This window comes from Glandiceps talaboti, chromosome 6 (assembly GCF_964340395.1).
Source record: "Glandiceps talaboti chromosome 6, keGlaTala1.1, whole genome shotgun sequence".
Lineage (NCBI taxonomy): Eukaryota > Metazoa > Hemichordata > Enteropneusta > Spengelidae > Glandiceps > Glandiceps talaboti.
Window position 1 is genome coordinate 26,114,503 of NC_135554.1, and position 288,358 is coordinate 26,402,860.

General features: G+C 35.0%; 12 protein-coding genes across 19 annotated transcripts in view; 6 read left to right on the forward strand and 6 right to left on the reverse strand.

Annotated features, from left to right (window-relative positions):
- Positions 1-32,306: 32,306 nt before the first annotated feature.
- LOC144436123 (uncharacterized) lies at positions 32,307-65,653 on the reverse strand. Of its 2 annotated transcripts, XM_078124822.1 has the most exons (11): positions 65,395-65,653; positions 62,192-62,990; positions 52,709-52,802; positions 50,883-51,007; positions 48,623-48,672; positions 47,741-47,802; positions 45,875-45,919; positions 44,064-44,301; positions 38,129-38,297; positions 36,961-37,044; positions 32,307-36,440 (listed from the first exon to the last, which is right to left on the reverse strand). In XM_078124822.1, exons 1-11 carry the CDS (start codon positions 65,404-65,406, stop codon positions 36,400-36,402), a joined length of 1,719 nt encoding a protein of 572 aa, XP_077980948.1. In that variant the 5' UTR covers positions 65,407-65,653; the 3' UTR covers positions 32,307-36,399. The 2 variants fall into 2 exon arrangements, with proteins under 2 accessions (XP_077980948.1, XP_077980949.1); XM_078124823.1 differs by lacking the exon at positions 45,875-45,919.
- Positions 53,433-142,455, forward strand: LOC144436124 (ubiquitin-conjugating enzyme E2 U-like). 2 transcript variants are annotated; one of them, XM_078124826.1, is made up of 10 exons: positions 53,433-53,443; positions 134,456-134,572; positions 135,026-135,107; positions 135,645-135,737; positions 136,070-136,167; positions 136,822-136,948; positions 137,965-138,135; positions 139,394-139,490; positions 140,198-140,325; positions 140,718-142,455. In XM_078124826.1, the coding sequence occupies exons 2-10, from the start codon at positions 134,507-134,509 to the stop codon at positions 140,840-140,842; spliced, it is 987 nt and encodes a 328-aa protein (XP_077980952.1). In that variant the 5' UTR covers positions 53,433-53,443; positions 134,456-134,506; the 3' UTR covers positions 140,843-142,455. The 2 variants fall into 2 exon arrangements, with proteins under 2 accessions (XP_077980952.1, XP_077980950.1); XM_078124824.1 differs by lacking the exon at positions 53,433-53,443 and adding an exon at positions 133,192-133,276.
- LOC144437031 (tyrosine-protein kinase transmembrane receptor ROR2-like) lies at positions 90,307-120,943 on the forward strand. The gene is given in 15 exon segments (XM_078125898.1): positions 90,307-90,589; positions 106,547-106,616; positions 107,243-107,749; positions 108,734-109,020; positions 109,777-109,807; positions 110,121-110,563; positions 112,001-112,092; positions 113,112-113,266; positions 114,547-114,896; positions 115,071-115,104; positions 115,535-115,962; positions 116,861-116,955; positions 117,372-117,522; positions 117,795-117,988; positions 118,762-120,943. Coding segments are annotated over 15 exon segments (4,185 nt in total). The 3' UTR covers positions 119,827-120,943.
- A 3,202-nt stretch (positions 142,456-145,657) lies between the features above and the next one.
- LOC144437032 (vitamin D3 hydroxylase-associated protein-like) lies at positions 145,658-158,830 on the reverse strand. The gene is made up of 14 exons (XM_078125900.1): positions 158,483-158,830; positions 156,098-156,211; positions 154,402-154,458; positions 153,605-153,694; positions 152,967-153,100; positions 152,071-152,277; positions 151,086-151,126; positions 150,240-150,364; positions 149,707-149,832; positions 149,285-149,391; positions 148,827-148,926; positions 146,869-146,980; positions 145,895-146,034; positions 145,658-145,768 (listed from the first exon to the last, which is right to left on the reverse strand). Exons 1-14 carry the CDS (start codon positions 158,828-158,830, stop codon positions 145,658-145,660), a joined length of 1,812 nt encoding a protein of 603 aa, XP_077982026.1.
- Positions 158,831-165,208: 6,378 nt separating this feature from the next.
- Positions 165,209-171,295, reverse strand: LOC144437033 (tolloid-like protein 2). The gene is made up of 6 exons (XM_078125901.1): positions 171,046-171,295; positions 170,025-170,141; positions 169,195-169,545; positions 167,769-167,885; positions 167,091-167,444; positions 165,209-165,579 (listed from the first exon to the last, which is right to left on the reverse strand). Exons 1-6 carry the CDS (start codon positions 171,293-171,295, stop codon positions 165,209-165,211), a joined length of 1,560 nt encoding a protein of 519 aa, XP_077982027.1.
- Positions 171,296-177,885: 6,590 nt separating this feature from the next.
- LOC144437034 (cubilin-like) lies at positions 177,886-202,975 on the reverse strand. Its single transcript, XM_078125902.1, has 21 exons — positions 202,939-202,975; positions 202,352-202,366; positions 201,268-201,393; positions 200,337-200,693; positions 199,703-199,771; positions 198,347-198,463; positions 195,009-195,359; positions 193,359-193,475; positions 192,381-192,731; positions 191,276-191,620; positions 187,134-187,262; positions 186,559-186,576; positions 185,943-186,086; positions 183,382-183,507; positions 182,574-182,927; positions 182,045-182,161; positions 181,014-181,364; positions 180,588-180,704; positions 179,155-179,505; positions 178,283-178,627; positions 177,886-177,920 (listed from the first exon to the last, which is right to left on the reverse strand). Exons 1-21 carry the CDS (start codon positions 202,973-202,975, stop codon positions 177,886-177,888), a joined length of 3,972 nt encoding a protein of 1,323 aa, XP_077982028.1.
- A 2,830-nt stretch (positions 202,976-205,805) lies between these two features.
- On the reverse strand, positions 205,806-215,282 carry LOC144437035 (uncharacterized). Its single transcript, XM_078125903.1, has 10 exons — positions 215,175-215,282; positions 213,416-213,561; positions 210,293-211,037; positions 209,518-209,649; positions 209,241-209,315; positions 208,527-208,683; positions 207,644-207,736; positions 207,103-207,181; positions 206,494-206,587; positions 205,806-206,023 (listed from the first exon to the last, which is right to left on the reverse strand). Exons 1-10 carry the CDS (start codon positions 215,221-215,223, stop codon positions 205,965-205,967), a joined length of 1,629 nt encoding a protein of 542 aa, XP_077982029.1. The 5' UTR covers positions 215,224-215,282; the 3' UTR covers positions 205,806-205,964.
- Positions 215,283-215,467: 185 nt separating this feature from the next.
- Positions 215,468-225,907, forward strand: LOC144436681 (EF-hand calcium-binding domain-containing protein 7-like). Of its 2 annotated transcripts, none has more exons than XM_078125526.1 (14): positions 215,468-215,584; positions 216,627-216,821; positions 217,617-217,682; positions 218,267-218,412; positions 219,352-219,438; positions 219,722-219,839; positions 220,162-220,465; positions 221,402-221,507; positions 221,899-222,059; positions 222,643-222,776; positions 223,169-223,317; positions 224,006-224,215; positions 224,665-224,772; positions 225,597-225,907. In XM_078125526.1, exons 2-14 carry the CDS (start codon positions 216,641-216,643, stop codon positions 225,669-225,671), a joined length of 1,845 nt encoding a protein of 614 aa, XP_077981652.1. In that variant the 5' UTR covers positions 215,468-215,584; positions 216,627-216,640; the 3' UTR covers positions 225,672-225,907. The 2 variants fall into 2 exon arrangements, with proteins under 2 accessions (XP_077981652.1, XP_077981651.1); XM_078125525.1 differs by having other exon boundaries at positions 220,162-220,440; positions 221,389-221,507.
- A 5,198-nt stretch (positions 225,908-231,105) lies between these two features.
- On the forward strand, positions 231,106-266,279 carry LOC144437081 (choline transporter-like protein 1). Of its 4 annotated transcripts, none has more exons than XM_078125952.1 (17): positions 231,106-231,177; positions 235,740-236,007; positions 246,922-247,014; positions 247,695-247,837; positions 248,770-248,985; positions 249,498-249,664; positions 250,416-250,505; positions 251,435-251,574; positions 251,944-252,130; positions 252,603-252,771; positions 253,108-253,248; positions 253,854-254,007; positions 254,579-254,707; positions 255,294-255,386; positions 257,244-257,339; positions 258,062-258,184; positions 261,081-266,279. In XM_078125952.1, exons 2-16 carry the CDS (start codon positions 235,969-235,971, stop codon positions 258,167-258,169), a joined length of 1,965 nt encoding a protein of 654 aa, XP_077982078.1. In that variant the 5' UTR covers positions 231,106-231,177; positions 235,740-235,968; the 3' UTR covers positions 258,170-258,184; positions 261,081-266,279. The 4 variants fall into 4 exon arrangements, with proteins under 4 accessions (XP_077982078.1, XP_077982077.1, XP_077982075.1 ...); XM_078125951.1 differs by having other exon boundaries at positions 258,062-258,157; XM_078125949.1 differs by having other exon boundaries at positions 258,062-258,157; positions 262,289-266,279.
- On the reverse strand, positions 265,708-269,848 carry LOC144437082 (deoxyhypusine hydroxylase-like). The gene is made up of 4 exons (XM_078125953.1): positions 269,454-269,848; positions 268,676-268,752; positions 267,872-268,118; positions 265,708-267,422 (listed from the first exon to the last, which is right to left on the reverse strand). Exons 1-4 carry the CDS (start codon positions 269,725-269,727, stop codon positions 267,100-267,102), a joined length of 921 nt encoding a protein of 306 aa, XP_077982079.1. The 5' UTR covers positions 269,728-269,848; the 3' UTR covers positions 265,708-267,099.
- An 88-nt stretch (positions 269,849-269,936) lies between these two features.
- LOC144436421 (guanine nucleotide exchange factor C9orf72-like) lies at positions 269,937-280,769 on the forward strand. 2 transcript variants are annotated; one of them, XM_078125218.1, is made up of 9 exons: positions 269,937-272,151; positions 272,566-272,667; positions 272,969-273,030; positions 273,493-273,565; positions 274,192-274,308; positions 275,521-275,726; positions 276,288-276,345; positions 279,640-279,749; positions 280,484-280,769. In XM_078125218.1, the coding sequence occupies exons 1-9, from the start codon at positions 271,714-271,716 to the stop codon at positions 280,695-280,697; spliced, it is 1,380 nt and encodes a 459-aa protein (XP_077981344.1). In that variant the 5' UTR covers positions 269,937-271,713; the 3' UTR covers positions 280,698-280,769. The 2 variants fall into 2 exon arrangements, with proteins under 2 accessions (XP_077981344.1, XP_077981345.1); XM_078125219.1 differs by having other exon boundaries at positions 279,649-279,749.
- Positions 280,770-283,280: 2,511 nt separating this feature from the next.
- The window catches only part of LOC144436233 (intraflagellar transport protein 74 homolog), a 30,310-nt gene continuing 25,232 nt past the window's right edge, over positions 283,281-288,358 (forward strand). Inside the window, exons 1-8 of the mRNA XM_078124971.1 lie at positions 283,281-283,414; positions 284,249-284,348; positions 284,947-285,007; positions 285,553-285,630; positions 285,965-286,112; positions 286,896-286,956; positions 287,831-287,890; positions 288,158-288,219. Coding sequence (XP_077981097.1) covers positions 283,413-283,414; positions 284,249-284,348; positions 284,947-285,007; positions 285,553-285,630; positions 285,965-286,112; positions 286,896-286,956; positions 287,831-287,890; positions 288,158-288,219 — 572 coding nt within the window. The 5' untranslated portion in view covers positions 283,281-283,412. The remainder of the gene's footprint in view (positions 283,415-284,248; positions 284,349-284,946; positions 285,008-285,552; positions 285,631-285,964; positions 286,113-286,895; positions 286,957-287,830; positions 287,891-288,157; positions 288,220-288,358) is intronic.

Consider the following 288,358-nt stretch of genomic DNA (forward strand, 5'->3'; position numbering starts at 1 on the left):
TAACTCCTGTTCTTGCATTTCGTTCACTTCAGGTGTTCAAGTTTTGTGGGCTACAAGCTGAGTTTATACTTCTTTTTTTGGGGGGGGGGGGGGGAAACACATTTTGTTCACTTCAGGTGTTCCAGTTTTGTGGGCTACAAGCTGAGTTTATACTTCTTCTTTTTTTTTTTGGGGGGGGGGGGCACATTTTGTTCACTTCAGGTGTTCCAGTTTTGTGGGCCACTAGCTGAGTTTATACTTTTTGGGGGGCGAGATTTATGCTGCGTATTTAAAAGTCACTCTTAGCATTGTACTTACTGAAGCACACTTAGCCATCATTTGCAATTCACTGAAATTCAAACCTGGCATTAAGATATAACATATTAACAATCTGATGTTGTTATAATTTTTCATACGTATCTAAAAATGTTGAGGCAATCACCTGTCCTAACAAATGCCAGAAGACGTTTGTAATGTCACAGAAGGCATGTATTTACATTAACATTATACTAGAATAGTTTAATCAATGTATTCTGTAAGTATTTTCACTTAAGTAAAAAGTTTATAAACTCAGTTTAAAATTTAACAATAATTTATCCCAAATACTATGACACTGAACCTGATATTTTCCTGATATTGTAAACATCAAGGTTTTTTTCTTAATTCTATGTTTTTGCTCTCAAATAGAATAAGATTCCTTCCTACTTAGCTTCAGTGCACAAAGATTGTACCATTAGTCAGTGCTTACAGCCTTTATTTTTTGAAGCCAACACAGCATTTGGAAAGTGCAAAATCTATCAACCAATACCAGTACATTCTTTTGAAATAGTATGTCTGTACTATGTGGCCTCTTGAGGGCGCTCTTTCAAGCTATTCTTGGCATGATTGTGAACACAAAGGGATAGCCTTTATTACATACCAGTATATTTGTTACAATCTTCATGTTCAGACTTAATTAAACCTAACCCTATTATTTTTAATCTGTTTAATTTTTCAACAATTTCATTTAAACTGAAGCTATCCAGTTTTTTATATGAAACAATATATTTATACTGTATCCGTACAACACTAGACTACATGTATGGAACTGTGTTCAGAAGTAGTACAGAGTTTATCATAGTGAATGAACTATTTCATGAAATCAAAGGTTAAACAATACATGTTAGTTATTTATTTGACTTTACACCACATTCCTAATGTATATATCTACAAAAATATTGCATACCTCCGGTTGCCGCGGTACCTAGGAGTTCAAATTCCAGTTGTGTTGAAACAATACACAACATATCCACACTTCACCCCATTGTGTTACAACATACATACCACTACACGTTGGAATCATAATAGACATTCCTTTTAGTCCTACACTTCAGGCCACCGCTTTGTTCCTTTGTTTCCTTGGCTTTACATGTAATATACTACCGCTTTCATTCACTATACTTATCATATGACCGAACCTACATTGATCCAAGGTCAAACGGTAAACGAAAACATAAGAGGCAACCACTGAGACATACAGAAGGCAGTGTGGTTGAAAAACAACACAGTACAAAAAACACCATGTACTGGTTACAAAATCACTCATCCATTTGATACCACGTTTAGAACAAAATATAGAGTCTACACTCAACCAAGTTTTCATTAAATGCCACTTTTTCACAAAATGAACATTTAAGTCAAACCATTTAGGTTGAATAGCATTATTTTAATAAATTATACCTAACACGCATCACTGCCATTTTTGGTTCAATATCATCTTTTAAATTAATGACTACTAAAGTAATTACTAAGTACTACATGTATCACTCAACTCAACAAACCATAATTATTTTTCCACTTTTTGTACACCAGGTGGGGAACTTTTAGGCGTTATAAAGTGCCAAATGGGTCATGGCAATATCACCCAACCAGAACTGTCATTGCCATTGGGGTATAGCAAAGCTAAGAAAATTAGCACTTACAAATATCATCTCCTACAATGTAAGCTTGTTAAAGACTTTGTAAATACACCTATCATTTTCAGAGAATAGAACCTAGGTTGCAGTTACCGAGACTGAAAATGGATTTCTAACACCTTTACACAAAACATTTCAATTTTGCTATTAAACCTGTCTGATTTCTATGAGTGATTGACTATCAATAAAATTCTAGCTATGAATATTTGAACTGTATAACTGTGCTTCTGAACTTCCTCACAAAAACATCATTTTCAATGTCCGGGTTTTTTGTAAAAGATGATTACATGACTGAAAATACTTTCTAAGACTCAGATAAAAAAGTCAATTTAAGATGTCTGTCAAATTTACCTAAACATCGTTATGAGTAAATGTCAATGGATGTAACACAACAAATATTGAGACTGATGACAGTCAAATACCAATGCTATATTGTCCTGACATATAATATATAAGTTAACACAGTCACTCAATCTATCTAAACTTTACATTGGCTTGCACATGTGTGTTAATTAATTGAATCTTTCATTAGGGACCAATTTATTTCAATAAAAGAACTATAAAATCAAGATGTATTTGTACAGATCAATGATAAATTTAGTATTGATGTCATATATCCCAGCTCTTAACTATCCCTCATTAATTTGCCATGTCAATATATTTTTTTGACGATCAATAAATTAAAGCTATGGAATTACATGTACAAGTCGATGTATGGCCATTTCAAACAAAATCTCTGGATATTCACTAATAACAAAAACTTTCACGCTAGAATGATTATATTCATGGACTTTGGGTTCATACTTAGTAATGAATATTTCTACTCTCCAAGTCAAAATATTTCTTGCAAGAGAATCACAAATTTTTGCTGATTTCTAATTAAATTATCTAACAACTATCTAAAATTGCACGCTAATTTTATTTCTGCATATTTGCCGATAAAATACATCAAGGGGATATTTTTTTTTTAAATTCTTGTTTTCATTTAATTTATTTCACATAGCAGACTGAATATATCATATTATAAATTTTTCAATAAAACTGAGACAGACATGTTTTTTAAATATTTTCTGAAAATGTTATTCTGGATTGAAAATTGTATTCCTTTTTTTATGTTGTTTTTTTTTCACACAGTATCACAAAAGACTTTGTCAGTAATAGTAATATAATAGTAGTAACTTTATTTCCTCATAAACATAAACAGTTTTTACGATACACAAAGCCAAGTTCAACTGTATCTACAGAAAATGTTTTTTTTACGTCCTAGCTGTTCTATATCACAACATATTGTACCTATGTCATTCAGTGCTTCTCTGGTAGTTGAAATAGGAGTTAAAACATTCCAAATTACCATTCTTTTTCTTGATTATTCATAAACTATGCTTGAGGTATGGTTATATTATCCCGAATAATTGTTTTCATTCAGCTGGAAAATATTCTTGACCTACGGGTTTCATCTATCAACTCATAGTGACAAGGCTCCTTAGATCACTCATATTTGCCATGGCAGAACAACAAAGACAAATGTGGGGGAATAAAATCTAATTGACTTGGTTTTGCACACTGATGTTTTTTGCATTTTTTCAGACAGTCAGGCATTTGATTTTTTTTTTTCTTGAATGAACTTAACAAATGACCTTACAGTGTGTTGTTGACATCTAACTGAACTCATACTGTGACAATGAATAGAATCACGATGACCAATTTCACAACTATTTCTGTCATGTTGATACATCTTCAACGAAGCTGACTTCTGTTCTTTCAAACTTCAAATGACGGCTGCTTTTATTTAACCTGCAAAACGTTAGTGTGAAAGAAACGTGGCAGCTATTCAGTCATCAGGCAAGTAAGCCACTGGCTAAGAAAGCCGTAAAACTTCCTTGAAGAGGAATATTCAGTGACCATATAAAAATAATAACCCATCACTTACTACACCAATAAATTATATAAAATTTACTCTTTATTCTTACTCATAACTATATGCTGGTTGTCACAGAGTAAAAATGCATCAAACAAATTTTCAAAATAATTCACTGGCTCCAAATGTCATCAATACTTGTCAAGTAGTCGGTGATAATACCCCCCAGAACCATCTCAGTGCTCAAAATGTCCCAAGGTATGCCATTGACATCAGGGTCATCAGTGTTTACACACTGTCAAATTTCAGACCAGACTCAAAAATAATTTCTACAATAAATGTAAAACGACATCTTTGTTTTGTATACTTGTGGGTTGATTCTGAAATGTTATTTGTGTTAAGACCAAAGATCTGACTTTGGATGTCGATGTCCGTATTTAATGTATTTCATCCTAACACCTTAAAATGATGGGTCAGTCTAAAAATTTTGAAAAGTTCAAAAAAGAAGTAAGTCTTAGTACGAGTGCATGTTGATGATACTTTCATTTCATAATCATATTTTAACAATCTCAATAACTCTGAAATGACAATTTAAGTCAGAAAGAAACTTTCAACCATTTTGTTTTATCAAATTTCACAAACTGATGATTTTTTTGCTCAAACAACTATTTTGCCCAAATATGTGCTTGCTGGCTCACCATCATACAATCTGTGATGTTGTTTTTTTTCTAATCCTGTCATAGAGGGCTTCAATTTTTTTATTTCACCAGATTGAATATAGGTAGGTTGGATCATTAGAAATATAGAAAGTATGCCTACCCTTAGCATACATACTAACCTTAGCATACATCCTACCCTCAGCATACGTCCTACCCTCAGCATACGTCCTACCCTTAGCATACATCCTACCCTTAGCATACATCCTACCCTCAGCATACATACTACCCTTAGTATATGGACTGTATAGCTACACATACAATTTGATCAATGAAGGATGATTCAATATACAGTATACTACAGGACACACATCAACCTGGTCAAATCATCATATGTATGACAAAACTAACCCTAAAAATAATAATATCACTACATGCAGGTGTAATATTTTATTAATAATACACTGGTACCCTGATATTACTGTCTATATATGTAAGCTACACGTATCTGCTAATATTCCATTTCATTAATAAATCCTATATGATATTATTATATGTTTACACCGAATTCAATATTTTAAAAATAATTCATATAATATATGTTTGAACACAATGGAACCAGCTACAGTCAAACAATATCACACTCAATTTTAAAATTTAGTCAATACAAATTTCTATGGTTACATCTCCAAGTGCAGCTGGTATCTCCAGTTCCTACTTTTTTACTTTAATCCAAGGAGTCCAAATCAGTAAAAGGCCCTTTAGCATACTGATAATTATAGTCTTCTATAATCTTGCCTCACAGTACATGTGTATATCAATAACGGTAATCATTACCTCAGCTTTTCAAAACTCAGATAAAATGTCTTTCTTTTGTCACTGATAGTGAAAATATCTTAAAAGGAAACACATACAGAAACATATAAATCATATTTTCCATAACAAAGGGTACATCTATGTTATATATTGTTAAGACTTGTTCAAGTAGGTAATAATCTTGTTTTGCATGGTACTTATCTCACTTTACCAGTATATAACCACTGGTGCCACCATATCATCATAAACTTAGAATCTTGTCACGTTAAACATAAAATGTAAGTATGCCACGATTCAAATAACATCTGATTCAGTAAAAGCACAATAAAAACGACATCAAAAGAAAGGAACTCACGAGATAGCAAACCATGTGTATTGAGGAAGAAAATAGGTCAGTCAATCACAGATGTAAAGATGTGTACTTTATTTCAGACTCCTAACTAAAATGCTAAATTTTTTCTTTGCAATTTTGAAAAGCAAAATTTGTTTTACTGCAGGTAGTATATACTGGGACAAACAGAACTACAATGTCAATAAACCAAGACTCAGTTCTCTACAGCTTAATTCAATATTGTTGATAATTTGATGAAATCAAACCTGCATTTTATTTTCATTTTTGTATTTTCAGGGTTTTCAAATCAATATATTACCTAAGGTGTGTTTCAGTTAACTTTACAAAGGACTAACAAAGACTTTACATATTTCATTTGTAAAGTTCTACATAACCATCTTTATAGCTCGGAATCCCAGACGGAAAATTTGATAAACGTACAATTTGTTGCACAATTTCTAGTAATTTTGGAAGAAATCATACTCTGGTTAGTATATGACTGATCAATTGTATTAGTGTGTTTTTAATCATGTGTACATAATACATTATTTATATATTTTGATTCATGTTATTATTACCTTGCTGTGAATTTCTGTATACTAGTATTATGTGAGGGGACAGGCCCAGACTAGCTGTAAGCTATTTGCTGACTCCTAATTTACCCACTGTTATACTTTATATTTATTTGGGTATATAAACTAAACGTTGGTCCGACCATATTAAGAAAGACACTGGACTACCCTTGCTAACTGCAGGAAATTGTGGGCAATGGAGAAGTTGTGCATATATCATATAAGATTGTGGCAAAGCCCTCTAGTGGATGTGCAACTACATTAACTAACTAACTAAATAAATAAATTGAATATTATTAATCAAAGTCCTGATGAAACAACCACATTATTTTTATTTCCAAGTTTACAATCTAACCCTTACAGTACACAGAGTATACAAAATCACAATTCAACATAATAGTGTTGTAGTTTTTTCACTGAAAACCAATTATTCATCAAATATTTTATTAATTCGAATTGCAGAGAGACAAGTCCAAGGCAAAACCAGTACTTAGTTCAAACATTCTGATGTTTCAACTGTTCATTGACAATGTTTACCAGATGAATAGTGACTAAGTCATTGGAATTTTGGAATTTTCAAACCATAATCAAGATTCTCAGAACAGTACTGGATTCAATTTTAGCAACATCTATGATTTCAATGATAAAGTTTATAAAGTTCACAACCACGTAGCTCAGCAGACGACAATTTTAGAACACATCAAACCGATATCATTTGTAACCTGTGGCAAAACTGTTTCCCTGCAACTGAGTAATCACGCCTAGAAGTACAAAGTAGGACATTGACCTCATTCTGATATCTCCTGGACGTTATTAACATCAATACCTCAGAATTGAACCTCAAAATTGACCCTCATTGGATTATTCAACATCAAAAGTTATCAACAACGTATAGCTTTATGCTGTGTTTCATATCAGTGAGAAGTGATGTATCACAAACTCTACTTCATACTTCCAATTCATTCATCCATATAGTCATAGTTTTATAATTTGATTACGTTAATTGGAATTAGTAATAGGTATATTTTGTGCTTTGATCAATATCGATATCAAAATCTCGCCGCCAAAGCTACTAACATTGTTATGCGGCTTCTTTTAGCTGACACGAATTTCAAGTGGAGGACACGAACAATATTGATATTTCACCATCAAATAGAGGCCGTTTTCTATTCATACTTCAATTTTATAAAATACTGTGATTCAGTCATTAAAATATAGCATTTACAGAGAACTGTCGGCATACAGGGTTAACCAAGTCAGCCACAGCATCAGTAACATAGGGTTAACCGAGTTGGCTATGTCGGCCTTGAAACAAGCTACCAAAAGGCATCTCACTAACAAGCATTTCCTGATGGTTTTCAATCTGAGTAGAATGGCTTTATGTTACTATAAAAAGCCTGGTCTGCTACTCTCCTAGACACTGCTTTCATGCTGTTTTCATATTTACAGCTGATGAATAAACACCACAAAACCTCCTAGGAGTAATCAGTGTGTCTCTAACAAGTATTCACTATGCTTTAAGTCAAATTATCCTTTCATTTCATTTGATGTTAGCAATTTTTTCAAGACGGGTTAAACACTATTTTTCTAGGTTATCTAACTTTCTATATAGGGAGTGTTCTGACTTTTATGCCAAGATACATTAAAATGTTCAAAACAGAATCACCAAGTTTCATTGAAATATTCAAAACGGAATCATGAATGGATGACGTTTAATTATTGTCAATATTTTAAGCAGACAATAACGACTTCAACACATTCTTTAAGGTATTACTGCACTTGTCAGAAAATTCACACATTCATGAATGAAAAATCAGAAAATCTCCTACAACAATACTTGACAAGTCGACTTTCTGTTTTACTTGATAGATTCTGTCATTCTCTACAGAATTCTTTAAATCAAGTGCTGAATGTAATACTTGTGCTAATAATACCACTGATATCAAACGACATGGGATTTCCGACAAGTACAGAAATTTCTCCTTTATCACATTAACACAGTACAATACAAAATTATATTTTGTTTCACAACAGTGGGTCCAGAGACTTGGCTGTCGTTGGCTAGTATGTCATGCCAGATAGACAAGTCTTTGGTCTACACAGAAGTGAACACATCACGTTAATAAATTCATTAACTACCAATATTTCAGATGGGACATCGAACTGGACAAGTTAAATTTCAAATCAAACTGAAAACAAAAAGAAAGAAAAGATGCCAGCTCCTTCATAATGTATAGAAGTGAGAAGTTATCTAAAAACTATACTGATACTATAGGTTACCTAACTCTACCTAGTTTTCCCCTGTCGACCTATAAAGGTTGGACTAAATCATGAGTCACAGATGTCTCATCACATCATCCACTAATTCCTTTGTTTGTCCACGATTCCCAGATAATTAATGAGGAAAGAGCAGGAAACTAAAAATAAATCCCTAAATTGGTACTAGAAAACATATGCCAGCCAACAGTTTCTTTTCAGGGAGAGGATGCAATAATGGCTGCACAATACATTGTGATATTAACCCTTGACAACCAGATATACATGAGAAAATATGTACACCAAAATCAGTGAAAAAATATGTACTCTTAATTTTTTTATCAAATTGTTCATAATGTGATATTTACAGCTTCAATAGTTACCTCAAATCACCATGACAACAGTCCCCGTGATTTTAGCCTAAAATAATTAAAATTTGCTGAAAATAGCAGAAAAACAAGAATTTTTTGTGAGATGAAAAAAAAATGGTTTTACAGTCACATTAAAATATATTTCATTTTAAATTCACACAAATGAAGAAAACGTCCCTCAAATAGTTGGGAAAGATATCTTACATACTGATCAAAGTGGCACCATAAAACAATGTGGTCAAATTGTGGTTGTCTGCATGCATCGGAAATGTCTCAGTGTAAAACTGGTATTTCTCTAAACATGAGACAGTCAAATTTATTACAAGCAGTGATTACATGCTAGTCTATACTATAGAATTACAAAACTCAATATCACCCCTGGATCCATCATATAAAACGCTGCACTTAAGATAAGTGTCATGGATAAAAATACAACTTGAAGTCAACAGCTTTATTTTATTATGACAGTACTTCCAGAATTCACATGTTGTGACATGATTTGGATAAAAATTTATTTCAAAATTTAGTGACTGTAAATTCTGATATGATATGCCCTTTTTTCATGAGAGCTGGGTTTATAAATTATATATAGCGGCGAACAATCATGCTTGAAGTTGTCATCTCTACTTTGTGATCAGAAACATTGAATAAACCCGATGATGAAATCTTTGATATTTAGAATCTAAAATCAAAGTGTATTATGTGGATATAAACGGTTTTGATGTCATATTATGACGTAATCTATGACATAATTTTCATTTTACCAGGAGGAACTGATTTACTTATATATATATATATATATATATATATATATATATATATGTATTAAAAAGAAATCTCGATGTTATTCTGTTCATCAAGAGATGATACAATAAAAATGGTCAGCTGTAACTCTGAAATTTGTCATTCTGATGAAGATTGTCAACCAGGACAAATCAACAGTGTAACACTATTTAGAAAGTTGAACTGATTGTGTTTCATTTGATTTACCAATCTGAGGACATTTTAGATCAGAACCATTATTTAGTATGATCATTCTCGTAAACCAGAGCATTTATTTCTGCTGAAATAACAAAGTATCTCTTGGCAGGTACGTTTGCGACGATGCCGTGAAGAGGGCTGTGATTAAGACGTTGGTTATGATAGATTTGAAATGCTACATGCTATATAAGCCACAGTGGTCAATTTTTGAAGAAAGGTAATATTGTGTATATCTTGTCTATGACCTTTGACCTAATGTGTTCTCTATAGGTTGTCTGTTCCTTCCTGAAGATAATCCAACCTATGATTTGTGGACAACAAATGGGACAAATTTACATAACATTATCATAAATTCATTGTTGTGTAAATTAAAGACAAAATCAACCGTTACATCCATGGAACTGTCAGACAGTACATATATATCATGAAACAAACGTACATTGTCTATGAAAACTGAGATTCAGAGAAAATCAATTTCCAAGTGTATTGTTACATGAACTATCATTTTTAATGAACTGTGAACATAGTACTTAACATGTAATCAGAGCTCAGTTTGGTTCATTCTAATGACTAATTTCCAGTACAGGGAAAATTGTACAATTAACCAAATTACGTCAATTATGATAATTTTTTTAGATTCACTAAATGAAAGAACATCTCATTATCAAACTATGATACCAGGGAAAGAAATTATAATGATGTGCCCCCCCCCCCCCCCCCCCCCCCCCACTTTGGGGATTTCCTGACCTTTAATGAAGACATAACATATACCTTACTCTTTGAGTAGTTTCTTATAGGTCTCTGTGTGGTTGTATCAAACAGATCCAATGAACAGTACAATGAAACAAGCAGTACTTAGAATACTGATTTTATGAAAAATTAATATACAATACGTAAGTGTCAATGCAGAAATTCTCTCTGTGTTCATTTTCTACTTCGCACCACATCAAAGGACAAATTTGTGAATATCTGCAAGTACCACTATCAAGGTTACGTATGTAAACAAACCAGTACCAATGGCAAGCTTCCCAAAATAACCTGGCTGCATAGAGTAAAGTCGGCGACTATAAACAGCCATAGCAAGTACAAACCCTTGTCATTCTAAATATGGATAATGGATATAGTATGTTGTTTTACTAACTCTCATATCGTCTTAATTTGAAATAATTGAGTCAACTTTCGACCGCTGTTACTATATAAACATCACCAGAACAGGTGAATGTTAGTTTTAACTGTTAGGAATATTGTATTGCAATTACTACACTAATTTGGCTGGCTACATCAAGGCTAAAAATGGCCGACATCTGTCACCGTACTTCAAATATCACAACATAAGTATTTTTGTACATGGTGGAAGCTAATACGACATCATTTTCTTGACACTAGATATCCTCAGTATGAGGATGACTCCAGTGACATGTATCGATATTGAAATAACTCTGTAAATAATAACGTCAAATTCTTAGATTATAAACTTTGTAAAACCTCAGTCTGTCAATCTTTAACTATGTACATGGTGGTAACATGTTAACTCTAAGAAACTGGATTACTCTACAGGCCGTTATACAGTAGTAGCAAACTGGATTACTCCATAGGGCATTATAGAGTAAGGATACTCCACAGACCATTATAGAGTAAGGGTTACTCCACAGACCATTATAGAGTAGGGGTTACTCCACAGACCACAGACCATTATAGAGTAAGGGTTACTCCACAGACCATTATAGAGTAGGGGTTACTCCACAGACCATTATAAAGTAAGGATACTCCACAGACCATTATAGAGTAGGGGTTACTACACAGACCATTATAGAGTAGGGGTTACTCCACAGACCACAGACCCTTATAGAGTAGGGGTTACTCCACAGACCATTATAGAGTAAGGGTTACTCCACAGACCATTATAGAGTAAGGGTTACTCCACAGACCATTATAAAGTAAGGGTTACTCCACAGACCATTATAGAGTAGGGGTTACTCCACAGACCATTATAGAGTTGGGGTTACTCCACAGACCATTATAGAGTAAGGGTTTACTCCACAGACCATTATAAAGTAAGGGGTTACTCCACAGACCATTATAAAGTAAGGGTTTACTCCACAGACCATTATAGAGTAGGGGTTACTCCACAGACCATTATAAAGTAAGGGTTACTCCACAGACCATTATAGAGTAAGGGTTACTCCACAGACCATTATAGAGTAAGGGTTACTCCACAGACCATTATAGAGTAAGGGTTACTCCACAGACCATTATAGAGTAGGGGTTACTCCACAGACCATTATAGAGTAAGGGTTACTCCACAGACCATTATAGAGTAGGGGTTACGCCACAGACCATTATAGAGTAAGGGTTACTCCACAGACCATTATAGAGTAAGGGTTACTCCACAGACCATTATAGAGTAAGGGTTACTCCACAGACCATTATAGAGTAGGGGTTACTCTACAGACCATTATAGAGTAAGGGTTACTCCACAGACCATTATAGAGTAAGGATTACTCCACAGACCATTATAGAGTAAGGGTTACTCCACAGACCATTATAGAGTAGGGGTTACTCCACAGACCACAGACCATTATAGAGTAAGGGTTACTCCACAGACCATTATAGAGTAGGGGTTACTACACAGACCATTATAGAGTAGGGGTTACTCCACAGACCATTATAGAGTAAGGGTTTACTCCACAGACCATTATAGAGTAAGGGTTACTCCACAGACCATTATAGAGTAGGGGTTACTACACAGACCATTATAGAGTAGGGGTTACTCCACAGACCATTATAGAGTAGGGTTACGCCACAGACCATTATAGAGTAAGGGTTACTCCACAGACCATTATAGAGTAAGGGTTTACTCCACAGACCATTATAGAGTAAGGGTTACTCCACAGACCATTATAAAGTAAGGGTTTACTCCACAGACCATTATAGAGTAAGGGTTACTCCACAGACCATTATAGAGTAGGGGTTTACTCCCCAGACCATTATAGAGTAAGGGTTACTCCACAGACCATTATAAAGTAAGGGTTACTCCACAGACCATTATAGAGTAAGGGTTACTACACAGACCATTATAGAGTAAGGGTTACTCCACAGACCATTATAGAGTAAGGGTTACTACACAGACCATTATAGAGTTGGGGTTACTCCACAGACCATTATAGAGTAGGGGTTACTCCACAGACCATTATAGAGTAAGGGTTACTACACAGACCATTATAGAGTTGGGGTTACTCCACAGACCATTATAGAGTAGGGGTTACTCCACAGACCATTATAGAGTAGGGGTTACTCCACAGACCATTATAGAGTAAGGGTTACTCCACAGACCACAGACCATTATAGAGTAAGGGTTACTCCACAGACCATTATAGAGTAAGGGTTACTCCACAGACCATTATAGAGTAGGGGTTACTCCACAGACCATTATAGAGTAAGGGTTACTCCACAGACCACAGACCATTATAGAGTAAGGGTTACTCCACAGACCACAGACCATTATAGAGTAAGGGTTACTCCACAGACCACAGACCATTATAGAGTAAGGGTTACTCCACAGACCATTATAGAGTAAGGGTTACTCCACAGACCATTATAGAGTAAGGGTTACTCCACAGACCATTATAGAGTAAGGGTTACTCCACAGACCATTATAGAGTAAGGGTTACTACACAGACCATTATAGAGTTGGGGTTACTCCACAGACCATTACAGAGTAAGGGTTACTCCACAGACCATTATAGAGTAGTGGATTGCTCCACAGACCATTATAGAGTAAGGGTTACTCCACAGACCATTATAAAGTAAGGGTTACTCCACAGACCATTATAGAGTAGGGGTTACTCCACAGACCATTATAGAGTAGGGGTTACTCCACAGACCATTATAGAGTAAGGGTTACTCCACAGACCATTATAAAGTAAGGGTTACTCCACAGACCACAGACCATTATAGAGTAGGGGTTACTCCACAGACCATTATAGAGTAGGGGTTACTCCACAGACCATTATAGAGTAGGGGTTACTCCACAGACCATTATAGAGTAAGGGTTACTCCACAGACCATTATAAAGTAAGGGTTACTCCACAGACCATTATAGAGTAGGGGTTACTCCACAGACCATTATAGAGTAGTGGATTACTCCACAGACCATTATAGAGTAAGGGTTACTCCACAGACCATTATAGAGTAAGGGTTACTCCACAGACCATTATAAAGTAAGGGTTACCAGTGTTCTCCCCAGGATTTGTTGATAGGATATCGGCTCATTAGCATAAATTAGCATCAATTTACATATAATTATATTCCCGAAAAATCAAAGTACATCATAATAAAATTAATATCAAACAAGTAGTACATGTACATGTGACCAAAGGAAAGTTGAAGGCCAATTTATTAATTCAAAATATTAGCACCAAAAAGAAACTCATAAAGCAGTGTTATTGATTATTATTGTTAGGAAAGCTGAAATTATTTAAATCTTAATGTACACAGATAAATTAGACTTTCGAAACACGCAAAGTTTGTGTACAGCAACCGGCAGACATCGTGTTAGTCCGAAATATCGTGATACACGAGACTTACTATACTTCCGTATGGAGGACTTCCAAAACTCGCGATAGTTTGTGACGTCATGGCCGCCATATTGGAAAATCCATGCGTAGTCGTACGATGTATCAGTCTACAAATTACAATGTCAAACTACAAACTAAACGTGTTTTCAGGGTAAAATTGAACATGAAGCTGATAATCGGAGATAACATTGCCACTTTATCGAAAGGTACATTAGTCTGTTCAACTCTTTTCACGACATTGAAGAATGCACATGCTCATGCTCTTGGGTTGAGACATACGGTGTTATCACTGTTACTCTGTCACTCATAGAAAATTAACTAGACACTGAATGTCAACTTCATGCGTTTGTCGAACTTTTATACTTTATAGCAAAATGGCACGGCATCGTTTGATTTTATAGTTGTCAAAATCTGGCAGTTCCGACATGCTTCTACGGTCGAACCGACGTTACGGATGGGCCGGTTTTGCCTTTGATTTACCGAAAGCTGTTGTACCGAGTGTGAATCACACTACCATTAGCGGGTTTACGCATTTTATTCCTATCGAAAACAATACTGACGGCAAACTTCAATGAAATCTGTCTGGTAATCATTACCATATCATAAACAAGGATGTCAGGCAAGATCTAAAGCGTCACGGCACATTGTCAAGCGTCACGGCCTGCCGTCCAAGCGTCACGGTGCCGTGCCGCTTCAAGGGCCTGGGGAGAACACTGGTTACTCCACAGACCACAGACCATTATAGAGTAGGGGTTACTCCACAGACCATTATAGAGTAGGGGTTACTCCACAGACCATTATAGAGTAGGGGTTACTCCACAGACCATTATAGAGTAAGGGTTACTCCACAGACCATTATAGAGTAGTGGATTACTCCACAGACCATTATAGAGTAGTCAGGGATCTGCCGACGCCGGTCGGCACCGGTCGCTAGCGTCCGGGACTCAGTCTTGCCGACCACCACTCAAAGGTTGCCGACCACCACCTTCAAGTGTCACAATTGGTTTAACATCGACCCCCATGCTCACTTTAATAATTACACATTCATTTTCTGCCAACATGGGCGTATTGATTTAAAAGATAATGAAGTATGAAAATGTCTTTGAGAAAAGAACAATGTAGAAGACCATTAATTACAATAATGACAAATACTCGACTATTTATAAAGACGAAGTGTGAACTGACAACAGCTGACGCTATACATCATTGTACATTGATATCTGCATGTGTACAGTATGTGTGTGAATTACAGGGCAAACACGATGCTGCAGACTTTCGACTAGCATTCTTCAGCGTCGTCAAAAAAGTATAACAGCCTCATATACCTTTTATAAAGTGTTGACGTTGTGTCCGATCATTAGTTTTCTGTTCAATTTTACTCTGAAAACACTTTTAGTTAGTAGTTTGCCATCGTACATAGCACGACGATGAAAACACGTAATTTCCAAAATGGCGGGTGGTGACGTCACAAACTATCGCGAGGTCTCATGTATCACGAGATTTCGTCTAAACGCAATGCGTATGTGTGGATATACGCAACTTTTAGAGTTTTGAAACTGCAGTCGCCTTTGGATATTTAGTTTGATTGAAACAACTTTAGCTTTTCAGAAAACTAATCAAAAACTGATTGAAAAAAAATCGATGTGCAAAGACTGAGATTAGAGTTATATATCTGTAGAGAAAGAAAAGTTGGTTTTAACTTTTTCATTGGCAACTTTGATCATACACCATATACTTTGAGTGTACCATTAATTTATTCATGAATATTAATTATGCAAATTTGCATGAATATTAATTAGCGACCGGCACTACTCTCAAGCTTGGCAGAACCCTGAGTAGTGAATTAGAAACTACTATGGTGTATCTCAAATCCTTGCATACAATAAATTCATTTACATATTCACTTTCTCATGTATATTTCTTTAATCTTTATCACTTTCTTTTTGAAGAAAACAAGAAGAAGGAGAGTGTCCCAAAAAATCTGGTCCAGAATAAACCTTTGTACAGTGTATATGAACTTTTCCCTAATAAAGACATAGATCTATAGGTTAAGTATTAGGTCTAATCTTCTATTAACTTTGATACCAGCAGAAATATTAGACAAATATTAAATAAGTACATGGAATGATGCAAGTACACATAGATGAAATATAATACATGGATCATGTCATCATATCAGGATAGTACATTGTTATATGTCTTTGCATTGTACATAGATTCAACTGTGATGCTTATTCACAGAATACATCTCATTACGACAATACAAATGTACATGTAATATGATGTACGAAGTATTTTAGTACTCTACGGTTCTATACAGACATTTACAGTCTACTGGGTTCAACCATAATAATAAATTGTAAAAAACTAGGAAATGAATTGACACAATATTTCATTCTATTGTTGGACAAATTTCAAACCTCTATCACTGTTCTTCTGTAAGGAGAACTCAACACTATTGATTTTGTTATGTGTGTACATGTAAGACTCTGGACAGCAAAAATGAAGGGGGAAATCTGGCCAACTTCCACTATTTCACATATCATACGCTATGCTATGTAGCTGGGTATTCCAAGTAACTGGAGAGATACAGTGTACCAAAGTACATTTGTACATTTTACCATTGTTGTACACCACTGCAATGACTGGTCAAACTTCCATAATTTCCACACATTGTACACTATACTATAATTCTTGCTTGGTACTCGGTATCCCAAGTAATTGGACAGACCTAACTAACATTTTACCACATTTGTACACCCCTGCAAACACTGGTCAAACTTCCATAATTTTCCACATATTATACACTATACTATAATTCTTGCTGGGTATGATCCCAAGTACTTGGAGAGATACTAAGGTACATTTTAAACACTGCTGTACACATTCTCCTCAGTCCGTAAATTTCACAAATCACAAAACAAGTCAGACAAAAACTCTTACCGTGATAACTATTCACAAACTTACAATGTAGGTGAACTTCAAGTCAAGTCAAGTAAGCTGATGGGTCAGTTCTGTAATCACACACATACACCGGTAACGTACACCTGTACATATGCATGTAAATGTGGTATCCAGCTCAGAAGTGAGGCACTGTCATAATTATAATGTAACAGAGTACCTGAACAACATTCAATTTCTAAAAAGGTAGTTACTAACTACATAATGACTACACAGTAGTACAGGATTCACTATATATAATGTATGAATCATAATCTGCAAACACATAAAAACTGAGTTCATAGTTATTTTAATGTATAAGATTAGATTAATATGGCTACCACCCTAGGCAGTGTAATGTATTTCTAAGCTAGTCAAGCATACCCTGCTATGATAAGGCTTCCTAAGTTTTGATAACGAAACTTGATAAGATAAAGAGTGTGATAATTGCATAAAACTTTTACACTTGAGAGGGCTTACATTTTACAAAGATAAATACACTATTTCTTTTATCTTTACTTAAAACCACACCCTTCCAGATTTGCTGCATATAGCCAATTTTATGAAAATTAAATACAGATTATTTTTCTTCATTATTTTGTTTTATTCTTTTTGGTTTTCTTCCTTTCCTAAATTTGACATTTTCATTTGGAACCCCAGTCACGATTTCATAGCTATTTAAAAGCTATGCTACCAGTATTTTCAAAGACAGACATCGGAAAATGTTAAATGAATATTATGCATACCTAAAACATTTTCATTCTCTATGTCAACATTTTTACATCAGTTTCAATCAGACCAATTTTTAACATTTTTAGTTCACATCTAATGAGCCAAGTACTGTCTCCTTCATTCAGTGTAAAATATAGAGCAACGGAAAAAACACCATTTTCTGTACATTTTTTGTTGCACACAAACCTATAGTCATTGATATTGATATTGAACAGTTGAGAGAGGATTGATTGCTTGTCATAAAGTGTGTATACATTCAACCATGTCTCCCTACGTCTTTCAACACCGCTACTATTTTCTTACACAGCTAATCAATACACGCCACCATATAGACAAACAGACAGTTTCTTTGACAGTATGTTTGTATAAAATGAACACTTTAAATTGTTACAGTGGAATTTACTAGCCATTCACTTTAAAACATGTAATAATGTACTCTCCATCACAATAGTGTCTCCGTTGACAATTCACAGTAGTCTACATACTTCTATATGCTGTAAATACCTCTAACTATTACATTTCTTTTAACCATATGAATCAAACATAAATTTCAAGTGAGAAACGACACCTTTTTTTTTACATCATACTTTTACATCTCAATGAGATGGAGTAAATTAACGATCGACATCTTTTAAGATTTCGTCTAGCTTTGAAAGAATTTTTAAGAAGTATTTTCACAATTGAAGACATTGAAGTGTGTCATTCTTATATTTATAAGTAATATGTAGCTAACTCATTTTTCAATCTGGTATATAATACTTCAATGACTTTAAATACATTTATAATTTAAAACCTGAGTTATATAGTACACTTTCAGAAGTGTTTTTGTGTGGTGTAAGTCTCGTTTTTATAACAACAAATCTGATAGATTACAAGCATATTTCATTTTAACACAGCTTGGATTATTAATACATTGTATTTATGATCACAAACCCTTTAATTTCAAGAGTTATAAACAGTTTTTGAAGTGTTTTGAAAGTGGTGTAAGACTCGTTCTTTTACCCAATAAATTTAAGTCTCCAGACATATTTGTCATTTTCACATACTTCAAAAAGTTGGAGTGAGAAAATTTACCAGCAAAATACTACACACTGTATTATTCTCTCTTTAAAAATACTTAAAGAAATCTTTCATCTTTTCATTTTTTCAAAGAAAACTCCTTGAAAACAATAAATGCATACTTTCACATAATAAATCATAAACATACTTGTTATTACAATTTTTCATCACGGTGAGAGTGAGCAATAAATATTGTTGTTACAAATCACTCTTCACTTGAAATATTATTCTCATTTTATATTATAGGCTTACTCTTCATAATTTATTTTAAATCTATGGGTTAGAAGGACTACTATTACTGATACAAAACTGTTAAGTTATTTTTAAGTAATAGTTCCACATGACTATTTCAAAACAACACTGGCTGTAACTGGAGCATTATATTTCTGATCACACAACCAGCAATATATTTAATGAAAATTATTACAACTAAAACACCAATAATTAGATATTATGTATGTTAATTAGAGGTTGATTTTATACAAAACTAGTACAATTACAGGTGAAATCATGATCTGATTGGGAATGCTGATTTTAGGGTGCGAACCCAAAAATAGATTTGCTTGGATTTATTGTACATTGTACTGTACAGTACACAAATATATTTACCCACAGGTGATTCAATACTGTTCTGGGGGGGGGGGGTTACAATATTATATGCAAGTCATTACATGTATCAAATTACTTTTAAAAAATTGTTCCAGTTGCAGATAGTGCAGCTTAATTTAAATTTATCATATTTGTACAAGACTTGTTATTAATATCATAAATTTAAACTACCACACTTCTAACATGATTTTTTTTACTTTGCAGATTTTCATCCAACAAAGTGGAATTTAATATATTATTTGAAGAGTAACTGCCACTTTAAAATAATTTGAAATGTTGGCTTATTTAGTTAAGACAACATGTCTCACACATTTATGTGAAACAGAAAAACATATTATTAATTTGAAATACTTTTTCTTAACAAGTCAAAATAAATTTGGAAGTAAAACTAAGCAAGAATAATTTGGATTACATACACTTTCTTCTTATAACTTCTGCTAAGTGCATTTCATCTGTAAGTCTAAACTCTGGAGAATAAAATATGTCTCTCAACTGAATATAATAACCTTGGCCATGGGCATAGAGATGAACATTTATTATTTTTAAAAAGCCATCTGATTTATGTTATAATATAATTATAACATCCATTTATTTCACGATAACATTTGTGAATTCTTCAAATGGTATGTCAGGTCGTTTTCGCTCGAATTAAAGCCTTTCAGAATATTGAGTTTTTATATTTACTGTATGACCCACTTTTCCAACAATTCAACCATACATATATATTCAATGTGACGGCATTTTATTGATTCACGTCATGTCTAAACATACTGTAAATTACAAACGTTTTAAGTGGTCTTTAAGTTGATTATGTTTACTTGGACGAGTATATGGTTACTCCACTTAGAAATATCAACAGTTGGACTGGTTGATATACGCGTTCCTTTGAACTGACAGGACACCGAAGTAAGTGTCGCTGTTCCCAGGGGCAAACAATCAAACTTGACACCGAACACTGTTTGAATCGAGCCGCCTGCTCGTTTCGAAATAATGTTGCCTACCGAGTTACGAAAACGTGTCAGTGGATTACAGGATCATGGATAATGTGTCAACAGTTGCTATAAAGAGACGTAATCTTTGCAAACTTGAGAAAACCCCATCACTTCAGGAACAGTTTCAATTTGTTTGGTATTCGAGCAGTGGTAAACATGGTGTATACAACTAACTTCCTGCACAAAGAAAATATGTATACAACACACACGTTTGGCTTAATGACTGCTTGCACTCTCGTCTAGTTTTAAGATAGTAACCTACCTTCAAATAAAATAATTCCTTCAAACGGCAGATATGTGCTTCTTCTTCAACTCCCTCTCAGATACACATGATATCGCACGTTGCTGTCATTCCAACATCAAGAATGGGTCGAGAACTTCCAAGCTTGGCTTTGGTTCAGTCACTCGTTGGACTCACCGCCAACCACCGTCAGAATGAAATGCGTGTTATGTTAATGTCAGTGGCGACTTTGATATTTCAGTAAGATTAGACGAATCTTTCCAGATAAATGAAACAAAAAGAGCAACAGAACGCTCACACTGGCTTACAACTTGCGAGTAATCAAGAATTTGTACACGCACAGCTCTCACTGCTGATGTTTTCAAATGCGAGTCGCCATGTTTCATTTGCATAATTAATTCAAATATGCAAGCCAAAACGAGACCAAAAGGTGTCCCCAAACGTGCCGCACCCTTCAGGTGAATACCACATTTCGATAGGCATGATAGTGTACAAATATTTGTAAGATGTGAAAAAAGTGTGCAACTTTCTTACAATATAGAAATTTTCATCTTTAATTATCAAATGAAAATTAAACTAAATCTAAAACGGATATCTTCATTTATCAAATTTATTGTTCGAGACCAAGCTGTCTACATTGCGCATTAAATACTGTTGGCGATCAGATTGAGAATTTCATTTTCAATCATGTTAAGGTTTCTTAAACTCTGTAATTTACCACTGAGAAAAAAACGCAAATACGAAAATTATATTGAAGAGCACTCTCTCCCTCTCCCCCCTCTCCCCCCCCCCTCTCTCTCTCTCCCCCCCCCTCTCTCTCCTCTCTCTCTCTCTCTCTCTCTCTCTCTCTCTCTCTCTCTCTCTCTCTCTCTCTCTCTCTCTCTCTCTCTCTCTCTCTCTCTCTCTCTCTCTCTCTCTCTCTCTCTCCTTCTCCTTCTCTTCCATTGAACTTTCTATTACATTTATTTATATAACTTCTACAAATAACTCGTGCATTAGGAAGAGAAGTGATACAACATCAGTAAAGTCCGACTAGTTCCGCGTCATTAAATGCTTCTATATGGATTGAGAAACAGATTACTCACTCCCCTAACATCAATTCTCACTCTCCGAAACAGTCATCGAATTCCAGACAGTTCTGTCCCAGGAGAAAATGTATATTGATGTAAGTAGAAGGAAATGGATCGTTCAATTGTTGTGCAATGAATTTAGCTATTTATATAAATTTGCCTTTTATTCTTCAAAATATGTTCTTTATAAGCTTCCAATAAAAACATATCTATATAAACAATGAATATCCTGTATATTACAACATCGAAATTTGAGATGAGATGAGCCGACTATAGGTAAGCTTACAAGTCCCTTTTTTGTCTGCAGTCTTAGGGTGAATTATATGCATTGGTGGACGTATCATGCAAGACGGACGGGTTATGAAAAAATGAGTAAAAGTTAGACATTGATCGATGACAAGATTTGAAACTAGTGACGTGTGACTGCAGAGAAAACCTTCTAAAGTACCGATACAGGATAACATATCAGATGTTTGTAGTTAAAAGCTTCCACCCTTTCCTATGAAAATTTACTACCACGACTACTGTAACGGAAAGTACGGTATTTGCCCGGGGCAGGTGAGTGAGATTCCATCATTCAAATTATATTTCGTAACTTCTAATTTGTTAAACAACGGTTTGTTGTGCACACTGCGTGACGATAGATTTGATTGATCGTAATCATCATTGGATTCTTTCTATAGACTCGAATTATAAAACATGTCTAGGTGATCGAATACTTCTCTACCTCAAGGAAGGATGTCCCCTGGCTAACGATTTGTATCCAGACCGAGAAGGATGAAACTTCGTTATTGAAATTCCGGTATGATATATTAGACGTGACATCGACACAATCACAAAATAGAAGGGATTTAAAATAATTACAAAAAAATTACGAAACATGTGATACACCCTTTTATTCAACACAATACTATCTCTCTGTATGGATGTAGTTTTTATGACCATTTCGTTCTTGTTTCCTAATTTCCTCAGAAAATTCATCATATAGTTTGTGATTATTTGAAAGCGGTCAGGAAAAGATCACAAGTTGTGTTTTTTTCGAAAGACATATCTTACATTCGTCATTGTTTAAGTCTCCGGTGGTCTTCTAATTGGTCTCCCAAGTATTCTTGATTACGTTGATTGTAAATATTATAAAACATCATACTATACAAGTCAGAAGCCCAAATTATAAAATCAATTATGTTGGTTGTACATATTATACTGTGCATGTTGAAAACCAGAATTACAATCATAAAAGTCTAGCAGTGTGGGTATGATAAACGATTTAGATGACATAGGTAATTACTATTACAGTGATAAATATAAATATAAATATATATCATAATTGATAATCTTAACACCTGACACACTTTCATTTGTCTTTTCTCTATCTCATAATATTTCATTTCAGTTATATTTTATTACCTGCTTATTTTCTGGGCTTACAGAAATCTGATAGCAATTCAACCACAAAAGAATATTCAGGCATAACTCATCTGTAGCGATGTTTCATTCAACCACAGAACGGTATATCATATTATATGAAATGTGCACAGCGGGTTTTTAAAATTAAATGAAATCTACTTTGTTGTCCAAATGTTAACATTGTGTCGCAGTAAATCAAACCTATATCTAAGGTAAAGACATAAGACTTAGATATCTGTGCGTTAGATATAAATACGATATCTGTCAATCAGAGAATGTAAAGATATTGCAACACATTTATGTATAGAATAGAACAACACAATCTAGCCATGTATGGTGGATGTATAGTAAACTGTGAGTAGAGTTAGGCTTGCTTACAGACGAACGAAGCACCTCTGTACTATATTCTGACAATGGTATGGTAAGGTAAGGTAAGGTAAGGTAAGGTAAGGTAAGGTAAAGTAAGGTAAGGTAAGGTAAGGTAAGGTAAGGTAAGGTAAGGTAAGGTAAGGTAAGGTAAGGTAAGGTAAGGTAAGGTAAGGTAAGGTAAGGTAAGGTAAGGTAAGGTAAGGTAAGGTAAGGTAAGGTAAGGTAAGGTAAGGTAAGGTAAGGTAAGGTAAGGTAAGGAACATTGTTAAAATCGAGTCATGACTTACTCCGTCCTCATTTAGCAATACAATCGGACTGAAGCACAACAAAAGTACATTCCCTGGTAAAACAACATAAAGCAAAACAACACAGCACAAAATAAACTATTCAAACAAGGCAAGCAAAACAAAAGCGAAGTAAACGAAGGTTGAAGTTATGGAGAGAAATAAAGTAGAGTATATATTAATGTATATATACTAGTATATAGAATGTATGTATACTAGTATATAGAATGTATGTATACTAGTATATAGAATGTATGTATACTAGTATATAGAATGTATGTATAATACATGTAATGTAGTATATAGTATATATATATGTAAGCGTACTTTATTATGGCAAGCCGGATATGCCAAAAATATTATTTTATTTTAGCTATAGTATTTTATATTTTTCGTAGTTGCAAACTAATTTTAACCGTTTAGGTGTTGTTTTTCGATAGAATCCACACTTTTATTCCATGGTAACATTATTTAATTTAAACAATTGTATAGTGGATAGTGCGATACAGTGCCGGACAACACATGTCTTATTGTTGAACACAGAGGCAATGAATGTGTTATAGTAATACTCATTCTCGCCTACCAGAGCTTTTATTTCTCCAGCGACATCTCTTGGCATGGCGATGCGTCTTGGATGGTGCCGTATACGAGGCTGTTGTTTATGACGATGAGTAATACTAGAATACAGACTATGATACAGATATCATTTACATGTGGTAATCCCTGTCAAAAATACCTCTAAATATTAATTGCTATAAAAATGACGTCTTTTTACAATACCATAGGATATTCACCGAGACATAGTTGAAAGTATAGGAACTCAGTGGTTGGTTTAGAAGCGTCAAAAATATTCGCGAATTGGGCTTGGTTACTGTTTTGCGCTTGAAATGTCTTTGTGAACAGTGTCACACAAGTCCTTCAACGTAAAAGTGTGTCGCAATATGTCCTTTGGCGATATGATTCCAAATTTATTTCGAATCCATGCCTGAAAACCCAAAAACCTGAAAGGGTAGCGTGATGAATTTCCCAATAAAAATCGCATTGTCATAAAAATCACTACTTATATGGACTAAGAACAGATTCGTGTAGCAAACAACTAATACGAGTAGGCCGATCGTTTTCAGGACAACAATCACCAACAAACTTATTTATATATCTGAAAACCCAGCAACATTTGTCTGGAATTAATTGTCGTGCAGACAGTATTCGTGACGCTGGTCAATTTAGAGATCCTTGACAAGGCTCTACATCATCACTTGAAGTGTACTGCATCATCAATTGAAGTTTACTACATCATCAATTGAAGTGTACTACACCATCTATTGAAGTGTACTACATCATCAATTAAAGTGTACTACATCATCAATTGAAGCGTACATTCACAGTGATTGACGTAAAGAGACATGTCTGACAATGCAAGTATCAGCTATACACGCATGATACATGTATGTAGATGAAAATACCACATGGGCTGCATACAATGTTTGTTTTTGATACATTTAAAAATAGTTGAAGACATTTGTATTAGGTACTCGACTACAACGATTGATGAATCATGGTCTGCAAAGTCGAGGAATTCTATGTTTACCAGTCGCCTGAAAGGTCAATATCCGGGGGGGGGGGGGGTACCAGTGGCCATCTCTGGTAGAGGTGTTCGATATTACGAACATGAAAACTTTCATAATCAAATTATCTATGCATGGTAACATTTTAAAGTGGCCATATGGATTAGAATTTGGTATTTATTTTGGATTTTTATTTGATAAAACAGCTTCACCATGTTTTTCTACTTGAAAAAATAATATGAAATAACATATACCAAGTCCATGTTCACATCTCAATAAACGGCAAAACATTAAACTATGTGTAAAATGTTTGTTATTGTACGTACAATAACAAACTTTTTACACTTTCTGCATCTTTTTGCAATGTATTGAGTTATGAACATGGACTATGTTCTTTTGCATTATTTTTTTTCAAGTAGAAAAACATAGTGAAGCTGTTTTATCAAATAAAAATCCAAAATAGATACCAAATTCTAATCTATATGGCCACTTTAATATATGGGGAAACTAGACACACGTTTTTAACATGTTTAATTTCACTTGAACACTTGAATGAAGTCTATTTTTTAAGTTTTTAAATTAAGCAGTTATATATGGAATTTTTACTAAATATTGCCACAATTCAGTGAAACGTTGTATGAGACCAAAACTTGCAAATGAAGGATCGTGTATACATATTAATATTTCTCTCCTATATTATCTGTAAACATGCTTTAAAAGAAACCGACAACAAAATTATGAATGCCACGAAGTGTCTGTAATATGCAAGAAATTGCTTGGTTTTGACCCAGACCACTAGTGATATGAGGTTTTGATAATTGACCGTGAAGATCAGGTCAAAGGTTATGTAATAAAAAAAAACTTACACCAGATCTTATAGAGAAACTTGAATGGAGTCTCTATGTATTACAGTTATTTTAGTTATCCAAATAACTAATAATATATATTTTTGACAGCAAACATGGCCACCATTCGGTTAAATTTGCATATGTCACAAAAGCAAAATAATTTCAATATGCCCTGTATGATCTTAATGCCAAGTTTGGTTGAAATTGGATATTACATGTCAGAGAAATTATGTATTACATACGAACACACGGACGGAACCGATTGTGATAAAACCCCCCCCCCCCCCCCCGCCCCGCCATCCCTTCGGGAGACTGAAATGCAAAAGTAAATACCCATATGACCACTTTAAGGGTATCATTTCGAAAAGCAAAGATGCAATATTGTTGACAGAAAAAAATACTGACGCCAGTGTAAGTGCCCATTTAATGGTTAACGGCACTCGTTTTGCTAAACACATTATTTTTACTACTCCAAGATGCTTCAAGATATTTGTAAGAATGTCTGAGACGTTGATGATTTCTGTAAGTATACATTTAATACGTTATATATGATGGTAAGAAAACGTACCTTTATTATTGCATTGACACTTTATTTTAACCACTTTCAAAATGATTGCAGACATCCACATTAAGTAGATATATTATAAATATTTGTATTTGGAGTAGTCGCACCCGTAAATTTAACTGGCAGGGTCCGGGTGTCATGGAATTTGAAATGACCAATTCCTTCAACACCGGCCAACCCAGCTTGTTACTTGTACAGTCTATGGCTAAACCAAAATGACCCAACCCTACCCTGACCATGCATAATCAAGATTGAACTGTCTAGTGTTCAAAGTTCTTGATTTGATAAAATGCTCATTTTAATATAATTTTGACTTTCACTACTGATATGGTATTTTGTTCCATCTCTGTGTTTGAATACATAGTGACTGTCTCACGATTATTCAGGGGTAATTTAATGGCGCCAAAATGACAAATAATCTAATTCTGTCGTATTCCCCGTAGTAAAAATGACCAGTGGCTTCTCCGAAGTAATATGTGTTCGATCAATTGGAGTGCTCGAGGCAAAGGTGGGCTACATTTTTGAACACTATCGCGCTATCGCTTTTGAAATAATACATAGCTATTCGCAATATTTTTAATCTTGTGGTATTTTTTAATGTTTGTACAATTTCTTCAATATTATTTCTGGAAATATAATAACATAAGAGAATTCGGCTCCACACATAAAAAAATGACTATAGCTTTAATGGTCCAACCTCTTCTTGTAAATGCGGGACTGTGTTTTCTGTTTAAAATGGAGCCTGGTCCCAAAATACTGGTGGGGTGAGTCGATGACGACAAGAACGTTGGCGGTTTTCATTTTGTTATGTTTCACAATCTCAGCCTAGGCCTGTTACTACCAAACCAGAGAGACTACAGAGTTTCAATTAGGTAGCATGGTGGTTTTTACTACCAAACCTGAGTGACTATAGAGTTTCAATTAGGCAGCATGATGGTTTTTTCACATCTAATGTTTTTGTTATTAAATTACAGACACTGATAGTGGGCAAGTATATAGCATTTTATCTTAATGTGATATCATTGTCTAATGAAACAAGAAAGATTCAAACACAAAAATGTTCGCCATTGTTCACAGTGAGATAAAATGTTATATTTCATGAGCGTGCATACTATCAGTGTCTGTATTTTGCGGCTTGTGTGTTTTGTAACAAAAACATATTATGTGAGACGTAAAGCAGACAGTGCCGTAAAATCGAAACTCTATAGTCTTTCTGGTTTGGTAGTAACCATCTAAAACCTTGCCTCTACAGGCCTAGTATCATACCAGCGTACAAACCGTATGCTGACTCTCTTGACGTCTTGTCTTACAGGTAAATCTAAGTAAACCCCCTTGAGAGATTTATCAGCATATCAAGAGACTGTTTTTGGATTAGGTGAGATAATCAGGCATGACGTTGAAGGACAATGAACTATGAATGTTTTAGTATACATTTACAGAGTCGTATTCTTCAGATCAAATCGAACAGCTATGCTGACACCAACAACAAGATGTTAGATGCATTCATAGACCACTTCAATATTATCATATACTTGTCAACCTAAAGCATAAATAATGTGTGCGAGTGTACCACAGTAGGTTTTCATGGTGTTTAAAATTACTCTGAAAACATGAGAAAGTGAAAAGAAAGTGTTCACTGATAAATCTCTCCCTCAAAATCGTCATGTTCCAGAAACGATCACTTCCATGGATTATAACAGATTCGTGCGAGAAACAATTGTTGTTAAGATACCGATTATTTTCAATGTAACAACTATCCACATACTTTTAGCTATAAAGGAGATACTCCAACGACTATGTATTGTCTGGTAAATAATAGTAACTGTCAAGTAAAGCGAATTCGTGACGTTGGTAAATTTGGAGGTCGTTGAAGCCGAATCTCTATGTTGTAAATTGAACTGTAAATTTAAAATGATTGGCATTAAAGAGACACTTCTGACAAGTATCAGTTATATACGTCTTAAACATACATGGAAGTAAGACAGTGGAGACCAAGCTTTCTGCTAACTAAGTTAGACACAAATTACAACTGCCGACATCAGACCATGGACGAACAGAACATGTTACAAACAGGGAAAGTAACAACGAAATTGGATTAATAACACTTGGCACAGCATGTTGGAAGTACAGAGACTTGTATTACATTTCATCTTTTGATAAGAACAGCTTTATGACCACTTTCCATAATAGTTCACATTCACAAATAATTTCCAGCTCCCCTGGCATTTCATGTACACATAAAGAGGCCATAAAACTGTTCTTATCAACCCTTGGTGTGGAATACAAGTCTCTGCTATTCCAACATACATGCTGAGCCAAGTATTATTAATCCAATCTATTTGTTTACTTTCCCTGTTTGTAACAGGTTCCATTTGTCCAAGGTCTGTTGTCAATAGTTGTAATAATAATTGTAGCGACATGTTGATATGAGCATAAGCTTAGGTGTTGGAGAGAAAGGATGGTTTGTGATGAATTCTTTGAGTTTGCAGTGTAAATTTTGGACTTCTGTTTTGACACAATCGGGATGATTATAACTGCTGCGCACAAGGAAGGCATCACTATCACTGGCTTATGTTACTGAACAACAATAGTCTTAGTAAGCTGACAGTTCGGTTTCCACAGTTGTAAAATATCTCACCTATCCATCAATACACATTCTTCGCAATTTTGTCTGTTTGTATTTGTAACTATAGAATCTTTCGAGACATTATAATCGCACCGTGTACTCTACTAGAGTACGTTCGCCCTGCTACCATTGTATGTATTTTTTAGCCTTTTTAACTGTAACAGGGTTTAAACAGGAATGAATGTTCCTTTAAAAGATGATGATAACAACGGCTATGAGGATTTCAACGAAAATAACAACTTAATTCTACCTAGATTTTCTCGTTCTCTACAAAGTAAAATACTTTATTTAAAAAAGAGGTGAATTAATATATCAGTAAAATTTGTCGGTTTTATGTCGCATTCATGAAAACAAAACACGCATAGCGTTGAAAGATATTTCAAGATTGAAATGTTGGTTTGCATGGCAGCAGTCCTTTCTGCACTTCTCGAGGTGTCGTCTGCGGATTTAGAACAATCAATCTTTTCCGGCCGTGTGACGTCATTTGTCATCTGGTATGTCGGCAGCTTTTCATGCGTGGCAGTGTAACGAAGTGTGCAGGGCCTAATCAATACAATCCAAAAACTCTAATTTTCAATACAATTTCTTCTCGTCTTGTATAATCATAAGCTAGTTAATAATTGAATATTCTACATTACAGAAATTACAGATATATGTATTTTAGTCGATTTGTGGGAACGATCAATCAACTAAGTGTGTCTACAATTAATACAGATATTTTAAATTACAAGCAAATGTTTTGTAATATATATACATCACACAATCTTGTTAAAATTCAGTGTTTATACATTTCGTCTGCCTCTTTTCTTCTTTCTTTTTTTTTTTTTTTTTTTTTGGGGGGGGGGGGGTAATGCCAACGATTAATTTAGACCTTTTTCACCTGATTCCCTCGGGATTACTTCCGAATCGACAAGTTGTCACATTTCAATCCATCATAATCCGTCTTAAAAATTAATATAAATTTTCCTGCTCATAATTTTGCAATTATAATCCTTGTAAAATTGAACTATCTATCTATCGTCACTTTCATGTTATTCTTTTACTACGATAAAAAAATATCCTTCTTACAACTTAAGAAATGTAAGAAATTCGGTTATTTTAGGCCTACTTCTACCTGGCTGTGGTACTTCTATTGCCAGTACTGAACCTTATCGTCGAAAATTGATTAGTTCTGTACGGTCTTTCCTTGCAATAAATCTATCGATATCCTGATTTTATTAAAATGTCCATCCCAAAATTTACAGCGCCCTTGTCACTGAAAAGGTAGTAAATTCCGGGATAATTTTTTACGACTGTTAATCTCGCTATGGTTTCTATATTCATAAATTTCATTTTTGGTAATAATGTACAGATTATTTCTTATCAATGTCTGTCTCCTTTGTGAAACCTAATGTATTATCTTATCGTCATATCTATTTACAACACCCTTGTTACTAAAAAAAAAAAGCGAAACGGGGGTGAAATTTTCATTAGTGGCTTTCGTTCTGACATGTATTCCTTGTAAAAATCGTAATGACGTCACCAAAACAGATTAGCTAAAAGTATTTCCTTTCAGTAAATCCAATAAGTATTATGATTTTACTTGATTTTTTGTCTAGTCACAACATTTACGACACCCCCGTCACTCAAAACGTATAAAAAATTAGTGATCATATATTTTACGACTATCTCACAGTGGTATCTTAAATCAAACCGTTCCGATTGGTACGACGGTGTACAGAGTCCAAAATTACCATTCGTGTCCTGAGCGTATTATTTTCAATATCATATAAAAAAGTTGAGCTGAGGTTCTTCAATTAATTAACGTCGTTTAGTGTCTGGTTTAAGGAGAATTTTATGTTTCCGGTACAGGTGCTCCAAGCCAGTGTTCCTTGGTATTAAATTGGAAATAAAGTACCCCAACGTTTTGTTTCCAAAGACTTCTATAAACCGGTTAATGGCCCATTTGTTATACGTAAGTCTGCCAATTTTTATTACATCATTACAAATAATCTTTATGAACGTATGATATAAGCATTTCTGTCTTTGTCGTGCCTTATCTACAAGCATTGTTCATGTGTGACCTCACTCTTGCAGTGCAACGAAACATTTTGATACTCGTAATACATTTGTGCAGTATTCGTCGCAGAGGGCGCTACCACAATCTCATGTTTAAATGTGTTTTTTTTTAAATTCTACTTTCTCTGACGTAAGAAAACCTCCCTGTATATTAATTGAATTATGCTAGGTGTTAATTAACATTTGGAACCAGATTACGGTTGAAGCAAATTATGGTGTCAAAAACAAGAAAATGTAATACATATAGTGCTACAAAGGTAAAGTATTCATAGCAATACATGGTTATGCACATACAAAATGTATAGGTGTAAGGGACACATTATAGTCAACCATTGGTCAATGCTAGCTTATGTGTGTGTGTGTGTGGGGGGGTTATGAGTCAACCATGGGTCAATGCTGGATTGTGTGTGTGTGTGTGTGTGTGTGTGTGTGTGTGTGTGTGTGTGTGTGTGTTTGGAGTAGTCTCACTTGCCACAGACTTCTCATGATTATATCATTGTATGATGTGCCTTGATGAGGTGATGCTAAGGTTGGGAGGTGGGGGGGGGGGGTTTATGTTTAAAAAAAATCCATGAAACTATTGGTGATGTTTTTGGAAACTTTATTTTGTTAGTCAGCAGTATTACATCTTGTAAAGTTTAGCCTGGTAGTGGCCACAATGTCAGTAAAATATTAGGAAAGAATTCAAAATGAGACTGCAGTAATACACTGGCTGTAACAGATAATATTAAAATATAAACCATATCCAAATATTAATAACAAATACACTTCAATTTTTCTGATACAATTAACTCAAATGTATTTCATAATCACAAATATTACTAATAACATATTCATATGCAATTTTTTATGACTGATATCTAACCATCAAAGAAATCAACACAAACTTGTAGCTTTCAGGTATATTGTAAACCTGGATATTTTTGGCACAAGAAAAATTTACAATTTTACAATCTTCAACTAGTTCTCAAAGACTAATTTTTATGAATGACTAAAGCCTGGTACACTGTTTATGTACGAAGGCATTGTAGTCACTACTTATTTTTTTCCCCAGCAAAATAAGTGAAAATAATTCTTCTGTGAAAATGTCCAGGTTTACATTAGTATGATTACATATTGATGCTAGCAAGGTTCTTGAATCTCTTGTAGGTAATAATTTACTGTCAACAAATGTGAAAAAATACCAAAAAAAAATTCAGATTTAAAAATAAAACGATGGAAAGAATAGAAATTGAAAAATTACAAAATATTTTGAAGTTTATGTGGTTCAGGGAATGCAAGGATTGGCTTGGATATAAAATATAGCAGCTCTTAAGTATAAATATTGCAACATCTGCAAAGCAAAATGGAGTACATAGTAAGAACAGAATTCCGTTCAACGAAGTATGGAAGCCAATATCCTGGATGTACTCTAGGTGGTGTTATGAAATAGAAAAATTTCACAACACGGTGAGACTGAAATCATTAAAATCACTTGTGGTGTCGTAAAATTGACAAAATATTCAAGGGTCAAAGGTCAATATTTTCAAGTCCTCTTTCTCTTACTATCTACTATAATGTCAAACCTTTCTGTTTCTGAATTTCAGTACAAAAATTGTCGTCATAATGATATCAGGTTCATACAACATTGTCTTGAAAGTGGACAACTGTTAGGTAGATTTTGTCAACATCTCACGTCACATAATTGCAATATCCAGTTATTTGATTTCCTTTGTTTTGTATTTTCTGTTTTTCTATTCACCAATTGGTTGAATTTAGTTTGGCTTCATTATTATAAGAGTGATGGGCAAGCGATATTTACAAAATGTAGTCAGGAGGCAGTGAGCATTTACATAAAAAAAAATGACAACAAATGCATAAGAAGTTGGATGAATATTAGATTTAATCTAAAATTGTCTTTATCTTAAGGAAACTGAAATGAATATGTGAAAGTACAAATATTTTATATTACGAATGCTTTCATCACCCCCTCCACCCCCACCCCCAACATTTGTAATAGAACATGTGAAGTTTATGTTGACTGGTTCAGTATCCTTAAAGGGAGAGGGAGGGTTGGAAGATGTAATTATATTTTGGTGCATACACATGCTTTTTATCCGTCTGTGTTCAAGTTTTTAAATGACATCACCACTATCAAAATTAAAACTGAAACAGAAGGTGAGAAGGTGAAATTAATACTTTGCATAATGTGCCTCAGATATAACAATTGTTAACTTTTTTTCTGTTACTTTGATCAAGAAAACCACAGGTGACCAGTAAGTCTTCTAAATGTTGTCTCTATGTTGTTACTTACACCTAACTTTCAATATCCCCTCACAGTAATCATTCTAGCAAACTTTAGTAGAAAACTTCAAAATCTATTAGAACTTCAAACTAGTTTTGTAAAATTCACCACAATTAACAATATTATTTTGAATGACACCTTAGAACACTGGATTCCCAATTCACATTTCATTGAATTTCACACAGCAAAGAGCTACCCCCCCCCCCCCCCCCCATGAAGAGGGGGTTTATACTAGTACATTGTCTTGTGCGGTACGTTATATCTTGTACATTTACCAAAATTAACGTAAAATCTTTTAAATCAAAGAATTAGCATAAAATACACAATGCTATGACACATTAGTTTTATGTAAATATATAACTGTTGACATATCTGAAATTGTGAACACCATAACAATAAATGTCAAGGGTCAAATAAAGAAATGAATGGCTTAAAATACAAACATTTAAAATGTTTTGAATAACTCTCCATATCCTTATACCATTTCTTGAGTAATTTGTGACTATAATGTTTTACTAACTAACATTTCATAGTGATAAATTTTAAAACATATGTTAATATGTCCTGACATTTCTGGTAGTCAAAACTGATATAAAAACATCAAAAGGAACTAATTGGTAATAGATCTGGTAAACTGATAATTTTGATAACAATCAGAAATATTATCATTTTCATAGTTGCATGAAAATACCTCTTGTGATTTGGTGTAATGATGCTCATTGTTAACATGTTTGTCAAATACGTACTATCATACTGTGTGTGTGGCCTATGTTTAATTTTTGAAACATGGAGATGGTCTAATGTTTATCAAATATGTGTGTGTGACTTATGTTTATAAATTTGTTTAAAATATGGAAATGATATAGTGACCATTATAAAAGTGTACATTACCATGACGACATCTTGGTCCATAGATCAAAACATGTATTAGTCTATTGTTGACTTCATCAAAGCAGAACATATTACTTTTTTGAGAGAACATAAAAATCATTCCAGATTGTAAGAATACGATAAGTCAGTTATTCATGGTAACGACATGTTTTGCTACAGAAACAAACTAAAATTATGGTTCTAGTAAAAATCATGACAGTATATTCAAGGATGTCTATGTTCTAAATTTGCTGTAAATTTGTACAAAATTGGCTTGAATTTTTGACTATTTTTATACCTCAAACAGACTTTTACAAATAAAACCCCCATTCCTCTTCTTTATTCAAATCTTGATGACTTAAAAACACAACATGCAGGGTAAGGTAAACATCTGTTCACAAATGTTAAAATGTAAATCTGAATATATTCTGCATAAAATTTGCATAATAATGGAGGATTAGTAAATAGATTAACAAGTACTGCATGGTTAGTTAGGAATCTGATTAAAATATGAAATCTAGTAATTCATGTCAGTTTATTTCAACTCACAATTGAGAGACCTTTTATTAGATAAAAATCTCTAAATTGAATGTTGACATGAACTAACACCGGAAGATATCAGGAAGCACACAGTCCATGAATATTGTGTTTTTGGAAGAAAGTTGTTCAAAATCATGGTGAAAGTTGATAAAATAGCAATAATGCAGAATTATCAGCCTCTCCACAGTCTCTGTCACAAAAGGAATTTAGTTGCTAAAAGTAACTGAGAAAAATTCATAAAATTTCATGAAAGTGGGTATTGTTTCTCTACAAATCTATTAAAAGACTTTCAGATGTCAGAACAGAAATATTCTGACTTGCCTCTAATTTCTTCTCTTCCCAACCCCAAGAAAAACTAATGAGAAAGATTGAAATTATCGACTAATTCACTTAAAAAAATTTCACAAAATTTATATGAGTACTAACAATTTTTTAACCTAATATTGCTTAGAATTTGTACAAATCAAAATATCTCTGTTTATTTCATGATACAACCTATCCAATTTTCCTGTTTACAACATATTTAAATTCTCAACATTTAAAATTTTATGAGAGATAAATAAAATATTAAAAAATTTCACAGCAAGCATTTAGAGCATAGGGTCATTATTAGGTTATAGCGCCACCTACGTCAGTCTATAGAAATTCTTTTTTCTTTTTTTTACATAAATAGTTGTTTTCTGACATCATGACAGATGCTTGACACAGAATGGTGAAAGTGTGGAATTTGTTGGAAACCTTGGGAAAGCATGAAAATCATTAACTTGAACATAATGGTTAAAAATTCTGAATATGTACTTCTCAAAAGATGTGTACCTTTCTATATAAAGAAATTTGTGTTCAACTAAATATATACAAATTGCCTGCATTATCTCCAAACTGTTCTGGGTTAGCTGGTTTGATTACTAAAACATCATTTATCCGTAATCTCTTTCTCTTTGAGTCAGGCTGTCTTCCTCAAATACAGTGGTTGCAATGGTGATCAATGTTACAAATTTTCCACACACTCATATGTCTCTTCCTCTATACCTATTCAAAAAATTAAGAGAAATGACATGAAAATGATGTCAACTCTAGATACATGGGTGAAAATTTGATGTTTGGAATATATAATATGATGATGTTCATGAAGTCTTCCCATGCAATATACCATTTCATACTTATTGGTCAGAGAAAATATGGGTCAGTGTTTATTCACTACAGCTGTATGACTGTAGTTCTTCAATCAATTTGTCAGCAAGGCTAGGTACATATACAAACACACACACACAGAGTACATATACAAACACACACACACAGAGTACATATACAAAAACACACACACACACACACTGAGTACATATACAAACACACACACACACTCACACTCACACACACACACACACACACACAGAGTACATATACAAACACACACACACACACTCACATTCACACTCACACACACACATACACACACACACACACACACTCAGACACAAGTGCACACAAACAAACAAACTTACACAGACACAGAAACACAGAGACACAGAGACAATATCTATTTTCCTACCATCTGGTGGAATTGCTCCTGATTCTGCCTCATCATATGTTTCTTCACTGACGGCATCTATATCACCCATCTCAACATATCCATCTACAAATATCATAAACAATTCAAACATGAAAAATGTGACTTTGAGCGTTTCATTGAGTGCGCCCTCTATGGGGATATCTGGCCAGTCTAACTGTCATTCTACTATTAACCGGGTCGTAGCATAAGTGTACATACACTTGCCTTATCTCTGTTTAGCCAACTTTCAGTCATGGCATGATACTTTATCTTTTAATTTGAACATATGTTTTAAAACATCGCATTACAAAAATGGGTAGACTGTCAAAAACATTTAGTTCACAAAACATGTTTTTTTTGTGACTTTTGCTAAACCTAATGTAGCTTAGGACTGCAGTCACAGCACATATTCAAAATGTTTAAATTATGACATTATCTGTCAAAGTCACTCAACAGTTTGACAAATTTAAGTGTCTGTCAATTTTGTACTTAAAAATGTCACTAGCCATTTTGAGATAAAAACTTAGATTCTGACAAGTTGTCATATGTAAAGTATAAGATCAAAGTTCAAAACACAACAGAACATTTTTAAAACTACAATATGATCTATGATCCTTGAGTCAAGTGAATTATTTGATATTCAATTTTGCACAAATGTGTTCAGTATTGATTAAATTCATAGTTTGGAATCCATACATAAATGTCTTCCATTAGGATTCAAATGTAGTGCGCCCTCTATGGACTAGGATTCAAATCTTGATGTGAAAACAGTTGTCTGACAGAATTATAGAAAAAGTTGGTCCAAAAGAACAATCCTATGTAATTCTCATGGCTTCACTGATATGATAACTAGGGATTGACTCCTTGGCCATTAATCAATAATGTGTCTGTCTTAAATGTTGTTTAATACACAAATATCTTTCAGGTTACTTCCCTACTAAACTGAGTGAACAAATCTATAAACTTGATTTTGAAATACCCTGTAAAAGTCACCACTTTTGAACCAAACTTTTTCCATGTGTGAAATGAAGACATGACTTTTCTAACTTGCAGTCTAAAATTAAGCCGTTACGTGAGAAAGATTTTAGTAACAAGAATTCTTGTTTCATTAAATTTAGCGGGAAAACTTTTTATACTATATATGGTAAAATAGGTATTTATATCTTACATTTCCCAGTATCATTCTTTGCCAGCCATTTTCCTTGTGGATTACCATCCATTCGAACGACATACAACATTTCTCCCTTTTTATAGGACAGATTTAACGAATCTTCTTCATTGGTTGAACTATTACGAAGTGCTCCACCTTGTAAAAGTACACTCTCATTGCCTTTCAGCTGTAACAAACAAAGATAAACAATGTATTAAATTAAATCAGTAGAGATGTCAATTTAAAAGATGTCCACAATTTATAATGAAATTTATTTAAATTCTGCAAAATTACTACTGCTGAGTTTTTCCTATTATAGACTTAACTTTTTCAATATTAGTTGTTGAAAATTTTTAATGAAAAAAAGATGTAAATAAAATTTTTGTGATTTAATGGCGGGATAGTATGATTTACTTCAGAATGTCACATTTTCATTCACTGGTTGAACTGTTAGACCAGAAATGAAAAATTTACATGATAACACAATAGAGCATAAAAAAGTCTGACAAAAATCCTGTTTTTCCAAGGTAAATTCTTTAAATGTTGTGTTATTTTGTTAAAAAAATTCACCTTTATTGCTTTTTATCTATTACATTCTTAAACAACCAATGATATTTCACTTTATTCTACATTTTCGTTATTTGCGTTTTCTTTTGGTCACTCTAGTACAAAAAATGGAATATTTGGAGAAATATCATAAAGTGTGTTTTCATGCACTCTCTAAATCAAAGTCTTCTACCATAATGTTAAAATTTAAATCAATTTGACATTGTATTATTTCTGTTCTATTCTGTAATTTCTCACCCTACTTTCTATAAAACTATCGGTAAATACTCTATTTTCTAGTTTCTTTTGTGTACAGCCTTCCTATCATTTATGTAAGATTTTGTTTTTTTGACATGGAAATTTACAAACATTAAAACATAAAAATATGATATGTACAAATATACAAGATCCAAAGTTACAGTCTCTCAATGACTGAAAAATAAGAACACAGATAACTAACATGCCATAGATTTTCTTATAAACAGCGCCCTCTATCATCACACTACAGTAAGATGTGATTGGAAAAGATTTATTTTCAGACTTGTACTAATAAATTAATTTTGTCGTTTTATTAATGTCATGTTTCAGCTAAAATATTCTTAGTAGGTAATTTTTACTCAGAGTGATTTATTTATTTTCACACAAAAACATGAAATTGTATCTTTTTCTTTCTGAGATCCATAATTTCCTTTCAATCCACTCAATTCTGTAAGTATGTGTTCCTCTATATGTAAATCAAGAAGAAATATGTCAATTTGAATTCTTGAGTTCAAATCAAATAACATTGTCAGAGATGCAACCCGCCACCAAGTTGACACCACACCAACCACACACACATGTATCACCTATGCATCCAAGAACCCACACTGATTTCAAAACAAACTGTGACAAGACCAAGCAGCAGAAAATTGAAGCAAGTACACACCAATGTAAACCATCCTTAGCCCACCAAACAGCAATGTGTTCACCATGTTAATGTGCACTACTTAGAGATTATCTTGTTCAAGATGATGTGTTTTGGTTGCTGGTTTTTTCATCAACACATGTTAGCATGAACCTAATACAGTTGCAGAGTTTCTGAAGAAAGCTACTATCATAATATGATATTTGTTGTGTGTTGTTGTGCTTTTCTATCAAAATATAGCAATGAGAGATTTGTCACTGTATCAGTCATCAAAAATGTCCATTTATATTTGCCACCTTGGTTTTAGTACAAGATTGAGGGGAGGGGAAATATAGTATTAAAAGGGGGACTTGGGAAAGCATGGGGGTACAGGGAAAGAAGTGAGAATGGCAAGGAAGAAGGATCAGAGCAAAAAGCAAACCAAAAGGAAACCAATACCCTCAACAATATTCATTTGTTGATTATTTGCATATTGTACTTTTGACCCAATGGTTATGATGAGAAGCTTGGAATAACTGACTGGATTACCCAACATTAACCACAGATTTAAACTTTGTAAAATACACTGTATTCAGCTAATATAGAAACTTTGTACATATTGAGACTTATTACAGTGTCAGTCAAAATCACAGTCTGCATTCTTGGCTATCATAATCTTGTACTGTTTGATTAAATTAGTATTTGGGGTATATTGAGTGGTAAAATTTGTTACCATGGCAATGAAAAATTACAGGTAAAAAAATGAAAAAAATACTAATCAGTACAATGTTTTACTTCTCACTTAGTTACTGTTTACACAATATTATCCATCTACATCAAATTTGAGATGACCCATAATTATCTACTACAACCTTTGATAAGGTCAAGGGTCAAGGGTCAAGGGTCAAGGACAGGATGGGATGAATGACTAAGGCAATGCTACATACTGTGATACAATTTCTACTGTCTAACCATGCTTCACACACTTTTCATATTTGGAAGTAAATATGTATTTTACACTTCATTTTCACAACTCTATAGATATCACAAAGAAGTATTACTAATTCATTTATCTCTATAGTTAATTATTATAATAAAAATAATCTTTATTAGGCCAAATAAATATGGAAATTTGCAAAATTCTATGAGTTGCCCTGGAACTGGATTCCAAAATAGGACTGCCATCAGTATCAATTGCATCGAGGAAACTAGAGAACCAGGGGAAAACCTGCATTGTTGGCTGATTAAAATTGGGTATCACTGTTCTTTACAATATGGCAAATTTAATGACACCCCAAGATCTGGGTTGAAACCAAGGCTGTAGTGTTAGCAGGCAATTGAGTTACCAACTCAACAAGCCATGTTACTATTCATAATAATTTGTCTGCTGGCAGGAAACAGGAATTGAACTGAAGTATTGTCTGAAACCTTGAACTGGAGATGACTTTCTAAAAATTGAAAATGGAAATCTTGCCCTGTTCCTGGTTTGGTATAGAGTAATTTACAGCATCTCTGATTCAAATGAATGTCAAATTGAAACTAAAAATTCTTTCAGTTATATATCGTTATTATGCAATGATATCATACAGAGGACCAAGCAGACAAGGGTACTTTATGTAGACAACTTACTACTATACTGAGGACTCTCTACCAGTGAATTTGGTCAAAAGCAACCTGAAAGACTATTATGTTATATTATCATGAAACAAACATTGAAATGATAAGTTATAACTATGGGTGTTTAAAATAGCTATATGACTAAGATCAAAAAAAGTCACTTAAAATAACTATTTTTTTATTTCCTCTTAACATAAACAATGGCAACTTAATTTTCTCTTGATTTTGGTTTCAGGATGGAAACAAACAGCATGAATAAAGTGGGAGTAAAGCTCATCATATATAGAATAACAAATTTATGAAACTTAGTCACTGAGACTTATCTGCCATACTAAAGTTATGAAACCTAGTCCCCAAGACTTGTTGTAAGTACAACTAGATTAAAGCCAAGTAACAGAGATGAAATAGACATGAAACAGTATCACACCATAGTTGGAGAGTGAATTGATAATATGCATCCATTTGAGTTGTCAAAGTCCTTGAAATATACTTACGTCAAAACTCTTCACAGTGCATCGCACAAGAAAGAAATGACAAAATATAAATTGACAAAGTTATACATGGAAACATCAAATGTTGATTCTGTGTTTTGTATTTATCATAGTCTTGTCAACTCCACTGTGTTAGTATATGGAATACTTGTCAACAAAAATCTATTAGGGGGCGCTACAAGCCAAGACTTCTAAACAAAATGAAATTGTCTGGCCCACGTATCACTGTCCATATCCTGTCTAATAGCTATATTAGTGCCTGGCCTGACAAAATTTAAAATCTAATTCATGTTATGTTAATCTGTGTACTGTCATAAATAGCAACACTGTAAATGCAAGCCTTATATATATATATAGCTGACACCATGGAAATTTAAAAATAACCTTCACACTGTATTTATAACACAGAGAAACCATTACACATTTAAAAAAAATGATATCTGCATGATTACCTTATGTATTGGCATGATCCCATTGGTTTGCATGTTTAGGTCAAAGTTCACTAAATGGGCAAAATATTGTACTGAACATGAATGGATATTCAAGGTAAGTAACTGTGGTAACACTTGTGATCCCATTGGTATTAAGATGACAGTATGTGATGACCTCCCTTGACTACAATATTTGTAGTAATTTATTATAATTATATAATCTGTGAACTTGGAATCTGTCAATTCCATTTGAAGATACGCCTTTGAGTTATGTTGTCTATGAAATACATTATCTATACTCACATTGTACACTTTACATTATCTATACTCACATTGTACACTTTACATTATCTATACTCACATTGTACACTTTACATTATCTATACTCACATAGTACACTTTACATTATCTATACTCACATAGTACACTTTACATTATCTATACTCACATTGTACACTTTACATTATCTATACTCACATTGTACACTTTACATTATCTATACTCACATTGTACACTTTACATTATCTATACTCACATTGTACACTTTACATTATCTATACTCACATTGTACACTTTACATTATCTATACTCACATTGTACACTTTACATTATTTATACTCACATTGTACACTTTACATTATTTATACTCACATTGTACACTTTACATTATTTATACTCACATTGTACACTTTACATTATCTATACTCACATTGTACACTTTACATTATCTATACTCACATTGTACACTTTACATTATCTATACTCACATTGTACACTTTACATTATCTATACTCACATTGTACACTTTACATTATCTATACTCACATTGTACACTTTACATTATCTATACTCACATTGTACACTTTACATTATCTATACTCACATTGTACACTTTACATTATCTATACTCACATTGTACACTTTACATTATCTATACTCACATTGTACACTTTACATTATTTATACTCACATTGTACACTTTACATTATTTATACTCACATTGTACACTTTACATTATTTATACTCACATTGTACACTTTACATTATCTATACTCACATTGTACACTTTACATTATCTATACTCACATTGTACACTTTACATTATCTATACTCACATTGTACACTTTACATTATCTATACTCACATTGTACACTTTACATTATCTATACTCACATTGTACACTTTACATTATCTATACTCACATTGTACACTTTACATTATCTATACTCACATTGTACACTTTACATTATCTATACTCACATTGTACACTTTACATTATCTATACTCACATTGTACACTTTACATTATCTATACTCACATTGTACACTTTACATTATCTATACTCACATTGTACACTTTACATTATCTATACTCACATTGTACACTTTACATTATCTATACTCACATTGTACACTTTATATTATCTATACTCACATTGTACACTTTACATTATCTATACTCACATTGTACACTTTATATTATCTATACTCACATTGTACACTTTATATTATCTATACTCACATTGTACACTTTACATTATCTATACTCACATTGTACACTTTACATTATCTATACTCACATTGTACACTTTACATTATCTATACTCACATTGTACACTTTACATTATCTATACTCACATTGTACACTTTACATTATCTATACTCACATTGTACACTTTACATTATCTATACTCACATTGTACACTTTACATTATCTATACTCACATTGTACACTTTACATTATCTATACTCACATTGTACACTTTACATTATCTATACTCACATTGTACACTTTACATTATCTATACTCACATTGTACACTTTACATTATCTATACTCACATTGTACACTTTACATTATCTATACTCACATTGTACACTTTACATTATCTATACTCACATTGTACACTTTATATTATCTATACTCACATTGTACACTTTACATTATCTATACTCACATTGTACACTTTACATTATCTATACTCACATTGTACACTTTTTTCACTCGTTTCTCTTCTTCTTTCTTCTTTTTTTTGTCTTCCTTTTCTTCAAGTTCCTTTTTCCGTTTTTCTTCTCTTTCTTTCTTTTCTCGTTCCTTCTTCTCTTTCTCTTCCTGTTTCTTTTTCTCCTTTTCCTCTTTCTTTCTCTGTTTTTCTAGTTCTTTATCATCTCTGTCCTTGGAGGATGTACTGCTGAGAGTTTCTTGTGAACCACTCCTTGGAATACTAGGAGTTGAATAAAAAGTTGAAGTAAACGACATATCAATCCATAAATATACAATTCTATTCAGCATCATACATCTATTAGTGAGAACAACAAGAAAACTGAAAATAGTCCAATCAACTGGAATAATCTTAATCATCAATCTAGATAAGTGGAAAACTTTTGCCCTAAATCAGAGAAAATGGTCAGAATGATTGAGGGCCACACTATCAATGGTCTTGATTGGGGTGTTGTATTGAAAGACGAAAGTCTCTGTCAAACTGAACTTATATATATCAGACTTGATAAGATTCTACCTAACTCAGAAAGAATTGGCTTGGAAAAAGTATGCTTACACAGGACCAATTTGATTCACAGTCAAGTCTTTTTAGATACACATTTGGGTATTTATTTGCTAATTTGCATATTGAAATTGAAACAGAGTGTTTAAAATACAGACTTTAGTGAATGTAGGAAATACTTTGACTAAACGAATGACTTTTGTCTTAAATCCTGATATTGCATTACTAAAAAGAAGACATGTTTTCAGAGGTAAGTGTCAAACATGACATGGTTCATTTGTAGGATTTCCTTGCATTGTAAATGATGAAATACAACTTTTTATTTTTTTATTTTATTTTAGATCATTACAACATCATAACGAATTTGCATTACTAACACTATTTTGATGATTTATATAGCCACTGATTACAACCTTTGCAACAGTTGTCTAGAAATGCTTCTGATCAGAAAGCTGTCTTTTCAGTAGAGACAATTAAAACTGGCTTTGTAGGTACTGAAAAGTCTTCTCCTTATCACACTTTCAAACTGATAAATATTGATAACTGACATACATTGATACAAAATAACATTGGGTGCCTCGGATGTGGGTTCACATCATGTTCTTTTTAGTTTGTTTATGTCTCTGAAAAGTTAGTCACATTGCACAATATGACTAACTTTCACAGATATAAACAAACTATGTGATATTGTGATAAGGAGACAAGTTTTAATTGTGATAACTTTTAATTGTCTACTAAAGATAGAATGAAGTTCTGATCAGAAACATGTCCAAACAATTGTCACAAGGGTTGTATTTATTGACACTATTTTTACACTCTTACACTCAAGAAAAATTCTATATAGAATTCAACATGCAAATGTATGCTATTATAAATGACACTAGATAATTTTAGTCAATGGAAAATATTAAGTAGTGAAATTGGTATCTAATGGATATGGAATTTGATTTCTTAAAATAATTTCATGATTTGCATGCAATTATATGATACACCTGGTTGGTGTAACTAACTACACATCCAATGATATGACTTGTTTCATTAGTGTACATAGTGGTACACCTGGTTGGTGTAACTACACATCCAATCATATGACTTATTTTGTTAGAGTGCATGATAATTTGTATATATCTACATATTAGTATGCTTTGAAAAACACTTCATGTACATTACATGCTCTTGTCAACTTACAATTGGCAAAATATGACATGGTTTTATATTAATTTCCATTCCTTGAGTTTATTTGCATATCAATTAATTTGTATATCATTCAACCATGCTTACTATGCCGTTTTACCTGAAAAGTTTGCTCCATGGTTTCGGTGGTGGAGGAAAAGTTTCACTTGAAAAGTCACCAAAATCACACAATCAATAAAACAAACAAGTAACAATTCAAATATTCATATATCTTCTTTAAATTAAAAACAAACTTCACTCCATTCCGATGTAAATGTCATTCACTCACTGTTTTCAAGAAGGGATCTGACTAAATATTCATGCAAATGAGCCAATTGTTATGCATGAACATAACATTATGCAAATTAGCTCATTAACACAGAGTTGCTATACAAGTGATCATTACAACTCCATGCACGTAGTTTATGTATCTCCAGTAACTTCGTAAACATTACAAAAAATATTAGTAAACAACTATGGTCTGCAGTACTGTGGTGAATGCTCAGTCAATAGTATGTAAAGAGAATGCAAAGACAAACTGTTATGTAAAACGTTTTTAGGAGAAGAAGGAAGTGAACACCTAATTTTGTTAACAGTTCATTTTTAGTAGAACACAGAAACGTTTCATAACAAGAAATGAGAGATGTGAGAAAGTCAGTGAAACTAGCATAATTAGTACAGATATAATGTGAGTGTAAAACAGCACATCTAGAAGAAGAGAATGTTATACTTATATTGAAAACAGTAAGCGGAGAATCTTTAACAAGATTTTTTATGCAAACCTTTGGTCTGCCATGCCATTAAATGAAGTGAGAGACAGACTTTCAGATACAGTGTCCAGAGGTGAGTCTTTAGAAGACATAGGGGAAACAGAGCTCAGTTCAGCAGATAATCTACATACAGAGGAGAAATTAGCATAAACACCTAATGTTGTAACAGAATAGCATGAAAACTGGAAACCAAAAACAAATATTGTGAATGCATGTATCAGGAATTGTAAAAGTAGTTGTCATTACTGTTGATACATTATCAGAAATAATAGCTTAAAGAGAGATTCTATCAAATATTGTGGATGTATGTATTTTGGTTCAAAATTTATTTTAAATCAAAAAGTTTGTGGAAAAATAAATCTGCACCTTCTGGTCCATTGAAAAACTATGAAAAGTTCTGATACTGAGATTTGTGTCATCTGAGTAGAAAATTTTTTGTCAAAAAAATGTGAAATAGGTAAATAGTCAATCAATTTCTAATATTTGACTCCTGAGCATATTTTTTTGTTTTTGGCACAAAAGCATTTTGCTTGCATGTACAGAATGATCATGTTGTACAGATATATGAAGGATGGCACAGGATTAGGAATAGGCCTGATGTTCTAACATCGTGTTGTACTTTGTGTAACTACTATAAATTTATCAACCCTACTCAAATAAATCATCATCTATATGTACATGTCTAGACTAAAGGTGACACTAATATATCAACTTATAACAATAGCCCGATCAGTTGATAAACTCTAACCCTGGTACTTGTCCAGAGTTTCCTGGGTTTTTATGTAGGAGTTCCCCTTAAATTTACCAAATCTTCCCCTTCTGTTTCCAGGGTTCAAAGCATTAACAAACAACAATTCATTATGTTTGCGATTAGTCTGAACATAATGTTTTATGAATTCATTTCAGAAGGAAAGTGTTCAAAATTTAACTTTTATTCATTTTTTCTGTTAAAAAACAGTGACAATCCTTTCTTTGAGGTTGTGGTTTGATAAAGAAATCAAAACATTCAAGTTGGCGTGGTGATGATCATGATGTGGTTCACTACTATATAACAAAATATTTTGAAAGATTGTAAAGATTCTAGAGGGTATCAAGTTCGATCAAAATGTTTTAAGTAGAGAGGATCAAAATGTTTGTTCTATAACTTTGTCTATTTCAGTACGCAATGGAACAAAGGTTAAATTTTGATATCAGTTAGTTAGTTAGTTAGTACTTACCTCTGATTTGTGACTTCATCAAATGTTTCATAAATATCCTCCATTTCACCTTCTTCTTCTCCCTGTGAAATATCAACAAATGTTTAATTTATTAATTTATCAGTACCACATCTGTTGATTTATATAGCTTTATTAGTTTCCAAATTTTAATATTTGTCAAACTGAGTTAGAACACTAATATCAATTTAGACTGTAAGTATAGTCTGGATGCTAACATGGTATCAAATCATCTCTGACCCGTCTAGCTCTCAGAAATCATGACCCAAAGGTTGTTCATGTAAATGAGTAATCCCCCAACTGTTAGAATGATGTAAACAATGTATAAGTAGAGTCATGATCTTACAAATATACCATATTTGGACATTATATAACTGCCCCAATAAACACTGACTTATCATTGGGCACAATTCTGTGATTGATTAAAATAATAATAATAAATAATAAAAAAATCATGACTGCGCATAAATTAACCAAATCTAACACTAGTTTGACCATGACTCATGGACATGAAAGAATTCTATACATAAATGTTCAGAAAGTAAATGGTGAGGAACAAAAAATGCCTACTGATTGCAAACTTGGTGTATTGAACACACATTTATGAAGCAGAGACAAATGTATAGTTACACAGTACACAAACACAAATATTTAGAGACAAACAAACAGACGATGTATCCAAAAATACAGACAGACAGACATAGACACAGAGAGACAAGAAGAAAAAGACAGACACAGACAGAGAGCCATACACAGACAAACAGACAGACACAGACAGACAAACAAGCAGAGACACGTAGGCAGACAGACAGACAGACAGACAGACAGACAGACAGACAGACAGACAGACAGACAGACATGAAGAGTTACAGCATGCTAACTAACCGGATCCGAGACATCATCATAGATTTCACCTTCTTCTGGAAGAGCAGGAACTGTAAGTACATAAAGAAAAAATATACAAACATGTAATAAAATCCCTAGAGTGGCAATAAGTCAGGTGTGAATAAATATTTTATTGTGGTGACAGTAGTTGCTGATTACAGATAAAATTACTGACAATTGTCAGCTGCCTTGTTCCAAATGCACTGATACATGTTGGATTAGTCTGTAAGGTACGCCATGATGGAGCGCCCTCACACATCGGCCAACCCCTACCACGGTGAGCGCGAAATGTCACAACGTATTTTCTGATGTTGGATGGCTGTAACTAGACTTATTTATTGGCAGACAAGTGATGTTTCAGTATAACTATAAATGTCATGTCTTGACCATGATATACCAGTACATTATTTACCATTTCAATCAATGTCAGTCTAACTAGGCCATGAAAATTGACCTGTTTGCACAATATCAAAACTTGACAGGGTAGCCTTGAGATCTTATCAAGCTTTATCAAATGTGTGGTCAAAACAAAATCATATATTTCTCATACTTCACATTCTTCCCATATTTATTTTATACGATGGCGACATTTCTAACTTGGAACATTTCTCATAAAATCAGTTATTTTCAGCATGTATAGATAATCAAATACAATGACTTTAAAAAGTACCCCGGTAGCATGTCAAAACTGAGAAATTCTGATAGAAATTATGGGTTTTTTTTCTGATTTTATTTCATGATTGTACTGGTCTACCATTGTTTTAGTATATGACCTAATGTCTTATTGCAGCTAATCTGCTGTTATTTGAATTACGTATGCAAAACTTGGACGAGAGTATAAGGATAAAGTAACTAACAAGTGCTTTAGTCTGACTCAGAACATGTTGGCATGGTAACTACAAGTGCTTAGTCTTACTTAGGACATGTTGGCATATAGTTGGAAAATTTAATTACAGACAGCAAGTTGTCCACCAGTAGAAATACAAATATGTCAGAACAAAGAACTTAAGGGGTCATGTATTAATACCAAGATGATGATGATTGAAACAAAAACTCTCATTAAATAGTTTACACTGTCAAGGAAGTAACTTTCAATGAACCACTATCATATGTCTGGAAGTTATTTTTATCATAAAAACCATTCACAGCAATATGTCAAATTACTGTAAACACTTCCTGCTTTGTTTTATTACAGGGATACATGAATGACAAGTCATGAAACATTTAATCAAGTCTGTGTTCTAAATTTGAGTTACGCCTTATATTCATTATCGCCTGAATTTCAATTTCACAAATTTTTGAAGTATAATATATGACATTGTCCTGTATACACCCAGTTTAAATTGGCTATTCACATGTGCTGCCCTTTGGGGTGTGTTTTCTAGTAAAAGATTATAATATAGGATCCACTCTACACAGTTTTTAATTTGTTATGGTCTAAAATGGGGCCACACAAGGGAGCATGACATCCACAGTTCATAATCTTTCAGTAAATTTCCTGTGTTAATATTTTTATATCGGTTATCAGATCTGTACTTAGCACCCCCTGACATGAGTGTTTTAGATTTCATCACATCAGGCATTGTAAAATTTGACTTTGCATATGTTCAAGATGGAAGCCGATGCTCTAACGGAAAATGGTAACTCATTTTTGGTGAACATGGGTTTAAAATAGGGTTGGTGGCATTGGTTTCACATCCCTATTAGAGCTGACCACTGTAATTTGCTACATGGATGAATAAGTAATCTTAAAGAAACATGATGGTTTTGAAATAATACTGTATTCAGAAAGTTCACTTGACTATAGCACAGCTGAACAAACATATCACTGTAACTCATAAATGAAGTCAGTTTTTATTTCTTTCAGACATGAAAGAATCAGAGATAAACTTGAACCTAATGTCAATGTTATGCTACATGACTCAAGATAAATAAATACACAGGACTGAATAAATTTACATATTTTGCTAACTACACTTCAAAACAAAACAGTTAGTTGATGGGTACTAGAATCATGCCAACTACACTGAGTGTGATAAATTGTATAAAATGTTGCCTATATGTGATAAGGCAGGGTTTGAAGTGAGATGAATAGTTTGGTGAAAAACAAGTCATTAAGCTAACTTGGGTAAATAAAAGTGCCTATATTCTTCATTTTAGTCTCTTACAGAAACCTACCTCTTGAATAAGGAGGTGTAGTGTGTGGCTATGCTGGTTGGCTGTATGAAACAAATTTGATATTATTATTAATATACATTACCGGAGACTTTTGGAGGAGCTGGCAATGGATCTTGTCTCCTTGTTGCTGGTGCAGGTTTACTAGTATCAACATCATCATAGAAATCATCTGATTCATCTAATTCATCATCCTCTGTCATTGGTTCACTGAAATCATGAATGGACTTTACTCATTAACATATGAATATTCATCAAGTAACCTTCTGTCATTGGTTCACTGAAATGATGAGTGGACTTTACTCATTAACATATGAATATTCATCACGTAACCTTAATCTGTCATTGGTTCACTAAAATGGTGAATGTATTGTACTTTAGCCTGTTTACTGGTATATTCCATTTAATCTCCACTTGTGACAAGAATTGCAAAAAGCTGATGTTGTAGCAAAAAAAAATGAAATGAAATATTATTAAAATCAGAACTATAGTATGATGTATTTAATACTCCATTCCAGACACTGCCCGAATTGTTACATGAACCATAACAAATTATAATAAGGTCAAAGGTGGTATCCTTGGTAACCTTAATTCATGTCACACTTTCTCTTTCATCATGTTATCCATGGCATGCTTAGACTTGCTTATACCTACTGGACATCACAATAGTGGTTATTAGGTTTTCATACAGTTCACATTTTTAACTGGTAAATATTTAATCCCCATTTTATAAATAATGGGACAGACACTCAAAAAGACAAGTCTATCAATTCATTAAAAACGAAACACTTATGTTGGTAATTGCTCCCAGTGATTTTTTTTTATACAGGCACAGACACACAATTCTACAGATTTCTATTCAGATGTATTTCATTCACATTCATGACAAATGTGAACTTGACCTCAGCAGTTGGGGAAAATTACTTACACATAGCTCACAGGTGTTATGCATTGCAGGACTTTGGTGACTTCGGGATAGGCTATGAATTGACTGGGAAAGTATCGACAGTTCTACAGCAATGTGATAGCAAGCATGACAACATAGCCCGGTCATACAGCCCCCAACACTGAATGTAAAATCTGTAGCCATGCACTGTTTTGAAAAAGTCTGTCCCTATACACATTTATAAATATACCAGTTGGACTAAAATATTTTGCCAGGAAAGAGTCTGACATCTACCACCAGTCGACTAGTCTGGATGCCAACTCAGTTTCTAACTAAACCACAGAAACTAGACTACCAGTCAACAAATACAGAAAATAAAGATATAATCATATCATATCATAATACCAGTAGATGTTCAAAACGGGTAAAAAAGTAAATCCAATTTCCTCCATAAGAATCTAATATATTTAGTTTCAAAACATTTTCATTTTTACAGGGTGTCATCACAATGGTAGCAGACAGTTTTCTTGGTAAAAAACATTGGCGTTCTAATGCATCAAGGTCACAGGTCAAAGTAGTCTGATTGGCAGCAGATTTTTCCTGGTAAAGACATGGTGAATCTAGGGCATCAAGGTCAAAGGTCAGAGTAGTCTGATTGTCTATATTGGTGGTGTATGGAATGGTCACGTTTTCATGTTGCAAGACTGTTGAGTGTTTGTATAGGACATTCAACTTTCCTTTCATTCTGAAGGCAATACTTGTACAGTACAGCATAGCAAAATAAAAGCTTTTTCACTGAATGACGTACATTGTTGGTGAAAAAACTGGGCATTTCATTCTACAAAAATCCTGTTTACCCTCTCACAAGTAAATGTCTCACATTTAGACTGAAGACAGCTATGCAAGAAATGACAAGGTGCATCTTGGGATCAGACCAGATCCTGATATTTGTACAAATGAAAATATCCTGACATTTGTACAAATCAAAATATCCTGATATTTCTCATAACCTGGTTAATACTCACATCATAGAGACTGGTCTGCCACTACTTGGTACATCAACATCATTGTATTCTTCTTCTATTTCAAATGCAAACTCAGGAGGTGGTGGCAAGGGTGCTGAAAATATCACAATAAACATTTTATATATTTTTCATACACAACATACAAAACAAACAAACAATTTGAACAAACATTTACACCCAATGAAAATCTGCCCCTGGGTTATGGTTTAATAAATAAATGTAACATAGGTATTGAGGTTGAAGAATGCCATGGAATCATGTGGAATATCATGGAATTCATGTCTGTTCCAGATTCCAAGCTAAATCATTTGATTTGCTGACACTTCAATATAGTTTGGTATCCATGTATGTTTTCCTGTTGAAGTACAGATAAACCAGAAGTGTCTTAAAATAGATGTGTTGCCATGGTATAACACATGTATAGTCATGTATGTAGAGTCATGGATGATACAAAACACAGTTTAAAGTGGCCATATGGATGAGAATTTGGTATTTATTTTGGATTTTTATTTGATAAAACAGCTTCACTATGTTTTTCTACTTGAAAAAATAATGTGAAATGACATATACCAAGTCCATGTTCACATCTCAATAAACGGCAAAACATTAAACAATGTGTAATATGTTTGTTATTGTACGTACAATAACAAACTTTTTACACCTTGTGCATCTTTTTGCAATGTATTGAGTTATGAACATGGACTTGGTATATGTTCTTTTGCATTATTTTTTCAAGTAGAAAAACATATTGAAGTTGTTTTATTGAATAAAAATCCAAATAAATACCAAATTCTCATCCATATGGCCACTTTAATAAATGGACATATTAATTATTAATACTTCACAGGAAGATCTCCTGTGATAGTACTTTGTACATATACTAATCAATATATATTTGAATCATTGGTATATACCTATGTTCATGTATCATGGGTGAAGGTATACACACACACACACACACACACACACACACACACACACACACACACACAGATATTTATTTATTTCTAGTTTGATGTCTGACACTGACATTTGTAATGTCTTCCAAATGTGTTTTAGAGATCTAACAAAATTGAGATATTTGTATTATATAAACATTAGCAATAGTGATCTGTGATTTTACTTCAATTCTAATTACAACTGCTTGTAATACTATGATAGTGAAGCGATTATTGTGGTCTGAAAACTTCCTAGTTTCAATATGTGATAATGCATAACAGCCTAATTGATTATATTCAAATGAAATTATTCATATGTAAATGTACTCAGATGAACACCAGAGCAACATAATTCACATATAGGCAAAACTTTATGTCTAGAAACAGCTATTGGGGCACACCTAAAATAATGTGTTGACACTGATACTATCACAAGTGGGGAGTGAGAAGTGAAGCAAAATCACAGATCTTAGGTTGACACTGATACTATCACAAGTGGGGAGTGAGAAGTGAAGGAAAATCACAGATCTTAGGTTGACACTGATACTATCACAAGTGGGGAGTGAGAAGTGAAGCAAAATCACAGATCTTAGGTTGACACTGATACTATCACAAGTGGGGAGTGAGAAGTGAAGGAAAATCACAGATCTTAGGTTGACACTGATACTATCACAAGTGGGGAGTGAGAAGTGAAGCAAAACCAGAGTGTAGACAGGTTACATGAGCAACAGATTTTGAATAGATAGAATGTTACATCCTGACAAGTAGGTCAAAGGTTAAAGTAGTCTTCCTTCCTTTGTGAAAAATATGAACTTATTGTTTCAGTTATGTATATATGTCATGTATGATATACATTTAATACTGATAAATTTATTAATATAATTACATCAAATTTAATATGCAATCAAAGTTTTCAAATTTCATCTATCACAGTTATTACCCCGGTATCAGCAAAGTAATTCAATGTTGAGACACAATATAATACTTGTGACTAAGGAATGGTACCATGTTCATATAACTACATATACATTATGTGCAGGGCCAATGCAAGCAGGCTGAAATATGCATCATGAAAAAAAAGTCAAAAAAACTTTTTTGTCTGCAGCAATGTTCACAATTGTTGATGACTTTCTAATTTAGCGATTCTACATCAACGTCACGACAAATGACTTTTTAAAATTGTGCTGAACTCATGTAGGATTACTAGACTACCAAAGCCAATCACAAGTCTCTCGGCATCGTCGCAAACCATGACCGTTTTGCGGTACCGTTCTTAACGAGCCAGTCCCTATTTCGAAGAAATAATAGCTTCGGTTTGCAAGAATGGTCTCTTGGCTATCTCACAGGAAATTGTTCTTACATTGTGTAGCAAGACAAACTAAGGGTGCAATTGATTTTTGAACTCATATCTGAGAGGCGTTTTGTGCCAAACAAAGGTTTTGACAAATTGAAATCATTTCAGTCAAGATATACCTTTTGCACTATGAAAACAAACTAAATATATCTTACAATATTTTTACAGATTCTGATATATCATTTTAACACACTAAAATCATGAAATATTAGTATTATAAATCAAAAATCATATTTCCTTGTCTTTGTTTATATACTGTGACATGTACACTATATTTTATAGTTTGAAATATCCATATTTTAAAATACTTTATATCATGATAATATTTGTTAATTACTATAATCTCAGAATTTGATCAGAATGTAAAGACTTTGTACCCAACCCACTGTATAAACACATTATGACAATGTCATACATTGAGTAATCAACAGTGAAATCACAAAGAATAATTAGCAACAGAAAATAAGTATGATTTTTTTCATTTATCTAATTCATTTATCAGGATTGGGTGTTTTTGTCTTTTGTTTATGTAATTAATACAGTCAGTGATACATTGCAGTGGATGTCTGTAAAGTACACTAGGAATATATAGTCTTAAAATATTTATTGTAACCATAGCAACAAGTACTAAATCTATAATCTGCAGGTTGGAAGTATTATTCATACACTGTCAAATATTAAAAGAGTCCACAACCAGGTGTGGAAATAGTAAGATTTAGACTAGTTTACTATTCAGTTCCACTGATCTAACAGAGTACCATCAAATAAATTTGGTAGTCTAGATATGTTTAGTAGTCTGTGTCCTGGACTACTGCTAATCTGGTAGTCTAGGTACAATGTTTAGTAGTCTATATACCCAGGACTACTGATAATTTGGTAGTCTAGATATGATGTTTAGTAGTATGTGTTCTGGACTACAACTGATTTGGTAGTCTAGATGTACTGTTTAGAAGTCTACAGTGCACAGGACTACTACTAATGTTGAGCCCCCCCCCCCTGACAACTACTAAAATTCAATCAGTTGCCCAAACTCATTTGGACTGTTAGTATGTTCACTTCAAAATGCATTTCTCCTTGTTGAACATACTTCAGAAATCACTAGGTTTTTCATAGATGTGTTTATTGGTGTGGACGGTCAGAGTAAACATAGTCTACTTCTTATATGGAATTGTTAGATTTACACCTCTACTCATGAGACCACATTGGCATCCAGACTAAAAAAAAACGTTCATATTTTTCTGGAATCATAATCTTGTTTACATTTGGCATAGTGACATCACCAGTTTGCAATTTGTGTTCATATCAAAATCAAACATTGACACATAGTTCATGAATGTGCAATTTTAGCAGTAGTCATACCTAATGCCTCCACCCTTGAATGTTTGATCATCTTCAGCAAAGTATAATATGTATTATACCATACACACGCCAGGTTGAACAAAAAATATGGAATATATATTCCTGTCATTCTACATCACGTGCGTTCGAAATATAAATCAAAATGCTCAAAATTGCCATTACTTTCCCCAATTTTTGTTTATATTATCATTACTGCCAAAGGGTATACATGTAAGTTATTCTCCAATATTTTCATCATTCAGCTGGAAAATACTCCTGACCTAAGGGTTGTCACTACAAGTCGCTTGACGATAGTGGCAAGGGTCCAGTAAGTCACTCATATTTACCATGACTGAACGAAGCAAACTATTGGGGAATAACATCTATTATTCAGCATACAGTGAGTGAGTAACATGAAATAAGTTGAAGTTCTCCTTTTGCTGTAACTGATTGTATAACTATGGTAAAATGGTAAAATAAATTGTCCTTTGAACTTTTTTGTGTTATGCTGATTAAAGACATTATTTGCTAAATAAAATTAATCAATGAATAAATCACATTGTGGTGCTAGTCTAGTACATACCCTAAGGGGGACTCAGGCATACAAATGATAGACCTGTACAGATATTCATCACACATACTGGATACACAATCTGATTAAAACTGATGTAATGGATTCACTATTAACAATACATTTGTTTTTTTGCATAAATATTGTTCTTTGTATTAGATTTTTGTGGTTTGGTATTCATCTCTGCCCTTACACGATAACTCCCAGATCAACAAAATTGAAAACAAATGACAATATATGAAGGAAATGGAGGTAGAAATTGAAAACAAATGACAATATATGAAGGAAATGGAGGTAGAAAGAAGAAACTGAGCCATAATCCCTACATCAAATTTAATCACATTTAATGAATACACTGTTACAAATGTCTGCGTCATAAAAATCTACCTATCAAGTGAAACTAACTTCTATAAGCACTTCCTGGTAGTATACCAAGAATAAATGATAAATTTAACAACATACTCAAAGTACTGCAGTAGCAGCTTTCAATGGCTCATAGTCTAATTATGACGTACATGTACTCTTTATTACACGAATATAAAGTTGGCGTCAGATTCAGATTCAGATTCAGCTAGCGTCATATTGAGCGTCAGATTCAGCGTCAGATAGCCTCAGATCCGAAGACACCCGACGGACTCAATCAAACCTAAAATAATACTGTTGAGACTACAGGGAAAGGTTCCGCTTCACAACCTTTTGATGGAAGTTGGAATGTCTCTGCTTGCACAATTTTTATTTGGGAAAAATATGTGAAATAGAGTTGAAATACTTGCAACCGAGACATTGATAGCCCCAAGTTCAGCCACTGTATGTTCGTTGGTTGATACGTTTTGCCACTAAAATGTACATGGTGTCAGTAAAAGCCAAGTTTACGTATGTAATATGTTGTCATTTTTAAAAATTTGAATGTAAAATTTAAAATTGTGCAAGCAGAGACATTCCATCTTCCAAAGACTTCGCTACTTCAGATCTCATCAGACGCTTAAGCTATCATCAGTCTATTGACGAATACGTGACAGAGCGCTGATCGCATATATTCCAGAGCTAAAGTTGTACTAACTTACGACCTATGTACATATACGATTCCTAACCTTCCAACGTGGGGTCGTCTCAGACCACTAAAAAGAGGTCTGAGGGGTCGGTAATCTTCTTTTGTGACTAATTCCTTTTTAAACAACGTTTCCATCATGTAAACAAATTCACGAATGTCGACAGGACAAATGTTTGTGTGTTTATGATCTTTCCTCCAATCAATGAAAAAATAACTTGCTTTCATAATAACTCATTAAAGGAATCATCTTTTAGTGAATTGTCTACATTATTAAAATGATTTAGTCATAGTCATTACGATAAAAGTACAATACTGTTTATTAACATTTACGATTTAAAAGTTGTTTTCGAAATTTGAACTGAAAAAGGTCAGTTGCGGTCAGTTACCCGAATACGTTTACCTTTACGTTTACCAATTCGTTTTCGCAGATAACTTCAGCATCGTTCTTTATTACATTTTGAAGTCAGCAATGTTTGTTAGTTTGTTACACGACTGCTCAGAAAGTGACCACAGCTATTAGTTACAACTGCTGTAAGCTATAACTAATCAAGCTCCCTTTGTATATTTAGATGTCCATCTTGCAGGTCAAATTGGTGCAAGTCCTGTTTTATATTCCCACCACAATGCTAATTTTCAATTATCTGTCCTAATTTTTAAGATTTTTGTCGTTGTGATTGTGTCTCTTTTGTCGTCATTGTGATATTCATTTAAATTATTTGTTTGTATTTTGGTATGTAGCCTATGATCTACCCTAGATATTTACCCTGACCATGGATAGATACTCTTGTGGAACAGACACATTAAACCGTTATTAAATACCACAAGTTGCTGATAAATTTAACACATACAATTACGGTAATTATAATGCTTCAATTTTCACATGTTGTTCAACATTTTGATGTTATTGTCTATAACTGCAAGTTGTAGTGGTTAGAATCCGAGTATCACTGATACATATCTAGGAATCACTGATGCAAAAAACTGAAGCTAAACTGAATGTTTATGTATGCATGAATGCCAACCATATCAGTTGTTTGGCATCACTGACCAGAAAGGTAATTTATCTATTAATGTGTCACCACCATTCCATCCCAACCTCAATCCCATATCCTTATCATACTGACTTGGATACTGAGACTTTCTACATGTCTTCTAAACCGTGACCCCATAACACTATCAAGAAAAACAGTGTTTGGGATATGTACTTGAATGTTAAACAACAGGTTAAAGACGATCATGTATGACCTAGCTGAATCATGCATTGATATAATCTAGATTGAAATAGCATGCTGGAAGAATTATGCAGTCATGAATTTAGTTTTTGTTTAGTCTGGTTACAGAATTGTTACACCAAGATGTTGGGATTCACATATGTAGAGTAACTTTAACATAGAACAGTAAACTATAGTGAAACTGCAAATATTGCCATGGAAACAAACATTTTGATCTGTCTACTATGGACCTTGATCACACATTGTGTAATAAAGCCCAGTAATCCTAGTACCCGGTACAAGGATCAAAATGTCACATTCATTTCTCCAATTTATCATTCCAAAGTATATATATTTTATTATCCTATTGATTCTTGGAACCATGGACAATATATTCTCCAACTTTAAAATAATGTCTAACAAAATCATAACAAGTTAAAATGTTTGACTCGTTATGAAAACATCCCAAAGATACAACCGGATATATGAGTCACAATTTCATTGATATATTTGAGATTGATAAGCTATGAGTATTATCATATGCAGAAGTATATTAACATACCATTTAATTACACATCAAACTGTTCTGAAATTCATTGAGATAACCAAACTGAACTGAGAACATACTTTGCATACTTCCCTATACCATTTGTTCATGGAGATGTATGTATTTATGTCAGTATATGTCAGTATATGCCAGTATATGCCATGCCAGTATATGTCAGTATATGCCAGTATATGTCAATATATGCCAGTATATGTCAGTATATGCCAGTGAAACGCTGTTGATCGGCTTACTTTGCAGTTTATCGATATTGAAATGTTCAAACGGGGAAGTACTCACTCGCACTGCTGTTCCAATCGTCAGTCTGTTCCATTTAAGACTATAACGTTGAATTAGCCGACCAACTAGTTTTCACTGTTTGTACAAAGTTTAAATGCTTTTTGACTTCAATTTAGAGTTCATAATGAAAATTTACCAAAATGTCCTGAATGGATATATTTTAGATATGTGACTCGTAACACCAGTATATGCCAGTATATATAATTTTGCATGTTTTGCTTTTCTTAATTTGAAGATCTAAAACTGAATGAGAGAAATTTAGTGATTTACTCAAATTGAAGTGTACATCTATGACAACACAATATCCAAGGAAAGCCTACATCGTAATTTATTTGAACACAATATTCCCAAAGGAGTTACTGAAGGTTACAAAGCACAGACAAAATAAGTAAAATAAAAGAAATATAAAGTATACACTAAGAAATAAAATACAAAAAAAATAAAAAAAATAAAATTAAAATAATAAATATAAATAGCAATAATCTATTATAAAATGTAAACATACTAATGTGTTAAATGAGTTATAAGAGTAGGTGTTACTGTGTCACGTCTGAACACATGCTTATGTATTGTGTGACATTAATATATTATCGTTAGTCATGAATGATACAAATTTAAATCATTCCTAAAGATTCCTACATGTACATATCACATAATTATTATATCAGTTGTGCCATTTTGAGAATGTGTGTTACATTTCATATGCAATCAAATATTCACGATTTACAGGCGTGTCAAGATTAGTTGGACTTTTTATCAAAACCTGATAAACACGTTGAACATAACTTTTGACAAAAATTACTAGACTGTAGACCTATACATTTTTGCAACCAGAAATTTATTGTGATTTTACAGTCTTCAGCTACTTGTTCAAAGACTAACTTTTACTAAATTTTCAGACTGGTACATTGTGTTCACATCCATCACTACTTGTTTTCCAGTGAAAAACAATAAGCAAAAATAAGTCATTCGCAAAAATGTCCATGTTTACAGTACTTTTGGTGATAATGTTAAATGTGTAATTTGATAAATTATGATAACATTCTTGAAGTTAATGTATAAAAACAGGTTTTGCTCAAATTTTGAATACGACAATGATGATATTCATACTACGACACATTCACTATTGTTATTGTTCTGTTACATGGTACTTTTAAATTATCTATGCCAAATTTACACAAGCTCAACACAGACATTGTATACTGTTGCCATTTTTGGCTGCTATGGCAACAGCAAAGCACTATAGGATTGTGACCTATGTATGGACACACAGACTGGATTAAATACTGTCTAATATTGCATTACTACCTGGATGTCTAAGTCACATATCTATAGTCAAAAGATACACGGCCTGTTGTATATTATGAAGAAATTCTGAGCTGACATTCACAAGGTTGTCATGACGACTTTATTGGATCAGGTAAAGGAATACATGTTTCATTCAACCTATGTGACAAATCAAAGTACTCAAGTCAACATACTTGTAAAGAAGAAAATTATGATTTTGATTTCATAATCAATCAACATTACTACCTGAATACCTTTTTATGTCAACTAACTGTCTAGCTTGTGTGCCAAGTCAAACTGTTTACATGCAGTAAACAAGTATGTTACGCAGGAGTAATGGAATGCCACTACCCCGGTAAGTAAAACATGGTTAAGGAGAGAGTGTACACAATAAAACACAAGAATTAAACTGAAGAGTCAACAGGGCTTCCTTGACTGACCTATTTTAACAATTGAAGATTTCTCTATCTCATCGTGTTATTCATAGCTTTACATTACAGATTTCACACAACCTTGGAATGTCACACTTTGACTTTTGACCTCCTTTGACAGGACATAATAGGGTTGAAAAAAGGACAACTTTCCAAGGACAGCAAACATATGAAGGGTGAAGTGTGAATACAAAATCACTGACAACAGGTGCTGACAATTATAGGTATTATTTATAGATATTGCATGAATGGTTCGCTTTCCTTTACAACTTACATGACACCTCCAGGACACCTTGTCAAGAATCTTCCGAATATTGTGCTACATTCTTTATTTCTCCAAACATTAATAATAATACATGTAATAATACTCCAATAAGTAAACATATATTAATTTGTCAAAACAAAATTCTATAATTCAAATATAAGTAAACTTGTCTAATGTGATGAAGTGTACTTACCTCTCAAATCTCTTTTTACTTCCATTATTACTGGTGGTCTTGATGGTTTAGGTGGGGCCTTGCCTAAGATCCCTTCTGGTGGTATTGGGTTTAGTTTTGGCTTCATATAAGACTTTCTCTTGTCCATTTTGCCTGTTACTGGAGTTAGTTTACTTATCATTGCTAAACCTTCAGGTAAATTTGACGTTTTCTTTTGTGGTGGTGGTTTGTCTTCTCCATTTTGCTGATGAGTGGCAACACCGTTTATTTTTTTATTGTCACTTAGTGAAGCATGTTCTGTTTTTTGAGTCAAAATGGTCTGTTTAGCTGGTTTAGGATCAGGAAAGGGAGCTCTTGCTCCTGGTTTAGGACCAGGAAAGGGAGCAGTTGTTCCTGGTTTAGGACCAGGAAAGGGAGCAGTTGTTCCTGGTTTAGGACCAGGCACAGGCACATGTACATTAGTTCCAGGTTTTGGACTTACAACAGGTGCTTTGTCTCCTGGTTTTGGGCCTAGTGCTGATCTTGGTAACGGTTTCGGTAAAATCACAGGTTCTGTCTTTTCCTCTGTAGACTTTTCACCTGGTGATCTCCCTTTGAGCTCAGCTTTGTGTTTATTCAAAGTTCCTCTGCCAAAGCTAACCTGTGGTGGGGATGAGGCTGATGGTTTGATGAGGGTAGGTTGTCTTTTAGGAGATACATTTTGTGTTGTACTATTTGCCATATTCTGAGTATGTTTCTTATCTTCTGTTTTCACTTGCATTGGCGTAATCCCTTGCTTTTCAAACTGCTCAGCAAAGGCTTTCACATTGATCTTTCCACGCTGAAAAAAAGGATAAGATTTATATTACTTTGGTGTTAGCAAGACTCACACTCAGTTCTCAGTGAACTACCATATACATCTAGTCCGAATGCTATTAACATGGGCATCAAATCATCTCTAACACTGTAAAGAGAGATCTTTAGATTCGATGAAGGACAGCACTTAGACTAATATTTATCCTACCAATTGCAATTTTCAATCTAATTTATTTTGCAATTATTCAAAGGACGGGCTTTCCTTTCTACATAATTTGTTTTTACTATTTCTTTGAAAGTATTATTTTGAATAAGTAATAAAAACACTGTACATCAACAAGCATTTGAGTATCGAGAGTAAAATACAAAGTAATTTACAGTTATTTGCTTAATTCAAAGCTGTATCAGTTGCAACTGAATCATTTTTTGAAACTTTTTGTTTTTGTGAAATATAATGATTTACTTTTAATTACTTCTCAATACTGTATACCATGCGATGTATTGAATCACCAATGGGGTAGACTTGTGCTTAGCTATACACAGAACACTGAGAAAATTGAATGAATTTGCAAGGTACGGACCCTAAAATCAGTGCCTCCATTGACCAGAACATGTTGAATTTGCACACACATTGTTATTATTCATGAGACACACCATGACATAACATATGATGATCACTATGACTGACTGTGCACAACTTAGTTTGTGCCTTGATATTGAACATTCAATGAGTACTGCCAATAATTTAAAGGTATTGAGGCAAGTCAAATTGTCATGTCGGATTCAAAATCAGTGTTTGTCTCAGGATTCAAACATGTCACTACCCTTCTGGGAAAAACTGACAAATAAGTCACTGAGGGACAGGTACAATGTCTTTTAATAAGTAAATCAACAATTTTAACTGAATATATCTTTGATTGCTTGATGAAGAAATGTCCCAGTTACATTTTTTTACAGCTAGTACAGGTTTACAAATCAGTGAAATATACAGTCTGTGTGATCTATCATTGCTTTCAAGTCACATTTCAACACTAATGTACAGCATTATGTATTCAACCATGTATCAACATATTCTCGCAAAGCAGAGCTGTTATTTCTTCTGCAACACTGTGAATAACAGTGCCATAAAAGAGGCCATGGTTTACAACAATGTATGAACATGGTATTTACAATTATTCAACATTGGTGTTAAACTGACATAACATGTGACCACTGGTGTCTTCAAACACAGATGTATGAATGACTGACAAATATGATGTTAAACAGGAAATGTAATACTTAATTAAAATACTAGTAATAATAGCCATCTAAATATAAATTATTTACAAAACTTATTTGGTCATTTTATTACATGTTCAAGGGAGTACAAGATATCCAACCAGTGTACTTCCATGTATCATCTACCACATTTAAATATTCTTGATTGAAACAGGGCAAAATTAATGATGAGTGTCATATGTTTTGTGAGGGGAGGACTCGATTAGTTGTGTAACAACTACTTCCACACCCTTTTCCCAATTAACACGTTTATTGTATATACATAAGGATATTTTGTTCTGTTCTGTAATCAAAATGTTTGTACGTGGGAATAAATTATTATTATAAGGGCTGGATGTGGCAAGTTTTAATAACATTATTACCAGATCATATAAACAAATGTATACTTTAAGTCCACATAGGACACGTTAATAAATAAAATACAACAAATAATAAATAAAATACAACATCATAAATAAACTACAAGGTGTAAGCTACATAGCGACAACATTCAATTCGTACTAACTGGTGAATATTAAATTTATGCACTGAAGTGTCTTGTATTTCTTGACATGTGATAAATCTCTACTTTTGATGAGGAAAGAGTGTGACCATTGATGTACAAGTTCCTGTGTATTGCATAGAAGCAATGTAGGTTTCACTTTACAATATGACAGGGGTTTCCTGGTTCAATGTATCTTAAAGTGTAATCATGTCATTTTGAACAAGGAAAAATAAAACATCAGTGTCTGCCTATGAAAGTGTCCCAATATAAATATAATGTAAATTTGGATCAATTTGACCATTATCCCTGACTAAGAAAAAACATAACATAATCGAAGCACTTGTCGGTAGAATATATTTTACCGTACTTACACGAATACTTTTAACACAACGAAGAACATTCCAGGGGCCATATTTAACGAAGAAAAAACGATGAAAAATGAAAAATGTGCACTGGGCTCAGCGTGAATATATCCCTCTCACAAATCAACGTTACGTTACGTTACGTTACGGAGGATCCACTACTTACTTATGATGTCGTCAGTCTCTGGCTAAACTGTTTTGTAGAAGTTATGAATTGTTTCGGCATCTCAAAGGATATACTACATGCCAATCATCTTGACAAATCGTCATATTTACTGATAAAAGCGACAGAACACTTAACTTACCGAGACTGCCATTTTCGTCGGAAAGGCGGAAGTCTATCCTTCTGAAATGATTGTATGTAGTTACAGATCCTGTTGAGTTTGGTACTACAAGTTCTCGAAAAACGGAACTTCACCGCGAAAATTTCCTTATTTAAACAATGATCGTGGGTAGTTTCAAGTACACGTTCATCTTATAAACGCTGTCTGTCAACAGTGGTTCAAGTTAAAGATGATAGCTTACATGCTACCTTTTAGCGAGTTCACACCCTTCGACGAGTTCGAGCCATGTAAATAGACTAACTTTACTTCCTGGTTCCTGGAAGTCGTCACGTGATCAACCAGGGTTTCACCAGTGTGCAAGATCATATAATTATATCTGGAGGGCAAATCCTCATCGATTCGGGTCTAAATGAGTTTTTGCAAACCAACGTACTGATTGTAGATAACATATGTACTTCGTGTACTAGCCTTTCATAGTTTACAACCAAAAATAAGACAGTGCCTTTCAGTTTAACATACCAAACAAATACTGTAACGGATAATTTGATTGGCTTTTGAAGTTTCTCAATGTGCTATTGTCCAATTGTGAGCGCCCTTACATAAATATTAGCCGTTCATCCGGTCAAACGCGTATACTTTAGCACATGGGGGCGCAAGTTAAAAATGTGAATATTAAGCCGCTTCATCAGAGCTTAGATGATCTGCTGTTACTTTAGATCCCTCATGTTTCTTTAAAAAAACGACACAGAGAACTTTTCCCCGTTATTTTGAAATTCTTCCTCTTTTATTTCTTTGTTATTTTGCCAGCAACTATATCAGAGTTCATCATTTTCAGCTAGATACTACCTTTTGTATCACAAACAGATGACATTTTTAAAATTTGACAATGTGGCAACCAATGTCACATATTTCTAACGCAAACAATGCAGAAGGAATTCAGATATTTGAAGTGCCGTTTATAAAAAACCCCAGGTAAGTAAAGAGACATTTCGAACAATGTACTTTTAATGGGTATTTATCACAGGTGTGCTCAGGTTTTATTTAGCTCATTTATTAAGGAGACAGATAAACAATAAAAAAATAAAAAATATCGAAACACTGACAAACATTGAACGACAGAGTAATTACACATCAATATCATATGTTTCTATATGCAACAAAAGATCATACAATATGTTTTCCTATTTGCATAATGGGCACTGTACCCCTGGGTGGTTACTACCGACTAACGAGATCAATAAAGCGTGAGTACTACTACTACGCATGGTGACCGTTTTATAATACCTTGTAAAATTTACCGTGCTGTAGATATCTGTTATGATGTTTGTCAGTGTTGATACGTTGTCTGTCTGTCTGTCTGTCTGTCTGTCTGTCTGTCTGTCTGTCTGTCTGTCTGTCTGTCTGTCTGTCTGTCTGTCTGTCTGTCTGTCTGTCTGTCTGTCTGTCTGTCTGTCTGTCTGTCTGTCTGTCTGTCTGTCTGTGTGTGTATGTATGTATGTATGTATGTATGTATGTATGTATGTATGTATGTATGTATGTATGTATGTATGTATGTATGTATGTATGTATGTATGTATGTATGTATTTTACAAGAAGGATACACGTTAATTGTTTTAGATTGTTGTTTTCCTACTGAAAATATCAGACGAATCCTACAACTATTTATCATGTATCAGTGCACTCTACTATGAGACTTTTTTCAGATACAGGTAGGAGAAATATATTCAAGTCATAAAAACGTTATGAGTCTGTCTTCAAATTTTCACACCAAATGATAGGATATTTTGAAATTAGTAAAATGTCACGAACTCCTCTGAGTGCTCGGTTCGACAGAAATGTGAATTTTTGCGCGTGCAGACGTAGACCACCCACGTTGTGCATGATGAGACACGTGAGAACAACAATGGGACGCGCAACCACGGTGTGCACTGGTAAGGTTTAGAATGATGATTCACATTGTTTACTGAAGAAGAAATTCAAGTGACAACATAAAGAGAGAGAGGACCATGAAATGTGACTCAGTGACTGGTTTTAAGAACACTATGGACAACAATGAAATAGGCTCATGTTAGAAGTATATATTGTAAAACTTTCTTGTCAATGATTAGATAGTTGTAAATTGGATATCTTTTTGTTTTGATTGCATCATGAATTTTAATTGTTCTTTCTTTTCTATACTATTTAATTCTGAATTTATATTATAAACAACACTAAATAACTTATCTTTATGTTTTGTATAGAGTTTGCAGTGTATCAACTGATGTTCTTCGTCATCTATGCATTACAAATTTTACATACAATGTAGTCTATTGACGCTTTGGGTTGTGTGTAGTGTCCCCTCTCAGTCAATTGCAAGACTATTGCACCTTATCCTGAAGTTTGCTAATGTTTTGATGTGTTGTCTACACTTGATAACTGTTATGTAGTTTTCTGGTTCCAGTGAATGTTTGTAGGCACTGTATGAACGAAACTTATTATGAACGCAAATTATGTTGATTGTCTTTCACGACAGAGGGGGCGCCCTTTGGCTCTGGGACCTTCTTTGCCCGATTGAATATGGGTCTAGTCACAGGGAAAACGACAAATAATCAAAGGCTAAACAAAGATTTTGGTAATTATTATACTCATGGTGCATTTCTGTTTGGGTATGATAATGTAGTAATGCCTAATAATGATAATAATAAATTCTTATCAGCGCATTACGCAACAGCCTCAATGCCCTTTACGAAACTAAAAAAAGAATAAGCGCATCATGAAGGGTTTAACAGTAAAAGTGTTCAAGATAAAACAGAGAGACCTTGAAAACTGTTAAAACCTAATGTCCAAGATGAAACAAAGAAGAACTAGAAGTAGAGCAATACCAAGTAAAATGTATGGCACACGCGCCCTCTACGGGGACATCTAGTACCTACCCAAGGCTTCACCGTGCATCGCTCACTAGTGGTCTGAGGGGAACGCACCCCTACCTCTTGAATGGCGCATCTGAAAAACATTAATGTTCCCTCGAAATCAACACAAGAACTTTCTCAGCCCTCGCTCTTTTAAATGTGTGATTATGATGGTAGCCCCTCCTACATTCAGGAGATGAACAATTGTATGGTACACTACATGTAAAAATAAATGGCAAGTGACTTCTGTTCAGCGTCCATTAGTCTAGTCCTGCTTGCATACGGAGTAATCTGACATTTGTCCCCCCTATTTCCAAGTCAGTAATATAGACTCTTGTACCGTATGTAAGCAGGACTAATCGTACATAAGAAGCGAAGCCTTCACTACAAATAGACTCCTAAGGTTTAAATCATGAGCTAAATATTTCGCACCTCTTCAGACCATCAGAATTTTCAAGCCTCCACCCTCCCTCTCCTCATCCCCATTTTTCATGACCCCCCCCCCCCCAAGTTTCTCCTCACCCCCCGTATATTCTGCTCGTTCACTCGATCCTTCGGCAAGTTCAATAATTACAAGGGGAGGGCCGGAGGAAATCAAGCCCGGTCGTGGCATAAAATGTGACCCTCCCCACGTTCGTTATGCTAAAAAGTACCCCTCCCCCTCAATTTCCTTTTTCTAAAACATAGTCTCCCCCGTTCAAATATTTCAATGAACAAAACATTTTTGATACCGCCATTGACATTTAAAATGTTAGAAATCCAACCGAACCGGTGAAAATGTTCAGATAATATTTGTATTCTGATTACCATCATATGTATTGGCGGGGTTGGACTAGATTAGTTGGCAGACAACTATTTTTAGATCCCTTTCCCATTGTACTTACTCGGAAGGCTCAAGTACTGTTTTTAATAACTTTTTGACAAGTGTAATGACTATTTTAATCGAACGAAAATGTAATCGCCTTTTGCGATTTGTACTTGTCGATGAATGCTGTGCTAGCTAGGTACGGACAATCCTGCCAGCGCTTGCAGACTCGTAGACGGGAGTAAGCTTATAATTAATATGGGACTGATTCCGACAATGTCCCTGAACACCGGAGACAAAGGAGAGGGACAGTGTCAGAATCGAATCTCGACTTTAATACTCCGACTGCAAGCAGGACTAGGTCTTGGTGTCATTGTCAATAGACTTTACCAGTATTAGCTTATGTAACGAAGCGGTATTAAATAGTATCAAAGATATTTAAATACTACAAGCTTTAGTAGAGAAAGCTAGTTTTTATTTTCATAGAAAATGATGTCACATGAAAAGCAAGTTTTGATTCTGAATGATGTCACAAGGAATCGGACAAATTCCAAATCCACGCAAGAAGTTATTATTGAGAGCATGATAAGATGAGCAGCCGCACCTAACCTCTACCGGTAGTACCGCCTCGAAACGCGAAAAACGCCCTTCCCAAATCTTCAAGGAATGACTCGAGCGCCCTCATTCAACCGATGGGCTACGACAGCTAAAGATAACATATCGCTTATCTTTGTCAGGAAAATGAAAACCTTCGTCGCAGAAGGTGACTGTTACTTTGAATTTCTGTAGTAAGACAGACCTCCAGTCGCCAATCAAACGAAACTTGATTAGTTTTCTCGGTGGCACATAGACTGAAACCGGCGCTGAATAGAAAACGGCCTTGTTTTGTACGAGGTTGAAGTTCATTTGCATATGAATATATATTTGCATAGGAATGAGTTTAGCAGGGAAACAAGTTTAGTGAGTGGGACACTTGATACTCCACGGGTGCATACAGCCATTCAAAGACACACATCGTGCTGAAAAACAGAAGGTTTTTATACCTTTGTACGTTCGCTGCTTCCCCCGTATGTGACAGGCAGGTAATGTCTGACCCATCTAGAATGACATGGAGGGTATTTTGGTGTTGTCGAGGGAGATCGTGGCTACTGTTTTTGGTATTCTGCTGGGGTAAGTGATTTACTTGCTTGATACGAACACGAAGAAAACGACATGACCACCACAGCTATCAAAACTTTTAACTGTAATGATCTATTCACCCCATCCACTACTCGAATACAGACACCCCTTTGATTTTTTAAACCCAAAACATGACATTAGATCGACGATGACCGTTATTTGTGTGGTTGCAAGTGAAGGGAAGTTGTTTAGGGGAGATAGCGTCCATGTAAAGTGAGTGGTTGGTGCTAGAAAGTAAGAGCTGTGTATATCTCCCAAGTCTCAGGTCTGTCAAAGTTTATAACATGCTGCGCTATGGTTTGATGGTAAACAGGGGCCTCGTTCTGTCGGCCCGATCAATATCATACGCCATAGAAGTCAAACTTGGCGATAACAGTTGCGGTTGATTTTAATGGAATGTGTATGTGAAATCACGGCAATGATGATCGTTATCCCGTGTTTTGCTGTTGTGAAGAAATTCCGATGTACGACCAGTATTTTTCGTACCATATTGTAACAATGCCCCGGCTAGCGTATTTGACGATAGTATTAACGTCTATTGTGCGGTCACTTTTATTGTCTCACACATTTCAACCCAAACTGTCAAAACTTTCGACAGCGCAACGTGATGCCCATAAACTAAATTGTTTTGTGTCGATGACGTAATATTTAACGTGCTTTATGATTTTCACGTTTACTTCTGATGTGATTTCGTAACTATGTTGCAAAAGGGATGCAGAGAATAATCTACTTGGAAATACAGGTTTGTTGCAGGCACTTTATTTTCATCAATGTCAAATTAAAGTTGTATGCTTTCATATTTTAGCGATCACAATTTCGGAATGAATGATTACAGGTTTAGAATTTCCTCTATTCCACATAACTGACTAAAACCAAGGTAAGGCCGTAGACATTACCTGGTTTGAAAGGACTATTGCTAGAGGTGTGGCAAGTCTGGGGGATAAAAAATGTTTGAAAATGTAAAGATGGGATTTTGTAACATGCAAGGATTTAGTAGTTCTTTTATTTGTTACTCTTAGAACCAACCTCCTTGTCAAAAACTGTCTACACAGAGAGAAGTGGTCTGGGTAACTCTGTCAAAATACTTTTTGCAAATGAAGTGGTAACATTGTCCAAAGAAGAGAATTAAAAATTTATTCTGGTATAGTGTGGTAAAGTATTGTATTATCGCTTGGGGACATGATTACAGTGTCTATTTGTAGTGAAAGAATCACCATGCATTGAAAATCGGTAGGAGCCAAGCGATGCACACTTGGTCAGAGATTAAAACTGTAGCAGGTATAGAGAGAAGGCTTTAGGAAAGAGAGCAAAGTTGTTTTCGACAACATTTAACCAATACACATCAGGGTATGCATGAGTAGTTCTTTCAGTGTGCAAAGTTTCCATGGAGGACAATGGACTGTCTAATAATGAGCCCAAATGAATTTGATCAGTGTGTTCAAAGAAAGAATGAGAGGGAGATTTCCATGCAAATGGCAGCTACTGACTGACTGATTACCTCAGCTCAGTCGCTCTGTTGCGTCCACATCCACTCTTGCACACAGTGAAAAGATATGCTCAACCGCCATTGAAAAATGCCCTGTTTACTTTCTGTGTTGTTCTTGGAGTGAATTTTCGAAGTGACCCCTGTTATTGTGTGTGAGTGGCACTCATACCGCACTTTGAACAACAAAATTAGTTGATAGGGGGAAATATTTGACTGTTTCCTTTTGAACTCAACCCAAGCCATCACCCCTATGGTTCAGAATGCCAGCACATCTGATAGTCGGCATAGTGAAATTGAATTGATGAGAAAACAAGATTTGGATGGGAAAGAGTTTCTCTACTGCCTTGAGGGATCTGATTACAGAAACAGACACCAAGTATGGCTAGCTAAGAATTATACACAGCCTCTAGAATCAGAATTTACAATTCAACAAAAACGACTTTTAATGAATTCGTAGTTATCACCATTGATTGTACTTTCAGCAGTAGAACTACTAGAAGTTAATAGAACATTGCCAAGATGACCCCTGACCCCAACATGGTTTCAGTGAATGAAGATTGGCAGAATTTGATGATTTTAATTACAGTAGACTGAGGGAAATTGAACAGAAATTGAGGGTAAATAATTATGATAGTGAGTGAAAGGTGAATATGGTAACTACCAGTTTTGAAAGCAAGAAAGCCGAGAGAGTAATAACAAGACTTTTTGTAAGGAAAGGTGCTAAATTATTACAATACTTTCAGTTATGGAAATTGACAAGGCACTTACATTGAAAATGATAAAAAAATGGCAATGGATATATGGGTAAATAGTAGACAAGTGAGCAAGTAAGAAAAAGTACAGGAAGTTATTTCAGTTGTTTTGAAGGAGGAGCGAAGCGTTAGGGGGTTTTAGTAACGACAGTGTTAATACCCCCAGTATAAGACCACTTTTTGAACTACAACAAAAGGCTTTCATTTGGGGTCCATTATGTGTACAGTTGTAATTGTTAAACAACATGCTGAAATGCCTATCACAGGCTTTGACATAACAGTAAATAGTGGTGCCCATTTTCATTTCCATTGTGAAAGGAAAAAAACACAGACGTAGTGTGAATGTGTAAAATGTATTTGTGTCAAGAGTAGAAGTAGATCTTGTCATTTAAACTGATCATGGTGTAGTAATGTAGCTAGCTGTAAAAATGATGATGAATTTAAGGTATTTCTACACATATCAATTACATAGATTTTTAATAGTCAATGAAACTTGGAGGTGTTGATATACAAGACTTCTCTGTCCTCAGTCCTTGCTAACCTCAGAAGTAGTCATTTTACATTCTTGGCTCAAGTTCTAAGGGCTATTATTAGTACAATACACTAGTATATGTATATGTATACATCTATGACTTTTCATTCATGAATGTTGACAGTACAAGTATTTTATGATTATAAAATTAATTCCCTCATTTGGGACCTAACAGAAACACAAAGACTAGGTCAGAGGACAATACAAATAACCAGGAATGATGACGAAGTCCAAATGAAATAAACCAATATTTGAAATTATTCAGACAGAGACTGGCAGTTATTAAGTGTTTAATTCTGTTTACAAATGCAGAAAAAATGTGGAAAGTCTCTCTCATTTTAAAATAGTTTATTTTATTATTATTATTAAACTTTATTTCGAGAGAGAAAAGAATGCAAAAACGCTCATAAACATCCCATAGATAATAACTATACATAAAAAACAGCATTTTAAAACAAGTAAGACTTTAAAAAGACAAACTGACAAATACACACATGAACAAATAAAAGCCTTTAAAAAATACAACAAATCTCTATACAATTTATGAATCCCCGAATAGAGGATTGTATCGGAATTGAGCACCACTGCAATTAAACTATTATTATGACTGTTTCCAATACATTCAAAAAAGTTGTACATTGTACATTATATTTAACTTTAAAATATTTTGATATCGTTGTTATGGTGTCCAGTGATTCAGAAAAAGAATAATATAAGCATTGTTAGTAATAGTAAATACTAGTATATTTCATTGAAGGAGGACACATGACAGATGTCAATGCAGTTATATACTGAATATGGACAGGCCAAGCCTTGGGTTTCATTTTGTGTCGGTACACATGTACTTTGTGTTCAGTTCTTGTGAGAACATCACAAAGTAGCTAGAAGTAGTTACAATAAAAACTCTCTGTTCAGTCAGTTCTTCCAGATAAATTGATTTCCAACTTTTGCCAGTACTGAAAGTAAAGTCAGAAATGGTGTGAACTTATTAAACAATGATGACATCATTATAAGTAGATGTATTGTTTAGATAGATGTTTTCCAAACAGATTATGTAAATTGTACAGGTACAGGTGTGTCTCCATTGTCTTATGCTAGTGGGCATCTTTTAAAACAAAATGCAATAGATGAATATATGTTGTATACATAGGGAGGCCAAGATATCAACATTTGCATGAGGTTCCTTTTCGTCTGTCCCAAGTCTGTTCTGCTATGTTCTTTTCCTAATAGTAATAAACAACCAAAACTACTTTATACTAGTCAGATTTGATAAGGTTAGTGGTCACACTGAAAATTTTTAACGAAAAAAGAAAAATATTGTGGGGATGGAATGGAGATAATTTTTTAATTACTTTTAAAGAAACACAACAGAAGTTTTAATGTTTTTTTTGCTTCGTTTGAAAGGACCACTACTGCCATGCACAGTTCAGAATACAATGGCAGGTAAGAAAAAAAGGAAAATGGGAGAGCAAAAAAGGAATATGCGTTGAAAAACAACTTTACTTGTCTCCATTGTTTTGAAGGTATATTATTGGGGCCAGTGTGTATTATTGTTTGTGTTATTCTGATGTCATTACACATTCACACAGAAAAACAAAAATTAAGATTAAAAAAAATATCCGATGAAAAGGTAGTGGAACATATAGATAGGTGTTTTAATTCTGTCGTGTTTTCTTTTGTAAAGAGTATATCCTTCACTGATGTTATTTTCAATTCACTATTAAAACTAGTACTAGGATACTTTCTAAGCATATAGCCATTGGCTGTGTAGATCAGTACAGTAATAACAGTGGGGTATACATACTCACTGCTGTGTAGAAACGTAGCTTCAATACACATGTGGCTGGAGGCAAGAAATAAGTAATGCTAGCCCTTGGAAATACTCTGTCGTTGTCTTCAACTATACTGTCATCAGTCTCATTCAAATGAGTCAGACTCATCACAGTGTCATAGTGTGTTATCATCAGACGTGACAGCACAGTAGAGTCCTGGTGCCACAAGTGAAAGCAATATACCTTGTCAAGTATTTCAAATCATAGCAAGTAAAGGGTAGCATTGAGGAGCTGTTTGCACTGGCTAATATTGACTAAGAATCAGAGGTACAATGAGACTCAAGTATCAAGGTGTAAGCAGAAAGATAAATAGGGCCAGCAACCAGTAGAAGTTCACAGATTAGGATAAACCTAAGAATCAATAGATCTTGTCATTCATATCCCCTACATCTGTTAGTGATTGATCTGCATTGAATATGCATAGGCATTCTAAGTAAATTACAGTATGTACTCTCACTCTGTGATAAACACTATGACAAACAATACCAGTCAAATCTGCCAGTCTGCTTCACTTCTGAATTTACAGTGAGTGGAAAAAAAAAAGTTGTGAAAACTAAAGTCTGTGGTAAAAGTGACTAAAATAGTTCACAGTGTGTGATTGTGATGTTTCGTATGATCAAACATTTGGAAATTGACATTTTTTATGGGTGAAAGATGGTTGTTGTGTACTGTCAAACTAAAATCCTGTTTATGACTGAGATTGGCCCAGGTGAGTCTACTTTCACAAACAGATCACACCAATGTGAAGGATTTCCATGGCAACCATCCAAATTTTATACAAGAATTTGGGAGACCCACTAATTTCTCTAATGCATTTATTTCACAATAATGGCAGCCGCACTCTCTCATGACAAATGTAAGTTATTAACCAAGCTACACATGTCAATCCAAAACCCAATACAGCGTAAAAATGAAGGAAATAGGGTGAAACTTTCCATGATTCCCATCATAGTGTATTTCCTGAATCTTCCATTGTCTGGACAGTAATGGCAGACTAGCATTCCAGCTGCCAGTTTGATGTTGCCGATACCGTAGTTTAGTCTCTTACGGAAACATGTCAGGTCATGTGGTGATCACAGCTCCAATTAATCTCAGGAGTGTGAAGATTTGGGTTTCAATCCAATGAAATGATTTTACATGTTAAATAATATATAAATGTATATGGAAGATTACATTCTTCTCCTGTGACAGCACCACTGAGAACAACTTAGGTCCTTTTGATGAATGTATTCAGTCCAGCAAATCAAATTTTGCTCTGTCAAATACACATCCTACCATCAATTTTAGATAATTCGCATTTGGTTCGGGCCATAATCTGTCTTTTGACGTTGTCTGGCACATACTCCATCTCCAGTGAAATCAAATTTGCACCGTGTCTGATGAGATCAAAGCGGTGCTGGAAGAAAAAAAGCCAGAGAAGTGACCAAGGAATATAAAACAAGCTTATTAAGAGAAAATCTCTCACTTTTGAAAAGGCAGATCAAAATAATCCCTAGCATAGATTAAAAATGAGATTCCTTTACGTGATACAGCTGTGTTGAGTGTGTTAAGCTATTTACAAGTGAAACTAAAGATTTACATACTTATGTGACTAGAACAGTAGAGAGACATTTGGCACAGTAACTAAAACTAGAGAGAATTTGGGTGCAGTAACTTAATAAAGCATAACTTAGTATTGAAGAATTTGGGCAGTCTGTATGAATTAGTGGTGAGTGAGTGAACACACAGTCTGATACTCATAGGGGGCTGAAACAACTCATGTGGATAAAAATTGATTGAATGACACAATCTTCTTTTAGAACAAGAACTATGTAGTCTACACCTGGCAAATCACAGTTTTAATGAGTACACGGTTTATTCAACTAAAAGGTACAATGTTTAAACATTGTACTGGTACAAAACAATGTCTTTCTTTCTGAGACAAGCACGTTTTGTGAACTAAAATTGACTGTTTTAATGTAATGGAGTTATTAACAAATGTTATTAAAAAATTACTCAAATTAATAAATTTGATTTAATTATGAATGGAGTTTAAGTTAAGAGTGGAATTTCTTTTTATATGTAGTCATAACAAGCAGTTAATCAGATAAGGTTAATTAGAAGATAATAGGGGAAATCAAATTAAGTCCAAAATGTCCATGTAAAGAATGAAGTGTTTATTACATTTGGAGTGATCATTGCTAACACCTCTGCTGCCATTTCAACAAATTCAAGTGTATTGCCTATATAGAATTGTTGTAATTTAGAAGACCTGATGTATTGATCATTTAATGAAAACCAAGTTTGTTAATGGAGTAGCAGCTAATGGAAACAGTCAAGTATGTATTATGCAATGGTTAAACAGTGAAACTATACTGTATGTACAGTACAGTTTGAAAACCACAATATTAGAAACCATAAACTTAATGTACAGTATACCAATATTGCTTATTCAAAAAAGGAAAAACAAATTTCAACAATTGAAGAGTATAAAATTTAAATGTATAAATCAAAACAAAATCGTAGCATACATGTTGGGGGGGGGGGGGGGGTTACATGAATAAAGGTGTAACAATGGAGTCAAAATACACAGTTTGTGCTTGCCTTTGCACAGTTTACAAAAAAGCTGTCAATATTCATACTACAATAAGCAAGTACATGTATAACTATAAGTTTTCATGTTCACCTTCTGTTTACTCCACTAAGTTTTTTTCATGGAATGGAAGTATGTTTTGCGGTGAATACCATGAAACAGTGACTCATAAGACACAACACCTCAAGTCAGTTCGGTCATTCAGATAGGAGTAATATGGAACAATGTTTGATCCTTGAAATTCAGGTATGTTTGGTGTCTTACAAGGATATGATGGGTAAAGAAAAGCTGGAATGAATTCTGTAGTGAGGGGAAGCTACTGATGACAGTAACTCAAAATTGAATAGAGGGGGATTTCTAGAGGTTGAGGTGAGGTGATGGGATGGTGTTCTGGTGGTTTATGATGATAGGATGGATAGAGGAAACATTCAAGGTAGATTTTCATGAAAGTCAAGAAATTACGGTTCAAGATAAATTGATGCAAGACACTGATTTTAGTCAAATTGTAGTGGCATAATCGTGGGTGTCTATATGGTGTTGGTGATTCACCAATCTCAATGATAACAGCCTGTAGATGCTGTATGTGAGTTGTAGTAAAAATGCAGTGATAAAATTCCAACCAGTGTTGCCTTGCAGTGTCTAAAAGATATGGTTGCTAGGAAACCATCCATGGATACATTCAAATGATCACATCTTATCTAGTGAGAGTAGTAGTGCTATCAACTCCCCAGCTATACACTTCACACTTTGCAGATACATTCTAATTATAGGAGCTGTATTTACATACTTGTTTTTGCTGAACTTTGTGGCTTACATGAGAGCGGCAGTCATGTTTTGTTGTTGGCAGAATGCCATAGGTGAAACAAGTGACTGCTGAAGGCCGAATGTGAGCTTGCTAAAAATGTCAGCTATTGTTGCCCACACTACTTCACATTGCATGTCATTTGTTGGAATTGGGAGCTCTTTTTTATCAACAATTTTTTTGTCTTTTACTAGTCGTCTAGTAAAATGCAGTTCATTGAAAATGCTCTCCTTAGAATCACTTCCCAGAGGAATACTTTACCTTGGAACGGATTTTCATAAAAGTCTGCATTCTTACTATTATTTCCCTTTAGTAAAATGTATGCAGGATGATTATTTATTGCACATTCTTTCCTCCAATTTGCATCCTACTTTATGAATAAATTTAATACAGTTTGTTGTATATATCATGAAAATTTATGTTGTCCTCTGAAATTCTTCATTTTAGCTTTATAAGTTATAGTGGACATTACCTCTGTATTGTCCTTTTCAAGAACAAGGTATTCAGAAGTACAGAACAGTTTCAGTTTAGTGATGTCTAGCTACTTCTTGATGGAAACGAAATAATGAATGTGAAATTCTGTCAGATATTAACCTTAAAAATGTCAAAATTGCCACCATCTACTTTTGGATAGAGTGGGGCAGGGGATATTGTAGGGGATATTGTCTTTGTGTCTTCAGTTGTGGTCATTTTGACAAAATCTATGGTGGATGCTGTTTTCTTTTAATAGGATGTAACATAAAAAAACTAGTTTTCTCTGCAATGCATGTAATTGATTTTATTTTATGTTTCTGTTGGTTACATTGTACATACGTTAAATATTTTGACATAAATGTTTTGCAATCTTTTATACAAAATTGAATAGCTAGTTTAAATTAAACACATTACTGAAATTATTTGTTACGTAAAATTCGTCATTAAAATGAACTAAATTGACAGCGGATATAGGATATCATGTTATGACTTGCTGGATAAATTTTGATTTTGGAGTAACACCGGTTTTAGTATATTTGTATGATGTAAAGTGTAATGTGTTAATTCTCGTAGGATTAAACAGAAATGTGAAAATAGTTGATAAAAGGTGTATCTAGCTGATATCGGCAACACTTGCATAGCAATCTAATGTTTCTAAAATCTTTTCTCTTATTTTCTCATTTTCAATGAAAACATTCCTTGAGCCAAGTAAAACAGTGTTCGGAATCCGTGAGTATTTGTGAAAACAACTGTGAAGTTAAACAGTTCACATAGCACACATTCAGTACAATGAAATAATATACTGCAACTAAATGAAAGAATTATGTTTTTTTGTTGTTTCAAAATCTTCATTTAACGTTGTCTTTCTAAAAAGAGTGGGCTTATTTACCAATACTGAGTTAGGATGCAGATTTCTTTCGCCACGGGGTATGGCTTTGCTGCTTGGCGAAAGAGAAATATAGTGAATCAGGAGATTGGATTTGTAGATAGTATACATCATTTGTCTGTAGGCTTTACAGTTTCATGAAAGTGAATTAGGTTGAGACAAATTGGATGTCTACATCGGTTTCATCAAAACTGTCATTTTAAACGATGTTGTACCATGAGATCAATACAACAGTTGTTCCATTCTCTACAAAACTCTGTGTTCCTTACTGGTTAAAAAAGAAGGTAAAACATAAACTGTAATAATTCAATTTTAACAAAATGACTGAAAATTGTGTGAAAATTAGCAAAACTTCGTCATCACACTGGTGAAAATTTAAAACCTATCAGATAATAAACTTTTCAGCCTTCCATTGTTGCTGGGATGATAATGTTTCACTTCAAGAGAATTTTTGTTAGTCTTAAAGTCTGACCAAGTTTATGAAATTTGTGTGTGTTTTGTGTTGTGTAGTGTGTAGGGTGAAGAGCTCATTGACATAATTCAGTCTAAAGTGTTTGCATTCCATGGTTGACAAGGGGTGAAACTCAAGGATAGCTATGTCTGAATACCAATAATTCCACTTCTTGTGTCACGCTAGAACTGTACATCAGTCTGACCTGGCATACGTGTATTTTATGGCATTAGAACTCAACACAAAGGCTCAGAAATAGTGTCAGTAATGAAGGACATGGCATACTGAAGATACTGTAGTCAAAACCCTCTTAAAATGATAATAGTTGGTAATTATCTTTTTGCCGTGACCTGGGAGGGGGCAAAGGTCATGAGGTCATCTTGGAGAATGTGTTGTAGCATTTCAATTGAAAGGAACCCATAGATCAATAACAATAAATAAACATTTGATAGTCTTGAAGGTCAAAGGTCAGATTATGGGTGAAAAAGAAAGGATAATGCAATAGAAGTGGTAGTAATATGATTTTTATGTGAATCTTAGGTGAAATGTCAGTGGAACGCCCCTTTATGCGCAGAAGATGTTAAAATGTAGCCACTGGTATACTTATCATAGTTATTTGCTCTGCAAGTATATTTTGTCATCCACAATACTTTTGTTATGTTTTAAGATTCCCAGTATCAGAGAAGAGTAAATGTAACATAGAAAATTGCAGTGATTTCAATACCTGACTGTACCATAATTTTTATTGGAAACCCTTGTAAAATACCTGGGGAACTTACATACAGTATATACATGTATCTACTTACCAATCTTGATTACACACTGGTAAGAAAACCAGGTTAACTTAGGTAAATTTGACCTACTAACCACCCTTAATTAAAACACTGGTACTAAAGTAGATCTAACTGAAATGGAGAGACTGCTATTTGGAATGTTGTGAAATATCTTAAAAGTATTTATTTTCAAGAAAGTATTGGTACAAAGTACCAGAACACAATGATCATTTTGTGGTATATGTCCACCTGTCAATGCTATTAATACTTGTCTGTTTATAGTCTAGTTAGACACATTAGCTTGATAGGGGACACTATTAATAGTATAAACATCAAAAATTAAATATTTACAGAGTTGGATGGTGTAAAATATTATTAAGTCAGCATACAGGTGGAATCATTTATTTGTGTTGTGGTCAAATGATATTTACAAGTTTGGACTGTTACAAGTGTGTTTATTATGTCCATGGAATATATGCCATTAATTTATTAGTGAGTTCATTGCTTCAACATAACAAAGTGAATGTTTTGTGAAATTTGTCTGATGTATATTACCACACAGGATGAAAATATAGTGTACTGAAACAGACAGGCTTCATATAGGTGTGGGAGAAACCAATTTGTACTACAGGGGAGGCAGCTTGATTTTTGAAGGGTTGAGAAATGCAGTGTATGTACAAAGGTGCAGGTTAGCCCACCTGTACTAGTTTTAAAGGACTAAAATTACTAAACTATTTCAGCTATCCTAACTGCTATTTTTACTTTTTGAATTTTCGCTTGAAAGCAAGTGAAAATTAAAAATCAACATGGTACTTAGAATAGCTGAAATAATCCTTCCAGTTTACAGGGAAAGTAGGTAATGACATATTGGCCAAAAGTTAGTCTGAACAAAAGTTTCAAAAAATTTCTTTTTGTCGAGGATAATCTCATGTCGTTTGGAAATTTTTGGTAGAAATTTTATGGAAGCTTTCATTTTAAGTAAATGTTAGCTTTACCTGGACGTTAATATTACTAGAAATATTGTAAGAACAAAAATAGTAAAAAGTACTTGAAAACTATCTCACATTAGCATTCTGAGATTTAATGATTTTCCTGCAAGCAATAGTTTATCAAGAGTAAAGTTTTTGTTTCTTAGTGTAGCATAGTAAATGCATGAATGGTTGAGTGATTTACCTGTTTTCATTGTGTTCTGACTTCCCCTAGTCTAGATCGGTTTACAGCCACAGCCCACTGACTGCTTACACAGTGTATTTATTCAAAAATGAAGCTCTAATATCGATAGTTGCTGGCCTGGATTGGCCAATGATGTGAAATCTGATCTGTGGCTGTCAGGGAACGGAGGTGTAAAGTGTTGAATTAATGAGACCTGTATGAGCAGCAGATAGTCCAAGTCTGGTTGACGTGTCATGGCTTTTGAAATTTGAATTTGACTCACTTTGTTACTAGAGATGGCAAGGGTCGAAGTGTGATGAACTGTGAACTTCAGGCAGTGATTGGCATGTGTGTGATGTCAACACATGTTAATATGTGTGAGGGGGGGGGGGGGGTTGGGGGCTGGGGGTGGGTAGATGGTCAGAGTCTGTAATAATTTTGAAATTTAGATTTGACCCACTTTGGATGTCATCACATGCTAATATGTGAGAGATGGTGGGGTTGGAGGAGGGTAGATGGTGGGGTTGGGGGAGGGTAGATGGTGGGGTTGGAGGAGGGTAGATGGTGGGGTTGGGGGAGGGTAGATGGTGGGTTTGGAGGAGGGTAGATGGTGGGGTTGGGGGAGGGTAGACGGTGGGGTTGGAGGAGGGTAGATGGTGGGGTTGGGGGAGGGTAGATGGTGGGTTTGGAGGAGGGTAGATGGTGGGTTTGGAGGAGGGTAGATGGTAGGGTTGGGGAAAATCTTAATGTTTTATTGGTAATTAAACCAGTTCAAAGTTGTAGTGATAAGAAATGAACAATGCAACATTTACTCTTTGTTGGGAGACAGTTCAAATCATCCCGAATCAAGGGTGGTTTGTACATGCATAGACCCTCACCAAAGGTAGAAGGTATGTACATGCATAGACCCTCACCAAAGGTGAAACTTATGTACATGCATAGACCTTCACCAAAGGTGGAAGGTTTGTACATGTAGCTATTTAGTACTGATGTGACAGTTAGTGGCACTGCATGGGATGTTTACATCCAGTATTAGACACTTAGCATTTATTGACAGTGGGTCTTAGGGTGACTCTAGGTCTTACACATGTTAGTAAATTTGTCCACATTGTTGGTTATTCCATGGCACACAATTCAAATATTCACTGTGCATGTCTGCTGTACAGGGCAGTGTCTAATATGAGAAATCGTCAAATCAAATTCAAAAAGGTTTTTAATTGAAATAATTATGTATATAGTTTGCAAATTCATAAGTGAATGACATTTTTAAGCACCCTCCTGATATGCAATGTATTTTTTTAGTCAAAATCTGAAAAACCTAGTATGGTATTTATTATTCATTTTGTGAGATAGAGTGACAGTTAGGGATTTTAACTTGAAAAAGATCTCCAGGAATATTATTTTATAATGCATATCTGTAGGAATGTGACTGATGTGTAACTAAATATGAAATATTTGATTAAGAGAAAGTAAGAAGTTAGAGTGTAAATCCCAGAGGAAACTCTAGGCAACATCTGGACTGTAGAGAACAGTAGCATCCTACACATTTGTAGGTTTTACATGTAATTTTGTAGTTAGTGAAGCAAGATTGGAGAGTCACGTACACCAAGTCCCCAGGATCACAGTATTATTGTACTTAATAAAAGTAGAGATGATCCACAGAGTATTGATTAAATTTCTGAATCAGTATGAGTCTAGCCACCAATCCCAATTGTCATGCATTCATCTACCAGTCCGGATTGTCATGTTTCCATCCAATAATCCAGATTTTTATGTTTCCACCAAATCCTAGATAACATTAGCATTATTGTTGTGTAGTGTTTATACAATTCATCTAAAGTAAATGATTGTAATACGAAATATATATATCATTCACATTCACTGTCTATAATCAACTCACATCACCCATCAAACACAATCTTTTTGCTCATTAATACAACATTTACAGTACAGTAGGAAAGATTGGTGCAATTGTTTCTGGTTTGCCAATATTCTGTAGTGATAAAACAAACTGAATATGGAAACAAAGCCCTAAATCAAACATTCACAACACTTATTAAACTAAAAGTATAAAGTATCTGACCATCTGTTATTTACATACTATTCATATAAACTCACCCAGCTTTGAGCAGAGAAAGTTGATTTTGTAAATGTACATTAATAGAGTGAAATATAATCATAAAGAAGGAAAATTAAACGAGCCAAATTTATTCTGAGTGTTCACTAGTGGTAACCGGATAGTCAGGGTGTGTAAAATAAAACGAGGACATTAGATGGACCATAAAAGATGGCATGATAGAAAATCAATACCATCAGCACCCTTTCTTTTCAGTCAATAAAAAGTAATATAGCAACACCTATAAATCAATGATGATGATTGACAATGAGAGATGAAATTTAAACTGTCAAACTATGATGTGAGATCAATATGTCGCCAGATGTGAGGGGCAAGGTTTTTGTACCCTTGTTTATCTTCCATACATAGAATCCATTTACAACCAATTGTTTGTGAAGAATTATTTCACACCTTGTTCACCATGTTGTGTATAGATATACTCTTGTTGTTAATAATAAAAGTCAACTTTGATACCTTTCAATTCATACTACACCTGGATTCACTGTTTTAATTCACTATTTGTCTATTAATTATTGTAGTGTTGAAAGTAATAATTACTTGTGACTGTACAAAGCTGTTTATATAGCTACATTGTAGTACTAGCCAAATTTATCAGTGTTAGTGACTGACAGCACAATTTGAAGTTTGGTAACTAGTTTATTTTTATCATTTCTGTGCTATGATAGATACTAGTTTGATTCATTTTAGGTTCTATTTGAAAAATCCAAACCTTAAAAAATGAGTTACTGTATCAACTTGTGAATTTTTTTTTGTTCATCACAAAAGTTCCAAGCAACAACGAAATAAATACTTTGCAAAGTGTAGACGACCTGCCATACAAGATACATTCACTCAGGCACTGTATATAGCATACATCAAACTGAACCTGAATTTTGTATGGGCCACCATCTTAGAAATTACAACATCAACCACTCTCTTAGACCATCAACCAGTGTCTTAGACCATTAACCACTGTCTTAGACCATTGCCCACTCTCTTAGACCATCAACCAGTGTCTTAGACCATCAACCACTGTCTTAGACCATTGACCACTTTCTTAGACCATTGACCACTGTCTTAGAAAATCATCCACTGCACTGTCTTAGAACATCAACCACTCTCTTAGAACATCAACCACTGTCAACTTCATTTAAAAGTAGATGACATCAGGGAGAGTTAATGCATCAAGTTTTGTCTGTGCACAAACTAGAAAGGACAGCTTTGGCAGATGGTTTTCTAAGTTAAAGAATATCATTGACAGTAGCTACGTGTATATGTACATGTACATGTAGGAATAACATTAGCTAACTGTTCTCCGTAGTCATAATGTTTGCATTACAGTGTGGATTTTCCAATTCCCAAAACACGGCTCAAAAGTTTTGTGATAAATTGATGTAAACTGAACTGGAGCCAAATTCTAATCTATCTAGTGTATTTGGAAAGGAAGTACTTATTATTTAAACAAGATTAACGAAAACACAGTAATTCTCCATCAGTAGTTAACATCATTGGTTTTCGGGAATGATCCTACCTACAAAATAAATTGCTGCAGATAATCTTCTTGATTGGTTACCAGTTGCAGAGTAGTGGGAATTGAAATCTGCATAGTGATACCTAGAAGGCCAAAATCATAAAAGCAGACTCTGTGAATTAGTAATGATTATGCATGTTACTTTGAGATAGGTCATTTCCCTAAAGTTATAATAGAAAGTTTCTTTTCCTCCGCCAGAGGGAATATTGAATATTTTTTCTTTTTTGGGGGTGGAAAGGTTTTACCTCTAGTGGCCTCCTCCTGCCCACAAAACAAGTGTCAGTAATAAGTAGTTAAAATAGCCATTAAACTGTATTCAAATGCCATCTCTGTACAGTTGTTCTCATAATTTCACTTCAAAACTTTGCAGGCTGACAGGCAGGACAAGACAAGGCCATGAGGCAAACTCATAGTGCACCTAAGCTCATTTGGTTTACAGATTTCAGTGTAATTGTTATGGATCAGTGTGCAGCAATGCTGTTTGTTTTTGTCAAAGTGGGTGATTCTGTGAGTCACCACATTGCACAGGACATAGGAAAAACCAAATTTTGGTATTCGCATAAAATTGTGACAAGTTAGTCATGCATCCTGTCTGCTGAGAAGACATTTTGTTGATGAGTAGATACGTAGACTATCCACATGTTCCAAGGATAGCACTGAAGGTGTTGATGTGATCCCATCACTGTGACAGGCTGTGCTCTAAACTTTCTCTAAACATGAAAAACCAAATGTGAATAAATCTTAAACTGTCAACATTCAGTCGTGCATTGAGGTCTTTAATGAGACTTCTCTCTATACAGTAAGTACTATGTAGTATGTGAATGACGTTCTTGGCATGGTTTGGCCGATAGGTTTATGTATTCAAGTACGTGTATGATTGTCAAAAGTAAGGCCATGTCTATTATGCAAAGTTAGAGTCAAATTTAAATATGTGGTTTATGTCACTGTGCAATGGGTAGAAGTGAATGCAGATAACTACAAGAAACTTGGATCCAGTTTAAATAAAACACTAAGCAGGTGGATGGGGTACCTTCTGTGTAGATCCAAAGTGAAATTTAAATTTGTTTTTGTTTCTGTGACTTGTAGAAGTGGATGCAGATAACTGTAATGAACTTGTATCCAGTTTAAGAATTAAGCAGTAGGGGGAATGAGGTACCTCCTGTTTGTATTTGTATGTCTTGTGGAAGATAAACCACATGAACAAGTTCAGGCACTCCAGGATGGACCCATGAGATTCTAGTCAATGTTTGAGGATTATTGGTGGCTGTTACCATAACTTGCTAAGTAGGATATTGAAGTGAAATGAGAAGGTATAGACTAATAGTCACTATAGGTATTTTTTATGGTCAAGAAAAAAATATCATAAGTACATGTACCATCCACCAACTACCCAGGAGGTGTATATATAGAATATAATCAGACACCTTCCCATTTGTTGACAAATGTGTACTCTATGGACAGTATCCCATACACATACAGAAAATGTCTGTAAAATGGTGCTTCATTTTGAAAGAAATGTATATTATACATATCTCATTGTTTGTCATCTGGAATTTCATTGAAGACTGTGGGGATCTAGGTAAAGTTTCGGTAAACTGTTAGTTTCCCAGATGGATTGGTTGGTATGGCCTTCTTACACTGTTGGATGTACGGAAACTTGACACTAGAGGACTAGACATCTTGGATGCACGGATAACAGGGAAACTTGACACTAGAGGACTTAAGACAAAAAGATTGAAGGATACATCCAATCTGGTCAACATACCATGGAGCAAGATGACAGACAGAAATATCAATTACAAAACTCTGCTGGTTTAGCTCAGTGTTCTGAGGAAAATTTACCAAAACAGTAAAATACAAAACTATGCCAGTTAGTTTAGACAAAATTTTATCATTCAGACAGTTAAAGATGTGACATTACTAAATTGTAACTGTTTATACTAGTCCTGTTCTCACCTGAATTAATTTGAAACTGATTCAGACTGAATTCAGCTAAGTCAGTTTGAAACCCATTTCTGTCCCTATGATGAAAACTGTGCAGTGAATTTGATTCAGTCCCTTTTGCTTTTGCACTGGTTCTGAACTGATTTACACTTTGAATCAGTTCTAAACCACCTCCTACTGTGGTTTCAAACCATTTGAATTCAATTGTTTCAAAGCAGTTCTAGTGTATGTGACGGGGACAGTAGAACTAATTTCAATTCGATTTCAAATCTATTCTACACATTGGGACATGGCTACTACATGTATGGCCATACCAGGAGCATATTTTTGAACTCGGCTTATGGAAAAAACATCCTTGCCAAAAATCCCTTGTAAAGCAGGATCAAAAACATGATGACAAATCTCAAGAAATGTCAAAAACAGTGAAGCACTTCTATCTTGTGTTCAGATTAGTCGTACATACTTGCAAACCGAAGGGAATTATTTTAAACCTGTATGCCATGTTTTGAGAGAATGATTTTGATACCTACATCACTATTAGACTTTGACTTCATGTTTTAATTTCTTGTTGAGAACCTTAGGGTTCCATCATTCCCTTACTGCTATGTAGTTGTAAGGTCCGTTACTTGTAATAATAAGGTTATAATTATCGTGCTTTGAAAACAGACACTGAAGTCTTTCCTCTACTTGTCTGTGGTTTGTCACATTCAGATCCTTTGTAATAAAAGTGAGTGCGTTACGACAGTAGATTTATCATTTCCCACAGAATTTGACTACATTTGATTTCTGGGTTAAATTTTAAATTTGACATCAAGAATACAAGTTTGGTGGCATTTAGTTGTTATAAATATTTCAGCTGATGGCAAGCAGAATGTCAAAAAAAGTATATTGTATTAGGAGTTCCGTTCTGTTGAACATACTCATTATTTAAAAAAGGCTAATCCTCATTCACTGGTTGGTTTTTGTTTTCTGAAATTTTGCATTTTTACCACGGCGACATGATGTTATAATTAAAAAGTACCCATGTTCCCAGTGTAGGAAAGTTGCTGTTTTACCAGGGGAATATCTATTTTGTTGTCTTGAAATGTTGCATTTCAAATGTAACCCTCCTTGGGTTGAGTCATATCGTTGTAGTAGCTTGTCTTGTTGTCTAATAGTTTGCTTTTTTCACCACATATACTAGTAGTTCCCTTTGTTGTCTGAAACTTGCAATTTTATCATGGAGGGTATTGCTGTCTGAAGTTTTCACTGCAGATAGATTCTTGTCTTTTCTGAAAGTTTTTATTGCCATGGATGATCGTGTCTGAAAGTTTTTACCATAACAAGTCTTGTTGCCTGACAATTTTCACAACAGATAGTCCTTTTTCTTGTCTGAAAGTTTCAATTTTTGCCTTCCATGGACAGGTCATTGGCATACATATATGAGTCAGATGTCAGTATTGTCTTGTTGGTATGTTACAGCTTTCAGTGTAAATAGTTGTGGCTTTGTTATACAGATTCTATCCTTGACACTCTACCAAACACAGTCATAGTTATCTAATTATAAACACTCATTTATTTACTTATTCATGTAATCATTTATTTTCTTTTTACTGTATCTCTGTAATTTGATCACTTGCTGTGCATGTCCTGACTTGGGGTTGACATTAAAGAGTTCATCTATTCCTTTTTGTATACCAACCACTATTGACTTTAACACAAATTATAACCGCTATTATTTAAATATCACAGATAAGGAATCTACTAGTAAAAGGGAAAAATTAAAGGATATCAGATAATGTAAGTAGAGCTGGGGGGGGGGGGGAGTTGTTAGTAATACTGTTTGTGGTTCCAGTTATCTCACAAAGGAGTGAAAGGTTTTCACAATATATTCTTTAAAAAAAATCCCCGTTTTATTACTGGTTGTAATTCCTGGACCTTTTATTGTTACTGGTATTAAAGTTTCAGCAATGAAGGTATCATTCTGATGACAGACTTTTATTAAAACACGTAACTTAAATTATCATGAAAACAAGTAAGTTTGTTAATGGAAAATGTCAACAAAATTTCTAAGACACAAAATTCAACAACAGTAGTTACTACAGCCATTTTAGGAAGAATTTTAGTTGTCTTTATTTTGTTTGGTAATTTTTCATACATTATAAAATACTTAGATATTATTCCTCAATGAATAATACAAGTGACCTAAGGGGCCTAGTCACTATGAGGTGCTAGACAAGTAGTGACAACCCTTAGGTCACAAGTATTTTCCAGCTGAATGAAGACAAATATTGGGGAATAATATAATTATACTTTCTGCAAAGCATAATTCATGAAATATCAGGAAAATAGTTTTGTTTGAATGTGTTCAATGAGGGTTGTGTTGGATGTAATCTGAATTTGTTGTATCAGACTAGCAATGATTGAAACCGTTAACGTGTTTGTATAAAAGTGACTGTTCCGCTCTTACTGGAATGACATAAGAATGAGTCGGCTTTCACAAGTAATTCTGATTTATAGTCCATAATACTTTGCTGTCACCTTCTTTTATGGTGTACTTTGACCAGTGTTTTCCTTTCAGCCTTGTTGTCTACCATTCAAAGAAGTGCTAAGAATGCAGTTAAACTGGCAACTAAAAAAACCGTGCCTTATGTACGAACACAGTGTCACAGAGTAGTCAAAGTACAGATTGTTAGCAGGATTACAGTTTGTTCAGTGTAGTCACCAATTACATGAAACTGTCAGTTTACTAGCAATTGGTGTCGTAGTGTCGACGAATATGGCGCCATTCCAGGCTGTGCAATTAGATCAGTTATATCAGCCACAACCCTTCTGGAGACAGGATGGTGTTCAAATCTACTCCAGTGTTAACTTAGATTGTTTTGCATTCAGCCAAGTTAGCCTAGTTAAGAGTTTGTTTCCAGCATGGATAATTGTGTCTGTAATAGTATGCTATTACAGTTTGAAGTTGTTGGCACCCAGTGAGAGGGCATATAGAGTAAAAAGTGAGGATTACTGTTTGAAGTTGTTGGCACCCAGTGAGAGGGCATACAGAGTAAAAAGTGGGGAAACAAGACGCCATATTATTGAAACCAGCCATTGTACAATAACAAATGGCATCAGTGTGTAAAATTCCACATGCTGTTGAGTGAGGTAACCTTTGACCTAATATAACAGGAAAAGACTGATTCTTCTCCTAATGCTCATCCATACCTAATAATTATTTAAGTTGTTTAGTTCTGTTAACTGAAACTTTAACTGTGTCAAAAGGTGTTGGCCTTCTCACATTTAAACACTTATTAGATCAACAATGAAGCCATATTTAGAATCGAGAACGGAGCTAAAGTTCATCCATATATATATTTAAACATGCATGTACATAGAACCAGATAACATGAGTACATACATGCAAGTGCAGAAAATGAAGTTTTAGCTATGACAAATCGATCAAAATTTGAAAAGAATCGTGTAGCAGTTATGCTAAGATATGAATATTGATAATGGACGTGGACAAACCACTGAAAACCATGGCAAAATAAAGCAGATACACCGCTGTTTGAACTAGCTTTCAGAAATATATTTTGGTCAGTTATTTTCGTACAAAGTCAGATTAGTGTTAAACTTAATTTTTGGAAGTACCAGTACCTTGCAGTGAGCTTTACGTGTGGATGGTAACCGGTGCTTCTGTCACTTTGTGTCTTAGTATAAATGTTGTATTTTGGTATGTTTTATGTTGATGATTGATTGAAGGGTGGAAATATAGAGACTGTAACAAATGGCCATGTTTCTGCCGGGCTGTCCTGGTTAATAGATACTTGTAGTCTTTGAGGGGTAATTTTCACAACTGGTTATCAATATGGGCAAGTATAATATCATGGTATACAGTACTTTCAAAAAACTTTCTTTTCTTCAAATTAGACTGAATATATTAACATTGCATGTACACAATCTCAAATTTATTGTATGACTGACTGCACATTTCTGATTGAGACAGACATTGTTTTTAAATTGTCCGGTGGACTGGTACATTTTATTTTGTATATATATCCCTGTTCACATTAACAGTTCACAATGTTGCAAAGCAAATGTTGTGGTATAGCTGTCAACTGTAGACAGGTATACTAGCTCCTCAGGGCTTGGTACAGATACGGAGATACACATCATGACTTCAAATACTGCCTATTCTTCATTCCGTTGCAACTGGGTGCTCACATACATGTGGACAACATTTTTTGTTCCAAGATAGATGTCGTCTTGTCAAATTTCTATTGATGTTTCTGGTATGTAATGGACTCCTCCAAGCTATCCAAACAGTGAAATATTGACACAGATTTTAATGAGCCATTATTCTATTTTGGAGCAATTCCTTAAAGTAATATTTCAACAATGAAATCTTAAGGATTACACAGACAGAAAAGAATCTGGTAACTTGATCACCAGTGATGTTTGGTCATATGGAGTCAGAGGTCATATGTTGCAAGGATAATGGGTGAACTTGGGGTGAGAGATGTCATAAGTTGTAGAAATGAAAAGTAACTTTTACCAGATTCTCTGCAAATGCTTTTCTTGACCTTACATGTTTCTAAAATTACCAGGCTGTCTCTAATATACCAAAAATGTTGTCTCTTCAGAGATACATTGTACAGGTAATTGACCTGAATTTGTTCGATTTTATTACATTAAAAATCTTGTTAAAAAAATGAGAAGAAAGTTGCACATATTCAGTACACTGCATACACTGAAACAGAAAGATTTCTGAAGTGGGTGTACCTCAAGTTTTTCCATGGTATTTATTGTAAAAAAATGAAATAGATGAAAATGTATGTTTACTTTTTATTTCTGGTCAATCAAACTGAAACTGTAACTGTACATAATTGAGTGCAAAGGGAAAAAAATTGAGATTTAACGTGATAGTGCTTTTTAGCAGGTTTAAACATTCTCAGCCCATTTCCAAAAGCCTTTTAATAATTTTTAAAAAACTCATTTTATCCATGAAGAAAGTACTTTCTTGTACATTTTACCAAAGTTTTTGATTGTTTTGTTTACCCAGAATATTTATATTTAGTCATCAATGTCATGTTATGTAGAAAGTTTGAATGTAAACAGTCCTCTGACAGCAGCTAAACAATGTTTTGAATTTGTGTCAGGTCAGGAGGTTCATCTAGAAAAGAATCAATCGCAATATTTTCTGTCAGTAATTCTGTTAGACCATGACTTGCGTGATCAAAACTAGGGCTTGGAAAGCTATCCTTTGACAGTGTTGTAGCTACATGAATGTAGCGTGTCCAATTCTAGGATGTATAGACTTCTGTTGAAAGGGTTAACGCCAACTTTAGAACGTACTGAAACCCAAGACAACATCAGGTAAATGTCACTCAACACCTTACCATGAAGTAAGTCCATGAATACTTGTCAGATATACAGAGGTCAGAGAGACTGGTTGCGGCCCAAACTGATTGATGTCACCTCGGCCATTTAACACATACACCAACAATAACAAGTCGACCAATAGTTTGGTAAAGTAAGACCAAACTGCAATGCCAGATGTATATAGTAGGTGAAAATGTTGAATACTAACAACAGTCTGGGTAGTTGGCTGTTTCCATTGCTAGTACTAGTACTAGTGCTAGAGGCGTACTGCATAGTAATGTCACCATAATTGAACAAACTGTGTTTGGATGTCAGAAGTTTATCTGGTTGTGTTTGTCTTCTTCAAAATGGTTTCTGTGTGCCCTCTAATGATAGCCAAATGTTGTTGTTGTTAGTCAGTATGATAGAAACTGTCATTTCTTGTGAGTCACCACATAGTAAGAGATAGGAGAACACCAAATTTTGGTGCGTCACTAGAAAGTGTGCGCGTCAGTGGCACATCAAATTGGCTTAGAGGGCATATATGTGAATTGACCAGTTTACAGTGTTTTGTGCTACATGTACACTGAAAGGAGTCGAATAAACTGGGTTTGGATGTCAGAAGTTTATCTATTTCTATTTGTCTTTTTGGAAACTGTTTCACATAAATATGTACGTGAATCACTTGATTTACATTGTTTAAATATTGAAAGAAGAAAAGGGTATGTGTAAAATGGTTCTTTCATAATGATGGCAGTTAAAGAAAAAAGACGAATAGCATGTATGAAGAATATTCAGGCCTCTTGTCAAGTAACCGAGGACAGTTATGCCCATGTGATATCAAATGGATGCCATCTTGTAATGTATAAACTATAATAATCAAACACAACATTCAAACAAATCAATCGGTGAAAAATTCTTAATTAGGTAATTACAGAAACAAAGATTCAGTTACAAATTCTGTGACGTTTAAATGGTTGAAAATTTGTGAAAAATTGAAAATTATTTGTGAAAAATTGAAAGTTATAGGCAAAAGTCAAGCATACACTATACAATTTGCAAAGCATGAGTGATGTGAAGTCGCCATGGTATTTGTATGCTACTCTTTTCCTGTCAAATATGCTACAAAAAAGTCAGATTTCTGAAACATGTAATTTGAAGGTGTAAGATATATGTTTCTTTTGAATTTGTCAAATTTTGAAAACATGCAATTTTAAGATGGGGTCTTTTTTTGTAGATATGTCACATTTTCTAAATTTTCAAGATTAGATTCTTTTAAACTTGTCAAATTTTTCAAAATATGCATTTTTCAAGATGTGTACAAATGTGTAGTCTGCCAAATTTTCAAAGTGTACATGTATGGACTAAGATTGTAAGTTTGTGACAAGGAATGTGGTAGTGTGGAACTATATAATATGAAGTCTTTGTGTGCTCATGAATGCATAAACACCCTACAGCAATGAGTCCAGTACGCACATTGGCAGTCATTATGCCTGCAAGGAATAACTGCAATGTCATTTTGGGTCATTGAGTTTCAAAGTAGTGGGTCTGTAGATGGTGATGAGGTAATTGCAAGCAATAAACTTAATAAAATATGCAAGAATTTTCATCCATAATTTTAGTGACTTGTTTCATGTTTACTGGCTTTCATCTTTTGTCCTTGTGGTGGACTGTAATGTCTTTCAAAGCTGGACCTCCATCAAGCATGCAATATTTGTTGTGTTACAAAGTAATTTGGGTCACTGAAGTGTCACTTTGAATCAAAGTGTTTTTATCAAAGGTGGCCCAGGTGTAATCGCCAGGTGTGATTTCCAGGTGTGTAAAAGAATGATAATCCATGATAGATGTGCAACTGTGAGATATCTTAACCTGATGTCAAAGGTCATAGAATGAAAATGTTTGTGTGTAAATTATTGATAATGTAGTAATGTGAGATCTGTTAATGGAGGTTGAATGCTAACATTTAGGTTACACATTTTATCAAATAATGGGAAATATAGGTGACCAGGATTAGGGAGATGATAGTTTGTGTTTGCAGAAGTCTTAGTTGCTAACCAAGAGAGTCTACAATACCACAGTATGGCAGATGCAAAACGTGTTTTTGATGCGATTACGGATTAAAGATTTCCTTTGTTGCAAACTGTCAGGAGTTCCCTGTTGAGTTAAAATGGGTAATATAGACCATACATGATTGCCTTCTGAGTAAACAACTCCTATAGAACCCACAGTTGAATTTGTGACCATGAATATATCCATCTTAGACTTTGCACAAAAAATGTGCGAACTGATAGGTGATAGCTTTATGCTGTGTGATTATCCTGAATAGGAGGTATAGCATCAATGAAGTGTGTGAAGTTGAAGGTGACTAACTACATGTACATGTATATGTATGATATACAGGTAACATGAATCTATGCCAAAACAGATTTCCATGGTCATGCCCTGTGGCAGCCACATTGATAATGCCGGAGCTGTTGTGGAAAAAGGGTACCACAGTTCTGTAGTTGACACTTGCTCCTTGACATCTGGAAGTTGCATGTTTTTCAGACGTGTTGATGAAATCGTAGTAGCGGATGGAGAAGCAGTGGACAATAAAGTGTGGAACCAATACTAACATTGTGGGTCAAATGGTAAAAATAGTCCGTGGTAATTAGTGCTAACTGAAGAGTCAAATATGTCAGCCATTTTTACCACACATGTAGATCTGGTAGAACCCAACGTCAAATCTACCACAGACCATGTACTATGGTGAAGCTTGTAATCAAAAACAGAACAAATACTTCTCCCAGTGGTATTCTTGAAACCCTGGTTATATAAGGCTATCCAGACCAGGTTGATAGTTGAGGAAAGTGTAAACTCCTTCACCACAGAGCTAATATGTATAAACTGGCTTGTACCTATCTAGGTTACTGTTTTCTGTTGGTTTGTTCAAAATGTCAAGAAGATTGGGGATTTGCGTCTCTATTGCAACTATTTCTTGGAGAAAGTATTTTTTCAGTTTCTCAGGTATAGAAAAGAGACACATTATGCTGTGTGGGAGTTTTGGAATTTGTATATTCTGTGTTACATTGTACTCTGGGGATTGGAGGAGGCAGCATCAATCATAGCCTGAAAGAGAAACCGGCAATTAAATAGAAAACAATGGTAGTGAGTAGGTATTACTACTTCAGCTGCAAGGTGCTGGAGAGCTAGTAAAGAATAGAATGAATGTAAAGAGGGGAGGGGAATTTGTAGAGAATAAGATGAATGGAAAAGAGGGGACAGGATTTGTAACAATTGTAGGAATGTTGGAAATGCACGTACTACAGAAAAAGTTTGAAGTCATTTGAATATCTGACAAACACCTTTTGAGGTACAGTTTACATGTTCAGGACAATCTCAAGTTGATTGCTATGAGAGCAGATGTGACATCCAGATTGTTTGTTTATTCTTTGGGTCGGAGAAGTTCCAGTGACTATTTACTTAAATAAAATCCATGCTGACTTTGTCTGTGGCTATCTGTATAATTAGCACAGTACAGGGCAATTGTTGAAAGTTAATTTGTGTGGTAGGATCCATAGTGTAGAACTGATGATTGACTTGGCTGCTATGCCATTCATCAAATCTGTCTGTTGATGCACCAATCACTCATTAATATATTCAAGAGCTCTTTTCATCCAAGTCCCATGGAAGACCCTGAGGGTGTGTAGATACTTTTATTTTCTTCTCTCCTTTTGTGTGTGTTTGCAATGTGTGCGGTATAAAGCTTATTACCATGCCTCTCTCTATCTTCATTCAGCTTGCAAAGATGCTCTGCCCTGCTGCATCTTATTACAAAGATTGCGTTTCCAGTTTGAATACCTTCCAACCCTTCCAGCGTTTCTCAACATGCAACTAGAATTAAGTCATCAAAGAGGTCGTCTGAATGAACATAGAAAAATTTAGCCAATCCACCAAGGTGGTCATACTATGATGTTATTTTCTGTCCTATAGGAAGTCATCTCGTCCCTACCTGATTGTTATTCATGGCCATTACTGTTACCGTGTAAGCCTTTTCAAGTGGGATTGAGGAACATAATCTCTGAACTCTGCCATCCAAATTTTCAAACTGAATGTTGAAAAACAGAGTAATCTGTTGTGCAACTTGCTGTGAAAGCTGTATTTCCAATCCTAAAAAAGATTGAGTTTTGTCAACTTGGCCACAATAACATGTTGACATTTTTGTCCACTGGAAAGTTGTTTGTCCTGTGAAAGGGTAGAAATTGTGTTGGCCAGCTAGACCAAACAAATGGATGGGTAATTAAACTAATTACAGACCTATCATCAGGCCTTGCATTGCCAGTAATTACCTTCTATTTTGCAAAGAAATACATGTAAATTGGACCCTGACTGTTTTCCATCCATTTAACTGATCTGTAGGAAGTCAGCAATAGCTAGAAGCGGCCAAAAGAAACTATTTCAGTGGTTTAGTGATAAGAGATATTTATCACCCCAACTCTATTAAGCATCAACAAACAAAAGTTAACCATCAAAATCATGACCTTTCACCTTAGTTCAGTAATTGTGACCTTTCACCTTAGTTCAGTATGTCCCAGATTTCTCCACATGAAGATGTTTAGCATATTTTACAGTGACATAAAATTCACGTAAAAATGAGAGTACTATGTCAGGTCTTCAACAAGGTATTTTTAGTTGTATTTCCCTTAATTTCATTTATGAACCTCTCTGATTTATGGATAGACGTTGTTATTCCGTAAAACTTGAAAACTGATTGGTGAAGGGGAAAAGAAGTTGAAAAAAGAGTAGGGTATGATAAGAAATAAATGTCACATTAGACAGTGAGTTATTTTTGGTGTAAAGCATCAAGTATAATTTGTCATTTAAATATATTAGGTACGACTCTGGGAATAGTAGCACTCATGGAAGAATTTCCTAGTGGTTAAGAAGTTCTCGTAAAATGTGGCACAGTCTTCAAATGTGGCATGGAAAAGAAAGCCGTACAAAATATGAAGTTATTGAAAAGCTTATTTAAAGAACCTGATATGTGTCCTTTCAATGTGATGACAATAATGACTTGAAGTGGCACAGTTTATTTAAAAATGTAGTGTCACAATAAAACATCTGTGATGGCATAGTATTTTGCTTCAGTGTTATGGGCATACTTTGGGCATGCATGTACATATGACAGGTTTTCTCACTTATATCGTAAATGTGTATGACAGCTTAAAACCCATATGGTCTTTAAAAAAATGACACATTCTTACAAGTGTAATACCCATGTGGTTGGAATATTATATGACAATACCACAGTTGTACTTCAGTCCCTGGAGTTGACTGATCTGTTTAGGTCTCAATGGAATTACTGTGCTATGTAGAGAGAGCATGGCATACAGTTGTTAACATACAAACATATGGCTAATAAATGTTGTAATTTACAACATGCAAAAACTACCCCATATAAATGGTATGGTTGTTGAAAAACATGCAATTGCATCCCTGGTAGATGTTGTTGTTGAAAACATGCAAGTCTATGCATGATAGATGGTTGTAGATTAAAAACATGCAAGTCTATCCATGGTAGATGGTTGTAGATTAAAAACATGCAAGTCTATCCATGGTAGATGGTTGTAGATTAAAAACATGCAAGTCTATCCATGGTAGATGGTTGTAGATTAAAAACATGCAAGTCTATCCATGGTAGATGGTTGTAGATTAAAAACATGCAAGTCTATCCGTGATAGATGGTTGTAGATTAAAAACATGCAAGTCTATCCGTGGTATATGGTTGTAGATTAAAAACATGCATGTCTATCCGTGGTAGATGGTTGTAGATTAAAAACATGCAAGTCTATCCGTGGTAGATGGTTGTAGATTAAAAACACACAAATCTACCTTTAACTGATATTTCATAGCGTGATGCAGTTTCTTTCTGCAAGTGTTGATTATTTGGACATACTGATTTTATTAATTTGCGTCTCTTTTCAGTAGCAAAGACATACTAATTTGACAGGCTTGCTTCTTTATGGACATGCTTTTCAGTAGCAAAGACCTGAACTGTTGTTGGCATTCCTTACTCAATGAGTAAAGCTAACAACACAACACGTATCACAATATATCACTCATCTCCACAACAGCTAACCGGAAACTTCACACGGACAAAATACCTGGGTCGGTTCAGTGTCAGTAACTTCATTAATTTCTTCCATGCATTAACGTACTGGAGAGAGTTGTGATGTATAACCATGTCAGCTGCATGAAAGATCTCTAAAACAGAAAAATGATCTGTGTTCATGTGTCAGCTACATGTATGTGAGGGTCTCTAAAACAGTATAATGACTGGTTGTCAGCTGTGTGAAGGGTCTCTAAAACAGAATAATGACCTGTAACTATAGTGTCAGCTGCATGAAGTGTTTCTGTATGTAAGCAGTGTGAAGGGTCTCTAAAATAGTATAATGACTGGTTGTCAGCTGTGTGAAGGGTCTCTAAAAAAGTATAATGACTGGTTGTCAGCTGTGTGAAGGGTCTCTAAAATAGTATAATGACTGGTTGTCAGCTGTGTGAAGGGTTTCTAAAACAGATTAATTACTTGTATCTATGTCAGCTGTGTGAAGGGTCTCTAAAATAGAATAATGACTGGTATCATAATATCAGTTGTGTGTAGGATCTCTCAAACAGAAAAATGATTTGCGTTCATGTGTCCATATGTGAGGTGCGTGATAGGTCTCTGAAAACAGGATGTAAATCCTGGGCTCCAAGCTCCAAGGTCAGTGATCTTTGCAGTATTACTGTTACAGTTGTTTATTATGTTGTACAATCCTTTTCTCTTATGCTACTACAAACTTTCTTCTTTTTTTTCTCTCTGAAATAGGAGAGTTCTGCAGATATTGGCTAGTATACAGATACTAGAGCCACAAAGTGTCTAACAAAATTTTGTAAAATTTTCTTCATTATAAACTCAAATTAAAAAATTGTTTTTTTCAAAACCTTCCATTTTATTGAAAAACTATCCTCCATCAGTGAATGAGAAGTAAGAATAAATCAGGACCTACATGTACCCAATTTTATTTTACAAAAAAAAGTATTTAAAGTGCACGATATTAAGTGGTACCTGTTAACTAATTTGATAAACAAGAATTATTAGTAACAGTGTTACTAATAATTCTTGTTTATCAAATTAGTCCAAAATTGTTGTTATTAAACCATCATGGTAGGTGATAAGGCTAAAATAATGATCTGTAAACTGGAATTGTTATCATGCCATGGGACCTGTTTTTGTAACTTTAGTGATTGTCAGCTGACTCTTCTTGTCCAATCACAGTTCAGTGTTGATAGTATCTTGTATCAGTTAATGACATTCAGGTTGTAAAAATCTATGAACTATGTGTTAGTTGAGGAATTCTAAACTTTCACTCCAGATCAAGACTACCACAGTGTGAGCACTTTCTTGATACAACGATCTTGTAAATGAACCATCATACATCAAACTACCTAGCCACTATGCTTCATATTCCCCCTCTTGGTAGCTAACTCCAACAACAGAACAGAAAATGTTCACTTTCTTAACCTCTTGTGACAACATCGTACGGAAAATAATGTTTTTGACATTTGGTAAAAACTGAAATTCGATAAGGCTTGACTGTTAAACAGTACCTCTATGGGGGCGGGGGGGGGGGGGGGGTTATACCAGTTGAGGTGTAAACTCTGTTTTTCTGTAGACTCTGGTTATTACAATCTACCACAATTGTCCTCTCTGAATAGATTTTTAATTTTGTGGATGACTCTCAGTAGTGTGTTTTGAGTTTAACTGGAAGAGGGAGTGGTATTTCCTGAGAAAAGAGTTTTCCACTACTTTTGATGACATTGTCTGTCTACCTGTATAAGTCTATTCAAGTACTGTAATAGTGTGAATTACAAATATCCTAAATGGAGGGACCTACAAGATCAAAACCACAAGAACACAAAGAATGGAGATTTATGACCACATAATTGTATGGGAGAAACATAGGCACAATAACTTTGAACTAATGAATGAGGATTAAGCTTAGAATATGCTCTCAAATCTCCATGGTTACGGCGGTCTTATAAGATGGTAGATTGAGATGTCAGAGTAGTAGGTTGTCTCTACAGTTCTGAAGTCATGCATCATGATGGTAATGAAAGCATTCCCCAATAGGAGGTTTTTATTTATCCCCTCCAGCCATTGTTCCTCCCTGTTACTCCCAGTTCACCAAATCACTGAACCATGAATTTTAGCTACAAAAAAAAACCTATGACAAGCTTGTTGTATTGGTTCCTTTTCAAGATTTATCTTACAACAGCTGACTCGTATAAATGATACTTTTTATCACCAGAAATGCTAAAAACACCTGTTTAGTGATATGATGAAAATATGACACTGTTGTGAAATTTTTTGATGGTGTGTACAGATTGAGGGTGTTTGAGTTTAGAAAAACACCAGTTTGTTGGTGTTTAGTTAATCTGAGGCCGAGGTGTATTTCTACCTGATTGGGTTTCTGGGGTACGCAGTTTGATTTATGAAGTAGAGGTCACAAGAGGAGACATAGATAAAGAAAGGGCAGTTACATAGCGATGGGGTCTCGGAGATGATCTCAACTCTTCTCTGATTTCATTAAGATATGGCCTAACATTGTTGACTTGATCACCTTAGTCCACTCATTTGAATGAAATTCTAATGTCACAACACCAAACTTTTCTCCCTGTACTTCACTGCACAAAGTTTTATCACCATTTTTCACTGCATAAAGTTTTCTCCCCATTTTTCACCGAACAAATTTTCTCCCCATTTTTGTATGCAGAAAATTCTCAGGATTTTTTTAAATGTAGGAAGTTAGTGTTCTTGTGATGTTTTATTTTGGGTAATTTCTATTTTAATGTTTAGAAAGATTACTTTGGAGTTTTTTCAACTTAAATGATAATGTTTTAATGATATTTGTGTGATGTCTATTTTTGGAATGTGCATTTTATTGTACATAAGTCATATATTGTACAAGTGAAATAATCAAAAAAATTGTGTTCTGTATTGATGTAGATTCTAGTCTATCGTGGTAAAAGGAGCCGTGTTTGTCAATGGTCTGAATAAGTAATAAAATGTCAACCATGCCTAATTACTCAGCTGGCAGGCAACTACTGAAATGTTTGAAGTGTGTAGACATGAATTTCACTATTTTGCATTCCAGCTAACGAAGGCAGATAGGCAGGGCTGCAGAAGGTTGTACGTCACCTCCAATAAGTGTGATCTATCTGAATATAGATAGTTTATAATTTGATGGTGTCTACAGTGTGAATACAGGCCTCACAGGACCTTATGTTTCACAGTCTAGGCAATGTTATAAAAACTCATAACAACATACCAAGAGTAATCTTATTTGCCTGCTGACTTGGAAAATTGAGCAGTCAAGCATAAGAAATAAAACAGTCCTTGGTTGTAGTGATGCTGTAGTGTGGTGTAACAGGGAGAGATAAAAATCATAGAGCACTTTAAATGAATCAAAAGATAAAACCTGTCAACGATGAGATGGAAATTTTGTCAGAGAAGGATGTGTGGGAAAATAGTCAATTTTTACGACTTTTGAATTCCAAGTATTAGAACCGAGTTCTTTGGCCTCTCCATTTACAGCCTTGTGAGGGCGCTATACAGGTTCTGGCGATGTTTGTATTCATACTCAAATCTTGCATTTTCTGAACTGAATATAATTTTGGTGATTTGTGAACAGTACAGAATATGTCTGTAACAGAAACAGAAACATTTAAGGTTTTGTGGAGTAATAATGTTGTTGTAATCCTGGTAGGGTTCTGTCAGGCAATACTTGTGGAACTACCCAGTGCATAGCTGGATTCCATGTTTAAAATAAATACGGGTTCATGTTTCAGTAAGGAGACAAAAAATACATGTTTCTTGCATTTAGATTGTAAGTACTTTCTAAACAACATAGTCTCTGTTACCCAGACTCACCGCTGGGGGCTCTGCCTACGAGACCTCTCCCAAACAAGAGTCTGGGTAACCGAGACTATAAACAATAGTCTTCCACTATTTTTGCTCTTTGAGATATTTGCAATACTGGCATCAAAATTGTGTGTTTGCCAAAATTCTTTTAACCAATATTGGTGGTCGCAATACTTAATTTATAGAACATGATTTACAGTACTTCTTTGGGAAATTTTGGTCAAACTTTTATGAACAAGCAGTACTTGTAAGAAAATAACTGTTTATGAAGTCAGTGTTGATATATTGGTATTGATATTTTAAAAATTTTGATCACAGTTCTCAATTTGAGAACACGTAGATAATGTTCAACACTTCACTGACTGCTTCATTTAGTCTTCATATGTGACACAGTGTCAATTTATGTAAATTCATTAAAATATTCAAAATAATGTACTAATAATTGTTTTGATTGAGTAAAAATTTTTGATAGTGATTATTAACTAAAATACAAAATGAAGTAAATGACAGATTAACAAACCTTGTTTGTAAAAAAAATAAGGAAACAATTGTGGTTGGTTACTAACTAACGTTGTATGATAATATGTAGGTATTTTCTGTTCCACCCTTTGTGACTAACAAGAGAGAGTGTTCATCTTGTGCATACAAGCTTTTTGCAAAATGATGTGACCTTTGCTTGACCTTAGTATTAAATGATGGAACTTAGGAGCCTAAAGGCTTGTTACACTAATGGCTAGTTTTCCCAACAGGAGTTAATACTGTTGAATATTTTATGTATTTTGCTCAGATCAGATCAAAATTGTCGACAAATTTAACAATGTATTTTCTTCTCCTGTCAACTTTAACTTACTATGGTAGACAGAATCAATACATTGATAACACATACATGTAGCTTTTACTTATACACCCCAACAGATGGAACATCACAATTCAATTTTCTAGTATGAATCAAATGTGAAATTAGACATAGTTTTTTGAAGGATTACCCCATTCTGCTGTCAAAGAACAAATATGGAGGGATTAACATTTTAAAATTATTTAGATTTAATTGTTATCAACTTTTTTTATCTCAAACGTCGACAATTCAGTTTAAAATATGATACAAACCAAGATGTCCTTTTCCACATGAAAGTAAAATACCACCAAGTATCGGATGTCATTCAATTCTACTTGTAAAATGAAATATTACATCTAAATTTTACTAAGAAATCTATTTCCCATCATAGTTAGCTATATTTTGAATTGAATCTTACCATTCTTATATATTCATAGGTTTATTTTCTCATTCTAGTTTGGTTGTTCAAATGAATGTTTTCTAGGTTCCAATGTGGCCATTGCTGTAGTTATTCTCAATATTATGCCCAAACTACTGTAATAATTTGTGTATGTCAAATTATTAAAACAATACACAAATACAATTACACATTTGAAATATTTAGATCATACAGTGTACATTTTGAGTGTATTGTGTGTGTAGTTTCTCTAGATTTCACACCGTAGCGATGACCATATGTTTTAAAAGATTTTCGTACTCGTACCATGTTCACTGTAACTACACATCACTGTGAAATATTGAGAACAAAAGTATTTTTGCAATTCTTCTGCTGTTGTCATTCTCAAAATATAAACATATTGTTGGCCGTATGTTGAAGAATTGAAGAGTACAGGTATAAAACTCTGTCATTTGGAAATATATTGTGCAGGATTTGTGTATCTATAATGACTATTTCATTGAAAGTTTAGGTGAGAAAATGGTGATATTGATAAATTGTTCAGTCATTGAAAGTTCATTTGAGAAAATATGTGAATGATGAGTGATGTGGATGAAGTATTAACTATTAGTTGTTTATGCATCACTTGTAATAAATTCTGGCTTGTGAAGGAGACTGTTAAGTATGTGTGTATATGATCCTGTGAATTAGTCTAACTGAGTATGTAATTTATCAAAGAAAAAAAAATGTCAGTACCTCAGTCGTTCTACAGTTACCATTAACAAGAAATGTATACTTTGTAGTTTATAGTTCGTAATCAGTTCATCTGATGACGGATAACAGTTTCCTAAAAAATAACAGTCAGTCAACACTGTGCCTGGGTTGGTGTGTATATAAAACTTCGAGACACGATCCAAGCACCAAACATAGACTATCTAGCATGTTATCCGATCACCAATTAAATGAACTTGTGGGCCTTATTGCACACCAAAGAATTGCAAGTAAGACTTGGTGTGTGTAAACTGATCAGGCCTTAGCTTCATTAGCTGGACTTGTTCATCCAAGTATATATAATGCACATATGGATGCTTTCATACATAGTTATTAGGTATGCAGTATGGTCAACTACAAAACAAAATAAAATGCCAGCTCACATACCTGAGAAATTTCACACAATTTTTAGTGGTATTATTAGCGTTTGTCTAGGCCCTCAACAGTTATGGATGCCTTAACAGTTTAACATGTCACAGATAACTAGCAGACTACCGTACTTAATTACAGTTGCAATATTATATTTTAGGTATAAAAATATTTTGACAGGTTTATGACAGAACTATAAAAACAAAGAGGTTTTCTTTCAAGATTGACATTTTTTCTGTCTGTCTGATGGAAAGAATTAATGTTGTAGAAAATCGAGAACATAAACTGATCTGTGTACTGGCATAGTTATTCTCGCAAACCAGAGCTGTTATTTCTTCTGCGACACTGCATTGACGGCACGTTTTGGATGGTGCCGTAAAGGAGGCTGTGGTTTGCGATGATGTAGCATAGTTTGTATTTTGTTATCTTATTAAAACATAGTTGTGTGACGCCACTAAGCATGTCATAACTACGTAAACTTTAATGATTGTAAAAGACACTTTTCACTCATTAGCCACTTAACATTTTGTAAGAACATACTCATATTAAAAACTTTGCATAACTTTTGGCTTGATGGTTTGATGAGTTTTGGCTTTGGCTAGATGTTGATGAGCTTGTATAATGATGATAGTCATCAGAGTTGATTCATGGCTGTTAATTGTCAAACTTAAAAATAAAGCATAGCTTTGTATGTTTGTTAGTAGCATCTTTGCCAAGTCTGTAGACTGTGACGAGATGCATAGCTTTGCCTATATGTCTGTCATGTCTTGGAATGCTGGTACATTTCACACCCACTCTATACATTCAAATTGGTCCATCCTATATTCCACAGTAGGGGGGTGAATTACAAGGAAAGCAAATTATCCATGCATGAATGAGTGGATATTTCTCCCTAATCACTCAGTGTGAATAGACAATCCAGACAAACCAAGTGTGTTACATGTATTAATTACGACCCTATCAAAGTGTACATTCATTTCTTACAATTAACTGAAAACAGGAAAAAACAACCCACTTTTCTGTTCATTGTAATCATAAAAAGGTCTGTTTACAGTGGTGTGCACCTTGTGTTATTTTACTTTAAGTCTTACATATTTTATTAACATTTTTTGTAAATTTGTTTCATAGTATTTTGCACTTTTACATTATCTAGGCATACTTTACTTCCAAAATTCTTAACCAAACATAAAAATAAGCAGTCTTCCATTATGTACTTTCTTTAAGTTTAATGCAGTCATGCCATGTTGTAAAGTACAGAGTCGGAGACTTAACACACATGAGATGACCCCAAGGGAAGCCAAGCTATAATCTTCTTTTTTAATATTGATTTATAATTATGAATTTATTAATGATAATCCTTTGTATTATGATTGTAGGCACTGTCAGAGAGGCTGGAGGTAGTAGTGAAGGTCCCACGTCGTCTCCAGGGATTACAAATTCCGCCAAGTAAGTTCATTCTTTAATTGACTGTAGTATATTCCCTCAAGGCAACCAGGTTAATCTGGTTGTGGCTGTCCTCAGGATTTTATTTCACAGATGAACTCAGAATCTCATGAATTTGTAATTTGAAGTTTGATATCGACAATTTAGATGAAGTAATGAAATAAATCCATAATTAATTAACTTCTCATGCTAGCTGATAATGTACACCAAGATTTAAATTAGATTATATTGTACAGCTTTATGGTAATACAATATGACTTTATGCAAGTTGTTTAGGAAATTATATATGCACCCAGAATTCATTAAAATGCTGTGTGTTTATTGCTGCGGTTTAGAAACCCGCATTATGATGAAGGGATCTCTTGAAAAACTGATGCAGATTTCCATACCGTGTACCATACTTGGGGTAGTAAACCTTGGTATGAAACCTATATACTATTTGCCTCCCCTTGTGTTACAAAATGTTGAACACAATGAAAAAGACTTCTGAACATATAGAGTGACTGATTGTGAAGTAAAATCAGTATTAATTCAAAATGCTGGTCTTATGAGGTTTTTGGTGAAAAGTAGAAACTAATTATAAATGTGTAGTTTCGTGGTCTAACAATTACAATGCTTTAGTGGCACAGTTCAACTCAGCTCTCAACTCAGCTCAACTCAGCTCAACTCAGCTCAGATCAACTCAGCTCTCAACTCAACTCAGCTCAGCTCAGCTCTCAGTTCAACTCAGCTCTCAGTTCAACTCAGCTCAGCTCAGCTCAACTCAGCTTAGCTCAACTCAGCTCAACTCAGCTCAGCTCGGCTCAACTCAGCTCAGCTCAGCTCTCAGCTCAACTCAGCGCTCAGCTCAGCTCAGCTCAGCTCTCATCTCAGCTCAGCTCTCAGCTCTCAGCTCAACTCAGCTCAGCTCTCAGCTCAGCTCAGCTCAGCTCTCAGCTTAACTCAGCTCAGCTCTCAGCTCTGCTCAGCTCAGCTCAGCTCAGCTCAGTTCAGCTCTCAACTCAGCTCTCAGCTCAGCTCAGCTCAACTTGGCTCTCAGCTCAGCTCAGCTCAGCTCAGCTTAGTTCAGTTCAACTCAGCTCTCAACTCAACTCAACTCATCTCAACTCAGCTGAGCTCAGCACAGCATACTGTGTGTAGATTCTACATGTGATGATGATTCTAAAATTTAGGTCACTTGTAACACATGTTTTAGGAATCTGACTTTGAAGATGGTTCTGAAAAGGAGCACAATGACAGCACTTGACTGTGAATCTGTATGTGATGATTAATCTGAAAATTAGATCAAACTCAAGAAGTAATATCAATCAAGATTCACTGGACCAGTAACAATGTTCTACCCAGTCTAGGCTGTCTGTGCCAAGAGTATCATGTTTTGAAATACTTGCAGTCCTTGTTTGATCTTGTATTATTTTAATTTGGGAATAGCCGGAAGGCAAATGGTATGATAGCTAGCTAATTAAAAAGAAAATTGGTGCTACACATGGTCAATTATAACTGAAGAGAAAGAGGTACAGTATGGCCGGGCTAAGTCATGTGGAAGAACAAACATTGTAGATTGGGTGGTATGTCCTGTCGTCAGTCCACAGTCCACCATCTTGGCGTCGGATGAATTTCTAGTCATCAAATATGACCTTATTAGGATTCAAAGTCTGAAAGCTGTGATTGTAAACTACCTCTAGAATTTTGAATTTCTTGAAAATGTCATCATTTTGAATTACAAATTTGACATTTCTTCAGAAATTTGGTTGATTTCTGTAAAAACAATTCAACAGAGTTATTGTGTATTAAAATTTAATAAATATAATAAAGAAAGTTACAAAATTGATAAAACTGTTTAGGTAGGAATGACTTGGAACTCAAAAACCCAATGTTTGAATCCCTTTTCCTTCAATTAAAGCTATCCTATCAGGTACTTATTACCTAGGACTATTCATTTATTCACAACCAATAGTTTCTATAGCTCTCTCTGCCAGACAATTTTTTTCACTATCAATATTAGCCACAAACTGAGGTAGGTCGTGAAGAAATGAAAACATTAGCAGATTTTTTTGTCTTCACAGTCCCTCATTTGTGATAGGCAAATTCAAATGATTTGAAACTCTGTTTTTTCTCTTTAGTGGTCACTACCTCAACTTAGAAAGACAAATGGCAAATGAACACTTTCGGCCAGGAGACCGAGCATCATTGCGTTGTAGAATAACGGGTGAACCTCCACCTGTGTATCAGTGGTCCCGCAACGATATTGTTATTGAGAGCAAAGAAAGGTATAAAATACGTACCTATGATTGGGGATCTAAGCTTCAAATCCGAAACATTCGTCAAAGTGATACAGGATATTACAAATGTGAAGCAAGTAATGGTTATGAAACCAAGACAACGACAGCAATTCTTTTTGTTGATGAAGGTAGGTTGGTTTTCTTATTTATAATGTCAGTATTTAAACTTTACATTTGAGAGGCTTGAAATGTTAGCACAAAATGGAATGAGTAATCAGTTTATATGTACCTATTATTCATACTATTTCTGTCATACATTTTAGTCAACTGTCATCTCTTGAGACATATTTGTGTTACCGCTATAAAGCAAAGAGTCAACATGTCGGCTGGGATGAAGCCAGATTTGGGGATCTAACAGACATTTGAATGCTGTATTTTGAATTCTTTGTCATAGAAATGTCAGACAGACATAATTTAGAGAGACATTTTGGTGTAGGTGTACTCAACTCCTGCAGTTTTCATTGCCAGCACCACTAATAGATATCTTAACATGTCATCAGGTATGACTGTCAAAAAGATGTGAATTGAGAGTATGAGTAGGTCCATGTTTTACTCTTGACCAATAGAGGGCGCTATACTCATTTCTGTAACTCAGGTGCTGAAATTTACACTTCTGTTTGGTCAATAGAGAAAACGAATTGTTTTTGTGTATGAACCGTAAGAAACCCGACAACACAGTTAAATTTAAGTATTTTGTTGCCGCACTGTGATGCAAGGTTAGATTTAAGATTAAAAAGGAGAAAACAAAAATCATTGCTTCCCTTTATCATATTTTGATAGTTACAGAAAGTCATGTTGTCACATGGTGTGTGTCATGCACATTCAGTATTCCGTGATGTCACATTTTAATTATCCTAATATTCTTGTGATTTGTCTCTCCACAGAGTCGTTTTCACAAGTGCAACCACAACGAGGGTAAGTTGACATCTTTGTGGTCCATGTTAAAATATTGCGAGTTGAACTGTTCGTAGTTAATACTGTCCTGTTTCAGGGAAATTACAAAAAACTACAAAGTTGAAAATAAGGTAATGACAATATCTATAGATTGGTAGGTATAATCTACTGGAATGCAACACAGGATACAGCAAATGAAAAGTACAGTTGTTTATTGCTATAACATATCTAGTTTATGACATAGAGGGCGCTGTTCATTAAACTTCTGCTTTGCCACTGTGATAAAGTCACTTTGTCTGTCCTAACAACTAACTCTGCCAATCTTGCATTTCAGGACTGTGAGTACAGCAACGTGTGAACCATATATTGGAACAGTTTGCTCAGAATACTTACGAACTCAGGATGTATACATTGAGCCGTTGGCTCCCCAAAACTACCTCGAGAATCGTCTAAGCATGGCATTTGGAATGCTATCCAGTGACAGCAGTGGTTTCAGTGAATCTTGTCTCGAATATGCTATACCATTTGTGTGTTTTTATGCATTCCCACCGTGTGATAGTAGGCAATCGGAGCCAACACCAAGAGAGATTTGTAACGATGATTGTCTTCATTTAGAACAAAACATATGCCCATTAGAGTTTGAATTGCTAAAAGACAATGGAATTGCGTATGGAATGCTTCCTGACTGCCGAACCCTTCCGAAAGATGATGGTGTATCTAATTGTGTAGATTTAAACATTCCAGGAACTCAATCTAATCAGGGTCCAACCCCACCAGGTGGGACTTTTAAGATCTTATAATTGTGTGTGTGCGTGCGTGCGTGTGTGCGTGCGTGCGTGCGTGTGTGCATGCATGTTCAATGAATGCTTGCGTATGTCCTCGTGTATATGTAGTATACACATGCATTTCTGTCATTGGGTTGTCGGTACCCGAGTGTTTAAACCACTTGCTTCATACCACTGCGGTCAGGGTTTGAACGCATTCAGGGTTGGATTACATTTACCACGCTGTAAGTAAGAAGAGTGTCATTCAATTTGACTCTACCGAACAACACAGATTTTCCCAGGGAATTCAGGTTTCCTGCTGCATTAACACTGAATCCATGAGGGTTGGCCCTCATTGTGGACTTCTTGGGAGATAAGTGTTTGCATACTTAAGGAGCTATCCAGTATAAATAAAGAGTATTTGTATATGAATGTCTATGCTTGACCATTCATAAGTTGCCCTTATGTGTGTACCCACAGACAAGTAACAAGACAGATTGGCAACAAGCCTTCTCCCATTGTTCGATCATAGCCTCGGGTAAACATTGTCATGGAAATAACTTTCAAATGTGTGAATCTGCCCGAATTCAATATATTCTCGCATAAATCAACAAACCACACGATACTACGCGATATTTCGAAGGGGAAAGTTTGCTATCCTACTGACAGAATCATAAATGTAATAGATAACTTGCAATATCGGCACTTGAACTCTCATGCGAACTTGAAGCCGACTCAGATCAAATATCGTTGACATATAAACACATGCCGTCTTGTGTTGTCGACCGACACTATATACATAAACATGTGTTTGGTATGATGCAGGTAATTTTCCAGGTAGTCCGCTATTGCAACAAAAGTTAGTGTTGCGTCTTTTTACGTTGATTGCGACAGGAGTACATGCATGTTATGAATCAAAATAAAAACAATCGACTCTCGGTACCATGCTGGAAAGCAAAACATACAATAAGACGACACATTGTTTTCCAAGAAAAATTACAATCATATTGGAGATATTTTATGATGTGAAGCTAGCTTGCCTTCTATATTAGTTAAAACATCATTTTTCAAAGCATGTGGTATGTGTGTCATTGTACAGTTTCACTCATGGCCACACTTGTACCGCTGTGGGGCTGGTGGAAACTCCACTCTGGTAAATTGATCAAGGAACCCGTTAACAACTTGTGTGTTCATTTTGACATGAGTGATGAATGCATAGACCCTCATGTAGCTTTCGGTGTAACGTTGAAAGCGCAAGAGACCCTTGTAGCGTACCCGAGGCAAGGATCGAGCTGCAAATCCCCAGATTAACAACTCGAAAAATGGCCATTACCAATCTGTCTTCTTACTTGTCTGTGGTGTACCATGCTAGTGTCTTTGTCTGAATGGATATTAAGGCTGCCATGGCAACTATAAACATGTATAATGATTGCACTGTTATCCTTTTTAGATACATGCTACAAAAACTCAGGAGTGAGTTATCGAGGTACAGTCAATGTGACTGAGTCTGGCTATGATTGCCAACCGTGGGAATCTAACTGGGTAAGTGATTTATTCCATGTCATCAAATTATATAAACTCCTAAATTTGGATTTAGTTGTCAAATTAAAGAATTACGTTTGTAGACAAGACAAATATTTCACTTTGTACTAAATTGTAGTGTTTAAGAACTGTCTACAAAGAATCCAAAAAGACATAGTTTTCCAGAAAGGAAAACTTGATATGTCGTATGACTGTGCATGTGTGCATGCGTGTGTGCATGCATGACTTAAAACTCAAAAACCGACAGACCTTGGTATTTGGTGGTGACATTACTTTTGGTGTCTAGTTGAGAAGTTGTTCAAAGCAAAATGATCACATCACAGGTATATGATTTGGGTAAAAAAATGTCACTTTTGGTCAAAAAACTTAAACTTTAAAAGTACTGAGCAGATTGGACTGAAATTTGGTGCGAACGTTCATAAGGGTTTGTAAATCAAGATCTGTTCATGACATGATGATTCCATAAGCAATATGCAAATTAGGACTAAAAATGTGTCTTTTTGGTTAAAAATCTGTAATTCCAAAACTACTGAGCAGATTGGGCTAAAATTTAATGGGGTTGTATAGATGAAGAAATATTAAACATATAATGATCTCGTCTGTGATATGCAAAATAGGTGTAAAAATGTGAATTTTGGTCAAAAACTTATAACTCTTAGTGAGACTGAAATTTGGTGGTGTTTTTACAAGTGATATTCTACAGATTTTGTTCAAAACATTTTGACACTATTGGCCATAGCAACAAGACCTTGCCCATAGCAACAGCCACATGATCACATATATTGCAATGATAACAACAGGGATTAATAAACTACTAAATAAACATTCCAAAAGTGTATGCAAATGTACCTAGCAACTATTGTCACCTGATCATTTAGTGTGCCTAGCAACTATTGTCCCCTGATTGTTTAGTGTGCCTAGCAACTATTGTCGCCTGATTGTTTAGTGTATGATTTATTGCTGTTATTTTACATTTCTGTATGTGTGTTTTAATGTGTTAAAATCTTTTGTTATTACAGCCACATTCACACGCTCTAACAGCTGCTGCATACCCAGAGATAGGAGGTGGCCATAACTATTGTCGTAACCCAGGCAACAAACTTGACAGTCCGTGGTGTTTTACTAGTAAAATGGATAAAAGGGTTGAGAAATGTAATATCTCAAAATGCTGTAAGTATGTCCTATTGAATATTCTTTAGTATTCTCCTAGATATTTTTTCTCAAGAGATGTCAGTGACCACTGTAGTTGCCATTTGGAGAGAAGGGAGACAAAAAAGATAAAAATAAATTTACCAACCACCACCCACCCCCACTTGACATGTCCAATATCATAACAATGCAAACTCCAAATTTCATATTATTTGAGAAATAGAAACTGATGATAACTACGGGTATAGGAAGAACAAACTGTACAGAAGGCATTATGTTTAGTTCTGGTTTTGATGTTATTTTGATGTAACTATTAAGCCAATGAGGATGCCTAGAAATCTTCCCTCACACACATACCAAGGAAATGTACAGAGTGCAGTGAAAAAAGTCATGTGCCAAAGTAAATACACTGTGGTTTTGATTCACTATGTAAAGTTATACACCATCCAAGAACTGTCACTCACAAGAGTAATCTTCAGTTTATAACAACTCGCAAGGCAAAATGGTGACAAGTGTTGCATTGTGGGTAAAGAACAAAGTAAAACCTAACCCAACCACTAGAGGGCTCCCTATTTAAGCAAATTTACTTCTCCACTAGCATCAAATTTAACCCAATGTGGTTTATTGACCTGATGATGCTCTGTTAACAGGGCAAAAGCAAAAAGCTTGTCAGAACTTTGGAAATCCTTTGAGTTGAATTTTGCTGAGACCATCTAGTTTATATTTTGATGTGTAATAAATATCAATGTTATGATATATTTTGTTTACAGATGATCCAACAGCTACCTCCCAACCACCAGATCAAACTAAACTTGTAACGTAAGTTTTTATTTCATTGTTTTATCACAGTAGTATCATTCCACTAGAAGACTATTAAAGTCACTGATTAGTGAATGAATATATACTTTGTTCTGAGTGGAATTAGACCGTAATGCATAGCTTTAAACATATTAAAACATGTACACTAATTAATCTAATTAATCTAATTAAGGCTAAAAAACAGAATTGTTTCTGGTCAGGACATTCTGTCTGAAGTGGTGTGATGACACAATTTTTTTTTGAATGTTTTTTTTTTATTCTCAACAAACCTGTCACTCAATCTACTATTTATTGCAGCTACTGTTCTCTTTATTTAGTACTTTAGAACAAGTGTGTATGTGGGGCAGATGTCATTTGCTTGTTCATGATTGAATCTGCCGTAGGGAGGGTTATTTTTGTGTTTCCCTCATATCTGCAGACTGCATGAGCTGGAAAAAACACACACAAAAAGACCAATGTGAGGGTATTTAAGTGCGAGCTGACCAGAAACAATTCTTTTTTTTTTGCCTAAACTCTGATTGTTTTTCTTATTTACAGTGGTGTCAACAATGATTTCCTTCGACTGGAAGAACCAGTCAACAATGCTAGTGTGATGGCTGGTGACAAGGCTGTCCTTCGATGTCGTGTGACAGGTGACCCAGCACCTACAATCTCCTGGTATAAAAACGACGTCACTATACTACCAGAAAAGAATCGTATCAGTATCAAACTAGCATCATGGGGATCTAAGTTGATTATTCGTGATGTACACACTGTAGACACTGCATACTATAAATGTATGGCTGAAAATACTGCTGGGAGAGTGTCTTCACAGGGTATTCTATATGCCCAATTAGGTATGTTGTCATTTTTCGTCAGTTATTTCATATCGTTTGCTTTACTACGGTTTCGTAACCCTGGCAACAGAGAAGGGTAAATTTGATAATAATTGCATTTTTTGTAAGATTTTAGCATGTCTTGACTTGAAATGTTCGTGTTTCACCATTACTTTTCTGTTTTGATTTTTGTAGGACCCTTACCTTCTCCAATAACTGTGGATGGCATGTAAGTAAGTTCTGTCTGTACTATCAGCAGGTCAGAATATACAGTGTACAATAGATGTCATTTCAAAATCTTTAAAATATGAAAACTTCTGTTTCTCTGCTGTATGACATATACTGAATATTTCTTATTTAACTTTCTGTGTGTAGTGGTTTACTAACAATTTTATTTGTCTTTGTTTGACAGATAAAATAAAATCCAAAAAATCTTTTTCCTCCATTAAATTCTCAATCGTAAATCTTTGTATGATAGTGTGTCCTGGTACTGTACACAAAATAACTTCTATGGAGACAATAAATGTGGAAAGAGTTTCTGAGATATTAATTTGACTACATGTGTAAGATACAACACAAACAGAGTTATCATATTCAAAGATGATTTCATAGCATGCATTACTAACGATTATATTTGTGTTCTGCTTTTCTTTGAACAGCAATAGTGGTTACTGCAAACCGTACAAAGGTGTTATTTGTCAGCATTTTATAGGCAACAAGAAGATCTATGTAGATTCATACAATCACCAAACTAATGTAGAAGATACCCTGATGGAACTTTTTGACATGATAGAAACATACAAGAAATTATCCGACCGCTGTGTAAAATTTGCTATCCCTTCCCTTTGTCATTATGCATTTCGTCTTTGTGATGAATCATCAATTGAACCCAAACCCCGTGATCTTTGTCGCGCTGATTGTGAAGCACTGGAACAAGATATATGTAAACTTGAATATCAACTAGCCAAAGAAGACTACCAAATTGCCAGCCATCTACCTGAATGTTCAGATTTACCCCTACCAGGCTCTAATGGAAGTAATAACTGTATTCATATTGGAATTCCTGATCTGTCTAATGCTGTGCGGGGTAAGTTTAGTTCACACTTGATTGTGCAAAATGTGACACAAATCTTAACTCTCATCTGTGACACTCTTCCAAATTCCTTGCTTCCCTTACCTGAAATGTTACGTTATTTTTACTAATTTCTGTGACAACTTTCCGAATATAGTATTGCCGTCAATGACATGATGTGTGCATAGAGTCTCTGCATCACTGTATTCAAATGTTTGTGCATATTTTATCTGTGTATGTGTGTGTGTGTGTGTGTGTGTGTGTGTATGTGTGTGTGTGTATGTGTGTGTGTGTATGTGTGTGTGTTTGTGTGTGTGTCTGTGTATATGTATGTATGTATGTATGTATGTATGTATGTATGTATGTATGTATGTATGTATGTATGTATGTATGTATGTATGTATGTATGTATGTATATGTGTATGTGTATGTGTGTGTGTCTGTGTCTGTTTGTGTGTATGTGTGTGTGTCTGTGTGTGTTTCTGTGTTTGTCATATGCCAGAGTGTGGTAAGAACCACTGTTGATAATGCCAACACCAAGGGTTGCTCATGATGATATTCAGAATTTATATTTTATTATTTATTGCTGCAATAGGCATCTGATTTCTGAATAATTAAAAACAAAACCTTCCCAATACTTTTATGAAAATTATCTTTATTTGTATAAAAATATGTAATTTCATAACTTTAATGCAAGTTCAAGATGTTAGCCATTAGCTATAGTGTATATTCTGAATAATAAACTGTACAAGAAAATAAAAAAATGACCAACTGTAAATGAGAATTTGTGTAAAATCTAGTAAAAATGTGTTAACCTAGCATAGATGCAGCCAACATCATGTATTGATGAGAAAAAAATCAAATAAGACACTGTTCTATAGTATGGTTTGTTTTCTTCTCTCTCTCTCTTTAGATGACAAGTGTTTTAATGGAAGTGGGGAGAGTTACCGTGGTAAATTAAACGTAACCGCCTCTGGTTTAGCCTGTCAAGTGTGGACATCTCAAAGAGTAAGTATGGTAAAGTTGTATTGTGAATGCACACAGCGCCCTCTATGTACGTCAGGTGTGGACAGCACAAAGCATAAGAATAGTAAGGTTTTTCTGAGTGTGTAGTGCGCCCTCAATGTCAGATGTTAATGGCAAAAAGTATCAGTGAACACATAGCTTTTGTCTGAATCATTCACATTGGATTTGTATGTATAAAGCCTAATAATGAATAATACTGTATAACAAGTAAACTATAAGGTTCGATAGTATAGGCATAGGCAAGTGAATGTGTGTGTGTGTGTGTGTGTGTGTGTGAATAACTTAAAGTCAAAATTTGTTGGATCTGATTACTATGATATTGGGAGGAATGGAGTTGTTACTTCATTATTACTTGTACTTACAAATACTAAGTGTGATTAATTTTGTGTTTGTTGTAGCCACATGTCCATTCCTTTTCACCAGTGGAACACAATGAGTTGGCAGGTGATCATAACTACTGTCGAAATCCAGCAAATGAAAAGGGCCAACCATGGTGCTTTACTTCTGCTTCTGATGTACGAACTGAACTGTGTGATATTCCAAGATGTGGTGAGTATACCATTGACTATGATTGACAACTACTTCTACGGTGTTTTTACTAAAGGTTTGGGCATTCCAGTAACAGAAAGGGGGAATGGTTTTTCTGGGTAACCCTGGTAAAGTGACAGGGGAACTTGGGTTGATTGTACCTGCTTATTGCCCTTTACAAAAACACTGTTCTAATGTACAAACTGAACTGTGTGACATCCCAAGATGTATAGAGTATGGTATACCTTCATGTTCCATTTCTAATTGTTGATTTGTGTGTTTATTTCCAATAGATGAGAAAGCCAACAAATCTGGTGAGGTGTTACTAATACTGGTACCAAGTATAGCAGTACCTCTACTCATTGCCTTACTCTTTGTCTGTATATGTATGTGTCGACGGCAATCTCACTTAGCAACAGCAGGATATAGCGGACCAAAGACCACCGTTCCAATGTTAGAAATGGCAGATTTCCATCGGCAAACTCAGGTATGTGTGTATGTTACTCAGAACATTCATAGACTATTACCGTACACTGAAGTATTATACATATTTGACTGGTTTTATCCCAAAACAGGCAAATACAGAACTGAAATCCCACAACAAATTATGACAAATTATATGTTAAAGGAAAACAACATACGTGAACAACTGTGGCTTGACATAGAGATGTGAACAATGCATGGCATCCTTATTTATTTCTGCAATCTTAAAATTCAAGTTCAACCATTCATATTTCGTTGTCTACATGATCACAATCATTTCTATGCTACAGTTAACTGTATTACTGAGTTACCAAGGTTACATACTTCTGTTATGTTTTGTACGTGTATAAGATTTATCAGAATAGAAATATTTTGACACAGAGATTTTCAACATGACAGTTGTCAAATTTAGCATATTGTACATGTGTTCAGACATGGTTGGGATTGTTTGAGCCACAAGTCAATGGCTGACTTCACTAAAACCATAGTAACGGTATGTTTACTTTATGTGAACTTTACAGTTGGCATGTTAAATCTGATGTTTGTTCAAGACTGTCAATCATATATGCCACCAGTTATTAAAAAATAGTGTTGTAGACGAAACAAACTCCACATGCTATTGTTTTGCAACCTTTCTCTGTAACAGTAAGAATGGAGACAATGTGAAATGATAAAAGGACATTCAACATAAGCAAAAACGTTGAGATCATTAATGGTGATCCGCACCATAGTGGCCTGAAATTGTGATGCTTACATAATTTATGTTTTATGTTTCAGGTTCATGTCAAAGAGATACCATTCCACCTGATCAGATTTGTACAGGAAATAGGCGAGGGTGCATTTGGCAAAGTCTACCGGGGAGAAATGATTGGACTTCAGATGGAAAACACACCAACAAAAGTTGCTATCAAAACATTAAAAGAGAGTGCTTCACCTAAAGTGCAGATGGATTTCCGTAGAGAAGTTGATCTGATGGCCAGTTTAGTTCATCCAAACATAGTCCGGCTTATAGGCATTAGCATGACACAGCATCCCCATTCTATTCTCTTTGAATACATGTCAGAAGGAGATTTACATGAGTTCTTGATACGGCACTCGCCACACTCAGACGTAGGAAGTAATGTTGACAACGAGACGCTGTCACCTTTAGACAATTCTGATTTCTTGAGTATTGGCACTCAGATAGCAAGTGGTATGGAATACTTAGCTAGATGTCATTTTGTGCATCGTGATTTAGCTGCAAGAAATTGCCTTGTAGGAGACAATTTGGTTGTGAAAATTTCAGACTTTGGACTTTCTCGAGATATTTATACTTCTGATTATTACCGTGTTCATAGTAAGTCTTTGCTGCCAGTCCGTTGGATGGCACCTGAATCCATATTATATGGAAAGTTTACCACACAGAGTGATGTCTGGTCATTTGGGGTGTTGCTATGGGAGATATTTAGCTTTGGACTGCAGCCATACTTTGGCTTCAATAATCAGGAAGTCATTGAAATGATACGAGTACACAAGTTGTTACCCTGTCCAGATGGCTGCCCAGCAAGGATGTATGGTCTGATGCAGGAATGCTGGAGGGAGCTGCCCAGTCAAAGACCAAGCTTCAATGAGATTTCATCTCGGTTGCACTCCTGGGAAGGGGTGCTGACAGTAAATCATAACGGTTCACTCAACCATACTCAACTGAACAATGATACTGCCAACACGACATTAACACCTTTGTTAAATCACACCCCTATGGCGCACACGCGGTCGTCAGACCGATCGTCATCCACATCACGCAGTAACCCCTCAATCGTTATCCCCAACGGAAATTGTAAAACTAACCAGACAGAAGTTTAAAGGAGGAAAGTATATAAAATATATTTATGCACAGATTTTTAAACTCTGTATATGTATATACCTCCATACTGTTAAAGAAGTACAAATATTTTGTGTAATGTATTGTTTTAAGAAGTAACCTCAGCATACCCCCATTTCAAAGTATAAGGACCCAGCAACATATTGTAGACGTATCATACATGACCCGACTACTTTGTAAATGGGGGTTTAAGGATTTAATGATAGCCAAAGCTTGCCAGCAAAAACGGAACATGACATTTTAGAACTGAGAAATTTGTGTTATTATTGTAAAGTAAATTGCTAAGTTATGTCAGTGTATTATAACTTAAAAAGAACCCACCTTATCATATATATATATTATTTAATCACAGTTGTCTCAACACTTTTAATATTTGTATCATAAAAATCTCTTTGTCTTGCTGTATATGTAAAAGTTTTATTTTTTTACCATTTTGTCCCCTCAAACCAAGGTAGTAACCATGACATCTAACTGAAATGTATTATTACTAGCAAGTGATTTTGTAGTGAACTATGTACATTCTTAAATTTTATGACCATGTTCTGTTTATTGAATACAGATGTATGACACAAGCTGATTGGTTGCTGAAAGCTGCTCATTATAATGATAGTTTTGTCATACAATCAGAATTCTGTGAAATAAGTGCAGATGTTTTACAGAAGTTGATTGGTTGCTGAAAGTAGCTCATTATAACAACACAGTTTTACAATCCAATTAGAATTTTGATTACTGAATACAAATGCATGACATACATTGATTGGTGCTAAAAGTTTATCGCAAAATTGAACCAACCAATCATACTGTGTGATATACCTCATTTGAAACATGTATATACTTTTACTTTTATCCTTTAAACGCATTCATCAGGTCGGTACAACATAGTAGTGATACGTTCTTGTATCATGACAAGGGTTCTTATTAATTACCAGTAACGTTTCACCTGTTCAGGTCAATAGGCTTGGTCAAACTGTCAGTTTGCTGGTTTTAGTGTGAGGTGGTGTATTGGCAATCCACATCAGAAGACAAGGGGGCAACACCATGAACAGAGATGAGGGGGCATACCAATTACATCATCTCTATAATCATGTCATCACCACTATGCCATCTAGCACTAAAACCTGCAAACGGACAGTTTAGCAAAGCCTGTCAACCTGAACAGGCGAAATGTTACTTGTAAGTAATAAGAACAAAGGTTGTGGTACAAGAACTTAATATTACTATGTACATACTTTGCGTTTGAAAGCAGCTAGAAGAACCTTTTTAAATGTCCATGACGAGGGATTTTTTTTGGAGACTACATGACAGTATTGTACATATGTAAGCTGACTCTTAGCCCTATAGTCCTTAGTAACATTGAGACTACATGACAGTATTGTACATATGTAAGCTGACTCTTAGCCCTATAGTCCTTAGTAACATTGAGACTACATGACAGTATTGTACATATGTAAGCTGACTCTTAGCCCTATAGTCCTTAGTAACATTGAGACTACATGACAGTATTGTACATATGTAAGCTGACTCTTAGCCCTATAGTCCTTAGTAACATTGAGACTACATGACAGTATTGTACATATGTAAGCTGACTCTTAGCCCTATAGTCCTTAGTAACATTTCAGCAGTAACTGTCACAAGTCTAGACCAGTGTCCAGTCATAGCAACAATAGGTTTCAGCAAATGTAATATGATATGTCATCTCAGTATTTCCAAAGGTATGTTTACAAGTAAAACTTGATAGTTGTTGCTTTTTAAAAGGTCTTTTTTTTAACTCATGATTAACAGCATCCCAGCCATATTTATTTATTTTGAATGAGAAATAAACAAACTGATTTTATGATACACAGAAATTAAGAAGTATAAATGATTGATTGATTGATTGTGTGTGTGTGTGTGTGTGTGTGTGTGTGTGTGTGTGTGTGTGTGTGTGTGTGTGTGTGTGTGTGTAAACAAACTGAGGTAAAGAACTACTGGGATTTGGATTTCATGTTCATTGGAAATGTTTGAAAATCGTTCAAACCACTTAAATTATAGGTACACTCTTTATATGTGAAAGGAATTGTCGTATTTGTTGAAAATATATATTTGTAAAGCACTATGGTTGGAGTGGTGTACCAAGCAATTTTTCTCAACATCTGTGTGGCTAATTGGTCGAATAATTAATTAGCATATTTCTAGAGATGGTAGTGTCTAAATGAAGTCATTTTGAAGACTGCTGACCTGTTTTTGATATGAATTAGGGTGAACATTAGTCTATCTGCTAGACCTCTGATGTTCTTCCGATAGAATACGACACACGACCGAACTTCGCTATCGAGGATGGAACGCCCTCACTGCGAACTTCGTTCGCTTAATATAGTAATTAGTATCGAAAGAAAGCCCGAACGTCTAGCAGCAAGACTAGGTGAACATGATCTTAATCAAATTACTTGCAAAACAGATATTTTACTGATTGACACACATTAAGGTGGGTAAATAAAAATAAAACTTCTCCATCCACACAAAAACAAACTCTAGTCACTGGTGTTGGTAGCACACAAACGTCTGCTGCTAATTATAACGATTCTTCTTCCACTTCTATGCTTTATTGGGGTTAGTACTAAGAGTGAGGTCAAAGGTCAACAACCTGGTGACCTGGATAGCAGTCTTCCCTTGGAGAGTAAGAATGTCAGTATGTTGATGGTAGAAATGTGCATTGAGGGAGTTTGTCATAGAGTGTTGGTGGACACTGGTTGTACTGCCAGTGTAATATCTTAACAGTATTTTGATCTTATTCCAAAATCGCGTCGTCCCCTTATTTTAGATCTTGGGACTACAATGGTTCAGGCTGATGGGTCCCAAGTACAATTGTATGGGTATTTAGAGCAAAATGGTGGAGACAAAATGGACCGTTCATCTGGGTTAATGAATGAGAAGTAGGTTCAAAATGTGATATTTTCTCAGAGACTGGAACGTAAAAATCACAAAATTTGGTATATTAATCAAATTTGCCAAGATATTCCAAATATTATGTTCATAATTATGTTAATTATTACGTGGCGAGTGCAATGCCGTTAACTAAGTTAATTGTGTGTTTAGTTGGTACAGAAAATATAATTAAGAAATTGTACTATACTACTATATCATGAAAGTTATTCTAATTCTTAAATTTGATTGATTCTGTAAGTCACTGGCAATGATGTTTGCTATACAACATATTTACTGTACAGTTATTTTTCGCCTCGAAAACAACACAACACAACACAACACAACACAACACAACACAACACAACAGGGTTATTGTAACTTACCTTTCACAAAATCTGTGTAAGAATAATCCCACACCAGTATCAATCGATAAAACAAATAGTAAAATATAAATTCTAAAAGGCTACGTTCAAAATAATCTCTCTCGTCCACCAAAAGTTGAAGTAACTCGTGAAATAATAAGGCTACTTATCGATATTAATACTCGACAGATGTAAAATAAAATATAATTATACACAGCTATAGAACCACTTGTTTCTGTCGCTGTTGGGAGTTTTCTCACGTGCACCGTGTACGGAAAGTTTATTGCACGAACAGCTTCGTTGGCTGCACCTGACACGTACACCTCAACTTTAAGAATGGAAATATCAACACAATTTTTAACTTCGTTAACCACGGTAAATAATCGATGATTTATTTAAATTAACACGGATATGGTGATATATGGTGATAATGAACTATTTCAACGAAAACGTGTACACAACCAACACTGTCACCACACTTAAAGGCCTAAAAATGTTTGGTTCCGGTTACCCGACCCCACTTAGTTTTCCACTGCCGACCCTAAACTTTTTTTTACGTATTCGAGAAAACAAAATAAAATCGAAAAAAATTGTGAAGTCTCGTGAGAAATAGTGGATGCGTAAACTGACATCAACTTAAAAAGACAATATAAAATTGTTCTTCCAATCTGTAATGACTGTACATCTGATGAGCAGAAACCAATAACACAGAGACTATGTGGAAAACAATGGAAAACGTAATTGCCTGAACTAGACACCAACACAGAAAAAATCTACCTGCTCCACCCTATTCTAAAATTAAGTGTAATGGGAACCACACATATTTTAAAGGCCATATCACACATAGAAATATTACACCGTTGATTTTAATTCATTTTATTGAATGTCAATACTTTACATCCAACAAAAAAATGGAATTTAAGAATAATTTTTCTTAAACGAGTAAGGTTGTTTTTAAAATAATCAAAATAACAAATTTCAAACATTAAAAAATATAACAAAAAGCAAGCAACACTTTATATAATAAATGTTTCACTCTAGAGTATATGTTTACAAAAAATATAATACACAAGATAAATTACTCAATAAAATTATAATACAATGCTTGTAGGATAATCGCTTATGTCGTTTGAAGTATATTTGTAAATTCGTTATGTTGCAGTATTCATAATATATCTGTAACTTGTGTTTTGAACTATTTGTTTTGTATCTCCATATTCATATAATATAGTGATCCCATGTATTTTGCAGAACAAAATGTGGGAACTTTATAACATCACATTGGTGACGCGAGTCAATGATGCAATACATGGACATGTGACTGTATATAGTAAATGTGTTAATAGTAAACAACTTGGGTCTATAAAACTCTGGCAATAAAACACGTCAAAATGTAACAAAACATCACCAAACCATAGTAAATAACAATTTACAAAGAATAATTATAAAAGGAATGAAAATGTCAAAAACAACCTTGTTGACTTAGTTTTTCTATGACCGCATAGAATCTTCAACGACGACATTCAAGAATTAATCAGACAAAGCTATGGATATACCGAGTCTAAATTTTACACAGCACTTTTATGATTTAAATATTTAATATTTCAATGTTCAACCATTGACCAAAGGTATAATCATGTAGTTGTATAATGTTATGAACTACACTTACCATTCTTCTCATTATTTTAGCTCCATTTTAAGTGCTCATATAGTTATAATATTGATATTTCATGTCCATTGTAAACATTACATTTGTAATAACTTCGTCATCTACATTTTATTCAATATTTACATTAATAGTCAACCCTTTTCGAAAATGTCACGTGAAAAGGCATTTTGCTACGTTTGAACAAAATAAATCGTAAAACTCACGAGTTTAAAGACGCATTATTCTGCATCAAAAAAAGAAAGAGAGCGGAAATACTGGAATAAAATGCATGAAAAAAAACACCTAATAATGCCCACAATATATAAATAGCACTGTTACAGTAACAAAACAGAGACTCAAAACACATTTCGTCTATAAATGTAGAAATCTAAAAATTAATGAAATTTCGTATAATATTCATTGTTGTGACTGTGATAATATCATATCTTGATAAATAATTACTAGCTGTGTGGGATAAATATACATCTTGTTGTCAGTATATGCCGACTATACGTAGACTTGAAAAATAAATTGCCTTACACAGTCATGAATATGACGTGGACCAATCATTTGCGATGATATCCAAATGAAGAAGTGGCATCACGGTCACGTGACATACTGGATACACGGAAGTAGTCTCCACAGCGAGCACAGTTAGGAAAGGATTTGCTGTCTTTCTTTGGAATGTGCCAACAGTATGAACATCTCACATGGTACTTTTTGTATCTGGTGAAATATTTTTAGAAAACAAAATTAACATTCTCTTTAAACGAGGCAATTGGAAGAGTGTATTGGCCTTGCTTTGGATCGGGAATGGAGGAATAGAAAAGGGAGTCTTTTGAAAATTGAACAGCAAAATATTTTCGTTACCATCTTGACTTGAAAAGATTATTTAATAAATATTGTTAAGGATACAGGTGTCCATCATATGTACTGAATATTTACATTTGTTGAAACATAATTTTGACGTTCGAATTTGTCACAAATCATAGTTGTTATAATTTGGCATTTGCAAGTTCTATTGCATTTTCCCATGTACGTATATGTTTTATCGTTTCAGTTATTCGAATCAAAACCCAATCAGGAGCCAAGACCACCACACTAAAAATGACGGTAGGTTGATTGCAGGCTATTAAAATCCGACCAACCTTTTCAAGAAAAAGTTGCCATCCAGTCCTTCACCAAAACAGAAATGATAAAATTATTGAACAACTACATGCTTAATCGTATCTTTACCATAACGGGTAGAAAATAATTTTGACATTACCGTATTCCGCAAGCGTTGCACAAAGGAGTACCATCCTCGGCATCTCTCCACAGGGGAGTGGATCGAGTGGAGCATGATGCACACTGTTTCCCTAGAAACGAAACACATGGGAATCGCATGTTAAAAATTATCCAATAAGACATTTACATGTATTGTCAAGAATGAACTATGTCAGTAGTTCAATACTGTTTTAACTTTCTTGCTCAACAAATTTACTGTGTTCGGTTTGTAAATAATAAGATATCGTGACTCTTCGCTACGAACGAGAAATTTGACAGTGGAGTATTTTTTTTAAAAGTATACCTTGACAACTACGAGCTCGGATCATGTCATGGTCGAATTCAAGATTTATTATAAATAAATACGTTAATGTTTTACCATCTTTATTTTCAAATATCAAGTTACTTCAATATAACTAATTTGAGGTTGGCAAAAGGAAGGCAGTAAATAAATGTTAGGTTGGTATACAATGCAGGAGATAGAAATAAATGTCTGCTTACAAGCGCTGTGTACTTATTGGGACTCATGGTGGAAAATGAGTAACTAAAAGGAATGTCCATGAAGTAGTGCCAAGTTAGATCGAAGATGCAACAAGGCGTGGTACTCTTGGTGACCTTTGGAGAATCACTCGATTGGCCATTTTTGAATAAATAAAAATATCCTGTGTAGACTAGACATTGGACACATGTCTGCTAAAAAATGCAGCTGCACGTTGGGATCATAAGAAAGAAAATCAGGAAAGTCGTTGTACGTCAAACAATGACACCCAAAATCTTTCACAGTGCCATTTAAAACAAATTACCATACGTCTTTTACGAGATCTGAATACAAGAGTCGAGAATATTAATCAGATACCCACCTGTTAAACTAAAATGTGAAAAAAACACGAGAAGTGAAATTTCAAATAGCTGTTGTGATCCCCATTTACTTAAAATAAAGAATGCAAGCATATCCCCTGTTTGAGTTATAATGTACATGTACTTACCAGACGTAGAACGACTGTGTCTATATTGTGATACTTTTGCCTCTTGATCCGAACCACTGCTGCTTCCAGATTCGTGAGGATAAGAAGCACTTCTTTTTATTTTGCGAGATGTTCTGGCAACAACTGATTTATCCAGACGTTGTCTTTTCCTTACACTGTGGATAATAAAGTTTCAGAACACTTCTTCAGACTATATCTAATGAAACTGGATCGTCGATGAATATAACTGTTAAGCTAATGGTGATGAGTAGAGATGACGTAAATTTATGATTATAATGCTTTCGACGAGGGAAGACTTCCGTTGGTCCCTTCACCCGTTTGCTCCTCAAGATAATTGCTATACATACAATTTATATTTACTAATAATCAAGCCACACAAGGGGGTGGGGTGGAAGTCATACTTGACGAAGAAAGAATTGGTTAGAGACAATCTTGGGAGACAATGACGATGGCGACAACAGTCATCATTGAAACAGTGATGGGAATGACAGAGGTCGGTAGTATTGGCGGGATTATAGGGATGATATCGATGGTGGTTATAAATAGCTCTACTTAATATAGACATAGAAATACTCTTATATACAATCACATATCAGAAAATCGTTGGGAGCGATTCCCAGCACACAAAAACAACAACAACAACAACAACAACAACAACAACAACAACAACAACAACAACAACAACAACCTAGCTGTAGTTATTATTTATTAAAATAACATTCCATTTATTAAGTAATAAATATATTATGTTTGTGCCATGTTTAAAAGAACCACATTAATTTTACAGTTAAAATCTTTAATCCGATTTCAGTTATTAGCAAGGATGCGAAGAACAGTAGATAACGTGTATAATTAATATTATTTATATATATATATTAATATATTTTTAATATCCCCGGATGTTTCGTCCCTGTATCAACTGAACTGAAATGAACTAAATTACATTTACGATCTAGCTGGGGGTCGACTTGGTGTTGGGCTACAGATATGTATACTTTCAAATTTGTAGAGCCTGTAAATCTGAAAAACACCAAAGACGATCAGTGAGCACTGTTCTTTGTCGTGAAATATTTGTCAGTAATTATCAATAAGTTTGAAAAGTGAATGTTATTATACCTGAAGAATGAATCTATAACTAGCTGCGAGTCATTATCTCTTCCCTTTCGTTTCAGATTCGCCTGTACTTTAAAGGTAACTCCTCGAAATGATGGGTCATTTCTTGTAGCACTTCTAAATGGTCGGAGAGGCTTCCGAGTTGATCGTGTTTTATCGGTACTCTTCGTGTCTCGCACATCGATCCCATATGGTTCGTCGTCTTCGGCACTGCCACCAGTATCAATGTACGACTTGCTGAGAAAAGAATAACATGTTAAAGAGGTAAAACCCGTTATAACTATGTTTCGACAAAGGTAAATAGTGAAAAAGTCTTCAAATGACGTTTTTGTTTTTTGTTTTTTTGTTTTATCACTGGTGCTCTTTGACAACACATTTTGTAAAAACAAAAATCCGTCGACAAACATTACACAACATGCAAGGTCAATCTGTTCGGTACTATACTGATGGAAGTAGTAGTAATGGGCGTGGGAAGTGTAATAAGAATTTTGCTTCATTACTTTTGGTAGAGGTCTTTAAAAATATTTTCCTCGGTAGCCATTTAATAATTCGGTTTGAAATATTTCTTTCAACCGTAAATTCGAAAAGAAAAGTTTATTAGAGTAAGACCAGGTCATATCAACACCAATATAATAAGTATTTATCTAATCATATTACAAGATACACTCAACGAACGTATTTAGAAATAGAAAAGAATGAAAATATTTTCGTCGTAGTTAAAGCCATGAGGCAAGCTATTCTCTTTTAACCTTGACTTTGGATGATTCGAAATCGGGGCTTCGGTGAACAAGTACGTATACGATATTGCTCTGCAATGTATACTACTTCCAAGATGTTTCCAAAATTTCGTACTGTCAGTATAAATGAAAATATTTCATCAGTTTCAATAATTTTAAGTAACAGCTATAACTATTTGTATGAAAGCTTACACTTCCATTCCAACATTTTGGAAAATTTCGATACAATTGCCATAATGTCGGCCGACTATACACAAGCCCAACAACTAAAATGGTTGAACTATTGATCATGGTTTTCAGTCATATTTGAAAGTCTCACTTAACGAACAAGACATGAATCGTATCCTTGTAGGTATGTTGTGGCTGCATCATCATACCAACATAACGTTAGATTTTGGAACAACGTTGGAAATCTAAATTGTAGAACGAGTGAAAACGACAAAACAGCTACAGGCACCCTAAATTTTGGATAGTTTTTGAAAATAATTGTAATATTGTTAAACTGTTGCATCTATTGGTATATCAAATGTAGCGGTATAGGTAAATACCAATTTCGCACAGACTTACCTGCAACTTGCTGACGAGTTTTCGCAAGAATCGGGATGGTCATTCTCACTGTCTTCAGAACCACCTCCGAGACCAAAGTTTCCATCGTGTTCATACTCGCTGCTCTCGCTTTTCGCACAAAATTGATCGGGACCGGGAAAGAACATTTTGTAACGTTGGACATCTTCAAAGGTTAGTCTGGAGAAGAGCTTTGAACCAGTTTGATTCATTTCCCCTGATGGAACTGCCACAATCTTCATGGAAAACAAGAATTAATTTTGCAACAGGTTTCTACGTCCAATGGCTAACTTTAAATGTCGTCAGCTCACGCTGTCCGCGACTTTTATGTTTGTGACGTCAGAATTACCATAAACCCCAGCTTCCGATGAAAGTGACATAGGCTTTGATTGACGTGTAATTATCATCCACCATGACGTAGACAGCGCGGATTGGAACACTCGGTGTTTGTCGGTCAATTGAAAATAATTAGATATTCCACACCTGTTCGTCTGACCGCAAAGTATTACACAAGTTCAAGAACATGTCTTGTGATTGGTTCATCTATGTGATAAATTCGAACAGGAGATACTTCATGAAAACAAGTCATGTAACGATACAGATTCTGTGTGAAATTATACAGGTGTTCTGTATTTACCGGAACAGCGTGAGTGAAAACAAAACAAAACAAAGTCACCACAGGTGTAAGTGCCGAAATGACCCCACAGGTGTAAGTGCCGAAATGTCACTGTCCTCTTGGCTTCAACCGTGGGTAGACGGTTAAAATAGTATGAATTTATCAGTTTTTCAGGGATAAAACAATTACTCTCTGAGTCGTTGGGCATAGACAGTAGCTGGCAACCAAACAAGGAAAACATGCAAACGCTAACTAAATTTTTAAAAAAACTCATCATTATTAAAGTTGTTTCATATGGGTTTCTTGTATTTGCAGCAGCAGCGAACTCCGCCCATTGCCAGTGAGAGTCAATTTGAGACCGTCTAAATTCTAAATTGCCAATTTCTTCTGGCCATGGCCGCCAGTGATACTGCAGACGTATTTCATGATATGCATGTAGTAAGAACTCGGACTGAGTTATTGAACTTAACATCTAGTCTACAAGCTCAGTAGATGAACGACTATTCTGTACAAAAATTGCCATTAAATCCCCCCTCCCACCTTATTACCCATGTTCGTGATACTGTAGCCCTGACCATTACACTAACGCGCAGTATTTTTGAACCGAACTTAGCAGTGAGGTAAAAAAATCTGACTTTTCCTTATTTCTTGCTTGTGTTTATCTTTTCATTTCATTGGCAACATTTACTTTGGGTTTGTACTTGGAGCCCGGTAGAATATCTTCTAGTTAAGTGTGTATATTTTGAGATCGCTGTTGTCTATTTCACTTGAGTGACGAAAGCGCGCCATTGAATTTGTTCTGTACAGGCACGACCAATTTTGAGGTGTAAATACTAGTAAGTAACTCTTTGTAAACTCATATGCATCAAAAGTTCTTTTTGTATGATTTGTATTTCTCAAAAGATGACTGATATTATCACATTAAAAGGCAAACATTTACTGTTAAAATAACAATGTCGACACAAAAATTACCGACTGGTTCTGAAGTTTACCGTAACACTAGTGCTTGATAGTCACTATCGTCAACAAACTCAGTGACAGGTTAGCATCTAATCGTTGGTCTGCGTAACTACACAGTCTTCCATGATCAGACTCAAAAACTGTAAACAAAACTCAGCTTTAGTTGAGGTTTTATTATGTATGGAATAAACTTGGTAAAAATGTATGGTCTATATTCGCGTTTATGATGCGAATTGCAAATGTCATGTACTTTTTGTGTTGTGATACGTCATTTGTTGGGCTGTCGTTGCTATGGATCACATAAAACACACTCTTCCTAGAAACTCGTGGACATATCTAACAAAAACAAATTAACAATGTTGCTGACAGTTTTATTTGGTAAGATATGTATCATGCATATTTTTAATAAATGAAACAGCTTACAAAATATAACATATACTTTTTATGAAAATCACATGTCGCTTGTACTTGTACACCATAGCCTATTCTGTAAACCTACCTCAAATACGCAAGAGTCTTCGGTTAAACTCGCCGATAACGAAATCGAAACCTTTGAATATATGCTATAAATTTAGCTCTCAGTGGTGGAAAATAACACAAGTTACGAAACGAAAAACTTAATGGCCAAGTAACGCTCTTTTCAACACCCACCATCTATGATATAGAAAAAAAGAATAGAGAAAATGGCTAGGGAAATAGGTTCGGAACTACAAGCATATTGCAAGTTTGAAGAAAACTAAAGAGTGGAAATAATTAACAATAGCTGAATTAAATATTGTTTAACCCTTTAATGACTCCGTCTCTGTGACTCTCTGTAATTATTCTCTAAATATAGGGTGTCAGCCTTGAAAGGGTTAAGATAAAAGTTAGTGGTAAAATTAAGATAACATTACAGAAAATTAAAACGTCGAACCAATGTGACTCTAAAACGAATGGTTAAAACCCTAGGACTAATTTAAAATGTGAATTGTAGAAAGAACTTTCCTAAGACGTACTGATTTTCTTTTTATGATCCGCTGATCAGAGGGTAATAGTTCAAAAGGTTAGAAAGTAGTATACTAGTATACCATGAAGTGGTGACATGTTCAGTAGATAAGCTTAAGATTTACCGGGGTCACCCTAAGTGACCAGGTCAATATACTTAAAAACATATCACCAATTTATAACAAGTTAGAAAGCAATTCGCCAGCACTTGATCTTCACAGGTCTTGAAGTCAGGTACGTCAACCAACAAACCAACCCACCAACCAACCAACCAACCAACCCACCCACCCACCCACCCACCCACCCACCCACCCACTAACCCACTGACCCACTGACCGACCCACCCACCCACCCACCCACCCACCCACCCACCCACCCATTCATCCATCCATCCATCCACCATCCATCTATTCAGAGCTATTTGCTACATACACACACGCACTGAGTGTGGTATTATACAAGTCCTTGTCCTATATATATATAATGTAATTATGTTGCACAAGTGGTATTAGTAAGAACTCTCGATCGGCTATAGGTATTTGAGTAACTGGCATCAGTACTGTGTAGTCTGTAGTTTTCCTGTAATCTATATCAGGAGCATGTTCTGAAGATGAGGATTGGTTGGAATCGAACGACCTTAATGTAACGTAGCTTGAATCGAACTACTTGGTGTACTTGCAGTAACAACTTGGCCACTTTCTTGTTGCACTTCGGAAACTTGAACAGAACTGTCATCTCTCTTCAGATATCGTTTTACAAGTTGCTGACGCCCATTTCTACGCAATAGTTCCTCTAGTACTATCGTGTCATCCTTACTTATATAGTTCATTCGGTAGAGTTGAACGAACAAATTACCTGGGATTTTCATCCTGTCCAAAGTTCCTACGGGTATGCTGAGTTCAAACTGAATCTTCATGTGTTCAAATTCTGCATCAGTGATCTCTTCAGATAAGTTTTTCAGTATATCCATGAAAGGATCAAATAGTTGGTGTACTGGTTGTCTTGTCTCCATCTTGGAATTACGATATGAACGGCAAATTGTTAGTATTCCAAGGTTTTTACCACCCAACGGTCGCGGTCTAGTTGTGCTGGCCGAAAGTTTACGAAAAGAGTCAAAAATAAACTTTGGAAATCCCCCTCTCACAGCGCCCTCTATGTTCATGATTATGGTGAAGAGAAATAACGACCAAACAGACTACCTATTGGCAACAAGAAAACAATCATGTTGAAAGTTATCGCGAAGCAACCCAGGAAATGAATTTATTGAAGATGTAATATAACATTTTTTCAAGTAAGTATCAAAATTGGTATCTAAGCACACTGTATATTATATCTTAATCGATCACCTTCTCACGCTTTCAACTGTATGTACCACAGAAGGTTACGAGTCAACTGCTATGTGAAGTCGCTGGACTCGAGATCTGGAGACAAGACTTGTCATTTCATGAGTGCGTGAAGTCATGCATGTAAGCCACAGTCACTTGTGAACTAATATAATTCCGATGCAAACGCCAGTGACGGTAATTTTTGAATATTCGTAAATACACAATAACGTCATTATTTTGTATGATGATCCTAGAATAGATTATCAGCCTATTACTAGCTGAGCTCACAAGTGACTGATGTCAGCCTACACTGGAAGGTTGTCGACCTTTGTGCAATGGATTGGACAGAATACATAGGTGCTATTTTAACAACCAAGTCGCTTGTGTTTGTGGGTTATGACTACATTGTACTTGAACGTAGTAGTTAGTATTACGATGGATTTATTAAAACATCAAACCACCTCATATAAAATAAGATATAACTTTACAATTTACAACCGTATGGAAAGTTGTCAAAATAGATGAGAATCTGAAGCAATAGCTATACACATATGAATAGTAATTTCTCCTAATTACGGTAGCTTGAGGTTTCTCATTCTTGTCTGTTTCAAAATGTTATCACCATGCATTGTAGTGGTATGTAGGAATTCATAAGGCCTATTATATAAATACATGTAATAATAAAAATTGTGTGGTTCTGGTGATGCTCAATTTTAGAATAGGTGGGGTAGGTAGACTTTTTTATTTATTTATTTTTCTGTGTGTCTAGTTCAGTTTTCCATGTTTTCCAAATGGTCTCTGTGTTGTTTATTTCTTCCTATCAGATGTACAGCCATTACAGATTGGAAGAATATTTTCAGAGTGTCTTTTTAAGTTGATAGACTTCACAATTTGTATGATTTTATTATTTTTTTCTTGAATTAGTAAAAAAATGTTTAGGGTCGGCATGAAAAGCTAGGTGGGGGTCGGGTAACTGGAACCAAACAATTATTTTATTAGGCCTAATGTACAGTACATTGTATATGACACTTTAAATTTAATACATTCTTGTGATATCAAAATAGATTTCATTGGCAATAGTTATCATTGCATTAGCAAGTCCAAAAACTGAACTCTGTCTAAAGTACATTATTTTTTCATTTCAGGAGAAAGCTGTTCTTAAAATTTGTGTCACCATCTGTGAATAGTCAAACAAAATGCACTGTAGGGCATATATGTTACTAGAAAACCAGTACAAATTATTACAGAAAGATCCAGTGTGGGTAAGTCTGGTAAACACTGTTTGCTATACAGAAAATGTTGTTGGGTAACATTGTTTATGAAATGAAACTTACTCAGAAATAGTTGATGATTAGGTGATGCAATCTCAGTTTTGTAGACTTTGACAATGAAGAGTTATATCACATCATGTGAAAATTAACGTCCGTTATGCTAAGAAAACCAACCAAATGGGTGAAATTTTAATAACATGCATGCTACTCCATCCTGTTTTCTGATCTTTTCAATTTTGTACTTGCATGTTATCTGCAAATGCTGATGGGACTTTCTGTTGTCTTCCAACTGCTATTGTGAATTAAAAACAAAAACAAAACCAACAACAACAAAGTACTGACTTATAAATCTGAATGTGAACCTTCTGTACATTTACAACTATTACAATGTAAATAAAATCCTGTTATTCACATTACAATAACTGTTATTTGTATTGTTTACAGGGGATTGAAACTCAGATCAATGAGGACAATTATCTAGAATGGAATGTCAAAATCCAAGGTCTCAAAGACACTGTGTGGGAAGGTAACTTAATCAAATAAACATGTTCCTTCAGATGGCCAAATAGCTCTACATGTACATAATTACAATTTAACAGTGAAAACTTGTCACTATTTTCTCAGAAATAGTGTTTTAAATCACAAATTGTGTACAATAAATTAATAACATTGCTTGGTCAGAATTCTTTGTAAATTGTCTGGCTTTAAAACTTTCCTAAAACAAAGACCTAAAGTTTGAATTTTTGAATTTTTGGTCCATACATGTACATGATAGTGTAAATAATCTTTCACATAAAAAAAATCACACCAAATGAAGATGTTTGCCAACAATACATATTGCTTATATTTACAAGGAGTGTAACCCACAAAACAGTGTCAGGAATCAAAACTATGTGTTGGCAGACATGTTTTAATGTTGTCATGTGTATATATGTGTAGTACAATATTTAATTCAGTAATCAACTGCAAAGTAGGCAATCATGCAAATGGTTAAAATAAATATTCTGGTAATAAAAACTTTCAAGTGGACACCTATGATTGAATTTTTTGTTTTTTTATTTAGGTGGTATCTTTACTGTACTTATGAAATTTACTGAGAATTATGATGCTGTGCCGCCAAAAGTATTTTTTCACACAATACCATTCCATCCAAATAGTAAGTACATACACTATATTTGATTATCAGTTATGTCTCCACCATAAAAAGAAAGAAAAAGAGAGAGAGATTATTGTGCGTACTCTAAAATGTCGAGGAAACTGTTATGCTATCAAGTGTGCTAACATTAAGTAGATGATTTCAGTGCCATTGGCGTACATCGATACTGACATTGTACTAGTGAAGATTAATCGTGGTTTTATGTTAATAATTTCACTTGAGTCAAATCGCTTATAAACTTGGCTTGTGCCACTTTTAAACTAAATATTAAGGAATTCAAAATTGAGCTTTGACATCCTCAACAATAATGCTTTGTTTTCTTATCTTTTCAGTTGACATGGAAACAGGACAACCATGCATAGATTTCTTAGATGAGATTGAAACCTGGAAGGATTTGTATAGTGTACAGTATATTATTTTAGCCTTACAGGTAAATATATTAAATTTTATTTAGAATTCTAATATGTATAGTTGTATGACTGACTGCTATCAAGTTGCTCTGATGTTATCATGAATATCTGCACTGTTGTGTAGAATGCACCATGGTACAAATCTCACTGAAAATCAAAGTTTTTCAATTCATTTATTGCATTGTTATGAGGACACTAGCAGATATCTATTACCCCAATGGTTGTTATGAGGCAACTATTTCAGCTTTCAGCTGGCTGAGGGAAATAGTTGCATTATAACAGCATGAGGAGTAATATGACATCTACCAGTGCCCAAATAAGGCAAGGCAATAAGTGGTTTATAACACATCACATTCTCAGGCATAAATTCTTAATCCCTGATGACACTTTGTTGCTATGTGAATATTGTCATAGGGAAAAATAGAATGTGAATAGTTCACCTATATGCAAATTGAGGTTACAATGGGTCAATAGTTCGTACCATGTGATACAGTCTAAGCCAATCACTGAAGACTATATAGAAGCGATGTGTTATAACAATTATTATTACACTTTGTATTATTGTATGACATGTGTTGATGACTTCACAACTGATTTGATTTTTATATTGATATGATAAATGTGTATTTTTCCACAATTACAACTGTTACTGACACATGTTCATTTTATTGCAGAATCTCCTAAGTAATCCTGTGTTAGAGTCTGCTGTCAATGAAGATGCTGCCTACTTGTATGACAAAAATCCAACCAAATACAGAGATTTAGTTTTACAATGTGTTGCAGCAAGTCAACGATTTCACTGTAAGTTCACCTCTATTCTGTGTGTATGATATAAATACAGAGATTTAGTTTTTACAATGTGTTGCAGCAAGCCAGTGATTTCTGAAAGGTCTTATTCTTGTGTGTGTCCAGAATTTCAAGCTTTGTTAATTATGGTTGAAAAACACATATGGTTTTACAGTGTGTTGCAGCAAGCCAAAGTACCCACTATAAGTTCTTGTTATTCTTGTACATTGTATGTAAGCGATATTTAAAGGTAGCCACAGACAAAAGTTGTTCCAAATATTAAAAGTAATTTAATTTGACAGCTTAGCAAGTTAACAACACCACTGTGAGATCCTCACTGTTCCTTTTAAGTTTTTCCCATCAAAGGATTAACATCATAAATGAAGGCTCAGACCTGGAAATAGTCTATTTTCTGATTCCAATGTGCCAGTGTACTGTGTGAGACAACTTTGTGTTAGACACCATCAGTGACAGAGAAGGTTTTTACCTGCAAATCAAGGGTATGGTCAGGTGACAAGATCTGACTGGTCAGATGACAACATCCCCTGACCAGTCAGGTGACAACATCTCCTGACCATACCCTGCCCAGTCAGGTGACAAGATCACCTGACTGGTCAGATGACAACATCCCCTGACCATACCCTGACCAGTCAGGTGACAGCATCCCCTGACCGTACCCTGACCAGTCAGGTGACAACATCCCCTGACCATACCCCTGACCAGCCAGGTGACAACATCCCCTGACCATGCCCTGACCGGTCAGGTGACAACATCCCCTTGAGTGGTGTATGCAAAGCCCCTATGCATAAAGAATACATTATGTTGTATGGGGAGACCGTCGACGTATAGTGCATCTTGGAACAGGCACAAAGTCTATGTGATGAATGCCGGGTGTGCATATTCTTGTATCTAAAATTATCAATATTTCAAGTTAGTGAAAAACAAAAATTCCAATAAATGTTATTACAGCACTGATTTTATGAGAGATGTACTGTTGTGTACTAAAATCTTACTGTGATTTGTCATGTCAGCTGGTCTAAGTCCACATGAAGAAGATGTCAAGAAAAGTAAAGAGAAAGAAATCAGACAGGAGGTATCATTACCTACAACAAGAAGATTATTTCGTATATCATTTGATGATTACCTTACAACATGGTCTGGTATTGCCACTTCTAAACCTCAACTTAATATGAAAAATCCTTGTAGGTATTACTCTAGTCATTGAGGCTTTGCTTTACTAAGATAGACACAAACTAAAAAGATTGTCACAACATGTTGATGATTCAGGAGATATTGAATGGATGCTGGTTTAATTATAGTCTCAGAAGCGAGGCATATCTGAAAGCTATTTTTTTCCAAGTGGCCATCCATACAAATGAATCAGTCCATAGGATGACTCAGACAGTGTTTTATTGATAGAGTTCTATGATCTTGCAGTGTATATATACTGTTTTGGAACTTTTAATGTTTACACTACCATGATCACAGATTGATTAAATTCACACAACAGATGAACTGCTATCACCCACTTGTGTATTCTACCAAGTTGAATGATAAAAGTTTTAGTTTGTGTCTATCTTTGTAAATCAAAGCCTCTACTTATCAGAGTCCTAAATACTCAATTTGACAAACTACTCATATCAGCTAAAACCTGAAAAACTTGTTTTTTGCTAGCAATAAAAAACACCTTTTAAATATTGAAAGATACTGATGTATTTTTACTAATGATATGGCTTTCTATGGTTAATCAAAATCATTACATTGTCGTGGTTGAGTTCATTATGTAATAAAGCTTTTACTTTTTCGTCACATTCTGCTCAGGTTTTGTTACTGGTTACAGATTCTGGAATACCATGAACTATTATATTATTACGTTGTAACTGTAACGTTTAATATGCAGTCAGTTTCTAACTCCATCTTGCACATACACTTATGTAATTGTTCATTTTCTGACTGTAGATCATTATGACTTCACTTTATTAATACTGTTATTAAATGGTCATTTTGGATGGTGCCGTAAAAGAGGCTGTGGTTTGTGACGATGCACACACTGGTCAACAGTCAAGCACACAAACACAAGTCAGTATATGTATATGACACCACACATACACACACAAGTCAGTATATACACTACACACAGTTAAAACAGAGAAAGGGAACTCTGGTATAGTTTGGACAGCTACCCACTTACACATTCAGTATTGTTGTCTAAGGTATTGGAACCTTCATAAGATAGAAAGGAAAAGATTGTTAATTGTATAGAGTTTTCATTAATGGTACAATTATTTCAATGGCCCAGAGCAAGGCAAACGTATCTCCTAGGAGTTACACCTGTCATGTTCTAGGCCGTTGATTTGTTAGTGAAAAAGATATGACTGTGAAATTTTACCAACTCGCAATTCAGAAAAGTGTTAATTTATAGCTGTTTGTGTTTCCTTTCTGTCATGTTATTATTACCAGTATTAGAAGCAATCAAGGGAGATCCCAAATTACAGACAGCACATTATGGTCTACCTTTGGAAGAATTACAGTTACAAATGAAAAAACAATTACAAGAGTAAGTACATGTATTACTATATTATCTCTATGATTCAAGCTATTTATTGGAGAGTTCTACTTTGACAAAAGTAACAGCCGTGAAACTGAACTATTTTATAAGAATATTGTAAAGCTGTTTTGAACAATTGTGTGAAAACATATTTTGTTGATATTCTGTGTGACGTTTCTTTGATTGCTCTACTGTGAGACACAGTTTCTTGAATGGAAATGTGATATTTTTATTCCAAACTATACCAACTGATTAGACAGTAAGGAAACATGATGTAATCAAAGTGTCAGGTGAAAGCCTATGAAAGCAATCTACCTTTCATGTGACATTATGTTAGTGTGAAAATGTGTGTGATTGTGTCTGTCTATACTGTGTGTGTATGATGTCTTTGCAGTATGTGTGTGTGTGTGTGTGTATGTGTGTGTCTGTCTGTCTGTCTGTGTGTGCATGCATGTGTGTATGTGTGTATGTACAATGTATGTGCGTGTGCATGTGTGTGTGTGTGTGTTTTTGTGTATGTGTATGTGTATGTGTATGTGTATATGTATATGTGTGTGCATGTGTAGACCTACCTAAGGACAGTGCATGTAGTTATTACAAGAGGTTCTGTCGTGCTTTATATGTGAAGTATAATTCCCTGCTATCCAATAACTTTTTTGCACCCTAAAGAAAGTTAAATCATATGAATTTAGCCCTTTCACCTTTTTCTATTTTAGACATAATTCATTGATGTATGGGAACTTTGCACCTAAAATGTCAGAAACTGAAATCCAGAACAAGAAACTTGGACAGCTGAATAAAATGAAAAGGATTTACTTTCAAAAGAGGCTTCCAGAAAGAATGGGTAGGTAGACATTAAATACAGACATCATACTGTAAGATTTTCTGATATTACAAATATCTATCACCTTTAATTAGCATAATAACAATTGTGTATGTAAGTAGATTCTTTGTTGACTTATAATAGAGTACCATTGTAAAGCCCTTTCCACAATGATGTTGTGATAATAGCATTGTACAATTATTACCCCTCGGCACAGACCTATATTGGCACAATGGTCTTGAATATAATTTCCAACTCCATGGGGAGCATACAATCCATTGCATCCTCTGAAAGTGCACATAATTAAATCATTCACATTGCGACTGCTATCCTACCAGGTACCCAATTATACAGCTTGGTTGACTGGTGACCTAATTATTCTCAGCTGATACATTTGTTTGTTCTTTACTTAGCTCCTCCACCATCATCAGCCCAGAGTGAGCAAGGTGAGCAGCATGCCCCCGATGAACCCTGGGAAAAGGAAGTAGATGATCTTGTAGAATGGACGAATAATTTAGATGAACAACAAATCCAGTAGTTAGATATAGATGAACATTTTATTTAGAATATACTGTCTCTGTAAATCACATCTGATATTTCACTTAAATATGAATTTAAAAAATGTAATTTTTGCATTTTGTAAACATCAATGAGAGAACAGAGCTAAGATTTATGTTATACGGTGTTATCCATGATGGCAAGGAAGACGAAGATTTACTGAAAAATCCTACATACAAGTTCAAAATTGTGAAGAAAAAGTTTTCAAATCAGATGTTATGGTTTCACCCAATTATGATGTACAGTAGCATAATAAATTGACTGTGCTTGATGTGACTACTGTGATGGGTATCAAATGAGTAACTTATCAGTATGACAAGTTGTCCAACACAGAGGGCGCACTTCTATCCTAATTACCAATTTTGAACCTTCCCCAAAATTACACCTTTACTTTGAACTTGACCATCATAATGCACAATACAAGACACATTTGAAGTGAGGTAGTTACTATGATGTACCTCTGTCAAATACAACACCCTACTGTAAAATATGTGTTTATTTTGTTAATGAAAGAAAATTAAAGATTTTGAATATTTGAAAATATTTCAGTTATACATTCCAGTCTTTTAGTGTATTGTTGTGAGCACACACCAGAAGATTTTGTTCTGTGAATTTTGTTATTCTACCCACAAATATAAACTTTATGTACATTACTGAACTTTATAGGATGAAAGCCTTCAGTAATTAATAAATTGACCTATCACCACTATACTATCATATTTCACAGTTAGCTTAAATAAGTTTCAGAGGTTTCCTTTTGATTTTAGCCTTGGTACATTGCCTGTACTTGTATGTGACATTGTAGACAGAGATTAGTCATCGTCAAGCTGTAGTTTTCTTGTACAGATACTACTGGATGAAGTGTATTTTTCATCACTCTGTATGTGATATATCAAAGCGTATGCAGTGTGCCCTCTAACGATAGCCAAATTTTGTTGTGAGTCAAAATAATAATAAGTGGCATTTCTTGTGAGTCACCACATAGTAAGAGATAGGGAAACACTAAATTTTGGTGCGTCACTAGAAATTGTGTGCGTCAGTGGCACGTCAAATTGGCTTAGAGGGCACAGTCACCACATAGTAAGAGATAGGAGAACGCCAAATTTTGGTGTGTCACTAGAAATTGTGTGCGTCAGTGGCATGTCAAATTAGCTTAGAGGGCACAGTCACCACATAGTAAGAGATAGGGGAACACCAAATTTTGGTGCGTCACTAGAAATTGTGTGTGTCAGAGGTGTGTCAAATTGGCTTAGAGTGCACACTGGTCACCACATAGTAAGAGATAGGGGAACACCAAATTTTGGTGCGTCACTAGAAGTTGTGTACATCAGTACAGTGACACATCAAATTGACATAGAAGGCACACTGATCATGTGGTAGATTATTGTTGCACTTCTATGAATCGTTTTACTCGGTCCTCAATTTTAGATTTGATGTATTATATCATTTTGTCAGGTAAACAAGGGTATATGATTTTAGCTAGTAATGTCAGTATCAACTGTAATAAACCTTGAAGTAACTGTTTTCTAAGTCAAGGTGTCAAGTTTTCAATCATGTACAGTTTTGAAGACTTTTTTCTTCACAATGAATATATGTATAGCAGTTTGTATATGGTATTAATTTGTTATTTTGATGAAATAAGCTAAACATATTTTGTAAAATAAAATATTTTGTTAACTGTTTATCTTGCTTCCAGCTATTCTTGAAGAATCATACTGTGAGAGTTTACATTGTTTATATGTGTGTACAAATTGTATGGTAGTTAAAACTTGAGTTTGAAAGTTTCCATGTACCAAACATGAGATGAAGCCACTTCTTGCTGTAGGTAAGGGTTGTTGGTGGCCAGATACTTAAACCATCAGTTTCCTGTTAACACAGTGGCAGGGTTCATGCCAAAGTCAGTGTTTGATAAATTCGTCATGTATGTGAGGAAAAGTGTTGTTCAGTTTGACCCTACCAAAAAGTGCAGGTTTCCCTTAGCAATACAGTTTCCTGTTAACTGTGGCAGGGTTGATGTCTAGTCTGTGTTTGATAAATTCGCCATGTATCGCGAGGAGAGTGTCGTTCAGTTTGACCCTACCAAAAATTGCAGGTTTTCCCTGGGCAATACAGTTTCCTGTTAACACTGAACCCATGAGGGACAGCTTTCACTGGACTTCTTGAGTGTTGAAAGAATTATGTGACGTAAATACAGATTATTATCATTTATTATGATTACACCAGTAATCACAGTTTTACCAATTTTACATGAAATACCACACACACTGGGAAACAGTCAAACACAAGACAGTATATCATGTTTATGACACTACACATACACACACAAGTCAGTATACAGAAAATACATATACATTACACACTGGTCAGATTTGAATTAATGGTAGTTTATTTTCTCTGCATTTTGGTCAATTAAGACAGACTACATCATTTCACGTACAGTGAGAGGTTAAAAACCTGACAAGGCTGAGACAAATATTGAAAACCGATATCCTACAAAATTATGACATGATTTGAAATAGTTGCAGCAACTTCGGAAATTTTAACAAAGTTTACTGGTACTCAAGATGACATTAGACATGTAACAATATATTTTGCACCAAATCACAATAATCATAGTTGTTGTAGTACAAAATGAGTGGATTCACAAAAAATTCTCCAAAGTTGTACATTCACTTAGCAAAAGCTTTCAAAACTGACTATAGAAAATACCGTGTGCAGTGAAAAAGTTTTGAAAAGATTTAGTCACACTACTAAATTAGTCTATAGACATTTGTGACATGATATCAGCCAGGAAGCCTGATAGGGCTGAACAACATGACGTATCTTACAGACTAACTAGCTAAATATGTTCAACTGTAAACAATGGCAAAAAGCTAAACTTTTCTTTGACCCTAGCACCAAGATTTAACACTGAAATGATAAAACTCTCCTTTTTTTTGTATTAAAGTGGCCATATGGATGAGGATTGGGTATTTATTTTAAATTTTTGATATAAAAAACAATTTTGTCATGGCTTTCTATTTGCAAAGTCAGACCAAGTCTGTGTTGCAACTCAATACATTGCAAAAAGCTGAACAATGTGTTAAAAGTTAGTTATTGTACATACAATAACAAAGATTTTACACATTTATTAATCTTTTGAATGTTATTGGGTTACAAACAAGGACTTGACATATGTTGTTTCACACTGACCTTGCAACTGGGATGCCATGACAGAATTGTTTTATAAATTAGAAATCCAAAATATATACTCATCCTCATCCATATGGCCACTTTAAAAGCAACTATTTTGAACCATCCTACCAGTATTTTGCACAGAAATCTTTGTCTACATGTACTACTGGTATACTACAATGTATTAGAAAAATAATAGTGGAGTTATGTTCACAAAACAGTTCTACATGAAATTTGTGGGAATCATTGCTGTTAACAAAATATGTATATCCCATGCAAAGCACAGATTATTTTCTAGTAAAACAAACAGTTCAAGACCACAGCTATGTTTTCTTCAAAATAAGCTATTACAAATAAGACTGTCTTTGCAAGTTATGATGAAAACTTCCCAGTACGGAACACTGACTTGAAATCGTATCAATCATCAATTTATATAAATATGGATGTCTGAATACATGTATTAAATAATAATTATCAAGATTACAGTGGATGGTTTGAACAAACTTCTAAGGAAAATAAAGGTAGTAGATTTGTACAAACTTGAAGTAGGTAGATCTAATCTACTTTTGACTGCATCTATAAGATTACATTTGAATGATATCTCAAGAAATTCAAGGTATATTGTAAATAATTATAATGCATTACTAGTAAATATATTTGATATCAAATCTCTGTAAAAAATCTAAATTATACATCACCAATATTCCCTTTCTTGCATTGTCTGTTTCTTTGATTTGAATGACAAAAATGTTATGTTAAACAAGAAATAGTACACAAGATTACAATAAATTGGTTGAGTATAAACTCTTTTCCTGAGGTAGTTTTCATTATATTGATTTCTAAGACAAATATTGTGTCTGAACTTAATATCATTCTTTTATTGACATGATTTTATATTTCAGAACTAATATAATTGCCAAAATTTTACCCTAGGTTGAAAAATTACAACTATTTTTCAGTAGATTGACAGCTATGATATTGGGTCTATGCTACATGTGTGTGTATTGTAGACTATTGCCATTACACCAACATTTGTCTGTATTTGTAGTGTTTGGCATGAAAACATGGTGCCCTGATATTACAATTTAGTAGTCCGAGGAGGCATACTGACCAAAAAATATATCTGATTTCGCTTTCAGTCAGAGCCTCCCCAGACTAACATTTTACAGGAAGTTACAAATTAAACCCTGGTATAGTTTTCAAAACTTCAGCAACTATTAAAATAAAAAGTCTTTTCAAGGAAAAATCATAATGTTTCTATCTTGTTTGTAAATCATGGCAAAATTGATACTCTTGAAATGATATTGCGTCATTGTTAATAAAATAACCACATGGTAAAAATGAAGTCTGATTGGACAATCATGAACAATACAGAGTTTTACTTTGTTTCCCAACCAATCAGACTGAACCTTATAAAAGGCTTCAGATACGAAGCTAGGGAATACAAGTTATCATTGTCAGGATAGAGTTAGGCTCTCTCACATAAACCAAATCATGACTTTGAGTGGTTTCCTTTTTTCATTTTGATGGGTTTTTTAAAATTGTTTCATTAGCTTCAAAGTTCTTCATGCCAAGGGGGTGCCACACACTGAACACTGACAAGGCAATCCAACACAATCTTTTATTTGATGGCTTTTTCTAATTCTTTCATTAACTTCAGACAAAGTTCTTCTTGCCACGGGGGTGCCACACACTGAACACCAACAGGTAATCCAACACTGTCTTTCATCGCCTGAAATGTCCAATAGTGATATTGTCAATAAACAAAAATTTACATCTCACACGGTAATTTTTTATCATTCTGTTCAACAGACTGAAATACAGCTCAAATAAAATATCAAAATATGTGTTATCTCACCTTGATAGTCAATTTGTCAGCTCTGTCTCTCTGAGGAAAATTTTTCATTTCCTCGTCATCTGCTTCTGTTACCGTGGTAACAGGCACACTGCCTGCTGGGAAGTTTAACAGGTTGTATAAGGAGCAATAGGTGGCAACAACTGAAGAAAAAAAGATAAAGAGTCACAGTCTTATAATTATTGGATGTCAACTAACTATCATCACTATATAGGGTACAAAGTACATAAAAAAACATCACCCACATTATCAGTGATAATCACATACACCATAGTAAGTTTAAGGTCATATCTTTGATTAAACAATAAAGTACCGATAATACTAAAATGTCTCACATAAATCAAAATACTGTACACGTACTCTGTGTGCGTATGATAAAATAATAACAGGTCAATTAACGGTCATGGTCAATATCTTCAAATAATGATACTAACATTTCAATACAATAAGTGCACCAATCCATCAATCATATCCTAGATGCACGTAGTCAACACTTTAGATATAGACCATCAATTTGTTGCCAAAGTTCAATATAATCTAATCTTTATTTATCTCAACTCTCCCTCATTTTTTTGTTGGTAGTTTATACTGTGTGCTATCACTTTATGAAAAGTCATATTTGACCATGTCTTTCCACCGGGGTAAATCTTGAACAGAGAATGTGTAAATGTGGTGAGTATGAGATGAAATTCCACTTAATTTACCCCAGTGATCTCTCCTGTGGGGGCTGTAGACTGTCAAATGTGGTACTTCATCTCATACTACCCCTGGACAGAGATGGTGGTTAGGTGGGTCACAGGTTGGGTAAAGCTTGGGTAAAGGTGGGTAAATTTGACTTTTCGTGTAGTGTATGTTTTATCTCTGTAAATCACATTTTATCTCATGCCGTAGACGTCTTGGAGTTTTAAAGAAATTCATTTCAAATGAAACATTTGTACAAATAAAAATTGAAAATAAAGTGATAATTTATTACTCACATGTGAGATCACCTGCTTCTTCACTTTTACATGCTGGTATAGCAAGTACAGGACATATCATAACATCAATGCCACTGTCTTTCCATGTTGTCAGGGTTTCCTGTATGTATGACTGGTGGAGATAATCAAAATAGAATGAATGTTTATTGTGGAGTCATGATGGGTGAATGGTTAGCATGACCGGCTTGGAATCTACAGGTTGCAGGTTCGAGCCCCGTCGCTGCCTGCTGTTTGTTTCTGAGTGGCTAAAGTCCTTGGGCAAGATTTGAACCACGACTGTGCCTCAGTCAACCCAGCTGTATAATTGGGGACCTGGTAGGATGTAGGTTGCAATGTGAAGGCTTTAATCCTATGCGCTTAAAATGGCTGCAATGGATTGTATGCTCCCCGGGGAGTTGAGGAAGACTAAAGGCCGTTGTGTAGATGTCGTGTACCTCATTTGAGAAATGTGACAAGTTTGAAAGATAAATAATTACTATTTCAAATAAAAGTTCCTACAACATATTAACTGAATAATTTTCAGTGAATTATTTATTTATTTATTTACTGCCATTACTGTATTGAGAAAAACATGATACAGGAACCAATCACATATTACACAGATACCAAAATTAACATTTTACATAGAATAAATAAAACACACACACACACACACATCAAAATCTAACAAAATAAAAGACATGATACATGATAGTTGGTTTACATACAAACAATATACTTCAGTTGCAGTCATTTCTGTTTTACAATAATTTTCCTAGGATCATAATTATTTTCAACTAACTGATGGCAAGTCAATTACTGCTGCACTAAGCCTTTCAGTTGATATTAGTGTTTGCTTATGTTTGACTAACAACTGTACAGCCATAATTAGCAAGTCACATAATGAACCGACAAAAGCCATGCAAGTACATTTACCCATGAATATGTAGAGGGAGAAAATAACATAAATACATGTGTAACTACTATTTAGATACTCACATCTCTCTTTAAATGCAACTGCCACAATTTGTAAACAGAACTGAATAAAAGAAAAAACATTGATAAAGATATGTAAATTGTTATTCATCTAGCAACTCATAATGACACAGCCCCTTAGGTTACTTGTATTTTCCTTGGCTAACTGAACACAAATTCTGGGGAATAATATCTAATTAATCTCTTGAATGTTTGCATTCAACGGTATATTTTATCAACAGTATATTTTTATCATCACAAGAGTTTTGTTTCACTGCACACTGATAATTACAGCAACTTTTCAGATAAAACAACTACTAGTACTTGTTGATTATGATTTATTTACCAAATATAGTTATAAATAGAAAGACTATTTTTTAAAAATAGATATTATCACCTGGAAGTACGATCTGTTTGTATATCCCCTAGCCTGTTCCATAAGTTGAACAAACCATTTTTAATTTTGTATTCATTTTTCTGGCAACTTATCGTAGAAGATGACTAATTAGCTACATACTGGTAGCACTTTGACTAATTATGTAGTTTGACTTCTGGATGACTCTCTTTAGTAGCCTCAATTTATTTCTTTTATCATACACTTTCAAATTGACTTACCCCATACACTTTCAAATTGACTTACCTTATGCCATATGTACGACTAATTATTGACTGGATTCTTGGAGACTATCATTCAAGATATAACAAGACAGTTTGATTGTTAGTAAAAGGAAGTTACCGGTAATTAGCCACCTCTAGGCAAGCATGAAGAATAAATCACACAGGGTCATTCAACATTGAGTTCACACATGCAAAAAGATTCTTTTGTGCCAGCTGAAAACACAGTATCATAACATTATTGTCTCTATTGTTCACTGTTTTAAATGGCTGATATCAACAACATGTGTTTCCATGAACTCTTCTGGTTGAATCTGACATAATACATGTAAAAATAGATATTGCTGGTTTGTTAACTTTGCCTGGGTGTGAAATGCCATTATACCTACCCAAAACCCAAACACAAATTGTGCAATTCTCTTCAGAAAGGAAGGCAAGAAATAAGTTTTTAGTTGCACTCCAACTAACGGATCCATATCTTCGTCCTGACTAAATAAAAGATAAAACAAAGCTACATATGACAAGTGTCTTTCCTTTTCACTGCATAGAAAATAATCTGGTAATTTTTCTATAGATACACAAATAGGAAAACTACACTTACTTGCACTCTATGCTTCATATATCTAACTTAAGCCCATGTATGTAAACACACACACACACACACATACTCTCACACACATCCCATACCCCCTTCCAACCACACATATTTATGTAAACCTGTCACTCTTAGTGTCTGTGTGTCTATATATAGTGAGACTGTGTGTTGTATTTACATGTATTCATGTTATTTGAAGCAGAAATAAAAGTCATTGCAATAGACAACACTTGTGTCTTACAGTCTACTTACAAGTAAGTTTTCAAAGTTTCAAAGTTATCTGCAAATGCTCCCTGAAATGTCATTGTCAGTGGGTGCTCATATACATCATCCATTCCTGGTGGTTTGAATGGAATAAGCTGAAACAACAGACAAGTTATGAAGTCGTGTTATCAGAAACAAACATTTAAAAAAATATTTTTGCCAAAGTTGTTACTCAGCACCAAGTATGTATACACACATAGAATGGAAGAGTTATAATCTATTTGAATAATTTACATCTGTGATATGACAATCCACATATCCAATTTATACAGACTATTTCCTAGTTTAATACGTTCACTGTTTGGATGATAACACCTTTTGAGTCTCATCTTTCTGTAAAATAAATCACACCTAGTAAAGTGAATAAATTATTTATCAGTAAATTACATCCTATGTAGTCTAAGACTTACTGTATGTCCTGCTTTCTCCAGAGCATCCTTTGCCATGGCAACAGCACGTCTACATGGTGGAGTTGCTATGACAAAGTTATCATAGTCATAGTAACCAATACGTAACTTCCTGCCATCACTGTACACCTTGTGAAGGAAACACAATGCATATGATTACACACACAATACAACCAAATTATAGGTGTGGTTCCAATCTCCATCTGTCATAGCTTGACTTTTCTATTTTTCAATAGAGAATGCATACTCTCCTAGGACAAGATGTAAGTAGTAAATTATATCCACACTCATCCCCAGTTTATCCCATATTTTGGTTCATTTTTGTCATTTCTGATGGAATGGTAGCATAGATGTACACAGACTAGATTGAAACTGAATCTTCTTCACTTTAATCATGCAATGTATTAAAGAAGAATCAAAATCCTGTGATGATCTATATGTTCACATAATGCTGATATATTCCTTTCTACACATATACACATCTAGATTATTATGACACAGCTCCTTTAGATTACTATCACACAGCTATTTCCTACCTGTTCTTGGAATGGGATGGGAATAACTGTTTTATCTAAGGCAAACATCTCTGGAACTAATAGTGCCTTCATTCCCAATACCACACTGTCAACATCCTGTGCCATCACACCTACAGATCCTGACACTGTACAGACCATGCGAAAACAAATTATTAAAAGAAATATATCACCTGACTTGAAATGATTTTTAGATTACATTACTAAATAGGAATTACATGTAATAGATTGGTTCTGTACACATGAACACTAAAAACTAAACTTAGAGTTTTCCTTTAGACTGGAGATACATGTATAATGTGTATATTTATAGGTTCTATATAAGTATGTATAATTCTGTTTCTCATTGTAACATCTTAAAAAATTTAAAAAAAACAAAACTTGTACGAGTACATGTTGGTGATATTTTCAATTCATAATTTTACTATCCATATGATACCTGTGCTGACTAAATTCAGTCACAGTCTGAATGACTTAGAAATGACAATTAAAGTCAGAATGAAACTATCAGTGATGTTGGAATTTTTTTAATCCTGGGCATTGATTTCTTAACAAATTTTTGCTGGATGAAGAAACATAGGGTTGGTTTGGGCATGAGACACATAAGGCTGCCCTAAGCACTTACACTCTATGAATTGTGCACATGTATTATCAAAATGTTACCTTTACCATGTATTGTCTGATCAGTAAGAGTGTTTTATTCAACTCTTGTTCATAACTTGCAGTCTTAATTTTCATCTTTCATTTGTCTCACATACAAAATCAATGTCCAATGTATATATTGTATGTATATGGTCATAAAGTATACTACTATGATCCTTATCATCTGTTTGTAAGTTCTTTCCTCACCTGATTTTTGTCCAGGGATAGCACTAGCACTTCCTAAAGAACTGTAAAGGAAGGGAATGACACCTGGCATTCAGTTCATTTCAATATAACTTTATTGTCCTCAATGGAAATTTCTCTTTAGTTTCACCCCAAAGAAACAAAAATACAAATTATTTGCAAAATGTAGAGAAGTAATCATATAAGAACTGTCAAGCTTTCCATTGGGACAGGTTTCATTATAAACTTCATTCATTATACAGATGACTTTATTGTCATAGTTTCAAGAGTGGTTCTAATTTATCATATACTGGTATATCATATAATTACCTTGTACTTCAACATTTACATTTCCTTATTATATCTATGGATTTTGCTGAATATATAAACTTTTTATTTCTGGTTGAATTTGTGTGTTTCAATTCTTTTTGCAATGCTAGACTTTTATTCTTGTTGTTAGCTCATTTGCCATCTATCTATGCAGTCTGGGTCTGAACCCAGTACCCATCCATACCAGTGCTGGCTAGCTTAATTATTATCAACCAGGCCATACCTAACAATACAGCATTCTCCTTAGTATTTCATTTTGCTTAAACACTAGAATGCTGCTCAGTGACAGCTATATTCAGTTTCAAAATTTGTCTTTGGATTAATAAAACATATTTTATTAACATGTTTCAAATGGTATACAGCTTCATAAGAACACAAAGCTGCTCGAGAGATCGAGAAAGCATGCCCACTGTATGAATTTGTATTACATGGGGTATATAAAGTACACTTTTGTAATTTGAGCAAAGTGAACGAGTTGAGAGTTTACTGTTAATCAAGTCAGCAATGTAACCAGGAGTAGTGTTATTGAGTGCTTTGTAGGTGATTAGTAGTACTTTGTATTGAAGCCTGTAATGGACAGGTAGCCAATGAAGAACACAAAGAACCGATGTGATGTGATCTGTTTTCTTTGTACATGACAATCCTATATATATGTTCCTAGGAATCCTGATATTCTTACCTAATTCTCCCATGGGTAGGTTTAATTCCATAGATGCCACAGAAATGTGATGGGATTCTCACGCTACCTAAAATATCAGTACCTATTCCTAGTATTGATCCATTGAGTGCAATTAATGCTGCCTCACCACCGGATGAACCACCCGGAGATCTTTCCGGATTGACTGGATTTACAGTTTCTCCATAGACTGGATTGCTGCTAACCATACTGAAAGTGAAATGGTGAAGATATACTGAGTCAATGGTATATTAAACTTACTATAGCTCCTTGTTGTAAGACATTCTTACCTGAGTAATATTTGAGGTACATTGGTTCTTACAAAGGGTATATCACTTTGTTGTAAGACATTCTTACCTGAGTAACATTTGAGGTACATTGGTTCTAACAAAGGGTATATACCACCTTGTTGTAAGACATTCTTACCTGAGTAACATTTGAGGTACACTGGTTCTAACAAAGGGTATATCACTTTGTTGTAAGACATTCTTACCTGAGTAACATTTGAGGTACATTGGTTCTAACAAAGGGTATATCACTTTGTTGTAAGACATTCTTACCTGAGTAACATTTGAGGTACATTGGTTCTAACAAAGGGTATATACCACCTTGTTGTAAGACATTCTTACCTGAGTAACATTTGAGGTACACTGGTTCTAACAAAGGGTATATCACTTTGTTGTAAGACATTCTTACCTGAGTAACATTTGAGGTACATTGGTTCTAACAAAGGGTATATCACTTTGTTGTAAGACATTCTTACCTGAGTAACATTTGAGGCACATTGGTTCTAACAAAGGGTATATACCACCTTGTTGTAAGACATTCTTACCTGAGTAACATTTGAGGTACATTGGTTCTAACAAAGGGTATATCACTTTGTTGTAAGACATTCTTACCTGAGTAGCATTTGAGGTACATTGGTTCTTACAAAGGGTATAGCTCCTTGTTGTTTGAGTATCTGGACAACCACACTGTCATCTGGTACTGGCTGGTGGACAAACTTACCAAAACCTAGAGTTACATCATAACCCTGTCAACAAAACAGAATAAAATATCACAATAAAAATCAGTTGATTCTCTGTTCACATCTCTGACTTCCATAATTTGTGTGAATTTATAGTCAATGTGTTAAATTCAATGTAATATTTACTTTAAAATTTGGATGAGACCAAATAAGGGTTTTGAATAAAAAAATTCATTAGCGTTACAGAATTAATTAAAGGGTAATCAATATACATAATTGTGTCTTTCACATTAAGTCAACAGACCTGGGCTTGCTTGTCTAAAAAATACCCACCCCCCTTCCAAAATCAAACACACAGGCATATAAGTTACCATCAAAGCAAAATAAAAACAACATATACAGCAATGCACATGCATAAACAAATACATACACACCTACATGTAGATGGTGTTTACGACATTGTACATGCAAACTTGATGGAGGTTAACATTTACCGAATAACAAAGTATTATGGATATCTAAAAGTGTTGACTTGAGATATATTTGCTTATTTTTTTTTTACAAAACTACCTTCATATGTATATTTTCTTTGATGCTGACAGGAACACCATAGAGTAAACCCTTCTTGTCTTCATCCTGTTCAAGTTCCTTGGCCCACTCCTACAGAAATATAGTTTTACATCAATACATTGAGTTGACTATATTCATCTGTCAATGATATCCATTCAATTCAAGAGGCAAAAGCTGAGTATTTGGGCATAGTTTTCGATGCATATTGCAAAGGTACTCGCAGTATTGTACTTATTGAGGTACACTAAACAACCCTTGCAATTATAAAACTGAACTGAAACCTGGTATCAAGATATACTTTATAAATGATCCGATGATATAATTTATCATTATGTATAAAAATGTTCATGACAGCCCTACTATGCAATCAACTGTTCTAGCAATGCTAGAAGACTGTAATGTTATAAAAGACTGGACATGCATTGACATTAACATTATACTGAAAAGTGGTTTTGTTGAAGTATTTTCACTTGAGTCAAAAGCTTCATACACTCAGCCTGTGCCCCTTTCATTTCTGATTATTGATACATATCATGATATTATGATTGATGTCTATAAGGTGTGACATTTCAACAAATATTAAAATGATTCATCATTTTAGAAATGAATGACTTATTGATATTTGTTTGTTCTTATTTTGTTTCATAAATCAAATTTCATTTTCATGTAGGGACCTGACACTAGTAACAAATGACTTGAATTTTGAGTACAAAACTACATTAGGAATGAACAATGCTTTGATAGGAAATTACTGGTGTGTTTAGTTGATATAATCGTAACAAGAAAGAAATATTCACCTCAGCTTCTGCAACAGGTTCAGTAACACAGTTTGCTTGACAAGTGCATTCCATGGCCTGTGTGGAGAGATGAAAACACTCATTTTTTTTAATAATGGGATTACATTAATTATTAAGTTATGTGATTCACAATATTATAAGTAAATGAAAGCTCACACCAAGACAGATTGAGAAAAGTAAATCATGCAAACATGTAGTCTCTACATCACATATAGACTGTAAAACATGGTATATTGTTCCATTCTCAACAGTGACAGGGGTAGAATGATGCATGAGGGTGCCCCAACATGGTGTATCTTACACTTTACAGACTGCATTGTATAGTATACCAATCTAATAAAATCTGATGTAGGAATAGGCTCTTTATACTGGTATCTCTATTTCTAAGAGGTAAATAGAGCAATCCAGCTATATTCCTAAATCAAATTATAATCAGATTGGGTAATTATAGGAAAGTGTGCCTTCAGCCATTTAACAGCTAACTACTGTGTATAATAATACCACATGCAAGCCATGATGAACATGTTCAAACAAAAAATATGGGATATTTATACCATAGTCATTCTATGTCACATCAATGTGCACCTACATCATGCAAGACAAGTTGTATGCATTCACATGGAAAATACAGGATTTATTCTCTAGTTGTTCTATGTCATGACAACTGGTGTCTTCATCATTGGTTTCTCCACTGCTAACCAAAATATTCAAAATCATTATGATTTTCCTCAATTTTCATGAATAAATTGTGCTAATGTAGGTAAAATTATAACTTCCCCAATATTTTTACCTGATTCAACTTGAAAATACTTGAAATTAAAGGTTTTGTCATAATTCTTCTTCAATTCAATAGTGACAAAGTCTCTTATGCATGTTACAGGTATATACCTGATATATCTATGTACTAAATGAAGAAAAACATTGGGGAATATACTGTAAACATAGAAATATTCGCTAAAGACATAGTTTGGCTTATTTTACTGGAAAATAAAAATGCAAAAATAAGTAGAGACCAAAATGCCTTCTTGGGAATGAACACAATATACAAGTCTAGTAATTAGTAAAAATTAGCCTTCAAGAACTACAAAAATTGCAAATTTTCTAATAGCGAAAATATCTAGGTTTATGTAAGTATTATTACATATGTACCAGAGATTAGTTGCACTAGTGCCCATACATACTGTGTATTTGCACTGCAGTGCAATACTGAAAACATTATTGCATACATGTATGCAAATGATATGCAAATGAGGGTGTGGAGTTCGTGGTTCACATCAGCACAATCACACAATAAGATTTTATGGAAATTTACTATTTCAGATATATTATGTAATAATAAAAGTGTCCTATTCTGCTGAGTTACAGTGTGGGTACTCAGGGAGTATTTACACTTGTAATTGCAGTGTTTTCTGCTAGTCTTTCACTTGCTACACTTGTGAAAGTATGGCCATAGAGCACATTACAAACATTCATGCACATACATTGAGTATGCTACACTTTCACTCTCACATCATGGGAGTTCTGTTATATTATTGTAGGTGGCGTTCCATTAATCAATGTATTGGTGGAGGGTAACTGTCTTTACGATCAGACATTTATCTGTAATATCTGTTTTAAGGACACTCTATGAAACGTGATTTTACCATCAGACATATACATGTACTATGGACACTACAAGATGTGATGTAACTTTTACCTTTGCTTGATATGCATGTAGTACTTCAACAGGAGAATACTGCCCAGATTTCAGTGATGCTGATAATTCTGATAATGTCAATTTTAATATGTCTTCCCTCTTAGCAAGAACATCCTAAAACAAGACAACAACAACATATCATATTATGGGCGACTATCTATCACATGGTCTTCAAATAGATTTCTCAAATCAAAATAGTGCCATCACTGTGTGCTCAGTTCAAAAACAGACTGATCGAGTCATTTCTACATTACCATAGAATTTTAGAAAGTCTATGAAATATCTCACAATGAAAGGATAAGTATGAATTTTACATAAATAAAAAATGATATCAAAAGACAACATCATAGAAAGTTTAAACATATCATGTATTCCCGTTTACCATATTCATCAAACTATAACACTAGTATCTGAAATGGTCAATACTTGGTGTATTCTAATTTTTGTACTGTGGATTTATGCAACGCAATTGTTATTGCTCATATTGTTGTTGATTTATTCACCATTTTTCAAGTGAATATTTTTTTTATACAGTGACTCTAACTTGGACATTGCCTCTATGGCACTCAAAAGGTACTTGTGGCCAGAGATTGAAATCAGGGGACATATAAGATTTCAATATTTTACCAAAGTGAAATAAATAACAGAAAATAGGAATTAGCCCTTCAGTTCGAAGTACTTCACTGGGGTCAAGGTTCAATGCAGCACACAACAAACTTATTATAAGCTACTAGAGTTTGTTCACTAGTACTACTAGGTTGATTTGCAAGTCAAGGTCAAAGGTGAACAAAAGAAAGACCTTGTGTATACACTTTACAAACAGGCTAAATAATAATTAATTACTACACAGTGAATTCCGTTGACAAATTTTCAGGTTTGATCAACAAGAGATGTAATTTAAGGACACTGTTAGAAATGAAATTCAACAATGGTTATGGGTCACTACCATTTTTTGTAAGAAAGCTTTATTGTTATTGTCAACTGACAGAAAGAAACTTTAGTCTGAAATAATTAACTAGGCATTCTGTATGGATCTACTGTCTGTAACTTAGAGTAGAGATATGTCAACCAGGACAGATACTTCATTCAACCCTGAATTAAATGTTTGCACTCCATACTGCTGTCACTTACATCAACAATATGGAGTGCAAACAACAACAAATCTTTAAAATACTTCAACTACACTACATTATAGAAATTTTTATTTTTTATCTATTATTTCATGGTCTCATCCTTTACCAAAACAAGCTTCCATAGTTTACAAAACCGTTTTTATTTTTATCATACTGTGCACAATTTTTTTTCATTCATTTTCAGGGTTCATCATAAAAAGTGTAGGTGGTCTGACCTGTGGTTTTGAATCATAGAGAAAGACTCAAAGCCACAGATAACCTCTAGACTACAACATTCCCTGTCTTCGGTCCTCTGATGTTTACATCTCAGAAAATTTAGACTGACTGAATTTTTACACCTTGTCATGTTTTTACAAAGACTGGGGCACATTTTGTAAGCGTTGCTGCCATTTGTAGATAGTAGCTGACCCTGGTACCAGTGATAAATCCATCAAAGGCCATTAATCACATACATGCATATCACCTCATTTTAATACATGTTGTTGTCCATTATATAAATCAAGGAGTTTATAGTCCTGGGTCACACTTCTAACATTTGTTGGTTCAGTGAACTAATGGTTGTATTTTTCCATTAAGAAATAATCAGTAAAAAAATATATAAATAACCACGGTAACCAGCAGTGACAATCACTCAGAAAACTTTACATTTAGTTTTTAGCACATACCATCTCTACAGCTGATAATGATTGCCATGTTTTATTACCCACGCTAAGTTTTGGCTCTGTTCAGATGTTAAGTTTTTAGTATTCACTTATTTACATATAGGCATGTACAAAAAAAGATTAGCCTTATTATTGGTCTTTCCCCTATCTGAACCTAAGACCTTGGTGGTCTGAGTCTGAACACATGTCACACCCCTTTTAGACACAGTTTATACAGTATCACACTGTACTGTAATACTGTATACACAAACACACGCACTTGAATCAATTTGAATAGTAAATAAGTAATAGTATTTTATGAACCGTATGACGTTCTCAAATATGTTTCACAGGGATATTTCGTTATTAAAATATTTTAGAACATTATAAAACTTGATTCCATGACCTATAATACTGCAGAGTGCAGTACACCAATGTTTATGTACAGTTTTGCTACAGTTTTTTTTTATAGAACTGCTGAACAAAATCTGTAGGTGGAGAGTAACTGACCAAGCCAGGCAATGTGATTATGAAAACTTAAAGTATAAAGAGTCAAAAGACGAAAAGTAATATGAAAAGTTTAAAAAAAATAAGCAAACTGGATACAGTACCTTATCTGTTGTTGTTACTTTCTGTAGCAACTCGAGTTTAGCTTTGGATGTTTCTAATCTTTTTTCACGGGCATTTTGTCTGTTGATAGCTTTTCTGTGCGCTGCAGACGCTTTTCTTTGCAGAACGTAAGTTGCAGCGATCACAGCAATAATAGTCATCCATTTCTTTTGCCTCGCTGTTGGGAAAGTTACTATCCATAAAATAGATTTGAAAAATGCTTCCAAAGCTGCTTGACGATATTTGTAGGATTCCCTCAGTTCAACGAAGAATCCCCCGTCATCTCGACGACCAATTTGAAAGAAATTGTCGGTAAAATGGTCCCATCTATTCTTCAAAGCAGACGCCATTTTGCAATAGACCCCCTAACCTAAATAACAAAATACAGAAGTTTTCTAAGCTACCCAACTCAGTTGATAATGTAACATTGTGTGGTCACGGAATGAGACAACGACTATCCACTTGTGAGCTAATATTCTGTTGTCATGATACGAAAAATGACGTTATTAGGTATTTACGAATATTAAAAAAAAAACCGTCCCCGGTGTCTGCTCCCGTAAACGATATCGTAGCAGACTCCGGTGTATGGCAAGCCGTTCAGCCAAAAGCATTTATTCTTTTCCTAGTCGTAGTTTTTTGTATTTTTCAGTATCACAGACTATTTTTTTTAACCATTTAACATCTTGTTTGAATTAAATAATGTTAATGTATAACAAAAATGTGGAAAAAATACACATAAATGGTTAATGTAGTCTGCAATACTTAAAAAATACAAAAACTACAGCTACTGCTAGAAAATGAATACTGTTGACTTGAATGGTTTGCCATACCGGTGAATAACGTTTGAACGAACCACGGGGACTTGAAAAGGCCTTTGTATTTGTTTTATACAAATATTTATTTTTCTTTATTTGTTACTTTTTACTATTTTTTGTTGTAGTAAATGGTGTAATTCCACCGATTTCATCGAGTAAATGGATTTCCCTTTTTGCAAAGTAATATTGCTGTCATTCCACTTATATTATAGAGTGGCGGCTGTCATTGCACATTTTTACTAGTGTAGAGGGTGCCATACTAAAATGTAGTAAATTGTGGCATTCCACCTATTTCATCAAGTTAATGTTGTCATTCCTTTCTCAAAACATAGGATTTACTGTCATTCCACTAATATTATAGAGTGGCGGCTGCCATTGAACATACTAAATATGGTAATATGTGTTAAATGTCATTCTTTTCTCAAAACACAGGATTTACTGTCATTCCACTAATATTATAGAGTGTCGGCTGCCATTGAACATACTAAATATGGTAATATGTGTGTTAAATGTCATTCTTTTCTCATAACATAGGAACTGCTGTCATTCTGCTTATATAATAATGTGACGGCTGTCATTCCAATTTTTAAATATCGCAGAGGGAGTGTCATTCAACATAGAGAATATAATAATGGGTGTCATTCCAGGGTTTCCTTAGAGTAAAATTCTGTTATTCATTTTCTGTCTTTCCATTTGTCATACGGTTTAAGGGTTACCCTTTCATCAATACCAGTTCGGAATTCTGTTTCTCGGCCCCTTGTTTATAAATAGTTAAACCGTTACATTATACCAAATCCACAGTCTTCAATTTCGTAAACACCGAGTCGCCAAGAGACCAGAACTATATACACGTAATACACACATCGTGTACACCTTCGGTCATACGTTTGGGGAAAACTTTTCTCCGAGTCGTTACTGCTAGTAAGCTTTTCAGCCTCCTTGATACAAACAACAGATCAAGATTGTGTGGATAAATGAATCTGTTTATGACAAGACGAGATAGTAAAGTGAGTGAGTTTACCAGTTATTCCCAGGCTGTTCTGTCGCAAATACTGGACTACGATGAAGAGAGGAAAGAACTGAAAAGGCGACTAGAGGAGACACGAGCATTGAGATTAAGTCGAGCTCTATCTGCAGGTTGTACTCCTGATAATCTTGATGATGTCTTCAGAGGTACAAAAAGTACGCCGATGCAAAGAAGACGATCCAGTATTAATCCTGTCGACATGTGGACCAGGGCGAGAGGAATGGCAGCTTTGTCTGCCGTCATGAAAGCAAACGCGATGGCCTTCGGTCCTAAGTCTGGGCAAAATGTTGGTGATTTGAAAGAGGAATCGGAAGATGACGACGAAGTGGAGGAAGAAACCAAACAAGAAGATGAAGATGAATCTCCCATAGTTCCTAGTTTAATGAGTTCAGAAGCAACTCGCGCACTGACAGCATTGAAATGCGAGGAGGAAGAAAAGAACACCTTTAAGAAAATGGGCGAACGTTTCCAGAATGTGAGATCAAATTCTTTGCGTCCAAACAGTGGAAAGGCAAAATTAAGACCCCTTCGACAAACATCCTTTTCGATGCCCGGAGAAAGTAGCCCCATGTCTGGGCGACGGCCAAAAAGTGCGTCACGGCCTCTGAGTAGTTCAAAGAAAACAAGGTCGCTACCAGACCAGCCACGGTCTTTATTGTCTGTCAACCAACAGTTAAATAAAGAGGGTGAAAATGACCAGAATTCTACAACTGATCAACAAAAACACTCACTTGCAGATATTAAGTTGAGTGAAAAATGTCCGGATGACGACAACGAAACGAGCCAACTGAAACATTCATTCACTGACACGAAATTGACTGAAAAATGTCATGATCGTGTCAGATTTATTGGTTCACTAAAACACGCCAGTACAGATTCGAATTTGACCAGACCAAGTACCCCTCAAAAGAAACCACCACGTAAACCAAAGAAAGTGAAGTCAGGGAAAAGAAAGAAGAAGATTATCGGAACAATCTGTTTGAGGACAGAAGCCGAGGGGAGGGGTGTTGTCGTTAAATTTGAAGAGGTATCCACCTCAGAGGATGAAAGTGAACCTGCCGGTGACGATGAAAGTAAGAACGATGTGAAAACCACAGGCGAGGTTACAGAACAGATCACAAAAGAACAGTCGAAAAACTTGCACAGCAGCTCCAGTGTCGATTTCACTCCAAATGTGAAATTCGACCTCTGAAACGAAATAGTAACTGATACAACAACGAAAAGAGCTTTGTGTAAAGAAAACAACGTATAAGCAGCACAATTAGATTATATGTACTGTTTCAAACTTTGTCAGGATTTTAAGTGTGAGTATGAATGAATACTGACAAATATTTCGTTGTTCCTAACTTTCCAGTTTGTTATGTATGATATACAACCCCAACGATGGATTATGTCGTTGTCCTCTGCACTATCACAGACCGTGGCACTATGACATGTATACCTGAACATGGCGGCGATTTATCAAGTGTTACAGCTCCATTTGCAACCTGTGTTGGTGTACGTTTTTCTTATTGTATATTGACGTGTATAATTACTGTATCGGAGTTATGTTACTAGTATATATGGTAGTTGTTGTACCACTGGCACTCTATTATACCTCAGACGACAGTGTTGGTTTCACCAGGTTATACTATTAATACTATTTACTATGATCGTAAAAAATATCTTTATGCACGAGTGATAATGGAAGTATATGTATTACCCATAGGCTGGGGGTAATACTTCCATGGAGTAATCATCCCACGTGCGTTTTGTCTCGTGCACCAGTGTACTCGCATTGAAGTACAAACTGACATCACTAGAACTGTGACCTTGAATTGGGAATATTGACAAACGAACTTGTTTTGATTTGTACACCAATCCGATGTCAAACACGAGTATTTCGGTAATACGTAAATTACAAATACCAAGGTTATGTTTGTTTTTGAGTGAATCGATCTCTCATACACAAAGGAAATCTGTCTTTCATTCATCATGATTTTCTTTATTAAGGTTATAATCACATTGATATCACATTGGTTCTACTTCCTCATCTTTTCAGAAAATGAAATAAATTTGTGTTGATGAATTTTTATTAGTCATGATAATTCTTTCAACCTTTCCCTAATTTCTATCTCGGCGTATGACAATAACCAACAGTCACTTGTGAACTAATATTCTATTCGAGGATGGTAATTTTGTAGTCTAGGATAATCATAATACAAAATAATGACGTTATTAGATAATTATTATATTCAAAAATACCGTTGCCAGTGATTGTTCCTTAATATACTATATTCCGGAATTTTTTTTTAAATATACCTAATAACGTCATTTTTGTATTGTGATCATCCCATCCTAGACAAGGATATTACCTGGAATAGAATATTAGTTCACAAGTGACTGCACCAAAGCTACAATATCAAGACTTCTAAAAACAGGTCCGTAGAATTCTACGGTGTAATGTTATCAGCACTATAATGACTGCCGAGCATAAATGACATTGATTCGTTATATTCATTATAATCAATAATCAGCTATTATATGCTTCTCATCCTCATCCAATTCCTGGAAAAAATAAAGAAAGACGAAATTTAAGGAAGGGGCGGCAATATAAAATGATATGACATAAGTTTAAACACGTGCAGTAAATACAAAACCTATCAATAATTGAGAGCAGCAAACAGAAATCCTCAGTTTTGTTGACACCATCACATGTATGTATAGCACAGTTACAGGGCCAAAGCTAGTGAGAATTTGTGTACTTTGACTTGAGTTTTGTTGAGACCATTCAGTTTTGATTTGTAATACATACATACATACATACATACATACATACATACATACATACATAAATACATACATACATACATACATACATACATTTATAGAATAATTACATAGAACACATTACGCGCGTGTATACAAACACACACACACACGCACGCACGCACATACGTACGTACGTACGTACGCTCGCACGCACGCACATACATAAATACACACGCACATACATAAATACATACATACGTACATACATACATACATACATACATACACATACATGTGTGTGCACCAACTGATTATATTCTGAGTACAAATGTTGATATAAATTCCTTTCATTGCGTTTCCAAGAACCTACCTACCTAGTTAATCCCATCTCTCTCCTCTATTGCAGAACCTAGAATGAAACGTCACGAAACAATAAGTCCAAAATGATATTCTTGACTGTTCAAAGATCATCGTCTCAGAGGATGAATGTAACTTTATCAGTCAAATGTACCCTACCCCTCACACCCTGCATGTAACAAAGAATGTGTGCATGCGCAGTACTAGCATCTAATGTGATTCTTTTCAAGACATTTTGACAATTTCTAGTCATGTGATATTGTGAGGTATAACTGTATAATGTTGCTTTTATATGATTACTACAGTATGGGATGGTCGGAGTCCCTTGACGTGTGTCATATTTTCAGTCATCGCCTAGCTCGTCGTGACTGCAAAAAAAAAATCAGGAGGGTGGGAGGGAGGGAACGTGGTGTGTCAGCCTGCCGTGAGGCGTCACAAGATCGAGATGTACTACTTTTCTCCTTATTTACGTACTCGTACATGCATATTTATGAGGTCATCCATATTCATGTACGGTTCCCCATGTAGCGTAGAGATGTAGAGTTCACTGTTTTATAGTCAGTTGTAGTCTCGGTTAGGGAGCCTTCAGTATTTACAGGGGGGGGGCGGAGGAATCGGGGATGGGTCACATTTTACAAACCTGTTCTTGGGGAGGGTCTTATTTTGCATTACAATGTTTGGGGGAGGTTCACATTTTACAATCCGTAGTTTTGTGACCAAAGTGAAGATTCAATTATTATAAATTTGTTTTGTGTGTTTTGAGATGTAAAAGTGAGATGAGCACTCAATATTTATTTTTACGAGTACTTGACATGCCAAAATACAAAAATAAAAATACATATATTGTAAGAGAATCGTTTAATAAAGCTATGCATTTTGTTGAGTGTACCATCTCACTTTATCACTCACACTGTCCGTGAATGTTGTTGTTAAAATATGATGGTGATGGTAGCAGTGATGACGATGATGATGATGATGATGATGATGATGATGATGATGATGATGATTTAGTGTTGAATGTCATAGAGAACACGGACAGTGATACATGTACTGACTCAAGTAGTACCAGTGAGTCAGATTAGAGTGACACCGATAATGGCAATACTCAGTGAAGGTGAAGGTGATGATGATGACAATGATATCAGGTAACTTTTGCAAGTGACCAGATCAGACAGAGTATGCACAACATGGAAAGCACGTTTTAGATACTAACTAGATTGCGTATTATCATAAGACCACTAGCCAGTTTTTTTTACTGTTTTGTCACTTTATATGTACAAATATTGCTTTTTAATACAGAGTCAAAATCGTTTAATTTGTATGTATACATATAATGGGAATATTGATTAACATTCAGTATATGCAATTGTCATGGGGAGGGTCATGTTTTACAAAATGGGACAAAGGGGAGGGTCACTTTTTACAAATGGAGAATGGGGGGGGGAGGGTCATGTTTTTCTTAACAGACCATGTGTGATTTCCTCCGGCCCTCCCCCTTGTAAATACTGAAGGCTCCCTTACCAAGCCTCTTGCCGTTGAGGGCATAGCCCCCCCCCCCTCCGCGTTGGGGGCAAGCCGTCACTGCGAACTTCGTTCGCTTATAGTATCGAAAGAAAGTCCGAACGTCTAGCAGCAAGACTAGGTAACCGATACTAAGTCAGTTGTTAGTGATACGTTTCTGGAAATATATATTGCTCCGAAATATATATTGCAACGCCACCAACGGCCACGATTTAAATTATCTTTGCCTATCAGATTTGTACTTGTCTGTCTGCACATTACGGTCCAGGAAGGCTCCACAAACCTGTATCAGTTAGAGTAACTCGAAATCCTCGGAAAGTTACACTACTGTCAGAAGTGAACGTCAACCAAACCGTTGGCATATTGGACAGGTAGTCTTCAGGCAACATTATACCATTGTGTCGCCATATAACACTGGTTGCCTGGCTTGGTTCATCCCCATTTCCAGAAGATACATAATCACAACAACCCTCGAGTTCGAAATCTTGAAACTGCACCATAATGTTGCTTCCACTTCCACTTTGAACAGTCCACTTGCATGCAGCGTTGTCGGGATAGTTATTTGGATAGTTTGGTGACGTAATAGAGGTCTTCCCACCAGCAGGTATGGTGATTTCCTCGGTACAATCTGTGAATAGTCAAAGTGAAAGAATATATATATATATATATATAACTCGGTGAGTATCAATCTGCTAAGACAGTGCTCTATACCGCAGTGGCAGAGCGTAATAGTTTTGGTAGTACTGGAACTCTTTCTTGGTTGTAACTCGGAGTTTCACGCATTGTGCGATCATCAGACAACTCTGGTTTCTACTCTCTGGGTGTGCTGTTTATATAGAGTGTAGACAATAGGAATATCATCACTATTGTCTGTGTTGGTAGGTTGGTGTTGTGTGTGTGGAGGTGTTGGTTGTTATTGTGTGAGTTATTGGGTGCGGACAAGTAGGTGTTGGCGGGTTGTTACATGTTGGGCTTTGATGTTCCGTTAGTTAATGGGTTTAGTTTAGGTGATAGATGCTCTATTGAAGTTGGACAAATAAAACTTATTCTCGTGTCGGCATTTGGATATCAACTCAGTTCTTTTGTTTAGTGTGGAGTTTTTGTCTGCTTTAATAATGGTTCGTTTTTCGGTTAAACACAGGTTGCATCGTTTTGTTTTATGAAACAAGACGAGTCTGTTATTCCATTATGGATTTACACTACGGTCCATATCACAAAAACGATCATCTGGTGTGGACTTAATTTAATCTCTTCTCCCCAGATTACATAGTACATTTATTTGAGATTACTTTAGGCAGTGTTAATAGCAAATTTCCATCGAACTACGGAGATGTATAAAGCCAGTGCTTCCGAATCACTACGTTATGTTCTGAGGAGGACATTTGCCCAGCTTTTTCTGTCATAACTGAGTACCACTGTAAAAAGATATCTTGCATATGCACGCATATACGTAATTATTACATTGTCTGATACAATATAAGACTTACTTGTACCAACACACATTTCGAAATAGTCATCACAACATTCGTTGTAATAGTGGCAGCCACTGTAGCAGCTACATTGGAATTCGGAATTCCATCGGTCACATAGTCCATCACAGGAGCTTCCTGAGAGAGAGAGAGAGAGAGAGAGAGAGAGAGAGAGAGAGAGAGAGAGAGAGAGAGAGAGAGAGAGAGAGAGAGAGAGAGAGAGAGAGAGAGAGAGAGAGAGAGAGAGAGAGAGAGAGAGAGAGAGAGAGAGAGAGAGAGAGAGAGAGAGATAGAGAGAGAGAGAGAGAGAGAGGGAGAGAGAGAGAGAGACAGACAGACAGACAGACAGACAGACAGACAGACAGACAGACAGCGGAAGAGGAGTGCGAGAGAGAAAGGGGCAAGCAGGTAGACAGACAGACAGACAGACAGACAGGCAGTGTGTTAGAGTAATTGAATTGTAAATAATTGTATGTGAATAAGAAAGTACCATTAAACGATAACACTGTATTTTCTAACAAATGAACCTACACTACCAATCGGCAAATTTGTCATCATCACCCTTCCTTGTATCGATGCGATTACTGTTTCAAATTTTGCTAGATGGCCAATTACCATTGACATCTTGATGCCTTCATACACTGAATGTTAACAGATGTTTAATACGTACCGATGTGCTCTACTACAACATGGAAACCACGGTCTACAATAGTGCTGTCAGATATGAATCTTAACCAGACAGAGCCAGTATTTGATATATAACTCGGTGGCAATGTATAACCAGAATGTGCCCATATCTCGGTGGTAAAGTTACTAGGTTGGTCGCCATGACCAGCAAAGAAAACATCGTAGCCATCCTCCGTTGCGAAGTCTTTGAAGTCCACATGTAGTCTGCCTGTACCGGAACCCTCGGTGTAGACGATCCATTGACACCGAGCATCGTTGGGGTAGTTCTCAGGATAGTTTGGTGACCACACATCAACGTATTGATTAATTCCAACATTCAATGTCTCGGTGCAATCACCTATGAGTATACATAAAAAAGAAGATGTAAGCCAGTGGACTTTTAATTTCCTAGTCTAACGGGGGAGGGGATAGGGGGTGGTATGGGATGGGTGGGGTGGGGTGACAAGGAATGAATAACGCCATCCATATGTAACATTTTAACATAAAATACTGCAACCAATACAATATTTATAGTAAATGTAAACAATGGATGGCAATAGAAGGAAAGAATTGTGACGATTTTCTGTGGCTTGATCGCTATTAAAATGTCGTAAAGTTTCACCAACGTCTACCTAAAAAATAACCTACAATTTTACAGATTCTTTGTTTTAAGTTTACTTACCTCCACATTTTTCAAAATAATCCAAGCAACAGTTACCCGAATAAATACAATCACGATAACAACTACAAAAGAATTCAAAATTAAACCAATCACAGCCGCCATCACAGTAACCTTTACCTGGAATAGTAAAGAACATTTTGTAAATGAACTCTTTTAGAAAGTATTACAATCAAGATTAAAGTAATAATTAATCAATTGCCATCCTTGACTCTGCCGTTTAGTGGAAATGTCATTGAAAATGTGTGTATCAATGAGAGTTGCATTAGGTATAGACATAATGTTACATTGTAACACTCAAAGACATGGTTTGTGAGGTATAGACAGAATGTTACAATGTAACACTCACAGGACAGAATGTTACAATGTAACACTCACAGACATGGTTTATTTGGCACAGACATAATTTTACAATGTAACACTCACAGACATGGTTTATTTGGTACAGACAGAATGTTACAATGCAACACTCACAGACATGGTTTATTTGGTACAGACAGAATGTTACAATGTAACACTCAATGGCATGGTTTATTTGGTGGAGGCATTGTTTGAATAACGTCCCAGATATGTTGGTTGTTGTCTGAGATACTACCAATTCAAATTAGAGTGACTATATAGATTTCAATGAAGTTATGTATATGTCAGGTAACATTTTTGTTACAAATTACCTAAACAAAAAGCAGGTACTGACATTTTAATTCACTGTGGACACAAAGGAACCATTTTGTCTTTAAATCGTTCTTGTTGCACCATACAAACAAAGATGTTGATGTGTGTTCATAGTGAAATAAAATATATCATTGTATATGCTTGCAAGCTGTCAGTATCTGTATTTTGTTTAAGAAATTTGTAAGAAAAACGTTGTGCCAGGTATTAAAAACATCATGCTACCTAACTGAAACTCTATAGTCACTCTGGTCTGGTAGTAAAAACATCATGGTGTCTAATTGAAACTCTATAGTTACTCTGGTTTGGTAGTAAAAAAACCCATGCTTCTAATTGAAACTATATAGTCTCTCTAGAGTGATAGTAACACCAACTGTTTTTTGTTGTTGTGTCTGATTATCACTTTTGTGAAGCACAGTTACATGTACATTCATACATTTATTAATGACTCGAGAATAGCGCAAAGACTCTCGCTGAGCAGCGTTTTCAAACTGAAAAAATAGACTATAGGTTCGATTATATTGATGTTATGTAGATTGTACTTTCCAAATAAGTATGATATTGGTTGTAATCTAGTCATCAATGATTGCCATGTGTTTAATATCTAAACACGTGAAAATATTTGAAACTGTCAATTTCTAATAGTTGTCTCGAGAAAATAAGTATTCATTATTTTCGACAGAAGATAAATGTAACGAGGTATTGCAAGATTCAAATTATGACGATCTTGTATTTATGTAAAGTGATGGTATAAACTTACCATAAGTGTCTTCTACGATAATTTCAAATCCTTTCTCGGTAACATTGTTATCTGACACAAACCGCATCCACACAGCAGGTACAACAGAACTGAAATCGTCCGGTGCTGTGTAACCAGAATGGGCCCAAATTACGCTATTAGATTGTTGCGGGTAGTCTCCATTCCCAGCAAAGAAATAATCACTGTCTGGTTCAGTGTAAAAATCCTGGAATCTAACTATAATTGGGGTATTTTGATAGGCATACAGTATCCATTCACATTGAGCGTCGTTAGGATAGTCATTGGGAAAGTTTGGTGACGTCACTGTTACTTGGCCACCCTGTGGAAGGTTTATTCTGTCATAACAATCACCTTTAGAAAGAAAAGGAAAAAAAACCCAGATGAGATAGAGACACTGCCAGAAAGACAGAAAACAGATAGTACAGAAATACAGAGGGGAAACTATGAAAAGGAAACAAACAAATAAACAGATAGTGTGTCTGTGTCTGTGTATGTGTATGTGTATGTGTATGTGTATGTATGTATGTGTGTGTATGTGTGCGACGGGAACGGTGGAGAAGAGAAAGGAAAATCGAGGCATCATATCGAGGTTTTCACAGCTGCATTTGATTCCAATATGTGCATATGCACATATGTTGTTGTTTTGAAGACGTATAATAGATTACTTTCATATATATGTCATTACATGTATTCGTGTATTATTAATATATATATATATATATCGTTAATGGTAGCGTTTCCTTAAATTGTTTCTTTATGAGGGAGAAGATACATTATATGCCAGGAAATCCTTTCACCTAGCTCTTCATGTTGTCATGGAAACCACTCACCTGCGCATAGCTCAAAATAATCACTGCAGCAATTTCCCGCAATCACACAATCTTTAGCACAACTACATCCTTGGTTAGTGTCAGGAAGGCCACAAAAACCAGTACAACTGTAAGCCCCTGTTGAAAGATTAGCAAAAAATTACAGAATTCAATTTCCAAATATACCACTTTCTATTGTCATCCATTGTTTCCATACAGGTACTTGCCATATTAACATGCCATTATGTAGAACTAAGGCAATAGTCAAAACATTAGTGAGAAGACTTTAACACAGTCCAGTTAACTAGAAGTAAATTTGTTCCAGAAGAGACGATCTAATTCTCTGTATGCAAATTAAAATGTTAAATTTGGTGAAAAGACATAAGCTCTCATATTTATCTGATAAAATATTTTCTTTTTCTGCCAATGTTATTTACTTTGTGCATAAACCGTTATGTACGTTATTTTTTGGTATGATATTGGTGGGTATACTTTTGGAATGTCTACAAATGTATTTGGTTATTCCAAAAAATAAATTCAACAGTACTGAAGTCCTTAGCAACAGTTTCATGGTGGGGGGGGGGGGGTTAGGGCCGAAGTAAGAAGAAGCCAAGAACATACCAAACGCAAATATGGAGTGAAGTATAGCGACCATAAAGAAGCCAACTGAGGCTGCACAATTTACTTATCAGTATTTCAGATGAAGATAAACATTTTGAATCTATTGCGACCCTTTACAGGCATTGAAAAATAAGCAATGGATGTCCTCAAAAAGGAAACTTTCGGCCACAGCAAGTGGAAAATGAGGTGATTACATTTGGTACACTCAGTTGTGTTTTAACGCCACTTACACTATTCAGAGACATGGATAACAATTCTGTCTTATCGTGAAAATCCAGATATCGTATTGGTCAATACCCAATCATAATAGAATTGTAATTTTAGGGAAATTCAAGAGTTGATAAAAAGTTTCCTCGGGATAATCCCACATAGTCACACTGCAGCCAAGGGCGAATTGTGAAAAATAAAGTAAGTTACGTACCTGTATCGTACAGTCTGTTACGAAAGCCTCTATCAGTAACACTACCATCAGAATAGAAAAAAATCCAAACTGAAGAACCAATGGAAATGAAATCTTCCGGAAATGTGTCACCAGAGTGTCTCCAATTAACACGGCTACTGTTCTGCCTTGGATCTTCTCCATAACCATCACTGTAGTAATCACAACAAGATTCAGTAGCAAAGTCCCAGTGGTCAACACGGATCCTTGTATTATCTTCTGTATAAACCATCCATTGACAGTTGGCGTTGTTTGGATAATTACTGGGATAGTTAGGTGTCGTTATGTCAACATATCCTCCCCGTGGTATATATATGGTATCAGTACAATTGCTGTTTTCTGATGTATAAATCATATATGTATAAATGATTATATATATATATATATATATATATATATATATATATATATATATATATATATATATATATATATATATATATATAGTAAATAGTATCAAACTCGTAGAATAGAGTGCTCGATGCTTGGGTAAGCAGGGCGGGAATAATCAAAGTGAGTTGGTTGGAACTTGAGGTGCTAAGTTGTAACTCCGAGTTTCACGCTCAATGCGTTCATCAATGCGTTGTCTGATGAACGCATTGAGCGTGAAACTCGGAGTTACAACTTAGCACCTCAAGTTCCAACCAACTCACTTTGATTATATATATATATATATATATATATATATATATATATATATATATATATATATATATATATATATATATATATATATATATATATATATATATATATATATATATATATATACCGTATTGGGTTAGGGATATAGCACACTTGTCATTCATCCAATTTGGTGTAAGTGGCAATCGGTCGTTTTTACTTTCTAAATTCATTTCAAACATTTCCAGCGAAATTGACCAAATACAATAAATAAGGATAAAATGCCGTCATACAATCGCATGGGTAAACACACAGCAAATCTAAGTTTGTCGCTCCACTTTTTTCAAATAGTAAAATTACAGTGCAAATTTCAGTATATCAGGTATGATATAGTATCAATACTCGTTACTAACCACTGAACATCACAACCACGTGGTCGTAGTCAGCTGATTTCTGCACATGAAATCGTACTCATAATAATTTCAAAAATTAATCTTATTTATGATTTATTTTTTATCACCAGTCTTATCTCTACACTTCAATTCTTTATTAACCCTGACATATATCTACACATCAGTTCAGGCTAAAACTTAAACTATAGAATGGCAATACTCATGTTTGATAATCTTCGCTAACACATTAGCGTGGAATATCAAAGCTGAAACCACTTTTACAGTAGTTTAACGCTATCGATAATATCATAATGTGCAACAGTCTGTATTTGTTGTACAAGATCTGAAATTTCATAACTTTACCTGGACCGCAAAACTCTAATACATCCGGACAGCAATCGTTGTTTGACAAACAAGCCTGATCACAGTAACATGGAAAAAAGGGATGGCTGCTACCACATATTCCTTGACAGGAAGGGACTGTGGGACCTAACAGTCAAAGTAAAGAAATATTTCAATCATTTTCTAAAAATCAGAAATGGTTGGTTAATCCGTGGTTATATACGCTCTGCCACTGCGGTATAGAGCACTGTCTTAGCAGATTGATACTCACCGAGTTATATATATATATATATATATATATATATATATATATATATATATATATATATATATATATATATATATATATATATATATATATATATTTAAATATTAATTATTTTTAGCATGAGACATAGCGCAACTGAATACAGCTCGTAGTGGTGAGTAGGAAGAACACGTGGATTGGTTGATAGTAACCTGAGTAAGCAATGATCTACGTTTGAGATAATGTATTGTTTGATATAATATTAATAATAAAAAAATAATTAGTTGACAAAAATAAAATAAAATAAGACTTTTATACACTTATATATCATATGTTGAATTGTAACCATGCCTTTATCATTATATTACCATTGATGAATTATCCGGACTAGGACTTGTACTTCTGAGCTTCTATAGACAAAGTAATCTTAATTATCCCATAGACAATTACGGGGGAACATTCCAACCAAACAAAGATAAAAATGGCGATATCTTACCTGCTGTAGTCTGACCTGAAAGAAATGTTATAGGAAAGGATTAGGTCATGGAAGAAAAAACGATAACTTAAGACTCTGTACTTCTGACATAATATAAAGTGAACCATATCTACAAATTGTGAAAAGTAACATGTGTGTTAGAGATGAGTCAGGCGTGATATGATGATAACAAGAGATAAAAGAGAGATAGTAGTTTATTATCTATCACTATCAGGTATATTTGAACACTGTGTCAACCAAATTCGTGTATGACCCGCAGCTGCCATTCTCTTATTTGCCTAGTGTTTTCGAACACTCAGCTCACACCTTGAGTCACAGACACATTTTTCATTGATAACCACTACACGTATACATATAGCCGTGTTCTGTACGTCCATGGCCTGAAGTCAGATATCTTGCACGAAATACATTGTTTACATTTTACTCTTGCACATTTTACATTTTTTGACAGAAGTTAGAAATCTTTCACGAAACACCAATATTACATCTTACTCATGCATGTAATACATTTAACTATAGACGTCTATGAGTTATTACACTCAGTATATGTTTAAGGTTCAATGACTGAACTAATGGCCATAGCTCGTTCTGTAAATATGGATGAGTACTTGATGTACATGGCAGTTCAGTAGCATATATTTCAACTATAGACAGAAACGATAAATTATCAAATCGAAATGACATCATACATAAAGTAATGATCGGCAGAATTTGTCAAGCATCTGAAAGTCAACACAAATTTACACAGAAAAAAATATCACAATAAAGACTTCATTTTAGAATATTATAAGAAAGTTGGTTATTTCGATAAAGTTGTTATTAAACGATGTTACTTGTGTTGTTTATCACCGTGAAATGGTCAACTTGTAATTGATTTAGCAAGTCTGATTTCCACTCATTCAAAACGAAGTATTCTCCTTTCTGTTTTTCTCTCAATCTGTTTTCGTTTTATATCTATAGTATGCATCCCGCTTTGTTCTTGGTATAACCACAACCTCTGCCCCTTTCGCTAAATATTTAAATTTTATAACCTCAAAGGTGATTTTAAAACGTGTTGCTGTACGGATTGTAAATCTATGGAAGTGTTTCGTGTGTACACACCTGGAAGATTGTCAATAGACTTTTGAACATATGACTTGTTGAAATGAAACTAGACCGCAATTTTGCATTCACCTAAAACTAAGACCACTATTTTTGCGTTCATTAGAAACTTGAATTTATAGCAGGTCTGATTAAGCCGTGAAAATATCGAACGTTAAAGGTTCCACAATCGTTACTTACTTTTAGCTGTAATTATTTGCAATAATATATGTCTGTATTTATTTGCATATATATAAGAGGGATTTGTGATTAAAATAATTAATGTAAGCACTTACCATATGTTTGTTGAGAATATAAAACCAAGACAACAAGAATTGCCAGGAGTGGTGTCACAGAAACTGTCATCATTCTGTTCTTTGTATTTGGTTCAACGTTTTATCAGAATGTGATGTTTTATAGACAACGTATTTGATTATATAGAATATCTTATCATACTATGTACTTGATATTTGGTCCAGATGTCTTTGGTTGTAAAATTCGCACAACTCAAGTTATGAATCATCATAAATACTGCAATTCTATTCAACATGATGTGCTATCTTAGGACAGGAATAATGTCATGTCTTTCGTTCGTGTTATTTCATAAAAAACATAAACGGTGCAAGTTACAGAAATCATGAAAATATCTATATGACACATAACATTTCACTCTTGCATTATTTGATAGGCAGATATGAAACAATGGATTGACAACTCTATCTTCAGAGGATACCAGTGAACCTACCAGTGGTGATTTTACTCAAACGTGAAATTCCACCTCTGAAACGAAAAAGTAACTGATACAGCCACGAAAAAGGCTTCGTGGTAAACAAAGAAAACGTATAAGCAGCCTAATTAGATTATATATAACATTGTTTAAGAATTTGTCACCACATCAAGTGTGAAAATGGATGAATATTAAAACATACTTCGTTGTTCCTAACCTTACAGTTTGTTATGATGATATTCGATCGCGACGGTGGCTTATGTTGTTGCCCTCTGCACTACAATACAGGAACATGGTGATGATTTAGGGATCGGTCAGTTTCTTCTGTCGGTGGGGGCGGTGTCACTCTGCTTTTGAAATTGGCAGCAGGGCAGGTCATCCTGTTTTGAAAATTTTGGATAGGGAGTTCATTGTGTTTTGGATTGTGATGGAAAAAAATATTATTTTGTACAATGGCATGACCTTGTCTGAACTGTGGTATTTGTTTTTGTCCCCGTTTCTTACCTGTATTCTTTACTTCACCTAGAGTGACGTTCAAACATAACTATACATACACATATACATGTATTACCTACCACACTAGTTACAGAATATGTCATGTAAATATTCGGCTGGTTCACAATCAATGCTTCACCGATGTTGCGTGGGAGGTGGGGGGGGGGTTACAGTTTCGTAATGGTAATCTTCATTAGATAGTTTACATAAAACAAAGTTAATTTTCTACTCTTTAGTATGAAGGGATTAACGTGCATTGTATACTTTTACATTATTTCGGACATTACATGTTATCGACACTACAAATCACCACATCTCATCAGATTCCAGTTTCTATTATACACACTGAGTAGGTGTGAGCATCTAACGTCTTCTGTAAAGTGATACTTTAAGTTGCTATGACATCGTAAAAACGTGTCTACGTGATGGTATCATGTGCTTTTTGGTGGTGTGCACTGGCATATACACATTTCAGGCACAAAACAATATGCCTAAAACTTAATATGCATTTGAATGTTTGACAAGTGAACACGTTTTATTCATCAATTTCAAATTTCAGTAATACTTGTTACAAATATCGTGGGTATTTTGTTTTGAGTGAATCGACTTCTCACAAAAGAGAGCCGCCTGTCATTAATTATTGTTTGTTTATTATTTTTTGTTTATAATCATATTAATATGTCATTTGCTCTATTTCTTTCTCACATTGGATATTGAAATAAGATTGAGAACATTTGTGTTGAATGGTATCAGAATAGTTTGGTTGATTACAGTGTGTGAAATTAAGGGAAAATGACTACTGGTTGTAAGGACCGACAGGTAGCAAAATCTGCTGGTCCCTGTGAAAAACTTGCTCCATATACTCAATGAAGTTCATGTATGGAAAACTTGCTCCATATACTCAATGAAGTTCATGTATAGAAAACTTGTCCATACTCAATGAAGTTCACGTGATCAACATGATTACTGCACTTCAACCATAATGATAATGATTTCAACATTTCACTAATTTTTATCCCAGATGTGACGATAACCAGTATTGGTCAATAAATCAATGAATCTGTCTTCTTTTGAGACATAAAGTTATTTAGCAAATCATTAGATAAACAGAAGTTTTCTCTCTTTTCTCTCTCCATTCCCCTCTCTCGTTCTGTCTGTTTATCTGTATGTTTGTTTGTTTGGCTGCTTCTCTCTCTCTCTCTCTATCTCTCTCTCTCTCTCTCTCTCTCTCTCTCTCTCTCTCGCTCGCTGTCACACACATATGCATACACACAAGCATACACACAAAAACACAACACAGTGCTTTACTTCCTTCTTAACGTGTTTATAGCTACATCTTATTTCATTCTATCGATTTATCCCACATGATGTGTAAATTGTACACAGTGATTTGCGTGTCCATAGACACGCGCACCTAGGTAAATACAGACACAGACACAACACATGTATGTACTCATATAATTAACACTATCTGGATGCAGATATAACACGTCCCAAAGTTGCATTTTATTCAAACAAACTCTGCCTTTTCTCAATATCCAGTTTTGTCAGATTCGATCTTAGAGAATTTAATCAAGAAGTCTCAAATCGTAGCCGTAGAATTCCATGGTGATGTCATCAAAGCTACAATATCTAGAATTCTAAAAACATATCTGTAGAATTCCATGATGATATCATCAAAGTTATATTGACAAATACAAGTTATGTGACGTGGTCGTGATTCGTTAGATTCGTTGTAATCAGTAATCAGCTATGCTTCTTATCCAATAGCCTGGAATGTAATGAAGAAAGATGAAATTTAACGACGAACAAGCTGTATAAAAATATGTGTAAATACTTATAGCGCATTAAAAACTGTCGATAGTTGAAAGCGACAAACGATTTCTTCTAAAATCATATCCATATTGAAGAGTTGTATATCATGAAACAGTGAACTTCGAACCCTGACGACGTGAATAGTGAACCGTGTTTATTGGTCTAAATACTCTGATGGTTGCTTTCTCTATTACACACCTGTCTATCGTGTTGACCTTTTCACCCAGTTTTCCTTTGCACATCTTACTGCTGTTCTCCTATTTGTCAACACGATGATACTCTGCTAACACAAACACTGTTATAGTTTTCGTTCTAGTCGAAAACTGGTCAGAATTATAGATAAACCTTTTGAGTTGAGTTTTATGATATCAGTTTTGTTGAGACCGTCATACATACGTAAGTACACTTACATCACAGACAGATTCATACATGCATGCATGCATGCATGCATGCATGCATACACACATACATTTGCATACATACATATAATAAATTCATACATGCATATATATATATATACATACATGACTTTATTCTGAGTACAAATATTAATATAAATGTCTTTCCTATATACATTTGACACACTGCGTTTCCAAGAACTTACCTAGTTACTTCCCTCTCTGTCCTCTACTGCAGAACCTAGAATGAAACGTCATATACCAATTTAATAGTCAAATACACGTCCTCAGCATTGTTTCAGATTTACTGTTTATGTTACCCCCCCCCCTTCTGCATATGTTCAAGAATTGGTTCGGTTTCTATGGAATGCTTTCACGATCTTCTGAAATTGTCTATTCATTTGCCGTTTACGGCATATTTAACGTCACCTAACAATTTTTATTTGCCGTTTTACGGCATATTTGTTAGTCAGTTCTTTGTAGTACTGGTGATGCTCGAAACCTACGTAGCAGGGCCACCAACACCACGTTTATTTCTACTTACGTTTACTTGTTAAATCTTATTCTAAACGTTTCTAGGGTGTGTCTAGTACGTCTACAAACCTGTGTCAGTTAGAGTAACTAGGAATCCTCGGAAAGTTATACTAAAATCTGACGTGAACGTCAACCAAACCGTCGGTATAACGGACAGGTAGTCTTCAGGCAAGGTGTTTCCATTATGTTGCCATATAACACTGGTTGCCAGGCCTGGTTCATCCCCATTTCCAGAAGATACATAATCACAGCAGCCCTCGAGTTCGAAATCTTGAAACTGCACCATAATGTTGCTTTCGCTTTCACTATGAACAATCCACGCGCATGCAGCAAAGTTGGGGTAGTTATTTGGATAGTTTGGTGACGTAATATTGGTCTGTCCGCCAGCAGGTATGGTGATTTCCTCGGTACAACCTATGAAAAGGGAAATGAGAGACAATATAGATGTCTGTCTGTCTGTCTGTCTGTCTGTCTGTCTGTCTGTCTGTCCTGCTGTCTATAATTGCACTATGTTTGAGAACCATTGTAAATAGATCTTAAATATGATGATCATTCCAAGGACATTTCCTTTGTAAAAGGTATGGCCACGTTATCACAGTCGAGCTTTCATCTTAGTACTTACTTTTGTCAGCGCAAACATCGAAATAGTCATCACAGCAATTATCGGTATAGAAACAGTCACGAAAACAACTACATTGGAAGTCAGGATTAAACTGCCCACATATACCAAGACAAGAGCTTCCTATGAGAGAGAGAGAGAGAGTTAAATACAACTTTTGGTTATTGCCAATGTGGATAATTGGTTCACCTAAGATATAATTATCTGTAAATTGTGATTGTGTACTACACCACGTGGTTTCCTTGTAAGTATGTTTCTCTCTCACAGGTCAATCACAATTGCTTTTTCTCATACTGAATATTAACAGATGTTTAATACGTACCGAGGAGCTCTACTACAGCATGGAAACCCCGGTCTACAATACTTTCATCAGATGCGAATCTCAACCAGACAGAGTCAGTATTTGATACATAACTCGGTGGCAAGGTATAACCAGAGTGTATGATCTCGGTTGTAAAGCTACTAGGTTGGTCTCCATGGCCAGCATATACAAAATCGGAACCCTCTTCTGTTGCAAAATCTGTGAAGTTCACATATAATCTGCCTGTACTGGAACCCTCAATGTATACTATCCATTGACATCGGACATCGTTAGTGTAATTCTCAGGATAGTTTGGTGACCACACATCGACGTGTTGATCGGGTTCAACATACAAAGTTTCTGTACAGTTACCTGTATGAGTATAAAGTGAAATGTTGATGCAGGTGAGTCATACGATATATGTGTGTGTGTGTGTGTGTGTGTGTGTGTGTGTGTGTGTGTGTGTGTGTGTGTGTGTGTGTATGTATGTATGTATGTATGTATGTATGTATGCGTGTGTCTGTGTCAATATCTGATATTTGGCAAATGTAAACGTGAGCAATGTATGACACAGGTGCAGCCAACGAATCATTCTTCTGAAATTATAACAGAGTTAAAACATAGCTGAAAAACACTTTTTACATAATTTTACGTTTGATTCAAAATTGGAGGGGGAAGTGAAATCTGTTCGTATCTGTCCTTCCGCTGCGATATTACACAACCTGTCCTCTGGCCAGATTTGCCTGCCCACTGCCCGCTTCCCGCAATTTTCGCCAAGGTTTCCCCTCTCTCTAATACCCTCTACCAGACATATAGCCTCTGTCCACTATTCATTGAAGCCCTAATGTTAAATTTACACAGGATGCTCTTTGATATACTCACAACAAAACATATATACGTATTGACAGTTGTCAGTTGACGTATTACATTGTGTTGCAATCTCAATGCACTGCCTCGCAGTTTCGATGACACACGTGCCCAAAAAATAATTATTGTACTACAGAATTAATTTACGTCTTGTGAATATTGTAAAAAACTAGTAAAATTTGTTCACTAACTTCCTGTAAAAAAATAACGAAAACTGGCCGCTTTGCCTACTGCCTTCGTCTTTCCCCATATCTTATTACAGATGTACGAACAGCTTTTTGCACGAACAGCTTCGTTGGCTGCACCTGATGACAATAGATCATTGCGGAAGACTTTTGTCAATTTTATCCATCGTCGTAAACCACAGCCTCTTTTACGGCACCGTTCAAGACGTATCGCCTTATTCGTTACTTCGCAGTTTCGAGGAAGAAATAACATATCTGGTTTGCGAGAATGGGTTTATCTAGCTTTGATCTCTAGCTTCATACTTAACAACGTTTTATGGTAACACTCGGGAAGTTTCGTCAATGTTTACCCTTAATACCCTACTATTTTACAGATTGGTTGCATTTCAGCAGTTTACTTACCTCCACATTTTTCAAAATAATCCAAGCAACAGTTACCAGAATAAATACAATCATGGAAACAACTACAAAAGTATACCGGATTGAACCAATCACAGCCGCCATCACAGTAACCTTTACCTAGAATAGTAAAGAATATGTGTAGATGAACTCTCTGGGAAACTACTAGTATTACAGTATTCATCTGACTAAATCGTCCTGGATTTTTTAAACAATCTACACTACATGTATGTGGGACACGTTGTTGAAAGAGAAAGTTTGGAATATATAGCTTATTTGTCAATTAATGATATGTTGTATCTACAAAATTGTTCAAATGTGACGATATGTATTTATACTGTAAAATTTAAACCTCAGGGCTATAAGTGCTGAACAATTTCTTAATTTCTTTTAACCTAAAGTGATACGTGTAATAAACAGTAAACTTACCATATGTGTCTTCTACGATAATTTCAAATCCTTTCTCGGTACCATCCTTATCTGACAGAAAACGCATCCATACATCAGGTAAACTAGAAATGAAATCGTCTGGTGCCGTGAAACCAGAATGAGCCCAGATTACGCTGCTATCTTGACTCGGAACGTCTCCATTCCCAGCAAAGAAATAATCCCTGTCCGGTTCAGTATTAAAATCCTGGAATCTTACTATAATTGGGGTGTCTTGAGAGGCATGCAGTATCCACTGACATTGAGCGTCGTTAGGATAGTCACTGGGATAGTTTGGTGACGTCACTGTTACTTGACCAGCCTCTGGGAGGTTTATGTGCTCATAACAATCACCTATAAATGACAGAAATAAATGGGATAAAGACACAGACAGACGACGATTGATAGGGGAAGGGGCAGAGAGGGCAGTGGAAGGATAGACGCCGTTAAATTACAGTGTGATAAAGGGTGAATTCGAAGTTCATGGGAAAACAGAGAGGGGTGGAGAAAGGGATACAAATACAGACACCTTGAGAGTGTGACAAAAGGGAAAAATGTGACCCTCCCCCTGTCAAATATTATAAGGAAAAAAAACCGCTTTTTAAACACTACCTTCACTTAGTCAGAGCACAGGGTGCTCAGGCTCATTTAGTTCTGTTTACAAAAATAAACAAAACAAAATAAACATACAAGTAAACAAACAAAATAAACTGACAAATGAGTAGATACATACATGAGTAAACGACAACAAACCAACGAACAACCAAACACTGCCCCCCCCCCCCGAAATGGTCACATATGGAAATCATTTCGGGGGGGGGGGGGCAGTGTTTGGTTGTTCGTTGGTTTGTTGTCGTTTACTCATGTATGTATCTACTCATTTGTCAGTTATTTTGTTTGTTTGTTTGTTTGTTTGTTTGTTTGTTTACTTGTTTATTTGTTTGTTTTTGTTTGTTTGTTTACTTGTATGTTTATTTTGTTTTGTTTATATTTGTAAACAGAACTAAATGAGCCTGAGCACCCTGTGCACTCACCTGCGCATAGCTCAAAATAATCACTGCAGCAATTTCCCTCAATCACACAATCATTAGCACAACTACATCCTTGGTTGGTGTCAGGAAGACCACATAAACCACCACAGCTGTAGAGCCCTGTTGAAAGATTAGCACAAGGTTATTATTTGATATCATTTTCATATACGCTATTTTTCTATTGTCATCCATAAAGGTACCTGACAATGCGAGCAGCATTTCAATGTCGTTACATTTAGTAGAGGTGAATTTGATTAATATTTAATATTGTGACATTTTAGAAGAGAAGATGAAGCTGTTGGGGAGAGGGCAGTGGGAAGTATCCAGTGAGAATGTCATAAAATGTTGTTGTAGGAGGCGGGCACATAGGAACAGCTTTCACTATCCCTTTAATGGTCAAAATAACTAAAAACTGTGTCCAAATAGTTCATTTACTATTTTTGTTTTGCATTTCTGAATGTATTAAGAATTTTTTGTGCGTTGACTGTGCCTGTGACAAGTGAATTAGTTCGCAATATGAAGGAAAACATACCCGTGTCGTGTAGTCGATTATGAAACCCTCTATCAGTAATACTAAAGTCGGAATAGAACAACATCCACACTGCAGACCCATAGGAAGTGAAATCTTCCGGAAGTGAGGTACCAGAATGTCTCTGAATGACACGACTTTCATCCCTCGGATCATCTCCATGACCAGCACCGTAGAAATCACAGCATGATTCAGTAGCAAAGTCCAAATGTTCAACACGGATCGTCGTGTTATCTTCTGTATAAACTATCCATTGGCAGTTGGCGTTGTTTGGATAATTACTGGGATAGTTTGGTGTCGTTATGTCAACATATCCACCACTTGGTATATATATTGTATCAGTACACTCGCCGGTTCCTGATATAAAGATTAGATAAATGACAAGTACATTATAACCCGAATGTATGTGTTATTAATATTATTGATGTAATGTTTAGTTATATCTTAAAAATGTAACACTTTGTCCTTACGGAAATCGGGTGTTTGTTTATGTTGGAATTACCGTAACTTTTGCAAACAGAAAGTCTCTTTCTGAACGCTTTGACGTCAAAATCATAACCCTTAATCATATCAGAAGTGATATTTCGCATTGAACGTCATCAAGAACTTAACGCTTGATCTGGGCATAGGTATATGATAATACCCTATATCATATACCACCGTTACTGCTTTTCAGCACAGTGAAAGAGTGTAACGTTACGGAAGCGTAGTACGAACGGTGATAAGACCAACGAAGCCGACATATTTCCTCAATACTATTATGATAACAATCAGTATTTGTTGTACAAGATCTGAAATTTCATAACTTTACCTGGACCGCAAAAGTCTAGTACATCCGGACAGCAATCGTCGTTTGACAAACAAGCCTGGTCACAGTAACATGGAAAAAAGGGATGGCTGCTACCACATATTCCTTCACAGGAAGGGACTGGAGGACCTATTCAAAGTCAAGTAGAAATTACAGAGTTTCAATCTTTCTCTAAAATTCAGAAATGGCTGTGCTTAACCTCGATAAAAAAAACATAACTCTATTTATTTTAAACAATTGATACATAGTACAACTGAATACTACTCGTAGTGGTGAGTAGGAAGAACACGTAGATTGGTTGATAGTAACTTGAGTAAGCAATGATCTACATTTGAGATAAACACCTTAACATCTTGTATTGGTTTGATATAATAACAACTATAATTAGTTGACAAAAATGAAAACATTTATATTGTATATTGAATTATAATCATGTCTTTACCATTTGGTAGTTATAGAAAAAGATTACAATTGAGGAATTGTCCAGACTACTTGTCTAGACACAGTAAACTTAATTATTTCATAGACAATTAAGGCGAAAAAGCCCAACCAACCAGACAGAGATGAAAATGGCGATATCTTACCTGTTGTAGAATTCTGATCTGAAAGAAATGTTATAGGAAAGGATTAGATCGTCGAAGAAAAAAAAAGATAATTTCAGACTCTATACTTCTGACATAATATAACATGAAACATATTGTCACCTTATTTCTATTCACACCAGTGTCGACACTCTCGTCTTTACGTCAAAAGTTGTAGTGAATGTTCAGCTAACTGCACACTACATACAAAGTTACCTTCGTACCGGATCACACCAGCACTCAGAAATATCGTTATAACAGACACAGAATTGTGATTCTCCAGTTACCCCTCCGAATGAAATAATTATTTTAAATTTGCCTTCTAATTCCTCTCCGGCCTTTACTGTCTAAACTCTTGATTTAATAGGAAAGTGTTTATATAATTAAACAATGGTATCCTGATATCTTTTATGTGATTGGATGAAAGTAAACGATGAAATTATCGACGATACCTAAAATGAGGTCATCGGCGAAATTTCAATTTATCATGTTCTCTCATTAATCTATTGTGTGACCAAACAGTGACGTTATTTTTACACTCAACTGTGCTGATCACAATATGTCTAATGCCTACTTTTCTCGTCAGTCAATCGATTAGAGACAAGGTTTTAAAGTATGTGTCTAGTAGCAATTTTAGAAGTGAATTTGATATATATTTAGACATGTGAGCGAAATTGCCGAAATAATAGATATCAAAGTGTTGGCCTGTGATACATATCTAAGAGTTGTGAAAAGTAACATATGTGAGTTGCTGTTATTAGTCTGTTAGATAGGGCATCTGGCTGGATGTGTTGATATTAAGTTTGGACTATTTGAACAGTGTGTGCGTTGGACCGGGAACCACCGTTCTCTTATCTGCCTAGATCCCAACTATCTATCGAAGCAGCAGGTTAACGTTATCGTTTTGTGTTTTCGAACACGTGGCTCACACCTTGAGTCACATTTCAGGACATTGATAACCACTACATTATACATATAGCTGTGTTCTGTACTTCCATGGCCAGAAGTCAGATATGCATGCATACATACATACATACATACATACATACATGCATACATGCATATGTTACACCCAATCTGTGAAATCGCCCAATTCATGAAATGTGCATGTAACTTTGCCCAGTTCATGAAATAGTCAACCTTATGCAAATGAGAGTATAGATTACGATCTAAAAGGAGCGAAATTAAATTTGTGGGGAAGAGTTTTGAACTTAGGTGTTGATTATCGAACTCCATTAAAAAGCTACAATGCCTAATACATACATACATACATACATACATACATACATACATACATCATCATCAACAACAACAACAACAACAACAACAACAACAACAACAACAACAACTACAACGCCAATAACATTTTAATGCTACATTTCAAAAGAAATCCCTTTCGTAGACTCAAAATATCAAGGTTATATTGGGTTTGGGATATAGCGCACTTGTCATTCATCCACTCTGTTACAATCGACCATATTGACTTTCTAAATTAATTGGAAACATTTCGAGCGAAATTTTACCAAATAGAATACTAGTAAGTGGGGATAAAATGCAGACAGAGAGTCATATGGCCAAACCTTGATTTTATTGCCACTGCAAATTCAAGTTTGTCGCCGGACATTTTTTTTTAATTAAAAAGTTATTGCAAAGTTCAATAAACCAGTGTGATACATAAACCATAACTAACCATACGACATGACAACCACGTGATCGTATTCAGCTGGGTAATTCTTTTTACACATTAAAACGTACTCAATTTCTTTAAAATATTTAATTTTTAAAATCCTATTTCAGATTTATTTTCATCATCAGTTCAGGCTAAAACTTAAACTATAGAATGGCTATACTCATGTGTGATAATTTTCGCTAACACATTAGCGTGGAATATCAAAGCTGAATCCACTTTTACAGTGGCATTCGTCATCGGTGATATCATAATGTGTAACAGTCTGTAAAACATTTAAAATTTCATAACTTTACCTGGAACGCAAAACTCTGTCACATCCGGACAGCAATCGTTGTTTGGAACACAGGCCTGGTCACAGTAACATGGAAATACAGGATGGCGGTCACCACATATCCCTTCACAGGAAGGGACTGGTGGACCTGAAGGGACTGGTGGACCTAATAGTCAAAGTAAAGAAAGGTTTCAGAGTTTCAATCATTTTTATGAATCAGAAATGGTTGTGGTTAACCCATGATGAAAAATATATATTTATTATTTTAATTATTTGCAGCATAAAACATAGTGCAACTGAATACTACTCGTAGTGGTGAGTAGGAAGAACACGTGGATTGGTTGATAGTAACTTGAGTAAGCAATGATCTACGTTTGAGATAATGTATTGGTTTGACATAATAATAATAATAATAATAATAATATAATAATTAGTTGAAAAAAATAAAATAAAATAAAACTTTTATACACTTTATATATCATATATTGAATTGTAACCATGCCTTTATCATTAGATTACCATTGATGAATTATCCGGACTAGGACTTGTACTTCTTTTAGTGGTCTGAGCTTGTACAGACAAAGTAATCTTAATTATCCCATTCCAACCAAACAAAGATAAAAATGGCGATATCTTACCTGCTGTAGAGGTCTGACCTGAAAAGAAATGTTTTAGGAAAGGATTAGGTCATGGAAGAAAAAAAAAGATAACTTAAGACTCTGTACTTCTGACATAATATAAAGTGAACCATATCTACAATTTGTGAAAAGTAACATGTGTGTGTGTTAGAGATGGGTCAGGCATGATATGATGATAATAAGTTTGGTTAGAGATAAAGTCTATTATCTATTACTATCATGTATATTTGAACAGTGTGTCACCCTAAATTCGTGTATGACCCGGATCTGCTATTCTCTTATTTGCCTAGATCCCAACTATCAGTCAGGTTATCGTTTTGTGTTTTCGAACACGCGGCTCACACCTTGATATATTTCAAGACATTGATAACCACTACACGTATACATATAGATGTGTTCTGTATATCCATGACCAGAAGGCAGATATTTCGCACAATTTTTTTTCTTCACATTTAACTCTTGCACGTTTCACATTTGTTGACAGAAGTTAGAAATCTTGCACGAAATACTACTCATGCACGTAATGAATGTAATCATAACCGTCTATGATATAATACATTCATTTTTAAGGTTACGTGAGTGAGCTACTGGCCATAGCCATAGTTCGTTCTGTACACATGGATTGGCACTTGAAGTACCTGGCAGTTCTGTAGCAATTTTACGGTAAAATATTTCAGCTATTGAGAAACGATAAATTGGCATATCTGTTTTTAAATCAAAATGACATCATACACAAAGTAATGATCCGCAGAGATGGTCAAACAACTGAACACCAACACAGTTTATGAGACAACCAACAACCGTCTGAGGTCAAATTTACACAGAAAAAAAATATCACAATAAATATATACTTCACTTTCGAATATTACAAGAAAGTTTTTGACTTTTGAACATATGACTTGTTGAAATGAAACTAGACTACAATTTCGCATTCACCTAAAACTAAGACCACTATTTTTGCGTTCATTAGAGACTTGAATTTGTAGCAAGTCTGATTAAGCAGTGAAAATATCGAACGTTAAAGGTTCCACAATCGTTACTTACTCTTAGCTGTAATCATTTCTAATAATATATGTCTGTATTTATTTGCATATATATATAAGAGGGATTTGTTATTAAAATAATTCACGTAAGTACTTACCATATGTTTGTTGAGAATATAAAACCAAGACAACAAGAGTTGTCAGGAGCGGAGTCACAGAAACTGTCATCATTCTGTGTTCTTTGTATTTGGTTCAACGTTTTATCAGAATGTGATGTTTTATAGACAATGTCTTACTTGATATAGAATGTCTTATCATATCATGTACTCGATATTTGGTCCAGATGTCTTTGGTTGTAAAATTCGCACATTACAACTTATCAGTCATCGTAAATACTGCAATGTTTCAATTCTATTCAATATGGTGTACATTGTTAGGACAGGAATAATGTCATGTCTTTCGTTCGTGTTATTTCATTAAAAAAACCCATAAACGGTGCAAGTTACAGAAATCATGAAAATGTCGATATGACTTATAACATTTCACTCTTGCATTATTTGATAGGCAGATATGAAACAATGGATTGACAACACTATCCTAGGAGGATAAAAGTGAACCTACCAGTGGTGATTTTACTCAAAACACAGACAAGTAAGAAATCTTACTTGTCTGTGCTCAAAACGTGAAATTTTACTTCTAAAACGAAATGGCAGCTGATATAACCACGAAAAGGGCTTCGTGTAAAAGAGAAAACGTATCAGTAACATTGTTTCAGAATTTGTCACCACATCAAGTGGGAAAATGGATGAATATTAAAACATACTTCGTTGTTCCTAACCTTACAGTTTGATATGATATTCGATCGCGACGGTGGATTATGTTGTTGTCCTCTGCACTACAATACAGGAACAGGGTGATGATTTAGGGATCGGTCAGTTTCTTTTGTCGGTGGGGGCGGTGTCACCGTGTTTTTGAAATTGGGAGTAGGGAAGGTCATCCTGTTTTAATAATTTTGATCGGGAGTTCATTGTGTTTTGGATTGTGATGGAAGAAAATATTATTTTGTACAATGGCATGACTTTGTCTGAACTGTGGTATTTGTTCTTATCCCCGTTTCTTAGAGATATTCTTTAATATTACTTCGCCTAGAGTGACATTCAAACATAACTATACATAAACATATACATGATTGTATTACCTACCACACTAGTTATAGATCATGTCATGTCGGCTGTTTCACAATCAGTGCTTCACTGATGTTGCGTGGGAGGTGGGGGGGGGGGTTTACAGTTTCGTAATGGTAATCTTCATTAGACAGTTTATATAAAACAAAGTTAATTTTCTACTCGTCAGTATGAAGGGATTAACCTGCATTATATACATTTACGAACGAACACGTTTTATTTACCAATTTCAAATTTCAATGATATTTGTTACAAATATCGTGGTTATTTTGTTTTGAGTTATTCGACTTCTCACAACAGAGAGCCGCCTGTCATTAATTATTGTTTGTTTATTATTGTTTATTTATAAAATGCGTGACATCAAGTGGCCAAGTTATTTTCTAATATAAACTTCAATAAAGGAATTAGAAATAAGGGTAATTTCCAAATTTGATTTCCATCCTTCAATTAATAATCTATTTCTACCCTTTATTGAAGTGTGTATTAGAAAATAACTCGGCCACTTGATGTCACGCATTTTATAATCTTATTAATATGTCATTTGCTCTATTTCCTTCTCACGTTGGATATTGAAATAACATTGAGACTATTTGTGTTGAATGTTATCAGAATAGTTTGGCTGATTACAGTGTGTGAAATTAAGGGAAAATGACTACTGGTTGTAAGGACCGACAGGTAGCAAAATCTGCTGGTCCCTGTGAAAAAACTTGCTCCATATACTCAATGAAGTTCATGTGTGGAAAACTTGTCCATATACCCAATGAAGTTCACGTGATCAACATGATTACTGCACTTCAACCATAATGATAATGATTTCAACATCACTAATTTGTATTCCAGATTGAGAATAACCAGTATTGGTCAATAAATGAATGAATCTCTCTTTTAATCTCACTTTTCTCTCTCTCCTCCCCCTCTCTCGTTCTGTCTGCCTATCTGTCTCTCTATATATGTCTGTCTGTCTGTCTGTCTGTCTGCTTGTGTGTCTGTCTCTCTCTCACACACATATGCAGACACACAGACACACACACACAAAAACACAACACAACACAGTGCCTTACTTTCTTCTTATCGTGTCTATAGCTACAACTTATTTCATTCTATCGATTTATCCCATATGACGTGTATATTTACGTGTACATAGACACGTGCACCTAGGTAAATACAGACACAGACACAACACATCTATGTACTCATATAATTACCACTGTAGTAACACTATCTGGATGCAAATATAACACGTTTCAAAGTTGCATTTTATTCAGACAAACTGTTTTTTTCTCAATACCCAGTTTTGTCAGATTAGATCTTAGAGAATTCAATCAAGAAGTTTCGGAACATGCCCGTAGAATTCCATGGTGATGTCATCAAAGCTACAATATCTAGAATTCTAAAAACATATCTGTAGAATTCCATGATGATATCATCAAAGTTATATTGACAGATACAAGTTATGTGACGTGGTCGTGACGTGATTCGTTAGATTCGTTGTAATCAGTAATCAGCTATGCTTCTTATCCAATAGCCTGGAATGTAATGAAGAAAGATGAAATTTAACGAAGAACAAGCTGTATAAAAATATGTCTAAATACTTATAGCGCATTAAAAACTGTCGATAGTTGAAAGCGACACACGATTTCTTCTAAAATCATATCCATATTTAAGAGTTGTATATCATAAAACCGACTGTGAACTTCGAACCCTGAAGACGTGAATAGTGAACCGTGTTTATTGGTCTAAATACTCTGATGGTTGCTTTCCCTATTACACACCTGTCTATCGTGTTGATCTTTCCACCCAGTTTTCCTTCGCACATCTTACTGCTGAACTCATATTTGTCAACACGATGATACTCTGCTAACACAAACCCTGTTGTAGTTTTCGTTCAAGTCGAAAACTGGTCAGAATTTAGATAAACCTTTTGAGTTGAATTTTGTGATACCAGTTTTGTTGAGACCGTCATACATACGTAAGTACACTTACATCACAGACAGATTCATACATGCATGCATGCATACACACATACATTTGCATACATACATATAATAAATTCATACATGCATATATACAAACATGACTTTATTCTGAGTACAAATATTAATATAAACGTCTTTCCTATATACATTTGACACACTGCGTTTCCAAGAACTTACCTAGTTAGTTCCCTCTCTGTCCTCTACTGCAGAACCTAGAATGAAACGTCACGTACCAATTAATAGTCAAATACACGTCCTCAGCATTGTTTCAGATTTACTGTTTATGTTAACCCCCCCCCCCCCCTTCTGCATATGTTCAAGAATTGGTTCAGGTTCTATGGAATGCTTTCACGGGGTCTTCCGAAGTTGTCTATTCATTTGCCGTTTACGGTATATTTAACGTAACAATTATTATTTGCCGTTTTACGGCATATTGTTAGTCAGTTCTTTGTAGTACTGGTGATGCTCGAAACCTACGTAGGAGGGCCACCAACACCACGTTTATTTCTACTTACGTTTACTTGTTAAATCTTATTCTGAACGTTTCTAGGGTGTGTCTAGTACGTCTACAAACCTGTGTCAGTTAGAGTAACTAGGAATCCTCGGAAAGTTATACTAAAATCTGACGTGAAAGTCAACCAAACCGACGGTATAACGGACAGGTAGTCTTCAGGCAAGGTGTTTCCATTATGTTGCCATATAACACTGGTTGCCAGGCCTGGTTCATCCCCATTTCCAGATGATACATAATCACAGCAGCCCTCGAGTTCGAAATCTTGAAACTGCACCATAATGTTGCTTTCGCTTTCACTATGAACAATCCACGCGCATGCAGCAAAGTTGGGGTAGTTATTTGGATAGTTTGGTGACGTAATATTGATCTGTCCACCAGCAGGTATGGTGATTTCCTCGGTACAACCTGTGAATAGGGAAATGAGAGACAATATAGATGTCTGTCTGTCTGTCTGTCTGTCTGTCTGTCTGTCTGTCTGTCTGTCTGTCTGTCTGTCTATAATTGCACTATGTAATTCGGATTGTTCAAGCCAGAGATTGTTTTACTGTTTTACAGCAAACTAAACATATATTATAAAGCTAACGAAATGATGATCATTCCACGGACATTTTCCTTTGTAAAAGACATGGTCACGTTATCACAGTCGGGTTTTCATCTTAGTACTTACTTTTGTCAGCGCAAACATCGAAATAGTCATCACAGCAATTATCGGTATAGAAACAATCACTTAAACAACTACATTGGAAGTCAGAATTATACTGCCCACATATACCAAGACAGGAGCTTCCTATGAGATATAGAGAGAGAGAGAGAGAGAGAGAGAGAGAGAGAGAGAGAGAGAGAGAGAGAGAGAGAGAGAGAGAGAGAGAGAGAGAGAGAGAGAGAGAGAGAGAGAGAGAGAGAGAGAGAGAGAGAGAGAGAGAGAGAGAGAGAGAGAGAGAGAGAGGAGAGGAGAGAGAGAGAGAGAGAGAGAGAGGAGAAGAGAGAGAGAGAGAAGAGATAAGTATAAATGGGAGAGAAAGATTTATCACAAAGATATAATTATCAGTATATTGTGATTGTTGAACTACACCACGTGGTTTCCTTGTAAGTTATTTTTCTCTCTCACAGGTCAATCTCAATTGCTTTTTCTCATACTGAATATTAACAGATGTTTAATACGTACCGAGGAGCTCTACTACAGCATGGAAACCCCGGTCTACAATACTTTCATCAGATATGAATCTCAACCAGACAGAGTCAGTATTTGATACATAACTCGGTGGCAAGGTATAACCAGAGTGTGTGATCTCGGTGGTGAAGCTACTAGGTTGGTCTCCATGGCCAGCATATACAAAATCGGAACCCTCTTCCGTTGCAAAATCTGTGAAACTCACATATAATCTGCCTGTACTGGAACCCTCAATGTATACTATCCATTGACATCGGACATCGTTAGTGTAATTCTGAGGATAGTTTGGTGACCACACATCGACGTGTTGATCGGGTTCAACATACAGAGTTTCTGTACAGTTACCTGTATGAGTATAAAGTGAAACGTAGATGCAGGTCAGTCAAACGGTGTGTGTGCGGGGATGGGGGTGGGGACAAGTAATGTAATATCATCTATATGCAATAACAAAGTACAACTAATGCTGTGTCACTTGAGTTCAACCTGATAATCTACAAGAAATATCAAAGATAAGAATTAAACGGAAACTTAGGTGGTACTGCCCAAGTTTTAGTGACTGTTAAATCAACATGAATAGTATGTTATCACTCATTTATTGAGCACAAAAATGTCATGTATTATCGATATTATTTTAGCATAAAATAACTTTTGGTCAATATCTGATATTTGATAAATGTAAACGTGAGCAATGCATGACAATAGATCATTGCGGAAGACTTTTGTCAATTTTATCCATCGTCGTAAACTACAGCCTCTTTTACGGCACCGTTCAAGACGTATCGCCCAGATTCGTTACTTCGCAGTTTCGAGGAAGAAATAACATATCTGGTTTTGCGAGAATGGGTTTATCTAGCTTTGATCACTAGCTTCATACTTAACAACGTTTTATGGTAACACTCGGGAAGTTTCGTCAATGTTTACCCTTAATACCTACTATTTTACAGATTCCTTGCATTTCAGCAGTTTACTTACCTCCACATTTTTCAAAATAATCCAAGCAACAGTTACCAGAATAAATACAATCATGGAAACAACTACACAAGTATACCGAATTGAACCAATCACAGCCGCCATCACAGTAACCTTTACCTAGAATAGTATAGAATATTTGTAGATGAACTTTCTAGGAAACTACTAGTATTACAGTATTCATCTGACTAAATCGTCCTGGATTCTTTAAAACAATCTACACTATATGGATGGATGCGGGATAAGTTGTCTAAAGAGAAACCGAAATCCATGAAATAAATCTTATTGTATCTACAATTTCTTTTTCAAACGTGACGATACATAGTCATAGCATCTCACTGGAGAGAACAGTGCTCGATGCAATATTAGTAGCAGTGCATTATAGGATGTTATAAGTCGTTACTCAGAGTTTCACTCTTCCTCATCGATCATCAGTCTGAGCAACGACTTATAACATCCTTATTCTTATAAATCAAATATATATATATATATACATCTCCTGACGAGTGATTTACTCACGAAACAGGCTTGTAGAGACGAAAAACCCGACTTGATTTTCTTCTACCCTCAACATATATATATATATATATATATATATATATATATATATATATATATATATATATATATATATATATATATATATATATATATATATATATATATATAACTCGGTGAGTATCAATCTCCTAAGACAGTGCTCTATACCGCAGTGGCAGAGCGTAATAGTGGCAGTGGCAGAGCGTAATATATATATATATATATATATATATATATATATATATATATATATATATATATATATATATACTCGGTGAGTATCAATCTGCTAAGACAGTGCTCTATACCGCAGTGGCAGAGCGTAATAGTTTTGGTAGTACTGGAACTCTTTCTTGGGTGTAACTCGGAGTTTCACGCATATTGCGATCATCAGGCAATATGCGTGAAACTCTGAGTTACACCCAAGAAAGAGTTCCAGTACTACCAAAACTATATATATATATATATATATATAGGAAGTCAGTGGTAAGATTTGTCCGTAGTACAGTGCTCGATACGTCTGCACGCAGAGCGGAGTATATATATATATATATATATATATATATATATATATATATATATATATATATATATATATATATATATATATATATATATATATATATATATATATATATATATATATATATATATATATATATATATATATATATATATATATATATATAACTCGGTGGGTATCAATCTGCTAAGACAGTGCTCTATACCGCAGTGGCAGAGCGTAATAGTTTTGGTAGTACTGGAACTCTTTCTTGGGTGTAACTCGGAGTTTCACGCATATTGCGATCATCAGACACGCATATTGATGATCGCAATATGCGTGAAACTCCGAGTTACACCCAAGAAAGAGTTCCAGTACTACCAAAACTATATATATATATATATATATATATATATATATATATATATATATATATATATATATATATATATATATATATATATATATATATATATATATATATATATATATATATATATATATATATATATATATATATATTGTAAAATTTAAACCTCGGGGCTAAGTGCTGAACAATTTCTTAATTTCTTTTAACCTAAAGTGATACGTGTTATAAACAGTAAACTTACCATATGTGTCTTCTACGATAATTTCAAATCCTTTCTCGGTAACTTCCTTATCTGACACAAAACGCATCCATACATCAGGTAAACTAGAAATGAAATCGTCTGGTGCCGTGAAACCAGAATGAGCCCAGATTACGCTGCTATCTTCACTCGGAACGGCTCCATTCCCAGCAAAGAAATAATCCCTGTCCGGTTCAGTATTAAAATCCTGGAATCTTACTATAATCGGGGTGTTTTGATAGGCATGCAGTATCCACTGGCATTGAGCGTCGTTAGGATAGTCACTGGGATAGTTTGGTGACGTCACTGTTACTTGGCCAGCCTCTGGGAGGACTATGTGCTCATAACAATCACCTATTAATAATAGAAAAAATGGGATAAAGACACAGACAGACCCAGATTGATAGACAGAGGGGAAGGGGTTGAGATAGTCTAGTTCCAGACGGACCGTATTCCGTACTACGTTCTTCCTCAGACCACTATATAGTGGTCTGGGGTTCTTCACCATTGTTCACACTTAGGGGTAGACCATTCGATATCCTGAGGATATCCCACCTGCTTGCCTGAGAATTATTTTTTTCCCCTTCGCCTATGCTGGCAACTTTTTTTTTCTTTGCTTCTTTGAGATATCTGGATTTTTTTACGTCACTGAATGTTGAACACCTAAATTTGTTGCCACAATTTTCTGTTTGGTTTTCGCACAGGGTAATACAGAGAGTAAAAGGATGCTGTTCTATCACACAGATTTTATTTAGAAAACTACATATTTCATACATGTTTGATTTTCAATTAAATAAAAATCATTGACATTTTTCCTGCCACGGTATGATGACACACTGAAACTTGATTGGTGAGCTCAGACATTCAGATAGACTGGTCAGTTTCTCCAGCTTGGGGGGATGGGGGGGAGGGGGGTGTCAGTGTTTTTTATCCATTGGGCCAACGAAAAGTCACTGACCCCCGTGAATAAAGTTTCATAGCATCTGACAGTAAGCTGTAGAGGGAAGAGCTTTGAGACTGGGATATGTCTACCTCTTGTGTGAGTGTGTGTGAATGGGGGGGGGGGGGGGTTCTAGGGGGTCTCCTCCTAGAAGCCCTGGTTGATTTTTACTTCTAAAGGCAATGTTTAGGTAGTATTAACAGACACTTTCAGACAATAATTTACAAACTTTACAAGACAGCTCTAACAATTGTAAAAAGCAACTACACGAGGTTGAAACATTTTTGAAATAAAGTTTCATAGCATCTTGACACTAAGAGGTGGAGGAAAGAACTTTGATTTGAGACTGGAACATGTCTACCTCTTACGGGGGGGGGGGGGTTCTAGGGGGTCTCCCCCTAGAACCCTGGAGGACTTTTACTCTTAAAGCCAATTTTCAGGCTATTAACAGACACTTTCAGACAATAATTTGCAAGCTTTACAAGACAGCTCTAACAATTGTAAAAAGCAACTACACATGGTTGAAACATTTTTGAAATAAAGTTTCATAGAATCTTGACAGTAAGAGGTGGAGGGAAGAACTTTGATTTGAGGCTTGGACATGTCTACCTCTTATGGGGGGGGGGGTCCTAGGGGGTCTCCCCTAGAAGCTTTTCAAGTTTTTTTTACCACTTTTGGTGAATCTTATTGTTGGTTTAACGAATGAGAGGCCTCTGGGGTGATGGAATCCAAGGGCCCCCCTGCCAAATCTGTATTTTTTGTTTCTATTTAGGCAATGTTTAGGTTATTCATAGCCTCTGAGATATATATTGCCAAGCATTGAAAAGCTAAAGTAAATATAACCTTTTTAAATAAGTTTTCCATGTTATAAAAGTGGGCCTGTAACATTGGTATAGGGGCATTGATATTGCATGCATAGTAAAGTTACTGATGTGTGAGAGCACTTTAGGAGGTCATACCTAGTGTACAATAAAAACTGGAATTTGAGTTGTGGTGTCGATACATGTAGTGTCTGAAATAGGAAGTATATCATCCCTTCTGACAATTCATACTGAAGAGACTAGAACAATTTAGGTTAAGTTCTTTGATAAACTATCCAATAGTATGAAGATTACCATTACAAAACCTTCAAGTTCACTTCTGCCCCAAAGTGCAAGATAAGTGAAGCACTGATTGTGAAACAGCCAAACACTTACATGGCATGTTCTGTAACTAGATAGTGTGGTAGCTAGGTAATACATGTATTATATGTATAATTTTATAATATAGTTATGTATAATTTTATGTATAGTTATGCTTGAAGATTACCATTACAAAACCTTCAAGTTCACTTTTGCCCCAAAGTGCAAGATAAGTGAAGCACTGATTGTGAAACAGCCAAACACTTACATGGCATGTTCTGTAACTAGATAGTGTGGTAGCTAGATGTATTATATGTATAATTTTATGTATAGTTATGCTTGAACAAATATATATATATGTACCACAGGCTAACGAAACTGACTGGTCCCTGAGATGTGTTTGAAACTGTTTGTCATGATTTGACAAGTGTCCTGGTTGGAGAGGTACGAGCAGGTTGAACAGTATACTCGAACCTGTGCATCATTTCCCTGCCAAGATATTTTTTTTCTAGCAGCAGTGGTCCATCTTTTTTTCCCCATCACCCACTCATATCCGGATTTTTTTTCAAGCAAATCCACTTGGCATCTTTTTTCCCCCCGAAATCTTCCAAGCCCCCCAGGATATCAAATGGTCCACCCCTTAATATACAAGACAGTGTAACGTGTTAAGAACGTAGTACGGAATACGGTCGGTCAGGAACTAGACTAGGGCTGAGAGGGCAGTGCCAGTGGAAGGGAAACAAACATAGACGCCGTTAGATTACAGTGTGATATAGGAAGAATTCGAAGTACACGGGATGACAGAGCTAGAGAGGGGTGGAGAATGAGAAACAAACGCTGACACCGCGAGTGTAACAAAAAGGAGAAAGACAAATAAAAGAGAGGCGGAAAAGGGAGAGTGAGAAGGGACACACTATTCTCGCAAGCCAGAGCACATGTACCGTTTCAGAAACGAAGGGACGGTGCCACAAAGAGGCCTGTCATATACGACATTGGGAAAACACACAGTGTGATATAAGTGTGACTTAGATGAGGGATAGAGAATGGAAAGGGCAACAATCCTAATTCATACGCTATGTATGTGCACAGTCTGTTGGTATTTACTTTGAAGTTGATATTAAAATTACTACTGGTGGTGGAGTTTTCGTATATATGTACGTTTTGTACGACTAGTACGATATCATAACATCGACACAATTCACTGCTACCATGCGCCAACTAGCTAAAATTCTTCATTTGAAACAATGTACGTACATTATTGTCATGTAAACCACACTCACCTGCACATAACTCAAAGTAATCACTGCAACAATTGTCAACAAACACGCAATCACTAGCGCAACTACATCCTTGGTTGGTGTCATGAATACCACAAAAACCACCACAGCTGTAAAGCCCTGTTGAAAGATTAGCACAGGGTTATTTGATATCATTTTCAGATACACTATTTTGCTATTGTCATCCATTGTTTCCATAGAGGTACCTGTCATACCATGCATATACAATGCCACGGTGTAGAAATGTGGAAGTTATCAAAGTAAGTAAACTTCAACACAGCTGAACTTACTAGTTAGGTATTCAGTTGGGGGTATTTCTTGTGTGTCTTACAAGAAGGATACTTTCCAAAATTAATTTTTAATTTCGACAACTGTGATAATAGCCATTAGCATCTGTGAAACGCACAAGCATTTTTATGAAAGTTAACATTAAAGGAATAAGAAATATGTCTCATCGTGCAAATCAAGATATCTTATGGGTGTATTCTGTATTCAAGGTACATTGGTACGTTATAACACACTTGGCATACATCCAAGTTTGCCTATTCGGGGTACATTGGTACGTTATAACACACTTGGAATTCATCCAAGTTTGCCTATTCGGGGTACATTGGTACGTTATAACACACTTGGAATTCATCCAAGTTTGCCTATTCGGGGTACATTGGTACGTTATAACACACTTGGAATTCATCCAAGTTTGCCTATTCGGGGTACATTGGTACGTTATAACACACTTGGAATTCATCCAAGTTTGCCTATTCGGGGTACATTGGTACGTTATAACACACTTGGAATTCATCCAAGTTTGCCTATTCGGGGTACATTGGTACGTTATAACACACTTGGCAAACATCCAAGTTTGCCTATTCGGGGTACATTGGTACGTTATAACACACTTGGAATTCATCCAAGTTTGCCTATTCGGGGTACATTGGTACGTTATAATACACTTGGCAAACATCCAAGTTTGCCTATTCGGGGTACATTGGCACGTTATAACACACTTGGCAAACATCCAAGTTTGCCTATTCGGGGTACATTGGTACGTTATAACACACTTGGAATTCATCCAAGTTTGCCTATTCGGGGTACATTGGTACGTTATAACACACTTGGAATTCATCCAAATTTGTCTATTCGGGGTACATTAGTACGTTATAACACACTTGGCATACATCCAAGTTTGTCTATTCGGGGTACATTGGTACGTTATAACACACTTGGCATACATCCAAGTTTGTCTATTCGGGGTACATTGGTACGTTAAAACACAAGTGAAATTCATCATAGTTTGCTAATGGGAATAAATGTTGTATTTTTTTTATTTCCGAAATTAAACGATTGACTAATAGTTACCTTGCAGAAGTCCCATATAGTCATGTCTCCTAACATTTAAGTTGTTGTCATCAGGTACGGCCAACGAAGCTGTTTGAGCAAAAAGCTGTTCGTACACGATTTTTCAGTGGGAGGGGATTTTTTGTATTGTCAAGCGGGAGGGGTTGGGTGGGGGTATTTCAGCTGGAAAACTTGCATGTGAGGTGATTGGGTAGGGGAGAAGGGAATGTATCGACAATATGGGTAGCATTTCAGCGTTGTTATATTTAGAAGAGGTGACTGTGTTTTTATGGCGTTAGATTAATATAATGGCGGATATGAATATCTTTAATTTTAGAAGAGAAGATGAAGCTGTCGGGGAGAGGGCAGTGGGACGTACGCAGATATGAAGAGAAGGGAAAAGTGTGACGGACACATGCTTCAGAGAATTGGGCTAGTAGATTTGGTGGAAGAACATGTCATAAAATGTTGTTGTAGGAGGTGAGCACATAGGAACAGCTTTCACTATCCCCTTTAATGGTCAAAATAACTAAAAACTGTGTCCAAATTGTTCATTTACTATTTTTGTTTTGCATTTCTGAATGCATTGAGAAATTTTGTGCGTTGACTGCACATGTGACAAGTGAATTGGTTCGCAGTGTGAAGGAAAACATACCCGTGTCGTGTAGTCGATTATGAAACCCTCTATTAGTAATACTAAAGTCGGAATTGAACCTCATCCAAACTGCAGGACCATAGGAAGTGAAATCTTCAGGAAGTGAGGTACCAGCATGTCTCTGAATGACATAACTTTCCGGCTGCCTTACATCATCTCCATGACCAGCACTGTAGAAATCACAGCATGATTCAGTAGCAAAGTCCAAATGTTCAACACGGATCGTCGTATTATCCTCCGTATAAACTGTCCATTCACAGTTGGCATCGTTTGGATAATTCAAAGGATAATTCGGTGTCGTTACGTCAACAAATCCGCCACTTGGTATATATATTGTTTCAGAACAACCGCCGGTTCCTGATATAAATAAATCATATATATATTATGAACATTCACTTGTCATTCATCATCCAATCTAGGCTGAATACATGTCATTAAATTCTAAATTCATTTCAAACATTTCCACAGACATTTATCAAACTTATTAAGTAATAAAGACAAAATGTAAACGCAGAATCCCATGACTTATCCTGTTAAAAGGCTAATTCTCATTTCTTTTATCTTACTATATTTGTAAAGTTTACTCACTTGATAGGCACTTTACTAATTTGAGTTACAAACGCTTCTTTATGGCAATATTTCATGTTTTTTTTAATAACAATACGTGATATTTTCGAATGGTGAGTAATGCATGCATGAGAAAAACTACTTCACAGTGCTTAAACTTAAATCATATTTGAGATTAATTTTCATCATCAGTCTCTTAAACTATAGAATATAAATAGACTCGTGATAACCATCGCCAACACACTAGCGTGGAATATCAAAGCTGAATCTACGTACTTTTACATTGGTTTTAAGATAACATATTTCATCGGAAATATCGTAATGTGTCAGTATTTGTACAAGATCTAAAATTTCATAGCTTTACCTGGACCGCAAATGTCTAGCGCATCCGGACAGCAATCTCCGAGGAACACACAAGTCTGGTCACAATAGCACGCAGCTACAGGATGAGGTTCACCACATATTCCTTGACAGGAAGCGACTACCGGCTCTATTAAAGTCAAGTAGAATTTACAGAGTTTCAATCTTTCTCTAAAATTCAGAAATGGCTGTGCTTAACCTCGATAAAAACATAACTCTATTTATTTGAGACATAGTACAACCGAATGCTACTCGTAGTGGTGAGTTGGAAGAACACGTGGATTGGTTGATAGTAACTTGAGTAAGCAATGATCTACGTTTGAGATAATGTATTGGTTTGATATAATGACAACTATAATTAGTTGAATAAAATGAAAAATAAAAGTTTTTAGATATTTGATATCGTACATTGATAGAATCATTCATCATAGAATCACAGTCACTTGTGAGCTAGTGTTTTATTCCAGGATGATAATATTCTATTCTAGGATCATAATACAAAATAATGACGTTATTAGGTATTTACGAATATTAAAAAAAATACCGTCAATAATATACTCGTAGTATTTTCCGATGCAATCACCGGTGTCGGTATTTTTGGAATATTCATAAATACCTAATGACGTCATTATTTTGTATTATGATCATCCTAGAATAGAATAATATCATTGTGGATTAAAATATTAGCTCACAAGTGACTATGTGTATTTACAGCAGACGATTACAACTGATGAATTGTCCAGACTACAGCTTGTCTAGACATAACAATTATCCTAAATTAACACTGTATCACGACAGGAGATGTTAGAGGAAGAAAACAGCAGTAAGAAACCACAAAGAAATGTATAGTCACTATAGTTATTTACTATACATTTAAAAAAAATCATACATATTGATTCGAGTGCCTGTGAGTAGAATAGCAGACTTACATAGTAGACTTAAGATACGTCGTATCGTTCCGCCCTAGGCCCTCACCGGCAGCGGAGGTTGACCGATGTGTGAGGGCGCCCCGTCACGGCGTACATTACCGTTGTGAGAGTGTGAAGAAACCCACCCAAACGAAAATGATACAAACAAAGATATCTTACCTGGTGTAGTCTGACCTGAAAGAAATGTTATAGGAAGGGATTAGATGAAAGTGTCTTTTCCATATGGGCTCCTTACTTTAAAGGCATATTTAGATATCACTCCCTTGTGTATTCGATGAAATGTCTTTTCGACATCGTGTATACAGACAAAAACGTGCGCGCGCGAACAAGTAAAAAAAAGAGCGATCAGATGCTACGAGAAAGTCTGCCCTCTAGAGAGGAAATTAAATGGAAAGAGGTAGCACATAAAAACATAAATTTACCAATTGCAAATAAAATAATAATGTACAGAATATAAACGTAAGAGCTAGTATGCATAATAAAATAGTGGTCGGCCAAAATATCACAAAATGTGTGTATCATAAAGCATATTTATAAAGTAATAGTGTTTGATCGTAATAACATAAAAGATTGCATAAAATAATGGCGATTGATTGAAGACACATAAAGAGTATGTATAGTGGTTGATTATAATAACATACAGAATGTACATAATTAACTAACTACTGTCTCAATTTGAATTAATAGCGTTTCTATAACGTAATTTCGTTGGACTTAAAGACACCTGTGGTTTGCCGTAGTTTCACCTTCAGTCTTAATTTTGGGCAGAAACAGCATTCCCATGATCACTAGTGGGGAGGATGTGGGAGTGTGTGTGCCCCTCCCACGGTGAGCACTTTTTGAAAATAAGGAGATGTAGGGGGCCTTTTAGAGATCTGAAACTAAAAACCCACATTAACTATTGAAAGCCATAGTGTACTTTTATATCGTCTTCAGTAACCCAACTTTACTCTCAATACATTACCATAATTATAGCTATATTGTCTACATTTTAACCTACAAAGAGACATACACACATTCCCTTAGTTATTGATTGCCTCACAATTGAATTCTAGCATATGGTAGGTAAGTGATGCGACCGAATTCTAGCATATGGTAGGTAAGTGATGCAAACGTACGAGGTAAACGACTGCTCCTGATGTTTGATTTCGTTCGACGAATCAATTTTACTCTCCATGGATTTTTGACAAATGTACCCAGTAAACGACCGCACCTAAGACTTAATCTAGTTCAAATCATGAGCAGCAAAAAATTTCGTGCCACCCTTTCAGACTATCAGACCCCCCGCCGTAAATTCAGGTCGTGTGATGGCAAGAGGCGTGATATGCTGATAATAAGTCTGACTTGAGATAAAGTGGAATATTTTTGGATATATCAAATATTATTTGAACAGTGTGTCAACTAAGTTGCCATCTGCCTAGATCCCAACTATCAGGTGGGGACAGCAAGATATAATTTTGCGTTTTGTGTTATGGGAAACGAGGAGTCATCACAGGACATTCATAACTGTGTCTTGCAAAAAAAACATGTTTGAGGAGTTTCGGCTTTCGATTGGCAGTTGAGGAAGACAGGTCGAATTTCAAGACCGTTTTGGCAAAATTTGTATATTGGGGACGAATTTCGTTTTATTTTAAGTTTAGGGAAATACTTACCGAAGTTGTCGTATATACAACCTACTATAGACACATTTTATTCTCCCGTGTCATGCAATAAGAACTCTGTAATAGCCAAACCTTTTGTGTACAAATCATTCAAGCCAAGAAAAAGAATGTATTCAATGAATCATTCATTCATTTATCTGTTATTTTTCTTCATCTCTTCTAGATGCTGTAAACGTTTATATTTTGCTCGTACTTGTAAAATTTGCAATTTGTGCTGTGGCCTTTAAAATCCTCTTATACAAGGTAGTTCTCTACTAAATTAGTATGTACAGTAAAATATTTCAAATATAAATGTGAATTAAATATTTTATAAAATGAATTGTTTTACGACGAACAAAAACATATTGCAACACTGTGAGAGCCTTTCGAGTGTATACACCTGACAGTCTCAATACCCTTTTTACAAATTTGTACGCAAGACATTAAAATGATACGAAGACCAAGATCCGATGTTTGCGTTCATAAACAACTTGTATATATAGCTAGTCTGATGAAATGAAACAATCATGCAGCTAAACGTATTTTCGATAATAAGTTCTCAACTATAATTGTTTATGTATTGTTTGGATATCATGCGTACAGGAGGAAGATTTGAGTACAATTATGAATGTAAACACTTACCATATGTTTGTTGAAAATATAAAAGCAAAACAAGAATCGTTGTCACAGAGAATTTCATCATTCTGTTCTTGTACTTGGTTCAATGTTTTATCAGAATGTGATGTTTTATAGACAATGTCTTACTTGATATAGAATGTCTTATCATATCATGTACTCGATATTTGGTCCAGATGTCTTTGGTTGTAAAATTCGCACATTACAACTTATCAAGTCATCGTAAATACTGCAAAATTGCAATTCTATTGAACATAATGTACTATCTTTGGACCGTTGTGTTTGTTATTATGTCTTACATGTACACACAGGCAAATATGAAACTTAATTTGACCAGGTCTTTCACATGAACGTGGTCCAAAACCTTAATGTTGACGTCACCTATAAATCATGTTATTTTAGGTACACAGTTATATTCACCTAGATCTCACTTATCTTGTCACAACTATGTTTGGTATGTGTTGCATATGTTGTTGATCAGACATTTCGCATGATTCAACTTTAACATATTTTGTGTCTCCTCTTCCCATTAGTCACAAATGAAAACAAACACAACATATACGAAATATAATTTGATAAAGTGACCTTTTGAATTTAATGTTGGAATACATGTGTTACCAATGATACATTCACAATTTTAGTAAACTCCATATTTTGGCCGTATTATTATGCCCTACTTTGATTGAAGTGGTGGGCAAGTTGTACTCAGGGTGTTGATATCCAGACCACATGGTAAATAAACAATGTCAGTTGTGACCATCAAATATTGTTAGAGTCGCTAGCTTTGAATCTGCAGCAGTTTGTTTCTGAATGCATCAAGTCCTTGGGGTAGATTTTAACCACAATTGCATCCATTCAACCCAGCTGTACAATTGGGGACATGATAAACGCGAGTTTGCAATGTGAATGCTTTAATCTCACAAGCGATAATAAAGGCTGCAATGGATTGTATGCTCCCCAGGGAGTTGAGGAAGGGACATTGTGTCACTATAGGTCCATGCCAGGGGTAAAATTGTGTGAGCACTTTGAGTACAGAGTGGGAAAGTGTTGTATAAAACTCACATTATTGGTAATCAAATACATGCATAATCACTTTATAAAGTTATAGATAATCTTTATCAATTGAAGGCACTGACAAATCCCAATTATTGGTATTCTGTGATTTCATAATATACCTTGATAAATGAAGGCAATATATTGGATAGATAATCCATTGATAAATAACTACACTAATATAGATACAATTTGTGAAAAGCAAATGACAGAGTGGTTAACTGTGGTTATATTCTATGGTGATTTTCTAAGTCACTTGTAGATGGCAGAGTGGTTAACTGTGGTTATATTCCATGGTGATTTTCTAAGTCACTTGTAGATGGCAAAGTGGATAACTGTGGTTATATTCCATGGTGATTTTCTAAGTCACTTGTAGATGGCAGAGTGGTTAACTGTGGTTATATTCCATGGTGATTTTCTAAGTCAGGTGGCAGAGTGGTTATCTAGTTGTGGTTGCTATCTTCCTTTCCACTGTGTAATAACTTCTCATGTACTTGCAGTACTTAATATGGAGGAAAAATAAAAATCTTAGTATTTAACGACTGACTTGTTATGATAAAGATACTATCATACAATACTCTCCTGACTTTTAAAACTATTTCATTCCTAAATTAGATCTGAAGGCAATACTTTGTTGTTATGTCAAAGTGTAAGTCTTGATCTAAAGGTTTCTTGGTGGGCTAGAAACATGGATCTTGGTCATCATAGTATCCGTTGACTTTGACTATACTGTATGTAAACTCTCAAAGTAAATAATCTGCTGTGAAATGGTTCTCATACATGTATGTCTCATATTGTTGAGGGAGCTGGATAGGGGGTGGGTGGGAGTGGGGGGATTGTTGGAAGTACATGACTTGTATATACTGTATGTAGAAAAGTACAAACCATGGTCAGTGTCTTTGAAACAGATGGGGGGGTGGGGGTGGATCACAGTATGCATAATTCATGTATTTAGACAATCAATGTACTTACATAGACTTTGAGTTCTTTGAAGTTCTTTGGTTAATACATCACTATTGCAGCTAACTGTCCAATCTTCAGCTATTTTGGCTAAATTCAGCAGTGTCTGTAAATATATCAAGTGATATAATAACACAGGATGTACAATATTTCTAATGCTTGTTACTTCTATTTTATTGGTTATTTTCAGTGAGGGGTTCAAAGTTAGATATAAAAGGGCTGAATCAATTCAAAGTAACAATTAATAATAAACCTGACATTACAAGGTAGATGATTATCTACCATACTTCACAGTTTACCTAGTATAATCTGGTGTAGATCATGGTACCTGGGTATGGGAGTTGATGTAAAAAGAATGCCAAATCCAGGCCAAGTTATTTCTGCCATGGTCACCTGTCATGGCCATACTTCCTGATTCATCTGGGATTTCTCCATCTTGGCTTTACTTTATGGCTCATCTGGGGTTTTCTCTTTCATGGCCGTACTTCCTGATTCCTCTCAATTTTCTCTGTCATTGTCACTCACCTGGTCTACCTGTATTTCATAATTCTTGGTTTATCTGGACTATGTATTTCTGATTTTCACAGTAGGTCTAAAATTAAGATTTGACAAATTTCTTACCTTGTACTGTTGTACTTCTTTCTTGCCTGCAATGACTGATCGGTTCAAGGCAAATACTTCGGCTCTCAAATCACTGTACCTATATCAATATATACATATCAGATCTGTGTTTATGAAAATTATTTGAAATACACAAAGACAATATGAGGCTGTCTAACTTTCTCATTAGTATAACATATAGCAAGAATGACAAGTATTAGCTGCATTGGTACTGGGTGTTAATTGATTTCATTGAGACTTACCCTGCCAGGGAGTTTAGAATGAAACAGGAATTAGAAATAGGATCACCTGAAGGTGAGTGACCAAGACCCCTTATGCCATTGGCAATTCCCTTGGTCTCAGTGATGAGACCCTACATTGTATGTCAGTTCTATTTTCCTGAAGGTGAGTGACCAAGACCCCTTATGCCACTGGTAATTCCCTTGGTCTCAGTGATATGTAAATGGTAAATGTCAGAGTTTAATGAAGTATCTCACATATATCGGTAAACAATACTTTCTAAAATCATGATAGTTTTCCTTCAACCATGGTTTATACTTACTCTTCAGCCTTTGCTTCCATCTCTTCCTCTGTCAGTCTATTTGGATTGAGACTGTCATCTATTGACCATTCCATTGGATATGTATCTAACAATCTACAGGAATAAAACATGAATTCTAAGTTAAACCTGATATCAGCATAATACTGTTCAGTTGACAAAAAGACTCCACAGTTTGGCTATTGCTATGAATTAACTATTTTGTCAAGTTAGAAACAATACGGAGTTACATAGATTGTAAAATACAGTTATTGGTTTGAGTTCCATTGTCTCAACTTGACAGTTATTGGTTTGATTCTCATTGTCTCAACTTGATTGTTTGTATTGAATAAGGACATCTTTCATTGGCAATGTAAAGTTAAAGGAATGAAAGCAATTCTGTCTTGGTTGACATGACCAACCAAAAAAAAAAACGTTGTTGATGGATAAGTAGAGACTAGAGTGCTTTCAGTTCACCTGCTAGGTGTCTTGTGATGTTTTGTATAACAAGACTTTGTTTCAGATCTTGGTCAACTTTGACAAGTTTGCTAAGATCTATTTTAAAGACAATGTTTTGTTTTAGTTATTGCAATTAAAATAGACTGAGGTAAATATTGGAAACATTGAACACATCTAAGACAGAAGTCACTGTCACTTGTATAGTATTACTACTAAATTTGACTGTTGTTCATTCTATGCATAATATGTATTCATTGCCCTAGACATCCTGGTGGAGAGAGTGAAGGCTGGATCATTGGAAGCCTTTTTGTTGCATGTACATTTGTAGGTGGAACTATTCAACGATCAACATGTCATGTCTATCGTGTTGGTAAGTTGAGTGCAGTCAGATTATAGGCATGCAAACATATTTCAACTTGTAAGGATTGTTTTACAGTGTACCACTTACTCATCATAGCTGGCTCCAGTCTTTTGTTTTACAAACACAGTTTGACTTGACAAGGCATCTCTTAGTTGCGTTCTGTGGCTATCTAGATCTTCTATGACATGTCTTTGTTTGGCTCTGCTGAATTCTTGTTGAACACTGTCTGTCAATCGGTGGTTCACTGCAATACATAATTTATGCAGGAAGGACCTGATAAGTACACTATCATAATATATGCAATAGTTCATTATTGATCCCACTGGAAAGGTCAGAGGTCATTTTTAGATTTAGTAACCAATTTTCAAAACTAACTCCTTTTTATTTTTAGAAAGGTTGTGCTACAATGTAGGGTTGGTGAAAATGACCTTTTTTTGAGTCCCCTTAACTTACAAAAACACAGCGAGGATAAAATCAGAAAGGTTGTGCTACAATGTAGGGTTGGTGAAAATACATGTATGTACACACTATGAATCTTATGCAAAAGATAATTTTTTTTTCAGTTGGAAAAAAATACATGTAGGATGCACTAAACAACAGAGAAGACAACACAGGTAAAATGCCTTAGTTGTATGTTTTAAAGCTACAATGTAGAGGAGAGTATTTATTTTTGTAAAACAGTGCTTACTGCTTGCCACAAATGTTATCATGTATACAGTATATATGATAACATTTGTGGCATAAGTCAAACAAGTTATCCAAGACAATGGCTTCAGGTGACAAATACTGATCAATACTCACATTTTCTGACTGCATTTTCCAGCACACTTTTTGGTACAGACATTTCATTTTCATCACTGTTGGAGTTGGCACGATCTGTAGAAAATGACAGAATTTATTTTGATTATAAATGTGGAATATACATTGTAATATTTTTAACAGATGAAAAATTAAGGATTCTACTGAGAAGTCTCAAAATAAACATTTCTCATAGCACTCAATGACTGCATAACTTTTCTATGGAAGTTTGATTTGATATGATTTGAAGATTTTCCTAGTTTTGTTTTCTAGTACTTACTCTTCCAAACCTGCATCCACTGTAGAGGACCACTTGTAAGGGAGAATGGTTGTGATAAACGTTTCACCTGACTGGTTACAAATTCCTTATCAGCCATGTGAGATATTACATCTCCATTGTCCTGCCTGTTCCCTGAAATTGTATCAAACACATGCATTGTTAATTTCGGTGTCAGTAACCAAGAGGTTAAAGGTCAAGGTTTCAATCCCACATTCTCAAGTTAGCATTAGCTTACCAGTGGAGCTATAAGGATGAGAGAGATCAATACGTTTGTTTAAGACCATCTTTTTCTGTACCTCTGTCAGGCACTGTTTTCTCCTATTGAATTGAGCCTTTATACCACTTGCCTTTTACTACTGATTGTGGTCAGGTTTGAACCCAGTTTAGGTTTCATCATTTCAATTTAACCATGTTGTAAGTGAGATTAGTGTCATTCAGTTTGACTCTACTTCGCTATTTTGCTTCCCTTCTGCTTTAATACATAACTTACAAAGTATGTACATGTCTCAAGTCAAAATCCCATTTTGCATATATATATATGTATGATATACACAAATGAAGTATGCAACATCGACATTTTGGTATTTATTATGGTTTCTATAATTTTGTATTTATATTCAATACCTTACAAGCCTGCAGGGCTGGGTGTGTTATTTTTGTGCACTGTATTATGTTATGTAATGTATTTATGATATGATAGTCCATAACCATACTACACCATATGAAATACTGAGACAGTTATACGACACAAACTTTAATTTAAAATTACCTTTACCTGTAAAATTTGACTTGTCACGGTTCAAAGTACCAGTTTGTTTCTGACTTACTACTGATTCTCTCTTCTGTGTTGTGTCACCATGCTTTCTTTTCTTACTTGCAGTTTCATTTTGCAGTTGTCCTCTTCTTCTGTCTGACGAATTTGGAATATCTTCAGGATTTATTTGTGAAGTGTCTAGATTTTTTTCTTGTCTACTCTGGGGAAGTGTTGTGACATGTATCTGTCTTCCTCCTGTCTGAGGGATGTCTGAAGTAGAAGCCTCCATCTTTCCTTGTACAAATTCTGTATTCATCTCATTTGTAATACTCTCTTCAAAGTCTTGTTCATTTGTCATGTCCTCATCATCACCATTGTATTCAATATCACTTTGTACATGGTTTAGCTGACTACTTGAGGATTCAATGTCTTTTTCTGGTGTTACATTCTGTGAAGACTCTGTTACGGTATGTTTTACTGATGATCTTTCTCTCTCTTCTCTTTCATTGTCTTTTGGTGTCATATAACGTGTGATTTTAGTCACTGATTGTCTATGTTTACTATCATCAGTATGTGACACTCTGCTACGTTTGGAGGTTTCTTGTTTCTTGTTAGCTGATCTTGCTGCAGCTCTCCTTGTTTGCCTAATACTGTTAGTAGTGTCTTCGTCATCATTGTCATCAGCTGTGAAATGGTTTTCATTTGGTGACAATGTATCATTTGTAGGACTTTTCAGAAGAGAGGTACCACTTTGAGGACTGAAAAGCTGTAACAAGCACATTACTGGAATTACAAATTGGTTTTGTAGAACACACAGGATGGAAAATATACATGGAATATCAAGGAAATTACTCTCAACTAGTTAATACAATACCAATAAGTTTGCTGTAAGTAACTACATGTACATGTATCAATCTACATGTATACACTCACTATTACATCTTTCTGCAATGCTCCCCGGGGAGTTGAGGAAGACTAAAGGGCCGCTGTGCTGTTCTGATCCGAGCCAGGGGTAATAGTTGGAAAGTGCTTTGAGCACAGTGTGGGAAAGCGCTATATAAGAACACAACATTATTATTATTATTATTATTATACCCATATGTCATTTGATATTGGACTTGATCTCATGAACTACAAGTACTGATATCCTGGCTACTCTAAACTAAGTGACATCCTGGTATTTGTATTTGTCAAAAATGTGTTCATTCCCAAACACCTTTCAGATTAAAGTTTGAAAATTTACTTTACAGTTTAGTAGTCTGTAAGGTATACCATGATGGGGCACCCTCATACATCAGTCAACACCTTTTGCCAGTGAGGGCGGAGTGACATGACATATCTTATACATGTAGTCTATTTATCAGTCAAGCTGAATGTTACAGCAATGATTTTAGAAAATTACTGCACAACATTATTGAATTATTACAGTACAGATATCAACTTCTACTGACTTTCACCAGGGCTGGGTTCATTTTTACCACATTTGTTGTGTTATCCCTGTACAAGTTTACAGGCAGCCACCTGAACATAATGCCACTCCAATGTATATTACATGCATGGGGAATAGGTATTCCAGTATTTGCAATGCTACACTGGGTTCTATGATTTGACTAATTTTACAAATATGTTGAGATTTATTTCCATCTAATTATACATGTAACAGATATCCCTGGACTTCCAATTTTCCTGCCTATTCTATTTTGACTGTGATTTTGATATATTCTTATAATGAGTTGATTAATTTGTTTTAGTTATGACACTAATGAGTATTAAAGCTAACATTTTCACACCTCCAGTTGACTCAACGGTGCACGTCCAACTCGGCCCATTTCCAACTCGGCCCACCGTCTGCCAACTCGGCCCACCAACTCGGCCCACTCTCTGTCAACTCGGCCCACCAACTCGGCCCACTCTCTGCCAACTCGGCCCACTCTCTGCCAACTTGACTATAGATATTTAGTCTGCTATTTGTCAATTCGTAAATAGTCAAGATGTACAACTCGACGTGATTGTAACTTCAAAACCGAAACACTACTGCAAATCTTCAACTTCAACCTTCTATCACGGTCACTGTTGAGTGACCTTGCTTCCATGTGTGGCATATACGACAGACACATCGGCGATTATTTGCGAAGAGGGCGTTAATGACTACATTGTTACAGCTAGGTTCTCTACGATGTGTGAAAGTGTAACACTTAAGGGGGTCCTTTGAAACGATACAACCATCACTATCAAATATACCGCGACCACTTTGTGATAACTGGCGATCAACGAAACCATCAAACGCAAACCGAGCAGTGTATACTAGTAATTATTGCACACTATCATATGCTTTGATAGAGTTACGTTCATACCGACATTGCTTGCGATGTTTCATATGTAAACAGAATTTACTTCGACTGAAAAAATGATAATCTGAACAGCCTTGAAGCAAAACGAACTTGTTGCCATAACATTGCTCTAGAATATAGGGTGTATAAGTCAGAATGTAAAGTTATCCCGATAATTTATTTACCTTTTTATTGTTGAAGACAAATTCAAAATTGCTGCAATTCTAAGGCCGAAACCTACATAATTCATTTATTGATCGATATAAGTCCTGTGTTCCTCAACCCCTTCAGTAAATTCATGCGATCTACATTGTATATGTACTAGTATGTCAATCCATAGTGTCTTTACAAGTAGTAGTAGTATACCGATGTCGGTGCTTGGACTCTTGGAGAAAAGGATTTTTTCGAATATTAATAGTATTTGATATTATCACGTCATCGACTCAAGACCTTGGCTTTAAATGACACAAACATTTTCGTCATGACGTGCGTGGGCCGAGTTGGCATGTGAATGGGCCGAGTTGGCATGTGAATGGGCCGAGTTGGCATGTGAATGGGCCGAGTTGGCGATGGGACGAGTTGGCAATGGGCCGAGTTGGTCCTACCCCGACTCAACACATCTAGCAGAATTGGATCTTTCTGTGCGTTAGACACTGTGATTTGGACAACAAGAGATTTGTTCGAAAAATGTCTATAATTTTTCTCCATCTTAAAGGGAAAGACAACTTTTGTATGAATCACAGTGCTTGGATGATGGACATACAGAATGTTATAAGCTTTCTGTAGTTTAAAACAGTCATGACAAATTACTAACCGTTTCCACTTGTCTCTGTGAGTTCCTACTCTTCTTCAGTAATCTTTGCATCAAAGATGGAGGAGAGCCTGTCTCCTCGGTGTCATGGTATTGTTTTTCTAATGATCGTCTGGCTATGGACTTATTTTTACCTTTTATTTGTTTCCCTGTATTAAGAGAAAATATATGAAACTCATCGTTTCTTTGGGAAAACAAGTGAGAAGGAAGGAAGGAACTACTTACTCCGTCTGCAAGCTGCTACTAGTACTACTACTAGCGCTACAATATGTAGGACTAGGCTAGTACTCGCACTGCACCACCTGTAAGCAGGGCTAGTACTAGTATAGTCCTGCTTGCAGACGGTGCATGAGTCTTGACTCTGAAGACAATTGTCAGAATCGAGTCCCGGATTACTCCGTACGCAAGCAGGACTAGGACACAGGCATTTGTTTCCCGAGTTATGGCTCAGAATATTTCTATCAGAATACAATAAAATGACGATAATATCGTTAATATTGACGTATTACACCAACACTGTATGAAAGGGGTAAAATTACACATGTTTCTGTGATCGCGCAGTTTCACTAAATGCGAAGGAAGACACTTGTTTCCCGAGTTATGGCTCAGAATATTTCTATCAGAATACAATAAAATGACGATAATATCGTTAATATTGACGTATTACACCAACACTGTATGAAAGGGGTAAAATTACACATGTTTCTGTGATCGCGCAGTTTCACTAAATGCGAAGGAAGACACAAGGTATGAAAGGCAGCCGCCATTACCGTACGTAAACATGAACGTTCAACCGGCCGTTGTACTGGGCAAACATTTCGAAGATTTTGCCTTCCATCACTTCCTGGTTCCCAAATTTAATAATCTTCCGATAAATCGCGTCGTTGTTACAATCGGACCACGCTTACCAAAGATATCAACGGATTTCTAACGCCATGTAGGGGAATTGGAGCAGATAAATTTTTTCTAACTACCTATTTTGCATATTGTCCTAGCCCTTTATGTAACAGCAGCACATGTTACGGCCGATAACGGCTCTCCATTTAACATGTAAACATCGGTATCCAATCACGTTCTCGGAAGGTAGTTAGAAAAAATTTATCTGCTCCAATTCCCCTACATGGCGTTAGAAATCCGTTGATATCTTTGGTAAGCGTGGTCCGATTGTAACAACGACGCGATTTATCGGAAGATTATTAAATTTGGGAACCAGGAAGTGATGGAAGGCAAAATCTTCGAAATGTTTGCCCAGTACAACGGCCGGTTGAACGTTCATGTTTACGTACGGTAATGGCGGCTGCCTTTCATACCTTGTGTCTTCCTTCGCATTTAGTGAAACTGCGCGATCACAGAAACATGTGTAATTTTACCCCTTTCATACAGTGTTGGTGTAATACGTCAATATTAACGATATTATCGTCATTTTATTGTATTCTGATAGAAATATTCTGAGCCATAACTCGGGAAACAAGTGTCTTCCTTCGCATTTAGTGAAACTGCGCGATCACAGAAACATGTGTAATTTTACCCCTTTCATACAGTGTTGGTGTAATACGTCAATATTAACGATATTATCGTCATTTTATTGTATTCTGATAGAAATATTCTGAGCCATAACTCGGGAAACAAATGCCTGTGGACTAGGACTAGTAGAGATTGTATTTGTAAACAACATACATTTATCGCATCTCCAACTACCGTACGGCGTACCGCCACGAATTAACACATCTATCTACATAATGAAACTGCATAATATACTTACTTGTAGATCTTGTGGATGTTTTTGATCCACTTGTTGACGATTTAACCATTTTGATCAACGATAACAAACTAGTATCATCTGTATTACATACACATTTGAGTTTTGCGCGGTGACTTGCCACGGAAACGGTAAGGCTCTTTAGCACTACAGAGAAAGTTAAACACTATTAATTCTGTTCATTTCTGTGTGTGGGTGTATCAATATAATACCGCCCTCGTCCTCTGAAATATAGCAGAGCTAAGGGTACTAACCAAAATATTGTATCTGCGCAGCATCACTGAGCATTTGGTAACAAGATGGCTTCCCTATCGGCTGTATCTAGGAATATTTGAGTCGTATATCACAGAGGAAGTCAAAGACATCTCTATCCAGTCTTAATTAAGAAGACCTAAGAGTTTATTTGTGTGCAGGTAAGTGTGAACCTACACGTAACATAACTTACCTGTATTGGTCAATGAGATAAACATTGTCAAACGATTCCGAAGTATCTAGAATACACCGTTTACAAGTACGTCTGTAGGCATTTAAATACCAAATAACAGGGTACCAACATCTACACCATCATAATAACTATTGGTGCACGTCCAACTCGGCCCATTTCCAACTCGGCCCACCAACTCGGCCCACCGTCTGCCAACTCGGCCCATCAACTCGGCCCACTCTCTGCCAACTCGGCCCACTCCGAGTCTGCCAACTTGACTATAGATATTTAGTCCTTCAGTAAATTCATGCGATCTACATTGTATATGTACTAGTATGTCAATCCACTAGTGTCTTTACAAGTAGTAGTATACCGATGTCGGTGCTTGGAGCAAAGGATTTTTTCTCTGATTATATGAATATTACTAGTATTTGATATTATCACGTCATCGACTCAAGACCTTGGCTTTAAATGACACAAACATTTTCGTCATGACGTGCGTGGGCCGAGTTGGCATGTAAATGGGCCGAGTTGGCAATCACGTGGGCCGAGTTGGCGATGGGACGAGTTGGCAATGGGCCGAGTTGGTCCTACCCCTAACTATTAGAGGTAAAGAGTCCGGGGCAGAAAACAGTGCAATAAATGCCCCCCCCCTCCCCAAACTAGTAAGACTGTTCACAGTTACACCGAGGTGCGAATGGGAAACTTACTCATTTTGCACGCAACTTCAACTGTACTATAGTACATTTTGTGAAATAAATGTACTGGCATGGCAGTGGTACCTAGAAAAATTACTATCAATATTTACATTCAATGAATGGCTCTAAATCGAAAAAAAGAATAGAAACAATAAAAAGCAATCCTAAATCCCAGTGACATTGAAAACTGCAACCCTACCAGCAAACACCATTGATGAATATACATGCTTTTATTCAAATATCATATTTTAAAATCTCATTATCTGTCATTGAATTTAATAATTGTTAGTGTAGCATTATATCATATCTGTTAATTTGCAAATTTATATGTAGGATAACAGTCCAAGATGAGTAGCAGTACACGTAAAAGTAGCAGAAGTTCTCTAGGAAGTCAGAGGTCACATGGCTCAGTAACAGATTCACAAAGAAGTAAAGATGCAGAGTTCTATACAGAATGTCGTGTAGCATATCTTGCTGTTTTTGATAGAGCTACTGATTTGATCACATCCAAGGAAGATCTGTCTCTAGGTAGGTTAATTAAATCTTTGGAATGTTGTTGTTGTTTTTTTTTACTAAGAATCTGAATATTCACCTTGTCATAGTGTACAACTATTGATTAATCAATGGTTCGGATACACAAAATAAATAAATCACTGGTGATTAGGTTCTTGGGAAAACCATAGACCCTACACAAATTGGGTCTATGGGCAAACCAGTACTTGCATATTTATTTTGCATTACTATTACAGTTTATTCATGTTATTAGGTGTTTTAGAGAGGAGTTTTATAAATACCTCTTTGAGCTATTCAACCAATTCGTCTTGTCTTTCACAAATGATAAGTCTTTGTTTAATAAATCAAACATTTGAATCATTGCTAAGATAGTAAGAAGCATTCAGGTTACCATTGGCAACTCTGTATTCAGGTTACCATTGACAACTCTGTATTCAGGTTACCATTGACAATTCTGCATTCAGGTTACCATTGGCAACTCTGTATTCAGGTTACCATTGGCAACTCTGCATTCAGGTTGCCATTGGCAACTCTGCTTACATACATATGTACAGAGTATGAAGTCACATGTACAGGATAAGGGTTTTCCACTTAATGTAAATCTCGTTGACATTTACACTACAACTTCTACATGTAAAGTCAAACAATAAACATGACATAGCTAGGACTCAGCAGTTACACTTTCAACAGAGTTTATGTCTTAAAGCTGCAACAAGTCAGTACAGAAGCTAATATATTAGATAAACAGACAGCTCATCATTTACATTTAAATGACTACAAATATTATTGATATTATGTTTTCTTGTGCAGTATTACATCAAGCAGGGAGGAATCTGTCCAATAAAATATTGGCCAAGTATTGGACCAGTAGAACAGGTCAGTAGTAAATGATAATACATGTACATGTATGCAGCACAATGTGTCATCATGTACAACTGTAACTTTGTGTAACTTTTATAAAACTAGTGAAAAGCATTGTGAAATTTGAACAAAATATTGTATGTCAACCAATAGGCCTTTCCAAAATTTGCCATGGTGGTGCTCTACTTCCTGACTGTGTGTACCTTGGATAAACATGGTATAGGTTACTCAGTTAAGCATAGAGCTCTGATGCTTTCCTCGATATCTGAACAATACGATAACATCCCTGATTTACACTGCTACAGAATACCAAGTAACAAAGCTCTTAAGAAATGGTACTATGAGGTGATGATACCCCCAAAGTTTGAGCAAGGGCACTGTATTCTCAATTTCCTGTTTGCAGTCTGGAATGGCCAATAACCTATTTATGAGATAAAGTCCTCCAAGTAATGACAACTGAAAGATAAAACTGAGCTTACCCAGCTAAATTTTTTTTTTCATTCAAGGTAGATCAGATGTTGCTACCACTCAGATCATAATGTTGACAGAGTTACTGATGTATGAACTCATACACCATTTTTTTATTGTATTATTGACAGATTCTCTGAGCTATGATGATTTTTGTGACATCATGAAGAAAGAGAAAGCAACAAGCAGAAGTGATTTGATGAAAGCATTTAAAAAGATTGACATTAATGGTGATGGTTATATAACTCATGATGAATTGTATAAAGTTTTAACTGAGGTAAGAATTATCCATGTGTAATCCAAGGAGAAAACTTACATTTATCAAAATAAGTCGACCTTCTAGTTCTGTTTTGACCCTCTAGCATGAGGTTAAATGCTATTGCAGATTTTGAGAATTGTACTGATTGATCATTGTTGCAGTAGGTTTCAAAGACATGGGTGCACATTGCGTCACACCAATGTATGTTGTAGCATGATGGAATACTAATACAATAAAGTCAACTCCTCTTTTGCCACTACAACGTAGTTACTTGTACATGTACATAGCAGTGTTATATATTATTCACCAATATTTTTCTTTGTTCAGCCAAGGAAAATACAAGTGACCTAAGGGGCCTTTGTCATTACGAGTCGCTAGATGAATAGTGACAACCCTTAGGCCATAAGTATTTTCCAGCTGAATGAAGAAAGATGTTGGAGAATAATTTAATTATACCAATGCCAGTAATATCAAAGAAAAATCGGGGAAAGTAATGGCAATTTTGAACATTTGAGTGATATTTTGCACACAGCAGAACTAGCAATGTAGACACACGTTGTCCTGACAGAGATGCATGTTGTTGTGACGTAGAACAATCAGAGTATATATTCCATATTTTTTGTTCAACTTGGCTCGTGCATGGTATAACTAGTCTTACATAGTAGGGTGCAGAGTTGATACAATTATGTGTACAGTATGTTCTGGAAGGAAAGGCAAACATATACACAAGTTGTACTGAAACAAGATATCACAAAATAATATAACATTCTCATTCATTTTTTTCTATCCCAATTAAAACATGAGGTAGTCATTATAAACTCATGTTGTGTCTTCGCAAAATAAATGCAGACATCTGTATTTGTAGTTATCAATAAAACATTCCAACAAGCCATAATACTGAATTTGTTTGATACAGGTACATATGTAGTATTCATTATGAGATGCTTTGATTTCTAGAGAGGTGAAACTATGACTAAAGCTGAAGTGAGAGCTATGATAGATGAAGCTGATGATGATGGAGATAGAAGACTAGACTATGATGAGGTAATTCAGTTACACAGTACTTATTATATTTTTACAATTGATCACAACCTATACATGAAATGTCAATGTTGAACACCATTCATCAAAGTCACCAATTGTTATTACAAAGTAACGCTCTATCAATCATGGCATTCCAAATATAGTTAGCATTTTTCTTTTTAAAAATATTTCCTTGTATTCAATTTTTTAGTCTCTCACGAGACAACATCTTCAGGAATAATTGAATGTTATATGCAGCACTGTTGAGTTTTAATGTTGCTATCTATGCTTACTTTTGACTTAGTTCTGCAACATGTTACTTTCAACATCTAACAAATTAATGACTGCAGCCCGTGAGAAAGTAGAGAAGACTACTTCAAAGACTAAAAAAGCACCCAAGCCTTCACCCAGAATTAGACGAAGTAAGTAAAAATGATAAACTCAGCTTTCACCTATAATTAGACTGGGTAAGAAAAAATTGTTTACCACGAATTAGATGCAGTGATAAAAATTATAAACTAGACATTTACGAGACAAATAGAATATTGCACAGAACAATGTCATAATCTTTTGATCTATTGTATCATTCTGACATATATATATATATTTTTTTTGATTATTCCATCTGACCTTGATTTGTTTCACTGTCTAAATACATATGTACAAGTAAGCTATGCACAGTTGATTATAGGAAACTGGTGCGTTTCCTAACCTAAATGTTTTTATATTTTCCTTGGCTTCCAGCTGAAGATAGTGATGCTGATTCTGTAATATCTAAATCCTCAACTGTAGTATCCAAATCATCTAGAGGAGCAACAAGCATGTCACTTCAACCAGTTAGTAAAAGTATCACAAGATCACAAGAACCCAAGAACTTGAGAAATTGGCACCATGTCCATAAGAAGGGTGCTTTTTACTTTGATGATGATGGTCCCATAATAAGTCACCAGTACACTCTAGAAGTGAACAGTGCTACTAGTGTATGGTTGACTATACAACCAATCAAGCCAAACTCTGATGAAGGTACGTCTTCAAATGAAATTCAGATGTGTTGGTAAACCATAGGATCAAATTAAAGTTTTGTTCCAACACAAACTTGAGTGTAGTCAAAAATTTCAGGTAAAAATTTTCAAATTTGTGTTTGGAACAAAAGTTAAATTTGATATGAAGGTATGTCTTATTACTTGTATATCATATTTGTAAGCTGGTATGACTTGTAACTTAAAGAGCTTAGGGACGATTGCACAATATCATACAAGCTCAATAAGCAAACTTTGTTCATTTAGGGGGAGGGGGTCTGGCATCAATACGATTGCTGAACTTCATTTTCGCACTTCTAACCAAAAACTTTCTCACCTTCAGTGATAAAAGCTTCTGTACTCACTACTGAGATGTTGATAAGTTGATAAAAAATTATTTAATGTGAGATATGGTGTTGGGTTTCTGGTAGTATTTTAATGTGTTTATCATCATGTTTTCACATTACATTGGTCATAGTGGTGTGACTGCTACAGATTTCATCGTAATTTACATTATATATATATACATGTTTGATGTTGCACTTGTGAATGTTTGTTTAGGAGTAGGGGGAGGGGGATTTGACCTAAACAAACGATGTTCATTTGTTGAGGTGCAAAATTGCCATCGGTTAACAAACCATTTTTGTACTCAATTGTTATCGATTTAATAAAAGAATACACAATCATCAAATCATTTGGTTGTGACTTGATCTAGATGTTAAATGATTAAGAATTAAAGTAGCATGAATTAAAAGGATATTTTTGTATCCAAATTATTTCAAACACTATACATGTATAGAGCACATAGTTGTTGAAATGACTTCATTCCCAATTATGTGGAAATGTTTGTATCTATGGTGGTCAAAATGAATTAAGTTCCAATTCTGTAATGTGTATATCTGTGGCTGTCAAAATGACTTCAATCTCAGTTTTTAAATGTTGATTTTCACAGATGAAAGTATGAGTTCCACTAGTGGTAGTAAACCAGTAGATACTGCATTGTACATCGTGAAAGAAGATGACGATGAACCTACTGAATTTGTAGCATTTACAGAAACACGACATCAACAGGTAATGAATAGAAAGGAAGGAAAATTTCTACTCACAGAATAAAAAGAAAGTTTAGAAGTTGCTTTGGCAAATCCCAAAGTTTTTGTTGATATCTTGTCAGGATTGTCAGCAGTTTACTTCAACCCCTTCAGAATTAGTAAAAAAGATCATCTGAGCTTTTTAATTGAACTGGTAATACTCTTGGTGTAATTACAAATGTCTGAGTGATCACTTGTGCTTGCAGTGTTTCATGCTGCACTTTCACTTGTTATGTTCATAGCAGTATGACCTCAGAGAACACTGCAAGCACCTGTACAAATACACCAAGTATGCCACCTTTGCACTTATGCATCATGGGATTATGTCATAGTATTAGGTACTGACGATATTGTTTTGATGTAATTTCTTTTAGAAATACACTCTACAATGTGACCTGAGATCTGGTACATATCGATTGATTCCATTCACCACTGGATGTAGATTCAAGAGAAAACGATCTGAGTCATCAAAAGCAGCCCACTTAGTCAAGAAAGATAAAGAGTCAGATGAGTTTGTCCTGACTAAACAATTTAGGTAAGTATACTACGGTATGAAACCCTTAATACAAAACTTGTCATGAAAGATTTTATCATTCGGATTACTACTTGTGTTGAAGATTTTTTGTACAGCAATGATTTACTCAGTATCTAACATTGTACACGATTGGTTCAGACAGCAATGATTTACTCAGTATCTAACATTGTACATGATTGGTCCAGACAGCAATGATTTACTCAGTATCTAACATTGTATGTGATTGGTCCAGACAGCAGTGATTTACTCAGTATCTAACATTGTGTATGATTGGTCCAGATAGCAATGATTTACTCAGTATCTAACATTGTACACAATTGGTCCAGACAGCAATGATTTACTCAGTATCTGAGACTGTACATGATTGGTCCAGACAGCAATGATTTACTCAGTATCTAACATTGTACACGATTGGTTCAGACAGCAATGATTTACTCAGTATCTAACATTGTACATGATTGGTCCAGACAGCAATGATTTACTCAGCATCTAACATTGTACACGATTGGACAGCAATAGTTTATTCGGCATAAAATAACTGAACATACAATATCATAAGTTATTATACATTTGAAAATTACAGGAATGCTCTGTCTGATATCTTTGATATGATTGACTTGGATGGAAATGGTACACTAAGTAGAGAAGAGTTTGACTTCTTTCAAGTCCGTACCAGTGGTGAACATTGTGATGATGATGCTTGGGAAGTTGTTGAAGGTATGTTATGACGGAGTTGGACACTTAGATCAAATGTGTGGAGGGTATGTTATGAAGGTGTTGGACACTCAGATCAAATGTGTGGAGGGTATGTTATGGGGAAGGTGTTAGACACTCAGATCAAATGTGTTGAAGGTATGTTATGGGGAAGGTGTTGGACACTTAGATCAAATGTGTGGAAGTTACATGTACATGTATGTGATGTTGGACACGCAGGAAATTCTCCCAGCACTGTGGAGCCATTATGATAAACATTGAAAACAGTCAGGACTATAAGTATGCTAAATGCTGCCCCAGTATTTTGTATTCTTCACTTGTACTGCCATAGCTTTGCACCAATTGCTATCTTTGTTGTAATGCTGTGCACCAATTTGGATGTCGTATATTTACAGAAAACTTTGAATTGAAGAATGGAGAAATTACAAAGAAAGGCTTCAATGATTTGCATCAGATGGAAGCCAATGATAATGATGGTGATTTGGATGATCTGTGGACCACAATGACATCTATGGGATTTTCTAAAGACTTGACATTGGATGAGGTAAGGGGTCAAATGTCAAAGGTCAAATGGTCAGTGTACCACAGTGACCTTCATGGGATTTTCTAAAGACTTGACATTAGATGAGGTAGGGGGTCAAATGTCAGGGGTCAGATGATCTGTGGACCACAATGTCATCTATGGGATTTTCTGAAGACTTGACATTGGATGAGGTAAGGGGTCAAATGTCAGGGGTCAGATGGTCTGTGGACCACAATGTCATCTATGGAATTTTCTAAAGACTTGACATTATATGAAGTAATGGATCAAATGTCAGATGATCTGTGGACCACAATGACCTCTATGGGATTTTCTAAAGATTTGATGGAGTAAGGAGTCTAATATTGGTGCTCAAATATCACAGATATATTCAGATAGCCTTTCACAACAGACACGTTTACTAATTTACTTTCTTTAGAGGTAAACAAAATATCACATGGATTCTTCTCCTGTTAACAGTTATCACAAATCCTGTATAGTTTCAGATTATGTTATTTTAATTCAATTTTGGTATAAAACCAACTTTGGTGTTTTAATTTCATGGATTCTTCTCCTGTCAACAGTTATCACAAATCCTGTATAGTTTCAGATTATGTGTTTTTAATTCAATTTTGATAGGTATAAAACGGATTAACATAATCAGCTACTGAGATTGTTAGTCTGATTTTTGCATTATCACTTTTATCTGTAGGCGTGTCCATTCAAATTAGATGTATACACAGAGAATTCCAGAGTCAAACTGAAAGCCTTGGAAGCCCAGGAAGGTGGTAATCCTTTGAAAGATGCTGTCAATGAATCTGTTCTGAAGAATGGAGAGTCCAGTCGTGTTAGGGGAATGAAGGATCTCACAATGTATACATATACTGGAGATGTGAGAGCTAGCATTGCCCTTAATAACAAGGTATGGACACGTCAGTAGTGGATTTATATAATCCCAGACACGGCATACTTTACAGACTAACCAATATGATGAATATTTATAGCTAGCTACATTCCAATTTACCTTGAAGACATTTGTGTACAGAAAAGACATGCATTGAAACAAAGTCAAATTTCTCTGTGATTTTCTTGTGATTTGGCAGTTAATCAGTCAGCTCATCAATCAATCAATCAAGCAATCAATCAATCAATCAAGCATACATCAAAGTACACCATATGAAAAAAGGCAGAACAGATGTTATCTCTGTACAAACTCTTTACAATCAATCAATCAGTTAGTCAGTCAGTCAGTCAGTCAGTCAGTCAATCAATCAGTCAATCAATCAGTCAAGCATACATCAAAGTATGCCAAATGAAAAAAGGCAGAACAGATGTTATCTCTGTACAAACTTTGTGTTTTTGTTATTTCAGTCTCACAGTAGAGTCAAGGTCCGACTTGACTGCAGTCAAAGTAAAAACTGTGTGAGTAACAGAGATAACCTGGATTTTACAGTTGATGTACCTTCAAAGTCTACTGTGGTAAGTCATTAGAAATACATTGTATTTTCATTCTCTGTTTGAGTGTGTATTAGACCATATTTACACCATGAATCATGGCTAATCTCTAAGTTTCACAATCTATAGAAGAGATGTGTCATATATGAATGTTTTAATGCCAGGAATTCAATCTGAGGTTCTCACATTAGTGTTATCTTATCAGTGAAGTCATTTATTCTGGATCAACTTTTTCTATATCTCTACCAGACAACTCTTTTTCACACATAACTTTAATCCTGGTTGGAACACTCGATATTTTGGTCATCAGAGATATAAAAGTTTTCCTAGTTTGGCCACTAGGTGTGCTGTGTACAAGCCATTTGATGACAGGAAGTGAGGGCCAGATTAGTATTGTAGCATAAAGACAACAAACACTATGTTACCCCACATTCTCTATGTTGTTCCCTCAATACTATTTTATTAGTAATCAAAACATGCCTAACTAATACTGTAATACTCTGTTATGGACATTCACAGTTCTTTCACACATTTCATTCACTGCTTCATGTGACCAGTGGCCATGACAAAAAATTTAGCCCTCACTTTGCCAAATCTGGAGCACCCTCTTATGGTTGTTATCTAAGAAATGGCTGAAACTTCAGTAATCTTAATATGGCGTGTTGGGCCTTTAGGTTGACAGCAGAGATAGTCATATACATTGTTTTCACCAGAAATAGCAGTATTCAATAACACTACATTGTATTGTGATATTGTGTTGGATAAAACTTGAGTCAATATTTGAAATGTGATATTTTGGCAGTACTAATATCAGTTATTAATTTGTATGTGTATGATATTGATTACAGGTTGGTCATCATCTGCTTCCAGCCAATGAAAGATTAGATTGGAATGTCAAGTGTACAGAGACAATTATGAAGTAAAACAAGATATACTTATGACATTGCAGACATTCCATTAATCAAAATATGTAACAACACTAGTTTTGTAGTGCCATCAAAACTGTAATTTATGTTGTAAGATTGTGATCTACTCGACCATTATGCATTAAAGTGGTAAGTTGGGTGAGAAATGGATAGTTATTAGACTGTAAGATAACTCATGTTGCTGACTGCCCTGACTGGCCTTCTCTATCCTCAGAAAAGGGTTGACTGGTGTATGAGGGCGCTCTATCACAGTGTAGCTTACAGACTAGTTACTTAAATATCATATTTTACTATGTCTTTATACTGTGGAACAGCATAGACTAAATCCATGATTTAACTCATTAATTGAACAAAAGTAAATCAACATGTACAAAGTTTGTTGTATAACACCCCCCCCCTCCCCCCCATTTAATTTGTAAACAAACCAGGTAAAAACAAGTCATCAAACTGTTTATGCATGACAGTATATCAATATATTGGAAAGCAACAGATGCATGAACAGACTGGACATGATGTAATGATTACTTATATTTACTCAGTTTATTTACAAATCACTTCTTTAAGTATTGTAAAACAATGTTTCTACACATTTTAAACATTTCTTCACTCATTGAGTTACAAACATGAACTTGGTCTATGTTGTTTTATATTGTATTTTCCACATAGTAAAGTAGTTTTATCAATTCAAAATTCAAAATAAATCCCTATTTCTCATCCATATTACCACTTAGATATCACATTACCATAAAAATAATTGTATAATTTCAGAATTTTGTCTAATGATAAAACCATGAATGTAAAATTACCAGAGAAATAATCATAGAATGTCAGCATACAATTCAACAATGGAAGATAAGTATGCCTTGTAAACTACTAATGTTACACACATAGCAGAGTATGAAAGTTAAAAAATGTCGTAAAACACAGACTATTTTACGACACTGTCCAAAGTTTTTAAAATGCCACAGAAGAAAAGTAAGCTTTATTTTGCAACAGTGAGGTTAATTAAAATACAAGGTGCTTCTATGTTGTAATATTGTATACTTATAATAGAAACTTAAAGGTTTTGTTATTACACATAGTTATTTATCTTAACCGTGCACACAGAATAGTATAGAGTATGTATTATTATTCATATTTCACTGCAACAGATACTATAATGTGTTACTTAGATATCTACCCATCAAAGCCATAATTTGAATATAATATCAAAACTTACTTATATTGACGTACATATAACTCTTATTAAGACGAGATTTTTTTGAGACATTATAGAATACATTTTTTTAATGATGATATAATTGTTTTATTGTGATAAATTATTGACGATAAATAAAGTAATAGTCCTTTGATAGGTAAGAGTATTATATTGAAGTAGTGGCCAAAACAAGTAATTTGATGTGAAAGTTATAAATAAATAAATTAATGCTATCAAAGTATAACATAATCACCATGGTTACAGTAATGATGACATCATAGTGTAAACCTGGACATTTTCACTCCAGTCTTATTTTTGTGCTATTTCACTGGACAACAAAAATGCAAAAAATGAGCACTTATTAAAATGTCTTCTTGTACATGAACACACTATAAATCTGGTAATTAGTAAAATTAGTCTTTGAGAACTTGCTGAAGACTGAAGAATTGCAAAGTTTTCTAGTGGTGAAAATATCAAGCTTTGCAATAGTTACTACAAATAGTTACATGTTTAATGATGGTTGTGATAAAAACATGCTTTCATTGAATATTTGATTATACAACAATGACACATTCATTCATAAATGATATATAGAGTTTTATTTCCAACAATAATGTAGAGAATAATTAACCAATGGAGAGTATGAATAAGACTAATAGAATTATGAGAAAATCTCTTTCCATTTTTCAATAGAGAAATTCATTTGTAAGTTATTGGTCTGACCTTTGACCTCTGACCTATGCTCCATGTTTGTACCAAAAAACTTGGCCAATGTCAAAAGTAATAACTGCGTGTTTGTTTAGTGATAGGAATGACTTAGTCTTGTCTTGTCTTGTCTCCTACTGTACTTAATGCCCTTTGTGGCTATACACATAGTCCGTCATACATCACAGCTAATAATTTGCCTCTTCAATTTCAAAGTTTAGCAGTGATAGCATGATAGCAAATCTCCATACACATCATTTTGCTATAATAACATTGTGTTAAACTTAGCAAAACTCTCTACACATCATTTTGCTGTAATAACTTTTAGTTAAACTTAGCAAAATTCTATACACTTCATTTTGCTATAATAACATTATGTTAAACTTAGCAAAACTCTCTACACTTCATTTTGTCATACTAACATGTAGAGATGACTTATTTATTTATTTTCTTACATTTCTAGTCATGTGTTCCTATATCAGTAAGAAATCTCTAATTTTATAGGTAATGTTTGTTAAATTTGTTTATAGTTCATGGTAGAAACATTATATTGTATATTACCAGTATACAGGATTATACTTCCATTACATGATAGATATGTTTAGCTTTAATTGGTGCTATTTGTATTGGAACCTATTCATTATATCAACTACGCATTATTGCAGAGTAACAAAATTACTGTATAGGTGTACATGTACTATGTATTGTTATCAATCAATCAATCAATCAATCCACCCTGTGTACGCTACTATACTTATCACTCATTATAACTATCATACATAGCATTTTGAATTCAATGTCATAGTTTCACTGTATTCACCATTGCTTAGTCTGAAAGATCCAGTCTTTGGTCCACTTGTGTAATCACTTGCTATGGGTTGAGGCATATTACATGTGTGGAATCAACCACTTGCTACGGGTTGAGGCATAGTACATGTGTGGAAACAACCACTTGATCTGGTTACACATTACTTTGTCTGAAAGATTCAGCTGTTGGTCCACTATGCAACCCATTAGAGAGAGATGAGTTGAAACAATGAATTGATCTGTCAGGCTACACATTGCTATCATGTGTGTGAGAGAACAACTCTTATCATTCATGTGACTGAAATTTAGTAGTCTACACCAATGCATTCCCTGACATGTAATAATTAGATAAGAGTGACCTAAGGGGTCCTGTCATTGCGAGTCAGATGATGAACAGCTGCTACTGTCCATGTTACTGAAATCTGGTAGTCTACACCAATGCATTTCCTGACATGTAATAATTAGATAGGAGTGACCTAAGGGGTCCTGTCACCCACTGCGTGCCAAATGATGAATAGTGAAGAAACACTAAGGTCACTAGTATTTTCCATCTGAACAAAGAAAAATATTGGGAAAATACTGTAATTACAGTATAGCTTTACATCCATTACAAAATTGGAAAAAGTAATTTTGATCTATTTGACTCTGTTTGGAGTACCACAGAATAATTGACACAGAGGCACATTGTTATGATGTAGAACAACCAGGGTTAAAAGTTCCATATTGTTTATTTGACAGCATTCAACTTGGTTTACGTGACATCAAATAAACTTTAATTTGATTTTCTGTCAACACAATGACCAGCATCAAGGTTTCAGACAAATACTAGAACACAAATCACAATTTTTGAATACTAGTATATAGTTTCATTTATGAGATAAATGTTTTTATCGTATATTTATATGTGTAGTTTGTATTGTACATTGATTTCAATCAGCTCAGGTTGCATCGTTATTAGATTGTAATGAAAGCACATAATTGATTTAATAGAGTACAGAAGTTTTGTAGACTTTTAAGTCAGTTTAGTTGATATCAGTACTATCATTACAACATAGTGCCGCCTAATTCATTCTGGTTTTGTAGTAACAAAAATGCTGTTTGGTGTTGTACCATGATTGTTAGTAAAATCAAATATGTGATGATTTAGTAGTTGTATATATATGTCTAGGAATGTAAACTATTTTGTACTTAGCAAGAAACTACAGTCGTGTAAATTGATTAGAATTGAAGAACTTTCATGAAAGTGTAGTAATATAATATAATATGTATCTATCCAATGTATACAAGCACTGTACTTATTTTATACTTATTGTTGTGTCTAGTCAATTATTATGACTTGCCAATTTTCTTTGCCACTACATTTACTAGTTTATTAATTCTAATCTGATAATAGATGATGACACTCCAATAGATCCTAGTTTCTAATAGAAGTAACATCTTTGTTAATATATCAAATTTGGATAATGTTTTGTTTTGTTAATATTAAACTTCAATGACGCCTTGTACTAAAAGAAGCCTACCATCCCTCCCTAGCAAACTCTAATTAAAAGAATTGGTGATGCTGAACCCCCCCCCCCCCCCCCGATCTTTGTAAATAGAGATGGTGATAACAAACTGCTGCTCCCAAACAAGTCCTTGCTAATAGAGGTGTTGATATGTAACAGCTTAGTTGGTAATAGCTAACAACTAACTACCCCCTCTATAGATCCTTTCCCAGAATTACAATTGGTCCAGTTTTCTTCAGTTTGTCTTGATTATAATATCTCATACAGCTGACATTCTGTAAGGTTGCTTTAGTGAAATGTATACACATACATTTGTAAAAAGTTATTTCTAGTGAAAAAAAGACAAAGAAATGTAATTATATTGAAAAAAAGACAAAGAAATGTAATTATTAATAAACTGATTTCTAGATAGTTTTGTCTATGAATTTTGTTTTAAGGATATGTAATCAGTCCCCTTACATATTTGTCATAAAGGTGGCTGCAATGTATTTATTTTAAAAGTGATTAAATAAATTATCTTTCTAATAATTTGACTCTGTGTTATTATGTGCAACTTTGGAGGAAATTGTGATCTCTCAGTGTACTCGGCTAGGTAATGGGTACGTGCATACCCTGGAGGATTAAAATTACAACCACAAATGCAAAAAGTAGGCGTCAAAAGTGTACATTATAGCCCAAAGCTAAGGGTTAAATAGCTACATTCAGTCCAAAACTCGGAGTCAAAAGCCTCAGAAAAATGTACAAATCTGCAATCTGGAAAGAAGTGTTTTCAGAAAATCCTTGGATGAAATTGCAACTTGGAAACTACGCTGTCCAAAATATTGGGTCGGGGGTGGGGGTAACTGGTCCTGGTTGTACACACTTTCAATGGGGGGGGGGGGGGTCAACCTTAATACTTAAAAATGCTTGGCCTTTTTATATTTGGTTCAATTGTCACTTTTGGTGTCTGGTTGTGAAAATGATCAGATCAGCCATGTACAAATTAGATGTAAAAAATGGTAAAAAAAATGAGTCTTAGAATTAATTGGGATGTTCTAGTGATGCATATATAAATGAAAAATTGTTCAAGACGAGATGACCCATCATTTACATGTAATTTCTTTCTTGTTTGTGTCTCTTACACTTTCTCCATCAGTCATATACTTTTTATTTAGGAAGTGCGCCCCCAACATGATAAACTATAGTAATTTCCCACAATGCTTTGGCAGACAGCCCATGTAAATAATGTATCAACATTGAAAGAGTGAGGACAGCACCTGACTGGTCTTGAATTTCATCTCTGCATGTGGTGAGTGAAAGTTCGCGTTTTTATCATACGCCAAAATATCTCAGCCGTTATTAAAAAGCGGCTACTTTACACTGGTATAACATTGCAAGGCGTAAGACTACAGCATGTCATGGCAGCTACCCTACACTGCTCAGTGCTACACGATCTCGACGTGCCTGGTTTATTATGACAGTGTGTACATGAAACTACTTTGATCGTAGTATATTACTAGTGATTACCTTTCTCACATTTTAGCTAGGCAAGCAAATAAAGTAACCCGTGAACAGTGGGTTCTTTGAATGTTACACGTTTAGCTCATCAATTTTGTGATATATTGAATTCCAGCACGGTGAGGGAGTATTGCATAAGTGAAATTGAAATTGTTATGAATGTTATACATGACTAGATTTGTGGTATAAATGTTTATTTTACAAGATGCGGTTACCTTTTTAAAAAAATCTTCAGCATTGTACGTTTAGTATTTTTTTGTTACAAAATCATCCCTACCTTTCAAGGGGAAATTAAAGTGTCTGTCATTTAATATTTCTTTATTTTTATCCTCGCTTCCTAAAACAATCAAAGATCAGAAGACTAAACTACGAAGTTATACATTGATCATGGGTCTATTAATTATCTCAATAATAGATCCATGCATTGATCAATAATATATTGGCATATACTACACCAAAGTCCTGATATTGTTATAAAAACGTTATTATGGGCTCTGAGTCCCAAAGAACAGTGAAAACACATCATAAAACAACTTGTATTTCACACGTCAAATTATGATTGTGTGTATGTACAGTGAAATTTTTGTATAGAAATTTATGGCAACTGTGTATTTTGCCACAGAGGACATGAATAAATAGGTAAATGTTAGATGTTGTGGCTCTTTTAAAGTTACTATACTATTTATTCAATTTTGTTGAATAAATTTATTGTGTTAGTATAAAACTGGATTTCTAACTTACAGACTGCATTATGTAGTCTGAAATGAAAGGGGGGGGGGGTTAGAAAAGAAAAAGCTATTTAAATCTTGAACAATCTCACCACACTTTTCTTTTTTCAGTTTATACTTAAAATCTTGCTGGCTATTAGTTGTCATAAGCCCTGCTGTAATAGTTCTCATGGTGTTACTTCATTTTGTTTTACGATTGGGTTAAGTTAGTCTAGACGAAAGGAAACAAAAACTAAACTTAAAACACAGTGTTGTGTCTATTTGCACAAATGAGTCACCCAGACAACTTTGTCATAAATGTTACAGTAATTCAATTATGTATAATCATTATTTACTCCATAATATAATTATTTCATAAAGGAAGTTTAATTATGAAATGTTTTAAGAGACTGTAAAATATGTGTTGTTAAATTGTTCAGACGTGTCAGACTTCTGAACATGGCACAAATCTTACAGAATAATGAAATAGTTTATAGCAGGGTTGGATTTATTATGATGTTGGAATTGTGACTGGGATACTGCAATAACAAAATATTAAAATATTTTTATATCTCAACAGTGCTAGTTAGTTACATTGAGATGTAAGCTTTATTCAGTCTCAACAAAAACATGATAATATTACAGTGGTAAACATGTTTGGCTTCAGACACAGTCTGGCTTGTGTATAGACTCACAGAAAGATAAAAACCAAACACTTAACTATGTGCATGTGTCAATAGTCAACTCAATGAATACCAGCCATATCATTTACTAACTGACAAATCATACATATAACTTGGCAACAATTGAAATGCATTCATAGTTTGGATTAGCATATATATATATGTAAATTTTTACTATTTTGCAATTAATTTATTGCTTGTTAGCCAAGTAGATTAGAGTTTAACAATGCATGTCTTTTAATTTATGTAGCACTAAAATTGTCACACTAAATTGTGTTCATGCAATGTCAGTTATTACCCTGAGCACAATACAACAACCCCTTCACTGCCTCAACTATCTGGAGAACAAACAATCCATTGTAGCCACTGTGGGGGAAAGCATAGTTGCATTAAATCCGTCACAAAACAGCTACCCCTATCCTACAAGATCCTCATTTCTACAGCTGGTATTGACAAACACAGTGGTAGTTCAAATGTCCATTCAGATACAAATGGCAGCAAGACTTGAACTGACAGTATGCAAATTACAAGTTACATGTAGCCTCTATTCAACCACCAGGTTTAAACATACAATAAAATGTTTGTATGGTATTAAAAAAACAGGCAGGACTGTTTTTATGTACAGACACCATCTTGGACAGGGTCAAGAACTTGGTAAACTAGTGAATGAGTTATGACCCAAACAGTAAACTAAAACAGAGCAAGGAATTTATCACCCACATGAAGTAGACCATATAGATACACAACACCTATAGAAATAAAGTGTTATTTCACGTGAGTGGCGTTTTGATGGTTTTTAAGTCACAAATGTAATCACCGCCCAACTGCTATGTACATGTACATGCATATACTATTAATCAGTCAAACCTTAGTGGCTATATAGCAAACAAGGCTTAGTATTGGTAGGTTGATGACATCTAGTGTAAAAAGGTCACAGCAGCTTGTTTTACTAAATGCAATTCTATGGAGTATGGAATGTAGTCATACAGGGTCATTCTATTAGAGACCAATACATAAGTTAGGTGAGGTGCTGTGTGGATTATAAATTAGAGATTTGAAAGCAAGTTCTTACAAGTTGAGCCATACCATACATTAGAATGCTATTAACCTGTCCATTATATCACTGTCATTGACAATCGTTAATTGAAAAAAATAAACTGTATGTGCCTTACATTTGAAAATTTAGCGAATGATTTAAAATTCATATCTTTAATGACTAACAACAATGTTATTATTATTAATGTAGCACAATATGTTCAGACGTGAGACAGTAACACCTCCTCTTATAACTCATTTGACACGTTACATGTAGTATGTTTACATTTTGTAATGGATTATTATTATTTTTTATATATTTATATATCTATATATATATTTTTTAAAATAGTTATTACCATTTTATTAATTTTAACTTTTTAAAACTTTCTACTGTATACTTTAAATTTCTTTTATTTTACTTATTTCTGTGCTTTGTAACCTAAATAATAATTCCTCTGAGAATTATTATGTTTTGGAATAAATATTAGAATACTAGCTGTATTACACTACAATATCTTTTTAACTTGTTAATTCTTACTGGTAATGGTTTCAAGACCCAGTGTTGCAGCCAGCCTTTTGAAAGAGTGGAACATAGTGTCCCGAGACTTTCATTTTTCTGGGTCATCATAAATTTTTTGGGGACATTACAAAAAAAGCGCCAATGGTATTGTAGCACAACTGTACAGTTTTTTAAAATATTTACCCTCATGCTGATCCATGCTAGGTATTTGCTGAATGATTATGCAGTTGCCTATCCAACCCTGTTGTTATCTATGCAATATACGGGGATCATTTGGCTGTTGCTATACATGTAGGTATGGTCATGTTGCTAAACAGATTTGCATACAATTTTAGTGTAGTCATCTATGACCCGTTACTTCCAAAATTGTGGGTCAGGTCCAAAAAAATGTGTGTCAAATGACCCCAAAAACCCCCTCTGGCTAAAACACTGAAGACTTGTTTTAATATTACACTTCTTGTAAATTGTATGTTGTTTGTAGAAATTAGCAGTATAAATTTCTAATCTACAAATGAGTATTTTTTTCTTACAATACTGTAATGATTTCAAGACGTGTTGTAACATACAACATTGTATGTTGTTTGAACAAATGAAGCCCTTTGTAAATTTTGTGTTTATTTTCTTCTAGTTTGATATACTTGTACATGTATACATACACTATGATAAGATAGAATCCCAATATTTTCAGCCAAGGAAAATATGAGTGAACTAAGGGGCCTTGTCACTACAAGTTGATAGACATATAGTGGCAAAACCCTCAGGTTAAGAGTATTTCTGACTATATGAAGAAAAATATTGGGGAATAATATTATTATACCTGTTCAAGCATAATTCATGAAATATAAGGAACAATAATGGAATGTTTTTTATTCATATTTCCAGTGTCGTAGAACCAATGACATTATCATAGACACATTACGAGTTGTTGCAACATTGAATAACCAGATTATAAAGATTCATATATTTGGTATGAATGTGTTCAACCTGTGGCATGTTTGTATGTGTGTGTGGCATAATTAGATATTTTCCCCAATATTTTCTTGTTCAGCTGAGAAAAATGTGAGTGACCTAAGGGGCCTTGTCAGTATGAGTTGCTAGACAAGTAGTGACAAACCCTTTGGTCACAAGTATTTTCCGGCAGAATGAAGAAAACTGTTAGGTGATAATTTAATTATACATATGTACCTCCTCAAGAAGCATAATTTATGAAAAATCAGGAAGAATAACGAGATTTGAACTGTTTTGGCATATTTTAAACACTGCAAATTCATTGACATAGACAAGGGTTATATAATCCATATTTTTTGTTCAGAGGCACTAACTTGGCTTGAGAATGGTATAATGCTAATTATTGGATGATTTGTGAGTCATCTTTGTAATCTATCATTTTTTTCTATTTTTACAGACACTCACAGTAATGCAAGACCTTGATGACCTCTCTGACATTGTACATCAATAGCTAAAACACAATCAAAATACCTGCTGTGTTGAACAATACCCTAGTGTATTTGACAAGTACAATAACACTGTGTGTAACAGCTTTATTCCTGGAGGACTTTGTGGGTGGCAGACCTATTCGTGGAGGATATCCAGTGTTTTATCAACTGTGTGTGTAGTAACAGAAGCATAGCAAAATGGTGATGTCCTGGTGTTGTTGTAGACAGGAGGAAGCGGTAAGTTCATAAAATTAATGTTACACATAGGGATTTGGGTCATTATGTTTCACAGGGAAAAACTGACCGATGCTACTTTAGCCAGAGAGAAATTTAGTAAGGCAGAGTTTCCCAGGGAAAGACACAGATGAAGAGGTATTAGGCATCACAGGGAAGGAATTGTGATGCTACTGCAGCCAGACTGAGACAGTATGTAGGGTTACAGTATTGCATGACTAGTCTTGGTATCCATTGGACATACATGTCTTGTAATGTGCATGTATACAGTTCTATGCTGTTTGACAATACATATAAAAACAAGAATGAGTCAGTTTGGCCTCTATGAGGACAGTTGAATAGATCTGATTACATCACAGGGTATACAACCTTGTAACGATTGTGTTGTTGCCAAAAATAATTCCACCATAAGGTTATATTTTTAACAAAGTATTTTTAAAGCGCTAGTGAATGATAGATTTTATAAAATGATTATGGAAATGTGATACAGACTTTAGTTACTGTAATATTTGTGGTTCCATTGCACTGTTTAGAGCATGTTTTCACTTATTTGGTATTCATTTAATTCAAATAAAATAACAAGAATTGTTCTAAACAAATCAATCTAATAACTGTCTTTAGGTGTGAAACTGAAATGTTATACATGTATGTCATATAGTAGTTACCAGTCAGTGTGTTTGCTAAGGTTGGGGTAGCCATGGGATAATAGAAAGAGGGAAAGGGTTTGCTAAGATTGGGGTACCCAACAGAATAATAGAAAGAGGAAATGGGTAAAATTTGCATAGTTTCCCATACAAGCTATCATACTTTTGTTGGGAAACTATGGTAGATTTTACCTGCCCACCGCCCTTAATGCAAACACAGTTCTGCCAATGTAGTTTACCTATCAGTCTGTACACACACATACATGTACATGATCATATATATATAAAATCCTGTAGCTGTTAAACAACCACACACAGTCATTCCAGAATTCACATGATGACATTTAAGTACATTTATAGACTATTGATATACATGTACATGTATTGAAACAGAAAATGAAACACATGAAGTCTTGCTTCAGGTAACAGTTTTGATTAGATTCCACAAGTTTTTTTTTGAGGAACAGGAAGTATTAACAACTGTTTGCTGAAGGCTGAATAAGTACATAAATACGAAAATACAAATTAAATACATTTTGGTTGTCTACATACATGTCCTTATTGTCACAGTTACCATGTGTACATTTTGCATCACTTGACCAGTCAGCAAATCACAGGTTTACAAAGAAATGAATAACATACATACATACAATAAATGTGGATATTCTCAGGTTGTGTATTTTGTATTTGATGTGAATGTAATTATAGTTAAGGTATCATTTTGTATGTATATATTTTGTTTTTGTTTCTGTTTCTGTATGTACATTTTGTACATATTGACTCTAGATAACATGTTGTTATGACATCCAACATTCAATCTTCAGCCTTGAAGATATATATACAATTTATGATATGTGTACATAACCTTGGTGACCTTCTACACATTGTATAAGTCAGTATTATTACATTTTGATGTTTACTTTAGCATAGTACATATTTTGACAATTTGTCAAAGTACACAGTCTTTACTGTTTACTGTTTCCCAATGTTATAATTACTAGAGGTGTTTTGTTACATGTAAGGGGCTGTATTAATGTATAGTCTATGTAGCTATGGGGTGTTATAGCATAGGCCAGAATCCATGCTAGCTACAAAGTATTAGGGTGACTCAATTATTTTTGTTAGCAACTTTTTTGTAGCAACTATGGGTTGGTCAGTCGATTTAAAAAAAAAGTATTAAAAAAATCATCATCTTGTTTTTCTGCCTATCCTTTTCCTCCTCTCTATCTTCTTTTTAATATTGGATTCCTGGTAACAAGCCCTTTCCCAGCTTCTCTACACAATTGGCATGCTTAAAATCACAAAGCCATTGTTTTTCCTCTAACCCCCCCCCCCCCCCTCCTTGAATACCTTCCATCATGAAAGAATGCGCTGCTCATGAACAAGTGTTGCTGCCACCGTCATGACTGTAGATGACATCACAGTCCAGACACTTGCTTATTCTTGCCAGAGGGTGGTATTCAACAAAATATTAGATGCGGACGAAAATAATTGTTTTGATGTTGGAGCTAAAAATTTATGTCTTGTTTAAATTCTGGTAATGAAAACAGAAAATATATAAGGTAAATCCTTAAAGCATAGTCAAGAATTCATGCTAGCAGTTCAAGTTACAGCATAACCCAAGAATCCATGATACAACTGAAGCTAAATATACCAGAGTATATGTTTCATTAAGTCATACAAGCTAATCTGCAGTACCAGTATTCAAATATGAGGCTTATACTGGATAATCCCCCCCCCCTCCATGTCTGAAATGGAAACTACATAAATATATACAAAATACATATATATCAAAGTCTTGATGTACACTACAAAAATAATTCCCCCATAAATTATTTTATTTGGTTTGCATGAAATAAAGGAATACCTGCATAATTAACTTCTGTATTGTCTTATAAATTCATAATGCTATGTAAAGCCTTGTACATACATGTCAACAATGTATACATTGACATAGTGCTATTCTACAGTATATGGTACATGTAGGTATTCAGAAATCATCAAAGCATATTTGAGTTCCTTAAATGTTTCCATTTGGTGTCTCTAGTTTTTTGATGATTGTTCAAATTTGAATACATGTATGTTAATTCTCTCTCTACCTGAGGGTGGAGATGGTGGGAGTGGTTGTTTTGTGGCGGTATTTGTTTGTACACAAATAACTATTAGTTGGAAAACAAGATTTATTGCCCAGCCATGAGGGCTCTATAAGACATCTGTTATCCAAGGCTAAAAGCTGAGGGAAAGTTGTTGGATAACAGCACAAGGGGTAATCAGGCCAGTAAATAAGTAAAACCATGTCACATCACATTCTCAGGAATTTAACAAAGGTGATGTGTTCCAACAAAGTCCATACCATGTGACATGATTTAAGCCAATCCCTGAAGGGTATAAGTAAATGATGTGACATGATTTAAGCCAATCCCTGAAGGGTATAAGTAAATGATGTGTCATGATTTTAGCCAATCACTGAAGGGTATAAGTAAATGATGTGACATGATTTAAGCCAATCCCTGAAGGGTATAAGTAAATGATGTGTCATGATTTTAGCCAATCACTGAAGGGTATAAGTAAATGATGTGTCATGATTTTAGCCAATCACTGAAGGGTATAAGTAAATGATGTGTCATGATTTTAGCCAATCACTGAAGGGTATAAGTAAATGATGTGTCATGATTTTAGCCAATCACTGAAGGGTATAAGTAAATGATGTGTCATGATTTTAGCCAATCACTGAAGGGTATAAGTAAATGATGTGTCATGATTTTAGCCAATCACTGAAGGGTATAAGTAAATGATGTGTCATGATTTTAGCTACTGTAACTGTTCAATTGCATACTCTAGTAATGGTATTTCAGTGCAGACAGACAAATATACAACTTTCAAATTAATTGTCATTTCCACTAATATCTTTTGGATGTTTGAATGTCAACAAATTAACTAGATTTATTGTAAATGTATATTGACATGGTAGAATATAATTATACCTGTAATTTATCAATGTCACTTTAAGTGTTTTATCTTTATCTAGTTAATATTGAATCCATGTTTCAAAGTCCTTTCATGTCATCATTTTGTCATTTGACTTTCAGCAGTTCTTTAAAAAAATTCTCCAATGAGGTATGTAAGAACAAATGAAGTGAAATGGAATAATCAGTTCACATTCATGTACATCATTCAGACAGATATACATTGGTATAGCTAGGTACATGTATCTGAGTGCACCCATGTGAAACACAGAGAATTAATGTTAGTGTGTACACCCAGATTTGAAATATGTGTATGGTTGGTTACATGCAAAGTAAAAATACAGCTCTTGAAATAAGTAGTGGATTTCACTTGTCAGTTGTGATGACTTTTAGTGATAGGATGCAGACAGTCAAAGAATCTGTGATGTGTACATGTACCTCTTACAGTAGCAAATAGCATATTTCAATGGTGGATGTAGCTGGCTATGTTGTGTGTTGAAACTGAATTGTAGGTTTGTATCCAATTATAATTGAAACATGTTACTTGTAAACTGCAACCATAATTGGCCAGACACATGAGACAGTGGAGTAGGTAATCTTAAACTAGTGGACTAATTGGTGAGATTAAAGTTAGGACTAATTGTTGAGATAAAAGTTGGGACTAATTGGTCTGATAAAGTTTTACAATGATTGGCTAGTAGTCTGTAGGAGTCAAGTTGAAGTGACCTTAGGTAGATTACATGTAATGGATCCATACCAAACTTCATTGTACATCACTGCAGCCTGCCAGCATTTTTCCTTTCTATCTGTTAATCCATGTGATATCATCTGAAAGTTTTCCCAGTGGTTTAGTACTTGTCCCAGATGTCTAGGAATAAGGTGGTATGTACATTTATCGTAATTTGTTTAGTATTCCAGTGGATGCTGAAATAATTGACAGGAATCATAGAATTTGTAAATACTACTTCCGTTGATGTAAGGTGTGAGATTAATAGTTCTATGTAGGTTAAACAACTTGGTTCTTTTTGTGTGGGGGTGGGAGTGGGGTTATTTAACCATTTTATAGTTCTCATCCAACAAAAAATGATTTCGGGAATTTACTTGTATAAAATACAAATATTTCTAAAAAATATAAATTTGAGAAATTGAAGATTTTTTAGTAAATGAGGTCTAACTAAAAGAATTTAGTTTGTTATCCATTTGTTATTAAAAATTATTTTAACGGTTCACGGCTGTACCAAACCAACATTGAACTATCGATCTCATTCCCCAACTAATGTTTATCGTACATAGATTTGTGAACACCACTAGGAATATCAGGCTGTGCTCAGACTCAATTTAGAAAGAGAGACATTTTGCTTGACATGAGATATCTTTCTTCGAAACTGAATTATAACTGACATATCTTTTCTTCAATTCTTTTAGACAATTTAGTGCCTTTAAAATATTTGCTTTTGAAAAAATAATCAACAATACATTTAGATTTGAAGGAAAAGTTCAGAATTGTCTAAGTAGATGTGATATTCCAATGAGTCATAAAAATGTTCATGATCCATGTACTAGAACGTTGTAATATGTTTGTGAAATGACTGGTAAACTGTAACTGTTACTTCTACACTTTACACTATTAGTCTAGTTCCTGAAGACTGTATTCTAATTTTACACTACGTTATCTTCACACATTACATCTAGTCAATGTCGTTAATCTCGCACAGAATTCTGTGCTCCCCTTACAGCTTTCATATAAATATGATGACGTTGTCGCGTCCTTGTATGATTTTAGTTTCTGTAGACTGGAGGTGGAGCTTGGTTTTTATGTTTTAACGGTTCACAGTTGTACCAAATGAATATTAATGAGTGATGACAAGGGCCTGTCAATTTGTGATGGACTACTTAACTGACATGAGCTTTTTGCGCTTCACCCAGCGCAGGGTTGAACCACATTTAACGCCCAGAGTAATGAGATTGACTAGATGTAATGTGTGAAGATAATGTAGTGTAAAATTGGAATACAGTCGTCAGGAACTAGACTAGTACACTATGTACATAATATATCGCCAATCAATATAGCATTTATATGATGTAATGTAGTGAATGTACTCAGTTTCCACTGAACTAAATTTGACCCCTGACTATCACTCATTCTTAGCCCACATTGCAAATATTGCATTGGTGTTATTTTACATAATACATACATACCAAACTCTAACAATAAAAACAGCATCAAATATGTTCTCTTTTCTGTCTGATCAATATTTAGATGACTTCGATTTTTGTCAAGCAAGGAATTGGTTGTGGTAATATGTACCCTATAATAAATGATTTTATTGAATCATAGCCAGTGGAGAGACATATTGTCTATCAATTAAGTTGACTTCACATATTATCTTAATCTCATTAACGAAAAAGCTAAAAGTAATTTTTATTTCAGTGTGTGGATATCGGACATGTTTACGGACACACTTTGATGCTGTATGAATTAAAAAAATAACATCTGTACTAAGACGTACTGACTATAACAGCTAGTAACAGCTGGTGATAAAACATTTTCATTCTTTTCACACTGCTATGGTATGTAATGTAGCATTGGAACTGTTGCTGGTACACATTCCATTTCTGTGTTTCAATTTGTCTGGTGTGGATTTCAATTCCTTACCACTGTATAATTGGTAACATGCAATGTATGCAGTAGGACAGTTTAGTTGAGGACAGGTACATGTACATGTAGTTGGATCAAGTATACAAAATGAAAATGAAATGTGAATTGTTTGCATAGTGCCAATTAATGCATCTCAACTGACAGTAGTGCATAATATAAAAGTATGAAAAATTCAAAATTATTACAAGCTAATTGCTCATTTTACAAAAAATGAAAATATTCATAATTGTATTCCCAATTTGATATTGGGTGAAAAAATTAATTTGACATGATACTAGGTACGTAATTACAGGTGGACATCTGTCATTCAAACAGGTGCTGCATCACTCAGAAAAGATATCTATAGAACCCAATGACACCTAATTCATATAATTATTTACAGCCCATAGTAAACACACTACTAAAGTACATCCTGTCTATCCATATATAGTATTTCTCCTACATGTAGGTACATGTATGTCAGATATTTTTCACTCATTGTTTTTGTTAAGACAAAGAAAGTAAAGGGTAAATGTGATGTTATCACCATAGATTTCCCATAAACCCTTGTAAGAAATCCCCTCTTATGGCTGAGTGCATGTCAAGTACACAGGCCTTCTTCAAGGTATCATAGTTTGATAATAACCAAGGTGCTATTTTATCACCAAAATCATATTACATTGATAGCAGTAATCAGTACAAATATATCAAAGGCAGAAAATAAGTCTGACTTGACTTTTCCTTATAACAATACATGAAACAAATTTAAAACAATATGATGCACAGTTTCAAACCTGATATTAATATAACCAGCACATTCTCTAAAAGTCATTCAGTCTAACTATTGTATATTTTATGAATTGTCTGAAACCAGTTAATATACAAGGGGATATGTATTAAAATTCAGCAGATGTAACGGTTAGATATTTCTTGAATTGTGCAAGACCACTTACTATAGTATACGAGGGACATATATTGAAATTTAGCAGGTCTAAATTCTAGATATATTTCTTAATTGTTTGAACAAAGTTAATGTACGAGGGGCTGTATATGTTGAAATTCATTTGGTCTAACTGTTAGCTATTTCTTGAATTGTCAGAAACAAGTTAATGTATGAGGGAGGGAACATGTATTGAAATTTAGCAAGTTTTAAATTGAGATATTTCTTTAATTGTGTGCAAAACCATTTAGAGGGGACATAAATTGGAATTCTTTACGTGTATGTCTAACTTGTAGACATTTCTTTAATTGTGTAAGACTATTTAGTGTACGAGGGGACATGCATTGAAATTCTGTAGGTTTAACTGCTGAGTAATCATAATAAGAGAGTCATTTAAAACAAGTGTCTTCAATGTATGCATCAGGGTTCGTCTGTGGGAATGAGTCATCACCCAATGCTGTTTATAGTGATAATGATATATATAGCGTAGAGCTTGCAATGCAATGACTCATAGTAACTTGAAGCAGTGTAATTTCTTAAGACGTCATATATCATATCATAGCAAGTCAGTACACAGACACATAGCTGCTTTCTGTATATTTTGTAAATTTTGAAATTTTGAAATTGTAAATATTTGTAATTTTGAAAATGGTGCTAGACAGATCTTTATCCGAGACGTATGATGATTGCTGCTATAAAGTTAGAGAACTTCAAAGAAGGATAAGTGAGGTAGGACTTATTGTTTACTTATTGTTAGATATCAAAATTATCAAAATTATCACTAAATACCCATTTATTGGCAGTCTGTATACAAATGTACCTTATGTGATATGTCGGTGTTAAAATTATCAACAGATTTTATTTTTTTGATGGTTTTCTATGAAATAATTATGTATTCTGTGTTATTACGTCGTGTGTCCTTTGACATAATTTTATCGATATTTCACTCATTTACATCTTTTATGTAATCATAGTGATATTAATTTATTTCATTTATCTATCAAAACATCGATGTCAGTCTTCATAATTTGATTGGTTTCTATTCAGTATTATGATTTTAATTTTTAGAATTCTTATCGGGTTGAGTGTCTTCGGCGCTTCGCTGTTATTCATAATATCTGTATACAACGGATGTCATCACATATCTACATAGCCAGTATGATCACGTACAAATTCCACCATCTATACATGTATTATATATATATATATGTATACGTATGTGTTGTTATAGATCATATATATGTGAATAGAAGTATATAACTAATTTATAGATTTATCTGGTCTAATTCATCCACCTGTCTAAACATATTACCAATAATTCCCAAATCTATTTATGTTTATATACTAAATCTGTTCAAATCCATACAGACGACTTAGTACTTCTACTAATAATATACTAGTGCACTTTACTTGACTCAAAATTATGTGTACGTAGACATAACGTAAGGCCAATAAATACACATACATACATTTGTAGATATTGTTTAGAAATACCTTATTCTAAGCAATGTGTTTCTGTCTATCTATAAATTAAAGTAAGTAGTGTATTAAAACAATACATACAGCAGACATCACCCATGATATTCAATACATGATAGAATGGTATGTTTATACCGAGTGTCTCTAAACAACTGTTTATAAGCTAGTTGTCTGTCTAGGCATACATGTATGTATTAACGTCTCTTTGATTTATTGGTATCTGTCTGTCTGTCTGTCTGTCTGTCTGTCTCTCTGTCTGTCTGTCTGTCTGCCTGCCTGCCTGCCTGTCTGTCTGTCTGTCTGTCTGTCTGTCTGTCTGTCTGTCTGTCTGTCTGTCTGTCTGTCTGTCTGTCTGTCTGTCTGTCTGTCTGTCTCTCTGTCTGTCTGTCTCTGCCTGCCTGCCTGTCTGTCTGTCTGTCTGTCTGTCTGTCTGTCTGTCTGTCTGTCTGTCTGTCTGTCTGTCTGTCTGTCTGTCTGTCTGTCTGTCTGTCTGTCTCTCTGTCTGTCTGTCTCTGCCTGCCTGCCTGCCTGCCTGTCTGTCTGTCTGTCTGTCTGTCTGTCTGTCTGTCTGTCTGTCTGTCTGTCTGTCTGTCTGTCTGTCTGTCTGTCTGTCTGTCTGATTGACTCAATATACATATAGTATATCTACCTGATTGACTATATTGATCTGTATTTTGATGTCATTCTTTTAGTTTATCTCTAAGTCTATCTTTGAGTTGTTTGTCCATCTGTATATTATTGTGCAATACAATACAATACAACACAACACAACACAACACAACACAATACAATACAATACAATACAATACAATACAATACAATACAATACAATACAATACAATACAATACAATACAATACAATATAATATAATGACAGTTAATGTGACGTTATGCAATGTAATGTAATGTAATGTAATGTAATGTAGTTTAATGTAATGTAATGTAACGTAATGTAGTGTAATGTAATGTAGTGGGGTGTAGTGTGGTGTAATGTATGTTATGATGTAATGTTACATTGTTAGAGAAACAGGTGTGACAGTGAAACTTATGATTCATCATACTTAAGTATGCACAAGTTAGTCAGTGTTTTCCTACGTGCTGTATTAAGCTATAATACCTTTATCATCAACACTGTAGTTACCAGCCTTTGGTCAGAAATCCCTCTACTTTAAATTGTAGTTTATTTGCTGCAGGTACAATGTATGTATGTACATTGTATGTATAGGTATACATGTATGTATAGGTATACATGTATGTATGTACATTGTATGTATGCAGGTATACATGTATGTATGTATATGTATATATGCAGGTATACATGTATATGAGCTGAATGTGAATTGGATTGTAGAAGTTCTACTTTGATGTGATCACTGTATAGGACCCAATAGTGAATTACATCTTAATTGACAATATCTCAAATATTTGTCACTTTGCAAATTTTTATGTTACAGACAGACAGACAGACAGACAGACAGACAGACAGACAAACAAACAAACAAGAAATGAATGCTTTTGATCAAAAGACACTATGATTAAATTACACTGTCATGTACATTGCACACATAACGTATACACAGACATTGTCAACTGAAGTCTCTCATCAGTATGCTTAGTATCGGTATGTTTATAACTCAGTTTTAAATGTTGACTCATCCATCCATCCATCGTCCTTTACCCACATATTTATACATAGACAGATAATCAGCAATGATACACAGACATAATACTGTGTATGAGCACACAGGTACCAGTACATACACAGACAGACAGACAGACAGACAGACATACAGACAGACAGACAGACAGACAGACAGACAGACAGACAGACAGATAGACAGACAGACAGGCAGATGCACACAGGCAAACACAGAGCCACACACATTGACAAACATATGGACACCACCCACACATACACTTATGCACTCTCTTGTTCGTCTGTGAAATCTACAGTGGTTGATCTTCGCTGGGGGGGGGGGGGTGGGGTGCAAAATGATCTTTCTTCAGCCCTTTCAATCTGTAGCTGTGCGTCAGATTTCCTTGACAGTCAGTGGAATTGATGGACAAATGATATTGGCTATGTATTGGTGGTATAACCATCGCCATCCCATTCTAGTGCGCTTTCCATGCGTGGAATTGTATAGAACTAGTTGTTGGATTAGCTCTGTAGGGTCTCACACTCAAACACTGACTCACTTTTTGATATTTGTGTGTACTAAATGGGTATTTAATATATTCTGTTATTTTCAGAAACCAGTTGGTGGTAAGTGGTCAGCTTTGGGCCAAAGACAATGTACAGACTGTACCTGTGTCATCATATTCATACTGTTCTGGTGTGGTATGGTAAGTCAAATAAAAGTTGATATTAAACCCTCAGTGGTCATACACTGTACATCTCTAGTGCATAACTTTTGAGATGTTTACAAACAAAAATTGACTCTATAATTCAAATGTTTTGTGTTTTTTCAAGCTCCATGTATAATCCTAAGGTATATTTTGATATAATCTGTTCTCTTGTACGGATTTGATTTTGATTCTGTCTTGATCTCATTGCGCAGTAAAGCACACTGGTTGTCCAAGTCACATGTGCATGTCAGGGAGAGGGGGGGGGGGGACCCACACAATGGAGCTTTTACTTTTACTAAACAACAAGGGACAGAAAGAGAGGCAAATCATTACAAGAGAACAGAATCAAGATATATCTCAGAAGTACATATGATGTGTGAAATACCACATTCTTAACATCTTGGCATGTTAGTATCAAAATCTTTTTTGTAAATAACAAAAAAAGACATGTACATTGGAGATGCGCAATGCATGACCCCAATACTTTAGTAATCTGGATTTACTGTACCATATCATTTTCATACTGTCCTACTCAAAGTGACACTGCTGGGCAATCATTGTGATTAGTCAAATCAACACCAGCACAATTTATGATGGTCATATAAACTGCAATTTCATCCTTAGAATCTTAAAATTTCTCACTTTTAACACATTAAGTGTTTGTTTTTTCTTTACAGATATTCATAGCAGCATATGCCTTTACCACTGGCAATGTAGAACGACTAGTGTATGGCTATGATAGTTATGGCAACATATGCAACATGGAAAACCCACCTATTCCAGGGATATCCTTTTCTGGCATGAATATGACTGGAAGGCCGTAAGTACATGTAATCTCTGACAAGTTTGACATCATGTTTATAGAAGATTTTAACTTCCATTTCAAACCAACAAGACATGACAACAACAGGAAATTATAGTAAGATAATAAGATTTCATTCCGACTCAGGTTTAAGGAGATGTACTACAAAATGAGCATTTCCTGTGTCAAAAAATTCAAAAATTGTTGTGGGTGTCTTTGTAGGGTTATGTTACCTTTATTTCAATATACTTATTGTGTTACATCTATTACACAGAAGTAACAGTGTAGATATACTAACTAAACAAATATGGCAAGTTACATCTCACTATGTAAGTACAATAATGTACTAAACAAATTGCCAGCAAACGTCTTCATACACCACAAATGTATTAGTACTAGGTCTGTATAACAAATCAAGTCAGATAAGGCCAAGACAACAATGATATGTTGTCAATGTTTCAACACAATATCATAATTATTAATTTATTATTGCACCTTTATTACAATTTACAGACTCTAAGTCCAGATAATAACATAGCCACACAGTACAAGACCACTTTAATACACATTATACATTGTTAAAATAGATATATATATATATAATTACATAATATCAATATTTTTCTTTGTTCAGCTGAGGCAAATATGAGTGACCTAAGGGGGCCTTGTCACTACAAGTCACTGAATGAGTAGTGACAAACCCCTTAGGTCACGAGCATTTTCTGGCTGAATGAAGAAGAATATTGGGAATAATATAATTGTACCATCTCAAGGATATTTTATGAAAAATTAGAAAAAATGATGGCGATTTGACTCATTTGTCAAGCACCACAAAACTAGTGACGCTAAGACATTGGTTGTTTTGATGTAGAACAACCAGGGTATGTACCGGTAATCCATATTTTCTGTTCAAAGGCAATATAAGACCTGATATAAATGTTTCATTACAGTTATGTATTTTTCATGGATGTGTATAATCCTTCTGATTCAATGGAAATCTGTGTGAGTAAATGTCCTGATACAGACATGGAAAATATTGATGATGTCAAAGACTTCTCAGTCAGAACGGGATCTCGTCTATGTAGATATGATTATGATCCTCAGGCTTACGCCAGTGAAAACCAAGGCACTGTTGGACCATGTCCTAAAACACCAGTTATAGAAAGGTAAGAATTACAACTAAGTAATCTAGTGTGTAAGGTACAGTGTGTAAGGTACACCATGATGGGGTGCCCTCACACATTAGTTAACCCATTTGGAACATGCCAGTGAGGGCAAAGTGACACAACTTACTGTACAGTCTACTAATTACGTTGTGGTAAAGCCACCAAACGGATAGCTTGACAAAACCTGTTGATCTGAACAGGTGAAATGTTATTCGTAAAACACTCGTTACAAGTATTTTCTGACAGAATGAAGAAAAATATTGGGGATAGTGTATTTATAATTCCTAAAGCATAATTTATGAAAAATCAAGAAAAATAAAATTTTGACATACTTTGAGCACTGCAGAACCAGTGATGTAAATACAAATTAACATGACATGGAACAACCAGGGCATAACACCCATATTTTTGGTTTGAACACATTCAACCTGGCTTGTATGTGGTATGGAATCTTCTTTGCTACAAACACATTATTGGAAAGTGTTAACAAGGTGTGAATATTTTTTATATAGTAAACCCATTGTGAATCGATGTCTTCCTACCAACATCCAAGATCAACTGAGTAACTATGTGGATGAATTAGTGGACTGGTTAAATGCAGTTGATGTGTTTAATAAAGTGGTTGCCGATCTGTATGTAGCCCGGTATGAGATCCTGGGCATGTGTTTCATTGCATTTGGTGAGTACTTGTGATCTGTATGTAGCCCGGTATGTGAAATCATTGACATGTGTTTCATTGCATTTGGTGAGTACTTGATCTGTATGTAGCCTGGTATATGAAATCATTGTCATGTGTCTCATTGCATTTGGTGAGTACTTGATCTGAATGTAGCCCGGTATATGAAATCATTGTCATGTGTCTCATTGCATTTGGTGAGTACTTGATCTGTATGTAGCCCGGTATATGAAATCATTGTCATGTGTCTCATTGCATTTGGTGAGTACTTGATCTGTATGTAGCCCGGTATATGAAATCATTGTCATGTGTCTCATTGCATTTGGTGAGTACTTGATCTGAATGTAGCCTGGTGTATGAAATCATTGTCATGTGTTTCATTGCATTTGGTACATATTTGTGACAGTATGTGAATCACTACAGAGAGACATTACAGTACTTGTATATCACACTGCTTTGTGGCATGTCTGAAAGAATAAGACCTGTCTTGATGAAAGAGTTGAAGTGGAGGATGCATGGGGGTGTGATTATAGCTTAGTTTGACAATGATGTAAAGATAGGTCAGCCAAGGTCAAGTCTACAGCAGTGGAAATACCCAAGGCAATGTCCCATCACACAACATAGTACAGATAGTATTGTTCTAAACACAGTGAAAGTCTGTTGAAAAGTTGTTGGATAGATACGCACTTTATATAAAATGTTGTCATGTAAATACATAAAATAAGAATACCTTTGATTTTCTCTTGATGTATAGGTGTTGCAGTTATAATGGTGTTTTTGATCCGGTTTGTGGCAGCCATTATTGTCTGGTTGATATTGGCCTTAGCATTAGGTGGATCACTAGGTATGTCAGTAATCAGTTTCTGTTTTGTGTCTGTGTCTGTGTCTGTGTCTGTGTCTGTGTCTGTGTCTGTGTCTGTGTCTGTGTCTGTGTCTGTGTCTGTGTCTGTGTCTGTGTCTGTGTCTGTGCCTGTGTCTGTGTCTGTGTCTGTCTGTGTGTGTGTGTCTGTGTCTGTGTCTGTGTCTGTGTCTGTGTCTGTGTCTGTGTCTGTGTCTGTCTGTGTGTGTCTGTGTCTGTGTCTGTGTCTGTGTCTGTGTCTGTGTCTGTGTCTGTCTGTGTGTGTCTGTGTCTGTCTGTGTCTGTGTCTGTGTCTGTCTGTGTCTGTGTTTGTGCTGTCTGTGTCTGTGTCTGTGTCTGTGTCTGTGTCTGTGTCTGTCTGTGTCTGTGTCTGTGTCTGTGTCTGTGTCTGTGTCTGTGTCTGTGTCTGTGCGTGTCTGTGTCTGTGTCTGTGTCTGTGTCTGTCTGTGTCTGTGTCTGTGTCTGTGTCTGTGTTTGTGTTTGTGTCTGTATCTGTGTCTGTGTCTGTGTCTGTGTCTGTGTCTGTGTCTGTGTCTGTGTCTGTGTCTGTGTCTGTGTCTGTGTCTGTGTCCGTGTCTGTGTCTGGGTCTGTCTGCAGTGTGTTTGTTTCTGTGTCTGTTTCTGTTTCTGTTTCTGTGTCTGTGTCTGTGTCTGTGTCTGTGTCTGTGTCTGTGTCTGTGTCTGTGTCTGTGTCTAGGTCTGTCTGTCTGTCTGCAGTGTGTTTGTTTCTGTTTCTGTTTCTGTTTCTGTGTCTGTGTCTGTGTCTGTTTCTGTTTCTGTTTCTGTTTACTCTGTAATTCTAAGAAAATAGGTTAGAGTTCAGTAAGAGCTAGAGATCTTAATGGATAAGTTTGGATGTGGCAAAATTGAATTTCTATACACTAATGCACCTAAGTTGTGTTTTTCTTGATCAGCTGCAACTATTGCATTATGGTGGAACTATGGAAAGAGGAAATCTGCATTAGATAAAATACCAGAAGAACAGAGAGTAGACTCCCAGGAGAGCAATGTTACAGCCTTTCTTGTTTTCTCCATCATAGCTACAATCTTCACGGTAAGTCTGTATATATATATAGTCTATGGTAACTTTTATTTTTATTAACAAGTAAACACATCAAGTGTTTGTACTATTTATGTATGATGGTGATTTAATATATGGGGAAGTAACAGACACATGAACAGACTGGACATGATGTAGTAATCACTTATATTTACTCAGTTTGATAACACAATAAACAAACTTTTTACAAATTCTTTTAGATTTGTACAGTTATTGAGTCTGAATTTTCATAACACAAGTAATCTATGTTATTCCACATTTTTTTTTCAAGTAGAAAATCAGTTTATTGATTAAAATCCAAAATAAATACCCATTTTTCATCCTTATTTTAACTCCCAACTTGTTATTTTGTTATATTTACAGATTATACTCTTACTGATCATCATTGTCATGAGAAAGAGGATTGCCTTTACAATTGAGTTATTTCATCAAGCTGGCAAAGCACTGGCTAAGATGCCGTTATTACTAATCCAGCCACTATGGACATTTATTATGTTGATTTTATTCATTGCGTATTGGTGTGTGGTATTGGTGTTCATGTCAACAGCAGGTATGTCACATATCATATGTTGATTTTATTCATTGCGTATTGGTGCGTGGTATTGGTGTTCATGTCAACAGCAGGTATGTCACATATCATATGTTGATTTTATTCATTGTGTATTGGTGCGTGGTATTGGTGTTCATGTCAGCGGCAGGTATGTCACATATCATATGTTGATATTATTCATTGCGTATTGGTCTGTGGTATTGGTGTTCATGTCAACAGCAGGTATGTCACATATTGCCTATTGGTCTGTGGTATTAGTGTTCATGTTAACAGCAGGTATGTCACATATTGCATATTGGTCTGTGGTATTGATGTTCATGTCAACAGCAGGTATGTCACATATTGTGTATTGGTCTGTGGTATTGGTGTTCATGTCACCAGCATGAGTCTTCATCATAATATAAACAAAAGGAAGATTTTGATACATAGTATCTGTAGTGATATTACTTCTCTTATTGTGTTTCTTGTACAGGTAAACCTAAAGTTCATCCAGTGACTGGTTTTGTGAGCTATGAAGACCCAGAACCTGTCAAGTACTTCTGGTGGTATCACCTGGTTGGTTTATTTTGGACCTGTGAATTCATTCTTGCTTGTCAGCAGTTCATTGTGGCATCGTGTATTACAGAGTGGTACTTCACTAGGTAACTATCCAAATAAGCACTTAGAACACATTAATGTTCTGCTATGCATGTTTTCTGATTACATGAGACAATGTATGCACATGACAAGGACCTCCACTGAGTAATGAATGAATGAATGAACAACTTTCAACTCTGTGTTTCTTGTCAGTTACTCATAATGTTTGTAAATGTGAAATCATGAGATTATTCTCAAGAACTGAAAGTTTATGTAAATGCCTATATTTCCAGGAGTTGTATTGCCCTTTCATTAATTTTCAGTATTTGGGACAATTCCATGTTTATATGTTTGATGCCAAATACATAACTACATTTACATGGTTATTATTTGTCTTGCAGAGATAAGCAGTATTTCCGCTCACCAATCTTGAAATCTACTGGTCGACTTATCAGCTACCATCTTGGTTCCATGGTACTGGGTGCCTTCATTATCACCTTAGTCAAGATACCAAGGGCAATTCTTGCCTACATTCAACTCAAGTAAGTAATTAAGTGATGCAATAACAAGTGTGTAAAAGATAATTATAAATAGAATAGAATAGTAAGGTTTATATGCTACATTTCTTTATTCAAAATCTGTGTCGATAAAGTGACCAATTTCCGAAATTACATTAGTTTTATGTTGTTATCATATAGCAAGGGTGATTCTTTCAAAAAGCAATAAATCCATTATTTGTGTTGTGTATTATACTTATAAGTACAGGTACTATATACATTAAAGTTTATGCATTGTACCCCTAGTGGCAGATAAAGATAATACTTTTGTTTCTGACTCTTTATTAGATTTTTTATGTTTCATTTTACATTGCAGGACAGTATAGTCAAGGTTGCCCAGTGGATTCTGAAATGCTTGTCATAGTGTCTCTGAGCCCCCAGTGGCAGATGGAGATAATACTTTTGTTTATAGTTATTATTAGATTGTTATGTTTCATATTCTCATTTCAGGTTGAAGGACAGTACATCCAAGATTGCCCAATGGATTCCGAAATTTTTCCATAGTGTCTCTGAGCCCCTAGTGGCAGATGGAGATAATACTTTTGTTTATAGTTATTATTAGATTGTTATGTTTCATATTCTCATTTCAGGTTGAAGGACAGTACATCTAAGATTGCCCAGTGGATTCTGAAGTGCTTGTCATGTTGTCTTTGGTGCTTTGAAAAGTGTCTGAAATATTTAAATGCAAATGCTTACATCATTATAGCTATCGAAGGAAGTAATTTTTGTTCATCTGCACAGAGGGTAAGTACTTAAAGGCTGTGATCTTGTAAATGTCTATGTTCATAATGCTGAGCAACTGTTTGAAGGTTTGCAAGTAGTATTGGTAACAGCTGTGGAATCTACAGGTTGCAGGTTTGAGTCCCATTGCTGCTGTTTGTTTCTGAGTGGCTAAAGGTCATTTGACAAGCTTTGAACCACGGCTGTGCCTCAGTCAACCCAGCTGTATAATTGGGGACCTGGTAGGATAGAGGTTGCAATGTGAATGCTTTAATCCTATGTACTTATAAAAGGAGTGGATTGTATACTCCCCAGGGAATTGAGGAAGTATAAAGGGCCATTGTGCTGCTATAGATTAATGTCAGGGGTAATAATAAGTAAAGCGCTTTGAACACAGAGTGGGAAAGCACTATATAAAAATCAACATTATTATTATTGTTATGATTATTATGATTGAAGTTTCATGATAGTCACTTCAGTTAATTATTCATTCAGCAACCTTTATTGGTTTGATATCAATAGAGCTTTGTCTGGATTAATGAAGCAATACCTGTCAACTAACTGGTATGTTAATGTTTCTATATTCCATTTCTAGGCCTTTATAACACTGGTATCGAATGCATTAAGAGTGGCTGCTATCAACTGTGTGGGAGACTTTGTTCTGTTCCTTGGCAAGCTGGCAGTTGTAGCTATTACAGCATTTATTGGTTTGGCTATCTTTGGGGTAAGATTGTTGTCAATGTTGACTAGATGAAATGCAGTAATTACCAGGTTAAGTTTACCATCGGAGATATATGTATACATTTCATTTCAAATCATACAACAAACCATTACAACATATAGTTGAACATAACATAACATACCACTATGTGTTCTATATATGTGTACATACTTGAATAAACACTGAATATCAACATAGACATTTGAAGTTTTGAGACATTATACTTCACACAATTGATATTTAGTAAAAGCAAAAACTATGTTGTAAATGTAGTCTGCAGTGGTGTTATTATTCTTGCTGAATTTGCTTCTAAATTTCATACATACTAATGTGAAAAAAGTCAGAAATTGATGTTTATATCATATACATTTGTAGTATGTAGTCATTTTTACTTGTGTTTGTTTTCAATTCACTCTATGTAACCTTCCAGTAATTTGTGCTTTAGTCTATAGACCTCTACATGAAAGAAATGCTGGCAGAAACACATCTCTTTTGTGTAGTGTCTATGATTAGTCCAATCAGAGTCTGTCGCTCATTACCATATTTTATTGATTGATTGATTGATTGATTGATTGATTCATCCAAGTAGAATCACAACAGTGTCAACTACTATGCCGTGCCAATATTACTTGTTTGCGTATTTGCATACATCATATCTCATGGTTTCTTCAATATCTATGAGGTTAGTATAGAACCACAAACATATCACAGTCCAAACATCTTGTAGGTTGATATCATCACACTTGAGGTTCTCAGGTACTTCTCGAAAGACAAAAATGTATTTTTAGAATAATGAGGTGAAGTATTTACTACTATTTTGAAATTCAAAGAGATAGTCTCAGAATAAAGGAGGGTAAAAGTGATGAGTAGAACAGACCTGATAAATAAATTCAATTCTGATGTTTTGAATGAATATTCTTTAACAAACAGAACAGTTATCAGACATGACTGTTATCTACTGAATTAGATGTATCTATGTTCATAAATTTAACTTCATTTAGCACCAAGAAATAGCCCACCAAAGCTTTCACCAGGTATCCACCATGGCTTTCGGCATTGTTTTAACAAGTCTATATGCATCCCAAATTCTCTTAAGTTTTGATATATCTAAAATTTACAAGTGATAGTAATCTAAGCTTTCATTGTGTACAGTGATGCCAAGTAGGACAAGATAACCTCAGTGTGTACAGTGATGCCAAGTAGGACAAGATAACCTCAGTGTGTACAGTGATGCCAAGTAGGACAAGATAACCTCAAATGTATATATTAACTATGCAAGATGGACTGGACTGGGTTAAATTGATTGATTTTGTATATGAATACTGATTTGTATGTATGTCTGATATCTGCACACTAGAACAAGGAGAATGCCCTGTTTTATGCTGTCCCTATGCTACTAGTCTGTGTCCTTGCCTATTATATAGCTGACTGTTTCATATTAATTTATCAGGTAAGATATTAACCCACCAATCAAAATAGATCACTCAGCTACTGACACCTGGTTTGCCGCTATCTTCCATCCCACCAATCAACTGCTACAATACTAATTAACATCTGGTGTGCTACATCCCACCAATCAACTAATTGCTACAATTCTGACAACATCTGGTGTGCTTTATCCCACCATTCAACTAATTGTTACAATGCTGATTAACATCTGGTGTGCTTTATCTCATCAATCAACTAATTGCTACAATACTGACAACATCTGGTGTGCTACATCCCACCAATCAACTAATTGCTACAATACTGACAACATCTGGTGTGCTACATCCCACCAATCAACTAATTGCTACAATACTGACAACATCTGGTGTGCTACATCCCACCAATCAACTAATTGCTACAATACTGACAACATCTGGTGTGCTACATCCCACCAATCAACTACAATTCTGACAACATTTGGTGTGGTACTATTTTCCATCCCACCAATCAAGTGCTATAATGATGATTAACATCTGGTGTGCTAGTATCTTCCATCCTATCATTCAACTAATTGCTACAATACTGAGAACATCTGGTGTGCTACATCCCACCAATCAACTAATAGCTTCTATTTTTAAAACTTAGTGTAAATGGTATCAACAGACAATTTTCTAGTTCCAAGATACATTGTGTTAGACTACATTACTTATATTGTTATGTTTAGGATTGTTTTGTCTTTGTTACATTTGGAATAACATTTCAGTCTTTCAAAGATGGAAAGACACGTTGACCGCTTTAATTGTGAATGGCAATAGAACAAAGACTAAACACCATCAATGACAGAGAAAGATTTTACAGGTAAACACAGGGTATGGTCAGGTGACAACCATCCCTTGAGTAGTACGTGCAAACTCCCTACATGTACAGAATACAGTGACATGGCGTTGTATGGGGAGACGCATGATGTATCTTGGAACTGGCAACAAGTCTATGTAGTATTTCCTTACTGTCATAAAGATTTGAAATATCATGAATGTCATATAAAAAATACCTTTTGAAGTCAAGATAATGAATAGTTATGATTTGTTTTGTACATTCTTGTCTTATCTAGATGAGTATCGATACTTTACTGTTGTGTTTCTGTGAGGATGCAAGAGTAAACGATGGGTCACCTGGTAAAGAGTATTTCATGGACCGAGAGCTCATGGTAAGTATATGTCTCTGTGGTTTATACCCATTGTTTACAATAGAGTTGGCAGAGTACAGTTTTACAAGCTGGGTTTATAAATCTAGATCTGAAAATACTCACATAAAACCTTGATTAAACTGTGCTAAGTATAATATGAATATTGATGTATGCCTTCTATGACAGTATGCCTTCTGGCATTGTTAGAACAATTGATTGCCAAGTATGGATTCCTCGACATTTTTGTATACATATAAAAAATTATGTCATCAGATCGTTTATGTGTTATCTTTTGAAGTGATAGTTTTAAGTATGCTTCAGTAAGTAGAACATTACGAGTGACTTTTAAATACGTAGTATATAAATCTCACCCAAAAACATATAAACTCAAGTTGTGCCCCTGTAATTACTCTAACCCCAGCCAGATTCTGGACAAAATATATGTTACTAGCAATAAGAGTAATGACACTGACAACAAAACAAGTCACTCTTGACTTTCTGGTACTAAGATGTAGACACCTTCATATCACTCATGATGACAACCCTAGAGATAATGTTAATAGTCAGACATTAGCCTATGAGTCTTTTATCAGGTACATCTTTGCACACCCACATTGATCCAACTTGACAGCTTGAAAGATCACTTCCTGCTGAAATGATGAATTTATTCAAAGATTTACACATGTAAGAATGAAAAGAGCAATGAAAAGTTGTGACTTTTTATCTGAATTTCATTATTTCAGGAGTTTCTTAGTAACAGCAGTGAAGCCATAGATAACCTAGAGAGAAGGAGAAGATCAGATCGAGTTATCGCCAGTAATGATGTAGAAATGGACCAGGTTAGTGGATAGTATAGATATGATATGGTTAGTAGTAATGATGTAGAAATGGACCAGGTTAGTGTATAGTATGGATATGATATAGTTAGTAATGATGTAGAAATGGACCAGGTTAGTGTATAGTATAGATATGATATGGTTAGTAATGATGTAGAAATGGACCAGGTTAGTGTATAGTATAGATATGATATAGTTAGTAATGATGTAGAAATGGACCAGGTTAGTGTACATTGTGTATAGTATAGATATGATATAGTTAGTAATGATGTAGAAATGGACCAGGTTAGTGTATAGTATGGATATGATATAGTTAGTAATGATGTAGAAATGGACCAGGTTAGTGTATAGTATAGATATGATATGGTTAGTAATGATGTAGAAATGGACCAGGTTAGTGTATAGTATAGATATGATATGGTTAGTAATGATGTAGAAATGGACCAGGTTAGTGTATAATATAGATTGATATGGTTAGTAATGATGTAGAAATGGACCAGGTTAGTGAATAGTATAGATATGATATGGTTAGTAATGATGTAGAAATGGACCAGGTTAGTGTACATTGTGTATAGTATAGATATGATATGGTTAGTAATGGTGTAGAAATGGACCAGGTTAGTGTATAATATAGATATGATATGGTTAGTAATGATGTAGAAATGGACCAGGTTAGTGTATAATATAGATATGATATGGTTAGTAATGATGTAGAAATGGACCAGGTTAGTGTATAGTATAGTGTAGATATGGTTAGTAATGATGTAGAAATGGACCAGGTTAGTGTATAGTATAGATATGATATGGTTAGTAATGATGTAGAAATGGACCAGGTTAGTGTATAGTATAGATATGATATGGTTAGTAATGATGTAGAAATGGACCAGGTTAGTGTATAGTATAGATATGATATGGTTAGTAATGATGTAGAAATGGACCAGGTTAGTGTATAGTATAGATATGATATGGTTAGTAATGATGTAGAAATGGACCAGGTTAGTGAATAGTATAGATATGATATAGTTAGTAATGATGTAGAAATGGACCAGGTTAGTGTATAATATAGATATGATATGGTTAGTAATGATGTAGAAATGGACCAGGTTAGTGTATAATATAGATATGATATGGTTAGTAATGATGTAGAAATGGACCAGGTTAGTGTATAATATAGATATGATATGGTTAGTAATGATGTAGAAATGGACCAGGTTAGTGTATAATATAGATATGATATGGTTAGTAATGATGTAGAAATGGACCAGGTTAGTGAATAGTATAGATATGATATGGTTAGTAATGATTTAGAAATGGACCAGGTTAGTGTATATTGTGTATAATATAGATATGATATAGTTAGTAATGATGTAGAAATGGACCAGGTTAGTGTATAATATAGATATGATATGGTTAGTAATGATGTAGAAATGGACCAGGTTAGTGAATAGTATAGATATGATATGGTTAGTAATGATTTAGAAATGGACCAGGTTAGTGTATATTGTGTATAATATAGATATGATATGGTTAGTAATGATGTAGAAATGGACCAGGTTAGTGAATAGTATAGATATGATATGGTTAGTAATGATGTAGAAATGGACCAGGTTAGTGAATAGTATAGATATGATATGGTTAGTAATGATGTAGAAATGGACCAGGTTAGTGAATAGTATAGATATGATATGGTTAGTAATGATGTAGAAATGGACCAGGTTAGTGAATAGTATAGATATGATATGGTTAGTAATGATGTAGAAATGGACCAGGTTAGTGAATAGTATAGATATGATATGGTTAGTAATGATGTAGAAATGGACCAGGTTAGTGTATAGTATAGATATGATATGGTTAGTAATGATGTAGAAATGGACCAGGTTAGTGAATAGTATAGATATGATATGGTTAGTAATGATGTAGAAATGGACCAGGTTAGTGTATAATATAGATATGATATGGTTAGTAATGATGTAGAAATGGACCAGGTTAGTGTATAATATAGATATGATATAGTTAGTAATGATGTAGAAATGGACCAGGTTAGTGTATAGTATAGATATGATATGGTTAGTAATGATGTAGAAATGGACCAGGTTAGTGAATAGTATAGATATGATATAGTTAGTAATGATGTAGAAATGGACCAGGTTAGTGTGTAGTATAGATATGATATGGTTAGTAATGGTGTAGAAATGGACCAGGTTATGTATATAGTATAGATATGATATGGTTAGTAATGGTGTAGAAATGGACCAGGTTATGTATATAGTATAGATATGATATAGTTAGTAATGATGTAGAAATGGACCAGGTTAGTGTTTAGTATAGATATGATATGGTTAGTAATGATGTAGAAATGGACCAGGTTAGTGTGTAGTATAGATATGATATGGTTAGTAATGATGTAGAAATGGACCAGGTTAGTGAATAGTATAGATATGATATAGTTAGTAATGATGTAGAAATGGACCAGGTTAGTGTGTAGTATAGATATGATATGGTTAGTAATGGTGTAGAAATGGACCAGGTTATGTATATAGTATATACTATTGAATTCCATTACACAATATCATGGTTTGTTTAGTTTGTAGTTTTGTTGGTATGAATAGTTTCTATGACTATTTAGATCATTTGCACGTTTGTATTGTATTGTATTGTATTGTATTGTATTGTATTGTATTGTATTGTATTGTATTGTATTGCATTGCATTGCATTGCATTGTATTGTATTGTATTGTATTGTATTGTATTGTATTGTATTGTATTGTATTGTATTGTATTGTATTGCATTGTATTCTTTTCTATTCTATTCTATTCTATTCTATTCTATTTTCTATCTTATGAGTGACCATTTCTGGTCACTTTAGAACTCTTACTTCCATAGACTCTGAATTTGTAATTGATAACTGTCTTTGTTTTCTTTCAGTCTCCACCTCCCACTGCAGTGTAATCAACTATCAGCTATGTTTTAAGGGTTTCTTCTAGATCTTTAAGTTTTGTAGATTTTTAAACACTGGTTGGCTGACTGCTTAGTGCCTGGGATACAAATGCCAACAGTTTTGTATACTCTGGGTACTGTGGTTTACTGTGCTCACATTTTAGAAATGTATCACGTGTGACTTCTTTAGATGCACACTTAGCTTCTATACAGGTGTGCATGGGTAATACTATTAGTCACTTCTATATTCCAACTTTTAGCCATTGTACAGTTAGTATAGAGATGCAAGTGTTCTATACAGAGTACTCTTGACTAGTGAAGGATGATACAATTCTCATGCAATAGGGAACTTGCAAACCTGCCATGTTGGATGTTGCATCATGGGAAATGTGATAATAAATACTAATCAATTAGTATTATAAACAATGTTGATACGTTGTTTGTAACCACAAATAATCAATACATAGTTACCCTGACCATTGTGGGAGGTTAATTTTATCAGTAGCTCCAGATCAGGTATTACGATAACCACAGTCCTTTGCATCTGAGCATGCTCAGTCTGGATTGCAAGTTCCCTATTGTCTAACGGGTGATGACATAGATCAAAATATCAAAGTTTTTAACTTCTTCCTCCTGCTTGTCACAATTCTGTCCCACCTAAGTATTTGACTGAAAATGGCAATAGGAGTACTGTGTAACACTTGGATCGTATATACTAATTGTAGAAATGAAGGAGTTCTGGTTCTGAATGAATGAATGACTGAATGAATGACTAAGTTTGTATTGCTGTATGGTATAATAGCTGTAATTGATGGTTTTCAATGACATGACTGTAATTATAATCCTTGATATGGATTGTATCACAAAACTTTACTTGCTTGCTTCTAGAAAGATGAAAATCATGTAAGCATTTATTAAAATATGTTGATATCAAGTTACTGGCCTAGATTCTTCAGGTGTAGTAATATTGACAACTTGGATATGTGTATAATTAATGCAATCATACAGTATCGTCTTTGAGGTTTGTGTATGCAACATGAACCATTAAAACCAAGATAAGCCACGCATTATGTAGTCAGCTGATTCTTCATAGTTTTAGAAATTAACAAGTATTTTCAGTTTAGTATGATTTTTACATATATTATATAACACCAATGTAATGTTAGGTGATGTAAAACTGACCTTTGAACTTTCAGGCTGATGACAAGGATGTGATCATAGAGGGCGCTGTAGCACCTGCAGTTGAGGTTTCTTTAAGACATGATGAAAACTACGATGAAAACCAAGAGAACCAAGCATAACAAAAATAATAAATAGATTAAAAAGTCTTTTTTGTACCAACTACTAGTTGTACAGACTTAGTGCATGCCATATCATGATATTATTTATTGTGTAAGGTTATTTATAGTCAAAATACTGAACACCTAGTTATTTTCACCACTAGAAAATTTTGTGAAGTCTTCAACTAGTTCTCAATGATGAATGTTTACAAATTACTAAGCCTGATGCACTGTTTATGTACAAAGAGGCATTTTAGTTGCTAGTAATTTTTTTTGTTTGTTTTCCAGCGAAATTAGTGAAAATAAGTGTAGTGAAAATTCTTAGGTTTACAGTATTCAGGCAAATATATCCTTGCATAACATGAATTAATCATGATAAAGTATGGTAATTCATGTAGGAAAATTACTTTTGAAATCATGTCTTGCTGTCTTAATTATAAAGGTAGGAAGAGTATATCACATAACTTGATGAGTACGAATTCATGGATTATAGTAAACAAAATTATGCTTGATCGAGAAAAATATCTTCAATTTTTTATTTGATATGTGTTTATGTTACCACCGATTTTAATTGTTATTAGCATGTCCAAGAGCACAATTTATGGATTTATTCCAGAAGTGATCTTTATGGTGTCAATCTGATTAAAATCTAATGTAGTTTACACCTCGTGATTTCGTTTTGGCTGTCACGTTTACTGTCGTTTGTTCTTTTGTGAGTTCTGATTACATACATCTGACACAATACCAAAGGTTTTCCCGGATCTAATCTCGTACTTACAAGTAGCCAATCAGAATCTGTCTCACAATATAACACTCAAAGTTTGAAATTGAAAGAAAGAGAACGACCACACAATAACGATAATATCGTTGTCTGCACTCTGTTCTCATGCTCTTTTTTGAGCAGAGTGCTCTAAAGTACTGTACCCGTATATTTTGGTGTATTGCACATTTTCATTGGTTGAGTGAATTCGCTCAGTGCTCGTGTGGCTTGGGAAATCCTATGGCATTGTGTCAGATATATGTAACAAGTGCTCACAAATGAAAATAAACGTAACAGCCCAAAAGAAATCGTGAGGTGTACACTACATCAGATTGGTACGGTGTTTGACAACTGGAAAACAATTTGGTGCAAAGTATGACTGCTACGCAATGAATAGTTCTTTGATTATCATTTAAATTGTTCTGATATATTAGGTTGTAAATATTATTTTTTAATTTGAATCTATAACTTAATTTGATTTATTTAGATGTCCAAGATCTCTGAATACTGAATGCAAAGATTGATTGATACTGCTATTGAGATTGTAATATAAGTAAAAAATATTGTATTGAAGTGTTGTCATAGTAATGACCTGAGATGTCATAGGAATGAACTGGTGCTGCTATAGCAATGACCTGTAAAGTTGTCATAGCAATGACCTGAAGTAGTCATAGCAATGACCTGAAGTATTGTTATAGCAATGACCTGAAGTGTTGTTATAGCAATGACCTGAAGTGTTGTTATAGCAATGACCTGAAGTGTTATAGCAATGACCTGAAGTGTTGGGGTATGTATCAAGGCTGAAATAAAAAGTACATGAATTAGTTTTAGGGTTAGATGATGTCTAGTATGTCAGATACTATACAGTAGTATGTCAGGTCTATGGAGTCAATGTCATTTTATACAGTAATACTTTAGCAGAACAGCAGATAGGACTTTCACAGAATACAAAGCTATACATCTTTCATTGAGCATGTTTGTTCCAACATTTGGATACAAGCTAAATATATAGTCATATTTGATTTCATATAGTGGTGAGAGTTTTGATTACTTGAAATACTGACAATTCATACTAATACAACTTACCAGGTTACCATGTTGTACCAAATCAGTGTAACAGTTGTATATTACCAAGTAGTGAGGTATATAATCCCTCTATATTTTGCATGTATGTTTATCACAAGAAATCTGATATCCATAGAACTACTGAAATCTGTGTCATCATAACAATTTTCCATAATTGTGTTAATGATAATAAGTGTTGTATTATTTTAAAAAGATACCCCTCTTTTCATTTTATTTATTTCAATTTCATGTTGTTTGTGTCAGCTATGCATGTATTTATTATATGTTTGTAGAATTTAGTAAGTCAGACTTCTCATGGGGGGGGGGGGTGCCATTTGGTTGCCATGGTTCCTTCAGAGGCCATATCACGTCAAAACTTTATAGTATGACTGAAATATTGAAAATGATCAGAATACAGATAGATAATCTTGAGAGATATTAGTCTAGAAATCAAGGCTTTGGTTTACGAAGACAGGCACAAACCAAAACTATCATCACAACATGTTGATACAATAGTGATAAGCTACATGTATTGAATGGATGTTGTCAGTATAGTCTCAGTACGGTGGCTCTCTCAAAGCTAGTTTCGTAAACTTGCAGTGTACTGTTTTGGGACTTCCAATGGTTACACTATCTTGATTACAGGGTGATTATATCTGCAAAACAGACGAACTGCTATCACCCACTTCTGTAATCTACCACATGAGCAACAATAGTTTTAGTTTGCATCTATCTTGGTAAACCGAAGCCTTGATTTACCAGAGTTGTAAATGGTGAGAATACAGAGATGGATAAGCTGGAGAAATGTGTTAATATATTGCCAATATGTGTGTGTCATTGATGTTTGAAATCCTTTATTTTATACTAACTTGTAGTGTCTTTTACAAATATGTAGTAGTCCTGTGCTAAACAAGTTATTCATGTAGACATAGATACAACTGCATTTAAAAGAGTCAGTTATGTTAGGCATGAGCAAGTACCTGTAGTAATATTTATACTCAAGCTATAGGGAATTTTAGACATCAAGAAGTGGGGATTTTTGACAGTGGTACAAATGTTCCATTAATGTATTTTTATGTTTCTTTGTAATAGACATCACTATCAATTAACAGACACTGTTGTCACAGATAGAATCAAGTCAATGACACTATCTAATCACAGACAGACAAGTCAATGACACTATCTAATCACAGACAGACAAGTCAATGACACTATCTAATCACAGACAGACAAGTCAATGACACTATCTAATCACAGACAGACAAGTCAATGACACTATCTAATCACAGACAGACAAGTCAATGACACTATCTAATCACAGACAGACAAGTCACAAACACACATATTGTGTCATAGACAGCTTGTAACAGACTCTATCAAGTCAGACGGACATCACAAACAAACAAGTCACAGACAGACACAATCAAATCACTGACCATCAAGTCACAGACCCTTACTGTCAAGTCACTTGTCACTGACACATCAAAATAAAACACACCAGTATTGCCTGACAGGATTTATTTCATTCGCTGATTTTCGCAGGAACTAGTCACAACAGTATTCCAGACTGACTGATTGACGACAGACAGACAGACTGACTGACTGACTGACTTGACAGACAGACTGACAGACCAGATTTATTTGCTGGTTTCTATAACTGCATTACACATTGATGCAGGCAGACAGACAGACAAATTTTATTTGCAGGTTTCTATATGAATTATGGAGATAGTTTGCATTATACAGTGCATACCGAGGCTGACAGAAGAATTTTATTTGCAGGTTTCAGCCATTAATTGAGATGTACGGTATAAACACAACAAAGTAAAGACAGTTATTGACTAATTTATTCTAAGATTCATAGACACAACAAAGTATTACACACCAGTTCAAAATAATGATCCTTTCTTATGTTGTGTTGTATTCGCTTTTAAAAAAACAAAAAGACATTTGAGGGTCACTTTGTATGGTGTGTATTTTTAATCTGACTTGTATTTTTTTACTTAGAAGGGTGCCAAGCACTATAGAAAGTATATTATGTACTACAACTTTAAATCATTGTCACAATTAAAAGGTTACAAGTTCCTGTGCACTCCTATGTCTCTTTGTCGTCAATGTGTTGGAAAGGTTACAAGTGTCTGTGTAGTCTCATGTCTCTGCCGTCAGTGTGATGGAAAGGTTACAAGTGCCTGTGTACTTTTATGTGTTTGTTGTCTGTGTTGGAAAGGTTAGAAGTGTCTGTGTACTATCTTTTCTTTGTTGTCAGTATGTTGGAAAGGTTACAAGTGCCAGTGTACTTTTGTGTGTTTGTTGTCAGTGTGTTTAAAAGGTTACAAGTGCCTGTGTATGCTCCTGTCTCTTCAAGGATCAATGGGTTGTAAGCTAAATTACCAGTCACTTGGCTGAGTTGACTATCTATCTAAACATCTATAAATATGTATATATATCTAAATCACTGACAAACAGTGGGGCTGGGCTAATCTGACTAACACTACCTGTATGGCATAATTTTATGCAATTTGATAAATCTTGATAGTGGAAACCATGGTTGGTTTTTAAAATAAATTTCCAATAATATCAAAATTATTCAAATAATACCGCATGTATTTAAAAATAACGAAGCTAATTACTCATAGCTGTATCGAAATCACGAAACTAAGATCCCCATTCCCCTCCACTATTTTCGTCTGTCAAGCCACCATCAAATAATAGCTGAATAGAAGACATCAACATACAGGGTCATACAATGATACATGCTGTATTTTTCCAGTTTATTTTACTTCAATGTGAGCTAAGCCATACAATGATATATCCTATACTTTCCCCATTTCACAAACCACAGCATGCCATAGTACAGGCTCTATCTTCCCTCTGTTTATTTTAAACCTATTTGAGCTGATCATCAATGTGTTTCTTCTGACTGTAATTTGACAAGGCCATCGGCATACTGAAATTGATCACTATTTTCATAATGGTACATATCTATAGCAACATCACAACTCTCTTTAACAACTCGTTCTTTATCTTTAGCAAAGTCTTGTAATATCTGCATACATTCATCTTTTGCGATGGAACCAAGGGCTTCTGCACATTCATGTCTCACCATTGGATTCTCATCCAGTTTCTGTAAACTCTTTGTCAATTGTTCTATACCACCTTCATGCTGCATCTGTCCCAAGACATACGCAATCTCATGCCTGAATAATGCACTTTTACATTCTAAACCTGTATTGGGGCAAACACAACAAAGCATAAGATACATCATTAGTTCCATAGGGTAGAATATATACTGTTTGTTTTTGCATACAAAGGAGTGGTTATAGTCATTACAGTAAGTTGGAACACTACCATGCCTCTGTTAAACAGTGTGTACCAGGGGAGTAGTTCTAAAATTATGACTGAGAAATACTCGGCTAAACTTGTCCTACCCACGGTGGTTTGTCAAGTGTGGGACCATACCAGGTGGTAAGTAAAATCTACCCAAATTCACCACAGTTTCCCATCAAAATGTAAATTTTTTAACAAAATTTCCACTTGTTTCCATGGTTTCTCACATACTTGCAGAAATTTCTCTCTTGATGGATGACATATGTGTTCAACTTGCCTTGTGCATGATATAATAAATAATGTCTGCTGCTTCGACACATTGAAACGGATTAATAGGTGAACCTTACCTTGTGCCAATGCATGCACTGCTTCACTACTTCCAATGTTACGTAGTGAAAACATGGCCCTATATCTGTCAAATAATGGTAAGTTTTCATCAAGTAATGTCATTCTCAGTGTTGCAATGTTTACTTCTGCTGCAGGTGGTGCTGGATCTACTGATTTGTATGGATTATCACTTAATTTCTCTTTGTTTTTGTTTTCATTATGTAACCATTCAACTCTCTCTACAGCTAACTGACAAGTTTCTGCTACCTGGAGAGTAAACAAACACAAATGAATCACTAATTTACCATTAGTTCACATTTTTTTTTTCAATTTAATCACTAAAAATTACAACTCTGTCATTTAACCCTTTCATTAGATGAACACTGAATATTCATGACTCCTTAGCGCTTACTTCCTTCACATCACATCCTGAACAGTGCCAGATTTTGTGGTAGTAAGCCTGGCCTTGTCTTTCTTAATGTACATGTATATTCATTTATATGAAAATCTAACAAGCTGTAATGTTGGTAGCTGCACACTGCATCAGGAAAGGTCTATACTATTTATGACATTACATATGTACTTATAACTGAGTGCTTATGGTACACACAAATGAGAAAGGATACTGTACTTGACAAAGGATTGTCAGACTTAACAGTGGCAGCCTTTACGGTCTTATCTTGTGTTTGTTTGTGTGTGTGTGTGTGTGTGTGTGTGTGTGTGTGTGTGTGTGTGTGTGTGTGTGTGTGTGTGTGCAGTCTAGACAGAGATCTTGTCTAGCCCATTTGTACACTGTTTCAATATATTTACAGAAAGACTCTTACCTCAATGACTGGATCACTTGTATACTGTTTCAGTATATCTAGGACTGATTCAGACCCAATTGCTCCTAAAGCTTCACCTACAAATAAATCAGGCTTTGAATGACTTTCACAAATAATAATGTAATGATTTGTCCTTACTTCTTTATCAACTACAGTCTAGTACATTGCAAAATTGATGACAGATTGAATTTCAGTATATTAGCTATTTGTACAGAGAAAGTATTGATGATAGGAAAGGATACTGTGGAGTGTGGTGGTGGTGGTGACGGTGGTGGTGATGGTGGTGGTGGTGGTGGTGATGTTGATGGTGGTGGTGATGTTGATGGTGGTGGTGGTGGTGATGATGATGGTGATGTTGATGGTGGTGGTGGTGGTGATGTTGATGATAGTGATGATGATGATGGCAATGATGATGATGACGGTAGTGGTGGTGGTGATGGTGGTGGTGGTGGTGGTGGTGGTGGTGATGATGATGGTGATGTTGATGGTGGTGGTGGTGGTGGTGATGATGATGATAGTGATGATGATGATGGCAATGATGATGATGACGGTAGTGGTGGTGGTGGTGATGGTGGTGATGATGATGGCAATGACGATGATGATAATGATGGTTGTGGTGATGGCTTTTTAACTAATTTGTCTTCATGTACATGTGGGTTTACAAAAAATTGATTTGACGTATTTTGTCAATTGAATTGATCAAGAGATATCTTATGAATTTCTAGATTCAGGTTTGGTGGTAATAATAGTATACATTACGAATGACAGATGTACGTACCTGCTTCATGTCTCACCATAGGTTCTTGTTTGACGTCTTTTAAAACATCCACTAGGTAAGGTATTGCATATTCATCTTGCATTTGTCCAAGACAATAGGCAAGTTCATGTTTTAACAAAGCCGAAGAATCGGTAAAACACTTGGATATGCTATCGATGGCTTCCTTACCACCGATATTTCGCAATGTAAACAGTGCTCGAAAACGTTCTGTGAGAGTCTGACTTCGATCACATAGTACTTCTCCTATCTTGGTGACACCGCCACTCTCACCCATGGCTGATGATCAAAATATTGATGTGAAATCTTAAGAAGCAGTATCACCAGTAAGGTATGATATAAATATTTGAAGTTACGACTGTGTTCAGCGTGATCGATAGCAAGCTAGAGTAGGCACATGTTATGTTACACAAAACTTTGTTGCGCAATCGCAGACCCTATGCATTACAACTTCCGGGTCATTCGATGATGAAAAGCGGAAGTGTTTCAGGTCAAGCAAAATGTTCGGACTCACGTTTGCTCTTTAAGTTTTAAAAACTTGAGCGCTTAAGGTCATTTTACCACACGGGATCAAAGAACCAAACCACAGCACTTTACAGGGAATTGGATGCGATAGAAGAATTTGAAGTTGTAATTAACACTGGTGACCTGAACGGACGTGTAACTTAACTAACTGTTCTTGTTCAGCGCGAGGAGGGTGTGTATGCCGCCGTCTGCGGATGGAAACTTTGGATTTTGACCATAACGTTCGGAGAGAAATATTTATCGACTGAGGTTTAACAACTAGAATATCAGTGACAACGGTTTTATCTTGCAAGGCCTCACTCAAATAAATGAAGTAACTTGTGCTCAGTAAATGTACTCCAATGTTGCCATGGTTACTGGCACTTACGTTATCTTCATCAGTACTTTGTAAAAAGAATGACTTCTATCGCACAGTGGATGGGAACTGTAGTAGATCGTTTGATGTTGAAACACTTCTGTTTTAACTATGCATTGTCTACCTACATGTTGACTGGATTAACAGCTTGTATCTTATCACTGGCATACTACAGTTCATCTTCACCATCTCCAAGGATTCTACTAACTGCACTAGCCTATACCATGTCAACATTTACCATTGCATTGGGAATAAAGGTAGCATACTTTGTTGCAAGTGTTTCTCGTATTCAGTTTGATGCTCAAACAAACAACCTTGCTTGGTGATTTGATTGTGGCCACGGTTTACTTCATAGCAAGTGGGTACGGTATTCAGTTTGATGCACAAACAAACAAATAAACAAACAAACAACCAAGCATAGTTAGTTATTTGAGTGCATCCATAGCAACTCTGTGTGATAGACAGTGCAAACTGATTGCATCTCGTCAAATGAACAACTTTAGTGTGGTGATTTGAGTACATCCGTTACAACTCTATACTCTGTGAGACGGTGCAAACTGATTCCATCTCGTCAAATGAACAACTTTAGTGTGGTGATTTGAGTACGTCCGTTACAACTCTATACTCTCTGAGACAGTGCAAACTGATTCCATCTCGTCAAATGAACAACTTTAGTGTGGTGATTTGAGTACGTCCGTTACAACTCTATACTCTCTAAGACGGTGCAAACCATGCTCCCATCTTATTTCAAATTAACAGAAACTATCATTGACCGTATTGGACTTAAGCATATTTTCTTTAACTATATGTTTGCATCTTGTATAGTTTCAGGCCTTGTTTTATTTTTGATGTCAATAGTGAATACAACATCCCCTAGACTGACCATTGGAGGAATTTTATCACTAATGACAATGTTGATAGTGTCACTATCTATTGAATGTGCTCATCAAATTTTATTTTGGATGTATGTCAACAAAGAACCAAGTAGTTATCTGTTTGATGAACAGACAAATCAAAGCAGCTGAGACAGTTCTAGTATTTCTAGTATAGCAACATTGTTGTAGCAGAGTTGTTTTCAGATAGCTAATACTCGTACACTGACTTGTTATTTAAAAAGACAGCTAAAGAAACCCTGAAGTATATTATCAAGATTTCAACTGAAAAGGTTTACAAGCTGCTTGAAGTGTTTCCGTTGACCAAACTGTACGGTAAAGTGATCATGTGTGATCACTGCAGTCATCTTTAATATTGACCAAACTGTATTGTAAAAAGAACTGTGTGATCACTGCAGTTGTATTGACCAAACTGTATTGTACAGTGATCCTGTGTAATTACTACAATCCTATTCAGAGTCTTACAATCTCAACGTATCAAAGTATCAATATGCTGGCGAGAACTCAGTCACCTTTTAAACTTTCAAGTCAAGATATGACGACATTAGCATCAGTGGAAGATTCCCCACTGCATGGTGTAATACTATCTGTGTGGGATAATATCCTTGGTCCAAAAATCCAGCACACCTGGCTAGTGGTCCATCCAGAAGCCGTCTCTCATGATATACTCAACTATGCATCAGGACGTGTTTTAAATTCCAGTGATGAACCAGGCGATAGTATTCACAATAAATTCTTTGTGTTGTCAGACAAAGGTATCATAGTCAATGCTATTGTGTTTAGTGGCCAAAGTAACAGTGGACAGAGTGTATTTGCTTTATCATTGGTTCTACCATCTAAAGAATTGAGTTGGTATATGCCAATACAAGAACTCTGTACTACCAGACTAACTACTATGGTGTATAAACTAAGAGTGCTGTTTGATAAAGTAAGTTTTGATGTTTGGTCAACTAATACAACAACCACCACCACCACCACCACCACCACCACCACCACCACCACCACCACCACCATCACTGTGAATTTGTAATGCACTTTTCCTCCTGAGACAGTGAGAGTTCAAGGCACTCACAATAGTGATATTTTATCTTATAAAATCACAAAAGGTACAAATGTAGTTGTATGTAAACTGATTGTTCGACATTAGTAGCATGTTATCTTGAATGTGATTGATGTAAATTTGAAAATTAGTGAAAATGAAATAGGAGATGAATTGGTAACAAAGCTTTCTACATATTTACACCAAATATAACAAACTCATCTACATGTGTTGATTACTATTACAGAAGTTTACAGCTACTCTTACAAAATTTAGATCTACCTGTGTTAATTTTTTTTACAGGACTTTAAAGCTGCACTTCCAGAATTTAGATCTACCTGTGTAGATTGCTTAGTGGAATTACTCCTTAAAATGAGAGATTACAGATTACCTGCAACAATTGATGTAAGTGGACAATTCTACAAAATGAATAACTTTCAATCACTATTTTATGATATATTTTTTACTATTCCCAGTGAAATTGGATAAAACCATAATGGGGAGGACGTGGAGAGGTTTGTGTGTGTGTGACTTATAGGTCATCCAGAAGTTAGTTATCAAAGTTATCTATAGTATTTCCGAAATCATGATACCTATAAAAATGACGTACTCAAAGAAAGGGTTACAGTCCAACAAGTATGGTTGTTTACTGTGTGATTTCCAAAAATGACAAATTGTGATTTTTCTTTGGATAATCCTGCTTTAGGTCAACCACACAGTGTTTGCAGCTGGACAAGAAAACCAGCTTGATATTGAATTTGTTCGTAGGTAAGTAAACATCATAACTACAATACAAAAGACTACAAGGATGTACATAAACCCATTGCAATGAAATAAGCAATGTATAAGGAAAGAATGGAAATTTGTCCATTGCAACTCTGGGGAATTGAAATTCCATTGCATAGAATTGAGCAGTGTACAGTGTGTGAGGAATGAATGGAAATTTGTCCATTGCACTGTGGCAGTATGAGATAGTCGTACTTAATACAGGATTTGTACAGCAATGACATCCTCCAACAAGAGATTTCTGATTTCAAACAAATGCAATATGCACATGGTGATTGGTTTTAAAGTCCTCATTCCTCCACTTTTTAATTCCTACACCTTGGTTATAAGACAATCTGTGTACAAAGTTGACATTTTAAGACAAAATTCATTAATTTGAGATGCTATATGTAACATTGTATTTAAGGAAATGTTCACAAATATTCTCATTGTATGATTTTTCAGAGCCATAGCCTCACATTTGCAGACAAGTGGATGTTCTATAGTGATAGGAAACACTATCAAAGAAGCTAACATGGTAAGACATACATCTCTGTAGTGGGAAATGGGGTCGATTGGTTGGAGGATTATGATGGGTTGGTGGATTGATTGGTTGGTAGATTGGTGGGTTGGTGGATTTGTAGGTTGGTTGGTGGGTTAGGTGATGGTTAGTTGGATAGTGGATGGTTGGCTGGCTGGTGGGCAGGTCGGTTGGATGGGTTGGTTGGTGGATTGGTTGGTTGGTTGGTTGGTGGGTTAGATGGTGGTTAGTTGGATAGTGGATGGTTGGCTGGTGGGCAGGTTGGTTGGTTGGTTGGTGGATGGGTGGGTTTGGGGATGGATGGGTGGTAGGTTGGTTGGTTGGGCTGATACTACAGTGTATGTCAGTGGGATTGATGGCTGGTGGGCAGGTAGGTTTATTGGTTGGCTAGGTAGGTTGGCTTTTTTGGTTGCTTGATTGGTTGAACGGTTGGTTGAGTACTAATCACTGAAGTTATATACATTTATTCATCATAATTATGCAGAATGAAACTTATAAGTAAAGCACTGTTTATCCCCTTATCTCCAATGTGCATGTCAAGGTTAATAATTTCACCATACTCACAAGTCCATTTATATTATGTCATTTCATTGTATCTATTATCTCAATTGTTTTCTTTACAGGTAGTCAATACATTAGGACTTTTTCTGTCACCATCAGAAAGACTGTGTTCATGCTATGTTCTCAATGATGCTACATTCCTATATCAGCAAGGCTTATATGTACAAGCCATAGTCAAGGTAAGACTGTGTTCATGCTATGTTCTCAATGATGCTACATTCCTATATCAGCAAGGCTTATATGTACAAGCCATAGTCAAGGTAAGACTGTGTTCATGCTATGTTCTCAATGATGCTACATTCCTATATCAGCAAGGCTTATATGTACAGGCCATAGTCAAGGTAAGACTGTGTTCATGCTATGTTCTCAATGATGCTACATTCCTATATCAGCAAGGCTTATATGTACAGGCCATAGTCAAGGTAAGACTGTGTTCATGCTATGTTCTCAATGATGCTACATTCTTATATCAGCAAGGCTTATATGTACAGGCCATAGTCAAGGTAAGACTGTGTTCATGCTATGTTCTCAATGATGCTACATTCCTATATCAGCAAGGCTTATATGTACAGGCCATAGTCAAGGTAAGACTGTGTTCATGCTATGTTCTCAATGATGCTACATTCCTATATCAGCAAGGCTTATATGTACAGGCCATAGTCAAGGTAAGACTGTGTTCATGCTATGTTCTCAATGATGCTACATTCCTATATCAGCAAGGCTTATATGTACAGGCCATAGTCAAGGTAAGACTGTGTTCATGCTATGTTCTCAATGATGCTACATTCTTATATCAGCAAGGCTTATATGTACAGGCCATAGTCAAGGTAAGACTGTGTTCATGCTATGTTCTCAATGATGCTACATTCTTATATCAGCAAGGCTTATATGTACAGGCCATAGTCAAGGAAAGACTGTGTTCATGCTATGTTCTCAATGATGCTACATTCTTATATCAGCAAGGCTTATATGTACAGGCCATAGTCAAGGTAAGACTGTGTTCATGCTATGTTCTCAATGATGCTACATTCCTATATCAGCAAGGCTTATATGTACAGGCCATAGTCAAGGTAAGACTTAGTCTATCTGCTAGACCTCGGATGTTCTTCCGATAGAATACGACACACGACCGAACATCGCTCTCGAGGATGGAACATCCAAGGTCTAGCTAATGTCATCAGGATATAAATAACTGCCAATCAGAGAACCGTATTAGCGACAAGCACAAACAGAGGACAATCTTCGTTTGCTTATAGTATTGAAAGAAAGCCGGAACGTCTAGCAGCAAGACTAGGTAAGACTGTGTTCATGCTATGTTCTCAATGATGCTACATTCCTATATCAGCAAGCCTTATATGTACATTGATTTTCTGTCTCTTTATTTTCAACAGGATTCGAATACTTACAAGACACTAAACAATTCTATGAGAAGTATTCTGACCAATAGACAACCAACGAGTTTGATAGATGTATCAACTTTAGAAGTCAAACAGACACCTCCTTGGAATGAACATTATATGAAGAGAGACCAAGTAATGTGTCAAGAGTTGCAATGTCTGTGGCAAGACAGTCAACAAGAATTACTGCGTGTACCATTGTAAGTGTGTGTGTGTGTGTGTGTGTGTGTGTGTGTGTGTGTGTGTGTGTGTGTGTGTGTGTGTGTGCATGTGCGTGTGCATGTGTGTGTGCTCGTGCGCACACTGGTGTGCGTGTGTGTGTGCACGCATGTGCATGTGTTTGACAAGATAGCAAGAATTACTAAATGTACCATTGAAAGTGTGAGTATGTGTATACGTAGTATGGTAATGACAATGATGATGATGATGATGATGATGATGATGATGATGATAACCACCTTTATTTACATGGAATATATCTTAAAGCATATAAACCTATCTCCCAAGAAGTCCAGTGAGGGCTGACCCACATGGGTTCAGTGTTAATGCAGGAGGAAAGTGAAGTGCATGGGACATACCTGCATTGTTTGGTAGAGTCAAACTGAAGGATACTTTTCTTACTTACAGCATGGAAAATTTAATGAAAGCCAGACCATGCAGGGCTTGAACCCTGACCACATGTACAACTGAGAACTTAGGTTGTTTTATCTGAAAGCCATTCCCAGTACTAATTATATTCCTATCTTTATATTGTGTTTCAGCACTACATTTCAAACAGTAGAAGATCATGAAACTTTGATACATGACGTCATGACTGAGGTAAGTTTTGTTTTTGTTTTATCATTTTTACTAGTTGTTTTTGTTGACATGTATGTATTTATAACTGCGCCATATATGTAACCAAAACTATAATGCTGCCTTGATAACACCCATCCCAGAATGCATTGCATGTGTTTTATTATATGCTTCATGCTTGCCACTATGTACATTATCGTAAGTTATGTTTAGCAGTAATTATTAGCTGAAATCTTACACATTCATCTGTCTTTACTTAGGGTACTTTCATATTTACACCATGAAATAATAAACCTGTTATGTTGTTATGTTGGAGTGTTTGCGATGGTAACACCCTTATTGCCCAAGGCATCAATATAAACTTCTATGGACTGATAAAGAACGAATATATTTATATTGCGACTTAATATTGAGGCAAATAATTGATATCCAATTTTAACTACATCTTGTAACTTGAGACTGAGGCATGCAATATAAGTTGGTTTAATTCATCAGGGGCATGGAATTGCTTTCCAGATTATCAAAAAAATATATGGTATTTTACAATAAATGGGTTTTACCAATGATTCCATAGTAATTAATTGTGTCCTGAATGCTAACATCTATCACATGTATTGACAAAATATACTGTTTCATTAATATTACAAAAACTGAGAGTACGGTATATGTTATCTCTGTGTAAAACAATAATAAAACCCCTTTTTTCTCTCATCTACATAACTCTACTTCATATCACTAGTGTGTCAAGAATATTGATCATGATTAAATGTGTTACCATGGTTATTGTGAAATATTCAATGTCAGGTTGTGTTGTGATTTGATTAATTGTAGCATAGCACAATACAGCTAAAGAATTCTTTTCTGATTTGCTAGCCTGACTGAATGTCAACGTGATGTTAACGTTGTGGTAACATCAGGCAGGTGCTAGCATTCCAGTTGCTAACAAATGCTGGTAAGGTGTTGTTACCAGCCTGCTGTGAGCACTGAGCTAGTCTGATGTTAACATAGGACTGGTGCAGGCATTACCCCTTCCAGTTGCTAACAAATGCTGGTAAGGTGTTGGTACCAGCTTGGTCTAGAGGCCCTTCGCTGCTTTGAATCTAAAGATATCCTTCAGTGGTGATAAGGATATTTCCAGATTCAAAGCCATGGATATAGCTTCTAGACTAGTACCAGTCTGATGCTTGTCCAGTCAGAAAGTCATTCTTCAGCTGTTCTGTATGTTGAAGGGCCATCATGTTGATGAACATAAAACAAGTTAAAGTTTACATCATAGTGTATGATGGTATTTAGGTAAACTATGTTGGTCAGCGTACATCTATTGTGAATTTCACTAGATGCATGGGAAGCCCGTAGGAATAATATTAGCTAGAAGTCTGGTTTCCCACTTTCCCACACTTGTTAATGTTGTAATAGCTTTACTGTGCATCATTGTTATACACCTCTAAAGTTAATTCTGTCAGAGTTTGAGTTGACAATTAAACAATGAATTGTTGAAAATACTCTAGGGCCTTTGAGCTAAAAGGATGTGATATATTGAAATAAACCTTTGATTACTCACTGAACACATAATGCATAGCATGGTGACATTTCAGACATTGATACACCTACATGTATAGATCAGACTTCAGCTGTGTACATGTACTTGTTGAATCCATTAATGCTAAATACATGTATGCAATACTGCATGCTGATGTCATCCTATGCCAACATTCTATTCATATCACACATATTGTTTTAGTTAATATTATTTCTATTTTAATGCGATTTGTGTAACCTAACTGTCACTACTTGAAAATACAGATAACCAAATGTTGAAGTCTTTTTACCTTTAAGGCTTGTGGACTGTGAAACATTTCAGATACAAAATGAAATAAGAAATAGGATTTCCATTCAGCTAGTGGAAGAAGTATTTCATAGTAAACCATTTTTTTTGGAAGGATTGATTGAATATTGGCAGGCAAATTAAGAAAAATAGATAATACACTACTATATCATGATATACTGTAGCATAAAAGAGTGAAAACAAAGTGTGAACAGTTTTGCCTGGACAGGTTCTGACAAAATTTTGTTCGAGAGTGATGAGGGGGTGTAGCTACATTTGGATCAAAATCGAAGATGATAATCAACATGAATGAAGGATTTTTGGCAGCAGCAAACATTCAGAGTAGATAGGGAAATGTAAATCATAAAGAGGGGAACATACATCAGACTCATTATTTTGTAATATGATGGTCCTTCTATGGAGTGTGAATGGTACATTATACTATCATTTCTGAACACTTGCATGTACTCTGTTGTACTGGTATTATTTAAATGCACATGTCATTTCTTTGTTTGACTTGGTGTTTGCATTATTTCTCACCCTATATGAATGGGCACTAATGCTGAATCTCAACCTGTGAAATAAAACCCTGACACAATGTGACACATTGTAAGTATACTATCCAATCCTAGCTCTCTCCCCAGGTCTTGTGATACACAATATCCAATCCTATCTCTCTCTCCAGGTCACATGATACACTATATCCAATCCTAACTCCTTCTTTACATCTTCTTAGTTGTATATTATCAATACAATCAATTCACCAACATTTCATCCAGCTTCAGTTCATGCCATAGACATTTTATTCCAACCACAGAGTTACCGGTACATATAACGTGATTCCAATGTAGTTATACTGTTAAAATAATAATACAAAATCAGTGTTTTACATGTAGGTAATATTTTGGACCCTGGCCACACAGGGGAAATCTGGTATAAGTACATTGCATAGATTTTAATACCTTGTACCAACAGTCTGATGTGTAACCTTGGTGAAATAGCAAGGGATCTTGGGTTGATATTAGCTATTTTGTATCCTTGACAAAGACTCTGATAGAAGGAATCCCGGTATGCATTTCCATGGTTGATGGCCATAAATTCTACAACAAGTTTATCTGGGAAGGGGGGAAGGGGCAACACTCAGTGTTCCTTTAGTGTACGTGTATGCATCTTTGGTCAAAATGGATGTATATATTTGGGGTAGGTTTACAACTTGCCCTGAACTGGGGTTATGTTTTTTAATCAAATTGGTCTGAATTTAGGTCTGTAATTTAGTACCAGTGTGGCACAACTCCTTCCATAACTAATAGATGGGTGACCCCCCCCCCCCCAACTTGATACATTTGATAATGCTAATAAAGAAATCATTATAACAATGACTTGTAAGTGGGTTATAAGTAAAAAGAAATCAGAACATATCATATGTTCATTTTGTGATGTATCATATGTTCATTTTGTGATATATATCATACATATTTGGTTAATTCCTATAGGTTCATCAGTTACATCCTGGTTATGGAGTCAGAGAAGCTCATATTGAACAGTTCCTGAGAATTTTAGACAGGAAGGCTCTGACAATGATAAAATACATAGAGGAAGAAACGTAAGCAGTTTTCATTAATTATTAATTTGATAAATTTTTATATTTCCAGCTCATATGAAATTTCACAATTTGACATCATCGGGGTTAATTAAGTTACAATACCAAGACACAGAAGTACAGAAATATTGAGATTGGCAAGATTTTTACTTTGAATAACATTATAAAAATGTGTGATATGGTTGGTGTACGTTCTCACTTGCTATACCCCATGGAATAAACTATCACTGGAATAATGGCAAACCTGCAGTTAATGCCTTCAGAAAGAAAGAATTTAAATTATAATCTATTTTTTAAAGCCTTCTGACTGTACAGTACCTTTGAACTTTACATCATATTGGAAACTGGTGCTTTATAAATCATATTTTTAATTAGCTATCTTAACTGCCATTTGGATTTTTTATGTCTTCCAAGTCTACAAATTGAATCTTGAGGAAAAGCAAAAATTCAAAAAAGTCAAAATGGCAGTTAGGATAGTTGAGATAGTGTGTTAGTCTTTCAAGACTACAGGTAGGCTAGAGTTAGGATACTGAGATAGTGTGTTAGTCCTTCAGGTAGGAGAGTTAGGATACTGAGATAGTGTGTTAGTCCTTCAGGTAGGAGAGTTAGGATAGCTGAGATAGTGTGTTAGTCCTTCAGGTAGGCTAGAGTTAGGATAGCTGAGATAGTGTGTTAGTCCTTCAGGTAGGCTAGATTTATTAGGTACTCAAAATAAACTTATTACTGTTATTTTGTAGGAACCAAGGAACAGAGACTGTAAAGCCATCAATGCTGAAAAGAATGAGACATGATCTCAATCTTACTAAGGAGGGTGACTGGAAAATTGTACTAGCAACAGCTGAAAAACACAAACCTGGAATCTACTCATTTATATGCGGTGATCTCCAACTGAGTGTGGAACCAGTCAAGGAAACAGCAACAACAACAACAACAACAACAATACCACCATGATCTACTTATGAATAAGTGCGGGGCTTTTTCAGTGACTGCTTTTCTGAATCTGTGTGTGTGTGTGTGTGTGTGTGTGTGTGTGTGTGTGTGTGTGTGTGTGTGTGTGTGTGTGTGTGTGTGTGTGTCTGTGTGTGTGTGTCTCTGTCTGTCTGTCTGTCTGTCTGTGTATGTGTGTGTGTGTTATGTTGATGAGTTTGCGTGTGTGGTAACTGCATTAAACAACAAATATGAATATGCATTCAAACTGAAGATTACTTGACATTGTGTAATTATAGATATAATGGATAAAGATCACCATACGTTTATTAATTGTCTGATTTAGGATAAAATTATGTATTCTGATGTTACTGCATCAGTGATACATTAATATGAATTATGAATATGAATAAACTGTGTATAAGTGATAACTGTGGATATGAGTCTACAGTGTTTTTATACACGTTATACTTGAATCATCTATTGAGAAATGTGTGTTACAGCTGTGGATTTGACTACGGTGATATAGTGTACATTTAGTAGTCTTAGATCACAAGTGAAACAAAAGAAGTTGCAGAAAGATAGATTCAAGTGTTTCAACATAGATGTAGGTACCTATTATATGGTTGCGTATTGTAGTGTTACAGTTACAGTAGATCTAGAGTATTGTAGGGGTAGTATTGCTGAAGGTGGCACAGTCTCTGATACCATGTTGGCTGGGTCAGTCTACATATAATATAACTAAAATGTAATGCAATTGTCATCTAGCAGTAAATGGTGCAGATACATGTTTGAAGTGGGATGGGAAACATGTATAGTTAGTAACCACTTGAAATATGGTCATTACTTTTTAGAACCATAGCTTTGTTTGGAAATGTTACAACAACCTTGTTCTCTTAGAGCTTGTCATATATATAAGGAACTCAGCAATATATGAGTGAGGATATTAGTCTGTAAGATATGACAAGTCAATCCTACCACCGTATCAGACTTGTTAGGACTGAATGACGCTGACATATCTTACAGTTTATTTGTATGTGTTACATAACATCCAAATTTTCGATTCCTTCATGTTAGATTCCTATGCTTAATACATGTAGTTTGTAACCTTGCCTTGGTACAATTTCTAGTCATGTCACTCTGCTGTTAACTTCTTGTATCTCAACCATTCGTAGATGTGTACTACTATGTCATGTATTTAGATACAGATTATATCTATATATACTCTTGTGTAAGTTTACCAGGTACTAAAAAAAGCTATCTTATCACGTTTCTTTTCAATGTATCATCTGAATACGTAGTGAGAGGTCTGAAAGTTGATTGACATGAGTAAGCATGGTTGGAAGTAGAAAATAGTTACCTTTTTAATTTATTAAAAAGAGAAGTAATTGTGAAAACCACCTGGTTCCAGACTATACCTTGTTAAGTTTAGTTATGACATGTAATTTGAAAAATGTGCCCTACTTTTTGCAGGGTCATGTTAAATTTTGGTAAGATTAGTGTATCAATAAAACACTTTAAAAATAAAAAAATATGGACAATGTCTCAGTGCAGTCTCTTTATGTACAAGTAGTTGTTGTATATTTGTTAAGTAATGCTGACATTTTCTGGATTTAACAAACACCATGTTATGTTGATAACATTGGCATCAAATGTGAGCAGTGCAGTGTGTTACGTTGCCATTATAGTTGGATTGATATATACATATTAATAGATTAAGAGCTCACAATATTATTGATGCAAAGTTGCAAGAAGTCCAAAAAAGTATTAAGAAGTTTCCCAACAGACAGGTTATGAGTATGTTGATATCATTTTGTCCATGACATGCATTTTATGACCCTGGTAATACTGGCACTGCCACACTTGGCCAATCACAATCCTCAGCTCAGGGGGCAATAAGTCATTTCTCAGCCAATAATATAAGTTCTCATTCAATGGTAATCTTAAATTCATAGCCAATCATAATCCTCCGTTCCCAGCCAGTAATAATTTCATCAGTTCACAGCCAATCATAATCCTTGGTTCACAGCCAACCACAATCTTCAGTTCACAGGCAGTGATAATCCTCAGTTCTCGGCCAATCAAACTTCATCAGTGTGTAGCCATTGATACTCCTGAGTTAATTCTCATTGAGTCACCTATCACTACTTGTAGCCAATCAAAAACTACTTGTCACAACTTCAGCCAATACTAATCTTGGGACCCTTGTTAAACCTAGAACCATATACCGTCCCATGATAAGCATTACAATGAATATCACCAAACCAACAATTGAGATGAATACTGAACTATTAAACTTCCTCATATTTATCAAAATAATAATAATAAATATGATTAAATATGAATTCAGATTGTGTTTATTTCGTGACCAGTTACTATTAAATATATGATGGTATGATAATATCCATGCTTCAAGGCATTCATTGGCTTGCTCCAATATCGCGCCTTACCTGGAACGTAAAAAAGAGTTAGTTTGGTATCATGTTGTCAATGATTATCATGATCCCTGATCATGATGTGCTTGCTTGAGCTAAAAACGTAAATATTACAATGCACTCTGGGTAATCCGTTACCCTTTGACCTCATATCTCCCGTCATACAGTGGGTTAAATTCTTCTGCATTGAAAAGCGGGACGGCTGATTCACGATATCGTCCGTTTACTTGCTTTGACGACAACCAGCGATAGCTTCTATTTTTAACAGGATAAGGACGTAAACAGTTGCGAAAAATACCGAAACATGTAAGCATTGTTAACCTTATATGTGAGAAATTGAATTGTGAACGGGATTTCCATGTTGTTATCGTTACATTCACAGGTGACATTATGATGTTATTACCATAGAGATGACAGACGCCGTATACGATTACAATCTCTTTTCTATGATACCTTGCTGAATCGAACGTAAATATAAATTCTGGAGAATTGCTAGTATTATTTAAATGCGTGAGTTGTTCAATGAGAATATGACAGTATCTCTGTGACTTCTGAATGTCTGACTCTATCTAGACACAGTCCTTCTGATTCAGTGACAGCATGAAAGTATTCCATGTATGGTGACAATAATCCCATTCCACATCCCAGTATGAAATGTTGGTGGTTACGTGTAAAAACTCATAAGATATTGCCTAGTTCCAAAAATATTAAGAATACAGTATAACAGTTTATTGGACCCTATTTTAGACCCTTTCAGTTTACAATAGGAATGTATACATACCTCATTTTAGACCAAAGGGCAAAATCATACCCCTATCCACAGTACCTCAGTCACTACACACCCCTTACTAATACATCCATGATAGTACATACTACATATATCCTTGGATAGACAAGTGAATTGAGACATCCATGATCACAGCTGCATAGGGAATGTGCCTAAAGATTGGAAAAAAATTGTCAACAGTCTATTACTTCAACTTCAGGTCTGAAAAATAAAAACTTGGGCTGGTGCACCATTATGTCATCTTACACTCTGTATAAATTCAATAACAGAGAAGGAATTCAGTTGATACAATATGGCCAAGGCATTAAAAATGCTCTGGTAAGAAATGTAATTGTTGTTTATTTTTTGTTCAGGAATCGACCACCAACCAGTGGAGGGCGTAGGCCAACAACAAGTCGTCCAATGTCAGGTGCAAGACAACCACCACCAGGAACTGCAATGAGAGGAGCACCAGTAAGATATTGTTTATTTAAATTATACAGAAAAAATAAACTAACCTATAATGTATAGAGTTTAGAAGTTCAAAAAGAATATTCTGTTACTGTTATTTTATGATAATATAACTATGGCATTATTATATTTCATATGGTGTTTATATTGTGATATTATACTCTACTGTTATGTTATGTTATGTTATGTTATGTTTATTTATTAAAGTGTCATGTGTGGACTTACCCATAGCCACACCCAGCCCCTAGGGCTTACAAGACACTAAAGTAATACAAATCTTTAACTTATGAATAAGTAAGCATGCATATTTAAACATTGTACATAAATTCCTTTCTCTTACAAAAAGCATCGCCAACAAAATTTGCTAGGTCAAATGGCATGTTTGTCATTAAAAAATCTACTAGGCTACACATTAAAAAATGATTCCTCATCAGTAAATAAACATAGTAAAAGATACTACAGTGACCTCTGTCCTCATGTACAATGTAGTACACTTTCACAAAAACTTAACAATATAAATTCTTAAAACTTAAAATCTAACCTTTTAATTTTAGTCCTAATCCAACAAGTGGCTTTAATTGTGTTTGATTTTAACTTACAGGGTCCTGGTACAGCTAGACCTGGCACTAGAGGTGGTGCTGCTGCTGCTGGTGCCGGTGGTGGTAAGTAACTCTGAGTCAGTATGTTATGTGAAATGCAGGATCTAGGGGATGTGGTATAGTATGAAAGACCTGTAGTAGAAGGGATGTGCTGCATATTTCATAGTCTGTCATATATATATATATATATATATATATATATATATATGCAGTTTTGGGACACCCTCATGCATCGGCCTTCTCTTCACAGAGATTATGGATGAGGGTAGATCTACATGCACATGACTTATTTTACAATGTGTATGTTTCATGACTGAGAATTTATTAATGGCCAGCAGTTGTCTTCATTCACAGACTGGCCATGTGGTTAAATTTACAACTTGTATTATATTCCCTGGAAAGGATTGATATAAAAGTAGAGATATTTTGTGTGTAGATATACACTTTCATTTCTACCTTTTTATGATTGGTACAAACTGTGTACATATACTATGTACATTTAATCATACCCTGTGATTGGTCAGTTGATGATAACATATCTTTGAAGACAAAGAATTTCTGAAAGTACCTTTTCACAAACTTGTGTCTTGCATGTTTTTTGTTAACAGTGCTTGATGCCAAAATTAGTGTAGCTGACAGACCAATGACTCAGCAAGGCTTGGCTGGTATGAAAACTGGACCAAAAGGTTAGTTCTTCCTTGTAATTCTATGTTTAGGTCTTAATTAGAAATAGCTCACAAATTGATGACTTTTTAAAAGTGCAACAGTGTGCTGTGATAATGTGATGTAGTTTAACTTTGATGTTAGATTAGCAATTTATATCATATTTACATGTACATCTATTCCAGGACCATCTAGGCTAACCATTTAATGTCATTTTACCTATTGCAGGACCATCTAGGCTAACCATTTAATGTCATTTTACCTATTGCAGGACCATCTAGGCTAACCATTTAATGTCATTTTACCTATTGCAGGACCATCTAGGCTAACCATTTAATGTCATTTTACCTATTGCAGGGCCATCTAGGCTTGTGAAGGATGAATCATACTTCATGGGTACACTAAGAACCAAGATTCATGAACTAGAATCAGAGAATAATAAACTACAAAAAGAAATTGATCATTATAATCAAGAAAACGCTCAATATCTATCCTATGAAAGAACGTAAGTAAACTACGATACTATCAGCCCTCAGTTGTTCTATAGATACATTCATATGATTATACTGATCATGACCACATGCACAGTCCCTCTGTCACATGACAGAGGGACTGTGTACTGACTATTAAAATTGATGAGACATACCTAAGTGTCATATGTACAGAAATATTGCCATATTTGAATTAAGGAATATTATACTTATTGCTTGGCTATGAGCAGGGCACTGGTTGATTTTTATTACCCTGAGGACTGTTATGCAGCAGCTATTTCTCAAGGCTACATCACAGCATGAGGGGTAATATGATATCAACTAGTACCTGAATAAAGCCAACTTTAAAGCAATAAATGTTTTATAACACATCATATTCTCAGACACACATTCTTTACATAGTCAAAGCAAATCACTGAAAAGACTCCTGTCCTAGATGACTATTGCCCTAGGGAATATAGAACACAAGTAGTACACCTCACTCTATGCAAATTGAGGTCACTAAGGGTCACTAGTCCATACCATGTGACACGATTTAAACCAATCACTGAAGGCTGTATGAAAATGATGTGTTATAAATGTTGAGATGTGTGATCACATTTTAGACAAAGAAATGTCAGATATTTTTTGTACATAGTTTCATCATGATTTCTTTGAAAATGACACTGAAATATCCAAATCTGAATATTTGGGTGTGTTTCTATCGTTATGTCCTTAATCCTTATACTGTCAGTCAAGATAACAATTGCAGTCACTGTGCACATAATCAGAAATGTATTCTATGGTTTGTATTGCAGAGCTGAGGCATTAGCTACTGAGCTAAGGGAATTACAGGGACAGTTAGGTGACTATAACACTGTAAGTATAGAAGGAGTACAATGATATGGAAACTTACAAACAGACTTGTTATTGTATATGTATATCAAAACAAATGTAGTACTGGGAGGCTTTGTTTCAATCATACACACAGCCTATTTTAGCCACAGTGTTTTAGCTAGTCATATTATTTGAGCTCTGCTTGCAGAGATTAGGCACTCTATAACTCTACTTTATTATTAGTAGTATTATTAATAGTCGTATTATTTATCTGGTACACAAGCAAAGTTTTACAGCTTGAAGTTATACTGAGCTTAGAACTACAGGGACATGTTTTAAAACTATAATACTGCAAGTACATTATTATTATTATTATTGTTTATTATTTATCTGGTACACAAGCAAAGTTTTACAGCTTGAAGTTATACTGAGCTTAGAACTACAGGGACATGTTTTAAAACTATAATACTGCAAGTACATTATTATTAGTATTATTGTTTATTATTTATCTGGTACACAAGCAAAGTTTTACAGCTTGAAGTTATACTGAGCTTAGAACTACAGGGACATGTTTTAAAACTATAATACTGCAAGTACATTATTATTAGTATTATTGTTTATTATTTATCTGGTACACAAGCAAAGTTTTACAGCTTGAAGTTATACTGAGCTTAGAACTACAGGGACATGTTTTAAAACTATAATACTGCAAGTACATGAAAACACCAATATGAAAAACAAAGTGTAGAACACAAAAGCAACAGATATGTTATGTTTTCCTACACACAGAATAGAAAGCATGTTAGATACTGTAATGAATATATGACTAGTTCATCTTCTCCAGATAAAGTATTTGGCAATGTTATCTGTGTATGCCTGTTTCATTTGACTTTGAATAATTTTTTTTTTCAAACAGTTGGTAGATAAGTTGAACACAGATACTGAGATGGATGAAGTCTTAGAAGATTACAATCAGGTTTGTTTGCTCTCAGTTTTTTTTTGTATTTTGCATTTCTATAGCCTTTTGTGTGTGTGTGTGTGTGTGTGTGTGTGTGTGTGTGTGTGTGTGTGTGTGTGTGTGTGTGTTTGTGTGTGTGTGTGTGTGTGCATGTACATGTGTGTGTCTGTGTGCATGTGTGTGTATATGTGTGTGTGTGTATATATGTATGTATGTGTGTGTGTACAAAAGTATTCCAATCTAAGCTGCTTTTATTCATATATTATGCTTTTCATACTTTAACAGCTGAAAGTACAGAATGACATGGAAGCAAAGAGTATTGACACAATATTCACAGAGAGACAAGAGTAAGTATCCTGTTAAAACTTTCTTGGTTGATGAAGAGGAGGACTGAAAGTTTATTGAGTTTGTTCTAATCTTACATTCTGGTCGTCCTGTGTAGAAAGTAGATCAACATTAATATTAAATAAATTTACATTTGAAAAG

What these genes read in the sequence shown, in the direction of transcription:
- LOC144437034 (XM_078125902.1), bottom strand. Translation starts at nt 202,975, where the DNA reads ATGGGAATGCTGTTTCTGCCCAAAATTAAGACTGAAG. An exon ending in TAATCGACTACACGACACGG is followed by an intron (nt 199,772 to 200,336) that starts GTATGTTTTCCT and finishes TTGCTCAAACAG; the next exon opens with CTTCGTTGGCCGTACCTGAT. An exon ending in AGTTACTCTAACTGACACAG is followed by an intron (nt 187,263 to 191,275) that starts GTTTGTAGACGT and finishes ATTTAAAAACAG; the next exon opens with ATATGCCAATTTATCGTTTC.
- LOC144437032 (XM_078125900.1), bottom strand. Translation starts at nt 158,830, where the DNA reads ATGGCGTCTGCTTTGAAGAATAGATGGGACCATTTTACCGACAATTTC. An exon ending in AAGTAACAACAACAGATAAG is followed by an intron (nt 156,212 to 158,482) that starts GTACTGTATCCA and finishes GTCTTGTTTTAG; the next exon opens with GATGTTCTTGCTAAGAGGGA. An exon ending in TACATGCATATCAAGCAAAG is followed by an intron (nt 154,459 to 156,097) that starts GTAAAAGTTACA and finishes CTCTCCACACAG; the next exon opens with GCCATGGAATGCACTTGTCA.
- LOC144437035 (XM_078125903.1), bottom strand. Translation starts at nt 215,223, where the DNA reads ATGGTTAAATCGTCAACAAGTGGATCAAAAACATCCACAAGATCTACA. An exon ending in AACATCCACAAGATCTACAA is followed by an intron (nt 213,562 to 215,174) that starts GTAAGTATATTA and finishes CTCTTAATACAG; the next exon opens with GGAAACAAATAAAAGGTAAA. An exon ending in AAGAAGTACAACAGTACAAG is followed by an intron (nt 206,588 to 207,102) that starts GTAAGAAATTTG and finishes ATATATTTACAG; the next exon opens with ACACTGCTGAATTTAGCCAA.
- LOC144436421 (XM_078125218.1), top strand. Translation starts at nt 271,714, where the DNA reads ATGCTGGCGAGAACTCAGTCACCTTTTAAACTTTCAAGTCAAGATATG. An exon ending in TACATGACGTCATGACTGAG is followed by an intron (nt 276,346 to 279,639) that starts GTAAGTTTTGTT and finishes TAATTCCTATAG; the next exon opens with GTTCATCAGTTACATCCTGG. An exon ending in AAATACATAGAGGAAGAAAC is followed by an intron (nt 279,750 to 280,483) that starts GTAAGCAGTTTT and finishes GTTATTTTGTAG; the next exon opens with GAACCAAGGAACAGAGACTG.
- LOC144436681 (XM_078125526.1), top strand. Translation starts at nt 216,641, where the DNA reads ATGAGTAGCAGTACACGTAAAAGTAGCAGAAGTTCTCTAGGAAGTCAG. An exon ending in CAAGGAAGATCTGTCTCTAG is followed by an intron (nt 216,822 to 217,616) that starts GTAGGTTAATTA and finishes TTTCTTGTGCAG; the next exon opens with TATTACATCAAGCAGGGAGG. An exon ending in TGCTTGGGAAGTTGTTGAAG is followed by an intron (nt 222,777 to 223,168) that starts GTATGTTATGAC and finishes GTATATTTACAG; the next exon opens with AAAACTTTGAATTGAAGAAT.
- LOC144437081 (XM_078125949.1), top strand. Translation starts at nt 235,969, where the DNA reads ATGGTGATGTCCTGGTGTTGTTGTAGACAGGAGGAAGCG. An exon ending in GTTGTAGACAGGAGGAAGCG is followed by an intron (nt 236,008 to 246,921) that starts GTAAGTTCATAA and finishes TGTTATTTTCAG; the next exon opens with AAACCAGTTGGTGGTAAGTG. An exon ending in TACTGTTCTGGTGTGGTATG is followed by an intron (nt 247,015 to 247,694) that starts GTAAGTCAAATA and finishes TTTTCTTTACAG; the next exon opens with ATATTCATAGCAGCATATGC.
- LOC144436124 (XM_078124826.1), top strand. Translation starts at nt 134,507, where the DNA reads ATGCACTGTAGGGCATATATGTTACTAGAAAACCAGTACAAATTATTA. An exon ending in CAAAGACACTGTGTGGGAAG is followed by an intron (nt 135,108 to 135,644) that starts GTAACTTAATCA and finishes TTTTTTATTTAG; the next exon opens with GTGGTATCTTTACTGTACTT. An exon ending in ACTTAATATGAAAAATCCTT is followed by an intron (nt 138,136 to 139,393) that starts GTAGGTATTACT and finishes TATTATTACCAG; the next exon opens with TATTAGAAGCAATCAAGGGA.
- LOC144437033 (XM_078125901.1), bottom strand. Translation starts at nt 171,295, where the DNA reads ATGGTTTATACAGAAGATAATACAAGGATCCGTGTTGACCACTGGGAC. An exon ending in TAACAGACTGTACGATACAG is followed by an intron (nt 170,142 to 171,045) that starts GTACGTAACTTA and finishes ATCTTTCAACAG; the next exon opens with GGGCTTACAGTTGTACTGGT. An exon ending in TGTTGTAGTAGAGCACATCG is followed by an intron (nt 165,580 to 167,090) that starts GTACGTATTAAA and finishes GACTATTCACAG; the next exon opens with ATTGTACCGAGGAAATCACC.
- LOC144437082 (XM_078125953.1), bottom strand. Translation starts at nt 269,727, where the DNA reads ATGGGTGAGAGTGGCGGTGTCACCAAGATAGGAGAAGTACTATGTGAT. An exon ending in CAAGTGATCCAGTCATTGAG is followed by an intron (nt 268,119 to 268,675) that starts GTAAGAGTCTTT and finishes TTTACTCTCCAG; the next exon opens with GTAGCAGAAACTTGTCAGTT. An exon ending in AGTGCATGCATTGGCACAAG is followed by an intron (nt 267,423 to 267,871) that starts GTAAGGTTCACC and finishes GCCCCAATACAG; the next exon opens with GTTTAGAATGTAAAAGTGCA.
- LOC144436123 (XM_078124822.1), bottom strand. An exon ending in AGCTCCTCCAAAAGTCTCCG is followed by an intron (nt 48,673 to 50,882) that starts GTAATGTATATT and finishes ATGTACTTACAG; the next exon opens with TTCCTGCTCTTCCAGAAGAA. An exon ending in GATGAAGTCACAAATCAGAG is followed by an intron (nt 45,920 to 47,740) that starts GTAAGTACTAAC and finishes TGACTTTTCAAG; the next exon opens with TGAAACTTTTCCTCCACCAC.